The sequence below is a fragment of the Papio anubis genome, chromosome 6 (assembly GCF_008728515.1).
Source record: "Papio anubis isolate 15944 chromosome 6, Panubis1.0, whole genome shotgun sequence".
NCBI classification, from domain to species: domain Eukaryota; kingdom Metazoa; phylum Chordata; class Mammalia; order Primates; family Cercopithecidae; genus Papio; species Papio anubis.
In genome coordinates, this window is record NC_044981.1 from 24,405,397 (window position 1) to 24,693,754 (window position 288,358).

Sequence of the window (288,358 nt, forward strand, 5' to 3'; positions counted from 1 at the left end):
ACAAGCATCTGGACCTTATTGAGTTATTGAGAAATCAGTCTAATGTGATTTTTCCCTATGCACGTTAAGCACATTTTGTATGCCTTTTTCTCCTACTAATCTGTTCATTCCAGCAACCTTCAGAGGGCAAAAGTGGGAGCTTTCCCTCTTGCTCCCTACACCACGTTAAATTTAAATGTAAATTAAATGATTTGGGAATGGGTAACGTACTCATTTCCAAACTGCAATTTTCATAGGTATGAAAATTCTCCACAAACTGCAAAGCCATGACACTCCAAGGGCCCAAGAACCTAGGTTGGCGAGCTCAGTTAGCGCAAGTAAACGTGCTCCACCCATCTCCCAGCCCGCCTGCTCCCTCACTTTGGTACAGGTACAGGTACAGGTACAAGTACAGGTACAGGTACCGGTAGGAACGCAAACGTCTATTGGCCACGGACTTAAGAGGCACGCCCACAGGTACCTTCCGAGCATGCGTGGGGAAGTAGCACGCAGGCGCGGCACGCCCCGCGCATGCCTGATGCAAAGCGTCCGCAGGTCGGGCGGTAGCGTCGGGCGAGTGCTGCGGCCGGAGCAGCCACCGTCCGGCATGAAGGATTGGGTTCTGGGTGCTGCCTGCTCCTCGCTCCAGCACCATGGAATGCCTGCGCAGTTTGCCCTGCCTCCTGCCCCGCGCGATGAGAGTTCCCCGGCGGACGCTGTGTGCCCTGGCCTTGGACTTGACCTCTGTGGCGCGTCCCGTTGCTGCCTGCGGCCGCGCAGCCAACTTGGTTGGAAGGAGCCGGGCGGCGCAACTTTGCGGGCCGGGCCGGCTCCGCGTGGCAGGTACAGCCCTTACCCGGCCACAGCTTCGGACGGTGGTCTTGCAGTGACCTTAGGCTGCTGCCCCAGCCACCCGGCGCGGCGCGCCTGTTGCTCCGCGCCCTGCGCAGACCTTGGCCTCCCGTGTGTCCTGTGAGCTTGCACAGGCCCGCGGGCCGAGCTGCGCCCGACTCGCTCAGAATGCGACCTTGCTATGTGCGCTGTCCCCTGCCGGGGTCCGAGCGGCCAACCCTCTGCCTTCTCCCCCACCGCCCTTGCTGCAGATTATATAACCATAGGAACAACCTAGGAATCGTTTACAGACCGTGATCACGTTAGTTAACACCCGCTTAAGTGCTCTTGTGAGAGGTTTTGTGTGTTGTTTTTGAGACAGGGTCTTACTATGTTACCCAGGCTGGACTCAAACTCCTTGCCTCAAGGCTAACGCAGTAGCCTCGCAAAGCGCTGGGATTACAGGCATGAGCCACCACACCTGGCCGAGAGGTGTGTTTAAACAAGGCTTTCATCTGTTCCGAAGTCATAAGTATTAATATTAATTTATCTTCCCTTTCTTCCTTATGGACACAGTTATACAGTTGTCCAGTTGCACAGAGATTGGGGACGCACATGGAAGTGAGGCTGAAGACTGAGTTGCTTCTGAGAACGGCTTGACTTTATTTTCAACTACAGTACTGTATAAGTAAACAGGGAGATCGGATTGAGAAAAAAAAAAAAGAATCTTATTTGCTGTTTATTTTTACACCAAATGTTGAAGCATGGTGAAAAGTTAAGATTTTCACAAATGTGAGTGCAAATATTTGAGGAATAAAAGGTATTGAAATGAATGACTTTATCAAGAATATAGCAGTGTCCTCAAATATGTTTTCTCAGTTGTGCTCTCAAAAGCCTCCCAAAGTAACTCCTTGTCATCACCTCATCCACTTATTGGAGAGTCTTTCTGAGTTGGGTTACATGCTCTGCACCCTCCATTGATAATGCTTGGGAATCCCGTTTCAGCAAGTTGGAGGAAACTTTGAGGACAAGCATTGACGTTCAGAATCTCAGTCCCGGTTACACTCTATCTAATTTGTGACATTAAAACATTGAAAGCCGTTTATAATCAGCAAATGACGTTTACCTTTATTCATCTTACCCTTATAGTGATAATTTGTATTTTGTAAAAGGGAAATGAAACTTCAGATATTAACAAATTACAAGAATCATTACATGTATGTAGTGGAAAAAAGATCAGAAGTAGGATTTTTTTCTACAGTCTCTGGAGTCAGTGTAATTACTTTGGAAGCATAAAACAGTGTCCTCTGTCAGTCATTAAATGTACTTGATTATACTTCAGCGTTCACTTCGACTCAGTCTAGTCACATATTTTAAATAGACTAATCTTCAAATAAAGATTTGTCCTCCTTCCAGCTCAGTGGGGGTGTTTCATAAGTATTCACTATAAAGAATATCTGTAGAAAAGAAGTAAAATCAATAGGTTTCATAGTTTATGAGCCAGTCAAATAATTCTGATACTGGAATGCTTGAAAGATCAGGTGGCACTTAGGACCTATGTTTTCTAAAATGTATCTACTACCAAATGCACATGAAGAGCCTTTTATGCAAAAAGGAAGACCAGACATTTTCTTAAATCTCAGAACACGATGTTGCACATTCGTTCATCCAACTTTGAGATATCAGTAATAATTAGAAAGGTAAAAGGGTGACTGGAATCCATCAGTTATTTTAATGCCTCACCTAAGCCATTACTTTTGAAAATCATTCCCTGCCAAACCTAAGATAATCACCAACAAATATTAAAATTAACAAGAGTATTTCTTCTTAAAATATTTGAAAATAATAAAATAGTCTGAAGGCCTCCACATACTATGAGAGTTGTATTTGAGCTCTATGTGAATCATATAACCACAGGAATTCTCTTATTCTTCAGGTGAAGTGCACCGGTTAAGAACTTCTGATGTCTCTCAAGCCACTTTAGCCAGTGTAGCCCCGGTATTTACTGTGGTGAGTATGTACAATACATTGGAAATCGTACAGAAAGTGCTTCCCATACTTATTAACTCATTGAACTGTTGGCCAAGATACTACTTATTTTGAGTTTTATAATCGCTATAGTTACATGTCGTGGCTGTTGTGCCTGGCCAGTGACCTGAGTGCCTGCTAGATTTGCTTAACAATTATCTTGAACTTTGCTAATGACTGCACCTCCTATTTTAATACTAGAACAAGTCAATCACAATTCAGAGCCATAAAGAGGCTTAAACCTGTGTTCTGCAAGATAATACACAGGCAGAAGGATCTTGAAGGCAGCAGAGTGTAGTATTTAAAAGTGCATGCTTTGAAAGGTCATGATCTCTGTAACTTTTCTCTGAAATGGTTGGGGAGTAGGGGTGAGGGGGGAAATGAATGAATAAGATAATGTATCACACACACATATTTTTAGAGAAAGAGAAAGAAGGCCGTTGGGGCAAAATTTTAACAAAGGTGACTAGGTGAAAGCTCTATGGGAATTGGTTGTAATATTCTTGCAACTTTTCTTGATAAAAACTTGTGCCGGTTGGGCACAGTGGCTTACGCCTGTAATCCCAGCACTTTGGGCGGCCGAGGCGGGCGGATCACGAGGTCAGGAGACCATCCTGGCTAACACGGGGGTTTCACCCCGTCTCTACTAAAAATACAAACCGGTCGTGGTGGCAGGCGCCTGTAGTTCCAGCTACTGGGGAGGCTGAGGTAGGAGAATGGCGTGAACCCGGGAGGTGGAGCTTGCAGTGAGCCTAGATCACGCCACTGCACTCTAGCCTGGGCAACACAGTGAGACTCTGTCTCAAAAAAAAAAAAAAAAAAAAAAAAAAGGCGTGCCTATCTGAGCCAGACTTCCTAAATTCCAGTCTCACTCTGCCTCTTATTGACTAGGTGGCCTTGGACAAGTTAGGATAACATCTTTGTGCCTTAGTTTTCTCATCTGAAAACTGAGCATAACCTACCATAAAGAATTGTTATGAGGATTAAATTAACTCATATATCGAAAGCTCTTAAACTAGTGCCTCACATATAGTAAGCTCCAAATATATTTCATTAGGATTATTTAGGCTTGTTAACGTAAGAGCTTTTCTTTATAAACTATACAGAACGAAATAACCCCTAGAATTGCGTTTAAAAGTTACCACTGTTATTCATTGTTCTGGAAGAGTTGGCCAATTTAGTTAAGAATACAAAATCAGGACCAGGTGAGGTGGCTCAGAGAATACAAAAAGAATACAAAATCAGGGCCAGGCGAGGTGGATTACAGGTGGCCTGTAATCCCAGCACTTTGGGAGGCTGAGGCAGCCATTTGAGGTCAGGAGTTTGAGACCAGCCTGACCAACATGCTGAAACCCCATCTCTACTATAAAACAAAAAAATTAGCCAGGTGTGGTGGTGCATACCTGTAGTCCCAGTTACTCAGGAGGCTGAGGCAGGAGAATCACTTGAACCTGGGAGGTGGAGGTTGCAGTGAGCCAACACTGCACCACTGCACTCCAGCCTGGGCAACAGAGCAAGACTCTGTCTCAAAAAAAAAAAGAAAAAGAATGCAAAGTCAAATGTCAAATATTGAAAGTTAGTTCTTTGCAGGTGAAATAATTTCAAAGAACACAAATTCATAAAGCTATGGAATCTGAGAAAGAAAAAGAAATTTAATTTGTGCTGTTTGAAATAGTTTAGAAAGTGAGCTAGTTACAAAGTAAATATTTTTTTCATTATAATTTGTATGATTTAAAAAAATTTTTTAAGTTCTATTAAAGAAAAAAAGCATACATATAAATATTGAGATGCAAAAATATTCCACATATGTTGCTACTTTGGAAGGAGGGAGACTGCAAAGCAGTATGTATAACATTAGTATGTTTTATTAGGAAAATGTTTGGAAGGATATTCAGTGAAATAATTATCACAGCTTTCTCTAAAACTTGTCATTTCAGGTGATTAATATAGTTTTATTTTACATATATTTATTTTCAAATTTTCTGCAGTGGGTTTATGTATTTGTGAAATATAAGGATGAAAGCTAGACTATTACACAAATATAAAGCTTTCTTTGATATAAATTTTCCTTTAACTAGTGTTCTGTGGAACTTATATATTCATATTAATTTTATCTTTGCTGATGAGAAGCAAGATAAAATATATATATTGTGAATTTTTATTTTGTGATTAACACAGCATGTATATTTCCATGGTAATAACCCAAGACCTATATTGTACTTATTACGTTAGAGTGTCTTTCTGAAATGTGTCTGTCATAGTAAGTAGTACAGCTCAGCACATAGTGATTCATTAAATGTTTCACATCTTCAAACTTGACTGTGGATAAACATCACTGAAAAATACTCCCCTACTTTACAGGAAATAGGTGCATTTTCTGTATCAAATCCTCTCTTCAAACTATCAGAAGAGGTTCTGTAAATCTTTATTGATTCTGCAACACCCACCAAAGGGACTTTAGCTTCATGTAAACATTTAGATTCACAAGGCAGGCCATACTTGGTCCCAGTCTACTCAGAAGGATAAGGGATAAGAGAAACAACAAGGTAGTGTTAGGCGTTTCTTCTTCAAAAGAAGTCTTTGCAGCCATCCAGGGCTTTCTCTGGTCCTCTGAGTGATCGCTCAGTGACAAGGAGATAAGATTCTCAGAGGTGGATGTGAGATTCACCTTGGCTCGAATCCCTATGCCCCATAGTGACAGTATCCCTTGTCACAGAGGCACAGTGTCCAGGATTCTGGTGGGGAACATGGCCACAAGAGCCACCACAGTCAGGAAAGGGCAAAGAGAGCTATTGCTTTTCACCTGCTAACTGTAATTTGTTCATCTTCCCAGTCCAGTGCAGTCTACCAGTTAATGGCCATTTTTATCATAAGGATTGTTACCTAGTAACAACACAACTGATACTCCTTTATCAAACTTTCTAGAGGAACCAAGATAGAAAGTTAAACCCAGGTCTGATTTTTCCTAGCAAAGGAAAAAAGGAATTTTTTAAAACCCTTAACTCATAACTGGATTTAATCTAAAGAAGGTCAGTAATGGTTTATATTTGCATTTCAACATTTTGGGGATATTACTCACAATACCATAAATTCTTAACTAAATTAACAATACCGTAAGTAGCATTCTAATTTGAAAGAAAATAATAATATTTTTTATTCTCTATTTTCAGACAAAATTTGACAAACAGGGAAATGTTACTTCTTTTGGTGAGTATGTGATTAGCATTCTAAATCATTTTTTTAAACAATGAGTGAATCTGATAGAAATCAAATTGTAGTATTTTGAGTAGAATATTCTCTGTATATACAGGTGTGTTGAAAGAGATCTTTCTTCAGCATTTGTCTGTCAGTCTTAATTGGAGCTGGCAGTACTCAGACTGTGTGTATTCTTCCAGAATTGTTTTCTTCTAGCAGGAGCCACTTTTTGCTCTAACAGGCTGTTGAAGGAATATTTGGGAGAGAGAGGCTAGTGTAGAGCTGGAGCCCAGAGACACACTCTTTCTCTTTTGTCTCTCTTTAAGTTAGTGTCCCTTTCACTGCCCTCATTCATTCCCCTGAAGCATGTTTAAGGCAGAGTCACATAATACCACTGACATGCAGTGGGTGACAAAAGGTGGACAGGGACGTGTCACTGCATGGCAGTCACATGGAATTCTGCTGATGGCTGCCTGTGGACAGCTACTTTAAAAAGTGAGACTAGGCATTATTTTACTATGTGACTTCAGATGTGAGTTTCAGATCTCCCCTGAGAATGAATCAGTCTCAGGTAATAAATTCAGTTCTTCTCATTTTTGTCTTAGTCCAAGAACAAAGAAAATCAAGCTTATCTGTTCACATATATAAAATACTGAAGATGATGTTGTAGTAAAAATAGAAAATGTAGTTGTGTACAGTTTATATTTAAGAAAGATAACCTGTCTTTAGAGCTGGAAATTTATAGGTTCTAATGATGCATAGTTGTGGTTTCTATGTTAGTCTCAAGGGACTTCTAAGTAGTGAGAAATTTATGAGGTATAGATAAGAAAATCATTAGTTTGACTGTATTTAGCCCAAGTATGTTTTCTAGGTAAAACTGGATATTAAAAAGACTTAATTTTAGTTTTTGTTTCTGGTAGTAACCAAAAATTATCTTGATGGTGGTGGGAGGACTGCTCTGATGGAAAAATCTAAGCCATTTAATGTATTTGGTTTAGTCCTCTCTGTTTATTTCTTTTATAGAAAAGAAGAAAACTGAATTATACCAAGAGTTAGGTCTTCAAGCCAGAGATTTGAGATTTCAGCATGTAATGAGTATCACAGTCAGAAACAATAGGATTATCATGAGAATGGAGGTAAAATATTTTATTTTCATCTGTGTTTCTCCAATAGAATCTTATAAAAGTTACCTTCTAACTATCTTTTTTTTTTTTTTTTTTTGAGACAGAGTCTTACTCTGTCACCTACGCTGGAGTGCAGTGGTGCGATCTCCGCTCACTGCAAGCTCCACCTCCTGGGTTTACGCCATTCTCCTGCCTCAGCCTCCCTAGTAGCTGGGACTGCAGGCGCCCGCCACTGCGCCCGACTAATTTTTTGTATTTTTAGTAGAGACGGGGCTTCACCTTGTTAGCCAGGATGGTCTCGATCTCCTGACCTCGTGATCCGCCTGCCTTGGCCTCCCAGAGTGCTGGGATTACAGGTGTGAGCCACCGCGCCAGGCCTACCTTCTGACTATCTTGATCAGTATCTAGGTTAAAAGTAATTTTGGAATAAAAGTAGCTACATGAAACATAGGATATTTTATAGCTTTATGCTAGTATGAGTAGCACTCATTTTACATGGATTATATGCACATGTTCAATAGGAATAACACTTGAAGGGGTGGCCTGCCCCTCCACACCTGTGGGTGTTTCTCGTAAGGTGGAACGAGAGACTTGAGAAAAGAAATAAGACACAGAGACAAAGTATAAAGAAAAGCGGGGCCCAGGGGACCGGCGCTCAGCTTACAGAGGACCCACGCAGGCCCCGGTCTCTGAGTTCCCTTAGTATTTATTGATAATTATCTTTACCATCTTAAAGACAGGGGAGTGGCAGGACAATAGGATCATTTTTAGGGAGGAAATTAGCAGTAAGACATAAGAACAAAAACCTCTGTGATATGAATAAGTTCAAAGGAAAATCCTGTGCCTTGAGATAAACCTTTTAGCAACATTGTTTCATCCCATCACATGGGGATAAACCTTGGACAATACCTAGCTTTCCTAGGCAGAGGTCCCTGCGACCTTTGGCCGTGTACGTGTCTCTGGGTAGTTGAGATTAAGAGAATGGTGATAACTTTTAACCAGCAAGCTACCTTCAGGCATTTGTTTAACAAAGACACATCCTGCACAGCCCAAAATCCATTAAACCTTGAGTCACCCAACACATGTCTCTTGCAAGGACAAGGTTGGGGGTAGGGTCACAGATTAACAGCATCTCAGATACAGAACACAATGGAGTCTCTTATGTCTACTTCTTTCTATATAGACACAGTAACAGGCTGATCTCTTTCTTTTCCCCACAACACTGCTGTATTTTAAGTTGAAAAACCTCTGACTGTAGTGTTCATTCTCACTGTTGGGATTTACTCTCTAGTTCTGGAAACTGTAAGACAATCCTGATTTGTAACAGATATATTTCCAATTGTGTACAGTTACATGTAATTATAGCATATCCTGAGCTACCAAAAACGTATTCTGGCTTTCTAAGTAGCACAGGAATACACGTTAAATTTTATAGCCTTAATTAATTAATTAATTAATTTATTTATTTTTTATTTTGAGATGGAGTTTTGCTCTTGTTGCCCAGGCTGGAGTGCAATGGCGCGATCTCGGCTCACTGCAACCTCCACCTCCCACGTTCAAGCAATTCACCTGCTTCGGCCTTCTGAATAGCTGGGATTTCAGACATGAGCCACCACACCTGGCTAATTTTGTATTTTTAGTAGACACGGGGTTTCTCCACGTTGGTCAGGCTGTCTCAAACTCCCGACCTCAGGTGATCCACCCGCCTCTGCCTCCCAAAGTGCTGGGATTACAGGCATAAACCACTGGGCCTGGCCAATTTAAATTTTTTTAATGGAAAACTTTCCGAAATATATTGTATTTTTCCCTACCTATCCAGAGCATGCCAAATATAATTTGACTTTCTTTAGTGCTTCAGAGTTAATGTGGATATCATTTATTTTGGTGGGCTAATGTTTAGGGCCAAAAATAGATGAAGAGACACAGGACTCAATGGTATTGGCCTTGTAGTGGATATGAGACTTTCTTTCTTGAAAGAGTCTTTGATGGCAGAGTTTTGTTCATTTTTCTAGAATTAATCAAAATAATAAAAAATGGGCCAGGAGTGGTGGCATGTGCCTTTAGTCCCAGCTACTCAGGAGGCTGAAGTGGGAGGGTCACCTGAGACCAGGAGTTTGTGACCAGCCTGAGCAATTAGCAAGATCCCATCTCTAAAAATAAATAAGTAAATAAGAAATACTTTATCAAAAATGGAAGCAGTCTTCTCCCAAGTGATTTTCTCCAGAAATATTCTTTACTCTTGGGATCAGTAGCCAGCATTCTTCAAAACAGTGTCTGTTTCATGGAGAGACAGACAGGTATGTGAAAAAGCAAATATAGCAGAGTGATAATTATATAATCTAACTGGTGGGTATATGGTGTTAACTGCAATCTTTGAACTTTTCTGTATAAAAATTTTCATGAGGCTGGGTGTGGTGACTCACACTTGTAATCCCAGCACTTTGGGAGTCTGAGGAGGGTGGATCACCTGAGGTCGGGAGTTCGAGACCAGCCTGACCAACATGGTGAAACCCCGTCTCTACTAAAAAATACAAAAATTAGCCGGGCATGGTGGCAGGTGCCTGTAATTCCAGCTACTCAGGAGGCTGAGGCAGGAGAATAGCTTGAACCCTGAAGATGGAGGCTGCAGTGAGCCGAGATTGCACCATTGCACTCCAGCCTGGGTGACAGAGCAAGACTCTCATCTCAAAAAAAAAAAAAAAAAAAAAAAAAAAATTCATGATAAAATGTTGGAAAAATGTAAAAGTAGAAAATTATCTCTAATTTCTATATCACTGATAAAGTGGCTACCTTTATCTACTTTTAACATAAAAGATACCAGTATTTTAGAAAAAATTCTAATTTCTTACTGTTCTAAATTAGAGTAGTAAGGCTATGTTTTATCTTAATTTCAAATTTGGTTTATATGCTTTAGTGCTGTTTTAAAAAGGAAATTTCTATCTGTGCCAAACTAATTATGATTAAACGAAGTCTTTTCTAAAAGTCTACTCAATACCTGACTTTTAGGAAGACCTTATCTTGTGCCCTTTCTTTTCTTTTTTTTTTTTTTTCAAAAAAGAAAGACGGAGTCTCGCTGTGTTGCCAGGCTGGAGTGCAGTGGCGCGATCTCAGCTCACTGCAACCTCCGCCTCCCAGGTTCAAGCGATTCTCCTGCCTCAGCCTCTAAAGTAGCTGGCACTACAGGTGCAGGCCACCACGCACAGCTAATTTTTGTATTTTTGGTAGAAACAGGATTTCACCATGTTGGCCAGGATGGTCTCGATCTCTTGACCTCATGATCCACCTTCCTCAGCCTCCAAAAGTGATGGGATTACAGGTGTGAGCCACCATGCCCTGCTTTCTCCGTTTTTGTTTTTTTCCATGATTACCCCAGAAGTCTTAGTAAATATATAATTTATGTGAATAATTCCAATTTTATTGAGAGTGAGTTAGCAGTATCAAGACATTTATTTTTTAAGTTTCCTTTCTCTTGAAAAAAAAAAAAAAACCTTGATTGTTTTGAAAAACAAAAAACACTGATTTGGTTTAGTCTTAATCCAAAATTAGTAAAGTATTAAACCATATTTTATGAATGTTCTTTTTTCCTATAGCTCTACAATTAGCACATATATGTTTGTATACATATATATGTATATACATGCATGTGTATATATACACTTACATATTTATATGTTTTGGGTTTTTTTGCTTTTTTTTTTTTTTTTTTTTTTTTTTAACAGTATTTGAAAGCTGTGATAACTCCGGAGTGTCTTCTGATATTAGATTATCGTAATTTAAACTTAGAGCAATGGCTGTTCCGGGAACTCCCTTCACAGTTGTCTGGAGAGGGTCAACTCGTTACATACCCTTTACCTTTTGAGTTTAGAGCTATAGAAGCACTCCTGCAATATTGGGTAAGTCTGTTTTTATTTAGCTTTTTGGGTTTATTCTGATTTTGAAATGTCATTGAGTGGGAAGACAAGTTGGGGTATTGTTTCAATGGCATGTCCCCTGACCACATCCTGCCCCAGAAGAAGACGTCTCTAAGGATCTTACGTGGAGATATCACTTAATTCTTATACTTTATGACCCAATCAAATAGAACTAAAGACTCTAGGGGTTTAAGTGCATTCTTTTTTGTTCTCTAAGACTGTGTATATTATGAAAATGCTTTACATGTGATACATATTTTATTAAATCATTTCATCAAGTCATTTTTCGATTTGTTTGTACGGTCCTTTGAGCCAGGTAAATGATGCATCTTTTTGAGACCTCGATAGACATAGGAATCACGCCCAGTTCTTCCAGTGACTCCTCCTTTGAGAGTCCTTACATGTCTGAGACTCCTGTCAGGCTCTGAACAAGGGTGGTTCTCTGCTTTCCTGACCCCACAAATCTTTCGTTATCTTTTCTTCCCCCTGTTAGTCAGGATGGTACTGTTCAGGAACTGGCTACATGCAAGAGTTGGTGCTGGGAGCATACTAACCAGAGTGGGAGGAGGAGAAGAGGGTAGAGAGGACCTGAGGTGCATTGGGTTGGGTGAACCTGGCACACTTCTCTTTTGTCTGCCTTGCTCTGAAAGAATAGATGGCTGTACTTCCTGCTCGGGGTAATGAGCACCAGCTAGCACCAGCCACGGAGATGATAAGTAGCGGGAGCCCAGTTACCAAGCAGGGGGAAAGCAGAAGAAAGAAGATGTAAACAGTAGTAAGTGATGGGCTGCACAGGCTGGGTAAGCTTTCAGGAGCTCATGCTGTTAGGAGAAAGGCAGGGATCTCAAAGGGAGCAGGAGGGGAAGGAGAGGGGCTGGGCTGGCATGGGTCTCCTGTCTAGAGATTGGCTGTGGGGAGAATAGAGAGGGAGTTCAAGATGTCTGCTGGGATACACATTCTTCTTCCTTTAAATGGGGTCCCAGGAAGATTCCCTTATGAAACAACACTACATAGAAGCAAGACCAGCCACCACTCAAAAGGGATAAGTTTTCAAACAAGGGAAAGCTCCCCAGACCCACCTGAGGGACCAAGACATACCTTGATAGATATGCCTCACAAATACCCTATCTGTGACCCTCAGCAGCCTCCCCAACCACTACCTGAGCCCACACCTTGCTGAGCAGAGGGTTCGATACCTCTTAGATTAAAAAATGTGGTCTATTTGGCTGTCCAGCCTTCCCTCCCACCCAAGGACTTCTTAACCCAGAAGCAGTTCCTCTGGAGATGCACGAAATAAACAACATGTCAGGAGAGGCACCGTGACTCTGGACTCGTTTCCAAATTTAAAAAAATCTTAGTTTCACAGTAATTGTGCTTCTGAGATAAAGACTATATGCTGTAATTTACATCATCAGTTTTACCATCTGATTTAGTTAGTATATGCTATTTGCCAACTGGTATGGAAGTGTTTCAGTATTTTAATAACTATATAGCAGGATTAGTGCATACCTGCTGAATATCAAACCATACTTGTGTCAACCTAAATAGTGTATTTTTGACTTTACTCTCATATGTTTATGTTTTAAAGCTCAAGTTTTTATTTTCAAAGAGCTTTGCAGGAATTTTGAACCATATTATGTATAGAGAACACAGGTATTACTGAAAGCTTGTGTTTTAATAATAGAATAGCAGATTTTATTTTACTTAATCCCTCATTACTTCATAATGAGTATCTATAGGAGAAAGACTCTTATGAGAGTTAGCTCCTTGTCAGCCAAATCTGTGCCTAATGATAACATCACACATGGTTCTTTGAACCCAGAAGATCTAGTTTTTGAATCATATGGCATAGGCATTCTAGAACTGACTATGTTCTGAAATGTTACCAGCATTTCAAACTACTACAGATTTCTGTATTTAATCAGAGGATTCACTGATCCTGAATATTCTAAAAAGATTGTTTTAATTCTTATGAAAGGTCATGTTGTTATCTAGATCAACACCCTTCAGGGGAAACTTAGCATTTTGCAGCCACTGATCCTTGAGACCTTAGACGCTTTGGTGGACCCCAAACATTCTTCTGTAGACAGAAGCAAACTGCACATTTTACTACAGAATGGCAAAAGGTAAATATGGATGATGTATCACATTGGGAGTTGGAGACAAATATCTTAAAATCAATTATTAACATTGTGTTTCATAACTTTTTTTAAAGTATGAAAGTAACCTGGGTGGGAAGTCGAGCTAAAAGGAGCACACAATCTAATGTTTGTTGAAAAGATACTTTGCATGAAATGTTATGTAAGGCTCTTTTCCGTATGTGATCTCATCTCATCACCTATTTAGTAGTTGATGTTGTCCTCATTTTGAAGAGAGAAAACTAAGGTTTGAGTAACTTACCTAAATTTATGTGGCTAGTAAATGGCAAATCTAAATCCAAATTCAAAGTCCATGTTGTTCTTCTTCTTTAAAATCATAATGCCTTCCAGAATTTAATAACAATATTTTATATGTATCATAAATAGACTAAACATGCTCTCAGGAGTTGTACTTCCGAAATCCCTTCAATAATTAACATTTAAAATTCTTGAATCAGTAGTTTCTTGTCCAAAAATGTTGGAGTGTTTTTATCAGTTAAGAGTAACTAGTCTGTTCTATATTAGCACTGCCACGTTGATTAAGAATAAAACTAATTCCCAAACCAAAAATCTTAAATTCACAAGCAGTTTATGTTTCTGAGATAAATAATGTATGATGAAATTTATATCACTGATAATTTGACCAATTAATTTAGATTTGGTTTGGGTTTTTTGTGGGTTTTTTTGAGACAGGGTTTCACTCCGTTGCCCAGGCTGGAATGCAGTGGTGCAGTCTCAGCTTATTGCAGCCTTAACCTGCTGGGCTTCAGCGATCCTCCCACCTCCACCACCCAAGTAGCTGGGACTACAGGCACACGCCACCATGCCCAGCTAATTTTCTGAATTTTTTTGTAAGACAAGATCTCACTGTGTTGTCCAGGAGGGTCTCAAACTCCTGAGCTCAAGCAATCCTCCTGCCTTGGCCTCCTAAAGTGCTAGGAGGATTTGTGACACCACTCCTGGCCAAACTGATTCTTAATTTGCCTGGTAAATACTCACCCTTTTTTTTTTTTTAATAAGTCATTGTTTAGCATGAATGTATAAGATAATATATTTGATAAGATACTCTAAAAACTATTATGAAATGTTTTTATAAGTTTATTCTATTGATCATTTTTGTGTATCTATTCTTATAGTCTATCAGAGTTAGAAACAGATATTAAAATTTTCAAAGAGTCAATTTTGGAGATCTTGGATGAGGAAGAGTTGCTAGAAGAGCTCTGTCTATCAAAATGGAGCGACCCGCAAGTCTTGTAAGTATATAATTATACTTTGTTATTTATTTCGTTAGAGTAAATATTTTGCCTTTTCCACTTCAAAGTGATTTTTCATTACAGAATGTAACATTTTTCTTGACTAGAGAATATAGAGATTTTCATCCCCAGTTTCCAGATAAGAGTATTTCCCCAGATAGAGTATCGTATCTAATTCAGTGTAATTATATGAGTATGCATACTACATACCCAACACTGCTGACGTGCAGTGAATCTAAACACACAGTTACCTTTATATTCAAGGGACTGACCACCAGATTGGCACATACATCTACCAAAATAACTTACCTAGGAAGCAGAGTGAGAGAGACATTTACATGGGGGAGGGGAAAAGTGGGGTAAATACATGAGTGCAGCATTAACATGAATTATATAAGTTCAGTCTAATGAAAATGTTATAAACCTTTTGTCTTTTATGAATTTAGAAATTGTTTATGCTTCTTGTGCACACTCCAGCTAAATGTTTACTTTTAAATACCCAAATATTTTGTTTTTGTCTTTCTAGAGCAATATCAGAAATTAATACACCTTTGTAATGAGTTTAGTTTCCACAGTCTGTACAGATTTTCTTAAAGCACTTTGAAAAATTGGTTATTTATATCCTGATAAGGAAACAATAAGATAAAGGGGGCTATATAACATTTGGTAGATAGCAGATAGGTATGGTAGCAGAAACTCTTGTTTGCTTTGCTTAGGCCAGTCTTTCAGTCTGTCTCTAATATGCTTTATGAAACAAGTACCTCTTCAGAGTACTTCATTCCTCCTTATCCTTCTTGGTAGGGTAGGGGAGCAAAGTTATTATTGATATCATTCAAAAACATTTTCTTTATATGAAATCACATTATGGACACACCTCAAAAGGAACACACACCTCAAAAAGAAATGGTCTTGACATTTTTTGTTGTGGATTTTGTTTTACCTGACAGTGGTATTGGATTTACACTAATTCATCTGCATTCACATATCTGGATTTTCCTGTTATACTGGGAGCATGTATCCGCATAAAAATCTCTTGGATTGGGGCCATGTAATACAGTGACACCAACTAGTCTACATAAGGATGGAACCTCTGTCCTCAACTTAATCTGTAAAGTGTTTAGGATCAGTCGACATAGCTACTTACAGATTGGCCACAACAATAGAAAAGAAAAAGGCAGCCGGACGCTGTGGCTCATGCCTGTAATCCCAGCACTTTGGGAGGCTGAGGCGGGCAGATCACAAGGTCAGGAGTTCAAGACCAGCCTGTCCAATATGGTGAAACCCCGTCTCTATTAAAAATACAAAAATTAGCCAGGCATGATGGCACGCGCCTGTAGTCCCAGCTACTGGGGAGGCTGAGGCAGAAGAATTGCTTGAACCCGAGAGGCAGAGGTTGCAGTGAGCCGAGATCGCGCCACTGCATTCCAGCCTGGGAACAGAGCGAAACTCCATCTCAAAAAAAAAAAAAGACAAGACAAAAGGCTAGCTTTTCCACTGGTAGCTGAATGCTATATACTAATTTAGGAAGTTTTTGTTACTAAGTATATGATACACGTTGGGGTATGTTAATTATTTTGTCTTTTAATTGAAGTGAAAAGAGCAGTGCTGGGATTGACCATGCAGAAGAGATGGAGTTGCTGTTGGAAAACTACTACCGATTGGCTGACGATCTCTCCAATGCAGCTCGGGAGCTTAGGGTGCTGATTGATGATTCACAAAGTATTATTTTCATCAATCTGGACAGGTAAGAAAGCATTATATAAAACAGTAAGTTTTTTAAATAATTATAAGATAAAGTGTTTAAGGAAATATCATTTTGTGAGGAATTATGCCATCATTAACATCTATACTACATTAAAGTCTTTTTTTTTTTTTTTTTTTTTTTGATGTGTAGGTTTCATCCATGTGGTCTGTAATAGATTTGATGAATGTGTTCTGTATAGTTAGTGGGCCCTTCTAATCTGAATAGGTGTTCTCCTCTCCAGCCACCGTAACGTGATGATGAGGTTGAATCTACAGCTGACCATGGGAACCTTCTCTCTTTCGCTCTTTGGACTAATGGGAGTTGCTTTTGGAATGAATTTGGAATCTTCCCTTGAAGAGGTGAGAATGTATTATTATTTCTAAAACTTGGGGGGTTTTGGCCAGGCGCAGTGACTCACGCCTGTAATCCCAGCACTTTGGGAGGCCAAGGCAGGCAGATCACTTTAGGTCAGGAGTTCGAGACCAGCCTGACCAACATGGTAAAACCCCATCTCTACTAAAAATACAAAAATTAGCTGGGCATGGTGCCGCACACCTATAATCCCAGCCACTCGGGAGGCCAAGGCACAAGAATCGCTTGAATCAGGGAGACGGAGGTTGCAGTGAGCCAAGATTGCACCACTACACTGCATCCTTGGTGAAGAGCAAGACTCCATCTCAGCAACAACAAAAAAAGGAGGCAGATTTCTGCTCAATAAGTGACATGCGTCTCCATCAGTAATAGCTGATGAGTTGTGTAACAGGCTATCTTTGAAGAAGTGAGCTCTCAATCACTGGAGCCAATGATAACCAACTAACAGCATCGCTGTGAATGGGATTCCTTCCTTGTGAGAGATTACATTTAAATTCTGTGATTCTGTACATCAACTAAAAACAGTGTGCTGCAAAAGTATTACCATTCTGAAAATGGTGAGGAAGAATGTTTTTCTAAGAGAGGTTCCCAAACTTTCTTGGATCACGATGCCCTTAGTGTCTTAGTAATTTTTTCACAGTATCCGTGGACAAAACATTTCTTTTGTTATGTTACAGATTCTTTTGTGTTATTTCCCTTGAAAGTTTAAAATATTCTGAGGTGCTGTGGTGCCTATCAGCTCACAGTTTGAGAACTGAGGATATAAGCAAAAACCTTAAATTGCGTGTCCTCTAGCATCATGACTATTAAGATTTGTATGCACGTAACAAAGGCTGGAAAGAAACACAAAGTAAAAGCAGTACATTTGGCATATAGATGATTTTAAAATATTTAAAACCTTTTAAATCATGCTGTTCTCCTGATTTATTCTGTGGGTATCAAGGCACTTGTTTCTTAGTTCCTTTCTATGGGAAAGAGCTGTACAAATAACATAAGGCTTTCAAACTCTGGGACAACAGTTCAGGGAATCTTCTCTCTAAGGAACCTTACATTTTGCGATTGAAATGAACTGTGTGTTCTCTTTTAGGACCACAGGATTTTTTGGCTGATTACAGGAATTATGTTCATGGGAAGTGGCCTTATCTGGAGGCGCCTGCTTTCATTTCTTGGACGACAGCTAGAAGCTCCATTGCCTCCTATGGTATGAGGGATATGGTTCACGGCAGTACTGCGGAAGGGTTATGGCCGTGGGCCCTAAAGTCAGAGCACCTGGGCTTCAGTTGTCACAGGCACTATGACCCTTGCAAGTTGCTTTCTCAAACCTCCCTCAGTTTCCCTATCTGTCTGTTAAGTCAGTATTACCTGCTTCATAGGGTTGTGGGAAGAAATAATTGAGATAATATGTGTAAAGCACTTACTAGCACACTGCCTAACACAATAAATACATTAGAAATATAATTTCTGTAGAACTCTCTGACAAATATACATTTAAACAGATGTTAGTAATTCTGGTATAAGGTTCTGTCATAACCAAATGGAAATATAGGAAACATTTATAATGTTCTCATAAGAAAAGATAGAAAACTCACCTCCATTTTCTTTGTACTTGAAGACACCACTGGAATAAATACTTAAGACACTGATACTGCTTATAGTCCTTTCTTCATTGAGTAGTTACATAATATATCATTTTACTAGTGACTTTTCTTTTAAAAAGATACTAAAATTAATATTTCTGCTTTATTTAGATGGCTCCTTTACCTAAAAAGACTCTTCTGGCAGATAGAAGCATGGAATTGAAAAACAGCCTCAGACTGGATGGACTTGGATCAGGAAGGGGCATCCTAACAAACCGTTAGGAACAGCCCAGTGGATACTGAAGTTTTTTTAATGGTAGTCACAGGAAACTTCTGATACTGTTTTTATTATTTTCTTGTATAGAGTCACACACTTGAAAAAAATTAATGTTTGAAAACAAAAATATTTTGGCAGTCACAATACCAGAACTGGATTGCATTTTCAGAATTCTGAGTTAAAGAAACAAAGTATTTGCTTTGTAAAAGGCCAAAATTCTATTTCCTACAAACTTTAAATGCTGTTTTTATAGATGTGGTAAGAGGCAACACAAGCACAGATAGTTGTATAGACTTTATTTAATTTATACATATCAAGAAAAGTGCAATTTCATGCTGAATGAAGCGTAGGAACTTGACAAGCCCATAGGTAGCTATCGTTCTTAGTATAGGGAATTACGTTCATATGAATTTCCTGATTCTCAGGTGACTAAAAGGCTAGCATTCTATGTATTAACCTTACAACAAACTCTGGAAGTTTGAGCTTTAAAAAGCAAACTTTGACATAACCTTATTTTCTTGTATTTGCCCCCTTTTTAAAATAAAAGGTGAATAAAAAGAAATAATTTAATGTCACCATTGTATGGATGCCTAATCAAGATTTCACGTTCTCAACCCCTAAGACTAGTTTTCTTTGCTCTCTGTAATTACAGCCTTTGGAAGTAAAGTTGAAAGGAAGTATTTCCATTCTGTTACTGTTTTGTAGCACTTTGTCCATTTATTGATTTTTAAAGTAGATTTTTAGATACCACCCTTGCCCTGCCCCAAAAAGAAAAATGTGTATTGCCCTGCTAATCTATACGCCTACACCTCAGAAGCTGACAAATGAGCTTCCTAAAACACGAGGGTGACTAAATGTTAGAACTGTGATATCTTCTCATTTCCACAGAGACGGGCGTTTAAAACAAATGGCTAATATTTGTAAGCCTGAAAGCTGCCATCCTCTTTAACATCCTACCTACCTTTTAAAATGTTTTCTGGAGGTTAAATACAGTTATGTACTAGAACATTAGTTAAGCCTCCCAAAGTAGTGTGCGCGGAAGATTCTAGAGTGTCCAGCTCTTGCACTACAAATGTGATAACAACAGAATAAATATGGTTATCCTGATATTGAGGGTACATGATTACCCTAATGTGATGTCATATGAGGAAGTTTAAGAGTCCATTTTTCGGGTGGTTTGGTGATAGGAATAAAAATGTTACTCCCGTAGCTGATTCGGAAGAAAAGAGATGAAGTACAAGTAAGGTTTCCCCATTCCTGTGTGTGGTCATGGGAAGCCATTAGAGGGAAGCTGGAGAACAGAATGGCACAGAACAGGCTGGGCTAGACTCGAGCATGCAGTGGTCCCTGTGCACCAACCACACTGTGGGTCAGGAACATGCGTCATGGTGTGCTTGTTGGAGGAGTGTGAACATACAGCACCCTCTAGCGTTATGAATCTCTTAGGATTTTTAAGATTATATTTGATAATACTTAGATTTCACAGGGCACCGTTTTTGGGACACCTCAGAGCACACTGCTGCTATTTTAGGTCTTATCACTGTAAAATACTTAATAAGTACTACTTAACTGTGACATGAAGAATTGGAATCCCAGAGGGCAACATTTGATTTGACTAAGATCAGGCAAAAGATAGAATTTTGGTCATTTTTCCTTGCAGTTTTATTGACTTAGTTTATGAGCTTGGGTAAAATAATTTTTTGATGAATCGTGTCAATAAAAGGAAAAATAATGTAACTACCTCATAAATCTGATAAACGGAAGTTGCTAGTGGTTTGTAGAATTCCTGAAGGTGGTTATATCAAGTATGATTTCAAAATGTCAACTAGTTCCACTTTTGTGATTGCAGGAGGCTTCTTATATTAAAGTTCTCGTAAATAATAAATCAGCTTATGCCAAAAATATATGAAGTTCCTTGGTTTTAAATTTTGAACTAAAATGGACTGAGCACATTAATTACTGTTTGAAAGTGGGTACCAAACACTGGGTTACATGAGTGAGCAAGCAGTCAGATCACCTGTCGAGCATGTCGAGTACAGGGTGTGGTACTCTCTTGGTCTTTGGAAGGCCCCTAAACAAATGTGGGCACAACAGGTGTCATTTGAGGATGCTCTGAGGATGCTCTTAACACTTTATTCTTCATGAACATAGACTGATAAGCAGCACTAACCAATTTTATATTAAAAAGCTGTTTATTTTGCTGAGTTATTCCAAGAGTTGTATACAGCTTTACTGTTTGGAACTGCAATGTTAAAGTTGCACTTTGGATTTAAGACTTACTCTCATTACTTTAGTAATACCTACAGAGGTGAGCTAATGGATGGTACATGGAGTAGGGACTGCAGAGACCCCAGTTTTGTCCCCACTCCATCTTCAAATAATTTTGGTCTCTTAGGTCTGTGATACAAAGGCATAAAACAATTCCTATCTTGAAGCCTTGAGAAAAGCTGTTACATATACACAGATAGTAGAAAGACAGAAAATGCAAATATGTAAATGTCTTCTGATATCTTGAAATAAAGATAAATTTGAATTAAACTTGTATAAGTTCAGATTTCTGTTAATGAGAAATTACAACCCTACAAGGTAAGGTCTTTACATTTTAGTTATTAAGCAGAATCAGTGCTTAAAACTATAGTTAATACTTAGTGGAACAAAAATTTAATCCACATATCAGGATAATATGTGTCCTGCATATTAATAGACTGTCATGCATTAATTTTTTCCTGTATGCCAGGTTTTTAACATAGCTGCCATATCAGTTGACCTTTTACAGTAGGAGTATAATTTACATTGTTTTTGACAGTAGGGTTAGCATGGTTAAATGTCCTATAAACTTGAAGCTTCCATTTTTGTGGGTCTTAACCTCCACCTGGTGCTTGCTATTAGGTGTATTCAGGCATTGAGAAAAATGTAAACCGTGAGGTAAATAATGGTCATGTTTAAGCACAGGCCTCATTTAGTGAAGCATAAAAACACTGACACTTTATATAAATGCATCTGTCTAATGAAAAGATCCAGTACTGAGAAAAACATCCCTTTACTGAAGTGTCATGTCAGAGTCTGCTCTACCAAACTGCTCAACTCATAAGTGAATACAATTAAGTAATTTCTGGTCTCCTAAAAATAATCATCCTTTTAATTAAAAGTAACTCTTCAGATAGGTTGGGCTACCAATAATTGTACCTAAACGAAACCAAATGGCACTTCCCTGTGCTTTTGCTGTGCCGTAGGTTACTATGCAGCCAGCACATGTACCTCTTAGGTCATCCTGCGAGTGACCCAGAGATGCTCTCTAGGGATGTGCCTGTTGATGTTCTTGTTAACTTCCCACTCTTCAGCTGGGTTCTTCTTCCTGTCCCCTTTTCACCAATCTCTGCTCTGCCTTGAGAGAAGCCGAGAGGAGAAGGCCTCTTCTCATTTGTTATTTTCTCCTGCTTTTAGTATCATCTCACCAGTAGCAGAAGAAAGAGGTTTTTCCCAATTTAACACAAAATAAACCAGTTACTGTTTATAGATAATGCCCGCTAATGTTTACTGACACGGAAACCCTATGATACATTCCTTTCCCTTAAATGTGCCACATTGCAGGACTGGCAAATGAAATCCATCCTACGAAAAACAGCCGAGGAACAAGTGAGGCCAAGGCCTGCTTTCTTCTCCAGCCCTTACAGTAGCCTATGGCTCAGGCCGCATCTTTTTCCTCTAGTTCTTTTGGCACAAGTTGTAATCTAATGTGACAAAGGTCTCTCATGAGATGGCTTAAAACTAGCAGTGTCACTAGGCTCTTTAGGTGTTAGAACAACCAACTCTACAAAAGCATTGGAGGCCACAGAAGGGTGATACTCTTGGTTTTTGTATTTCTCCTTCACTATATAAACGTTGAAAAGGCATTAATCCTCATTAAGAAAGGATTATCGGCCGGGTCCTGTGGCTCATGCATGTAATCCCAGCACTTTGGGAGGTCAAGGTGGGCACATCACCTGAGGTCAGGAGTTTGAGACCAGCTTGGCCAACATGGTGAAACTCCGTCTCTAATAAAAATACAAAAATTAGCCAGGCGTAGTGTTTGCACCTGTAGTCCCAGCTGCTTGGGAGGCTGAGGCAGGAGAATCACTTGAACCTGGGAGGCGGAGGTTGCAGTGAGCTGAGATTGTTTCACTGTACTCCAGCCTGGGCAACACAGCAAGACTCCGTCTCAAAAAAAAAAAAAAGGACTATCATCCTTAGCAAACTAACACACGACACAGGAACAGAAATCCAAATACAGCATGTTCTCATAAGTGGGAGCTAAGTTATAAAAACTTATGAGCACAAAGAAAACAACAGACATTGGAGTCTACTTGAGGGGGGAAGGGGATAGGAGTAGGAGGAGCAGAAAAGATAAACCTTCACATGTACCCCGAACCTAAAATAAAAGTTAAAAAGGACTAAGTCACAAGTGATTTGGAATGTGAGGTTATCTCTCACCCCCATACTTTTCTCTGTACTATTTTTCCTCATTCAGTTTCTTTCTTTCTTTTTTTTTCTGTATACTATGCTTTCGATTATACGTGGATTGGCATGGGCCACCAATCTGTTATTTTTAAGTTCAATTTAGTTTGTAACTTTTAAGTTCTGGGGTACATGCGCAGGAAGTGCAGGTTTGTTAGATACATAAAGGTGTATCATGGGGGTTTGTTACACAGATTATTTCATCGCCCTAAGTATCCATTAGTTATTTTTCCTTATCTCTCCCTCCTCCCACCTTACGTCCTCTCATAGGCCCCAGTGTGTGCTGTTTCCCTCTATGTGTCCACGTGTTCTCATTTAGCTCCCACTTACAAGTGAGAACATGCAGTATTTGGTTTTCTGTTCCTGCATTAGTTTATGAAGGTTAATGGCCTTAAGCTCCATCCATGTCCCTGCAAAGGGCATGATCTTGCTCTTTTTTTATGGCTGCACAATTCTTTTTTAAGAAAAGGATGTTTTTAGGAGGAATGGTGTACAGAGATTGTTCTAACAGATAACCACAGAGGGACCTTTCCAGCCACTGGAAAGACATTCAAGAGGAAGAGGAAATAGGTGGTACAGCAGGTCTGACTACAGGCAAAAAGTTAGGAAAGAAGAAAGGTTTAGATGCAAAGGAAGCGAGGAAATAAACTGTGGAAGGAGACATGAATGAGCAGAGTGTGTCTGATATTTCACATACTCCTGGTGCAGTCATATATTTACTATATCAGATTTCCAGAAAGGGTGGCTGTTGGTGTGTGTCTCTACTCCCAGGAGCCCCACATCTATCAGGATCTGCCACAGCTCCACTGGATGTGCCACTTTGTCCATCAAAATGCTCACCATGGATGTGATTCAGCATGAGAGAGGTGGGCAGAGTGGGGAAACGCAGTGAAATCTTCAATCTGAGCCAAAGCTATAGACGTGAAGTGCCCCGGAGAGTCGGGCTCCCAAAGAGCTCCTTCCAGCAGCAATGACGACTTGATTCTGTAGGGGACAAATGACAGACATAATTAATGACTCATTCATAACATCTGTTGAGTTCCTACTGTAGTCCAGGCATCGTGCTATGCTCTAGAAATATAAAGATGAATAAGACACTGGCCAGATCCCCTGCCCCTGGCTTAAACTCAAATGCCACTTTCCCTTCGTTTGCAGACCACTTTCTCACATCTGTAGGTTCTGAAGACCACAGCTAAGGACGCTCACGCCAATCCCTATTTTGGCACATAAATCATAAAGGAGAAGTATGGCAGTACATGCTTAGTTCTGGTACAATGTGGAAAACATATCTTGAATAATAAGGAGTTCTCCCAGAAACTGGCTTTGTCAATGTATTTAGCGCACCTCCCACCTACCCTGCTGCTTAAAACATTTTAGGACCCATCTTTTAGAATTGCCTTCAAAACCTGCTACAAGTTTTTAAAACATTTTCTTCTTTTTTGAGACAGAGTTGTGCCCTGTCACCCAGGCTGGAGTGCAGTGACGCGATCTCGGCTCACTGCAACCTCTGCTTCCTAGGTTCAAGCGATTCTCATGTCTCAGCCTCCGGAGTAGTGGGGATTACAGGCATGTGCCACCACGTCTGGATAATTTTTGTATTTTTAGTAGAGACGAGGTCTTGCCATGTTGGCCAGGCTGGTCTCGAACTCCCAACCTCAAGTGATCCACCTGCCTTGGCTTCCCAAAGTGCTGAAGTTACAGGTGTGAGCCACCATACGTGGTCTTTAAACATTTTCGGTGGTGGCAAATCTTCATACTCCGAGGTTGGATTTGATTTGTGGAAACTGACAAAAGTTATTCTGAACCAAAGCTGGCACATGAGGTATGGGTGATCAAACTGGCTGACAGTATTTTGGTCAGAGCAGGGTATGACAGTTTCTTATTTAATTTTGAAAACTACTGATGAAATCCAGAAATAATAATCATAGCTAAAATTTGTTGAGGTGTTACCATGGGTCAAACACTATGCTTAGCCCTGTGCTTATCTTATCCCTTAATACCCCAGTGTCAATTAACAGGGAAAATCTACACTTAAGAAAATGGAATCAAATGGTAATTTATTCTCCCTCTCTTTCCCAATTTATGGAATTACTCATTTACTAAATTTGCCTGGCCTTTGACTTCTCTCTGTTTTGTCAGAGTCTAGTCATCTTTCCAGATGCAGCTCCGGGCCCATAATCTCTGCAGGACCTTCCCTGACTCCACCAGCAGAGACCTCCGCTGCAGTTGCTGTCTGACCTCCTTTGGCTCGTGGTCATCATATACTAACCTGGATGGTCTTGTGGGCCTGTTGTATTTTCCTACCTAGACTACAAGCACCTGGGGCTGGGACCATGTCTCAGGTTTATTTGTCTATCTCACGGGTGCTTGATACAACACTACTCACTACACACTCAGTTACCGCTTTGCTGAGGCTTCTGAGCTGATGGAACGCAGCCCTGTGAGAAGTTTCAGAACTGAATCCTAATTCTAGTTTGTTACGACTAATTTCATTACTGAATGCTCTTATGCCACAGAAAGGAAGGAGTCTTCAGAACATAACTTGTACCCAAATCTCAGGAAAAGGCCACTCTGCTCATCCTGATTGTCAATGCCCATTTTTGAAACACAACATCTAATTTATCTTTATGCCCAGAGTGCTCAAAAATGCCCCCAAGCTCAGGTATGTGCTGGAAAAGTGAAGTAATTTTAACACTAACCCAGGTGAACAATAATTAGGAAGGTGCATTTGCATTGTTTTACAAAAAGGAATAAAATATAAATTACTTTTAGATCATCTGTATATACTACTACTCTCAATTGATGTAAGTTATAGTTGATATATGTAGAGTTTTATGTTATAATACATAGATTCTTGATAAAGTCTAATTTTTGAAATGAATAAAACTTTAAATATAAGCCAAGCTTGTGGTATAAAGGATTCCTGTGATCAGACCTTCCGAGAATCTTCCCAAAAAGTTAATAACCATCTTTTTGTTGTGTGGTTAATCCTACATTTTTAGACCTGCCTGTAAATGGGTCACTTAAATTATTGGCCACTAGACGGCAGTTTCACCAAAATTTTTCCTAATCCTCTTCCTCCTCCCACCTTCCACCCTGGTCCACAGGAGCCTGGTCCACAGCACTTACCAAGTCTTACAGACATGGTTATATTTATATATCTATGCCTTCCGCAGCCCTTCAACCCACTGTTAAAAGACTTATTCTTCATACTACTCATAAGCATTTAATCCTATACTAATTTGCATTTATTTTGACTTTCCAGGTATATAAATCTTATTTTCAATAACAGGGACTTTACCTTCTCCTTGTTTTTATCTCTCATAGCCTAGCACAGTTCTATACAGTGTCATAACCTAAATTAAATGGATGAATGCAATCGGTGGTTTAGAGGTATATTTTAAGGTTAAACTTCTTCTTTTTTCTTTTTTTTTTTTTTTGAGACGGAGTCTCGCTCTGTCGCCCAGGCTGGAGTGCAGTGGTGTGATCTCGGCTCACTGCAAGCTCCGCCTCCCGGGTTCACGCCATTTTCCTGCCTCAGCCTCCCGAGTAGCTGGGACTACAGGCGCCCTCCACCACGGCCGGCTAATTTTTTGTATTTTTAGTAGAGACGGGGTTTCACCCTGTTAGCCAGGATGGTCTCGATCTCCTGACCTCATGATCCGCCCGACTCGGCCTCCTAAAGTGCTGGGATTACAGGCGTGAGCCACTGCGCTCGGCCCCCACATTTTTTTTTTTTTTTTTTTTTTTGAGACAGTCTTGCTCTGTCACCCAGGCTGGCACCATCCCAGCTCACTGCAATCTCCGCCTCCCAGGTTCAAGCGATTCTCCTGCCTCACTCTCCCAAATAGCTGAGACTGTAGGCATGTGCCATCATGCCCGGCTATTTTTTTTATTTTTAGTAGAGAGGAGGTTTCACCATGTTAGCCAGGCTGGTATTGAACTCCTGACCAGTTGATCCACCTGCCTCAGCCTCCCAAAGTGCTGGGATTACAGGTGTGAGCCACCACGCCCAGCCAAGGTTAAACTTCTTAATCTACCATATCAAAATTTAAAATGTGTACACTTTTAGATCTAGCAATCCTACTTTTAAGATTCTCACCTTATAAAAAGCTACAGACAGGTACAAGAATGTTCACTATGGCACTGTTTGTAATAGCCAAAAAACTAGGGGGCCAAGGCGGGTGGACCACTTGAGTCCAGGAGTTCAAGACCAGCCTGGGCAACATGGTAAAACTCTGTCTCCTAAAAATACAAAAAGTAGTGTGGAATGGTGTTATACACCTGTGGTCTCAGCTACTCAGGGAGCTGAGGTGGGAGGATCACTTGAGTCCAGGAGACAGAGGTTGCAGTGAGCCGAGACCACGCCACTGCACTCCAGCCTGGGTGACAAGAGCCAGACCCTGCTTAAAAAAAAAAAAAAGTGTGTGTATATCTCTAAAGTCATAGAAAAACTCTGGGCCGGGCGCAGAGGCGTATGCTTATCATTCCAGCACTTTGGAAGGTTGGAAGGCAGAGGCAGGCAGACCACTTGAGGCCAGGAGTTTCAGACCAGCCTGGACAACATGGCAACACCCCATCTCTACAAAATAATTTTTAAAAAATAGCTGGGCCTGGCAGTGGGCACCTGTAATCCCAGCGACTTGGGAGGCTGAGGCAGGAAAATCACTTGAACCTGGGAGGTGGAAGTTGCAGTGAGCTGAATTGGCACCACTGCACTCCAACCTGGGCAACAGAGCAAGCTTCTGTATAAAAAATAATAAATAAATAAATAAATAAATAAATAAATAACTCTGAAAGTCTGGAAGAAAACAGCAAAATATTAACAATGGTTATCTTCTAGGGCAAGGGCCAGCAAACAATTTTGGGGAACAGGCCAGATAATAAATACTTTAGGCTTTGTGAGGCATCAGTCTCCAAAGCAACCCCTCAGTTCTGCCACTGCAGTGCGACAGCAGCCATGGCCAGTCCACAGCAGATGAGCCCGGCTGTGTTCCACCACAGCTGTGTGGGCACTGCAACTTCCATGTCATTTAAACTTCAAATGTTACAAGATATTCTGTTTTGATTTCTTTTCAGCCATCTCAACATGAGCTGACATTTTTAGTTCGTGGCTCTACACAATTAGATGGCAGACGAGTTGGCCCCAACCCCCGCTGTAGAGGATAAAACAGGAAGAGTAAAAAGGGAAACTTTCCTCCAAGGAAGTGATGGGATTATACGTGAATGTTACTTTCTTTTTGTGCGTTCTTCTCCTTTTCAAATAAAAATAAAATCTGAAATAAACCTAGAAGTGAGACCACCAAATCCCACCCTTAGTACTAACATAAACGTCAATGAAATGAAGTCCTGGGGCTCACCTTTGCCTGGGACCTCACGGTGATCAGGGAGCTCCCAAACCTTGAGCTGGCCTGCAAAACATGCTGTCTGTTAATGGACTTTGGAGAACACAGCGCAATACTTTATCCGTTTAAAATAAGCCAAGGGGCATTGTTTTGGTAATTTTTCTTTCTTCGGTCTTTCAAGGGATACTTACTTCAGGAGAAATCAATACATATTGGGCCTGAAGAAAAAAATTGAGAAGAGAGACAATGTTATTACTGTTTGTGTGGTTTTCTAAAATCAATTTTAATTATACCCTTATACCCTCATTTCTACATTTCTTTTTTTTTTTTTTTTTTTTTTTGAGACAGAGTCTCACGTTGTCACCCAGGCTGGAGTACAGTGGCGCGATTTCAGCTCACTGCAACCTCTGCCTCCCAGGTTCAAGCAAGTCTCCTGCCTCAGCCTCCTGAGTAGATGGAATTACAGGCGTGTACCACCACGCCTGGCTAATTTTTTTTGTATTTTTAGTAGAGGGGGGTTTCGCCATGCTGGCCAGGCTGGTCTCGAACTCCTGACCTCAGGTGATCTGCCCACCTCGACCTCCCAAAGTGCTGGGATTACAGGCATGAGCCACCACGCCCGGCCTCATTTCTACATTTCTTGATTAGCCTTACAAATGTGCATGCCCTTTGACCCCAGAAATTCTACTTATAGAAATACAGGTCAGAAAATTAACCAGATGTATAAACATGTTTATGTGACTCTTTACCATAAATATTATTTAAAAACAGTGAAAACTGGAAATGGCACAAATGACTAATAATAGTTACTTAAATAATGGGTAAATAAACTATGGTTTATCTGTAGATAAAATACTCATCAGCCGGTAAATATCATATTATATAAGAATATCAGATAACATAAGAAAATGTTCTTGGCATATTGGTAGGTAAAAAAGAAAAAAAAAAAAATCAGGTTAAGGCCAGGCGCAGTGGCTCACGCCTATAATCCCAGCACTTTGGGAGGCCGAGGCAGGCGGATCACTGGAGGTCAGGAGTTCAAGACCAGCCTGGCCAATGTGGTGAAACCCCCATCTCTACTAAAAATACAAAAATTAGCTGGGCATGGTGGTGTGCGCCTATAGTCCCAGCTACTCAGGAAGCTGAGGCAGGAGAATTGCTTGAACCTGGGAGGCGGAGGTTGTACTGAGCCGAGATCATGCCACTGCACTGCAGCCTGGATGACAGAGTGAGACTCCATTTAAAAAAAAAAAAAAAAAAAAAGTTAAAAAATTATGCACAAATTATGCACAATAAGATCACAATTGTTAACCAAAATATGCACACACATAGTGTAATATTTACGGGTAGGCTTTAGAATCAGATCTTGGTACAAATTCCTGTTGTGCCACGTCCTTCCTAGCAGTGTAACCTTGAATAAACTTCCTCTCTGATCTTTAATTTTTTTGTTTTAAGACAGGGTCTCCCTATGTTGCCCAAGCTGGTCCTGAACTCCTGGGCTCAGGGGATCCTCCTGCCTCAGCCTCCCAAAGTGCTGGGATTACAGGTGTGAGCCACCACACTCAGCTAAGATCTTTAATTTTTTTAATCTGTAAATGGATATAATATTAATTTCATAACTTTTATGTGGATTAAATGATACACAGTTCTTAGCATATGCATACTAAATGCACAATAAACGGTAGTAATTAAAGTCATAGGAAAAATACTAGCAGGATCCGCTCTAAAGGTGAACAGGTATTAGCTCTGCAGAGTGGAATTTTAAGTAGATAATTCTTAATTCTCTTCTTTGTACATTTTGTATTTTCTAAAATTTTCATAGTAAACTTTCACTAATTTTGCAATTTAAAAAATAATTTAAAAAATTTTAAAATAAGTGGGGTGTGGTGGCTCATGCCTGTAATCCCAGCACTTTGGGCTGTAATCGCCGCCTGGCCAACATGGTGAAACCCTGTCTCTACCAAAAACACAAAAAATTAGCCGGGCGTGGTGGCGCATGCCTGTAGTCCCAGCTATTTGGGAGGCTGAAGCAGGAGAATGGCTTGAACCTGGAAGGAGGAGGTTGAAGTGAGCCGAGACCCTGCCACTGCACTTCAGCCTAAGTGACAGAGCCAGACTCTATCTCAAAAAAAAAAAAAAAAAAAAGTTAAATAATGGCCAAATGTTTTAGGCTCAGGAAATGTAACCTAAGGAAACTCACCCAAAACAGGAATAAACAAAGAAATGAAACAAAAAGCAAAAGACAGGCCGTTTTAATGAAACTCCAGTGGCTGGCCGGGCATAGTGGCTCATGCCTGTAATCCCAGCACTTTGAGAGGCCAGGTGGAAGGACTGCTTGAGACCAAGAGTTCAGTACCAGCCTGGGCAACATAGTGAGGCTCCATCTCTACAAAAGATTAAAAGATTAGCCGGGTGTGGTGGCACATGCCTGTAGTCCTAGCTACTCAGGAGGCTGAGACAAGAAAATCACCCGAGTCCAGGAGTTTGAGGCTGCAGTGAGCCATGATCACACCACGGCACTCCAGCCTGGGCAATGGAACAGAAACCCGTCTCTATTTTAAAAAGAGAAACTCCAATGGCCATGGCCTGTTTTCTTTCTTCTGTGCTGTGGGTGCCTGACCAAGCAGTGGGAGGCTGTGTGACCAGGAACCTATATAACACCAAGTCCGGTGGGACTTTAGCTCTGGGCACAAATGTTGCAGAACTGTAAGAACTGCAGGCAGCTGGGGCCCACAAAACATGGGCAGATGATGGTGTCCTGACCCCAGAATGTATGAATTCAGGTAAGCATTTTATAGTGGACATGAGTTAACAAGGAATCAGCGATTAGTGATCCTTTCCCAGTAAGGTATAGGATTTTATAGAACACTTTACCTTTTCTTCTGGACATGGAGTCATCCACGATTTGCATTTGCCAGTCATGTCACCAAGGGTGGTCTCTTTGCCATTATATACATAAACTCGGCCATCTTCTCCCCCAATCAGCCCAGAGGTTACATCTGCTATCCTCAGGGGGGCTGCCACGATGATTTCATCTGTAAACAATAAAAACCGAAAGAAGGAAGTATTTGACTCCTCACTGTCATCTCTTCCTTGTTCTGCTACTGGATCCTAACCCAACCTCCTGCAAATAATCTTCGTGTCTCCTTTAGCCTGCCGTGATTTCATCCTGGCAAAGGCAAAGGCTTTTGTTTCCTACTTCATTCAGCAATACCAATTACCACACGTGATTCTCGTATTACCATCTTCCAGAAGTGCAACTCCCTCTCCGGTCTCGCCTGATTCAAGATCTAGCTAAACGTCCTTGGGCCACGGGGCTGTCAATTATAAGGGCAGAGCCCAGATGATGCAATTAGGAGATCCACCCACTGGGCAAAGGGACTCAATTCTTGTCAAAGGGTCCTGTTCCTTTCTTACCTACGCCATCATCATCCAGGTCACTCAAGTGCAGAACGCCACCAAATCGAGAGAAGCGGCGGTCTCCGCTGAAGGTGCTGAGCAGCGGAGGCTGCAGATCGGATGTGAGCGCGTACATCCGAGTGGCTCCGCCTTGGTGCAGGGTCATGGTCAGGAATGCCATCTTAGACACGTCATCTGAAATGAACCACAGTTCCTGCTGGCCTCACAAAAATGAAGGCATTACAGAACACGGAATAGCATCCCATTCTCAAGTGACACTGATCACTCGGGATCCTACAGGACAGCTGGTTTCAGTGCTGGTCAACTCCGGCAGACAGGGAGGTACAACCAGCTGGGGCACCAAGGCACAAACACCAGAGAGCTTCAGTGATTTCCCTCCAGGCAGGTATTCTGTTTTCCGGTCGTATCCCCCCAATACAGTCTCCACACAACCACCTTTTTATTTTCTCATATCACAAACTGCCTAGGTCACCCCCATGACGGACACATCCAAACACAAGTGGACTCTGGATGGAGTCCAAACTCTTCACAAGGCCTTACAGAATTTGACTCCCACTTGGGGATCTAGCGCCATTAACCCTTTCACCCACACTTCATCATTATGAACTTAAACCACAGCCCAATCTACGTGTTCAATTTCGGCCTTTGGACATGATGCGCTCTCTGCCTGGAATAGAGGCATACGCTCCCGTGTTCCCCATCCACATCCCTCTGCTGGCTACTCCTGCTCACTCTGCGGAATTTGGCTCAGGTGTCCTCTCCTCTGGGAAGCCTTTCCTAACCTCCCTGGTCTAGAGCAGAGGCCGCTTCCATGTGCTCCCATACGTAATAACACCGAGTCCAGTGGGACTTTAGCTCTGGGCACAAACGCAGCAGAACTACAAGAACTGCAGACAGCTGGGACCCACAAAACATGGTCAAGTGATTGTGTCCTGACCCCAAGACCTCTGAGTTCAGGTAAGCATTTTACAGTGGACATGAGCTGGCCCAGTGCCTTCTGAATACCCATGGCAGGGCAGCACCGCTCTGCATTCACTCCTGTGTCTCCTGCATCAGGCGTCCATTCCACAAGCAATGGGGTCATGGCTCTGTCTCTCTAGCCACTGTCACTAGCATGGTGCTTGGTTCTGTACAAGTATTTAATAAAGTGTTTTTTGAATTAATGAATTTTGAAAGAACTCAAAGCTAGTTGTTGGAATTTCGCTGTAAACTTTGTTATTTGGAACAGAGCTTTGATTTCAGAAATATAAATGGCACCTGTGGGTTGGCGGGGCTGGTGGCCCTCTGAGAAGTTTGCTGTATGCTGGCAAAGCGTCAGTGCGTGGATACGATCTCACGTCAGCGTCCACTGAGTTTTGTGTGTAAAACTGAGCTAATCTGACCTGTTTTTTTGGACAAACTTGTACCTTGTTTACGGGAAACTGTCCACTAGAAGCCACTGAGGGCCCAAAGCAGAGTCAGCAACAACAGTCAGAAATAACAGCTAGAAAACAGTAGGAAATAAGAAACAGTATTTTAAAAGCTCAGCAATCCGGAGCTTCCCCATATAGGGTAAACAACCTGACCTAACACAATGTCTCCTAAGAAAACAATGTGCCAACAAAGTACAATAGTTAATATTCAGAGTGAAAGCCCAAAATATCAAGAAAAGTTGAAATGAGAGAAAATCTTCCTTCCTTTTTTTTTTTTTTTTTGAGACGGAGTCTCGCTCTGTTGCCCAGGCTGGAGTGCAGTGGCGTGATCTCAGCTCACTGCAAGCTCTGCCTCCTGCGTTCAAGTGATTCTCCTGCCTCAGCCTCCCAAGTAGCTGGGATGACAGGTGCCCGCCACCACATCTGGCTAATTTTTTGTATTTTTAGTAGAGATGGGGTTTCACCGTGTTAGGCAGGATGGTCTCGATCGCCTGACCTCGTGATCTGCCTGCCTCGGCCTCCCAAAGTGCTGGGATTACAGGCATGAGTCACCGCGCCTGGCCACATTCCTTTTCATGCTTCCTAAAGGGACCATGAGCTCCCTGGAGCGCCCAGGAATACAGTAATACTTTCAGCTTTCTGGCCACTCCCTGCCTCAGTCCTTCCACAGGCAGGAGGGTACCTGAGGCTTCTCCCTCTGGCTCTGCCACTGACAGGATGAACACTGGTCCCACTGCATGTGGGAGAATCTCAGAGAAGTCACCCCAAGGTCCAGCTTTTGGAGCAAGAATTAACCTGAATAGGGCTGCCCATTGAGACTGTGTTCTCTAATCCAACTATGTCAGCTCTTCAAAAGTACATATTTTGATATCCCTCTGAATGATTCATGAATCTATTTCACAAATGATTTGAAATGCACAAGGATGAGGAAGAATTGTAATTAATCAATACTCCCAAATCTCTAACATGCATCACAGTCTGTTAAAGAAGAGAAGTATATAATTTAAAATAATTTCATCAAAGTGCTTTTTTAATTCTTCAGAATTAAAATAGAAGAATCTAGACACTTGGAAATTTCAGTCATTCAAAACACCTCACCCTCTCAATCATGCAAATCAAACAATGGATTATCATACACATTTAGACAATTAAGGAGAAAAAACTCAAGGTAATGTTGTAGGCATTTCGTTATTATTTTAGTAATGAAAACAATCCTGAAGAACTTTGGCTTTTAAAAGGGCTACATGTAGCAGAGGCCTTTATGAATTCTCAAATTCCAGAATGCTACTATAACATAGAATTCCTTCTGTAATGCTTATACCTTCTAGTTAACATAGAAGTCCATCTGTAATGCTTATATCTTTGAATTAAGGACCATTATCTTTTTGACCTCCACATTGTCTTCATTTCTGCCATAATTACTAGCCCCTAGGGTTGTGTTTGGGTTGCGGGGGTGGCAGGTATTTTTTAAATAAACACACACAAGTATTTTACTTCTCAAGTGGAACTTTTCTTCCAGTGGAGGGAGCAGAAAACAACAGAGCTATTGTAATACATAGGTGCATCTCACCAACTCTACTCTTGAAAACCACAGGAAAGAGGATATCATCTTGCAACGTGGTTCATACTCGCGTCTCAGAAAAACTATAAACCTGCTGGACATGGTGGCTCATGCCTATAATCCCAGCACTTTGGGAGGCTGAGGCAGGAGGATCACTTGAGCTCATGGACCTTCCTGGGTAATGCAGTGAGACCCTATCACTACAAAAAAATAGGGCATCAGTGGCATGTGCCTGTAATCTGAGCTACTGAAGAGGCTGAGGCGGGAGGATCACTTGACCTCAGGAGTTCCGGGCTACAGTGAGCTGTGGTCACACCACTGCACTCCAGACTGGGCAACAGAGCAAGACCCTATTGCTTAAAAAGAAAAAGAAAAATTATCAACTATAAGTTACTTAATGTCACCAGCTTTCAGGATTACTGCAAAATAGTCAAAACTATGAAGATGTCAAGAAGATCTTCTATATTTCATCATTATCAAAAGTATGAAAAATACTAAAAAAAAAAAAAAAAAAAAAGCATAGTCCAGGTGTGGTGGCACATGCCTGTAGTCCCAGCTACTTGTGAGCCTAAGACAGGAGGATCACTTGAGCCCAGAAGTTCATGGCCAGCCTGGACAACATAGCAAGACTCCATCTATTTAAAAAAAAGCATAAAGAAGAAAATTTATATAATATCTATTTCTTTGTGGAGAGTGAGATAGGTAGGTAGGTAGAGAGATATCTATAAACACACATTTTAAACAAAATGGAGATTTTGTGGATTATAAAATTTTAAATCTGATTCTTTTCACATTTAGGCTATTTCTAGCTTTTCACTACTATAAATAATACAGCCATCCCTCAGTATCCACAAGGGATTGGTTCCAGGGCCTCTCACAGATACCAAAATCCACAGATGCTCAAGTATCTGATATAAAATGGTGTAGTGGCTGGGCGCAGTGGCTCACGCCTGTAATCCCAGCACTTTGGGAGGTCGAGGTGGGCAGATAACCTGAGGTAAGGAGTTCGAGACCAGCCTGGCCAGCATGGCAAAACCCCCCTCTACTAAAAATACCAAAAAAAAAAAAAATTAGCTGGGCATGGTGGTGCACGTTTGTACTCCCAGCTACTCAGGTGACTGAGGCAGGAGAATTGCTTGAACCCGGGAGGCAGAGGCTGCAGTGAGCTGAGATCACGCCACTACACTCCAGTCTGGGCAAGAGAGTGAGACTCTGTCTCAAAAAGAAAAAAAAAAAGTAGATCAAAATTCTCCAATTTAGATTAATCTGTGCCTTACAGCTGTGATTCCCAAACTGCACACTGAAGCGCTTCAGTGAACTCGCAGAGATGCTGTCGATATTTTGAAATTTCAAAGGTAATAGTGACATCTGACACCACATGAACTACTAGGTGGAGGCCAGTCACAGTTACGACATGAGAGCCCTGCATTCCTTTCAGTGATGCCACATCTTTGCAAAGCTGCATATTCGGGGATGGTTGTGATAAAACGCAGGTACTATGCAAAAACTGCTGTAGATTAGGAAATGAGGGAAGTTGTGTCTAACCTGATTCCCAGATTTGAAAAGCTGTACAGTATGCAAGGCGTGTGCCCCGTATGGTCACACAGGCACTGCATGTCTAAAGGTCCTATGCCTGTCTTCACATTGGCCGGTCTCTGACTTGAAATTCTCAACAATTGTTTAACAAGGGGCCCTGCATTTTTATTTAACTGGGCCCCACAAATTGCGTGGGTGAAATACAAGTAAAATACAAGTAAAAATGGGAAAATCTGAACAATGTGGGCGAAATATATCAATAACAATAACCTGATTGTGACATTAATTTATATATATTTATATCTAATATATACATTTATATATAATTCATATATTATAGATACACATATGTATACATTATAGATACACATAATATGTATATATTATAGATAGGCATATATATTATAAATACACATATCCACATATAATCTGTACACATATGTACATATATACACATATATGTATGTTATATATATTACATACATATATGTATACCTATTTTATACATTTATATTATATATAGTATACTTATATACATATATGTTATAAATTAACATTATATACATATACAAAAGTTATAATTAAACTTATTTTCTATTTTTATTTTTTTTTTATAAATGGGGTCTCACTGTGGTGCAATCATAGCTCACTGCAGCCTTGAACTCCTGGGCTCAAAAGATCTTCCCACCTCAGCCTCCTGAGTAGATGGAACTACGTGTGCACATCACCATGCCTATGTCTAGCTTTTTTTTTTCTGTAGAGATGGGGTCTCCCTATATTGCCCAGGCTGGCCTCAAATTCTTGGGCTCATTACAGCAATTACTACTGTTACTGCTTGAGACCGTCATTACAAGACTGAACGAAGGAGGACAAACGTAGAAATGAAAACTTAAAGCAAAAGAAACTGTTTTTTTTGGTTGTTGTTTTGTTTTTTGTTTTGTTTCGTTTTTGTTTTTGAGACAGAGTCTCGCTCTGTCGCCCAGGCTGGAGTGCAGTGGCTCAATCTCGGCTCACTGCAAGCTCTGCTTCCCGGGTTCAAGCAATTCTTGTGGCTCAGCCTCTGGAGTAGCTGGGATTACAGGTGTCCGCCACCACACCTGGCTAATTTTTGTATTTTTAGTAGAAACAGGGTTTCACCATGTTGGCCAGGTTGGTCTCTAACTCCTGACCTCAAGTGATCCACACACCTCTGCCTCCCAAAAGTGCTAGGATTACAGGAGTGAGCCACCATACCCCGCCTGCCTGATCCACTTCTGCCTATTATTCAAATCTTTCCCATATTGCATGAAACAAAAATCCTTCTGAAAAATAGTTTGATGATATATAACAAGAGCATTTAGAAAGATTAGATCCTCTATTCCAGGAATTCCATCTCCAGGATCTATCCAAAAACGAATCAGAAAGGCAGTCAAAGATGAGGTACATGAGTGTTCAATAATTCCTTATTCACAATAGTGTAACACTGGAAACAAACCTACAATTCCATCAACAGGGTGATGTTAGTAAATGTTGGCATGAAAAAAAATGCAACGTAGATAACAAAAATCATGTTTTAGCAGAATATTTACTAGCATGAGAATGTGCTTAAGACATAAAATAAGTAAAAAAAATTAGGTATTACAATATCGTATATAGTATAAGCTTCAGTTTTTAAATATCTGGGTAAGGGGTGATTTTTTTCCTTCTATATATTTCCTTGTAATTTCACAAATTTTCACAAAAAGCATAATTCACCTTTATAATCTGGGAGGGAATAGTTTTTGTTGTTCCTTTTTTTTAAAAAAAAGACTCTCTTTCCCATAAATAAAATAACGTCTTATTAAAATATGTCTTCAGGGCTGGGTGCAGTGGATCATGCCTGTAATCCCAGCACTTTGGGAGGCCGAGGCGGGAGGATTACTTGAGCCCAGGAGTTAGAGACTAGCCTGGCCACCATGTTGAGATCCTGTCTCTAGGACAAATAAAAAATTAGCCAGTGTGGTGGCTGATACATGCCTGTAGTCCCAGCTACTCAGGAGGCTGGGGTGCAAGGATCACTTGAGCCCAGAAGGTCAAGGCTGCTGTGAGCCATAAGAGCACTGCTGCACTCCAGCCTGGGTGACACGGCAAGACTGTCTCAAAAGAAAAAAAAAAAAGATAGGTCCTCATAGTGAACCTATTCCTAATGAACTCACTTATACAATTTTTCTCTAGCTCCAAGTTCAATGGGATAGGGGCTTTAAAACACATTAAGTTACTTTCATATGTCATTTTCAACGAATTTTTGAAATAGATTTTTATTTTATTTTATTTCATTGTATTGTTTAGATGAAGTCTTGCTCTGTTGCCCAGGCTGGAGTGCAGTGGCATGATCCTGGCTCACTGCAACTTCTGCCTCCCAGGTTCAAGCAATTCTCCTGCCTCAGCCTCCTGAGTAGCTGGGATGACAGGTGTGCACCACCATGCCTGGCTAATTTTTGTATTTTTAGCAGAGGTGAGGTTTCACCATGTTGGCCAGGTTGGTCTCCAACTCCTGACCTCAAGTGATCCTCTCACCTTGGCCTCCCAAAGTGCTGGGATCACAGGTGTGAGCCACCACACCCGGCCTGAAATATTTATAATTTCAGTTTTGTAGATGGTGATACAAAAGTTCTGAGAGGTGAAGTAACTTCCCTAAAGTTACATAGATGGCTATTAATGAAAAAAGGAAATATTTAAATCTAGATCTGTTCAGCTCCAGATCTCATAACTTTCCTCCAATACAACGCGTACAAGGAGCCACACGACTGAAAGGAAGCAAAGTGTCGCGGTGCGTGACCTACCACGTGTCGGGGCTCCCACCAGCAGCACCTGGGTCAGAGTTCCATTCATCAGCACGTGGCCACTGGACAGGGAAGTACCCAGTTTCCCCATTGCCTGTGAGATACAATCAATCAATACTGTATAGGCGAGAAAGCTTCGTTGGAGTGTCCACTCTCCTGTGGGGGAGGGCTTGCCATACCTTGTCTCCAGCAATGGTAAACCAGCTTTGGCCGTTTGGTGGGAAGTAGCCATACACCCTCCCAAGGCTCTTTTTCTCATCTCGGATGTGTAACAAACGGCCCAGCCTAGAATGAAGCACACTGGGCTTAGCTGCCAGGGCACAAGACTGAGAGCAGGCCAGGTACTCAGGTGCAAGGAAAGGAAATGCACCTCCCCCCATCCAGGCCTCCCGGCAGGCCCTCTGTCTCTGTGATCCTAGGCCTGAAAGCATGGGGACTATCGGAGTTAATTGCAACATCCAGGTTCTCCAGGTGCCACACCCACCATTCTGCCTCCTAACTGACAGGCCTCCCAGCAGACTCTCTGGGATAGAGGTATAGGGGTACCTACTGTTATGGGCTCAATGGTGGTCCTCCCATCCCTACACTTAAGTCCTAACCCCCAGTATCTCTGAATGTGATCATATTTGAAGACACAATCTTTAAAGAGGTGATTAAGTTAAGTGAGGTCATTTGGGTGAACCCTGATGCAATACAACGGGCGTCTTTCAAAGAAGAGGAGAGGCAGGAGGATCACTTGAGCCAGTTTGAGACCAGCCTGGGTAACACTGCAAAAACCCATTCCTACAGAAATGTTTTTAAATTAAAAAAAAAATTAGTTAGGCATGGGTACACACTTGTAGTCCCAGCTATTCAAGAGGCTGAGGCAGGAGGATCCCTTGAGCCTATGAGTTCGAGGCTGCAGTGCATTACCACTGCCCTCTGCCCTTTGCAACAGAGTGAACCCTCACCCCCTCCTCCCAAAAGAAAAAAACAGAAGTGAGGAATGGGTCACAGACACACACAGAGCGAAGACAGCCATCTGCAAGCTAAGGAGAGAGGCATCAGGAGAAACCAGCTCTCTGACCTCAACCTTCATCTTCGACTTCCAGCTTCCAGAACTGTGAGAAAGTAATACAGTTGTCTATTGTATTTTTGTATTTCTAAAGAGGAGAATTTGCAACCTTGCCCAGAGCCTTAGCTTTTCCTTCAAAGGTCAAGCATTTCCTAGCCCTTCTGCCTGATTCCCATGCTCAGTGGGCTCCACAGCAGCTGGTACCTGCCCCTGTGGTCATGGGTCCCAGCCCCAGCATCAGCCTCACCTGCTGGCATTCTTCCAGGTCGGGCTCCCAACCAGCAGCAAGGTTCTGTTGTCCACAGTGACACCGTGAAGGGAGTATCCAAACCAGGCAAAGTCTTCCTCTCCTCTCACCGTCCAGTTGGCCGCCTCCACGTTCAGTTTCTCTAAAGAAGACAACTCATCCTTTTTACTAATACTTTAAGTGAGAGGACTACTGGGGTGAAAAGAGAGGGTCCTTTTCGTAGCCTAATAGAAGTGGGTTCGTTTTGTTGAGCTTTTGCCAGAAGTCTTTTATGTTCCCACGCTGATCCCAGGACCCCAATGTCAAAAATGAATCTCACACTTCATAGGAGAAATACATTTCTAGAGTTCGCTTCTGTGGAGCGGAGGATGCTATTTAAAAAGACTCTGGGCCAGGTGTGGTGGCTCACACCTGTAATCCCAGCACTTTGGGAGGCCAAGGCGGGTGGATCACCTGAGGTCAGGAGTTCAAGACCAGCCTAACCAATATTGTGAAACCCCGTCTCTACTAAAAATACAAAAATTAGCCAAGCGTGGTGGTGTGTGCCTGTAGTCCCAGCTACTCAAGAGGCTGAGACAGAACTGCTTGAAGCTGGGAGGTGGAGTTTGCAGTGAGCCAAGATCATGCTACTGCACTCCAGCCTGGGTGACATAATGAGACTCTGTCTCAAAACAAAACAAAACAAAACAAACAAACAAAAACGGCTATGGACTGTTGAGAGCACCACTAAGATGCTGTTGGTGCAAAGTCTCCTCAGTGTTTCTATTTTACATAGAGACACTATGGGAATAGTCTATTTGCCCTCTTTGGCTCTCTACCTAGAAATGGTGGGTCACCTTTTGTATTTTCAGTGAATCTATGCACATCACTTGCCAGAACATCTTTAAGAGTAACGGACTGTTAGAAAATGTTGGTGAAATTATATGGAATAAGGAAAAAGGCCATAAACCCCTATGCAGGATAAGTTAGCGTAGACACACAGAGTAGCCATGGTCTCCACCCATTCCCCCTCAGGCACTACCTTTGTCGCTCAGGCTGGGGCCAGAATAAAACGCAGCCACAATTCCCTTCTGCTTCCCTCCACCTGGTGCAAAAGGGGAGCCAATGACCAGATCGGGCTCACTGTCTCCATTCACATCTGCAGCCAAGAGAGTCCAGCCCAAGTTACAGTAGATGTCCTTAAGAAGAAACCAGGAAAGCACATTTTACCCAGCCCTGGTGGCAATTAGGATACAGTAAGTTCTAGGTTTCTGTGCCTGGCTAAAGTGGTAAACATACCTGGCAAGAGATGGTGATGTTAGGGGAAGAAGACATTCTTCCTTGTTTGGAACCAAAGTAGACATACACGGCACCCTAGATAAGGACAAACAGCAGACAGACATGAGGCTCTGGTGGTGACTCAAGAACCTTAAATAACAGCAAGACTAAAAGGATTGACTCTGGGTCCAGGTATGGTGGCTGATGCCTATAATCCCAGTGCTTTGGGAAGCCCAAGTGGGAACATGGCTTGAGGCCAGAAGTTCAAGACCAGCCTGGACAACATAGTGAGATTCTGGGTCCACGAAAAATAAATTTTTAATTAAAGCGAGACCTTGTCAAATTATCACCACCCCCAATGGTTGGGAGCTTGACGACAGACAGAAATCCATCCTATGCATGGCTGCTGGGCTGAAAGGAATTTTTTAAAAGTCTGTCACTTCTATCAGACTATGAGAGTCCGCGATGCAGAAATGATGGCACTTATATCTTCGCCTCCGCGATGTCTTACTCAGGATCCTCCACACACAATTGTGCAGTGTGCTTGCAGAATGACTTACTCAACTCCTTGCCCACTTCAAGGCCCAGCACAGTTTCAGGCTCTTCCATGAAGCCCCCAGGCCACACCCTGTTGTACCCATGGCACATCTGAATGCCAACATACCACATCGGTACCACTTGTCTGCCTGAGGATACACGCTGTGCTATTTTATTCTGTGTTACTAATCAGTTCCTCTTATAACTTGCCTGTCTCAATCCCCATTCATTCTACAAGCACTTCTTTCCCATCATAAGCCATGTACTAGGTGCACAATGACAAAGAAGACCAATCTCTATCCTCCTGAAAGGCTGGCATGCAGGTCATTATGACACCCAGGGAAGAAGGGGCTGTAACAGGTACAAGCACAGGATGCTATGTGGGGACAAAGAAGTATCAGCCTCACCCAGCAGTTAGGTAATAGTTTCGGCAAGAAGTGACTGTCACTCCTAAAGAAAGACAGGGGAGAAAAAGCCTTTCAAGCAGAGGAAACTGTACGAGCAAAGGTCGCAAAGTGAGACAGCCTGATGAGTTCAGGATATGACAGACTGCTGGCATGTCTAGAAATGGAGTGTGAGGCGGAAGGGGCAAGAGGTGAGCGTGCAGAGGACAGCCGGCAAGGGAGGGCCCTCGACCTCCACGGTCACACATGGCGCCCAGATTCGTGGGCCCTGCTGTGGTAGGAAGCACCTGTGGGAAGCAAGCCCTGTGGTCCAGGGCCCAGGATCTCTGCCTCAGTAAGAAAGGAGGCAACAGGCAGGGATCCAGCATTTGAGGAATGGTCCGGGGAAGTCACCTCGCTGTTTTGATAACCAGAAATTACAGATTAGCTGGAATTTCTGTCTCCCTTACTGGCATTCAGCATGGTGGGGGACGAAAAAAAGAGCAAAGTACCTGGTGGAACTGGGAAACCATAGGGCCAAAATAAGGCCAGGGAGGCAGCAGCAGGTGTTACAAGGTAACTCAAGGTCACGGCAAGAACTCCATAGGGGCCTGAGATGATCTGCTCACAAATGCTCTGTCTGATACACTGGCTGTCTGCTTTGCTCCAGGGGCTCGCCCCAGCACTGGCCTCCCTCAGAGTCCCCTCCCTGCCACCCCATTCTCCTCCAACCCTACCCCAGCAGCAGCCTTACTTTGTAGGTGAGCTGCTCGGAGCCCACCGAGGGTGCTCCCACGGCCAGGTCAGGCACGCCGTCCATGTTAAAGTCCAACACAGCCAAGGCCGAGCCAAACCGACCTGAGGGCTGAAGACGCACAAGTTTACTTCCCCTGGGCTAAGCCACGGCCTTGGAAAGAACACTCCTGACTCCCAGGGAGTAGAGAGGCCTGGGGACCCCCCCAACCCCGCCACCCAAAAGCTGAAGGTGCAGCAGCAAGCTGTAACGTATCTGCAACACATCAGTCAGGGAGCTCTGCACAAGTACATTTTCAGCATGTCTGGCTGCCTTGAGAGGAAGCAGAGGTGCCAGAAAGTAAAGGGTCGGTTCTTATGAGTTCTAGGTTTGTAGAAAATAGCCTCATGTATGTTCTGACCCACATTAAGCACAAAACTTACCTTCAAAAGTACCTAAAATAGGCTGGGTGTGGTGGCTCACGCCTGTAATCCCAGCACTTTGGGAGACCAAGGCGGGTGGATTGCCTGAGGTCAGGAGTTCGAGACCAGCCTGGCCAACACAGTGAAACCCCACCTGTACTAAAAGTACAAAAATTAGCCAGGCGTGGTGGCACATGCCTGTAATCCCAGCTACTCTGGAGGCCCAGGCAGGAGAATCACTTGAACCCAGGAGGCGGAGGTTGCAGTGAGCCAAGACTGTGCCACTGCACTCCAGCCTAGGCAACAGAGCGAGACTCCCCCTCAAACAAAAAAAGAAAGTATATAAAATAATAATCATATAACAACAGCAACAGTAGCTAACATTTGTTGAATACTCAGGATGTTCTAGAGCCATGCTGACCAAGGTGGTAGCCCCTAGCCAAATAGGGCTGTTACCTTTAAATTTAAAGTAATTAACATTAAATAGAATTAAAAATTCAGTTTCTGCCCTGGCGCAGTGGCTTAAGCCTGTAATCCCAGCACTTTGGGAGGCCGAGGCGAGCGGATCACCTGAGGAGTTTGAGATCAGCCTGGTCAACATGGCGAAACCCATGTCCACTAAGAATATAAAAATTAGCCAGGTGTGGTGGCGGGCACCTGTAATCCCAGCTACTCGGGAGGCTGAGGCAGGAGAATCGCCTGAATCTGGGAGGCGGAGGTTGCAGTGAGCCGAGATCATGCCACTGCACTCCAGCCTGGACGACAAAAGCAAAACTCCATCTCAAAACAAACAAAATAAATAAATAAATAATAAAAATTCCGTTTCTCAGTTGCAATAGCCACATTTCAAATGTTCAAAGCCTGTGTTTTATGTCTCCCGCACTGGACAGCACAGCTACAGAACATTCCTATCAGTGCAGAAAGTCCTGCAGGACGGTGCTGCTGCAGACATTGTTCCAAGCAGTTCAAATGGATTAAGGTAGGAACTGTTAGCATCCTCACTTTAACAGTTTACAGATGGAAAACTCAATCTCTTCAGAGACACTTTTCTTCCAAAGTGGATTTTCTATATCTTTCTTATCCTACTGTCTGGAATCAGCGTAGACCTGAAAGCAATTCACTGGGTTCTCCAATTCTTTCTTTCTCTTTCTCTTTCTCTCTCTCTCTCTCTCTCTGTTTTTGAGATGGAGTTTTGCTCTTGTTGCCAGGCTAGAGTGTAATGGCGTGATCTTGGCTCACCGCAACCTCCGCCTCCTGGGTTCAAGCTATTCTCCTGCCTCAGTCTCCCGAGTAGCTGGGATTACAGGCATGTGCCACCACGCCTGGTTAATTTTGTATTTTTAGTAGAGACGGGGTTTCACCACATTAGTCAGGCTGGTCTCTATCTCTTGACCTCATGATCTGCCCGCGTTGGCCTCCCAAAGTGCTGGGATTATAGGCATGAGCCACAGTGCTGGGCCAGGTTCTCCAGTTCTTTCATAACTTACGTAGCAATGAATGGCCTTTCACACAGTGGTGCTTGCCACGTAACACACATGTTGCAGGACCCATGTCCCTTATTTATTGGGTAATCTCTCCACACCCGTGTGCAGTGGCATCTATAAGCACTGCCCCTTTCTATAAGGCAGAAACTTGATAAACAAGAAAAGGTTGCTTGGGGACACAAAACACGCTAGGGCAGGGTGGGAACCAATAACTCAGGGCTCTGCCCACTGAGGACTGGTTCATTTCATCACCATCAGCTGCACCATTCAGCCCTCCTATGGGCCAGCCAGTCATTCCTAGAGGAGCACAGAAGTTTAAAGCAGGCCACGCCTTGAGATTATCATAAACCTTCATTGTATCAATGAGGACAGGGAGATGCTCACTGCAGTCAGGGCCTGAGGGCAGGATTCCCATCCCTCGTCCATGCCTGTATCTTGCCATCTTTGAAATTATCAAAGGTCACTGGGGGAGGAGGGCATGGAGCCACTTCCTTTCTCACCCAAGTGGTATTTGAGAGAGTTTAGCAGCCACAGGAAGCAGTTTCCTCTCTTATTCCCTGTCTATATGCGCCCAAAGGTTTATACTTTACACGACAGTCTGACGGGGAAAGGCTCTGTAGAGAAGTAAGAAGCAACAGGATTAGATAGACGTCTTTTGGAAATTGTTCATGTGGTGTCAGAAGGCTCTGAAAAATGCTGTCCCTCTGGGACTGTGACCTTACACACTGGCCAGTCACCTTATTTGTACATGTTGGGTTCAGAGCTCCTTTCATCAGAGCCTAAACTAGATCATAAACCATTGTACTTCTTATTTTTGAAAGTGTGTTCATGGCTGGGTACAGTGGCTCACACCTATAATCCCAGAACTTTGGGAGGCTGAGGCGGACGGATCACCTGAGGTCAAGAGTTCAAGGCCAGCCTTACCAATATGGTGAAACCCCGTCTCTACTAAAAATACAAAAATTAGCTGGGCATGGCAGTGCATGCTTGTAGTCCTAGCTACTTGGGATGCTGAGAAGGGAGAATAACTTAAACCCAGAAGGCAGAGGTTGCAGTGAGCCAAGACCATGCCACTGTACTCCAATCTGGACAACAGAGTGAGACTCTGTCTCAAAAAAAAAAAGCATGTTCAGGTGTGCCATCTTATTTTCTCTTCACAAGATTAACTTCACAGCAAAAGGGTAAGTGGCTTGCCCAGAACAAGAACCACGACGATCCGACCGGAAGTCTAGGGTTCCTTCCCCCTCTGGCGCTTGACACTCAGAGAATGCAGTGCCAGGACAGTGTCACCAAAAGCCCCACACTCATCGATGACTAGTAGCAGGGCTCTGTCTACCCCATCCCCCTGCATCCCCCCCCCCACCACCACTTATTGCTGTTACAAAAACTAAAGCCTCTGATGTTAGAAAAACTTTCCGGGACCCTAGCGCTCTCTGGAGGAATTAATGCTTGGACTCCATGAGGAATGTCTGTAGTCACTGTGGGTGTTTTCAGGTGATAAATAACCACTTAGGACAAAAGAATGAAATCTAAAGAAAGTCTGGCGTTTAGTTAATAGTGATGTACCAATGTTGTTTTTATTCTTAATTTTTGACAAGTATACCATGATTATGTAAGATGTTAACATAAGGGAAAATGAGTAAACGGTACATGGGAACTCTCTGTACTGTCTTTATACCTTTTCTGTGAATCTAAAATTCTGGCCAGGCACAGTGGCTCACGCCTATAATCCCAACACTTTGGGAGGCCTACGCGGGTGCATTACCTGAGGTCAGGAGTTCGAGACCAGCCTGGCCAACATGGAGAAACTGCATCTCTACTAAAAATAAAAAAATTAGCCAGGCATGGTGGTGTGCACCTGTAGTTCCAGCTACTCGGGAGGCTGAGGCAGGAAAATTGCTTGAACCTAGGAGGTGGAGGTTGCAGTCAGCAGAAATTGCGCCTCTGCACTCCAGCCTGGGTGACAGAGCGAGAGACTCCATCTCAAATAAACAAACAAACTAATTAATTAAAATATTTAATAAAGTTTTATAAATACATACTATTTCATGTGTGTGTGTGTATATAAAGAGGTTTTATATTATCAATTATATTATCAAGAAATCACATCCCAACTGGCCACTCAAAGCAGTTCTCAATAGCATGTGTGTTTTTGAAAGGTATTAGACTAATGATAGAATAAAATAAATGATGTAAACATGCTTTTAAAAATAAAAAGTGCTTCACAAATGTACACCATCAGCTGTTTGTTACTGTAATTATTCTTGTTATCAGTTACTCATCCTGGAGAATCTGCCACAAAATGTAAGCAGTGGCTATTGACCACTAGAAGAGAAAGAATGAGATGGTGTCTCACCTGGAAACCTTCAAGGATCCTGTGGGCCTCCTTGTCCAGGTCCAGGTCAACGGGCGGCAGGCCCAGGTCATTGCCGTAGATGAGGTACACGCGCCCGATGTGGATGCGGCCAGGGCGGCTGTAGCCTGGTGCACCCACCACGAGGTCGCCGTACCCATCCTGGTTGAGGTCAGCTGAGGTCATTGCCCTTAGGGAAGTGAAGGAACCCACCATGGTATGCACTGAGCACTAAGGGTAAAGCTGTCGCCTGCTTCTTTCCTTTCTAGAGCCCAGTCCGTTAACTTTCTCTCACTGACTTTTCTACCCTGCGTGACTGTTGTGAATATTCACTTCTGACGTTGTATTGTTTGAGAAATTCAGTCTCATTCTTCAAGGGGAAAAATAAAATAAAAATGGACAAATCAAGGCCTCTAAGCATTTTTGGACCACATAACCTGAGAGGAGGAAAAGTATCCTCATGAAGCTTCCTGTCTTATACACAAAACCAGGGCTTGCCTGAGAGTAAAGAGGAAATTCGTGTCCAGCCAAGTCCCTCCAGCCAATGGCTCAGGCCACTTTCTGATCTGCTCAACTCATTTCAATGTGTTACTTGACCAAAGACAAGCTTGTGTGAAACAGACTATGTTTCTACCATAGCCACACAGGCACCTGGTAGTGGGCCAAATCAAGAAATCAAGTGTTCAACCTATTTAGTAGTTTACATGAGATTCCACAAGCCACCAGCTATAGAGCTGGATAAACTGAGTCAAAGGTTCAACTGTCACTACTGGGGCTGGAAAGACCAAAAGTCATTTGTTTATTCTAGTTCTTATTGCCACATAAAGAACAAATGGCAGGCTGGGCACAGTGGCTCATGCCTGTAATCCCAGCACTTTGGGAGGCTGAGGCGGGTGGATCATCTGAGGTCAGGAGTTCGAGACCAGCCTGGCCAAGATGTTGAAACCCTGTCTCTACTAAATACACAAAAATTAGCTGGGTATGGGGGCAGGCGCCTGTAATCGCAGCTACTCTGGAGGCTGAGGCAGAAGAATCGCTTGAACCCGGGAGGCGGAGGTTCCAGTAAGCCGAAATCAGAACAAATGGCAGAACAAAGGAAAAAGGCAAGAGCAGTTGTTTAAGGCTGTGATACCTGGTGGGAGGGGCAGACACTCCAGTGGATCCACTGCTGTTCTCTGCACTTTGGAGGCTCAGTGCTGGCCAGTAATGGCCCTAGGGATGCCCCTGTGGCTGGCTGTGCTTGTGTAGCTGCCAGCCCAGCAGGAGGCCTTTTGGATCTTTCAGGGAGGTGGCCAAGAAGAGCCATTACAAGTGAACGAACAGTAAAGACAGCATTCACCTCCCGGTCTCCTGCACTAGAGCTAAATGCACAGAGGCCCCAAAAGGAAGGACAGTCAGGAAATTGTGCCAAGGAAATGCGATGCCCTTTGGAATTAAGGAGTGTGATTTTTTTTAAAAAAGCCTTCATCCAAACTTCCAGAAAATGGTCACTTTTATATACTTGGGCTTAGTTTTGTATGTTCTTGTTGTTTTGTTTTGTTTTTATTTATTTATTTTGGGGGGCTTAGTTTTGGTTGAATTTTAAAATCACAGGAATTCCTAACTTTCTCTTTATAAAACTGTCATGGTATACCAGCTTTTACCATATGAAGTTACAATATTTAAATCACTATAACAGCTATCGGCTTATAACCTTCTAGTGTTATTAGATTACAAAAGAAATCTGTAAGAATGTATCTCCAAGAACATCAGAGCTTTACAAAAATTCCATGAAATAATCCTTTATTGTTGTGATTATTTAGAAAACCAAAAGTTCCTTGTATTTAAACATATTTGACCAAGTGTAAGGAGATCATTTCATTGTTACAATAACTTAACCATTAAATTAATGCTTTTGTCAGGTGCAGTGGCTCATGCTTGTAATCCCAGCACTTTGGGAGGCTGAGGCAGGTGGATCGCTTGAGCCCAGGAGTTTGAGACCAGCCTAGGCAACACAGCAAGACCCCATCTCTAGTACAGAAAAAAAAAATTGTAAATCAAATAAATTAATGCTTTTGTTGATGATGAATTGATTGACAAACAAGGTGCTAACAAGCGCCATTTAAAACAGTTGCAGAGGGCTGGGCACAGTGGCTCATGCCTGTAATCCCAGGACTTTGGGAGGCTGAGGCGGGAGGATCACTTAAGTCCGGAAGTTCGAGATCAGCCTGGCCAACATGGTGAAACTTTGTCTCCACTAAAAATATAAAAATTAGCCAGGCGTGGTGGCAAGCACCTGTAAATCCCAGCTACTGGGAAACTGAGGCAGAGAATCACTTGAACCTGGGAGGCAGAGGTTGCAGTGAGCCAAGATCAAGCCACTGCACTCCAGTCTGGGTGACAAAGTGAGACTCTGTTTCAAAAATAAAATAAAATAAAATAAAATAAAATAAAATAAAATAAAATACAGTTGCAGAATGACTAAATAAAATGAATACTGCAGAAAACATTCACAAGTTAGATAAACTTATACGTACCAGCCAAGCCTTGCATAAGGAAATGACAAGAAGTAAGATGCTAAGGGGCTGGAGATGTGCTTCTGTGACAACTGAGAGCCACCTATGAACATTGTCCTTATGTTCCTTTCCAAAGCCTTGTAGATAAAGGACATGGAATCCTGAAATAAAAGAATCATTACAGAAAGTAAAGACACAGCATAAACAACAAAGCTACTGTTTCCTGTCCAAAATACTGAACTTGTGTAAAGGAAATGAGTTTTTAGAAGTGCTAAACAATAGAACATTAGTTCCTTTCAGCAAGTAAGATCACTTAGGACAGGCAATTAGGATAGTGAAATCATACCCCCAACTTATGCTGAGGGACAGTAGAGTTATAGCCCAAGAGGCTGGGACCAGCATGGGTAGAAAGAGTTATCGCTCTGTCGCCAGGCTGGAGTGCAGTGGCACGATCTCAACTCACTGCAACCTCTGCCTCCTGGGTTCAAGCAATTCTCCTGCCTCAGCCTCCCTAGAAGCTGGGATTACAGGTGCTCGCCACCACACCCAGCTAATTTTTGTATTTTAGTAGAGATGGGGTCTCACCATGTTGGCCAGGCTGGTCTAGGATTCCTGACCTCAAGTGATCCATCCGCCTTGGCTCCCCCAAAAGTGCTGGGATTACAGATATGAGCCACCATGCCCGGTGGACTAAAATTTTTTAAAAGACAAATCTGTCCAGGTGCAGTGGCTCACACATGTAATTCTAGCACTTTAGGGGGCTGAGACAGGAGGGGCGCTTGAGCCCAGGAGTTTGAAACCAGCCTGGGCAACATGGAGAAACCCCATCTCAACAAAAAATACAAAACATTAGCCGAGGGTGGTGGAGCGTGCCTGTAATCCCCACTACTTGGGAGGCTGGGATGATCACCTGCACCCAGGAGGTTGACGCTGCAGTGAGCTGAGATCTCACCACTGCACTCCAGTCTGAGCAACAGAATGAGACCCTATCTCAACAACAACAACAAAAAGAACAAGTCCTTTCAATCTAGAACTTTAATTGTATTTGTATATATGTATATATTTTTAACAAACAAATAAACTGGAACAACACCAGGATGCCAAAGATATCCTCCAGACCGGCCAGGCATGGTGGCTCACACCTGTAATCCTAGCACTTTGGGAGGTCGAGGTGGGCAGATCACAAGGTCAGGAGTTCAAGACCAGCCTGGCCAATATAGGGAAACCCCGTCTCTACTAAAAATATATAAATTAGCTGGGCGTGGTGGTGGGAGCCTGTAGTCCCAGTTACTCGGGAGGCTGAGGCAGGAAAATCACTTGAACCTGGAAGATGGAGGTTGTAGTGAGCCAAGATCGTGCTGCTGCCTGCTAGCCTGGGTGACAGAGCAAGACTCCGCCTCAAAAACCAAAACAAAAAAAACAAGATATCCTCCAAACCACACCCAGGTTGAGATGCGACTGTATTTGCTGCCAGGCAGGCATGAGAGGTCACATGCAGAGTGCTAAGAGCCATATGCCAGAGAATTTGGGGGACAACAAGCCACTCAGCTTGAGATGTTGAATGGTTCTTAATGCAGTTACTGCAGAGACAAAAGCACAAACTAGAATGGCCCTGAACAAGCTGACCAGATACTAGATCCATCCAAGTTAAGGGGACACAACTCTAAATCTGCCCAAGGGTGACATGAGACCAAACAAGACTTCCTAGGTCTGCTCCAAAGCAGAGCTCAATTGGCTCAGAGCATTAAGGCAGCCCAGATGGCTCAGGCTCTGGGAAAGTACAGGGTCTGAGGATCTTTCAGGCATGACTATACCTTCTGCTTTGCCCATTCCAATCTCACTGGCAGGCCATACATAGATTGCTTCATCCTAAAGCCCAGCTCTGACTTGCTCATTCATCTAGGAAGCAATTAATCAGCTCCTACTGTATGCCAGGCACCATGACAGACACTGGGAACATAAAGTCCCTCCTCAGACAATTCATTTTTTTGAAAGGAGAAAATCCAAATATGGCAAGACAAAATGACACGTGCTTTGAGAGAGGTTCCCCTCCCTGATCCAGGACCAGCTACATAATTTAGGGAGACCAGGGCAAAATTAAAACATGCAGCCTTTTGTTAAAAAATTGCTAAAGCCAGGGGCAGTGGCTCATGCCTATAATCCCAGCACTTTGGGAGGCCCAGGTGGGTGGATTACCTAAGGTCAGGAGTTCAAGACCAGCCTGGCCAACATGGCGAAACCCCGTCGCTACTAAAAATACAAAAAGTAGCCGGGCATGGTGGCAGGTGCCTGTAATCCCAGCTACTCAGGAGGCTGAGGCAGGGAATTGCTTAAACCCAGGAGGCAGAGGTTACAGTGAGCTGAGATGGTGCCACTGAACTCTAGCCCGGGCAACAGAGCAAGACTCTGTGTCAAAAAAAAAAAAAAAAAAAAATTGTTAAGAATTTTAATGCAGTGACAGCAGAGCATCAAACCTAAACCAGACCCTTCCCCAATTCCCAGAGACCCCATTCACAAAGTTGTCTAAATCCTTCTGACATTAAGAGCCCACTACAGTCCAATGCCTACTTAGCTTCCTAAGCCTCTCATAGTGACTCATATTCCTTGTCCTGTGCTCCAGGCAAATACAACTACTCAGATTTCCCAACACCTGAAACTTTCCCAATCCACTAACAGAAATGTACTCTCACTGATGAAATACTATCTACTGTCCAAGACCTAACTTGAATGTCCCCTCCTCCAGGAAGCCTTCTCTGTCTGATAGCCTCCAAGGTGACGCTTTTCTCCCTTTTTTTTTTTTTTTTTTTTCTGAGACAGGGTGTCACTCTAGCACCCAGGCTGGAGTGCAGTGGTGCAACCTCGGCTCACTGCAACCTCTCCCTTCCAGGATCAAGCAATCCTCCCACCTCAGCCTCCGGAATAGCTGGCACTACAAGTACACACCACTATGCCCAGCTAATTTTTTGTTATTTTTTTGTACAGACAGGTTCTCATTATGTTACCCAGGCTGGTCTCAAACTCCTGAGCTCAAGTAATCCACCTGCCTCAGCCACTTAAAGTGCTGGCATTACAAGCATGAGCTACCACACCCTTTCTTCCTGCTACCCAACGATCCCCTTACCTCACCGTAGTATGTGTTGCAGTCTACTCACATAATGGTTATTTTTGTATTTGTCACTCCTTTTAGACTGAACTTTTTTAAGGGTCAGAGTTCATTTGTCTTTCATTTTATATCCCCCAGTAGAGTGTCCTAACAGATAACTTCGTTGATGAATTTCATACACAATGGGGCTATGCAAAGTGAGCCTTCAACATTGTGAACGCCTTTGGGACTAAGTCCAAAGAAGGACTGGCCTGGGTGCCCAGGGTCCTCTTGACTTGACAGAGACCACTGAGGTGCAGACTCAGGGCATCTTCAGAACAAACCACATATGGATGCCAAGAGTACTTGCTGGCCTGGCTCATGCTTAGGCCCAGGCTGGAGTGCACTGGCATGATCATAGCTCACTGTAGCCTCGAACTCCTGGGCTCAAGCATCCTCCTGCCTTAGCCTCCCAAGCAGCTGTGACAACAGGCACAGCCATCACACCGAGCTAATTTATTTATTTTTGTAGAGACAAGGTCTTGCTATGTTGCCCAGACAGGTCTCAAACTCCTGGCCTCAAGGGATCCTCTCACCTCAGCCTTCCAGCCACCACACCCCACCACAGGTAACTTTCAATGGACAAATAAATACCCAGGGACTCAGCAAAACAAGGTATCTCAAGAAGCAGCATTTCTCTTCCCCAACTTAGAGCAGAAAATTCTTACCGGGGTCCAGGAATTTACACTAAAGAACACTCCTCTTTCAGTATAGTTTATATTCCTGTCAATGTTTTCAGTTAGGGATGTAGTCAAATTTCTGTGAAAATCATTTTTCTGCATTTTCGAGCTGTTGAACACAAAGAGGAATAAACTGGTTACAACTGAGAAAACAATTAATCCCCTGAAAAACTGAGCCGAAGAATATAGTCATGTTAATCACAGGTTAAAAGACTACAAAATTTTAACATCAGAGGGCTGAAGGAGCAACACAGAAAACAAAATTTTAGAAAAACCTTCATTTCACAAAATCTTTTAGTAAACACATTTCTAAGGCTTAAAAGCCTATCCTTAGAAAAAATATTTCCTATAATATCAGAGCTCTATGGTAGGAGTAAAAGGCTTCTATTCTTTCCAGATTATGAAAAAAGTAGATATTTCAACATTTCACATAAAAGGGAAAGAAACAGGTGTCAGCTGGTGGGGAAACTGGTATGTAGGCATACCGATTCATTCATTCAGTCATTCATTCATTCATTCATTTATTTGAGACGGAGTCTTGCTCTGTCACCCAGGCTGGAGTGCAGTGGCGCGATCTCGGCTCACTGCAACTTCTGCCTCCTGGGTTCAAGCAATTCTCCTGTCTCAGCCTCCTGAGTAGCCTGGAACTACAGGCATGCACCACCACACCCGGCTAATTTTTTTGTATTTTTAATAGAGATGGGGTTTCACTACGTTGGCCAGGCTGGGCTCGAACTCCTGAGCTCAGGTGATCCACCTGCCTTGGCCTCCCAAAGTGCTGGAATTATAGGCGTGAGCCATCGCACCCGGCCAGCCTACTGATTTATCTTCAAAGACATGCTACAATTAATTATACAATAAAAATAAATTTTCACATTCAGATATGTCAACCAGCCATAAAGCAGATGACTCAGGGAGCCAGAGAGGCTTCGGAAATGACTGAAGTAGGGAGTGGACAACAGCCGTAAGTGACGGGGCCCTGGGCACGACACCAACTAGTGTCAGGGTTCTGACAACCCGAAGAAAGATTGCAAGCCTAATCAAAAGGTGTCCAATGTGATTAAAAAACAACAAAAGTATGTTGAAGGAATGGTTTGCTAGGAGAAAAAAAACAAACAACAAACCTTATCCAATTCAAATAGAACAAACAATGAGGATTTCACTGAGCCCTTTCTGTGTAATTTTCATTCTTCCAAAGTGCTAAGATCATTCCTCTCAGCACCTTTCATCGCAATACTCTATTTTTTAGTATCTCACTCTTGACCATCCTTAAATATCTCAGTTAAGCCATCAGTTCTTCAAGGAGAGCTCTCCTGTGCCCACTCCAGGACGCTCTGTGGGAAATCCCCAGAGCACCTTGCATTTTTTCTTCCTAACACTTAACAATGTCCACAATTACTTGTTTAGTACTTTCCAGGCCATATACCTGAGAGCAGGAACTGTTTCTGTCTTGTTCACAATGATATCTCTAGTGCCTGAACCAGTTCCTGGCACCTACTGATTAAAAAATGATATTTTATTGTTTGTACTATTTTATTGTTATATTTTATTAATAATAAATATACATGTATTTATAATATTAATAACTTATTAAATGAATGCATAAATGACTGGTGATTGGTACCTGACTCCAGCAGAAAATATCATTTCTTAAAATACAAATCAGGCCTCTGGCCCTTACCACAGAGGGCTTCTCCCCACACAGGGCTTCTCCCCACACTGTCTCACTGATAAATACATTTTCATGGTAAAATCTGGGTAAAGTTTATGAGTAAGACAATAATATTGATAGTTATGATAATACTAACTACATTTCTTTTTTATTTTTTTGAGACAGGGTCTCACTCTGTTGCCTAGACTGGAATGCATTGGTGTGATCTCAGCTCACTGCAGCCTCAACCTCCTAGGCTCAAGCAATCCTCCCACCTCAGCCTCCCAAGTACTGGGACGACAGGCACACACCACCATGCCTGGCTAATTTTGTTCATTTTTTTGTAGATATAGGGGTCTCACTATGTTGCCAAGTCTGGTCCTGAACTCCTGGACTTAAGGGATCCTCCTGCCTTAGCCTCCCAGAGTGCTAGGATTACAGGTATGAGCCACTGTGCCCAGCCACTACCTACCATTTAATGAGCAACTCAATATGTGCACATTGCTTTACATCCACCACTGCATGTCATCCACACCATAATTCTGGAAGTGCTGATGTGTTTTTTCCATTTTGCAAAAGGAGGAAGCTATAGCTCCAAAAATCAAGCAGCTTCTTTAAAAATCACACAGCTGCAAGTGACAAATCTGGAAGCTGAATCTACAGCTGTCTCTCAACAAATCCCATGTTCTCAACCTCTATAGGGGATCCCCTTCAGGTGAGATGTCCTTTTTCTATGAACAATGTTGGAATCCACTTACCCCTGGGTGTGGTTTTGCTGGCCACCACATGCAATGAACAGAGGGTTCTCAGGTAGGTTGCAGTCACTGAGGAAACAGTCAAATGAGTTAGGCATTTGTCTACCTCACAAGCATGAATTTTACCGAGAATCCGTAGCGTGCTTCAATCATCTCCCAAAGGCTTAAAGTATTCATTATCTAGCCAAACAGGACCAAGTAAGAGCCCATGTTCTCCCAGAGAGGGTGGATAGGCTGACAGCTGTCACTATCATGGTAATCCAGGCAGCCCCACACTGCCAGTCACCCCAGACTCAGCCTTTCTCTTCCCTCCCCACTCCACCTGCTGAGCTGTTCCACGCTAACACGAAACGTCTCAGAATTTGAGACTGCGATCAAAACTGGTTCCCAATTATGTCACCTTCTGCCTAATTATACACATTTATGCCTAAATGTGTCAGAATTTCTCCATTTCATTTCTTTAAAAAAATCCGTAATTTCAATAATTAAATAGCTAACGAAGGATCCCCTTTTACAAGTGAAAAAGCTTCTGAGAATGTAAGAGATAAACTCTTACATCGGGGGAGGCTTTCCCCCAACACTGAACAGAAGCATTGAGGAAGTAGGTATTAACATAAGAAGAGTATTCTGGAATGAAGACTATCTTAAAAAGATGTGTATGGAGGTCACTGAGGGAGGCTGGCATAATACAGAAGTAATGTGGAGTGTAGGGATGAGGAAAATTAGCTGTTGAAAAAGGAATTCCAAAAGGAGGTGGGAAAAAGCTGAAGGCAAACTCTTCCTACCAAAACATTTCTCTAGCCAGGTTTGAGCTGAGGAAAAGGTTCTCTCTTTGAACCTTTTCTTCTCCACCACAGGATGCAGAAAGCAGCCTTACGGCGTTAGCACTGTACTTTCAAATAGAGTTTGAGGTGAGTAGAGTTCTGGCTGGGAATGTAACTACCACTATTTCATTGCTTTTTGGGAAAATATACCATAAGTTCCAAATAACATAAGTGAGTTTTGGAAGATAACCTGTCATTAGTAAGCTGGAAAATGCCCATTAATATGAGCATATATGTGTTTTCCTTTCTGTTATGAATTTTTTTGTGTTGTCTCTTTTTGGAGACTTCTCTGAATTTCCCACAAATTTTCATAAATTCTGATGAATCTTTCTTTGTATATGTATGCAAAGAAGCAATCAACTCATGGAATTTTATACCTTGGTAAATTAGAACAGGGATCAAGAGACAAGAAATATGTTCTCAATTATCTTTTCCTAATGAAAGAATAAGGTCCAGCTATACAGCTTTCCTTAGCTATTTGGAGAACCAAATCAAAAATGAACACCAAAAAAATGTTTTCCAGTTTGGATTATAAAAAACAAATAAGTGCAGGTCAATCACTCAGACATGCCCATATGTTATGAGTCCTTCCAATATAAGCTTTGCTTCCTTCTAATAATAATAATAGTAACCAACACTTAGTAAGTGCTTACTCTATGCTAAACCCTTTACATGACTGATCTAATTTACTCCTCACAAAAATCCTATGATGAAAATAGTATTGCTGTCCCAATTTTACAGGTGAGGAAATAAGATTTTGGAAGGTTTAGCAACTTGTTCCAGATAACTCAGTAGTGAGTGGCAGATCTCTTAAATTCTGTACAACCACGACAGTATGCACCTAAAAACCCACACCCACAGGATAGCTTGGGGATTTTAGTTGAGGTTTATTTCACTATTAAAAGTGGCATTCATATGAGATTGCTATCCCTGCCAAATTGTTACTCACTGAGTGTTAAAAACAAGTTTATTATGTACCAAGCTAAGGTCAAATTTGTCATCAAAGGGAATTCTGTTTCAAATCAACACAACACGTAATTATGGTTAACATTGTTTGGATACTAGCAAATGTTCATAAGGGTAAAGGATCATCACCCAGTATAATATTCTAGACCTACGTTCTGTAGGCCATTCCAACTTACAAACAGCCAACTCTGCTATGATCCTGACCTGGAACAGTCTCCCAGGCACAGGTCCTGCCCAGAGAACCCTCTTTCCCACTGCTGGTGGTACAGCCTAAGCTTCCCACTCTGCCCTTTCCCTGATTCAGGGGCTGCCCCGTGCTTCCTAGCGACACCCACATCTCAACCTGGTTCAGGTCAGCAGTAGGGAGAGGCTCCAAGTCCAACAGTATGGTCAGAAATGGGTTCTCTGGGCCAGGCGTAGTGGCTCACGCCTGTAATCTCAGCACTTTGGGAGGCAGAGGTAGGTGGATCACTTAAAGTCAGGAGATCGAGACCAGACTGGCCAATGAACATGGCAAAACTCTGTCTCTACTAAAAATACAAAAATTAGCTGGATGTGGTGGTGCGTGCCTATAGTCACAACTACTCAGGAGGCTGAGGCAGGAGAATCACTTGAACCTGGGAGGCAAAGGTTGCAGTCAGCCGAGATCATGCACTGCACTCCAGCCTGAGCGACAGAGAGAGACTCTGTATCAAAAAAAAAAAAAAAAAGAAGAAAAAAGAAAAAAAGAAATGGGTTCTCCAGTCAGGCGTGGTGGCTCATGCCTGTAATCCCAGCACTTTGGGAGTCCGAGGTGGGTGGATCACTTGGATTTCAGGAAGTGGAGACCAGCCTGGGCAACATGGGAAAACCCCGTCTCCACCAAAACTACAATTAGCCCGGTGCGGTGGTGTGAGCCTGTGGTCCCAGGTACTCGAGGTTGAGGCACAAGAATCACTTGAGCCCAGGAAGTGGAGGTTGTAGTGAGCTGAGATTGTGCCACTGCACTCTAGCCTGGGTGACAGAACAAGACCCCATCTCAAAAATAAAAAACAAAAACACATGTGCTCTTACAAAAAAAGAAAAGAAAAAGAAAGAAATGGGTTATCAGAAGAACCTTAGCTCCCTCTGATCTAGGGGTGGTGTAAGACTGCGAGAGTCTAATGATCTACTACAGCTAGAAGTGGGGACAATCACAGTGTACTTGATCTATATTTGGGCTGAGTTTATGATTAACACTTGTCCTGAGCATGCTTAGGAGAAGAAAAGGAACTGGAGGTTCAACAGCTATCCCATCTAGGCTAGATGTCAAATTTCAACAGAATGTTTTACAAATGTATTTATTTCTCATTTTGTGTTGGAGTGTGTGGCGGGGGTATGTAGCTATGGCTCTGTTTGCTTCTGTTTTTTTTTTTTTTTTTTTAGTATTAGGTGAGGTATCCTTTGACACCCTCAAACCCTGAGAGTGTAGTCAGGGTGGAGAGGTGTGTCATCACATCACTGCTGCTGGCTACAGCAAGAACACAGCCACTCTGGGACCTGCAGGTACAGTGGCTCACACCTGTAATCCCAGCACTTTGGGAGGCCAAGGCAGGTGGATCACTTGAGGCCAGGAGTTTGAGACCAGCCTGGCCAATATGGTGAAACCCCATCTGTACTAAAAATACAAAAAACTTAGGCAGGGATGATGGTGCACACCTGCAGTCCCGGCTGATTAGGAGGCTGAGGCACGAGACTCCCTTGAATCTGGGAGGCAGAGGTTGCGGTGAGCCAAGATCGTGCCACTGTGCTCCAACCTGAGCAACAGAGCAAGACTGTCTCAAAATAAAAAGAAAGAAACAAATGGAGCACACCTATGGAGACTGATTCCTGCCTGGCTGAGCCATTTCTCACAGACCCCAAATTTTGCAATAACTGTCTCTCTATTTCTAAAACCCAAGTGGCATCAACCAAGCCAACTGGATGGGAACCAGCCGGGTTCATAAGATTACTGAGTTTCCATTCTTTACCTCTTTGAATAGGTTAAGAAAGCACTTCATGAGATTATTTTGTTTTGTTTGTATGTGATCAGTTGAAAAACCCGAGAGTTATGTTGGGGGATGGGGTAAAAAGGCAGGGACTGATTGGTAACAGAAATGGAATATAATTTCACCTGGTCCCATTCTCCAACATGAAGCTTGTTAGATGGTAAATATTAGTGGACCAAAACGCCATATCATCCAGTCCTCCAAGAAAATACTCTTGGAATTGTTCCACCAAAAACGGGGACTTTGTAGAGTAAGAGGGATATAACTATGGCAGAGAGAGAGAAAAAATAAAATACATATGGTACTATTCCTGCTATCTTTATAATCCTTTAAGATTGGGAAGAATGAAGACTTTACCTTGGAAACAGCTAGCATCTCACCATACCTGCAACATAAACAATAATTTTGGCTGTGAGTTGCAGTTTCTAACAGAGAAATGAAGCAAATAACGAAGAAAAAGTTCCATCCGTCCTTATCCACTGTCCTGCAACTGCCTTTGAATAATAGGTAGAATCCATAAATCCGAAATCCAGTCTCAGGAAACAAAAACATAAAAACTGTGCTAAGGAAGTCACAACAAAATCAGCTGCAAATTGTCCTCCGAGTTACACTTACATTTCTAAGAACTGGATATGTGAACAATCAACAATTACATTTTCAGTGATGACTTCTCGACCATAGAGTTTCTCATAAATTCCCAGTAGATCTTTGACTGGCACATACCTGAAAAATGCAGAATAATGTATGAGTTGTTTTGATTCTGAAGCTGAAAATAGTAACAGCAGCAGCAGCAGCAGCTACCAGTTATTCCATGATTATCTTGTGCCAGGCACCATGTAAAAGTCTTTACATGCACTAGTTATTTAATCCTAGCCATGACATCAGGTGGTTAGTACTATCATATTCCCATTTTACATAAGAAGAAATGATTAAGGCACAGAAAAGCTAGATAATTGGCTCAATGATGCAGAGCGAACAACTGGTAACTGAATCAAACATTTATGTAGGTATACTCAGATTGGAAACTGTAACAAACAAAAGGAGTGGTTAATTTTGTGAATTCAGAGTTCTTTCGAGAAGTAATTTAAAGTATTTTCATTGTTTCAAGTTGAATGGAAAAAAAAAATTATTTTAAAAACACTATTATAAAAATGCCTCCTCACCCTGACATCTTAATTTCAGAGTATACAAAGTATACAAAAAACTATAACAAAGTATAAAAGTATTGTGAAAGGACAATAAATCTCAGAACCCCAAAATCACTAAACTAAAGGGAAAAGTCAAGCTGGGAACCGCATAGGGCAAACCTGCCTCCCAATCTATTCCTGTGTGTGTGGTTTTTTGTTTTTTGTTGGTTTTTTTTTTTTTTTTTTTTTTTTTTTGGAGATGGAGTTTCACTCTTGTTGCCCAGGCTGGAGTGCAATGGTGCAATCTCCATTCACCACAACCTCCGCCTCCTGGGTTCAAGCAATTCTCCTGCCTCAGCCTCCTGAGTAGCTGGGATTACAGGCATGTGCCACCACGCCCGGCTAATTTTATATTTTTAGTAGACATGGGGTTTCTCCATGTTGGTCAGGCTGGTCTTGAACTCCCAACCTCAGGTGATCCACCCACCTCAGCCTCCCAAAGTGCTGGGATTACAGGCGTGAGCCACCACACCGGGCCCTCCCAATCTATTTCTAAGTGAGATTAAAAAGCTACATACCTCCCTCACAATTTGCCTATAAGGAATTAGAAGATTAAAAAACTACATACCTCCCTCACAATTTGCCTACAAGGAAATTCCTGTGGGCAAAGGACAGACAGAACTCAAAAATCATCCCTCTGCTCACCTGAGACAAATGTATATCTGATTGCTTCCTTGGCCTAATTGTTTCACTAAACCAGACTACAGCATAAGTAACACTATTCCTGTAAATTGTATATTCAGTGAAAGGCTAATTGGAAACCAGGAGGAATGTCTTGTATCTACGATGACCTGGAAGCCTCCTCCCCCGCTTTGAGTTGTCCCGTCTTTCTGGACTGAACCAATGGACATTTTAGCTATTTAATTTTTTTTTTTTTTTTTTTTGAGATGGAGTCTCACTCTGTCACCCAGGCTGGAGTGCAGTGGTGCAATCTCAGTTCACTGCAACCACCACCCTTTAAGTTCAAACAATTCTCCCGCCTCAGCCTCCCAAGTAGCTGAAACTACAGGCATGCACCACCATGCCTGGCCAAAACAATTAACCTGTAAGGGGACTGAACCCGCAACCCTGGTGTCATTAGCACCACACTCTAATCAACTGAGCTAACTGGCCAACAGCCATTTCACATATATTGATTGATGTCCCATGTCTCCCTAAAATGTATAGATAACCAAGATGTGCTCCAACCACCTTGGGCACATGTTGTCATCAGGATCTCCTGAGGCTGTGTCATGGGTGTGTCCTTAATCTTGGCAAAACAAACCCCCTAAATTGATTGAGACTTGTCTCAGATACTTCTTGGTTTACAGTATAAAGCAATGAAGAGAATTCTAAATCAGGCTTTTGGTTCACAAATATTAGTTATTTCAGTAGGAAAGAGCAGCATTTAAAAATCAGATTTATACTGAATCATCTTTTAATTTAAAAATTCTCAGAATAAGCAAGATAAAAATCACAACCAACAAAATCTAATTTCAGTAGGTTTTTTTAGTAGGTAAAAGAAAGACACAATTGAGAGACTCGTTTTTTATTTTATAAGAGCGCTGGAATGGCATTCCCAATGAAAATAGCTTAAAAGGTCAGACAAAATAACAAAAAATATTTTTTTAAATGAATCACCAAGCTAGCAGGACAGCAGAAATTTTTCAAAGACCAAAAACAACTAGAAACAAAAAAACCCTGGGAGGTAAGCAAATGGGACAACCAGCTTTTGCCCTGAGAACATGTGCCACACCCTACACTTTAGGTTTGGAACCTGGATGGTTTTGTTTGTTTGTTTGTTTGTCTGAGACGGAGTTGGAGTCTCACCCTGTCATCCAGGCTGGAGCGCAGTGGCATGATCTCGGCAGCTCTTAACTTGAGCCTACTTATTCTAGCATCATGGAATATCACCAAACATGACCAGTATAACTCCAGTCATATCTGATAAAGGAGACTCTAATGCAGCAACTATTATTAGAGATAAAGAGGGTTACTGCCTCACAATAAAAAGCTCAGTTCACAAGATATCCTTTTGAAATTGAATGTACCTAACAATATTATCTTCAAAATCTATATAGCAAAGCAAACTTTGACAGAACTAGAAGAAATTGAAAAATCCACTCTCATGGGGGAGATTTTTAAAACTAATTTCTCTCGTAATAATCAGTAGATCAACCTGATAAAAAGTAAAGAAATAAATAGTGATGCTATCTTACTTATACCTTACAAATCTTTTTATTTAAGTGGTAATTTGTTGTTTTGTTGTTGTTGTTGAGATGGAGTTTTGCTCTTGTCTCACAGGCTAGAGTGCAATGGCATGATCTCAACTCACTGCAACCTCTGCCTCCCAGGTTCAAGTGATTCTCCTGCCTCAGCCTCCTGAGTCACTGGGATTACAGGTGCGTGCAATCACACCAGGCTAATTTTTGTATTTTTAGTAGCGATAGGGTTTCACCATGTTGGCCAGGCTGGTCTCAAACTCCTGACCTCAGGTGATTCACCTGCCTTGCCCTCCCAAAATGCTGGGATTACAGGCATTAGCAGCCGTGCCTGGCCTCAATATTTCAAAATTGTTAATTTTCCAATTCATTTCTAGATTCAATGAACACTTAATCAAAATTCCACCAAAGTTTTTCTTGGAACATGACAACTTCAGCCTAAATCTTATTTGAAAGAACAAAGGCAAAGAATAGGCAGGGTACTTTTGAAGAAAAAGGACTGGTTAAAAGATCTGCCCTACCAGAGGCCAAGACTTATTATAAAGCTATAGCAACTAAAATAATCAGTATTGTTCAGGAACCAAAAGGACACAACAGAAAGCCCAGACACTGACCCGTACATACACATACTATTTTAATTTACAACCCAAAGGGGGTGCAGTGGCTCACACCTGTAATCCCAACACTTGGGAGGCCAAGGTAGTCAGATCGCTTGAGCCCAGGAGTTCAAGAGCAGCCTGGGCAACATGGCAAGACCCCATCTCTTACAAAACATTAAAAAATTAGCCAGGTGGAGGCTGAGGTGGGAGGATCACTTGAGCCTGGAAGTTGGAGGTTGCAGTGACCCAAGATTACACACCACCACACTCCAGCTTGAGCGACAGAGCTAGACTGCTCAAAAAAAAAAAAAAAAAAAAAAAAAAAAAAAACAACCACACATACACAAGACAGAAAGAAAAAGGAAATTAAAACAGAGAAGGTATTGTAGATCAGTAAGGAAGCAGTAGACTATTGATAAATCATTCTGGGACAATCCATTATCTCCAGAGGAAAAAATAAAAGTAGATTTACATTTCAGAACATACAAAAAATTAACTCCAGTTAAATCAAATATATACAGCTAAGAAACACAACTATAAAAGCTTTAGAAGTCTATGTAAAAGAACAACCATTTGCCCTCAAGGTAGAAAGGTTTTCTTTTTATTTATTTATTTATTTATTTATTTATTTATTTATTTATTTATTTTTGAGACAGAATCTCACTCTGTTGCCCAGGCTGGAGTGCAGTGGCACGATCTCGGCTTGCTGCAAGCTCCGCCTCCCAGGTTCACATCATTCTCCTGCCTCAGCCTCCTGAGTAGCTGGGACTACAGGTGCCCGTCACCGCAACTGACTAATTTTTTTGTATTTTTAGTAGAGACAGGGTTTCACCATGTTAGCCAGGACGGTCTCAAGCTCCTGACCTCGTGATCCACCTGCCTTGGCCTCCCAAAGTGTCTTTTTTTTTTTTTTTTTTTTTAAGAGACAGGGTCTCACTCTGTTGCCCAGGCTGGAGTGCAGTGGTGCAGTCATAGCTCACTGAAGCCTCAAACTCCTGTGCTCAAGTGATCCTCCCACTTCAGCCTCCTGAGTAGCTGGGACTACAGGTACTGTGCCACTACACCCAGCTAAGAATGGATTTCTTAAATAAGACATCAGAAGTACAGATTACAAAGGAAAAACTGATATATTCAACTACATGAATATTAACAAATTCTGCTTGTCAAGATACACCATAAAGTAAGTGAAAAGACACACCACAAACTGTGAAAGACATTTGTAACAATTAAGTGACAAACTGACAAGACAGTAGAAGCCAGAATATGTAATACTTACAAATAAATAAAAAGGATAAGCAACCCAACAGAAAAATAGACTGAAAACTGGAAAAAGTTTTCACTTAAAATTAAACACAAATGATCCATAAAATCGAAGAAAAGTTTGACTTCATTAGTAATCTGGGAAATTCAAATGGCAGCCTTAATGAGATACCATTACACACAAACAGGCTGGAAAATTTTAGCAGCTGGACAATACTAAGTATTGGAGAATGCAGAAGCAGCAGAACGATTATACAAAGCTGATGGGAGCATAAGGTGAGATGACGATTTTGAAAAAGTAAAGTTAAACTATGACTCAGCAACTCCATTCAAAATTGGTTGGAATTCAATTTTTCAAAGAATCTGCTTAGACTATGCTAATACACAGTTTTGCTTTTCAAAATTTACCAGTGCAGAAGACTTCTAATTATACTGTAAGTTATATTTTCTAAGCAAAAGAGTCGGTTCTAAATGCCATTTAGATATCACATATTTAAATGTACATTGCTCTTACCAGCGTCGTGCAAGGTAATTAAAATTAAATTCAAACTGGCTCAACACATCTCCTCCTAGGGTATGAAAAAAATATTGACATTTGGTGGATTAGTGACAAACATAGCATGCATCTTTCAACATGAGGTCTGACAAGTCAGATTACTAGTTTTTCACATTATTACATGTTTTTGTTCATTGTTTTAGGTAAAGGCATGCTTTTTTTTAAAGAAAAATTATCTTTTAAAAATCTTAGTGAAACATATACATTAAGAAAGAATTAGCCATATAACCAAAGGTGATTTTTGTTTTACTTTAAGGAAATATCTACCATAAAGGTTTCTTTTAATAAACACCATTCACCACCTAGTTTAAATATTTAAAAGTAATTTACTACTACAGACAAAAGGTGGAATTTAATAAAGCTAAAGTATTAGGAGAGTGGGAGACACTAGCTAATGAATTTTAATCCAATGTATAAGTAAAGTTTTTCTAAAGTTAAGACATGTCAACAACAAAATGTAGAGTTTTTTAACAAAAAAACACATATAGACACAAGTTTTTAGAAATACATCTCTATGTTAAATGAGGTACATCTCTACTATATATGAACTGCAACATTAAATAGAAAATACATGCAACAGGCAAAATATTAAAGACACACATATTTAAAGCACAGTGGTGATGTCATTACAAGTGAACTATACCACAAGGAGAAAATTAAGCAAACGGAAATAAACGGTACCAAAATCACCAGCCGAATGAGCCTCAGAATAGGAGCCGTGAAAATCAATCTGAGAAAGAAAGAGAACCATCTGGTGTGTATTACAAATTGTAGCCCCAACTCTTACTCCCACAATCAGGCAAGTGGTGGGAGATGACAGCTAACTCAATGGACTGCTGAGGATGCATTATAGATAGACTCAATTTTCACACTAACATTTTATTAGTTTAAAAAAAAAAAAAAAAAAAAGGCAAGGTGCGGTGGCTCATGCCTGTAATCCCAGAACTTTGGGAGGTTGAGGCAGGTGGATCACCTGACGTCAGGAGTTCGAGACCAGCCTGGCCAACACGGTGAAACCCCGTCTGTACTAAAAATACAAAAAATTGGCCGGGCATTGTGGCGGGTTCCAGTAATCCCAGTTACTTGGGAGGCTAAGGCAGGAGAATACTTGCACCTGGGAGGCAGAGGTTGCAGTGAGCCAAGATTGTGCCATTGCACTCCAGCCTGGGCAACAGGAGGGAAACTCCATCTCAAAAGAAAAAAACTTTATATGTGTGTGTGTATATATATGTATACATATGTGTTGTATATATATGTATGTATATATGTGCGTATATACATATGCAGCTGAGTTGGATACATATGTCTGGTAATAAAGCTACTACAGACAATTCTGCCTTATAGGATATATATAAAAATCTCTGAGTTGAAGTTGAAACTTCTAACAGAATGTAATTAACATAAATTAAGGACTAGGGGGCCATCCAGAGGCTAAGTCATCAGGTAAGATCACAATTTTCAGTTTGAGGACATGACATTTTCATATAGAAAGCTAAAAAGAAAGAGAAAAAGTCCAATAAAGTAGAAGTATTACTTTTAAATAGAACCAAGTGGCAGGTATTCATATCCTTATTAAGATACATGGCTTAAAGAAAGGATAAGATTTCTCAAATATTTTTGTGACTAAGACAAAACATCACATCTATTACTGTTTTCAGTACACACTAGCCACTCTGCTGTTGTGGATGAATCTATCCAGTTGGCAAGAAGAATAAAAGGAATGAATTGGGCCAGGCACGGTGGCTCACGCCTGTTATCCCAGCACTTTGGGAGACCAAGGCAGGCAGATCACGAAGGTCAGGAGATCGAGACCATCCTGGCCAACATGGTGAGACCCCGTCTCTACTAAAAATACAAAAATTAGCTGAGCACGGTGGCGCGTGCCTGTAATCCCAGCTACTCAGGAGGATGAGGCAGGAGAATCACTTGAACCAAGGAGTCAGAGGTTGCAGTGAGCTGTGATCGCACCTTCGCACCACTGCATTCCAGCCTGGAGACAGAGCGAAACTCCATCTCAAAAAAAAAAAAAAAAAAAAGGAACAAACTGGAAAAGATGAGACTCTAACCAAACACCGCTTTAGGCAGAAGTCTGAATAACCTAACATTTTCCTTTCTTTTAAAATGGTCAGGTTTTGATATTAGGTGTGACAGTATCACTCCCATAAAGTAATTCCCCATAAAGGGTTGTACTCACAGCTCCCATGGTCCTAAGGAATCCTTGTTCAATGCCCAGACTATGCCAGCTGACATCTGCTACCATATGAGAAGTAATTCCAAACAAGAAAGCTACCAGTTTCTCTGTGTCCTGCCAAACAAGCAAATTAGAGTCATGTGTGTTTGGGTGATTTTATACTAACAATCCTATTAAAAGTTTTAATAAATAGAAATTCATTTATGTTATTGACTTAACAAAAAATTTCAGGCAAGTACATTGCAGTTTCTAGTTATTAAAAACCATGTAAGAGACCGGGTGCAGTGGCTCACGCCTGTAATCCCAGCTACTCAGGAGGTTGAGACACAAGAATTGCTTGAACCTAGGAGGCGGAGGTTGCAGTGAGCTGAAATTGCGGCACTGCACTCCAGCCTGGGCGACAGAGCAAGACTCGGTCTCAAAAATAAAAAACCACACACAGGCCGGGCGCAGTGGCTCACGCCTGTAATCTCAACACTTTGGGAGGCCAATGCGGGTGGATCACGAGGTCAGGAGATCGAGACCATCCTGGCTAACATGGTGAAACCCTGTCTCTACTGAAAATACAAAAAAAAATTAGCCAGGCGTGGTGGCGGGCGCCTGTAGTCCCAGCTACTCAGGAGGCTGAGGCAGGAGAATGACATGAACCTGAGAGGTGAAGCTTGCAGTGAGCAGAGATCACGCCACTGCACTCCAGCCTGGGCGACAGTGAGACTTTGTCTGAAAAAACAAAAACAAACAAACACAAAAAACCACACACACACACACACGAAACCATAAGGACTTTTGGAAACGTTTTATGATGTGTTGGAAGTGCTTTAAGATTAATTACTATTGGAGCAAAATGATGAAGTGATATATCCCAAACTGTGTTTATAAGTAATTCAAGTATTATCTAGCCATCTACTATGTCCAAGCAATGTGCATGACACTGAAGGTAGAATGGTGGGCAGCCCTTACAGAGTGGTATGAATGGGGTCAACACAGGTGCAAAAACAGTACATGGCAGGTTTGGTGCTAAATATTTTAAGGATTAGAGGACCATGCCTACCTTCTCCCAGGGAAGGGGATAGTTCTCTCGGATATAATGAACGCTTGCGTTAAGAAACGGAGTCCAGTGAGTGCTCTCAGACACATCATGGAATTTTCCTGACAAAACAAAAGCAGGGCTCTGGATTCTCTCTTAAAAGTTGGAAAGTCCCAATCAAATCTTCCACCACCACCCACTGCGCTGCTGTGTCCCTTCTCCTCTTTCCCTCCATGCCCCTCAGTTTCTTCTGTCGACATTCAAAAGAAGCCTCCAAAACAGAAGAGCCAGCTGAGATTTTGGAATAGGCATGGTACTGTCTGCCTGATGACTAAAAAGAGCCCTACCGTAAGAGGGACAGAAGCCTGAACTGGCTCACAGTATCGCAAGCCTGGCTACCTGGTTAGAATAGAGGCTAAAGTGTTTCCATTTCTGTGCCCTAAAGCTAAGGAAACAAGCTGTAGTTTGGTTTTGTTTATTTGTTGGGGTTTTAAAAATATTTTTCTTGTCTCTCACAGTCACCCTCCTTAAGAGTACAGAAATAAAGGTCGGGCGTGGTGGCTCAAGCCTGTAATCCCAGCACTTTGGGAGGCCGAGATGGGCGGATCACGAGGTCAGGAGATCGAGACCATCCTGGCCGACACGGTGAAACCCCGTCTCTACTAAAAAATACAAAAAACTAGCCGGGCGAGGTGGCGGGCGCCTGTAGTCCCAGCTACTCGGGAGGCTGAGGCAGGAGAATGGCGTAAACCCAGGAGGTGGAGCTTGCAGTGAGCTGAGATCCGGTCACTGCACTACAGCCTGGGCGACAGAGCAAGACTCCATCTCAAAAAAAAAAAAAAAAAAAAAAAAAGAGTACAGAAATAAAAGCAAGTATTTCATATGCTTTCAAGCATTTGATTTTATAATAATTGTTATAAAATGGCACGAGCCCCAGCGAGCATTTTATGCAAGCATCGTTTGAGTGGGCCAGTGGGTATCCCATGTAGCTCTTTATTCCCACAAGAGGGGTAGGGAAGACAGAACTGGCCTCTGTGCTAAACCTCCAAGGGCCACGAATGCCTCATGGAGTGCCAAATGTTACGAGGGTAACTAAAAGCAAAACTGCAGAGTTCAGATCCCTCAGTTCAATTTTTCTATGCTGTTCCTAAAGTAAAAATTGCTGAACCAATTTTAAATCATTGTTTTTTTTTCAAAATGGATTTCAAAGAAGTTAGAACCAAGACATTTTATTTGCGCCCACAGTTTTTCTAGAGATAAAGCTTTAAACAATTCTTGTTCTCCAGAATACAGTAAAACTCCAGAATTAAATATAGCAGTAGCTCTTTTGAACAACTTCAACTTAAACGAATTGCCAGATTAACTGAAGCTTTCTGATCCCTCTGTAAATCCTACAGACTGGAAGCAAAAGAAAGTCCCCCAGGGCGTGCTGGATGCTGACAGCTGGCAAGCCACTGCCCAGAGACTTGAACTTACCTGTCTATACCATAGGTCACAAAGGGTCAATCAGACCCACTCTAATCGTTTAAACCAGATGTCCTTGTTACTGTAATTATAAAAGCTAATTCAATATTAGGTAAACTAATACAAATGAAGAGTTTTGCTGGGTACAGTAGTGCATGCCTGTAATTCCAGCACTTTGGGAGGCTGAAGTGGGACGACCCCTTGAGACCAGGAGTTTGAGACTAGCCTGGGCAACATAGCAAGACCCCATCTCTACAAAAATTAAAAAATAAAATAAAAAATTAGCCAGGTATGGTGGTACACACCTTTAGTCTCAGCTATTCAGAAGGCTGAGGCAGGAGGGTCACTTGAAGCCAGGAGTTTGAGGCTGTAATGAGCTGTGATTGCACCACTGCACCCCAGCCTGGGCAACAGAGCAAGACCCTGTCTCTAAAAACTATTAAAATAACTTTTTTAAAAAAAGGTGTTTTTTCTTTGGCAATTAAATATCTAAGAAAGCTAAGTGCTTCTGAAAGATGCAATAAGAGTGAATCACCAAAGAAGAAAAGCAAAACTACAGTTGAATTAGGTATGTATGAGACAAGGTAAGATATGGAAAAATGCATAAAAACCTAAGTGGAATTTCTGTACAAATTCCCTGTAACTAGTCATATACTAGTCTCAATCTTTTCCTCACAGAAGAGTATTTATTGCTGTAGAAAACAATGGAAAATGCTAAATAGTTTACATTCCTTTTCCACTCTCCTCAGAACCTTGGCTAGTGTGGGTTTTGTCTGTCTCTAAAAATGGTGTACAATAAGCAATATTTCTCAAATTGAATGGACAAAAATATCCTTTCTTCTTTTTCTTTTTTGCAGAAGTTATCAAGGGACAGTAGAGCTCCCATGAATACAGTTTGGGACGTACTGAATTAGAAATAATAGGTTAGAAAGGAGAACTATAAAATGCAGGCAAAATAATAGGATTGAGAAATGATAGTTAACACACTAAGAGGGAAACAGAACAAAACTTACAAATATGAGAAACACAAAAGCTTAGCTGTCTGGGATTCTAACTACAGGAGTGAGGAGCCCCAAATAGTTCATTTCAGTCCCAAAGACATCACTGAATTAAAGGAATGGGATAATAGTAGATGACCCCCAAGACCTCAGAAGCAGTTTATACAAGGACCCAGTGTGCTGGAGGCCTCCACTTGTCCTTCCAGACCCACTCCCCATCCTTCTGTACCCTGTAGGGTGACTCTGAGGTCACCTGCTCCAACTGGCTTCGTGGTCCTCTGGCTTTGGTTGGGTTGGGTTTGGCCAATAAAGAGAACTGACAGATCAGAGAAAAAGAAAACATAGAAGTTGGGGTATGTATTCTCCCAGCTCCCCTTCTGTGGGGTCACAGTGGGCTGGCTGTGCCCCATAGCTGAAGGTCCAGCTCTCATCAAGTGGTCCTCTTCATGCAGCTCTCTCTCTCTCCACGGTTCCAGTAATCTCTCCCTCCCCTGAACCATCTTTTGTAATTCCTCACCTCCTGTCCACATCTTTGAAAATGGTATCCTTACTAAAGTCCTCTCCAATTACTCAGTTTGAATGTGACTTCTGGGTCCTGCTGGGTGTCTGACTGATACAACCCATGAGACTAGTTTACTGATAATGACAGAGCAGGAGCATTGCCATCTTGGACAACAACTGCCATTTTAAGTCCACCTTGACCAAAAATTGCCTAAATCCAAAGGGCATCAGCCTAATGGGTGGAGTCAGCATAACCATAAACCACAAATAACATCTCCAATCAGAAACATTCCAAACCCCTCCCCAACCAGAGACGTGCCAACCCCAAGATAACCTCCCCTTCAGACAGAGAGATGTCAGCCCCAAGATAACCTCCCCTCCCACTAGAGACATTCCAACCCCGCAATAAACTTCTCCCCCACAGAGAAACATTCCAAGCTCTCTCACCAATAAATAACTCTTAGTCTGTAAGAGAGAGTGCTCCTGACTGAAATCCGCCAGAAGCCCCTCTCAGGTTTATTTCTCCAAAATAAATCTATATTTGACTGTTAAGCTGCTTTTCATGTTTCTTTCCTCTTTCTTTAACTCTTACAGATAACAGTCTCTGAGATTTGCATAGCACTTGACAAAATATTGTGCATTAATGCCAAGGACAATCAAGTAAAGAGATAGGGCAGGCATTATCCTCACCAAGACATGAAAATTGAGATTCTGTGCATAAGTGACTTTTTTAAGGTCACATGCTAATATGCAAGAAACACAAACTCAGACCTTTTGATGTCTTGCAAAATGTCTTCTGCCGTGCCACTTAGGTTTTCACCAAAAAATAAAGTTTTCAGAATTTCTATGCTTAACCAGGTCAGTTTTAACTAAATGGAAAATGCAACTATGTAAACTAAGTCATTAACCAACAATATTATTGGGAAACAAATTGTTCTCAAGAATAATGGAAAATACACTGTACAATTAAAAATATATAATACACATACATATATATTTTTAAAGTTATAGCTATTCCTATTAACCAAGTAAAAGTGACTTCACTCAGTCTGCAAACTTTCATCTTACCTCCTTTGCAGATGCTAGGGTAAAAACAATCAGGAAACACGGTTCCAGCCTGATATGCATCCTGGTGTTCTAGTAACAGCTGGAGAGCAGGAAAATACAGAGATTAGGGGGCAGCAGTCAACAGCCTGAGGAGTGCAGGCCCCACCAATTTCCCGTGATGAGATGCTAGAACTATGGGGGTATAGATGGAATGAAACGGAAAAAGGAAGGAAGGAAAGCAGGCATAAAGTAAATAAATGATTAAAATTCACACATAATCCAAGACAACACACAACAATATATAACTTCAGATTCTTCCCTACCAAACACAGAGAGGCTAATTAAGAAATAGCAGAAATCACTTATTTAAACTTCATTTTCTTTCATTTTCTCTGCCAACACAGTAAAGCAGGGTTTCCCTGAGGCCTTAAGATTGTTTTACTGACCCAGAGCTGTTGTTTTTGTTGCGTTTTTTTTTTTTTTTTTTTTTTTTTTGAGATGGAGTTTTGCTCTTGTCACCCAGACTAGAGTGCAGTGGCGCAATCTCGGCTCACTGCAACCTGCCAGGTTCAAGCGATTCTCCTGCCTCAGCCTCCTGAGTAGCTGGGATCATAGGCATGCACCACTATGCCTGGCTAATTTTTGTATTTTTAGCAGAGATGGGGTTTCGCCATGTTGGTCAGGCTGGTCTCAAACTCCTGACCTCAGGGGATCCACCCATCTCAGCCTCCCAAAGTGCTGGGATTGCAGACATGAGCCACCATGCCTGGCCCAGAACTGGTTTTTATAAAATTTTCAATGATTCACAGTGAAAAGAGAAAAATACACACACATGCGCACATATGTAGATATCAGTTTATAGCTGCTACCTGTGCTTTAGTGTAAGATGACGTCCTTTGTGTTTTGGGAAGACTAAAAAAAAAAAAAAAGACTAATAAAAATGATCTCCTGACCTCATGATCTGCCCGCCTCGGCCTCCCAAAGTTCTGGGATTACAGGCGTGAGCCACTGCACCTGGCCAAGCATACATATAACTTAACATCTAATAGATGAATAATGGATGGAGTAGTCAACAAATGGTGATGTCACAACCCCGTAACAATGAGTATACCATCATTGCATGGGCAAATCCATGTTTACCCTACATCAGGGGTCCCCAACCCCCAGGCCATGAACTGGTAACAGTCTGTGACCTGTTAGGAATGGGGCCACACAGCGGGAGGTGAGCAGTGGGCAAGCAAGCATTGCCTCCTCAGCTCCACCACCTGTCACAGCAGCAGTGGCATTAGATTCTCAGAGAAGTGTGAATCATACTGGGAACTGCACATGCTAGGGATACTAGGTTGCACGCTCCTTAGGATAATCTAATGCCTGATGATCTGAGGTGAAATAGTTTCATTCTGAAACCATCTACCCCCCACCCCCTACCCCATCCATAGAAAGATTGTCTTCCATGAAACCAGTTCCTCGTGTCAAAAAACTTGGGGACCACTGCCCTAGGCGACACTGACTTGAAATTAATATTACCAATGACAAGTCACTAGATCCCTGTCAAGTTTTATACCCAAACAAATACAAGATGAATTATAAGGTTAAATGTCAAAAATGAAGCCATAAAATTAACAGGATAAAATTTAAGTGAATAATTATATAACCATGAAGTGGGAATAATTTTTCTAAGCATAATTTACAAGTAGAAACCATAACAGAAAAATGGATGCATAAAAAATACAAAAATTAGCCTGGTGTGGTGGTGTGTGTCTGTAGTCCCAGTTACTTGGGAGGCTGAGTTGAAAGGATTGCTCGAACCTGGGAGGTGGAAGTTACAGTGAGTCGAGATCATGCCACTGCATTCTAGCCTGGGTGACAGAGCCAGACCCTGTCTCAAAAAAAAGGAAAGAAAAAAATTAAAATGCCAATTAAACCTAAAACAAAAGCCATTTTCCACCTACCAAATTGACAAAAATGAAAATGAATAAAGGCCGGGCACGGTGTCTCTGGCTCACATCTGTAATCCCAGAACACTGGGAGGCTGTGGCTGGCGGATCACTTGAGCTCAGGAGTTCGAAACAGCCTGGGAAACAAGCTGAAACCTCATCTCTAACAAAAATACAAAAAATTAGCTGGGTGTGGTGGCGTGCACCTGTGGTCCTAGCTACTCAGGAGGCTGAGGTGGGAGGATCGCTTGAACCCGGGAGGTGGAAGTTGCAGTCAGCTGAGTTCATGCCACTGCACTCCAGCCTGGGTAACAGGGCAAGACCACTCTCTGGGCAGGGCATCTCTGAAAAAAGGCAGCAGTCCCAACCAGGGACTTATAGGTAAAACCTCCATATCCCTGGGGACAGAGCACCTGGGGGAAGGGGTGGCTATGGGCACAGCTTCAGCAGACTTAAACGTTCCTGCCTGACTGCTCTGAAGAGAGCAGCAGACCTCCCAGCACAGCGTTCAAGCTCTGCTAAGGGTCAGACTGTCTCCTCTAGTGGGATCCTGACCCCCGTGTATCCTGACTGGTAGACACCTCCCAGTAGCGGCCAACAGAAACCTCATACAGAAGAACTCTGGCTGACATCTGGCAGGTGCCCCTCTGGGACGAAGCTTCCCGAGGAAAGAACAGGCAGCAATCTTTGCTGTTCTGTAGCCTCCACTGGTGATACCAACGCAAACAGGGTCTGGAGTGGACCTCCAGCAGACCTGCAGCAGAGGGGCCTGACTGTTAAGAGAGACACCATCCGAGATCACCGACGTCAAAGACCAAAGGTAGATAAATCCACAAAGATGGGGAGAAACCAGCGCAAAAAGCCCGAAAATTCCAAAAACCAGAACGCCTCTTCTCCAAAGGAACACAACTCCTTGCCAGCAAGGGAACAAAACTGGATGGAGAATGAGTTTGATGAACAGACAGAAGTAGGTTTCAGAAGGTGGGTAATAATAAACTCCTCCGAGCTAAAGGAGCATGTTCTAACCCAATGCAAGGAAGCTAAGAACCTTGAAAAAAAGGTTAGAGGAATTGTTAACTAGAATAAGCAATTTAGAGAAGAACATAAATGACCTGATGGAGATGAAAAACAGCATGAGAACTTCGTGAAGCATACACAAATATCGATAGCTGAATCCATCAAGCATAAGAAAGGATATCAGAGATTGAAGATCAACTTAATGAAATAAATCAAGAAGACAAGATTAGAGTAAAAAGAATGAAAAGGAACAAGCAAAGCCTCCAAGAAATATGGGACTATGTTAAAAGACCAAATCTACGTTTCACTGGTGTACCTGAAAGTGATGGGGAGAATGGATCCAAGTTGGAAAACACTCTGCAGGATATCATCCAGAACTTCCCCAACCTAGCAAGACAGGCCAACATTCAAATTCAGGAAATACAGAGAACACCACAAAGATACTCCTCGAGAAGAGCAACCCCAAGACACATAATCGTCAGATTCACCAAGGTTGAAATGAAGGAAAAAATGTTAAGGGCAGCCAGAGAGAAAGGTCAGGTTACCCACAAAGGGAAGTCGATCAAACTAACAGCAGATCTCTCTGCAGAGACCCTACAAGCCAGAAGAGAGTGGGGGCCAATATTCAACATTCTTAAAGAATTTTCAACCCAGAATTTCATATCCAGACAGACTAAGTTTCATAAGCGAAGGAGAAATAAAATCCTTTATACACAAGCAAATGCTGAGAGATTCTGTCACCACCAGGCCTGCCTTACAAGAGCTCCTGAAGGAAGCACTAAACATGGAAAGGAAGAACCGGTACCAGCCACTGCAAAAACATACCAAATTGTAAAGACCATTGACACCATAAAGAAACTGCATCAACGAACTGGCAAAATAACCAGCTAGCATCATAATGACAGGATCAAATTCACACATAACAATATTAACCTTAAATGTAAATGGGCTAAATGCCCCAATTAAAAGACAGACTGGCAAACTGGATAAAGAATCAAGACCCATCAGTGTGCTGTATTCAGGAGACCCATCTCACGTGCAAAGACGCACACAGGCTGAAAATAAAGGGATGGAGGAATATTTACCAAGCAAGTAAAAAGCAAAAAAAAAAAAAAAAAAAGGTGGGAGTTGCAATCCTGGTAAAGGGATCAATGCAACAAGGAGAGCTAACTATCCTAAATATACATGCACCCAGTACAGAAGCACCCAATTCATAAAGCAAGTTCTTAGAGACCTACAAAGAGACTTAGACTCCCACACAATAATAGTGGGAGACTTTAACACCCCACTGTCAATATCAGACAGATCAACCAGACAGGAAATTAACAAGGATATCCAGGACTTGAACTCAGCTCTGGACCAAGCGGGTCTAATAGACATCTATAGAACTCTCCATCCCAAATCAACAGAGTATACATTCTTCTCAGCACCACATCACACTTATTCTAAAACTGACCACATAATTGGAAGTAAAACACTCCCCAGGAAATGCAAAAGAACGGAAATCATAACAGTCACTCGGACCACAGTGCAATTAAATTAGAACTCAGGATTAAGAAACTCACTCAAAACCACACTACCTGGAAACTGAAAAACCTGCTCCTGAATGACTACTGGGTAAATAGTGAAATATAGGCAGAAATAAAAATGTTCTTTAAAACCAATGAGAACAAAGGCACAACGTACCAGAATCTCTGGGACCCATTTAAAGCAGTGTGTGGAGGGAAATTTATAGCACTAAGGGCCCACAAGAGAAAGCAGGAAACATCTAAAATCGACACCCTAACATCACAATGAAAAGAACTAGAGAAGCAAGAGCAAACAAATTCAAAAGCTAGCAGAAGACAAGAAATAACTAAGATCAGAGCAGAACTGAAGGAGATAGAGACACATACACACAAAAAAAACCCTTCAAAAAAATCAATGCATTCAGGGGCTGTTTTTGTTTTGTTTTGTTTTGTTTTTGTTTTTGTTTTGTTTTGTTTTGAGATGGAGGCTTGCTCTGTCGCCTAGGCTGGAGTGCAGTGGTGTTATTTTAGCTCACTTCAGCCTCCACCTTCCAGGTTCAAATCATTCCCTGCCTCAGCCTCCCAAGTAGCTGGGACTAGACTATAGGTGTCTGCCACCATGGCCAGCTAATTTTTATATTTTTAGGGAAGATGGGGTTTCATCACGTTGGCCAGGTTGGTCTCAAACTCTTGACCTCAAGTGATCGACCCGCCTTGGCCTCCCAAAGTGCTGGGATCACAGGTGTAAACCATCATGCCTGGCCTATTTCTGAGGATGATGTTAGTATTTGGATTAGAATGCATCCTGAAAGGGAGCGTCTGTGTTCATTTAACATGTTTTAAATTAATAATACCTCTACTAGAATACCTGGTAGAAAACCTCTACTAGAAATCACTCTGCACACACTCTGGATTGACTGTTCATGTGATGAATTAGGCGGATTCTCATTTCCACTCCTCTTTCCTGCCTACTCGCCATCAAGGTCAGTGAAGATGACTATCAGATATAAATGCTGTTTTTCCTCATTCGGCCTGTTAAGTTGGCAAGGGAGGAAGCTGAATCTTATGACTAAAAATATTTTGAGGATACAACAAATTTCAGTTATCTTACCATCCTGCTTCCCAAATGGACTATCAAGACTTAATGTTATCAAATGACCCAATTCTGATGTCAGAAGGGAATGCTAACCACTTATCGAATGTAGGTATGAAAGAATTACATCTTTGTCCCAAAGTATTACTTAGCCATAGAACAAACAGTGTATACGATCAGAATGTGTTCATTTGAAGATGGGTAAAGGTGAGTCATCAGCTAGTCCTACCAGGATATAGAATATAGTAGGAGTTGGATGGAGAATCTCAGGGCATATTTCTTAATAAACACTTCCTTCTCCTGGTGATGCAATTTGTGCGTAACACACAGTAACAAGAAGTGGAAAATCAATGATCTCCCTCAAGTATGACTTTTTAAAATAAAAACAAAAAAGATGGGCCAGGCATAGTGGCTCATGCCTATAATCCCAGTGCTTTGGGAGGCCAAGGTGGGAGGATTGCGTGAGCCCAGGATTTCAAGACCAGCTTGGGCAACATAGTGAGACCCCCATCTCTATAATAAAAACAAAAAAGATGTGCTCTTATCAGCAGCACATATACTAATATTGGAATGATACAGACAAAATTAGCAACTTTTTAAAATGTACTATTTAAAAAATTTCTCAAGTATTTTTTCAAATTATGATTATTAAAATCTTTAAATTTTAAGTGTGATATATATAAGATACATATAAAATGTTCAAGTAGCACTTAGAAGAGACATATACCTTTTAACCATAATATTAATGTCTTATAACATTAATAACATAATATACAACATTATAACATAAAGAAATAAAAAATGAGTCTTTTTTTTTTGTTTTGAGACGGAGTTTTACTCTTGTTGCCCAGGCTGGAGTGCAGTGGACTGTACCACAACCTCCACCTCCCGGGTTCAAGTGATTCTCCTGCCTCAGCCTCCTGAATAGCTGGGATTGCAGGCATGCACCACCACGCCTGGCTAATTTTGTATTTTTAGTAGAGATGGGGTTTCTCCATGTTGGTCAGGGTGGTCTCGAACTCCTGACCTCAGGTGATCTGCCTGCCTCGGCGCCCAAAGTGCTGGGATTACAGGCGTGAGCCACCACGGCCAGCCAAAATAAGTCTTAAAATTACTGTTTAAATATCTGTTAGGATCTTTGTTTGGCACCTATAGAAGAAAACTAATGCACAAAGAAGGAAAGAAAAAATAAAGATTTCTACCTCTTTGTAGTTAACATGCCCATTGTGAAGATGAAGAAACTCCAGAGCTCTGTGTCCTGAGAGAAATAAATACATAAATCAATTAAGTTCAACTATTACTGAAAACATAACTTAGGCGAGATGATTTTAAAAGAAAAATATACAATTTTGTGGTTGTAACTGTCAAGGATGCAGGAAATGAAATGAGTTTGCACTCGCTGGCAATTTTCATTAGGTATAGATTTGTGCAATATTTCTATTGTTATAGTACAAAGCAAGTTTAGATGGTGATTTAAAGTTTCTGCTTAACTATTAAATGGTTCTATGAGCTTTAGTGCTATTCAACCTCTCTAGACCTCAGTTCCCTCCTACGGAAAATTGAGTTTAAAAAATACTCACCGAACAGGTTGGTTGAAATAATAAATGCTAAGTGACAAGCACAGTGGCTGACACTTGGTAAGGAGCTCAAGAAAAAGAAACTGTCAGGCCAGGCATGGTGGCTGACACCTGTAATCCCAGCACTTTGGGAGGCCGAGGTGGGCAGATCACCTGAGGTCAGGAGTTTGAGACCAGCCTGATCAACACGGAGAAACCCGTTTCTACTAAAAATACAAAAAATTAGCCAGACCTGGTGGTGCGTGCCTGTAATCCCAGCTACTTGGGAGGCTGAGGCAGGGGAATCACTTGAACCCAGGGGGCAGACGTTGCAGTGAGTCAAGACCACGCCACTGCACTCCAGCCTGGGCAGCAGAGCGAGACTCTGTCTCCAAAAAAAAAAAAGAAGAAACCGTCATCATCATACTTTGCTTCAGTACTGAAGCAAACAAACCTAAGTACAAAATACAATATAATACCTAACCCATGGACTGAGCCAATGATCCTCAAAGGTTTCTCATCATTGGACCAGAAAGACAAAATAATCTCAGGAAACTACCAGCTCCACCCCACACCCACCCACAGCCTGAACCTCTCAAGAACCAATAAGAGGACTCACATTCCCTGTGAAGTGACATTCAAAGGCGATACCGTATTTCTGTTGTGAATCGCCTCCAATTTCAAAAATTCATACTACAAAAAACTATAGCCACTACTATATTATAAGCATTAATATCATAAAAGTCACAACCCACAAATCCAAATAACCTGTGTATAGGATTCCAGTGATTTACGCTGAATGAAGCCATTTCTAATTAACTCACTCACACAATGCTGACCTTCCACTCAGGCCCTTCATAAGAAATGAAAAAGTGAACCAAAACATTTATAACATCATCTAATTTATTAGTAAATAAATGATGGAGTTTTGGTCTTCTTCTGTGTAAAAAAATTCTCAGAATCCGTGCAGATTCTATTTCAGGAGATGCCTTCAATTATGTTCACATAAATATTATTCTTTAAATATCAATTAGGACCTTTGGTACTCATTGAAGAAAGGCAAGCAATTATCTGGTTTTATTAAAATTTCAGATGCAATCTGTCTTGTACAGTTTTAAACTCTAAGGATTAAAAAATTGAATATTTCCATTTATATTTGTTCCTCATCAGCTCATTCTGTAGTTTTAGCAATTTCAACTTCACAGAACATAGAACTGGAAGACATTTTAGAATTCTTCAAGAAGTTCAACCCCCTTATTTTATAGAATTGAGAGGTAGGTAAAGTGAATTGCTCAGAGTCACACATCTACTTCACTGGATGGCTGGAATTAGAACCTAAGTCTGGTTCTCTTTCCCATTGTTACCCGGCTCCCTTCTAGCAATACATTTTTAATGGAAAGAACGCCAGACCAGCTGTCAGGACATGTAATTCTAGGCCAGGCCACTAAAAAGTTAGCTGTAAAACTGTCTAGTATCAGTTTCTTCATCTGTAAAAGAAAAGAACTGGACTCAGTGACTTCTAGTGTCCTTTCAGATAGTCAAATTCTGTGACAACAGGTTCTTGCCCATCATAGCTCAGTATATATGTCTGTTTTGCACTGACAAATTTTCATTTTTTTTCCTATAATCTTATTTTTCTTTGAAACATCTGGAGGTGGTATAACTATAAAATTCTGTTATAATTTTTATCTAAATTAAAGAAAACTCAGGCCAGGCGTGATGGCTCACGCCTGTAATCCCAGCACTTTGGTAGGCCAAGGCAGGCGGATCACAAGGTCAGGAGATTGAGACCATCCTGGCTAACATCCTGAAATCCCATCTCTACTAAAACAATACAAAAAAATTAGCCAGGCGTGGTGGTGGGCGCCTATAGTTCCAGCTACTTGGGAGACTGAGGCAGAAGAATGGCATGAACTCAGGAGGAGGAGCTTGCAGTGAGCCGAGATCACGCCACTGCAGTCCAGCCTGGGGGACAGAGCGAGACTCTGTCTCAAAAAAAAAAAAAAAAAAAGAGAAAACTCAGAACATCAGGTATATCTGAAATTAATCTGAAAATTGCTGTAGAATGTTATGATAGCTAATTCTATTACAAATTGACTCACATTTTCCATGTGTTAAAACATGTTACAAATACACTTCACACAAGAACCAAATCCTTTTGCTAAGAAAGATCTTAAGTGTTCTCAGTCCATATGCAAAAAACATGGTAGCTATATGGGGGGGCGCATGTGTTAATTAGCTTGATTGTGCTAATCATTTCACAAGGCATACATACATCAACACATCATGTTGTGTATCTTAAATTTATACAATTTTTGTCAATTATGCATCAATAAAGCTAGAAAAATAAAAATTTTAAATAACTCTTTGTGGTACCATCTCCCTATATCCAGGATGACTCTGCCCTTGCCCCTAAGGTCGGTGGCACTGGCTTGCTGTCCCCTTCTCCTCCCCAACTCCTGCCATCTTACTGGCACCATGAATGTGGATGACCAAACTCCCTCACTTTCTTGACCTTCCTGAAGCCAAACACTTTTACAGCAATTTGACTCCTGAAGCCAAACACTTTTACAGCCACTCCTATGGCCACACATGGCTCTTTACATACAGTAGGAAATGCCTGTCCTTGCACATGTAAAACAACAAAAGTACATTTCTCACTCCTGCCATATTCCACCCATCTTGTTCCTCTCCCATTCTGTCAGTTCTGCTGCCACATTGCAACCTCTCATTTACTGAGCCTCTATTTCCCCACCCAGAGAAACACGCAGGGGCCCCATGACCAACGGGGCATCAGCTGTCTTTCTTATTTTCCCCTTAACTGAACCCGTGCTGCCAATCCCTATCCCTGGATGATTGCAATCACGAGCTTCTCCTCCCAGCTCTCAGGCCACTCAGCTCAGTGCCCAGGGGAAACTGTATCAATCCACGAGCTGGATTTTCAATCTCCTCCTTAATGTCTTTGACAGATGTACTGTCCTCTCAATAACATAACGACACGCCAGTACTTACCGATTTCTACGTGCGTTGAAAGGCCACATGATGAACCTCTATGGCAGAGAGAAGCCAGCACGATCATCAGCAGGCCGGGCCACAACCTGAAAGCAGACATGCTCTCATTCCCCACCGGCTCCTCTAATGACGTGGGAATGCTCAGAGCTGCGGCAGCACCGTGACTCCGAAATCCAGGCGCAGACCCACCGCTTCTCTCTAAGCAGGTCACTGACCCGGGAAACCAAGCCTCATTTCAAAATAATATCGTTTTCCAATGAAGTCAACTGTTGAACTACTGTTTAGTTTCACCAGAACAGCAAACAAACTCTGTACTCCTGAGGGGTGGGGGTGGGAGGATAAACTGAAATCTGAAAAGCCTTAGGCCAGAAGCACTACATCTTCTGACCGAGGTTTTTTCTGGATTTCATTTTAACATGAAATTTGTGTAGAAATGCAAGCAAAGTTGTCTCCAGATATTTTTTGCTTTCTATAAAAAGGCTCACCTGTGCAGACAGTCAACATATTGGACCACCTCACCTTACAAGGGTGGATCTCTCATGCATCCTTTCTATACATTTATCAGGCTGTCCTGCTTCCTCCATCTCCCAAGCCACAAGTGCTGGGAAAGCTTTTATGGTGATCAGCTGGAACTGGCTTCTCTTTCAGTATTTGGCAACAGATACTGACACTTGTATGGGATTACACAAGAGCAGCCACTCCTGGTCTCTCTACCTCTGGCTGTTCTAATGGGGCTTATCCAGAGTCTGTTGCAAGGTCAGATTCCCGCAGGGGAAGCAAAGATGTCAATTCCACTTGGGAGGTGGAAGGAAGGGGGCAGATTTAGGGCCAAGAAACAGGGTTTAGAAAATGTTAAGCTTAGGGTATATCATTAGGTAGCCAGTTACACTTCATCCGTGGGAAAAATTAAGCTCTTCATGAAACTGATGGTAATCTTAAAGCACAAATTATGCATATTTTACATTAAAAGCAAGAGATGGGCTCCTAAAAGAGTGAGAGGAAATGGTATTCACTCTCAGGTTAGCCAAATGAAAGGATGAAAAGAAAATGGGATGATTTGGCTGGGCGTGGTGGCTCACACCTGTAATCCCAGCACTTTGGGAGGCTGAGGCTGGTGGATCACCTGAGGTCAGGAGTTTGAGACTAGCGTGATCAACATGGTGAGACCCCTTCTCTACTAAAAATACAAAAATTAGCCAGGTGTGGTGGCACACACCAGTAGTCCCAGCTACTGGGGAGGCTGAGGTGGGAGGATCTCTCGAACCCAGGAGGCGGAGGTTGAGGTGAGCCGAGATTGCACCACTGCACACTAGCCTGGGTGACAGAGCAAGACTCTGTCTCAAAAAAGAAAAAAAAAAGAAAAAAAGAATATGGAATGATTTGACACAGTTGTCTGCCCCAACAGTTTCCCCTGTAAGCTTAACACAGTCACTTGCACAGCCCCAAGGAAAGGAATCCCACAGCTCCCCACAAACCTGAGGGCAGTAGGCCCAGCTACTCCTGATTAGTCCAGAGGCCATATGTCTACATGTTTTGTTTGGCTAACAGGATGTTTTATAAACTTAAATCAAATTTATAAACTTTTTCTAAATGAGAAAATTAACATAAAAACCTAGATTTCTGGCTCTCTTAAAAACAGAAGAACTAGCATCATGAAATGACACTCCCATGTGACACAACAACCAGCTGCAGCCAAGAGCCGATAGAGCATGTCCTGCTCCTCCAGTCCCCACCATCCAAGCAACGTGTGCAGGTTTCCACACCCCTTCTGGCCACCAGAGGCCTTTGAGTTTGCTTCCCTCTCACTCTGGGCCTTCTACAGCCTGTACGTGAGGTAGTCGCAATTATTAATTGGGACTTTGGATATTCTCTCTCAGAACATCCAAGAGTAGTCAGTCAATGGTTACAGTGAGAGGGTTGCAAAGGGTCACCAGGGGAAAAAAAATAATACTGCCTAGAAACAATATCTAACCAGATATAATAAAACCCATCCAAAAAGCACCAAAGAAATGGGTTCAGACCAGGTGTGGTGGCTCATGCCTGTAATCCCAGCACTTTGGGAGGCCAAGGTGGGCAGATGGCTTGAGGCCAGGAGTTCAAAACCAGCCTGGCCAACATAGTGAAACCCCATCTCTACCAAAAACACAAAAATTAGCTGGGCATGGTGGCACGCACCTGTACTCCCAGCTACTCCAGAGGCTGAGGAAGGAGAATCACTTGAACCCAGGAGGCAGACACTGTAGTGAGCTGAGATCGTGCCATTCAGCCTGGGCGACAGAGTAAGACCCTGTCTCAAAAAAAAGAAAAAAAGAAAAGAAAAAGAAAATGGGGGAGAGGATGAATAAGGGTGGGAACTGGGGAGTGGAGGTTCCCAGGACAAGGGCAGGCAAAGGAGAAAGGAAGGAAGAGTTCCCTCTCACCTGATGGTCTTGTCCTTGTAGGCTCTGGTAAGGACACCCAGCCAGGTGCTAGGAGTCATCAGAACAAGCTGGAAGTAAGACAGGAGCCAGGAGGGAATTGTTTACACTATGAATGGGGGCTTGCAGAGGGGCACAAAACCAAGGGAAAAGGGAAGAGCCACATTATGAACTTTCTAAGCTCCAGGCACTTTTGCCTTTGTGAAGTACTGCCTGTCATAAAAATAAGTAAACAATAAATAGAAATCACATTTTACATCTGCATTGGTGTAAGATTAACATATTAATATGCCACCTAAAAGTTCATTTTCTTCTTCAGGTTTTAGAAGAAATTAAACATTTTTGAGTGCTCCTAAAAGTTTTATGGGCCCTCAGCATGTACCTACTGTGTCTAATGGATAAGTCATCTGGGAAAGGGAGTGGGTACCCTTTGAAATAGAACCCTAAAAAGATAAGAGAACTAGGGTAACTTTTGAGTAAGAGAGGAAGCCACAATTAACTTGGCTTTTCCCGGCCTGAGTTGATTGAGGCCTTAATTGAATGATTTCTCCAGGCCAGTAGAAATGGGCTAACCTGTAATCCCAGCACTTTGGGAGGCCAAGGAGAGCGGATCACTTGAGGTCAGGAGTTCAAGACTAGCCTGGCCAACATGGTGAAAACCTGTCTCTACTAAAAATACAAAAATTAGCTGGGCTTGGTGACACACCTGCAGCCCCATCTACTCGGGAGGCTGAGGCAGGAGAATCGCTTGAACCCGAGAGACAGAAGTTGCAGGGAGCTGAAATCGCACCACTGCACTCCACCTGGGCGACAGAATGAGTCATCGGTCTCACAAGAACAAAACAAACAAAAAACAACAACCACTACCAAAAACAAACAAACAAAAAAAACACTCCCTCTGCAGGCAGGAGATGTAAACACGGCAGCTCCCAGCCCCAACTGTGATACCTACTGGCCGACATCCCTATTAGGACTCCCTGGTTCTCCCCAGTTCCTGCAATAAAATACAGAACAAAATAGTGTGAAATTGATTAAACTCTGCTGTTACCACTTCTGCCATATGTGACTGGCTCAAAACTCAATGGATCTGACTCAGCAAAAGACGAAGTCAAAATTTAAAGTTACTGCCTCAGCATTTTGCAAATGTCCTAGAAAAAGTCAACGTCCTAGAAAAAGGTGAAAGCTAGCAAGATACTCTTAACGCTGTAGGAGCTGAGAAAGGGAGATATGTTGAGACTAGTAACCTAAAATCAAAGCATAGGGCTGGGCTTCATTTGCACCCACAAATTCCCAGCATACACCTACTATTTTTACTTGTATCCTCCTTAGGTTTTAAGCTTCCCTGCTGCTTAAGAGTCTTAAGCCCAAGTCTAATTTTTGAGCGGATGAAGAATGTTGTTTAAAGCTGCTCAAATACCTTGGTTGGATAGTATGCTCAATACTTACACCTTGGTTGATTCGATTTGGACAAATGCTTCCATTTACTAGTTGGTGGCCCAACTTTAATCTTACTAGTGGCTTGACTAGGGTAGCTAGTATGACTTTGAACACTATTGAATTTAATGTAGCAACTGTAATGAGCATTTTACGTTATCTCACAACAAACCTATGGGGTAGATACGGTTCTATTTCATAAGTGACTGGACTAAGGTTAACCTGTCGGTCACGCAGCTTGTCGGCAACAGGCTGAGTTTGGATCCTAGTCTGTTTATTTCCAAAGCGCTGTTATTTATCGGGTGCGCCCGTAGGAGAATGCCTAGACACACACCCAGAAAAGCAGGCAGGCAGCAGAACGCGGGGTCACACTTCGACCCCTCAGAGAACCATCGCTCCCAATCAATCCTACGTGCTCAGGAGCTACAACGATGAAGAAGCGTGATCATGGCCCTGGCATTTAGGGCAGGCACCAGCGCCTCTATGGACCGCGCACAAATTCCAGGGATGCCGAATTTGTGGGATGCTAAGGGGAGAGAGTGGGTCTCTAGCAGCGGTTGGGGGCTCAGGAGCAGTTAGTGACAAATGAGCACCCGAAAAGTGAAAAGGTGACAGCAGTCCTCAGGTGCATCTACCAGCGAGCCTTCTCCATCCTCCAACTCAACCCACCCCCGGGAGAAGGTCGCGCCAGGAGCGAAGCCGCGCGGCGCTCAGGGCAAGGTGCAGAGGACGGCGCGGCGGTGCAGCGAGAAAGGCGCGGAGAGAGGGCGCTGCTCTGTGGCTCTGCAACCTTCCGCCAGCTCCCCGGCTTTCCCCGCGCGTCTCCGGCGCCTCCTCGCTGCTCTTGCTTCCCCGCGACCCCTGCGTTCCCGTGCGCGCGCGTCCGCTTGCCTGTGTCGTGTCGCCGTCGCTGCCCGGGCCATGGCGACCTGCTTTTGGCTGCGGAGCTGCGGGGCCCGGCGCCTCGGGTCGACGTTTCCAGGCTGCCGCCTCCACCCCCGCGCCGGCGGCCTGGTGCCTGCCCCCGGGCCTGCGCCCGGCCCGGCCCAGCTCCGCGGCTACGCTGGGGGCCTGCCGGGCCTCTCTGCGGCGCTGCTGCGCACCGACAGCTTCGTGGGCGGCCGTTGGCTCCCGGCCGCCGCCACCTTCCCGGTGCAAGACCCGGCCAGCGGCGCTGCCCTGGGCATGGTAGCCGATTGCGGGGTGTCAGAGGCCCGTGCCGCCGTGCGCGCTGCCTACGAGGCTTTCTGCAGCTGGAGAGAGGTCTCGGCCAAGGTGAGAGCGCCTGGGTGCAGGGGGCCGGAGATGGCCGGGGACACGGCAGGGAGCAGAGGGGGCTTTGCCCCAACGCGAAACCAGCCGCGTCGCCTCCCTCCTATGCTCAGTTCCCCGGCGTATACAAAGCGGAAAGTCAGAGCAACAAGAAGGGAGACGACCAACAAATAAGTTTGGAGCTTCCATTTTGTGCCGGGCGCTAGGGACACGGCCCCTGCCCTCAAGCCTCTTGAAGTGTATGCACTGCCCAGTAGGGGAGGCATAACGCAAGCGCCCAATACAAGCGAGCTGCTGCGTGTTATGATCATCAAGCCTAACCGTGGAGGGGCGGGGAGAAAGGGGAGGGGTGTTAGGGAAATGAGAGAGCACGTGTGGCCCTTCAGAGTATCTGAAATACCCCCGCAGCTGCAGGAAGCCCACGCGGGAGGCTGCTACAGCGGCCCATAAGAAGGCTGGTAGTGAGGGCCCTGGGCCAGAATCGTGGAATCGGGAACGGAGAGAGCTGTATAAAGATACGGGCTTTGTGCAGGGGGAGGGAGAAGTCCAGGACTGTTCTCCAGGTTTTCAGCCTAAATGGATAAATGCTGCTATTGGCCATTGCATAGAGAACACTGGAGAATTGGGAGTAAGGGGTGGAGGGCCATTAAATGGGGCAGAATAGAGTAAGAAGAAAACTAAGAAAGTTTCTTCTTCCTTCAAGTATTATATTATTAAACCTGGAGTCAACGCAGTGAAATTTTTTACCGTGTCCTTCAAAGCTCTCCCTCTGAAGGAATGCATCCAGTGATCCCTACGCATACAAGAGATAGTGTTAGCACTTATTCATCCATCAGCTGTTTACTGAGCACCTGCTGTATGCCCTGCACTGTTGGAGGTGTTTGGGATACATCAGTAAACGAAAGAAAGATTGTGCCCTTATGGAGCTTACATGGGGTGGAAGGGGAGCAGAAGACAGATCAGAACTCTAAACAACAAACATAATATCTAAGGAAATAAGTATGTGAGAGGTGCTGAGTGCAATATGGGAAAAAAGGTAGAAGCAGAAGAGGATCCGGGCCAGAGGGAAGGGGCAAGATGCAGCACCAATAGTGTGGCCAGGTGTATTCCTTTGCTAGGGCTGCCATAGCAAAGTACCAGAGACTGGGTGGCCTGAACAACAGACATTTCTCATTTTACAGCCTTGGAGGGTAGAAATCCCAGATCAAGGTGTTGTCAGGGTTGGTTTCTTCTAAGGCCTCTCTTCTTGGCTTGCAGAGAGCTCAGTTTTGTCTTTGTATCTTGTCAGAGCTCAGTTTTAGACTCATTGAGTCTGAGTTGTCTGTTCACACCCAAGTGAGGATGTAAAGTAAGCAGTTGGATATATGAATGAATCTTCCCTGTATGTCTCCACATGGTCTTTCCTCTGTGTGTGTCTGTGTCCTAATTTTTTCTTTTAAAAACAAGAGTCAGATTGGATTGGGGCCTACCAGAATGACCTCATCATAACTTAATTCCCTTTTTAAAGGCCCTATCTCCAAATACACTCACATTCTGAGATACTGGGGGGTTAGGACTTCAACATGTCAATTTTACGGGGAGCACCGTTCAGCCCATGACATCAGGGTAGATCTCATTGAGAACATGAGATACAAAGGCCAAAGGAAGTAAGTGTGTCCAGAGTTGGTTCCTGCCGGTGCGTTTGTGACCTCACTGACTTCAAGAATGGAGCCACGGACCTTTGCGGTGAGTGTTATAGCTCTTAAAGATGGCATGGACCCAAAGAGTGAGCGGTAGCAAGATTTGTGAAGAGTGAAAGAAGAAAGCTTCCACAGTGGGGATGGGGACCCAGGTTGTTGCTGCTGTGGGTGGGGGGTGGCCAACTTTTATTGCCTTATTTATCCCCTCCCATGTTCCGTTTCTGTCCTATCAGAATGCCCTTTTTTCAGTCCTCTCTGCAATTGGCTACTTTTAGGATCCTGCTGATTGGTGCGTTTTATAGAGTACTGATTGGTGCATTTTACAGAGCGCTGATTGATGTATTTTACAATCCTCTTGCTAGCTACAGAGCACTGATTGGTGTGTTTTTACAGAGTGCTGATTGGTGCATTTTATAATCCCCTTGCTAGCCCCAGAGCGCTGATTGGTGCATTTTACAATCCACTTGCTAGCTCCAGAGCGCTGATTGGTGCATTTTATAATCTTCTTGCTAGCTACAGGGTGCTGATTGGTGCGTTTTACAGAGCGCTGACTGGTGCATTTTACAATCCTCTTGTCAGACAGAAAAGTTTTCCAAGTCCCCACTGGACCTAGGAAGTCCAGATGGCTTCACCTCTCATAAGGACATTCAGCTACAGCCAAAGTCAGAAGCATGGCTGACACATTTGCAGAACAGCGAGGAGGCCCGTGTGGACTGAGCAAAGAGAAAGAGTTGTATCAGAGGAGGTCATATGGAGAAGGGGAGGAGTGGGTGGAGCATGTAGGACCTGTGAGTTATTCTAAGGACTTGGTTTTTACTTTGAGTAAAGGGGGAACCGTGTCAGGGTTTTAAGCAGAGATATGGTCTGATTTACATTTTGAAAGGCCACTTTAACCAGAGTGCTGAGAATTGATAAAGAGGGCGGGGTGGGCTCGGTGGCTCACGCCTGTAATCCCAGCACTTTGGGAGGTCGAGACGGGCGGATCACGAGCTCAGGAGATCGAGACCAACCTGGCTAACGCTGAAACTCCGCCTCTACTAAAAAATACAAAAACTAGGCCGGGCGAGGTGGCGGGCTCGTAGTCCCAGCTACTTGGGAGGCTGAGGCAGGAGAATGACGAGACCCGGAGGCGGAGCTTGCAGTGAGCTGGAGATCTGGCCACTGCACTCCAGCCTTGGCGACAGAGCTGCAGACCCTGGCCTCAAAAAAAAAAAAAAAAAAAAAAAAAAAAAAGAGTGGCGGAAGCAGAGAGACAGGTTAGGAGGTTGTTGCACGGATTTAGGTGGGAGGCCACGGTGACTTGAACCGGGGTGGTAGCAGTGGACAAAGTGAACAGTTATTCCATAAAGGATGTATTTGGAAGGTAGACCCCACTGGATTTTCTGATGGATCATTATATGGGAAGTAGGTGAACGAGAGAGGTTAGTGATGACTCCAGGGCTTTTGGCCTGAGCAATTGGAAGGATGAGGATAGCTGAATGGAACAGCATTAGGGTGAGACATCAGAGTTCAGTTTTAGACGTATTGAGTCTGAGATGTCGGTTCACACCCAAGTGAGGATATAAAATAGGCAGTTGGATATATGAGTCTGAGGTTTCAGAGCGAGCCCTGGGCTAGAAATGTAAATGTGAAATTCATACCTGTGTGTACTGCATATATACTTAAAGCGATGGGATTGGTGAGATCACAGGAAAGGAGTGGACCAGGGCCTGAGCTCTGGTTCCCCTAGCGTCATTCTGGAGTCCCACAAGGCCGCACGAAGATCAAGGCTGCCATACAATGGTGTTACACTGCAGGGGTCTGGAAAGCCTTCTACTCAGTCAGTGATTGTTTGGCAGCTGCAGGGCTGGTGTTGGGACCTCTTGCTGATACTAGCAGCATCATCCTGTGTTCAGATCACACCACCCATCCTAATGTCTGTGCCCCTTGAACATTACAGTGAGGTCAGCTTCCATCTTACAAGGGCTTGGATCTTCTCAGGGAAACTTCCTTTTTGAAAGGAGGGGTTCAGGCTGGGCACGGTGGTTCACGCCTGTAATCCCAGCACTTTGGGAGGCCAAGGCTGGTGGCTCACCTGAGGTCAGGAGGGTTCAAGACCAGCCTGTCCAACGTGGTGAAACACTGTATCTACTAAAAATACAAAAATTGGCCAGGCATGGTGGCTCACACTTGTAATCCCAGCACTTTGGGAGGCCAAGGCGGGTGGATCACTTGAGGTCAGGAGTTCAAGTCCAGCCTGGCCAAAATGGCAAACCCCATCTCTACTAAAAAATACAAAAATTAGCTGGGTGTGGTGGCGGGCACCTGTGATCCCAGCTACTCAGGAGGCTGAGCCGGGGAAAATTGCTTGAACCCGGGAGGCAGAGTTTGCAGTGAGCCGAAATCATGCCAACTGCACTCCAGCCTGGGGGACAGAGCCAGACTCTGTCTCAAAAAAAAAAAAAAAAAAAAAAAGAAGGAAGGAAATAAATTAGTCAGGCATTGTGGCATGCACCTGTATGTAATCCCAGCTACTCAAGAGGCTGAGGCATGAAAATTGCTTGAGCCCGGGAGGTGGAGGTTGGTTGCAGTGAGCCGAGTTGGCAAGACCGCACTCCAGCCTGGGTGACAGAGTGAGACTCTGTCTGAAAAAACAAAATGCAAAGGTTCTTCTTGGCTTTGGATACACCTGTGCAGATGTGGGAAGCTAGAGCCTGGGCAGCTCTGTCTTTAGAGTGCCTTCATGGCCACCCAGGTCGCTTAGATTCTCTAGGCCTTCCTCGTTTTCTTTTTTAAAGTGGTTTTATGTGAATGAATTAATTTTTTTTTTTTTTAGAAATGATTTCTTCCTTTTATCTTTTTTCTTTTTTCTTTTTTTTTTGACAGGGTCTTGCTCTGTTGCCCAGGCTGGAATGCAGTGATGCTATCATGGCTCACTGCAGCCTTGAACTCACAGGCCCAAGCGATTCTCCCACCTCCGCCTTCTGAGTAGCTGGGACCACAGGCATGCACCACCACACCCAGATAATTTGTGTGTATGTATAGAGACAGATCTCACCGCATTGCCCAAACTAGTGTCAAACTCCTGGCCACAAGCAACCCTCCCTCCTTGGCCTTCCAAAGTGTTATGATTATGGGCATGAGCCGCCACACCTGGTCCCATAATATTGTTAATAATCCAGTGTATCCTTTTCTCTGTTTTTTGTTCATTGGAATTTTTTAAATTATGGCAAAATATGCATAACAGAACATTTACCATTGTAACCTTTTTTTTTTTTTTTTTTCGAGACGGAGTCTCACTCTGTTGCCCAGGCTGGAATGTAGTGGTGCCAACTCGGCTCAATGCAAGCTCCGTGTCCCGGGTTCACGCCATTCTCCTACCTCAGCCTCCTGAGTAGTTGACATTACAGGCACCCACCACCATGCCCGGCTAATTTTTTTTTTGTATTTTTTAGTAGATATGGGGTTTCACCATGTTAGCCAGGATGGTCTCGATCTCCTGACCTCATAATCTGCCCACCTCGGCCTCCCAAAGTGCTGGGATTACAGGCATGAGCCACCGTGCCTGGCCCATTTTAACCATTTTTAAGTGTACATTTCAGTGGTATTAAGTGCATTCATGTTGTTGTGCCTGGGTCCTCTTCTTAAGTGTGTAAAACCCTTTCTTATGCCTCATGCATGCCCCAGTCTATATGTCAGTCTCTGGGACAAATCCAGGTTGCCAGCGAGCCACTATAATAGGGAACAATACTTGAAGACATTATGCTGAGTAAAATGAGCCAGTCACAAAAGGGCAAATGCTGTATGATTCTACTTATATGAGGTACCTAGAGTTGTCAAATTCATAGAGACAGAAAGTAGAATGGGCCAGGCATGGTGGCTCACAATTATAATCTCTGCACTTTGGGAGGCCAAGGCAGGAGGATCACTTAAAGCCAGGAGTCTGAGGTTGCAGTGAGCTATGATTGCGCCACCACACTCCAGCCTGGACGTCAGATCAAGACCCTATCTAAAATAATAATAATAAAGTAAGGAACTCTACCTTTGTATGGTAAAATTGAAGTTGTTCTTATATACCATAAGCAATAATAGCTGTTTCTACAATACTTATTTTCTCTTTTATAATTTATGACCCAGTATACCTCTTTAGATGCAACTTGAAATTGGATCTCTATTACTCACCAAAGAAGGGTCAGTTAGCATGAGCAATATAGTGAGACCTTGTCTATACAAAAGAAAATTCTTTTTAATTAGCTGAGCATGATCATCCTGTAGATCCTGTTAGCATGAAAAGTCTGTATGGCACGACAACAACTACTTTAAGGGGAAGATAAGATTTCTTTCTACTTCTAAGTGATGCTGTGATACCTTAGGCACTAAAGCAGAGCTAGTAATGCTTTTTTAGTTTCACATTGGCTTATTTTAACAGATCAAGGTAATCGTTATAAGATGTATATAACATGATGTTAACTTTGTGGTCTAAGTGTTTAGCTATCAAGCTGGATTCCTTAGTAGACCAAATCTTGCTATCGAAGTGTTCTTGAGCTATACCTTGATGTTTAGAAAAGTATTTGTTACATCTTGTAGGATCTACTGTTTGAACTTTTCGTCCCCTGTAGTTGCCAATTCTGCATGTACTAGTCCTCTAGAAATAGGTTAAACTGAAGCAACTTGATGGAAGGAACTCTCCACAGGGCTTATTTTCCAAGAAAAGTATTGTTTGAGAAGCAAAGCTACAAGCCTACCTAAGCATATCATAAAGCTATCCAAAAATAACTCAGAGCCAGTATTGTGGATGGAAATGTAGTGCCCGAATCACATTCTGCTTAAAGTTGTAACAGATATAGATGAGTTAAAAGAAAAAAATAGCTGGGCATGGTGGTGTGTGCCTGTGGTCCCAGCTACTCAGTAGGCTGAGCTGGGAGGATCACTTGAACCAAGGAAGCAGAGGTTGCAGTGAGGTATGATGACACCACTGCACTTCAGCCTGAGTTACAGAACAAAACCCTATCTCTTTTTAAAAATTTTTTAAAATTTTAATTTTTTTTTTAGTTTGTGTGCTTCTCATTGTCCAAGCCCAGACCCTGTCTCCAAAACAAAGAAACAAAAAAACAGAAGGTCAATGTATGTTTCCCCAAGCATCTTACTCAGCGTTGTCCAGAAAAATAGAACCAGTGTTCTGTGAGAACCAATGTTATATATATGTATATGGAATCATAGATATATAGGAAGAGACTTCTCATAAAGGACTGGCTCAGGTGATTGTGGATGCTAAGAAGTCCCACCCTCTGCTGTCTGCAAGCTGGAGACTTAAGAAAGCTGATATGTCCAATCTGAGTTCTAGTCTGGGTCCAAAAGTCTGAGTACCAGGAATGCCAATGTCTGGTGTCTGGCAACAGGAGGAAATAGATGTCCTAGCTCATGCAGAGAGTGAATTTGCTCTTCCTCTGCCACTTTGTTCTTTTCAGGTCCTCAGCAGATTGGATGATACCCACGTGAATTTATGAAGTCAGATCTTCTTTATTCAGTCTCCTGATTCAACTGCTAATCTCTTCCAAAAACGTTCACAGACATACCCAGAAATAATGTTTTACCAGCTCTCTGGGGCTCCTTGAACCCAGTCAAATTTACACATAAAATTAACCATCACAGTCAAGGAGAATGAGACCATACAGCTAATATTTTAGGATATTGAATTTTATTTAGCATTCTGTGTTACGCTTGGCATTTTATTACTTTTCTGCCTTGTTATTTCTTTTGCAGGAGAGGAGTTCATTACTTCGAAAGTGGTACAATTTAATGATACAAAATAAGGATGACCTTGCCAGAATAATCACAGCTGAAAGTGTAAGTTCAGGGTTCTGACTTGGTGCACTGAGAAATTCTCCAGGAATTCACTTGGGGAAGCCCCTGACTTCCCATCACTGCTGGCTGTAGCTAAAGAATATGTGGTTCCTTCTCTACTGATCAAATGCCAAATCATTGTTATGCCAGGGTACTTAGATTTGCTAAAATAAAATTTGTATGTTCCAGTTTATTCTTTAATAGTATCCAAAAATAGATTTTGTGTGCAACTATATGCATAACTGCTGTTTCACCATTCTGATGTTTTTTTCATGGTACTGTTTTGGTTGTTTTTTTAATATTGTTTTTGTACATTTTAAAATATACCAATACTTCTTTCATAGATGTAATAAATTATTTCATATCATGGTTACAATACTTAGAAGATATTGAAGGGAGGAAAATTTTCCTAATTTGTAAACATATTGAGAATGCAAATGACACTTGTGGTTTAGGGTGATACAGTCGTCATTGTAATTCTGCTTTTTAAAACTCACGCCAAAGTCAGAAATTTTCCCCACTGTTGGCTATCATTGTAGGAGACTTTTCTACTCTTCTTGCACCTTGAAGAATTTAGGAACACAGAGCCATGCTTTTATTATCAGAAGGTAATATGTGGGTTCTTTTCTGGTTTAATTTAGGGAAAGCCACTGAAGGAGGCACATGGAGAAATTCTCTATTCCGCCTTTTTCCTAGAGTGGTTCTCTGAGGAAGCCCGCCGTGTTTACGGAGACATTATCTACACCCCAGCAAAGGACAAGCGGGCCCTGGTCCTCAAGCAGCCCGTAGGTGTGGCTGCAGTCATCACCCCGGTAGGTGACAGTGAGATCAGCAAGATCCTAGGGTGGGAGATTGGATAGGGAGTTGGGAAAGAATTCATTCTTCCGCCTGAGCAGGTGTGCTTATCCTGTTAGTTTTGTCACCTGTTCCTGGTTTCCTGATACTTTTGCTGGATGTGGAAGTGTGTTTCCTGGTCTTCTGATGATGTTAGGTGTGGTGGCAATGAGTGAAAGGATGCATTTCTAATGCCTGCAAAAGTGGGATGCGCCGCAGGAGGACCCAGGGGCTCTTCTGACTTGGCCTGGAGGCTTCTTCCTGGCATTGCCTAGCACCTCTGAAAAGATCTTCCGGTATTTATTATGTTTAAAAAGACTTAAGATATGACACATTTTTAAACTTGCCATAGTTTGGAAAAAAGTGTTATGCTTAATTGATGGTTATCATCAATAGCAAAGCATGTGTGGACCCACCAGCAGGCATTGGGCCAGGTTCTAGAGATAGAAAGGCTAAGAAATAAGGTATCACATCTGCCTGGATGGGGCTGCAGTATATTTGTGGAACACCCAGCTTTCCCTCTGGGTCCTGCCTTCTACTAAGTCCCATGTTAACTTCTCTCCTGTATCTGTCAGCTGGTCTCGAGATGTCTGTGCTTTTCCTGCTCAGCATAGTTACTGACAGAATCCCCCTGATTGCCTAGATGGACTAGGTTTGACTTGAAGGTTACTATTTACTAACTGTGCAACCGTGGCCAGATTTTCTCGAACTTGCAAATGAGGTTAATATCAACCTCATTGGGTTGTGATAAGGATTTAATTAATTTTAATTTTGAAGTACTTAGAAAAATACCTGATACAGAGTAAGTACTATATAATAGCGTTTTTCAAAATAAAATACTGTTATTATAGGTATGTCTATAGGCATCTATAAATATGTATGGGGAAGGAAGTAATAAATCATCTGCCATTTTCAAAACCATTGCTAATATTTACTCCCATGGGCCTCAGGCCAAATCCAGCCCACTACCTATGTTTGTAAATAAAGTTTTATTGGGACACAGTCACACTCATTCATACACCTACTATCTGTGGTGGTTTTCACAATACAGCTGCAGAGTTGAGTAATTGCCATAGAAACTATACATTCTACAAAGCCTAAAAAATTTATGATTCGGCCCTTCACAGAAAAAGTTGGCAGACCCCTGGTCTAACTCATTTTTTACTGTGTTCAATTCCAAAAATATTTCCTATCTTCATGAGCCTTTATCTCAGAGTCCCTCAAGTTGGCAGGGGGTCAGGTGTTCTGAGAGCTGACCTGTGCAGCCAAACGGGTTTGTCAATCAGTTGTGCAATGGAATTTGTTCACTGACTTCCCAACCTGCCTTCCTTTGCACTAATGAGGCGGTCCTTCCTCTCATATACTTCCTCTGCTCTTCTAACCCCAGTGGAATTTCCCCAGTGCCATGATCACCCGGAAGGTGGGGGCCGCCCTGGCAGCCGGCTGTACCGTGGTGGTGAAGCCTGCCGAAGACACGCCCTTCTCCGCCCTGGCCCTGGCTGAGGTGAGCCGCTCTCCCTGTGTTTGTACAGAGCAGACAAAGTCCAAAAATTAATGTTTATCTGGGACAGAAAGAAGCAATTTTGGAGCCTATTTCTTTGCTTATGTCTCCTGATGCATAGTGTGGTGTTTTAATCTACTGGCATTTATTTTAAGTCAGCTCTAGCTCTTTTGGGGGAAAAAAAATGGATGAGGGATTTTCTGACATCTGCAGGCCATGTATTTTCAGCCTACTGTAAAATTGGTATCTATCCATCATCTTCATGAAATAGGCACTTAAACATGGATGTTTCTCACATTTAGGAAACTTCTTATTTACCATTCCCATTCCCAGTTCAACCTGCATTCCATTAGATCTTATTCTTTTGTTTGAAAACCTCAAGTGTCCTCTTGTGTCACTCAGAGTAAAGTCCAGATTCCTTAGTGGCTTTCAAGGTCCTATAAGATGTCACTTCCCACCCCCCAGTATGCCTCTGACCTTGTCCATCACGCTGGAGCCCCTCACTCTTCATTCATCTGCTTGGACCACTCTGGCCCCTGCTGCTTTCCAGACCCCACCAGCCTTGCCCTCCACTCAAACTTTATACTTTCCCTCTGTCTGGAGCGCTCTCCCCCAGATACCCCTATGACTTGCTTCTTCACATCTTCACTCAAATGCCACCCTGTCTAAAAATCACAACTTGGCTGGGTGTGGTGGCTCACACCTATAATCCCAGAACTTTGGGAGGCTGAGGTGGGCAGATACTTGAGGTCAGGAGTTCGAGACCAGCCTGGTCAACATGCTGAAACCCTGTCTCTACTAAAAATACAAAATTAGCTGGGCGCGGTGGCACGTGCCTGTAGTCCCAGCTACTCAGGAGGCTGAGGCGGGAGAATCGCTTGAACCCTGGGGGCGGAGATTGCAGTGAGCTGAGATCGTGTCACTGCACTACAGCCTGGGTGACAGTGAGACTGTCTCAAAAATCAATCACAACCTCACACTCTGATGCTCCTGATCCCCTTCTCTGCTTTGCTTTTTCCCCCATTACACCTAAAACCACCTACCCTATCACTATTTGTAGGCCTTTTCAGTGGGCAGGGCTAGGAGATATACATATATGTGTACACACATGTATATACACAATAAAATGCTACAGAAATTCCTACAGAAACTTCCAATTCAAATTCAGTCCTGTAGACTTTTTACTTAACTTCTTTTATATTATATCTGCATCTCTTTCTTTCCTGGTTTCTTTTTTCTTTTTTTTTTTTTTTTGAGACAGTCTTGCTCTGTCACCCAGGCTGAAGTGCAGTGCGCTATCTCGGCTCACTGCAACCTCTGCCTCCCAGGTTCAAGCAGTTCTCTGCCTCAGCCTCCCAAGTAGCTGGGATTACAGATGCCCACCACCACACCCAGCTAATTTTTGTATTTTTAGTAGAGACAGGGTTTCACCATTTGGCCAGACTGGTCTTGAACTCCTGACCTCATGATCCACCCACCTTAGCCTCCCAAAGTGCTGGGATTACAGGCATGAGCCATCGCACCTGGCCTCTTTCCTGGTTTCTAAAGACTCAGGAAATTACTAAATTAATATTCCATATGTACTCATTACACAGAACAACAGCTTCTGAATATTAATTTTATTTTTTAAAAATATTAATTTTAATATCACCAATGTGCCTATTGAAAATGGTGTACTTTTTTGGTATTTTCTCTTTCCATTCTCATTTTTAGTAATAAACTTTTATTTTAGAATAGTTTTACATTTACAGAAAAAATCGCAGAGATGGGGTATTTTCCCACATATCCTACACTCAATTTCTCCTATTACTAGCAGCTTACATTAGTATAGTATATTTGTTACAATTAATGAATGAATAGCGATACACTGTTATTAACTGAAGTCCATACTTTAAAATCCATTCTCAGATTTTATTAGTCTGTACCTAGTCTCCTTTTTTCGTTTCAGGATCTGGTCCAGGATATCACATTACATTTAGTTGTCTTGTCTCCTTAATCCATCTTGGCTATAAACATTTCTCTGTATTTTAAAATAGTTACACTGCACCTGCATTGCCAAGGCTACAACCATTACATGCTCTATTCTCTCCAGTTTAACCCTCCTTTAGACTTAGTTCAACAAGCAGCTGTATGTTTATGCTCACCACCAGTGCTTATGCCAGTGTCTCTCTAGACATTTGGTGATCACAACCTCAGTCTGTAGTAGATTCCTTAGGAAGGGCTTGTGGGAATAATATTTTCCCTTCTTAAATGTTGTCAGTAGTCTGGGCCTATTGTGCTTATAAATCAGTTTTGCTAGGTATAAAATCCTTGGCTCACATTTTTTTTTTACTTGATTATCTTAACTATATTCTCCATTTTCTTCTGATATAAAGTGTTGCTCTTGAAAATTCAGACAGTAACCTAAGTTTCTTGCCTTTATAAGTTAACTTGTTTTTGTTTTTTTGGGTTTTTTTTGCCTAGATCCACAAAAGGGTTCGATTTGTTTTTTTCCCCCTTTAAAGACCAGTAATGTCACTAGAATATGTCTTTGTGATGATTGCTTTGAGTCCATACTCTAGGTATGCAGTGTGCTCTTTCAGTACGTAGTTTCCAGCCTTTTTGTTTTATATCTCTATAAAGTTTTCAGGATTTGTTCCTCACCATTGGTTTGGTTTTACTCCTTTAGGGACTCCTATTATCCATGAGTTGAATCTTTTTTGTCACTTTCTCTTTTATCTTTTTCATCTTTTCCCTAATTTTTAAAAGTAGCTTTCTTTTTTTTATGGGTACAAAATGTCTGATTTTATTTTATTTTTTAATTTTTATTTCCATTGGTTATTAGGGAACAGGTGGTATTTGATTAACATGATTAAGTTCTTTAGTGGTGATTTGTGAGATTTTGGTGTACCCATCACCTGAGCAGTATACACTGCACACAATTTGTAGTCTTTTATCCCTTGCCCCCTTCCCACCCTTTCTCCCTGAGTTCCCAAAGTCCATTGTGTCATTCTTATGCCTTTGCTTCCTCACAGCTTAGCTCCCACTTATGAGTGAGAACATATTATGTTTAGTTTTCCATTCCTGAGTTACTTAACTCAGAATGATAGTCTCCAGGCCAGGTGCAGTGGCTAACGCCTGTAATCCCAGCACTTTGGGAGGCTGAGGTGGGTGGATCACAAGGTCAAGAGATCGAGACCATCCTGGCCAACACGGTGAAACCTCGTCTCTACAAAAATTAGCTGGGCATGGTGGATTCTCTTTTTGATGTATTGTTGGATTTGGATGTGTTAGCTAGTATTTTGTTAAGGATTTTTGCATCTATGTCCAACAGAGGTATTGGTCTGTAGTTTTCCTTTTGGGTTATGTCCTTTCCTTGGTTTTGTCCTTCCTATGAAGCCAGGGCGATACTGGCTTCATAGAATGATTTAGGGAGCATTCCCTCTTTCTCTATCTTGTGGAATAGTGTCAATAGGATTGGTACCAATTCTACTTTGAATGCCTAGTAGATTCTGCTATGAATCTGTCTGGTCCTGAACTTTTTTTGGTTGGTAATTGTTTTATTACCATTTCAGTCTTGCTGCTTGTTATTGGTCTGCTTGGGGTATCTTGTTCTTCCTGATTTAAGCTAGGAGGCTTGTTTATTTCCAGGAATTTATCCATCTCCTCTAGGTTTTCTAGTTTATGCGAGTAAAGGTATTCATAGTAGCCTTGAATGATTTATTTCTCTTTTCTTTTTTTTTTCAGTTTAGTAAATTGTTGCCACATGTTTGCTGTTTCTGTTTATAGCTTGCAAGCCAGGCTGGAATTCCTCCAGGTGTATACAATGTTATTCCCTGTTCTCGAAAGAATGCCAAGGAAGTAGGGGAGGCAATTTGTACTGATCCCCTGGTGTCCAAAATTTCCTTTACTGGTTCAACAACTACAGGAAAGGTATGTGACTCAAGTTTCAAAGAAAACAAATATCTTTCTAATATTTTATCTTGATAGGTTATAAAAATACTATTTCATCCTGATCACCAATTTTGGAAAGATTTCCAGCACAGTGTTAAAAGCTCTGTCACAGGCCAAGCACGGTGGCTCACGCCTGTAATTCCAGCACTTTGGGAGGCTGAGGTGGGCAGATCACTTGAGGCCAGGAGTTCAAGACGAGCCTGGCCAACATGGTGAAACCCCGTCTCTACAGAAAGTACAACAGTTAACCAGGTGTGGTGGTGCACACCTGTAATCCCAGGTACTCAGGTGACTGAGGCATGAGAATCACTTGAACCTGGGAGGTGGAGGTTGCAGTGAGCAGAGATTGTGCCACTGCACTCCAGACTGGGTGACAGAGCAAGACTCTGTTTCAAAAAAAAAGGTCTGTTGGTTGAATAAAGTAATATCTGACCATCCTCTGGAGATATTTTGGACAGTTCTTTATGGCATGACATAGGTTCCTGCTTGACAAAACCAAAGAAATTGGGGTAGTGAGGGCCCCATTATTTTTGCATTACTTGTTGTATGTGAAGTGGGTGAAAGTTTTCCCTTGTATTTTTTTCAATTCTGGAATGCAGGTTTCTTTCAATAATGTAAAATTAGAGATTCCAGAAACACACAATTAATGTTGAAATGGATGTTTTTGAATTGAACAGAAATTGTGTTTAGTCTAAAAGTACTTAGATAATTGACAAGGTCTTTTTCTTTGAGTTTTTTTCCCCTTAAATGATGACATGTTCTTTGCTGAACACTTAATGCGTTTGCCTGTAAGTAGATGTTTATTTATCCTTTTAAATATCCAAAAGAGGGCCAGGTGTGGTGGCTCATGCCTGTAATCCCAACACTTTGGGAGGCTGAGGTGGGCGGATCACAAGGTCAGGAGATCAAGACCATCCTGGCTAACACGGTGAAACCCTGTCTGTACTAAAAATACAAAACATTCGCTGGCGTGGTGGTGGGTGCCTGTAGTCCCAGCTACTTGGGAGGCTAAGATGGGAGAATGGCGTGAACCCGGGAGGCGGAGCTTGCAGTGAGGTGAGCTGAGATCGCGCCACTGCACTTCAGCCTAGGTGACAGAGCGAGACTCCGTCTCAAAAAAAAAAAGTTAAGAAATTAAAAAATAATAAATAATTTTTAAAATGTCCAAAAGAGAAAAAATCAAGGTAGAACAAAAGTTTTTGTTTATGGTGTTTCTCTTCAGATGGCGTGCTTTTTTTCTACTAGTTTACATATACATATACACATATATGTATCTGTACTCATAGTATTCATGTCCATAAACACATAACAGATAAAAAATAATATAAATCTGCCCAGGTGTGCTAGCTGACACCTGTAATCCTCACACTTTGAGAGGCCAAGGCAGGAGGATTGCTTGAGCCCAAGGAGTTCAAGACCAACCTAGACAACATGGTGAAACCCTGTCTCTACAAAAAAAAAAATTAGCTGGGCTTAGTGGCACACACCTGTAGTCCCAGCTACTTGGGAGGCTGAGGTGAGAGGATCACCTGAGCCTAGGAGGTCGAGGCTGCAGTGAGCAGCCTGGGCAATAAGAGTGAGACCCTGCCTCAAAAAATAATAAAAATTAAAAAGTCTAATTTCAAAGATTTTGTGCATCTGTGGTCATTTTAGAAACCATGAGAAGCATGAGGGAATAATTTAATTTTTTTTTTTTTTTTTTTTTTTTTGAGACAGTTGCCCTGTTGCCCAGGCTGGAGTGCAGTGGCATGATCTCGGCTCACTGTAACCTCCACTTCCTGGGTTCAAGTGATTCTCATGCCTCAGACTCTTGAGTAGCTAGGATTACAGGCATGTGCCACTACGCCTGGCTAATTTTTGTATTTTCTGTAGAGATGGGGTTTTGCCATGTTGGTCAGGCCCATCTGGAACTCCTGGCCTCAAGTGATCCTCCCTCCTTAGGGGCCTCCCAAAGTGCTGGGATTATAGGTGTGAGCCAGTGTGCCCGGCTGGAATAATGTAATTTTAATGCCTCCCAGTCATAATCACTTTTGTCATGCTATAAACTCATACTCCGGGAGTAGTGCTTTGGAATCCTACCATTCATTCATAATAGGAATGGGAATTTTTAGATCCATACACTGCTATGCCCTGATCAGTGGGTCTTACAATGCAAACTTACCTGCAGAGGGATTCAAATGTTACTACGAAGTAGTTAGAGAAAAGAGGGAAGCCTGGGAGAAAGGGTTGTACATCCTTCGTCGTTCAAGCCAGAGAAATTCCCAGGATACTGGGCGAAGGGCAGCAACTCAGTTTTCTCAGCAAACTATCCTCATCTAACAGGGCTCCAGGAAAATATCAGCCATGACCCTGCCAAGTCCAGCTTTGCTCCTCTTTACCTAGGACAGTGATGGACCTCAAGTGACTGAATGGGAAATGTGACAAATATAGCTAAAAGGATAATTAATGCATATAGCAGCAAGCACCTCTGCTGAGCTGGTCTTCAGAGATTAGTGGCTCAGCTGCTGGTCCTGGGGTGGAGAACCTTTTCTTGTAACTGAGGCATACACAGCGAGCCTGTTCTAGGGATGCCTGCCCTGCCCTTGCTTCTTTCTAGGGGGGCTACCCCTCCCAGGACCCCACGGAGAGGACAGCAGCCAGGTTTTAAAGCGCATGATACCTCGTCTCTTCCTCTGTTCAGAGAACTGAACCATGAGTGGTCATTAACTTGAGCGAAACGTAAATTGTGGGCTGGCCAGTGATCTAGGACAAGTAGCCTGGCATAGAAGGGTGGGCTGGGTCAGGGCCTTTTCCTCTCGGAAGTCCCCCTCCTTCACTAGAGAAGACAGAGAGCTGTTTGCCTTTCTGTTTCTTTCTCTCTCTTATGCCTATTAAACTTCCGCTCCTAAACTCAAAAAAAAAAGATAAAGAAAGAAAGGTAGGCCGGGCCAATCACATGCTGTCTTTGGAAGCTGAGGCCCTGAGGTCAGCCCATGGGAACTGGAGCTGAAAAGATTCATTAAGACATCACAGGAGTTTATGCCATACCCAGTGGCCAGGGCAAGCCGCCTTCCTGGAAAAGCAGAGACTGAGTGGGGAGAGGACACTGTCAGAGGACACAGAGCCAGCGCAGGTGGAGGGACAGACACCAGAGACAGGACCTATGCTCAAGGCCAGGTGGAGGCAAAATGGAGTGATGCAACAGTGAGAATCATTTTGCACTGAAGCAAATCCAGGAACAGTCAATGACATTTCTTAAAAATTTTACGATAAAAACATAAAAAATTTTTTTAAATGGTTATGTTGCATCCAATAAAAAATATGTGTAGTCTTAAAACTTGAACTACTTTGTTGAACAGTAATGTTTCAGAGAAGATTGTTACTACCATTTGATAGCTGGAATATTAACATACGGACACATACATAGGACCCACACAGGCCCAGCTTTCCAGCCATTCTGTGTTTTTATCAAGAACCCTGTCACAAAACTCATGACCTCAGAATGTACAACACTTGGGGGGCAACGCTAGAGCCACCTTGGGCTTGTGAACACGGTCTGTTTCACTCGAACCGTCTCAAGTGTGGTCCCATCTTCCCTGCAGCCATGTCTAGACAAAGACCTACTATCCTTAATTAATCATTTAAACATCCCTGAGCAACTTCTTAGGCTATGAAATCTCTTACTGGATATTTAAACTAGAATAGCTATATGTACCAAAAGCCTTACGATTATACACTGAGCTAGCAATTCTACATGTTCATCCTGACAGAATAATCACAGCGTTTTGTTTTGTTTTGTTTTGTTTGTTTTTTGAGACAGAGTCTTGCTCTGTCACCCAGGCTGGAGTGCAGTGGCGCAATCCACAGCATTTTTTTAACAGCAAGGATGGAAACAACCTAAATGTCCAACAGATGGGGTCTGAATAAATAAATTACAGAATAGCCATGCAGTAGAATATGATGTACGCATCTAAAGGAATGTTCTAGGCCAGGCACAGTGGCTCACGCCTATAATCCCAGCACTTTGGGAGGCTGAGGCAGACAGATCACTTGAGGTCAGGAGTTTAAGACCAGCCTGGCCAACATGGCAAAACCCCATCTCTACTAAAAATACAAAAATTAGCCAAGTGTGGTGGCACATGTCTGTAATCCCAGCACTCAAGAGGCTGAGGCAGAAGAATCGCTTGAACCCAGAAGATGGAGGTTGCAGTAACTGGAGATTGCACAACTGCACTACAGCCTAGGCAACAGAGCGAGACTGCATCTTGATGATAATAATAATAAATAGACAAAGTTCCAGAAACATATGTGCTGACATAAGAGGATCTTCACATTATAGTGTTACATTAAAGGAGCAAGGTATAAAATGTTATGAAAATTTTAAGACAGACGTCCCAAATATGTGATTCATTAGGACGATAAAGCAGGTTACAAAACTGTATAATTATATAATTATACCATCCTGTTTTTTTTTTTTTTTAGATGTACATGTACATGAACCTGCATGGCTAAATTCTAAATGGATGTACTTTAAAATGTTATCAGTGTAAGCTATGGATTGTGGGATTCTAGGTGATTTTATTACCTTATCTCTATGATTTTTAAGCCCATCATATAATTGTTTTGGATAGATAATACGCTTACTTATATGGTTCGAAAATTAAGACAGTCTTAATGTTTACCATGACAAGTCTCACCCTCACCCCAACGCTGACTCCCTCCCTCTTTCTATAAGTAATGACTTTTTGTGTCTTGTCATCTCAGCGTTTATTTTACTAACTTATTTATTTATTTAATTTTTGAAATGGAGTCTCACTATGTTGCCCAGGCTGGTCTGGAACCCCTGACCTCAAGTAATCCTCCCACTTCAGCCTCTTAAAGTGCTGAGATTACAGGTGCACACTACCACACCCAGCCTCTTCCCAGTGTTTCTTTATCAAATACAAGCAAATGTAAATACATATTCTCATTTCTCCCTTTTCTTATGCAAAGAGTTATCCCATGTACACCACTGTGCACCTTGCTTTTTTCACCGTTTGGTAATTTTTTTAAACAAAGGCTTATAACAATCCTGGTAGTGGATTTCTGTGCTCACAGCATTCTCTCCTCTGCTCACAGATCCTGTTGCACCATGCAGCAAACTCTGTGAAAAGGGTCTCCATGGAGCTGGGAGGCCTTGCTCCATTTATAGTATTTGACAGTGCCAACGTGGACCAGGCTGTAGCAGGGGCCCTGGCATCTAAATTTAGGAACACTGGACAGGTGAGTCCTGAAGAGTATTTCAGGTTGTGTGTGTGTGCCTGTGTGTGTGTGTGTGTGTGTGTGTGTGTGTGTGTTACAAAGATCCCACCACCTCTACTGCCTTAAATCCCAGAAGGAAACTACTTTTGGGTTCCTTCCACTATTCATTCTTTATTCATTGACTCTGTCAGCAAATATTTAGTATATGCCTGACTTTTTTTTTTTTTTTTTTTTTTTTTTTTTTTTTTTTACCAGGGACTATACTAGACTCAGAGGGGCCCCCCCAAAATAAGTTGCAGTCCCTGGCTTCAAAGAATTTTCTGAACAGCAGTTGTCCTTTAGTCAAATTGTTCTCTGTTTTCTTCTTTCCCCTACCCTTTTAATCTGGTTATTTTTATAGTTTTCTTTCATTGATCTCTTTTCTACTGAACGGATATAATCATCTCAGACACAGAACAGCCTTGAACAATTGGGGTCTCTGAGGCCAAGGGAAAGAAAGTAAGAAAATGTTGAGGAGGGTGGTGGCTGGAAAAACTCAAACCCCTGCTGCCTGCTATGACCCAGTGGGGCCTCGCTGTCCCGAGATGGAGGGAGCATCAGAGGTGCCCTGTACAGGGCACAGGCCCACGCCAGCAGTGTTTTGGAGGAGTAACGGGGCTGTCCTGGGAGACCAGAGGCCTGAGCTCATGTCTTCCTAGGAAATCCTGGAATATTTGATCTGTCAGGGACTTTCACAGTTATCAGCTCTACAAACGTTGCATTTTACAGATGAGGAAATGAAACTCTAGAAGGAAAAAGTGACTTGAGATCAGACATATTCGGGCCACAGTGTCAGATCTGCTGAGGAGCTGGGACTCTGAGCCAAGGATCCTGTCTTCCAGTTCTATCCAAGCTGCTGCCAGGATCCTGCCTTCTTAAATATTCTTAAGCATTTCATCTTAAAAGTACCATCAATATGTAATTTTAAGTGCATTCTAGAAACAGAGTAAATATCCCCGAAAGGCTATATTGTAAAAAACTATGAAATGTTGTGTGATATTCTCTATCAAATAATTTTCATCCTTGCTTTGGCCTTTGGTAATTAAGTTTTTCCCTTCCACATAACCTGAATAAGCTTGGTTTGGTCAGAAATAGGTATATTTTCCTTCATAAACACAAAATGTTACCATCAGTAACACTATAAGGCTACAACTTGGGGACAGGTATGGTGGCTTATAACTGTAATCCCAGCATTTTGGGAGGCCAAGGCAGGAGGATCACTTGAGCCCAGGAGTTGGAGATCAGCCTGGGCAACAGAGTGAGACTGTCTCTACATTTTTATTTTTCATTTTATTTATTTATTTATTTATTTATTTATTTATTTATTTATTTTGCAACAGAGTCTCACTCTATTGCCCAGGCTGGAGTGCAGTGGCGTGATGTCAGCTCACTGCAACCTCCACCTCCCAGGTTCAAGAGATTTTCTTGCCTCAGCTTCCTGAGTAGCTGGGACTACAGCTAATTTTTGTATTTTTAGTAGAGACGGGTTTCACTATGTTGACCAGGCTAGTCTCGAACTCCTGACCTTACGTGATCCACCCACCTCGGCCTCCCAAAGTGCTGGGGTTACAGGCATGAGCCACTGCGCCCAGCCAAAAAAAATTTAAAAATTAGCTGGGGCCGGGCACGGTGGCTCAAGCCTATAATCCCAGCACTTTGGGAGGCGGATCACGAGGTCAGGAGATCAAGACCATCCTGGCTAACACGGTGAAATCCTGTCTCTACTAAAAAAATACAAAAAAACTAGCCAGGCGAAGTGGCGGGCGCCTGTAGTCCCAGCTACTCGGGAGGCTGAGGCAGGAGAATGGCATAAACCCAGGAGGCGGAGCTTGCAGTGAGCCAAGATTCGGCCACTGCACTCTAGCGTGGGCAACAGAGACTCCATCTCAAAAAAAAAAAAAAAAAAAAATTAGCTGGGCATGGTGGCGAGTGCTTATAGTCCCACCTACTTGGGAGGCTGAGGTAGAAGAATCACTTGAGCCCTGGAGGTCAAGGCTGCAGTGAACTCACCACTACTGCACTCCAGCCTGGGCGACAGAGCGAGACCCTGTCTCGGAAAAAGAAAAGACTATAAGTTGGTGTTGGTCCACATTCCTCTTAGCCTCTGCTGAGGTTGCAGCATCACAGTCTCCCAGGAGAACTGCAGATTCTTTTCCCACCCCCCAGGGAAACAAACAAAGGCATTTGAAAAAAACATGGATTGGGTGGCTTTTTTTTTTTCTTTTTTTGGTCTACAGGTACTTATTGCCAACTAATCACTGATGCATAGCAGCTGTGTAGCATAGCCACTGTGGAGGGAATTGGAGGGGAACATGCGCTGACTCAGTGCTTTTATCTTTGGGGCCAAGCCCACGTGAGGAGGAAAATGGCAGGTTGAACACATGGCAGCCACCGAGGGAAGTGTTTTCACAGAGAGGCGGTAGCAGCCACACATTCACTGGTCAGGTCTGCAGCTTCTGACAGACTGTGCGGGTTTGTTTTTGTCTCCTGTCCAGACTTGTGTTTGCTCAAACCGATTCTTGGTGCAAAGGGGCATCCACGATGCCTTTGTGAAGGCATTTGCTGAGGCCATGAAGAAGAACCTGCACGTAGGTAATGGATTTGAGGAAGGAACTACTCAGGGCCCATTGATTAATGAAAAAGCAGTAGAAAAGGTAAGTATACTATATTACTTGTGAAAGTAAATTTCATGGTTTCCATATCAAAAGCTTAATCAGCAAAAACACTTTGGCTGGGAGGTGGAGATAGAAAGGGATTGGTTGACAGAATATTAGAGCTAGACAGAAGGAATGAGCTCTGGTGTTCTATAGCACTGTAGGGTGACTGTAATTAGCAACAATGTCTTGTATATTTTCAAATAGCTATTATTCGAAGAGTGGATCTTGAACGTTCCAAGTACAGAGAAATGATTGATGTTTGAGGTGACAGATGTGCTAACTACCCTGATTAGAGTATAGAGTATGAGAGATCTACATCTATACATGGAATAGAATGGAATTTTCAACTATGTTTTCACACAAAAGCCGCAAAGGTTAAAATCAAAAAATTAATAATAGCTAAAAAAAATTATGTTAAAAGGCAAAAAAAAAATGAAAACAAAAAAGTCATTTTGGTAAAGTGCCCGGCAAGCCTATTTTGTAAACAATGAGAAACCTGAGAAAAGTGAATTCTGCCTACCAGTTACATGAATCGGGGGGGCGTCATCTGCTCATGAGCTGCTCTAGCCCTGCCATTGCACCAAGTCCCCATGCGTTCTGTCGCTGTAGGTCTTTACTGCCCTCCCTAAATTTTGTTATAGTGATGACAATTCTGCCCCTCACTGCCTCAGCAATTAGGATCTCGAGACAAAGTTCGTTCCTCTGTTGGAACACCTATGGAATGGAAGACTGGCTTTGTTTGCAGATGGTTTGCATTTCAGCTGTAATCCTGACGTTGTCCTGTTCTTTCTTCTCTTGATGACAAAATCCCTGTCGAGAACAGTCCTTGATGAAACTATCCTAGCCAGGGGTGCAGAATCACAGATGCCATGTTCAGGATTTAGAGACAGTGAAGGGAAACTGCTTTTAGGAAAGATTTGTTTGTTTAAAAAAATGTTATAATCCATACTACTAGCTCTATGAAACTTCTCTCCTTATTCTGCTGTTTAAAAAAATTCATTTTGGAGTCACAAGGAAGTTTCTTGTAGTATCAAACATCCAGTATTTTTTTTTTTTTTTTGAGATGGAGTCTCACTCTGTTGCCCAGGCTAGAGTACGGTGGTGCAGTCTTGACTCAGTGCACCTCTGCCCCACTGGGTTCGATCAATTCTCCTGCCCCAGCCTCCCGAGTAACTGGGATTACAGGCACCCGCCACCACGTCTGGCTAATTTTTATATTTTTAGTAGAGCCGGGGTTTCACCACGTTGGCCAGGCTGCTCTCAAACTCCTGACCTCAGGTGATCCACCTGCCTCGGCCCCCCAAAGTGCTGGGATTACAGGCGTGAGCCACCGCACCTGCCCAGAAATGGTTTTAATGGAATATTTCAAATCAGGAAGACAATAGAAGCTGAAGACTGTGTGTGGGAAAGAAGGGAGGAGAGATGGCCAGAGGGAGACACACAGTGGAGGCACAGCCAGCCCCTGGGTGCAACTGAAGAACCAGAAGCAAGTGAGAGCCAAGTCAGTACTCATCATGGGAAGCACAGCCCGACCAATGTTCCTCAACCTCCTCAGAGCCTGAGAGCCAAGCCCTGACTCCATGGCTGCCCCCACCCCGTGGGCAGTCAACTCAGCTGAACCCACCTCCATTGCCTTGGGAAACCCAGGGAAGCATCGAGGTTTGACCGAGCTCTGATAAATTTCTAGTTACTGTCTTGGGATTACTCTAGATAAAGAAAATACATTAAAATTTACATTGGAACCACCTGCATTTTAGAGGTGACTTTGGACCTTGGGGAAAAACCAGGGGTATTCACTTGTCAAGTGAAGGCAGTTTGGGTCTAGGCCAGCTATGGTTCAAGTCCTAGAGTGGTGGTCCTTAACTCACACCATGCCTTTATCAACTACAGTTGCCTGGGACCCATCCAAGAAGACTGAGTGTTAATTTATGTGTAGTAGGCCTAGACATTGGCATTTTCTAAGTGCCCCAGGATGATGCTAGTTTGCAGCCAGGTTGGGAAACCACTCTGTCTTAGAGATTTTTTCCCCAAAGGGAAGACACACATTGTCCTCCAGATGGTGCTGTATGCCAGGACTTCAGACAAACCAACCCCAAAATTTCTTTTTCGCTGGAGAGAAATTTGGTGGAAACCACCTTGTTTAAAAACAATTCAGTGTTGGCTTTAGTGTACATACTGTCATAGAGTGGGTTCCAGGAAAAAAACACTGCACCTCACATTAATATGACAAGAAAAGGGCAGAGCAGATTATACTTGGGGATCAAGGGGGTAGACCCCTGTTAAGTAGAATTATTTTTAAAATATAAAATTCATAGAAAGTAAGTCATCCTAGCCAATGGGGATTAGTTGCAGGTGATGCACTATGAGAGCACTGCAGCGGGGGCATGGATTTTCGAAGACAGAATGCATTCACACCTGTATTTACCTTCCTGAAACTCTATAGAAAATTCAGCTGAGGGCCAGGTGTGGTGGCTCATGCCTATAATCCCAGCATTTGGGAAGCTGAAGTGGTGGGTCACTTAAGGTCAGGAGTTTGAGACCAGCCTGACCATCTCTAAAAAAAAAAAAAAAAAAAAAAAAAATTAGCCAGGCATGGTGGCAAGCACCTGTTGTCCCAGCTACTCAGGAGGCTGAGGCAAGATAATCTCTTGAACCCAGGAGGTGGAGGTTACAGTGAGCTGAGATCGCACCAGTGCACCCAGCCTGAGCAACAAAGTGAGACTGTCTCAGAAACAAAAGCAAAACAGAAAATTCAGGTGAAAAATGGAAGGGAAAACAATGCCAGTGAACCAAAGATTGTAATGAACTTCTGGAACTCAAAAGGGATTGTGTTAACAGAAGTCATAATAGATGGATCTACCCAGGGGAACCCTGCAGAGGAAATTGGTGCCATTTTAAATGACAGAGCCTTTCTAGAATTGGTGGCTGTAGAAAGTAGGAATAGGAAGAGGGGAGGAGATGAAGCTGGTTGATTCTACTTTTGCACAATTTTCTGGGTCATTCCCACCATCTCTCCCCACCACGACCACCACCAAGACACACAAGACAGCAGAGACATTTGTTCTGGGCAGGACAGTTTTTCTGAAGAAATATAGTAGGTATCTAGGCGGACTACAGCTTCAAGAACGAGGCTAGGTACATCAGGATAGGGCTTTCCCGACTTTGCCTTTTGGGGAAGGGAGCTGCCCTTATGTGAAGCCTGCACGTTAGAATAAACCCAAGCTTAAAACAGCAAACACCACTCATGCCACACATCCCCAAATTGATCAACCCAGTCCTTGTGTGTGTGTGTCCCCCAAACACACTGCTGGAGCTGAGAAGCAGCCGACCAGGTTAGTTTCGACAACTCAGTCCTTCATTCAGAAAGATGAACAACCAAGGATCATGATGGGGAAACCATCAGCACATAAGAGGAAAGGTCAGGAAAAACAAACGGAACAGTCCCTGAAGGCAGCAGATAAATTAGGGAACTAGAAGGAAATTTTCTAAGAATCTCATAGTGTCCTGCAAGAGTTTTGAGAAGATAGTGCATCTGTAAACTGCTAATAAGAAATACGTTCTAGGAAATGAAGCAATGAAAACAAGAGTCTGTAGAAATTACATACTTGCCTGTCACAAGCTTCAGTAGCTGAAGGTAGACGATAAAATTTAGGATATCTTATGGAGTTTAAAGCAAACAATAGAGAGGCCAAAAATATAATAGAAATGCCAAAAAAAAAAAAAAAAATCAGAACTAATCTGAACTCCTACTAATACCTGTCCAGTAGTAGGAGTTCTAGAATGAAATAATTGGGAAGTTGGAGGAAGTGACATTACCAAGTCAATAATAGATGGAGACTTCGCAGAGTTAGGGGAAAATAATTATTCTGCAGATTGAAAGATTTCACTGATTACCAAGTAGGATGAATGAAAAATACATATATATATATTGCTAAAATTTTAGAATATCAGAGCATAGGAAATCCTAGGAGATTTCGGAGAGGAAAAGGCTATCAAGAGGAAAAAGGGTGAGAACCATTTTTGGCTCAAACTTCCTCAACAACACTAGAAGTGGAGAAGTGCACTCAAAGTTCTGAAGGAAAGTTATTTTGTATCAGAATTCTGTACTCAAGCAAATTATCAATCAGGTGGAGTACAAAACACCAGAAATGTGGTGTATGAAAATTCAGAAACTAGACTACATCCAGGGCATCTGTTTTAAAACAACTACTTGGCCAGGCCTGGTGGCTCACTCCTGTAATCCCAGCAGTTTGGGAGGCCAAGGTGGGTGGATCACGAGGTCAGGAGTTTGAGATCAGCCTGGCCAAGATGGTGAAACCCTGTCTCTTCTAAAAATACAAAAATTAGCCGGGCAAAAATTTCCTTCCAGGTCCCTAATTTATCTGCGGTGGCAGGTGCCTATAATCCTAGCTACTCGGGAGGCTGAGGCAGGAGAATCACTTGAACCTGGGAGGCGGAGGTTGCAGTGAGCTGAGATCACGAAACTGCACTCCAGCCTGGGTGACAGAGCAAGACTCCATATCAATCAATAAATAAACAAACAAACAAACAAACTACTTGAGGAGAATGTGTATATCAGAAAGCAACAAAAACTCAGTTCAGGAAAGAGGACAACATGGGATCCAAGAAGCTGGAAATAACCTCAGAACGCAATGAAAGCAAACGCCAGCAAACAGCTGAGCCACAGGCCTAGACAGAAGTGAAGATATATTAGACCATTCAACAAATAGGAAGATCAAACAGCTAGAAGATATCAAAGAGCAAGGATGAAGGTGGCACTCTTGCTTCTGAATCTGTGCAAATGTGGTTCCTTCTACAAAAGGAAACCAGCATACTTTATTGTTAACCTATATTTTTAAAAAAGATAACAGATAGAAGTAGTTAAAGTTTTCTGCAGTTTAAACATTCTGAAAGATTGTATCATGTAGAAAGCTTTTTTTCTTCCTCATCACGCAGGTGGAGAAACAGGTGAATGATGCCGTTTCTAAAGGTGCCACCATTGTGACAGGCGGAAAACGACACCATCTTGGAAAAAATTTCTTTGAGCCCACCCTGCTGAGCAATGTCACCCAGGACATGCTGTGCACTCATGAAGAGACTTTTGGTCCTCTGGCACCAGTTATCAAGTAAGGTTCTCCAGCCAGCGGGGAGATGGGAGGAAGAATAGAAGAGAATGGGAAACCCTGAAAGAGATTCCCGGGCTGCTTTGAGGGCTGGCCAGGAGGCAGACAGTTGTATTGAGTCCATTGAAGAGCAGAGTGCAATTTATGTTTTTTTTAAAAACTCATAACTTATTTGGACCACAAAATTTATTAAATTCTCTTTTTTTTTTTTTTTTTTTTTTTGAGATAGAGTTTCGCTCTGTTGCCCAGGCTGCAGTGCAATGGTGTGATCTTGGCTCACTGCAACCTCTGCCTCCTTGGTTCAAGCAATTCTCCTGCCTCAGCCTCTAGAGTAGCTAGGACTATAGGCACCCGCCACCATACCAGGCTAATTTTTTGTATTTTTAGTAGAGACAGGATTTCACCATGTTGGCCAGGCTGGTCTCGAAAATCCTGACCTCAGGTAATCCTCCCGCCTCTGCCTCCCAAAGTGCTGGGATTACAGGTGTGAGCCACTGCACGTGGCCTCAAATTCTGGCCTCAAATTCTTTAATTTTCTTTTTCTTTCTGCTGAAGTAATTTTTCTTCTTTTCTTTTTTTTGAGACGGAGTCTTGCTCTGTCACCCAGGCTGGAGTGCAGTGGCATGATCTCAGCAATTCTCATGCTTCAGCCTCCCAAGTAGCTGGGACTCCAGGCACACACCACCATGCCTGGCTAATTTTTTGTAATGTAGTGGAGATGGCGTTTCACCATGTTGGCCAGGCTGGTGTTGAATCCTGACCTCAAATGATCCACCCGCCTCGGCCTCTGAAAGTGTGGGATTACAGGCATGAACCACTGTGCCCAGACCTGAACTCGTTTTTCTCCTTAATATATTACACCTCAAAAGATTCTTTTATTGGCGTCCATAGGAAATGAACTTTCTGTGCCCTTTCGTGGTCTTTTATCTCCCATTCACAAGTAGATAGTCATTTACCCGGATAAAATTCTAGGTTCAACCCTTTGGAGATATTAATCTTTTATGTACTTTTTTTTTTTTTTGAGATGGAGTCTAACTCTGTCATCTAGGCTGAGTGCAGTGGCGCAATCTTGGCTTACTGCAACCTCCACCTCCTGGGTTCAAGCAATTCTCTTGCCTCAGCCTCCTGAGTAGCTGGGACTACAGGCATACGCCACCACACCCGGCTAATTTTTATATTTTTAGTAGAGAAAGGGTTTCACCATGTTGGCCAGGCTGGCCTCGAACTCCTGGCCTCAAATGATCCAACTGCCTCAGCCTCCCAAAGTGCCGGGATTACAGGTGTGAGTCACCATGCCTGGCCTCTGTCTACTTTTATCCAGGGTTGTTGCCAAGAAATCTGATTCTTGCTTCTTTGAAAGGCATCTAGTTTTTCTCTTTAGAAACGTTTAGAATTTCTCTAGATCTTTGATGTTCTTAAATTTTACTATCTGGTGTGGCACACAGTGAGGTTTTTCAGTTGAGGTCCGAATATCTTTATTATGGTTTTTTGTTTTGGCTTGGTTTTTTTGTTTGTTTGTTTGTTTTTAGATGGAGTCTCGCTCTCTCACCCAAGCTGGTGTGCAATGGTGCAATCCCAGCTCAGTGTAACCTCTGCTTCCTGGGTTCAAGTGATTCTCCTGTCTCAGCCTCCTGAGTGGCTGGGATTACAGGCGCCCACCACCAGGCCCTGCTAATTTTCATGTTTTTAGTAGAGACGGGGTTTCACCATGTTGGCTAGGATGGTCTCAAACTCCTGACCTCACGTGATCCACCCGCCTCAGCATCCCAAAGGGCTGGGAATACAGGCATGAACCACCGTGCCTGGCTCATTAATATCTAACAGGTTTGTTTAGGCCTGGGAAATTTTGGGTCATTATTTCTCCAGATATTCTTCTCCCTTTCATGTATCCTTTTCTAGCTTTCCAAGAAGTCTATTATTGTGATACTTCTACTTCTGTGCCCTATTTATCTTATCTCTTCATTCCTGGTGCCTTCTGCAAGTCCCTCCCCTCATGTGCCAGCATATTAATGCATTCTTCAGATACACTCATTCTGGCTTCCACCCCACCCACCAAGATCTTTATCTCAACAATTGTTTTTGCCATCCCTGATATCTCCAGTGGGTTCCTCCCCATAACTGATTCTTCCTGCTTCATTAATCTCCCTTACTTTGCTGTGGCTATTTATCCTTTTTTAAAAAAATTTTTATTCTCTTCCACCACAGGTTGTGCTGTTTTATCTTCTTAGTCTTGGAGCTCCTCAGATGTCTTGTAATTTTCCCTGTGATCTTTAACTCCTTGCACCATTGGCAGCATTGGCTTATAATATCTCCCGTGGGTTGTGGTAAAAAGCTTAGGCCTTGGTTTGTGCTCCTTCTCATACATTTGGAGGGCAAAGGGTTGAGCCTCGCGGAGGGCGCCTCTAGTGTTGAAATCCAGTCTCGGTGCCACTTCCCCACCCCAAGCATCCTTTCCCCTGGGGTATTTTGCAGTTCCCTCTGTTGGAATAGGTTGGGGAGAAGAGGGTGCTGGTGTTGCCGCTGCCTGCACTTGTTTCCCATGGCCGGTGTACCTGCTGGGCACGAGCCCTGGCTCACTGCCCCAAGCCAGCCCTGCCGCTTTTCTACCTGTAGCAATGTCCCATTGATCCAGGGACCCAGGTTTGTAGGCAGGATCACCTGGAACTCACAGGTGTGGAGGGAGATGCACAGCCCTGCCCTTGCCCCGCCCACCCCTGCATGGGTGGTCTCGAGCTCACTCTCACTTGAGGCCATCATTCTCCCCCAGGATCCAACCAATTTATTGGTCTCTAGAAATGTCTTGCATTTTTTGGTGCTAGTTGCCAATTGAGATTTTGTTGTTATTGTTGTTGGTTTTGACTATGATTCACTTTCTCTCTCCTCTGGTATGTCCAGCTTTGGGTTCACAGAGACAGCTGGCAGTTGGTGCTGTCTGTACCATCTTATCCAGGACCAGAAATCTTTCTTCTTATGTACTTCACTGGCCTTGTTACATCTTGCTTATGAAGTTTATTTTTATTCCACTATTGGGGAAATGGACCACTTGAAGAACATCCATCTTCTTTGTTTTAATAAAAACTTTTTACATGAAATGTGAACTGGACATTTTCACAGGAAATCAAAGGGAGGCATTGGTTGGGAATGCAGTTTGGAGTTGACTATGGTGTAGCTCTAGACTTTGCTACTTCATCCCTGTGTACCTTTGGACAAGTTGACTTTTCTGAGCTGGCTCTGCCTAGTCCCCCTTTACAAGCCCTGCAGAAAGACAGCTGGTTCCAACCGCTGGTAGATCTCTGAATTTAGAAATTGGGGTGCTTAGAACTTTTTGCCCCAGTTACAATTCTGGAACAACACAAAAATACCACTGACATCTTATTCCTGAAATACAATTTTAAAGAGATGGCCTGGGCTTTGGTGCATTCCTTCATTTCAGAGAGGAGGAGACTCCAAGCATCATGCCATTGTTAAGCAGTGGTGGAGAACACATTAGAACCTGGCCCCAACCCCTTCTGAATGTTTTCTTTCTGCTACATCAGGCTGGCTTCTAAAGTAGTTATTAGTGTTATATATTCTCAGTGGGTACCAAGAACAGTAATCCTTTTTTTTAAGGAATTTTGTTTGATGTTCTGGATATGCCACAGTTCCCTACATGTTGGTCTGCTTTTTTCTTGTTCTCTTAGGAAAGATGAAGCCAGTATTGATTTGAGCATGCTAGCCTTGATCGCTGAGTTATCTCGGGTAATGGTGCTGCTTTCTTCTGCAATCTGTTCTTGGATCTCTTTGCAAAACTCTGATTTACTCCTTGTGATTATTTGGGAAACAAATCAGAAGAAAAGAAAACTGGTTTCCTTTCCTCTCCCCCTTACATATTTTATGACCTATCTTACCTCTGGCAGGTTCGATACAGAGGAGGAGGCTATAGCAATCGCTAACGCCACTGACGTTGGGTTAGCAGGTAGGTGTTTGTCCTTGTTCAATACCAGTCATAATCATTTTTCTCCAGCTCATGCCAGGTTTACCTTTTAAACATCACCCTGGGTTATGAGACAGAAACTTCAATGAGGTATGTGTTTTGTTTCTTTCCAAGTGGCGGAATGGATTTGGATTTGTGCAAGGACATGTTCTTTCGCCTTGTCCCCATGATACACATTTGGGAACTCTCTAATTACAGCTGTGGGGCAGGGAGAGCTGCAGGCAGAAGAGAAGGTGCACATTATTCTGCTTTTCTAGGTGGAGAACTGCACACATCTCAAAGTCCCACGTTCTCAGAGGCTTAACCCCCAGAAATTCCAAGTGATTTTTTCTTCACTTTTGCCTGGCTCCTGTAAGCCTGAACAGAAGAGGAAGGGCATCAGCAAGGAGCGTCAGGGACAATGAAAGGAGTGAAGATGGTGCGTGCAGAGGTGCCTCACTGATGGCTACCATTCCTTTAGTTTGGAGATGGTCCAGGTGACCACCGTATGTACTCTATAACCCTGAGAAAATGATGTAATAGCATCCACAGCAAATGAAGTACTGCAGAAGATACAAAGACATATAAGATACCACTATAACTGTATAGAAGCTTCCCCTCTAGCTGTAAGAGAACTATTTATATGAAGAGGAATGATAAGCATGCTATGGGGTCCCTTAGAGTTATCATAAAGCTGGAGTAAGATGTGTGCATGAGGACTTTTATAACACTGAGTTCACCATTTGTCTCTTCCTTCTCGATGGGGTGATGGTGGAGGAAGACATACCCTGAACTAGGTCATAAATGATGGACAGAATTCTGGTTGTGCAGAAATTGGAGGGGAGAGATGCTGGGCAGAGGGTACCAAGGGAGTTCAGAAACAAAGTAAGAAAGGGTGAGGAGAATTTGACTGACAGGTTTGGAGAGGATGGTTGGTGACTGGAGTAATGGAAGGTGAAGCCAGAAATGTTGATTGAAACTACCTGGGGGGAAGAGGGTGTTGAATACCCACTAAGGATTTTAACCTTATTTTACAATCAGGAGTAATCAAAAGGCTTGGGCAAAAGTGTCATGTGGAAATCTAACAGGTGTGCAGGGTGGGTTGAATAGTAGAAAACAGGAAGAGGGTCTCGATAGGAGACAGTGAGAGTAGACTTGAAGCAAGAGGTGATTTTCAGAGGTTTTGAGATGAAAAAGTGGACAAGACCAACCAGGGACTTTATGTGGGAGCAGGGAAGACTCCAGGCCCAAGTGACTGGACAAAAAGTCATCAGTGGTGTCCTCATCTTTAGACATGATGTCTTTAATGTCTTGTCTAAATGCCTTTTATCCCTATGACAGGTTATTTTTACTCTCAAGACCCAGCCCAGATCTGGAGAGTGGCAGAGCAGCTGGAAGTGGGCATGGTTGGCGTCAACGAAGGATTGATTTCCTCCGTGGAGTGCCCTTTTGGTGGAGTGAAGCAGTCTGGCCTTGGGCGAGAGGGGTCCAAGTATGGCATTGATGAGTATCTGGAACTCAAGTATGTGTGTTATGGGGGCTTGTAGGATTCTTTGGTTCTTTAAAAAAAGTTAAAAGGAGACTTACCTACATATATAGGTACATGCCATCCATTATTTTAAATAAACTAATAGGTTTTCAGAATTGTGAATTTTTCAAAACTCATCCAGTCCTTGTAACCTTAAACAGATGCAAATCCTACCCCTGCCCTTAACCTAACTAGGGACCAATATATGCCACATGCCTGTGACTGCAGACTCCCGGAGAACCAGCACTGGGTTTACAGAATGAGGCCCTGGCTCCCCACCACAGCCCCGACTGCCTCAGAGCAGGCACAGCACGAGGCAGGCCCAGCCCCTTGGGCTGTCACAAAGACTTGATCACTGCCCAGGCAGTGACACAACCATCCCCAACGTCGCTACAGAACATGGGCCCAGAGCACCTTGAAGGAGACCCTTGACTGTGACTGGCAGGCAGGTGAGGGGCACAGCACCCCTCCCCGGCATCTGCCAGCTCGGCACTGAAGGCACCGAATGTGCTTCTAGAGGTGTTGTGGCAGAGGTTTGAGTGAACCCTCTTTCAAAGACAATAAATAGCACAGAATTGTCTGTGCTTCTGTGAGGCATGAAGAAGCACCTCTTCCTATTCCTGAACCATTTTTTAATTGACATCTTTATTGTCCTAAATTTACTGCTTAAAGAATTCTATTTTCATTTCTGTCCTGTTCACCACTTTGTTTCGTTTCCTTGAGGAAATGAGCTGAAGTGTAAAGCAAAGAATAGCAGAAGCAGCTTGGTAGGATGGAAGGCACGCAGTGGCGTGGCCTGGCTCCTTCCCCAAGTGGCCTTGTTGCCTTGTTGCCCTGGGTGTGTGTTGAGCACCTCCCATCCCATGCATACAGTGGAGATACCATACAGGCCTTACTTAGCTCCCTGCGATATTGTGAGCCAGAGAGAAAGTAAAAGCACTTCACAAAAAAATGAAAATTCTAAGGACATACAAGAGCCACTGTTACGAGCAGCACTGCCCAGCCCTTCCTTGCCTTCTGTCAGTGGCTTTGCCAAGATGGGAGGAGGCCAATGCCAACTTGCCCACCCCACCTGAGCCTGAGTAAGTGGCTGTCACCTGCAGCCTGTTCTTTCTGTCCTAGTGTGGTGCTGCTTCCTTACCTCCAAAAGAGCAAAAGCACTTTCACCACAGTCAGCCCAAAAGGGAAAGAATTTCTGTAATTGCCAATCCACTTTGTAGAAGAGGCATGAGCCCTTGAATTTCAGGCACCTTTTATCTAATAAGAGTTTTTATAGCTCATCATTCAAATAACACACACAAAAAAAGCCCCTATGACAGGCATTGCCTCTCACTTTGAAAGAAAGACTCTGTAATCTTAAACAGATGCAAATCCAATTAGGCGGCCAAGTAGGTGGAGATGAAGCGCCTTCCTTTCCCCATCTCTCTCTGTGTAGACTCCACTTACTTCTTGTGCTTATTCTGGGTTGTGGAAGGAAAATGTGAATGAAAGTAATGCTAGATGCAATTCCTCCTGAACCCCACCTAGGATTTAACATCCCTCATTGAGCCACTGGGAAGCTATGGTTGAGTAACTAAAGGTCTGGCAAGTCCCTGTGCACACAGGAAACTGCCTAGCATCTGGCCTGGGGTGTACTAGCCACATCCCCAAGGTCTCAAGGAGAAGGAAGAGCTGAAATTCTTCCTAGTGACACTGCCCTGGCCCTGTCAAGAATCACATACTCAGCATTTTGGCAGTTAATGTCTGCTCTTTATTTGTATAGTTTTTAGGTGGTTTTATATAACATTTTAATTACTTATGATTTAGATATATCCATTCTTTTTCTATTAAGAATATAAATGCTCCAACATTATTTTTTATAACTGGATTACCAATGCTGAGAAGTGTGCAGGAATACTTCTAAATAAATTTTTAACATTGTAAGCCAGTAGATTCTTTGGCTGGGTGGCACGTTTTGAGTCTTCTTGCATATTTGGCTCATGGGTTCATAAATTGAGGCCAGAGACTCATTGTATATCCTTGATTGATTTTCTAATTAAAGGAAATAGCTTATTGTTTAGTAAAATGGTCATTGGTTGTGGGAAGAAAGAGAAGTGTTTTTAACTGAACATTTTTGTTTTTAAATAAAGTAGCCATATGTAATGGGATTTTAAAAATATATACATTTTACAACACAGAGTAGAAAAGGACCATTAGATCAGGGGTTGGCAAACTATGGCCCACGAACCAAACCTGGCCTGGCACCTGTTTTTATATAACCCGTGAACTAGGAATGGTTTATATGTTTTCAAACGATTGGGCAGAAAATCAAAAGAAGAACAATATTTCATGGCACCTGAAAATTCTATGAAATTCAGATTTCAGTGTCCATAAATAAAATGTTATTAGAGCATAGCCACACCCATTCATTTATGATATGGTCTGGGACTGCTTTCTTGGCAGAGTTGAAGAGTCGGGACAGGGACAGTATAGCCTGCAAAATTTTAGGCTATTTTATAGCCTAAAGTATTTACTACTTGTCTCCTTAAAGAAAAAGTTTGCCAGCTCCTGATCTAGACCAAGAGGGAGATATTGACATTACTTGCATTTATCAGGCATTATTGCATTTTACTGAACACCTCCTGTGAAGAAAGTACTTTTCCAGCATTGCTACCATGAGTTCTCAGCAGGAACTTCCCAGCGATGATAATGTAGATGAAATTAGGCATATGACAAGATTCTATTGGCCTTGAAAAAACGGTTCTCCTTGAACTTCCTCCAGCTATGCAGGGATTCTCATTAAAGAGCTGATCTGCATCTGTTCATGCATTTTAGTAGCTTTTAAATATGATTTTATGTGAAGTGCCATTTCTTTATTCTACTAAAGAAACACAGCAGAAATAAAGATCAGAAGCAAATGTAAGCAAATCTGTTTTATTGTTAACTTCAATTAGGAACTTGAAATTGTGCCACATGACTTTTTCCTCTAAAAACTGGATCCTAGTGTTTTAATTACCTATGTGCAGCTATTTTAAATAGCATTTTACTTGAATGATATTTATGTTGTCATTGTTTCATGGTATACTTTGTGGGATAAAACTTGGGTATGAGTGTGCTAAGGAATTTATAAAGTTTTGCTTTTTTAAAACGTGGACATAACTCGTTTTTCTAGTTTTTGACAATTGTGTGTTTCAGTGTCTAGTCTGCAGACAGAGCTGTGTGTGCGATTAATAAATGCTGAATGAACAAAATTTCCTCTCCCTGTGTTAAGGTGTCTGGTTGTGCTTTTTCCCCCCTGCTTGGTGATCTTTTGAGTTTTTATTGGATGATATTAGACCAGTTCGCATTTGTGTAAATAGCACTCCCTCCCCAGAGAGCCGTAATCAGTGAGTGTCTTGGGGCAGGAGCCAGCATGTGAAATGATGTACCCTAGAACCCAGAGAAGGGCTTGTCCATGGTACGTGCTCATAGAATGTTTGCTAAGCTGAACTGAGAATTTACCTGGTTTGCAGGAGTGGCGGTCACAGAAAGAGGTATGGGCTAGCCGTCACACATTGGCCTCCCTCTCTCTCCTACACGCCCACTGATATGATTTCCTGGGCTCAAACAAGCTGCTCACCTCTGCCTCCCGAGTAGCTGGGACCACAGGCACGTGCCACCACACCCAGTTAATTTTTCTTTCATTTTTTGAAAGTTAGGGTCTCACTGTATTGCCCAGACTGGTCTCAAACTCCTGGGTTCAAGCCACCCTCCCGCCTCAGCCTCCCAAAATGCTAGGATTATGGGAGTGCAACCAGTAGCCAGCCCTCACCATAATTTAGAACACAGACAACACCCCTGCCCAGTGGTTTAGTGGACATGAGTGTTTTTGCAAATGTCGTCTCACATTATACAATCACGTATTGCTCAACAACAGAGATATGTTCTGAGAAATGCATCATTAGGCAATTTCGTCCTTGTACGAACATCATAGAGTACTTACACAAACCTGGATGATACCGCCTCCTACACAGCTGGGCTATATGGTCTAGCCTGTTGCTCCTAGGGTTACAGACTTGCACAGCACGTTACTGTATTGAATACTGTAGGCAGTTGTAAGACAATGGCAAGTATTTATGTATATAAACATTAAAAAGGTACAGTAAAAATCGAGTATAAAAGATTTAAAAACTACACTTGTATAAGGCACTTACCATGAATGCAGCTTGCAGAACTGGAAGCTGAGTCAGTGAGTGAGTGGTGAGTGAATGTGAAGGCCTAGGACATACCCTGCACACTACTATAGACTTTACAAACACTCTACACTTAGGCTACACTAAATTTATTAAATAATATTTTTCTTTCTTCAATAAATTACCCTTAGCTTACTATAACTTTTTACTATATAAATTTAAAAAAATTTTTAACTTTTTGACTCTTTTGTGATTACACTTAGCTTAAAGCACAAACTAATTGCACAACTGTATAAAAATATATTCTTTCTTTATATCCTTGTTCCACAAACTTCTTTGTATTTTAAATTTTTTTAAAACTTTTTTGTTAAAAACTAAGACACAATTACACACATTAGCCTAGGCCTACAAAGGGTCGGATTCATGGATATTTCTGTCTCCCACCTCCTCATCTTGCCCTGCTGGAAGGTCTTCAGGGGCAATAACATGCAGGGACAGCTGGGCCCAGTGGCTCACGGCTATAATCCCAGCACTTCAGGAGTCTGGGGCAGGCAGATCGCTTGAGCCCAGGAATTTAAGACCAGCCTGGGCAACATGGTGAAACCCTGTCTCTACAAAAAATACAAAAATTAGCCAGGTATGGTGGCACATACCTGTCGTCTCACCTACTCAGGAGGCTGAGGCGGGAGGATCACTTGAGCCCGGGAAGTCAAGGCTGCAGTGAGCCGTGACTGCACCACTGCACTCCAGCCTGGGTGACAAGGTGAGACCCTGACTCAAAAAAAAAAAAAAAAAAAAAAATGCATGGAGCTAGGATAACAAGGCGCTAGGAGTCTTCTTCTGGAACACTTCCTGAAGGACCTACCTGAGGTTCTTACGAGTTGTCATGCATCAGAAATATGTCCATGGTAGTTGGCTTGCTTTCCTTTTTCGTCATAGATTTGCTTGTAAGCAGGTAATGCACAAAGAACATTCGTCTCTGTTAATGAAACCCTTTTGGTGTTGAGGGGCCCATGTTTTCAAAATTTTTAAGGCACTTACTGAGGTCTGCAAAAACTTCTCAACTCTTCACTGTGCATTTTCATGGCGATTCTTTTTCTTCTCCTGCAGTTTTTTCTTCCTTGCCTCTTCTTCAGGTATGTGTTCCTGTTCCAGTTCCAACAACTCCTCATTAGTCAGTTCCTCAGGAACCATCCGTAGGAGCTCCTCAATGTCGTCCTCTTCCACCCCCAGGTTAAAATTGTTTGCCGTCTCAACCACAGCCTTGTTGTTTTTTGCAACCTCCTTGTCCTTGGCAAATCCTTTGAAGTCACGGATGAGCCTCTTGAGTGTCTTCTTCCAGATGTCATTTATACATTCCTTGGTAACATCACCCCAAGCCCAAGCAAGGGTCCTGATGGAGTCATAGATGTAATCCTTTCAGAATTGTATCAGCGTCTTCTCTGTGTCTTCCTCTGTTGCGGTAATAACCTGAGCAAAGCTTCTCTTCCTCAGGCAGTGGGCCTCAAAAGCTGCTATAACTCCTTGATCCATTGGTTGGTAGTCCTTAATCTCTTGTTTCAAGATCAGTCACTTGATGTGGCTGGCCTCTTACCGGCAACAATAGCCATGGATTTTTGTATGCTCAGGGACCGTGATGAACAAAGCAGCACGAGATTAACTGAAGCACAAGAGAAAATAATGCAATCAAGAGGCACAGTAAACAAGACACGTTTATACTGCTGGGATAACCCAGTATTTTGTTTGTTTGGTTTTGTTTTTGAGACAGGGTCTCACTCTGTCATCTAGGCTAGAGTGCACCGGCACCATCAGGGCTCACTGCGGCCTTGACCTCCTGGGCTCAGGAGATCCTCCTACCCCAGCCTCTCGAGTAGCTGAGACTACAGGCATTTGTCACCACACCCAGCTAACTTTTAAACATGTTTTTTTATAGAGATGGGGTCTCACCATGTTGTCCAGGCTGGTCTCAAACTCCTGGTCTCAGGCAGTCCTCCAGCCTCAGCCTCCCAAAGTGCTGGGGTTATAGGAGTGGGCTGCTGCACCCCGCCACATATTGTTTTACAATAACTTGTTCTTAATAAGTAGAAGGAGTACACTGTAAAATAACAATGAAAAGTACAGTATAATAAATACATAAGCCAGTAGCATAGTCACTTATTAAGTATTATATACTGTATGTAATTGTATGTGCTATACTGTTATACAACTGAGAATGCAGGTTTGTTTACACCAGCATCACCACAAACGTGAGTAATGCATTGAGCTGCATTGGACTTTTTGATGGCTACGACATCACTAGGTGACAGGAACTTTTCAGCTCCATTATCTCATGGGTCCATAAATCATATATGCAGTCCATCATTGACAGAAATGTCGCTATGCTAGGCATGACCATATAAGCCTATGTGCTCTCTTCCTGCTGCAATAAAATCTGTCCTGTAACTCTGGGTTCATCACCTTTAGGAGAACAGAGGTGATAATACTCTCCATGTAGGCTTCAAATAAAGGAAGCTTTGCTGCTCGCTAATCTCAACTCAAAAAGAGAGGCTCTAGGGACCAATTAGTTGGAAAAATAGTGACTTTGTTTCTTTTTTTTTTTTCCTTTCTTAACTTTGTTCCTGATTTTAATGGAAATGCTTATTTCACTGTTGATCATGTGGATCTGGCCTTCCTTCTGAACATCTTTTAACTTTTAATTTGGAAATAATTATAAATTCATAAGAAGTGGCAAAGATAATGCAGAGTCCCATGTACCCTTCACCCAGTGGTTCACTTATTACCTATGTAATATAATATCAAAACCAGGAAACTGATACCAGTGCAAAACTTAATCCAGGCCTTATTCCAATTTCACTCGTTTTTATGTGCACTCGTTTGTATGTGAGTGTTTGTATTGCTCTACCTAATTTGATCACATCAATAGTTAGATTTGTGTAGGCACCACCTGAATCAAGATACAGAACTGTTTCATCTCTACCTAGGAAATCCCTGGCAGTATCTCTTCATAACTGACTTTGAAGGTAACTTGGCAAGATTGGTAGCTTTTTTAAACTATCATTTCACTATAATATACATGCAAAAAAAAAAAAAAAAAAAAGGATACATAATTGAATAAGTGAATCGCTCAGTGAATTCTTAGAAACAACACACTACGTAACCAGCACCCAGAGCAATGAAATATTACCAGCCCCTGCTTGTGGCCCCTTCTGGAATGACTGTTTTTCAGTGAAGTCACTGAGGCTGTAGGTCTCCCTTGAGGATTGACTGTTGGGAAACATCTCATTTTTCCTTTAAGATCAACAGGATAATACTTCACTTTGGGAACCTTTAAAATAAGAGTTTTATGCTAAATCTTAGGCTGATTAAGTTACCTCTGTATACTAGTTTGCTAGTGTTGCTGTAACAGAATACCAGACTGGGTGGCTTAAGCAACAGAAATGTATTTTTCTCAGCGTTCTGGATGCTAGAATTCCGAAATCAAGGTGTCAGCAGGTTTGTTTTCTCCTGATGCCTCTCATCTTGGCTTGTAGATGGCCGCCTTCTTGCCATGTCCTCCCATGATCTTTCCTCTGTGCCTGTGTGCCCCAGATGTCTCTCTGCAGGTCCTAATCTCTTCTAATAAGAAAACCAGTCAATTGGATTAAGACCCACCTTAATGACCTCATTTTACTCATTTTAACTTAATCGCGCCTTTAAAGGCTCTATCCCCAAATACATCTGAGGTACTGGGGGTTAGAGCTTCAACCTATGAATTTTGAAGTAATACAATTAATTTAGTTGGCCAGGTGCAGTGGCTCACGCCTGTAATCCCAGCACTTTGGGAGGCCGAGGCCGGTGAATCATTTGAGGTCAGGAGTTCAAGACAAGCCTGGCCAACATGGTGAAACTCTGTCTCTACTAAAAATACAAAAATTAGCCTGGCGTGGTGGTGGACGTCTGTAATCCCAGCTACCTGGGAAGCTGAGGCAGGAGAATCGCTTGAACTGGGGAGCAGAGGTTGTAGTGAGCTGAGATCACACCACTAAACTCCAGCCTGGGCAACAGAGTGAGGCTCCATCTCAAAACAAAACAAAACAAAACAAAACAAGAAATAAAATAATTTAGCTCACAACACTGAAAAAATATTTTTTAAAAATCCTTTATTTTCTAGCCAGTCATTGGTGGCTTATGCCTGTAGTCCCAACATTTTGGGAGGCTGAGGCGGGTGGGTCCTTTGAAGCCAGGAGTTCGAGACTAGCCTTGCCAACATGGCGAAACCCTGTCGCCACTAAAAATATAAAAAGTAGCCGAATGCGGTGACACACACATCTGTAATCCCAGCTACTCAGGAGGCTAAGGCACAAGAATCACTTGAACCCAGGAGGCGGAGGTTGCAGTAAATAAGATTGCACCACTGCACTCCAGCCTGGGTAACAGAGCAAGACTGTCTCTAAATAAATAAATAAATATTCCTTTAGTTTCAGTAATGGAAAGTCATCATTGTTGAAATTATAAAGATTTTGTTCCTTAGCCTCGTATTTGCTCTTTCAGTAAACTAATACAGAACTCTTACAGGATTGAAGATGATCCAAGAGCCACTTAATTAGTTTAACTACAATACCACTATTCCCATTCTCATACCTCAACAAGCATTTATCTCAGTAAAATTATGTGAACAAACATGAACTTGAAAGAGCCAATCCTTTAAGATGAATCCCCAGTGGTTAACTGGGCCTAAATTTAAAATAGACCTAAGTGGGACCTGGCACTGTAGCTCACACCAGTAATCCCAGCACTTTGGGAGGCAGAGGCAGGTGGATCACTTGAGCCCAGGAGTTTGAGACCAGCCTGGACAGCATAGTGAGACCCCCCCCCCCCCCCCCACATCTCTACAAAAAATTAGCCCACACCTGAAGTCCCAACTAGTCACGAAGCTGAGAGGCAGGAGGATCACTTGAGCCTGGGAGGTCCATGCTGCAGTGAGCCATGATGGTGCCACCGCACTCCAGCCTGGGCAGAGCAAGACCCTGTCTCAAACAAACAAAAAACACCTAAGTGAGCATTTGCTAATTAGATGTCACATACATGTTCTGAGTTCCCCGAAAAACCCACACCTTTGTTCAATCTGGGGACTCCAGAGCTCACCTGAACCAATCAATCAGAGCTCACCTGCCTTAACCAATCAGGGCCTAGATGTATCAACCAACCAGGCATCCTCTGTATCAACCAACCAGAACTCAGCTACACTGACCAATCAGAACTAAGCAAGTTTCAATCCTTCCTTTACATGTGAACCTGATTGGAAACCTGGCTGGAATGTTGCTATAAATCCAGAACCCTTGCTTTGTTTTTTTGAAACACATCTTTGTTTTACACAGAAGGCCGTATCTCTGTGATTTGGAAGCTGTTCACGGCAATAAAGTCTCTTTCCTTCAAATTCCTTTTCAGAGAACTTCTGTTCACAGTTGCTAATGGAGTGAGTTAAAACAGCCTGGAAAGGAAGGAACTACTTTTTGTTTGAGGGGAAAGCCCCATACAGTACTACTGTATATGAAACTCCAGAAAATTCAAGCTTATCTCTAGTGATTACCAGGGGAGAGGGGGATTACAAAGAGCCACGAGGAAACTTTTATGGGTAATTATGTTTATTCAACAGCTTGACTGGGGTCATGGTTTCACAGATGCGCACACACATCAAAGCATCAAATTGTACTATGTGCAGTTTGCTGTAAGTGAATTATACCTCAATCGGCCTTTTTTTTTTTTTTTTTTTTCTGAGACAGCCTTGTTCTGTGACCTAGGCTGGAGTGCAGTGGCCCAATCTCTGCTCACTGCAACCTCCATACCCAGGGCTCAAGCAATCCTCCCACCTCAGTCTCCTGAGTAGCTGGAACTACAGGCATGCGTCACAGTGACCGGCTAAATTTTTTTGTGTTTTTTTGAGACAGGATTTGGCCATGTTGTCTAGACTGGTCTCGAACTCCTGGACTCAAGTGATCTACCCGCCTTGGCCTTCCAAAGTGCTGGGATTACAGGCATGAGCTACCACGCCCGGCCCTCATTTTAAAAATGGCTTTATTACTGATAAGAGCTAGATTAGAGGATGTAGCGTTAAGTATACTCTCTCCAGAATCTAATCACCCCACCACACTGCGGGCCTTCTGGCACTAGGGACAGACTGCCTGTTAATAGCAGAGAACCACCCACGCAGAGGAAGGCGAGCTGACGGAGCATGCTCAGTTCTTCCCGAACACTTGTCTTCCCACAGGGAAAGAGCAGGGGATGTTAGTCCAGCCTTCTGCAAATTTTTTTCTTTCTGTAAAGGGCCAGATAGTAAATAGTGTAGGCTTTGCAGGTAACGTAAGAACAGCCATAGATAATACATAAATGAGTGAATGTGGATATGTTCCAATAAAACTTTATTTATGAACACAAATCTGAATTTCATATAGTTCACATGTTTCAATTTTTTTTTATTTTTAACCATTTGAAAACATGAGACCCGCTTTTCAGCTCATGGGGCATGCACACACAGGCTGCAGGCCACAGTTTGCTGACCCATACTCAAGGGAAATCCCTCTACACCCAAACATAAAGAAAACAAATTTCCCCCTAAAAATAAGCATTACAGAAAATACAGACACCTTTATTTAGATTAGTGCATATATTTAATAGTGTGATATTAGAAATACCTTGTCAACACATAGGGAAAAATAATACATTTTAAGCAATAAAACCAAGATTCAAACAGTCCATGATAGCTTTGTCACACAAAAACAATGGTAGTCACTCTCCTCCCGGTGCACAAAGCGTGGCATCACTGGCTTGTTGAGTGGTACATTTTATTACCTCGCTGCATGTTTTTCAGATAGTTCTTTAGTCATACACATGCTTAGCCCTGTAATGCCATGGGTATGAATCCTCCTTCATGGAATGTAAACCAGCGACTCAAATGTCTGTTATCCTGTGAGCCCTACAAACACCCACTCCCATATTCTAGGGCCTGTTTTTCTCTGTCCAAAGCTCTTAGGGGGCTTTATCTCCCAAAGACCCTCAATGATAAGCAGTCCACCATGAAGAACGCTGGCTGGTCATTCCATCTCGTGCTTTGTTCTGATGAGAAATGGGGTAACAAGATAGGACCCACTTTCCGATCACTACTGTGCTGTTTGATTTCTCAGAGATTCAAGATCCTTCTGTGATGGAAGGATCAGAGAGGCCAGGCTGAGATGGCCAAGGACAGAAGAGGAGGAGGGGCAGGAGAAGTCCACTGCAAACTTAGAGGGCGGGTGTGATCCACAGGAGACTGTACAGGCCATCTCTCCCTCTGTCCTTGGCTCTCTGGACCCATTAAAAGGAATTCCTCTTAGGCCTGGGAACAGAACTTTCAGGTGGCCCAAAAGTTCCACCAGAATTTGCCCTCCATCCATCAAGGCAGGAGTTCTTTGTGTAGTGGAAAGCAGAACACCACAGTTTTAAAAATTTGCTTTCAGTGCTTAGATCCACTACATCTTGGCCGTGACCTCTGGCAAGCTACTTAACCTCTCTGGGCCTTCAGAGGGCTATCTGCAATATAAGAATAATAATATCTCCTCTTCAAGGTTGATTATAAGGATCAACTGAGTATGTAAAATGCATATGTTATGTACATAAAGCGGTAAATGTTCACTCCCTTCTTCCTCGTTATGCCCAACGACTTCACATTTGGGCTGCTGTCCCCTATGCCAGACATTCACATTTGCATGCAAAAAACCATAACCCTGGTCACTTGATAAGGCAGATTCTAGGCTTATGAAGCTCAATACTGGTTAAAAAAAGAAAATCACATTTTCCTTCTAACACTATAGACAGTATTGAATTGGCTAGTTATACAGAAAGTGTAGGCATAAGCAATTATTTTAAAAATAAAATGACACACTTTTTAGTTCTGCCTTTCCCCAGTAAATTACAATAAGTAAAAATAAGATGGTCCCATGAGGATGAATACTCTGGGAGATGACAAAAGCACCTAAAAGCTGAATTTTTTTTAGGAGCCCATGGGGAAGATTTTCTCTGGCACTCCTGCCCTGGTGGTTGAAATACCTTGCTTCTTAATCAGCAATGCAATCCTAGTTTTCCCATGTGTTACAAAAGCGTTGTGCAACAGGATATTGTTTAGGTGTGGTTACACTTGATACCACAACACTGGTTCTATCTCTCATTTTAATCTTCCCACAAAGAATGCCAAGGGCGCCACCAAGGCCCAGCTTCAGGACCAAGGGCGGATGGGGAACTACCCTGAACCAGTGAACGTAGCAGGCTGCAATTAACTCCAGTTAATTGCTGTGGAGTACTGCTTTGTGGGTGGGAATGTTTTAATTGTCTTTCATGTTTGAAATAGGATTTATTCGGTAGAAAAACTTAAATGTATTTTTAAACATAGGAAGTGAAGACATCTATGTCAAGTTATTTTGGAAAGTACCTGTCGGGGACCAGAGTATCATAACCACCCCATCCAAGTTAAGACTGACTGTATTTCAGAGTTTTGGAATATATACACAATTGTCCTATCTATAGCAGTCCAAATGCACAGCCTACAGAACATAATAAACGTTTAATGAATTAATCACTTCTATTGCATTTAATGTAAACTGGGGCTCAGTTGACATTAGAGAACAAGACTGCTAAACAACACCCAGAGGAGTCACTGTAGTTTTTCTTAAAGAAAAGATAATGTTACAAAGCTACCTTCAACCTACACGGCATTAAGCTCCTCCTCCCCTTTCTATTGCCTCAGTCCTTAGAATATGATTCTTCCTTAGCTCTTGAATGGCCAACAGCTGCTCTCTTGAGAGAACTGAAAACTGCCGTTGACATAGCACAGAATTGAAAACCAGGAGGGCTTTGCACTGTGTGTTGCCGTCAGCACAGAAAACTTGCTACACGCAAGACTCTCCGTCCCTCCACAGAAGACGACCTGTGCCTCTTAGATAAGCTATTTTAACATACACAGCCATTTGACTGCAGGTGCTACAAGATAAACCATGTTTAGAATGCTGTTCCTTACAGGCAATCACAGTGGCTAAGGGAGAAACCATCCCTCTTTAAATCCTTATTTAATTCACCTTCTCTAAGGTTCTACAGATAGAAACAGTTTTTCATCTTTAACATGAGATTCTGCCAGCTACAAAAACACAAAACTCTTTTAAGTATGTACCTTAGAGTTTCACCCAGCCTTTATCTCTATTAACAAGCATCTCAGTTAAAAGAGCAACGTTTTTGTTTTGTTTTGTGCCTTCAAAAACCGGTCTTTTAGTACGTGGGGATACACATCTAGCCCACTGGGGAAGGAGGTCAATGAACTATTCTAAAAGAGTGGGTTTTGTGCTGTAACTCCCACTGACTGGTCCTGGATTCAAGGATTCCTATGGGGTTCTTCCACTTTACAAACGACTGCGCCATTATCTGTCCTTTGAGCAATAACTGAAGGAAGCTCCATTTCTGATGGAACCATTCATGGAAACCTTTGGATTCCCTCTCTCCATCTTTTCTCGGCTGAAGATTGTGTCCTGGTCGCTGTCAAACTCAGATTCGGATACCATCAGGCTGGAGTTGTGCTCTGTGCTTCGGTGCTTGATACCTAGAGAGAAGCACAGAAGCATCTGAGGAGAAATGCCATGATTCGCTTCCAGCTGTCAGTCGTTCTGGTTGCAGGTCCTGTGAGGAGCACGGAGTGGTGCTCTCCGTACCTTGAAAGCAATCACTCAAAACAGCAGGCGGTTTGGGTTTCCTAGCAAGTAATTGCAGGGGTTTTGATGCCTCACCTAAGCTTTTGCCCCAGCTTTGACACTCGCCAGCTGCTTGACCCTGGGGAAGATACCTAACCTCTCTGAGCTTTCAGTCTCCTCCTCTATTCAATTGGAAGATAACAAAGCATCTACCCCATGAGTTTATGGTGAGGATTAAGTGAAATAGTGCATGTAACACTCTCTTGGCCCAGCCATTAGTACATTGTAAGCATCCAACAAATGAAAGCTTCTGTGATTTTACCATTTGGTTAATATAATTTTGGTAGAATATTTGATTTCAGGGGGTCAACCTAAGAGACAGAACAGGTATAAGATTCAATTCCTACTCTCAAAGGATTTATGGTGTCTAGCTAGGGGTTTAAGACATAGACTTGGCTGGGCCTGGTGGCTCATGCCTATAATCCCAGCCCTTTGGGAGGCTGAGGTGGGAGGATCACTTGAGGCCAGGAGTTCGAGGGTATGGTGAACTATGATCGTGTTGCTATGTTCTAGCCTGGGTGACAGAGCAAGACCCTGTCTCAGGAAAAAAAAAGAAAAAAGAAAAGGCACAGACTCATGAAAAGATGGCGCATAACAGGTAAGATATTTTTTAAATTGTATATGAATTAGGAAATAAGCACATGCACTTATGGCTGGCGTTGCTTCAGTGATGTTTCCCATAGGGTGATGTTGTAGAACTTTCTCCTTAGTTCGGATAAAACCAGGCTCTTGTCACACTAGCAGGAAAGATTAGGCTCGCGGACACATAGAAGGGTGAAAAACATTGAATTTATTGGGTAAAAAGGAAACAAAAACTCTCAGCAAATAGAGAGGGGGTCATGCCAACAACCTCCTGCCTCACAGACTGAATCCCAGGTTACCACACAGGAACTGCAGAGGCCAGGCTCCTCCCCACTGCAAATGACGTGAACCTCCTGTGGCTCCACCCCCTTTCCCCAGTGTGCAGGTGGACATTATTTAGAGAGAATCAGCTGGGAAAGGGCAGGGCCTTCATCAGGGACCAGCAGTCCGGTTTTTCAGCCTTCAGGCTGTTTTAGGCTTGGAGGTGCGGTTTCACCAGGGACCCTTGGCTGTCTCCTGTCTCTATCAGTGAGATCTGAAGAAGAGAATTTAGACAGGAGGACAGCGGAAGGGCATGGAGTACGCAGAAGCATCCAGGGATATTTAGAAAAAAACTAGTTTGTTTGGAGCAAATGATTCATGTAGGAAATAATGAAGGAGAGGCTGGAGAGAGAGGCAGGAACCTCACAGAAAAGCACATGAATACAAAGTAAACTATGAAGTTTGGATTTTATCCTGTAAGCAGAGAAATGACACTATTAAAATGTTGTTCTGAGATATTAATAAAACCACAGCATGCAGGATGGAAGACAGACAGTAGACATAGAGGCTGCTGTGGTCTGAATGTTTGCACCCCCACAAATTCATGTGTTGAAATCTAACGCCTAAATGGTGGTACCAAGAGGTGAGGCCTTTGGGTGGTGATCGAATGGGATTAGTGCTCACACAAAAGAGGCACCAGAGGCCAGGCACGGTGGCCCACACTTGTAATCTCAGCACTTTGAGAAGCCGAGGCGGGTGGATCACTTGAGGTCAGGAGTTTGAGACCAGCCTGGCCGACATGAAGAAACCCTGCCTCTACTAAAAATACAAAAAAGATTAGCTGGGCATGGTGGCAGGTGCCTGTAATCCCAGCTACTTGGGAGGCTGAGGCATGAGAATTGCTTGAACCTGTGAGGCATAGGTTGCAGTGAGCTGAGATTGTGCCACTGCATTCCAGTCTGGGGGATAGAGCGAGACTGTGTCTCCAAAAAAAAAAAAAAGAAGCATCAGAGGCTGCCTTGCCCTTTACACCATGTGAGGATGCAGTGAGGAGGCACCAACTATGAGGAAGTAGCCCTGCCCAGATGCTGAATTCACCTTCCCAGCCTCCAGAACTGTGGGTAATAAGTATCTGTTGTTCATAAACCTCCTTGTCTGCAGCATTTTGTTAGAGCAGCCCAAACGGACCAAGGCAGAGGCAGTGCAATGTAGAGGAAGAGCCCGGCCTCCACCCCACCTTCAGCACTCACCAGCTATGTTACTTGGGCAAGTTGCTAAACTTTCCTTTGCCTCAGTTTCCTCTTGTGTAAAATGGGGATAATCATTGCACATACCTCATACAGCTACGGGTAGGATTAGAATTCAATGGGTAAAGTACTTCAGATGTGTTTAGTATATATTTGACATTAAATACCTGTTAATTATTATTATTATTACTATTAGTTCACAGGTGAAACTGTAAGGACCTGAACTGGGGTGGTGATAATAATGATGAGGAAAGAGGGCAAGAGTCTAGCAAGGTGCGGGTGTCTGGAATGGGGGGCAGTGTGTGTGAAGCACCAGCGACTGAGGTTTCAAACTGGGGCAATGAGAATGGGGGTTCTATGAATAGAAACAGGAATGTCAGAAGGATGAGTGTATTTTAAGACAAAGGTGGGTGAGATAATGCAACCCAAAGCACACTGAGCTCTTAGGTAAAAGTCACTATAATACTTCTGATATGCAATGCAGATGGTGAGCACTCAATGTATGCTACTATTTGTTCTTCCTGTGAGGCTCTTCCTGCCAAAGCCCTGTTAGCTACACTCTCTGTACACAATCAGTCGTTCTGACCTGAGTGTTCCTACCCGGCTTCATCCATGCATTGGTAGAACTCCTTGCGCTCCAGTATAATTATCCTCCCGCAGGCTGCAAGCTCCTGTAAAGGCAGGCTCTGTGCTTCCTCCTCTCCCAGTCTCCAGGGCCTAACCCGGTGCCTGTGCACAGGGTAGGCATTCAACACTCACTGTGAACAATGTTTTGCACCTCACAACTCTGAAAAAGATTATATCTTCCATAAAAAGTAACTTAGTCATAAGCCCAGAATTATGGAAAACCTATAGAATCGGTGTTTAGCAGCCTCAGAGGGCCAGAGAAGTTTCACTAAGTATGCAACAGTTAATAAACGAGAATGAAAAAGTTAACCGAGGTGGGCAAGTGGTGCTCCTAAGCATAGGGATCAATACACTTTGTGAAGAAAGTCAATTTTCTGTAAAGCCTTTGTGTCCATCTGTATCAATGGCTAATTAGATAATACAGCTGCTGAAAAATGTTAGGCTTTAAAGTCCAAATGTCCTCTTGCTGCATTTCTGTCCTAGCAGACCTGAAGGGAACAGCATTCAGAGCTGAGCTGAGGGAGTATCTTCAACTGCCCCCCACCCTCCAACCAGGAGTAGGAAAAAAAGCAGATGCTGGGGATACCTCTGGTTAAAAAGCAGTCTTTGCCCTGTGGTCATTGGTAGGTGCCCAGCTGATAACATTTCATATCCCTCATCCATTAATGCCTCAAAGTATTATGCCAAAATTTCATTAAATTTATAATGAACCTATTGCCTCCTGCCCCCACCCCCGCATCAGCACATCATCAGGGTTGATGAAGGTTATTTTTCTTTTTCTTTCTTGAGACAGAGTCTCAGTCTGTAGCCCAAGCTGGAGTGCAGAGGTGCAATCTCAGCTCACCGTAACCTCCACCTCCCAGCCTCAAGCTTTTCTTCTGCCTCAGCCTCCCGAATAGCTGGGACTACAGGCGCACACCACCACGCCCGGCTTTTTTTTTTTTTTTTTTTTTTTTTTCGGTATTTTTTCAGTAGAGATGGTTTCACCATGTTGCCCAGGGTGGTCTCGAACTACTGAGCTCGGGCGATCCATCTGCCTCGGCCTCTCAAAGTGCTGGGATTACAGGCGTGAGCCACCGTGCCCGGCCTGAAGGTTGTTTGTCATCACAGAATCCCAGCCTCACTCTTCCTTCCCAATTAAAGTGCTGACTCCAGCGGATCATTCTCCCTTGATCCAAGTTAGCCCTCAGGCATACCTAGGGTAAATCAAGGAAAGGTGCCAGGCAGTCATTCTGGAGACTGTCTTACCATATTTGGGCCTCAGTTCCATTCTTTCCTGTTCATCCATGTTATCCAGGATGGTGTACTTTGTTTTTTTCCTGATTTTAGTCCTTTTTTGTCTGAAAGGAACAATGAAAACTCAACTCAGATCTTTAGAAAGGTAACTGAGATCTAGGATTTAACGCAGAGTAAAGACACTAGAGGAAACATTTTGCCTTTATGATGTGATAGTTGGCATCTTTTATTAAAGAAACATACGCAAGGCCACGTCAGAGCTCAGAGGGGCATTATGCATCTTGGAGAAACCCATTTCGGGGTATAAACAGCCACATCACTCTTGCCCACCTATCGACAGGTCTCAGCTAAGCCTCAGGCTGCAGTGCCGGGGACCTTCACTGCAATTCTCAACACCTGTGTGTTGGCCCAGGGAGCTGTTCTTCATGAGTAACTCCTTATTCAGAAGAGCCTGGGTGAGCAAATGTTCCCCTAAACCTATACCACCCTGCAGTGTCCAATGCTGCAGTAATGAAAAGGTGTCATGAACTAGCAATCAGAAAAAAAATAGCAAAAATTATCATATATTCCCACAATTAATTAGCAACAGCTGCTCCCCATCTTTTTCTTTTTTTTTCCCCTCAACACATGAAAATTAGGCTGGTCCCATGTGTCTCATCCTGTGTACAGAGATTATTTGGAAATACACATCCAAACCACGTGAAGGCATGTGGAGAACAAAATAGTAATTTCACAGCATAAAAGCAATTTTCTGAGAGCATGATGATCAGAAGCATGGCTCTCAATTTAGCACTTACTAGCTGGTGATTTAGCGAAAATTATTTGAGACTTTTGTGCCTCCATGTCCTCACCTGTAAAATGGGAGTAAGAATAGTCCCTATCTCACATGGTTGATGAGAGGACTGAGTAAGATAATACATACAAAGCACTTAGCCAATAATCACAATGGCAAATACTTCATACATGTTCACAGTTATCACTACTAGCATCATCATCTTCTACTTGATAGACATGTCACAAAGCTGAAGATGTTTAATGCCATGCACAGTAGGGTCACATATGGCTCTGGGAAAACTTAACGGGATTTAGGCCTCTAAGTGCCTGCACCTGGCTCCCTTTCACCAGTCTTAATTTTGGGAACGTAATCACAAAACTAAAATAATCTATCAGTGATTTCTGAAAAATAACTATTAAAATATAGTTTTTTTTTTTTAGACGGAGTTTTGCTTTTGTCACCCAGGCTGGAGTGCAATGGTGCGATCTCAGCTCACTGCAACCTCTGCCTTCCAGGTTCAATCGATTCTCCTGTCTCAGGTAGCTGGGATTACAGGCATGCGCCACCACGCTTGGCTAATTTTGTATTCTTAGTAGAGATAAGGTTTCTCCATGTTGGCCAGGTTGGTCTCAAACTCCTGACCTCAAGTCATCCACCCACCTTGGCCTCCCAAAGTGCTGAGGTTACAGACATGAGCCACCTCGCCCAGATTAAAATATACGTTTTTTAAAAATCACACCTTTTGAGAGCAGTTACAGTGTTTCACATGAAAGAGTGGGCCTGATGCTCTCTTCCAGGACAGAGGGTTGAGCATGGGGTTCTGGAAGGTTTGGCCAATGAGGTTGCTTGAGGCTTCTCAGAGGTCAGCTCCATGGAAAAAGGAAACACCTAAAGCAAAAGTTCTCTTTGGCGGTGTTATTGCCTCACTTACAGTTTCAAAGTTATTTAAAACAATTCAGGTGGATTAGATTATTGCTTTACATAATGAAAATAATCAAAATCTACCATTTGGAACAGTATACTTCCAGAACTCCTTCCTCTACTGAGACCTGTAAGGCCACTTAGCTACTTGTGAGACATATATATACACACACACACATCTGTATGCATGTTTTCATCACGGTTCCTGGCTAATAACTCCCACGGCCCTTGTTACAATGCTGGGGCACTTTAGGCCTCAGAAAACAGAATGTCCCTCTCTCTGACCTTCTCCTGCCTTCCTTTCACCTGCTCTTTATTCTCCCCAAAGCAAGAACCTTCCCCTGCCTTTCTGTCTTGGAGCCGGCTGTAAAGACATTCTCTGACCTACTTTGTCTGATTACAGGTCATAAAACGCTCATTTCAGAAAGAGTTCTGCCTCCTACCCAGGAAGATGGAGTGCTTTACAGAGAGGCCGAGAAGAATCTGGACAGCCCTTGCTGGGCTTCCCCACAGCCTGTTAGCGTCACATCATACCCTTTTTGTCCAACTACTTTTCTATAAATATCCAATGAAGTTTTCATAAAAGGCCCAAGACGACAGGGTTCAGAGAGCCTCTGGACAGCCAAACACGTGGAGGTTCCCAGACAGTGGCATGCCCAGAGAGCGCATGGAAGCTCTAGGCCCCTTCCCCATACCTCACCCTATGCATCTCTTCATCTGTATCCCTTGTAATATCCTTTGTAATAAATAACCAATGTGTTTCCTTGAGTTCTTTGAGCCACCCTAGCAAAATAACTGAACCCAAAGAGGGAACTGAGGGACCCAATTTATAGTCAGTCAGAAGCCCAGGTAATACCACCTGGGGTATGCAACTGGCATCTGAATGGGGTGGGGGGCAGTCTTGGGGACTGAGTCCTTAATTAACCGTGGGATGTGACGCTATCTCCAGGTAGACAGCATCAAAACTGAATTGGACGACACCCAGCTGGTGTCCACTGCAAAACTGTTGCTTGAATGGTGTGTGCAGAGAAACTCCCAAACACTGGTCACAGAAGTCTTCTGTGTTGATTGTGGTTGAGTGAGAAAACAGTACCGCTCTAGTGAATATAATGTAAGACCGATAGAGAATAACATTAGATATGATATAGAATCATTGACCCTCCTAGAAAACACAAGAGCTTCAATGAGAAAATGCTGCCTCTAATATTCCATTTATTTAGGCACTTATGCTTTGTGGCAGAAAGTGCATTATTATAATAAACAGCTTAGCAGTTTACCAAGCCCAAGTAAACAATTCCTAAGCTGTCAAAACACACCTAGTGTAGGGTCTCTATTTCACATGAATAAGCACTCTAGGTACCTTTTGCAGCAGCAGATGCAAAGCCAAGTGAAACCTCCTGTTAGCACAGTAAGAGTAAAACCCAGCACTGTCACATAGAATATACTCCACTCTGAAACACAAGAAAACCAAAGTGGACACAGTTATAGACTATTTGTACAACAACTTTATTTTGATGATTCATAACAAATATTTCTAAATCCCTACAAGTAAAGGCCACCTGTGGAGTTGATAACATCTCATCAGGCTAGTAGCAGAGCAGAGCAAGGTAAAATACAGATAAATCGAGAACAACCTAAAACTGCCCTGTTTTTATCTACTGGGTTTCAGGGCTTCACGGAGTACATATTTCATGCTAACTTGGGAACAGAATAATCAGAAATAACTAAAATTAGTCAATTACGTAGTAGTAATGTCTCTTATATAAACACACATGTATACCACATCAAAATATTCATTCCAGAATGCCAAAAATCACAACCCCCACCCCTGAAAGTTCCGGCTTGGTTTTAATAAAACATCTGTATGTCTGTTTATGGCATGAAGACATTTTTCACAGCCAGAGAGCAATTCGGAAACTACTTGGCCCTTGTTCCGTCCACATCCTTACAGAAATCTAATGTGAAAAGCGTTCAACGGTAATTCAGAGACAGAGAAGCCCAGTTTAAGTCTACTAGGGAGCAAAGTTTAACTCTATTAGGCTGGGTGCAATGGCTCACGCCTGTAATCCCAACACTTTGGGAGGCCGAGACGGGCAGATGACTTGAGGTCAGGAGTTTGAGGCCAGCCTGACCAACATGGCAAAACCCCGTGTCTACTAAAAATATAAAAATTAGCTGGACATGATGGCACACACCTGTAATACCAGCTACTTGGGAGGCTGAGGCAGGAGAATTGCTTGAACTCAGGAGGTAGAGGTTGCAGTGAGCTGAGATTGTGCTACTGTACTCCAGCCTGGGTGACAGAGTAAGACTCCATCTCAAAAAAAAAAAAAAAAGTTTAACCTTATTAAATGTTATATAATTTCATTGGAATAATGATCCAAGGGCTGGCTATTTTCTGATTTTTTAATAGTATTAAATGGGAATATACTTTGGCAGTCAGCTCTTACTATCTTCGGTGCCAATTATGTCCATCTGGTTCCCCAAACAACAAATTTACTTAGTAGACTGCCATTAAAATACAGTTTTCTCCTCAGAAGGGACCTCAGGGGCGCCAGCTTGCTCTGCTGTGGCTCCAGTTTTTGGTGCCTGCCTGTGTGAACAGCTGGAAGAGTGGGCCAAATTCTCTTCTTTACCTGATTCTAGAAGATCCACACCAGGGGCCACTTCACCAGAAAATCACACTGAGCCTAAGCCAAGGCAGGTGTAACCTGGAACTGCAGCCCATGGCCCAAGCAATTCTTTCTTAGAAATGTCAGCAATAGTGAGCCAATTCTGCTCTGCCAAAGGGGATTTTCTCATCAGGAAGTTTTATGTAAAAGCCTAAACATACCCCAAAAAGTAGATTGTAAGAAGGGTATTAACTCACTACCAAGTGAGCTGGTTCACTTGGCTTCAGGTGACAAAAGAACCGAATGTTTATAACTGCAAAGCTGGACAGATAGTTCTTTTTTTCTCTCTTTTCTTTTCTTTCCCTCTTTCCCTCACTTCCCTCCCCTCCCTTACCTTCCCCTCCTCTCCCCTCCCTTCCCCTCCTCTCCCCTCCCTTCCCCTCCTCTCCCCTCCCTTCCTGTCCTCTCCCCTCCCTTCTTCCTTTCTTCCATTTTTTTTTTTTGAGACAGGGTCTCACTCTGTCCACTCACTGCAGGCTCGACTTCCTGGGCTCAAGCAATTTTCCCACCTCATCCTCCTGAGTTGCTGGGACTGCAGGCACACGCAACCACACCCAGTTAATTTTTTAAGACAGGGTCATACTATATTGCCCAAGCTGGTTTGGATCTCCTCTCAAGCAATCCTCCCACTTCAGCCTCCTGAGTAGCAGAGACTACAGGCGTGTATCACCATGCCTGGCTTATTTTGTTATTTTTTGTAAAGGTGAAGTCTCACCATGTTGCCCAGGTTGGTCTCGAATATTGGGCAGATATTTCTGATAACTGAGAATGAGCTGCCTTAAAGCTCCTCACCCAAAGCCTCCTCTATGCCAGAACTCACCACAGTTGCTCTCTCCATCCCAGATATAACGCTGTATGAGGTTCTCCATCCATAGCTGAGAGCAAATGCAGCGTTTTGTGAGGGGGTCACAGTGGCCGTGGCCAGAACATTTCAGGAGGCAACCTGCAAAGAGGTGTGTAGGGCTGAGGTCAGCATGCAGAAAAGGGAATCCCTGGATCCAGCTTCTTTTGTATCTTCAGTAGCATAGGTCCCAAATAAATGCATCTTGTTGAATTAAGAGACTCTTACAGTATGGACAGGGGTTCTGGAGATAGTCTCTCATCACTGACAATCTCGTCAGAGAGCAAATGGCAGAAAAAGCCAGTCCACACCATGCAGCAAAAGCCTTAAAAATATTGGGAGGCCAAGGTGGGCAGGTCACAAGGTCAGGAGATCGAGACCATCCTGACTAACACGGTGAAACCCCGTCTCTACTAAAAAATACAAAAAATGAGCCGGGTGTGGTGGCGGGCACCTGTAGTTTCAGCTACTCGGGAGGCTGAGGCAGGAGAATGGCATGAACCAGGGAGGCGGAGCTTGCAGTGAGCTGAGCTTGCACCACTGCACTCCAGCCTGGGTGACAGAGAGAGACTCTGTCTCAAAAAAAAGAAAAAGAAAAAGATTACTGGCTGGGTGTGGTGGCTCACGCCTGCAATCCCAGCACTTTGGGAAGCCAAGGCGAGTGGATCACTTGAGGCCAGGAGTTTGAGACCAGCCTGGCCAACATAGTGAAACCCCATCTCTACTGAAAATACAACAGATTATCTAAATTAGCTGGGCGTGATGGTGTGCACCCATAATGCCAGCTACTTGGGAGGCTGAGGCACAAGAATCACTTGAACCCAGGAGGCAGAGGTTGCAGTGAACCAAGATCACACCACTGCACTACAGCCTGGGCAACAGAGCAAGACTCAAAAAAGTAGCAAAAACATAACACTGTCTGGCCTAAGAAAATAATTCTAAGGATTTATCTGCAGTCCAGTGGCAATCATTGAGGACATGCCCAAAGATTTATCTACATTGTAGCATTATTTTTAAAACCAACCCTAAAATCCATGAATAAGAAACTGGTTACATAATTATGGTGCATATCCAGGGTAGAATACTATGTGGCCATAAAAATTTTATTGAGGAGAAATTTTAAAGGATTGGGGAACATAATCATAATATCATTTTTTTTTTAAGAGACAAGGTCTTGTTGCTGTGTTGCTGAGGCTGGTCTCAAACTCTTAGCCTCAAGACATCCTCCCTCCTCAGCATCTGGAGTAGCTGGGATTACAGGAATGTGCTACTGTTCCTGGCTCATAATACGATTTGAAGTGGAAAATCAGATTAAAAGTATATATCATGTCATCCTGATTGTAGAGATAGGGGAACTGGAAAAACATACATCAGAGTATTAACAAAAATTATCTTTGGATAGTGAGAATTTTGGACCTAGAAATTAGAGAATTATTTTATTCATTGTGCCTCTCTAGATATTCTAAATTTTGTACAATAAATAAATATTATTTTTGTAACTAGAAAAAAAAGGAGTTATTGGCTGGGCATGGTGGCTCATGCCTGTAATTCCAGCACTTTGGGAAGCTGAGGTGGGAGGATCACTTGAGGCCAGGAGTTTCAGACCAGCCTGGCCAACATGGCGAGACCCCATCTCTACTAAAAATACCAAAAAAAGAAAAAAGAAAAAAGGAGTTATTAAAAATTAAGTTACTCCATATTATAATTGAGAAAGTCAATTGTAGGCAGATATATATATATATATGAAACAAATTAAATTTGACTGCCCAAACATTATCATGTCCCTTGTAACTCTCATTTCCCTGGAGTCTACTGAAATAACTACTTCAACATAACAAGAGATTCATGTTACTCATGAAATGAAGACAGAAGCAATGGGACTATGAATCATTTAGGTGCCCTGGAAGGGGAGGCGAGCAAGGAGTTAAGAAAAGAGGTACACCTGGAGAAGGCATTTGTCAGCTGTCTTATATTTTCAAGGAGCTACATGACATTATCATCACAACCTAAGGCATGATGTCTTTCCATGATGTCCAAGTGAAATAAACTATATAAACATAGCTTTTGCAGCCAGTAACACTTATTTGTCTTTAACATTGTTCTTTCTGCCAATGGCCATTATCTTGTGAGCATAACCTTGACCCATAATTATTATTGCTCTCCATTTTTCTTCCAAGACCAAGAGTAGTTGGCAAATGTATGTTGCAGGAAACCCTATTGGAGAAATAAATGCAAAACAAGTACCTGGATGCTAAAGTGAAAATGTTCACATGTCACTCCTCTTCTGTGTTTGTCACACTTATCCATGATTGGCAAGTCTGATTGTTTTAGAATATTCCATAGGGGACCTACCTGCTGTATCAACCCTCAAGACCTTGAAAAGCAAGAAGTCAGCCTTCTCCTTTGAGAGTCGCGTGTGCAGATTTCGGGCCACTTCAGCAGCTTTGAGAACCTTGAAAGGCGGCCCGCTCTGTACATAAAACACAATCACGGTGCTGCAGAGAAGACAATGAGAGAGGACAGCCACGTGGTCAGACGGTGACTGACATGACACGCCCACCACAGCATCTGACCTGTGCAACTGGGGAGGTAGACAGCCACAGTTCTGTGGCTTGCCAAGGACGGGGCATATCTGTGAGCCAAAGAATTGATCTGTTTCTATTCACAAAGCCTCTTCAGTCTCAACGTACAGCTGATCAAAGACAGACAGATCTTTAGATAAAAGGAGCAACGTGTAAATTATGTATCAGCTTTTGAAAATCCTAACCAAGTGGGTCTGGAGAGCTATCAGGTTAGTGAACAAGAATGCATCTATGTGCTGGGATGTATGAAGTGTTACATCCCAAACTCCATGGGGATGGAAGCTCCTGTATGCAGGACCCTTCTAGATTTTGCCCTATGTACCTTTTCATCTGGCTGTTCATTTGTATCCTTTAATATATTCTTTGCAATAAATCCATAAGAGTAAGTTTAAAAAAAGGGAGCTATATATATATATATATATATGTGCAAAAAGACAAATATACACAAAATAACTTGCAGACATGTCTTTCTTTCTGCCTTTTTTGATTGAGATATAATTTACATATCATAAAATTCATCCTTCTAAAGTGTAAATTGAATGGCTGTTAGTATATTCACAAAGTTGCACAACCATCACCACTATCTAATTTCAAAACATCTTCATCACCCCAGAAGGACAATCCACACTCATTAGCACCTCCTCCCCACAGTCCCTGGCAACCACTAATCTGCTTTTGGTCTCTATGGATTTGCCTCTTCTGAACACTTCAGGTAGATGGAATCATACAATATGTGACCTTCTGTGTCTGGTTTCTTTCACTTAGCATCATGTTTTCAAAGTCCATCCACACTGTAGCACACATCAATACTTCATTCCTTTTTATTGCCAAATAATATTCTGTTGTATGAATATATCATGTTTTGTATCCACCCATCAGTTGGTGGACATTTGAGTTGCTTCCACATTTTGGTTATTATGAATTCATGCTATGAACATTCATATACAAGTTTCTATGTAGACACAAGTTTTTCATTTTTATTGAGTATATACCTAGGAGTGGAATTAGTGGGTTATATGGTAGCTGTATGCTTAGCATATTGATGAACTGCCAAACTGTATCCCACCGTGGCTGTACCATTTTACATCCCCATCAGCAATGTATAAGCGTTCCAGTTTCTCCACAGGCTCATCAACACTTGCTATGGTCTGTCTTGGATTCTAGCCATCCTAGCGGGTGTGAAGTGATATCTCAATGTGGTTTTGGTTGGCATTTCCCTGGTGGCTAATGGTGAGCACCTTATCATGTGCTTATTGTCCATCTGTATATCTTCTTTGGAGAAATAGCTACTCCAATCTGTATTCATCTCCTAGGGTTGCTGTAAAACACATCCCATGAAACGGCTTAAAACAACAGAAACCTCTTCTCACAGTTCTGGAGGCTAGAAGTCCAAAATCAAAGTGTTCTGTTAGCTCTGGTGCTGCCGGAAATCCTTGGTATTCCTTGGCTTGTGGAGGAATCACTCCAGTGCCTGCCTCAGTCGTTACATGGTGTTCTTCCTGTGTGCCTCTCTCTGTGTCTCTTGTTCTTTTCTTAGAAGAACACCGGTCATACTGGTTTAAGAGCCCACCCTACTCCAGTATAACTTCTTAACTAATTATATCTGTAATGACCCTATTTCTAAGTAAGGTCACATTCATAGGTACCAGAGCTTAGGGCTTGACTATATTTTGGTGGGGAGTGGGGGGTGGATATAATTCAACCCACAGCAAATATTTTATCATGAAAGGGTGTTGGATTTTGCCAAATGCTTTTTCTGTGCCTATTGAGATGATTCTGCAGTTTTGTCCTTTATCCTATTAATGTGGTTTATTATACATTTACTGATTTTTATATGTTGAACCACACTTGCATTCCTGGGATAAATCCCACTTGGTTATGGTCTATAAACCTTGTAATAAGTTGCTGGATTCAGTTTGATAGTATTTTGTTGTAGAGTTTTGCTTCTATATTCACAAGAGATATTGGTCTGTAGTTCTCATTTCTTGTGATGTCTTTGTCTGATTTTAGTGTCAAGGTAAAACTGGTCTCACTGAATGAGTTGGGAAATGTTCACTCCTCTTCTATTTTTTGGAAGTTTGTGAAGGACTGCTAATTTTTTAAATATTTTGCAGAATTAACCAGTGAAGCCATCTGGTCTTGAGTTTTGTGGAAAGTTTTAACATTACTAATTCAATCTCTTTGTCATAGGTCTATTTAGATTTTTAAGTTTTTCTCAATTGAGTTTTTATAATTTATGTCTGTCTAGGAATTTGTCCATTTCATCTACATTATCTAATTTGTTGACATACAATGATCCATAGTATTCTCTTATAATCCTTCCTCACCCACCTTTTTTGGAGACGGTCTCATGCTGTTGCCCACATTGGAATGCAATGGTGTGAACATGGCTCACAGCAGCCTCAACCTCCCAGGTGATCCTCTCACCTCAGTCTTCTGGGTAGCTGGGGATCACAGGCATGTGCCACCACACCTGGCTTTTTTTTTTTTTTTTTTTGAGATGGAGTCTTGCTCTGTCACCCAGGCTGGAGTGCAATGGAGCGATCTCAGCTCACTGCAACCTATGCCTCCCAGGTTCAAGCAATTCTCCTGCCTCAGCCTCCTCAGTAGCTGGAATTACAGGCACCTGCCACCATGCCTGGCTAATTTTTGTATTTTCAGTAGAGACAGCATTTCGCCATATTGGCCAGGCTGGTCTTGAACTCCTGACCTCAAGTAATCTGCCCACCTCGGCCTCCCAAAGTGCTGCAGTGCTAGGATTACAGGCGTGAGCCACCGCGCCTGGCCACCTAGCTAGTTTTTTGTGGAGATAGGGTTTCACCATTGCCCAGATTGGTCTCGAACTCCTGGGTTCAAGTGATCTGCCTGCCTTGGCTTCCCAAAGTGTTGGGATTACAGGCGTGAGCCACTGCACCCAGCCATTTTTATTTCTATAAAGTCCATAGTAATGTGCCTTATTTCATTCCTAATTTTAGTAATATGAGTCTTCTCTATTTTTTCTTAGTCAATCTAGCTAAAGATTTATCAATTTCGCTGATCTGTCCAAGAAACAACTTTTGGTTTTGTTGATTTTCAGACATGTCTTTGATTCAGTATTTGATATTTTCCAAGGGAAATATATGATCCATTTTAGAAAGAGTTCCTTAGAAAATAATTAGAACATGTTTTAATTTGGTATTTTTCTATTCTTCAGTTCTCTGGAAACTAACCAAAGTGGAGGAGCTGACAATAGCTAGGCAAATGGAGAATAGCGGGTTTTCATTCCCACATTCTTTCTGTCCCTCCTCCTACCACACCCTAGGTTAGATAAGACTTAAAAATAAAACTCAGGCTTACATCTGTAATCCCAGCACTTAGGGAGGCCTAGACGGGCAAATCACTTGAGGCCAGGAGTTTGAGACCTGGCCAACATGCTGAAACCCTGCCTCTACTAAAAATACAGAAATTAGCCAGGTGTCGTGCTGGTCACCTGTAGTCCCAGCTACTCAGGTGGCTGAGGCAGGAGAATCACTTGAATCTGAAAGGCGGAGGTTACAGTAAGCTGAGATTGCACCACTGCTCTCCAGCCTGGGCAACAGAATGAGACCCTATCTCAAAAAATAAAAATTAAATTAAATAATAAATTAAATAAATAAAATTCAATTAAATACAAAAATTTCATAAAAAATAAAAGCCAGAGTTTCAGCCTCATATAGTCCCAGGAGATGGCAAATGGTAATCAGTGATTCTTTCACATTGAGAGAAGCCTCAGTCCCCATGAGCGTGGGGCAGGGATGCAGCCCAGCTGTGAGACATCCTCTTCACATGCCCCAGACCCCTTGCCCAGCTCTGAAGACACCAGAGCTAACAACCATCTCCCCTGCTATTCCCCAGCTCCTCCTTCACTCAGAACATTCCCAGTTAACAAACATTTACTGAGAATTTTAGGAAGGACCTAGCACGATGCTGGCCATACTACTGCCCTTTGAGAAAAAAAGTATATGAATGGGATAAAAGTGTGTGCAAAACTACAGAAGAAGCAGAGGAATGAACAGTTTTCTACTGGACTGGGATGAGGTAAGAACTGGAATTTGTAGGGCCAAGGCCCCGCCTTGGGTGTGCAGCTCCTACCTGAGATCCGAATGGGCCCGAATCTTCTGGACCTTAATGTCCGAGTCCAGCACGTTCAGCAACACAGCCAGCTGCCTCACAAGGGTGTCCTTCCGCTGCTCTGTCAGCTGCCCAACACCAACCTGCAGGGTCAGCTCCACCAGGCCACTCCTCCTAGGGTCTGGGGAAAGAGAAGATACAGGATTTGCACTTGGAGATTTGCACAGGCTTTAGAGTGTAAGGAGCGAGGTTTCTACAAGAGCTCAAAATTACTCCTATGCCATTTCTACATTTGAGTTGTAGGACTCAGGTAAATTCTTCCAAACACCGCGGAGGCCACTATCTGGGAGTGCTTTCCCTTGTTTTATCCCAGTTTGCTATTTATAATTTTTTTTTTCCAGATGATAATTGAGTGTACCTAATTAGCCTCTGGGCTAACTGAAAATTTCAGCCCCTTCCACACTTCCCCAGGACTAGAAAGAGAATTTTGCTTCCAAGTGCCACAGGCACTGCCCAGTTCAGTTTATGCTGGGCTCATTACAGCCGCTTCACTGGAGCTGCCTCCCTCTGTGCCCTGGTATTGAGGCCCTTGTGTCTGCTTCACATTAGGTCTTTGTCTTCTGGCAGGAAAACAAAACTGAAAAGAAAATCTAGTTGCCAGATAACATTCTCTTTTAAAGAGTGACGAGGCTGGATCTATCTGGGGATGCACAACAAGGTGTAAGAGACATCCTCAAAGTGGGTCCAGCCAAGAGCTGGAGCCAGCCACAGGAGGCCTCCCACACTAGTCACATCTGTCAGCGTAAAGACCCCAAAGGCTGACCAGCCAGAGCATGCATGGCCAGCTCCAGAGCCCAGGAACTCACCTGGCTGCACTTCCACAGTGGCAGTGTCCGTGTCCGAGGCCCCCTGACTGTCGGTGACTTGCAAGTGGAAAGTGTACACTCCCTCCACCAGATTCGTAAGCTGCAGGGCCGCACTGTGGTCAGAGCCATCGATGACATCCTACGAAAGAACACGGATCACAGGGCAGCTGTCAATCCTCAGGTCCCAATTTCTGGGCTTGTGTTGATCCTAAACCTCAGTGTCCCATCTTTTTAACACAGGCGTGACTTTAAGAGGGAAGCTGCAGGGGAATGAAGCTGGTGGGATAGCTAAAGACAGGAGAAATCCTCAGCATCTCTTCCCCAAAAAGCGCCAGGGGGCACATCCTCAGACAATATTTCCTGGGCTGAATTTACCAAGCGCCTTCCAGGAATTACCAAATAATTAATTGTATCCAACAAAGGGAAAGACCATTTGAATTAGGGCAAGGACCCTGAGAACAAAGCACAGATTTTCTGGGTCTTATTTTCAAACATAGCTTTACAAAACTCTCATCTTGAATTCCCTCATAATGTATCATGTTCACCTCAAATAACCCAAGACCCTGTGTAGCATCCTCTGTTCTGTGTGCTTCTAAGCTCCAAAGAATTAGAGAAGAACCTCCCAGACTCCTGCTAATAGAAGGGGTGATAACGAATACGTGCTCTGAACAGAGACTCACTGTTATTACATGTAGAGGCTAATCCCCCATCTAGTTGAATAGTGTTAATTCTAGAAGTGCTTAGAAAGTATAAAGCATTTTCAGTTCCTTCCCTGTGACCACTCCTTAGTACATCTCCAAGAGTAAATCTGCATCTCTCCAGTCCTTAGAAATGGCAGGAATGAAGATGTACATACATTTATGTCCTAAGAGGCAGAGTGATCTAATGGGGGTAAAATGCCTGCCAGGAGCTAAAAACCTAGGTGTATCTAGTTTGATTAGAAATGGATTAGTTAAGGCTGGGCGCGGTGGCTCACACCTGTAATTCCAGTACTTTGGGAAGCCGAGGCGGGCGGATCATGAGGTCAAGAGATCAAGACCATCCTGGCCAACATGGTGAAACCCCATGTCTACTAAAAATACAAAAATTAGCTGGATGTAGTAGCATGTGCCTGTAGTCCCAGCTACTCGGGAGGCTGAGGCAGGAGAATCGCCTGAGCTTGGGTAGTAGAGGTTGCAGTGAGCTGAGATCGTGTGACATCTGGCCGATAGAGTGAGACTCAGTCTCAAAAAAAAAAAAAAAAAGAAAAAAGAAACAAAAGAAAGAAAGAAAAAGAAGTGGATTAGTTAACCTTGGCCAAGTCACTTCTCATCTCTGCATTTCGCCTTCTGCATCTATAAAACACAAACAGCAATACTTGACTTATTGACTCATCTGGCAGAATATGAGGAACAGAAAAGAATCCACTTGGAGCAAAACAGGAAGGATGGAAAAGCATCCTGGAAGCAGGATGATTCTTGCTGGAAGACTTGACCTCAAAGTCCTTCCAAGCTATGGTTTCCTGCCCATCCAAAGTCTGTTCAGGAAAAAGTCGGAAAGGATTTCAGCTTTTGGTTAAATCTCAAAGCAGCCTACTGCCTCCAGCCTTCAGAACGTTCAAATGTAGAAGCATAAGCACCTTACAGGGAACACGGAAAGAGAGATGAGGTCATTATAGAGACACTGCCGTGGACTGAACTGTTTCCTTCCCAAATTCCTGTGTTGAAGCCCTAACCCCATACGACTATATCTAGAAATAGGACCTATAAGGAAGTAGTTAAGGTTAATTGAGGTCATAAGGGTAGGCCCCTGATCCAATAGGATTAGTGTCCTTATAAGAAGAGACACAGAGTGCTCTCTCTTCCCCTGCTACGGGAGGACATGGTTAAGAGGGCAGCTGTCTGCAAACCAGGAAGAAAGACCTCACTGGGAACTGAATTAGCCAGCAACTTGAGCCTGTCTTCCCACCCTCCTTAACAGAGACAAAATGAAGTTCTGTTGTTTAAGCCTCCTTATACTTATATCCTTAGAATATACTGTGGTATACTGTTTGCAGCCCAAGCTGACTAATGCAGATGTAATGATGAGTGGTCTAGGAGCAATTCTCTCTCAGTACTCACTCCAGCTGCTGGACTCTGGCCATCCCGGATCCACAGATAGGACACAATTCCTTGGTCATCAGTAGACCTTGAACCATCCAAAGTAACGGAATTATTGGGAAGCACAAGAACATGTCTGCCACCAGCCCGGGCTCTGGGAGGACTATTATTTTCTAAGTCAAATATAGCAAAAATGAAAGCAAAGAGATTGATTTAAAACACTGGTGATAGAAAAAGTATGTCATAAAACATCCACAACTCTTCCACCTTGCAGATACAGTATGTAGAATTAAAATATTCAAAAAGGCATTTTGTTTTCCCCAAATGCATATAAGATACAGACTTCCTTAAAACTCCATTTGTACTTAGCTAGCTATAATTTGGGATGAAAAAGATAAAGTAGGTGGCAAGCTATACATTGGGAATTTTTCTAATATTGTTATAATTTTTCTGTCCTTGAAAAAAGGAACAATGATTTTACCAACATTTAGGGTGCTGAAAGTGGCAACATTTTGGTTTAAAATATATTCTGGGTCATTTTTTACTGGTCCACACTATCTGGCCAGAAATATTTCCACTTCAAGTACTACTGCCAAATCTTGACTCCCTAAGATTTAAAAAAAAAAAAAAAAAAAAGACTTGAGTAAAAAGTAGGCTGGGTGCAGTGGCTCACACCTGTAATCCCAGCACTGTAGGAGGCCAGAGCAGGAGAATCACTTGAGACCAGGAGTTTGAGACCAGCCTGGGCAACATAACAAGTCTCCATCTCTAGGAAAAATTAAAATAATAACAATGATAATTAGGCCCTCACTTCTCTGACTAGGTGTTAAATATAAATGAGGCAATGGCCAGGCATGGTGGCTCATAACTGTAATCCCAACACTTAGAGAGGCTAAGGCAGGATGCGTGCTTGAAGCCAGAAGTTCAAGACCAGCCTGGGTAGCAAGACCTGTCTCCACACACAAAAACATTAAAAATCAGCTGGGCATGGTGACACACACCTGTAGTTCCAGCTACTCAGGAAGCTGAGGTGAGAGAATCACTTGAGGTCAGGAGTTTGAGGCTGCAATGAGCTTTGATCGCAGCACTGCACTCCAGTCTGAGCAACAGAGTGGGACCCTGTGTCTATTTTAAAAATAAAAAACATGAGGCAATGTAAAAGCCATTTCTGATGTAACAGCTTCAGAAAAGAGGGGATAGGGAGTCTTAACAAGACTACAGTACAGTGGGGAGATTATAATAAGACACAGCCTCAATTTGGAGATGAGGCTGCTGTGAGGCAAATCCTGCTTGTCCAGATGGGGCTCTGGGACCCAGCCTGATCCCTCCCAATTTCCCCTTAGAAACAAGTCAAGATGCCTGTTCAGATTATTCTCTCTACTTTAATGCATGGTTGAAAATCTCAACAATAAAATCTTTTTAAAAATGCAATCTATACGACTTTGCTGTTAAAGTTGCTTCAGCCTCTCCCAGCTGCCCAGAGAATAAAGTCCAAACCCCTAGGCATAGCCCAGGTACATATAACCCTCCACGGCAGAGCCTGTGCCTCAGGCTGCAGCCACTGTCCCAGCGTCCCACACTCTTGCCATTCTACAATGCATGAACCTTTCCATCCAGCCAGGCTCTTATACTCCTCTGCACTTCAACACGTAGTAATCATCCCTTCACTAATTCATTCAATATCTCTAATTTGCCATGAGTCTAGCACTCTGCTATACTGAGGATACAGAGATGTCTGAAGCAAAGGCACTCAGGCAGTTCACAGTCAAATGGGAAGACAGACAAGGAGACAAGTACCTCAAATGGTATTGCACTAGTCTAGACCACAGATTTCACATTAAGAAACGATACGGAGTTTGAATCTCTTTTCTTGAATTTCCAAGCAATAAAGAAAAAAAAATGGTGTCATTTGGACATGGGTCTTTCATTAGTAGCAGTCACAGAAGAGTGAAGTCATTAGAAGATACGCTCCACAAACAAAAGAAAATGTTTCCTTGCAGAGGGCGACTGGGAAACAGCTAACATGAATAGAAGAAAGTTGGCTTTTTTTCTGCCAGGCAGGGTTTGGCATCTGCTGTGAACAAATCAGCAAACACCAACATCTCTGAGCAGTCACGGCCTGGCTGAGGGTCCTGCAGACTCGAAAGCAGAGCAGGCCCAGCCCTGTCCACCTCAGACCCACTCACCCTTCTTCACAGCCACAGTGAGGGTGGACGTGCTGCTCAGTCCCTGCTGGTCTTTCACGGTCAAACGGAAGCGGTAGGTCCCCACCTGAAGACCAGTCACAGTGGCTATTGCTTTGTCAATATTTTCCATCTCCACTGCACTGGGGCCTCTATAAAACATGCAAGCGGTTAACATAAGGGCGGGGGCATGGGATTCTGAATATGACAGGCATGCGATTTGTGCTCTTATAAATGTTTTGTTCCAGCTATAATATATACCATTTAGAGAATTCTAAGAAAACTCCATTCACCTGTACTCTCTAGTTCAGTGTAAGAGTCATAAGCGAAAACCTATTTCAGGCAGAGTCTGCTGGATTACTGGGAAGAGAATATTTGTTCTCGATTTCTTTAAGTCAAGCTGCCAGTGAAATGATCTCTCCTTGGAAAATGAGCCTTAGAAACGACTCCCATTTCTTCTTTGAATAAAATTAGGTGAAATCCTCATCTATCTTTAGGGAGACCATGGAGGAGGAGGGAGTAAGCCAGATAAGCCCTCTCCTAAGAGATAAATCACACTATAGTCATTAAGATCAGGGGCTTGTCAAAAATACTTCAGTATGGGTCCAAGCTCTTTCTCTTACTATCTGGGCAACCTTAGTCTGTATGGTCTCATTAGTGTCTACAAGCCTCAGTTTCTCCAACTTTAAATAGGAATCATATTCTTATTTATCTCTTACAAACTGATACAGGGTTCTATGAGACAGAGCATGTAAAGCTCAGAAAATGTTAGATGATATGGATTGCCTCTTACACTCTGCACTTCTGGTGTCTACAGTCACTGCAGGATGGGTTGAGTGTAGACAGGATCACACACAGGTTTCCCTGAACCTCTTCTGTCATGAGCTCGCCTCACACCAAGACAGCCCTGTTCACCTGCCCTGAGTTCTACCTCCCTCTACTGTCAATGATGTCCATCCACACTTGACGTACTCTTCAATCAATAACACCCAGCCACTTCTAGAAACGTGCTTAAATCCCAACTCCTCAAAATGCTCAAGCTGACTGTTTACTATAGATCCTCCAGAGAAGGGATAATATTAGCATTCAGCATGGGCATGAACCTAGCTCAGTGGCGAGACAGACTACCTGACATGCTCCCAGTGGTAGAAGACAATGCCGTGGTCATCACTGCTGCTGCTCCCATCCAGGGTAGCACTTTCCACTGGGAAGATCAGCTCTTGATCAGGGCCGGCCACAGCCACTGGAGGTCTGTTAATTTCTGGAATTACAGAAACAGTGTGAAAAAGTATTATCTCCTTGCATTAAGTCTGCAATCCTGTGATTTCTTGATTTAAGTACATTACTCATCTTCAGACCAGGCAGCCACTAGAGTATGCAGCATCCTTTGGAATCCTGGAGTGAAGCACTGCAGCCTCCTAGTTGATCCAGGAGTTGAACAGTCCAAGTTCAAGACTGCCATTACAGGCAGCCAAGAAACACTGTCTCTAATAGACACATCTTTGGTTTCTTTGGTTTAAAAGAATTTCAGTCGGCCGGGGTTGCTCGGCACCGTAATCCCAGTACTTGGGGAGATGTGGCATGATCACAAGGTCAGAGATCGAGATTCAGCCTGGCTAACACGGGTGAAACCCCATCTCTACTAAAATACACAAAAAATTAGTCGCGCAGGCATTGTGCCTGTAGTCCCAGCTTACTCGGGAGGTTGAGACAGGAGAATGGTGTAAACCCGGAGGTGGAGCTTGCAGCTGAAGATCGCTACCACTGCAATTCAGCTTTACGACATGAGAGACCTCAGATCAAAAAAAAAAAAATATATATATATATATATATATATATATATATATCTTCTGTCATAGGTGAAAGAGAAGGAAAGAAGGGTAGAAGGAGAGAGGGAAGAAGGGTGGGGGGAGGAAGGAAAGAGAGAGGAAGGAAAGAAGGAAGGGACGGAAGGGAAGGAGGAAGAGAGACAGAGAGGGAGGGAGGGGACATCCATGTGAAGAGACCTGCTTTATCAGGTAGGGCTTACTTCCTTTTGTCTCTGTAGCCTCATTGCTAACACAGTGCCTGGTAAACAGTAAATGTTCAAAATATTTTAAATTAAATGTTGAAAGAAAGTAAAACATATAAAGTATTGCTGATATTGGCCAGGCGTGGTAGCTCATGCCTGTAATCCCAGCACTTTGGGAGGCCAACGCAGGTGGATCACTTGAGGCCAGGAGTTCAAGACCAGCCTGGCCAACATGGCGAAACTCTGTTTCTACTAAAAATCCAAAAATCAGTCAGGCATGGTGGCACACATCTGTAATCCCAGCTATTCAGGAGGCTGAGGCACTAGAATCATTTGAACCTGGGAGGCAGAGATTGCAGTGAGTCGAGATCATGCCACTGCACTCCAGCCTGGATGACAGCGTGAGACTCTGTCTCACATTAAAAAAAAAAAAAAAAAAAGTATTGCTAATATTGATATAAATAGATAAAATATCTGTTAACAAAAAAAGGGCCAGGTGTAGTGGCTCACACCTGTAATCCCAGCACTTTGGGAGGCCGAGGATGAGAGGATTGCTTGAGCCCAGGAGTTTGAGACCAGCCTGGGCAACAGAGTGAGACCCAGTCTCACACACAAAAAAAAGTCATATAGTCAAAAGCTGTAGCAGCCATTGCCCAGTGTTTGCACCACGCCACAGACCCCATGATCCTACTCACTACATAACAGGAGTTTCCCTTTGCCATAGGATAGAGTACTTGGGTGACCATACATTTACAAAGCCCTTTAGGATGGAGTCCTGGGCTCTCTTGGGGTCATCTACTGTCATTCCAATCCCTGCCCACCCTCCCCACCACCTCCCATTCCCACATCCCTACCTCTTGTTCTCTCTCTCCAATCACAGTAATTCCTTTTAAATCTTTGAATGTACCAGACTCTCTTCCTTGGCCCTCATGCATACTGTTCCCTCTACCTAAGAACTCTTCCTCTTCCCCTGTGCTGCCCACCCCTCCCCTTCTTCACCGACTAACTGTGACTTGTGCTTCAATCCTGAGCTCACATACGAGCTCTTTGCAGATGCGTCACACCCAGGCGAGTGCTCTTTCTTTTGGGTCCTGTAGCACCCTGTAGTTATTTTAGTAAAGCATCAATCACAGAGTTTTATGTGAACTTCTCCATAAGCCCTACAAGGGCAGAGATCAAGTCTATCTTGTTTAATTCCACATCCCAGAGTCTAACTAATAGCACTTTTTATGTATTAGTGGCATAAATAAATAAGTTGTCTATAGGTTGAGTATAATCTCATTGCCAGGAACTGGATAGAGGTTCTGGGACTAACAAGCCTCTTCTAGAAAAGTTCTAAGGCAAAGGCCATTATCAAACAAAGGTATGATAACCTTTAAGGTTATTTAACTCAGGAGGTAGGCAGAGCCCTGGGTTTTCATGAAACTATTAATGAACAGTGACACTGAACTGGAACATGTTCCCCAATCTCTGGCTACATCTGAGTGTCAAGCCACACATAAGAACCAGCCCCTTCGAGGTCGTCTGGAGTTCTCTACGGCAGAGTGGGGCACGTGTGGAAGCATCCACATGGCGAATTGGAACCCACAAGCAGTGCTGTGGATGGCTCTCATTTCATCCTTCATGCCATAGTTTACAGACAGTCAAGGCAAGATTTAGAACCGCAAAATGAAATTAGTTTTATATGGAGCTTCGGCACCCACAAGCCGGTACCACCAATGTGGCATCTCCAAACCCCAGAAGCCCAGCTACCATTTCTGCTTTACTCTCTGAGGCCAGATCTCTTTCTCCTCCACCTACCAGGCTGGACGATCACAGTCACCACAGCAGTGGACTGCTGCCGTGAAGAATCTGTCACCTTCAGCTGAAATGTATAATCTCCTTCCTGCATTGCAGATAAATGAAGGTACGGTGTCTGCACGCCCTAAGTAATAGCAAAGACAAAAATAAAAACAAAACAAAAAGTAAAGAAGCACAAGTAAATAGTATGACAGAATGAAAAACTAACAATTTTACTTAATACAGAGACCTTGCTCAAAAAGAAATGTGTTTGGTCAGGCACGGTGGTTCACATCTGTAATCCCAGCACTTTAGAAGGCCAAGGCAGGCGGATCACTTGAGGTCAGAAGTTCGAGGCCAGCCTGGTCAACATGGTGGAACCCTGTCTCTACTAAAAATATGTTTTAAAAATCAGCAGGGCATGATGGCGGGCACCTGTAATCCCAGCTACTTAAGAGGCTGAGGCACAAGGATCGCTTGGAACCGGGGATGGGGAGGTTGCAGTGGGCTGAGATTGCACCACTGCACTGCAGCCTGGGTGACAGAAAAAAGAAAAAAATATGTTGGTCCCCAAGAACGTGTGACTTAAACTTTACTGTGCATCCTCATACACTATTGAAGGAGTGTAAACTAGTATAGCCTTTTTGGAAGTCAATCTGAAAACAGCTATTAAAATATTAAATAAGCACATACTACAACCCAGTAATTTGACTTCTTAGTATCTACACCGGAGAAATGCACAAGGAGACTCGTCCATGGATGTTAACTGAAGCACAGTCTATCACAGCAAAACATGCAAACAATCTACACATCCATCAACAGGAGGATGGTCAAACACACTACGATATACTATGGAACACTAGTTTAAAAGAAAGAAGTTTAAAATCATGAGGCAGGTTTATAAATACTAAAACGGCAAATGTCAAAGACATATTAAGAAAAAAAAAAGAAAGTTGGGTCGCATTCAAAAGCAAACAGTAAAATATTGTTTATAGAAATCCCACACAAAAAAGAAACTTGTGGAACCATGCATACAATGTGAAAGGTATTGCTGCGTGTACATACACACACTTACACACACACATGGAAAAGATTCTGGAAGTATACACATTAAACTGATAAAAGTAATTATTTCCAGTAAGGACACTTGGTTGGCAGTGGTGATCAATTTATTTGAACTTATTTTAGCAGAATTTATTTGAGCTTTTTTTTTTTTTTTTTTTTTTTAAACCACAAGAGGCAATTCATGTATTACTTTTGTAATCAAAAATAATTTTTTGGCCGGGTGCAGCGGGTCATGCCTGTAATCCCAGCACTTTGGGAGGCTGCGGCAGGTGGATCATGAAGTCAGGAGTTCAAGACCAGTCTGGCCCAAATGGTGAAACGCTATCTCTACTAAAAATACAAAAATTAGCTGGGCATGGTGGCAGGCACCCGTAATCCCAGCAACTTGGGAGGCTGAGGCAGAAGAATCGCTTGAACTTGGGGGGTGGAGGTTAAAGTGAGCCAAGATCACGCCACTGCACTCCAGCCTGGACCGCAGAGTGAGACTCCATCTCAAAAAAGAAAAAATAAATAATAATAATAATTTTTTGCCGAGTGTGATGGCTCACACCTGTGATCCTAGCACTTAGGGAGGCCAAGGCGAAAGGATCGCTTAAGCCCAGGAGTTCAAGATCAGCCTGGGCAACATGGTAAAACCCCATTTTCACAAAAAAAATACAAAAATTAGCCAGGTGTGGTGGTATGTGCCTGTGGTCCTAGCTACTCGGGAGGCCGAGATAGGAGGATCTTTGGAGCCCAGGAGATCAAGGCTACAGTGGGCTATAGTCACATCACTGCACTCCAGCCTGGGTGACAGAGTGAGATCCTGTTTCAAAATAAATAAATAATATAATTTTGTAAAACTCTAAGTCAACCCAAGTTTTTACAAAGTCATTTTTTCAACTGAGTATGCAATAACTACACTTGGTGACCCCAGGTTAATACCCTTTCTTTTTTGTTGTTGGTAATAGTTTCAATTATTGCTTATGTTTGAAGTGCATGGCATTATGAAAAGGATTTTTAAGTCTTATTACAATTTATTTACTTTTATAGATCCCAAGATTGTCTAAAGATAAATGTATCTGTGTGCATTTTTTAAGGTTTTAATGGAAAATTTGAAAAGACAGTTGATACAAGATCAATTGGATTACCAGGCAAACTTCTGAAATTTGAAATGCATACTTTTAAGAACTTTTGGAAAAAAAAAAAATACTTTTCCCTACTTTGACTAAATAAGGCAAAGCACCTTTCTCTGAAAAGTTCAACAGGGAAAGTATGATTTCCCAGGAGTTGCCTCTAAATTCATCAGGTACGTAAATGCTTCTGCACACAACGTAAGGGAATGTTGTGGTAAATGGGAACTGAGCAGACTACTGTGTCTCACCGATGCTCCCAAGGCAGCCGCATGTTTCAGGCAATTGCAAAGGTTTCACTTCCTTCCCCAGTAAGAACACAGCCTCAGCGGGCTGCCTGGTACAATTTTCAGACAAATATAAAACGGTCTGATTCACAGACCTCATCTTTGTGATTGCCCCAGTTAATACCCCTTTGGACATCTTAATCAATCAAGCATAAGGCAATAAGGTTGCCACTATGAATATTATTTGGGGAAAGAAGAGAGAGGGTGTCTGGCAACTGGGCTGGTGTGTAGAGGCAAGGCTCACAGTGTGGCCCAGCCCTCAGAAACTTTGGATACATGTCCAGTATGCACGGATGAATTTTGGAGTATTAGCTTTGGATGCATAATTCCTAATAAGTAAAAGAAAATTAGGAAGATTCTTTTAATGGTGAAAATACAAAATATCCCATCCTCCTGTTTTGTATGCAACCCACCTCTGAATCAGAATTCTTAACATAACAGAACATAGCACTTGCTACAACCCCTAGGTAGAGATGGACACCACCAAGAGGGTTCTCCAAGGATATCCAGACAACTCATGGCTCTTTCAAGTTCCATAAATCTACCCAGTTACTTTTAACTCCTCATAATTGCAAGGCATGTCCCAGGAACACCAGAAAGTAAAGCAGGTAAGTTTCCATGGAATATCTGATTTTATCTTAAATACTAATGAGAAATGTATCTTGGACTGGTGAGGTGAAATTTGAAGGAGAAAAGGAAGATGGAAATGTAAGGTCCTATCTTTCTTTTTTTTTCATGAAACTCTCAAAAAAATAACATAACTTCAAAAACATTAAGCTGGTTAGCAACAAAAACAAATAGCTTTGCCAATCACAAAAAGAAGAATAAGCAAACACGTCTCTACTAAAAATATTTTTAAAAAATCAGCCAGGCATGATGGCGAGCACCTGCAAGTTTCCACGGAAACTTCACACACAACAGAAGTTTCAAGATTATTATGTTGTTAGACAAACATACTTAAAAGATTTGAACAAATCAAAAGGTAGATACAAACAAGACCCTAAAAAGCGACCAGTGGATGTAGACAAGATAACATGGAGTTTCTATAAACAGGAGAAACAGAATAACAAAACAAATTCTGATAATGAGGTTTAGATTAGATTATTTCTAAGGTTTCTCCCAATACGAAAATACTTCTCTAACAGATGTGAGACTTTTCCCAAACTGATCTCAAGATCTAATTTTCAACACAGAGCCAATTGGTTGCTGTCCTGTGCTATCTAAGTGGGAGAGGGGAAAGGATGTAAACTTGGAAGATTTGTGAGCTTTGGTCCTTTTCCAATAGTTGTAATATATCAGGTAACTTTACAAAATAAAGTATCTAAATTGAACTGCCTACCCCAACCAATAGCAGATAGGTAGGTAGGTAGGTAGGTAGATAGACAGACAGACAGACAGACAAAAGTCTGAAGGCAGGACGGAGAACTTGCCTGCATGGCCACATGTTTGCCCTCACTCCCAGGACCCAGGGACCACTCATAGAGGACAATCTGGTGATCGTCACTGCTCTGGTTTCCATTCAAAGTGATGGAGTTTTGAGGCAAAGTTATAGTGTGATTTGGTCCAGCGTTAGCGACCGGTGGGTAGTCCACAGCATTGTTGACTATTAGGGCTGCAGTTGTAGAGTTAGTGGCTCCGTCCGAGTCTGTAACAGTCAACCTACAAAAAGGAGAAGAAACCATAGTTGGAAGAATATGCCAGGCTGGGCGCAGTGGCTCACGCCTGTAATCCCAACACTGTAGGAAGCTGAGGTGGGAGGATTGCTTAAGCCCAGGAGTTCTGAGACCAGCTGGGCCATAGAGTGAGACTCTGTCTCTATTTAACAACAACAACAAAAAAATTAGCCAGTGTGGGCATGCATACCTATAGTTCTAGCTACTTGGGAGGCTGAGGTGGGAGGATCACTTGAGCCCGGGGAGGTCAAGGCTGCAGTGAGCCAATATTGCTCCACTGCGCTGCAGCTCAGGCAGCAGAGCAACAGACCGTCTCAAAAAACAACCAAAAAAAAAAAAAAAAAAGAAACAGACAAAAAAATAATACGCCAAATCTCAAGGTAAACTTAGGTCAATTTAGTCTGCTCATGAAACAGTTCTCAGAAGAACTCGGAACAGTTAAAAACATAAATTTAAGAATGAAGCAAAGATAAACACAGACTTGATATTTTTGTTTGATTTTGTTGCTGTTGAGTATTTTAGTGTTAGTTCATAACATATCGATGTCAGAGTTTCACCTTCATGGATTTCTGATTAGCTTTTGAGATGCTGGGTGAAGAAACCATCCTCACCCAACATAGATGCCACTCTCTAATAACGGAGACTAAAAATGGATCAGGTTTAAATTCTGCCTTCAGGTTGAGCATGCAGAGACAGCAAATCACTCCTGAATTTTCAGCTACAAAGCTTTTTAATTTTTAATCCTTTTCTAGAGGACTTATAATTATGTTTTCCGGATACTCCTTGCAAAGCGGTGTTAGGATTAAGCACTTTCAAATGCGAACCAGTGCTCAACCTCTGTAAACAAAAAAGAGAAGTGCATTAACCTTCCTGCACTAAACTGATTCCTAATGTGGTCCTGAGGACAGTGAATTCACAAATGGGTCACTTCATCCTTCTACGTTAAAGATGGTGGTGGGAGCAGTGATGAGTGCTAAATAATATCAATAGGCATATGACAATGAAGCTGTGGCACGAACACAGGCCTTCCTTGCAGGGAAAGCACATGTAGGGGGCACCTGTGCATCTGAGCTGCTTTCCACACTATCCCTCATACTCCACACAACCAAGCTCCAACTTCCACTTCTGGCTCTGACAGCAAACCAAACACCTAAAGTCCTTCCTTCTCAACCAGGCTGAGTCAGGACACTTTCTGGGCCCGTTAGGAAATTTCTTCCTGGGTTAGGAGCAGTAACCTGTTCCAATCAGATGGTAAAGCATAATTAAATACAAATGAATTAAATGAATCTCATAAAGTACTTTTCACTATATATAAATTTTACTCCAATGAATAAATAAAGTTCATATTAATTGATGAGGATATCAGAGTCTCCAGCGGCATTGAACCAAAACCCCCATGAAAGTGAAATCTCTTTTGATCAAAATAAGAAGTGCAGTGTTTCATGTGCATTAATTTAAAGAAACAGTAAAAATGTAAGTAGCAGGCAGCACAATAAAGGCAGGGACCCACTTGCCTGAAACTATAGTTACCAGGATCAAGGTTAGACAAGCGTAAGACAGGAGAGTCAACTGAAGTCTTCTCTTCTATGAAGGGCCCATTAATTTCTTCCCAGTGATAATTCACTATTTCAGTATCATCTGTACTTTCTAAAAGATTAAGAAATAGAGACAAGAATGAAATACAAGAAGAGGAAGACATAAGTTTTATACTTTACTGCATATTTAAATTCATTTTTATATGAAATTATGTACTTGCCTACATCTCAATGGATATATATTGTATTAGAAGGAGGTTCTTTCCTACTCCTGAAATTATATCACTATTTTTCTGCTGGATTTCCACCAGATTTGACTGAGGCCGTTCCCACTCAGTTGAATATTTAAGAAGCACAGTGACAGAGGCTTTTGCTTTTAAAAAAAACAGGAGTCAACAAAACGCAGCACATGGAAATGCTACTGCTGCTCACCTCAGCTACAGCACGCAAGCTCCTACTGATCATTTTAAATAGGCACCTGAGCTGACAGGTTCAAAGAGACTTGAGTTGCTTTTCTATAACTTATAAAACATCTTTTACTACCTTAATTATTAAGGGGTAAATCCAGAGAAAGGTCACATCCTTACATGAAAATTTTCCATTTCTACTTTAAAAGAGAACAAACAAAATGTGCCATGCAGAGTTACAGAAATTTAGACCTGGAAAGGGGCTAGTTTCATCTAATTCATTTAAGGAAAGAACAAGTTCATGTGACAGATTAATAATCATGAACAGTTGCCTGTAAATAAGCCACACTGAATTAGAGGAATCAAAATGTGACCTATTTGTTCATGTAAATATTTCCATTTAAAATATGCTTTATTTTCATGTTGCTAAGATGGAAATGTGGACTATTTTTGAATAGATGCAAATGGTCATGTCAATGTGATCTCTGTAAATTTGCAGGCTTGCAAGATAGAGCAGCTTTAATGGCTAACAAGTATTCTTCTCCCAACAACCAAGGCAACCGTTCTTCACTCTCTAAAGGATTTGGTATTAGCTTTGCGATTAAATGTACATAAAATGCAATTACCTGGTACACTGATAAGGTTGAACCTAGTCAAACACAGGATGTTTTCAACCAACTCTTATTTACATGGACACCTGTAGTTACACAGGGGTTCCTTCCACATATACTCCAATAGAAGAAATGATCTCTGAACAAATTTTAAAAACTACCATGCTCCCTCACTGAAGATATCCCTTCTAAGAGTTCTTAAAAGCGATTTTCCCATCTGGTGGGGGGCACCTCCCCTCCCAAGTCAGGTCACGGGAGCACCTCTCTGGCATCTAATGAATTCTTTTAAAATACTCTTCTAAAATAAGTTATATATATAAAGATATATACATATATGAAGTGATTTTCCAACTACTCTCCATACATACCACACCAGAAGGAGATTCTTCAATAATTGCTAAAATTTCCTATCAAACGGCCAGGCTCTAAAGAACTTTCTAATAAAACAGACAAAAGGTGAAGGGAAAATAAGCACAGGATAGAGGAGCTAAAGGAACTAAAGAAGACATAAAACTAAAGAAGGAGGTGATTGTTTATCAAAGTAACAGCCCATAAGTCCTCCCAGCTTTGACGCAGAGCACCCATTACATTTCATAGCATGTAGAGAAAAAAGAAATCCCTAAACTGTCACAGGATACACACGGCTGCCATCAATGAGGGCTGACGTCAAAGGCAAAGTGAGCTCTTGCAGTTGGGGAGAAACAACGGCTACAGGTGGCAGATTGGCTCTTCTGGCTGTAACAGAGAAAAAAGGACAGTGACTGAGCCCGTGTTGGGTATGCGTATGTCATTACCTACATAAAATCATCTACTTTAAAAACTTGACTATTAAATGTCCTGTCAAGAAGGTGTTTATCCGACAGGCCTCAGCTATAGAAATCAATTTTTAAAGTCTGGAGTCTCTCTGAATTTCAGGAGCTTGTCTGTACATTTACATTTTTGCATGTAAGCCCAGGGTCAGTGAAGATGTACAATAATAACCAAGGGGCTCATCACAGAGTGTGAGCAGTAATTACAGAGCAGGAGCAAGGGATTACAGTTCCAGCTCCTGGGATTGACTGGATCTTATATCTCTGACTGAAGGCAACTCACCCCCAACCATGCTTCAGCTGTAATAATAACCAGGCAGATTATGCAAAAGATAGAGCCATCAGGCCCTCAGGATGGGCTGAAGTTGGTGCAGGGGAGGTTCACCTTGATTGGGTAGGTTGTGCCCTCAGCACAGGTGAGGGGGTGGTGGGGACTGAAAGCCAGCCTATATTCTACGCAACAAGCCAGGGCTGTGCCCACCCAGCCCAAGAACCACCTGTTTCTAATTGACACGAATATACTGATCAATGGGCACACATTTTCCCCTGACCTCTTGGTTGCTCAGTTGAGTGTATTTAACATGCCCCTGCTCCAAAGGTGCTGAATCATGGAGAGTGGAGGTAGAAGTTAGAGAGGATGGCGTAAATGTCAGATAGAGAGGGCTAAGTTGGATTCGCCACCTTTCAAGAGCAGCCAGCAATAACCTTGTCAAGCAAGTACTGAGTGATATATGAAAGGTAGAAAAAAAAATAATAATCTTTGCGTGTTTTCTCTACAATGGAGCCTAATTCAAAATAGGTTTTCTCTCTCTAGATAGATAGGTAGATAAATATAGACATAGTCATCCAGGCACCAAAAATTGAGAAAAATGTGTACAACAGGAGGCCATTCTCTTACACAGGCTTACCAGGCTTAACAGTGACATTGACAAATCCTTCTCCAAAGGCGTTTTCACTAGAAACAGCAACTTTGAAGACATAAAGTCCAACGGACAACTGTAACATAAAGAAAAGTTATACAGTTCAACATGCAAGACATGATGGGTCCACTACCTAGAAAAAGCTAAAATGTCCCAGAAGCCACACTCCTAAAGTCAGCATAGAGAAGGGGCTCAGGAGAGAGTCTCATTTGGATGTGCCAAGAGGCTGCCACATGTTTGAAGCCTGAATTCTGGAACACTAAGGATCACCTATACAGGCCTTTAGCTTCGCTACAGAGGGCTTCACAGAGGCCTGGGTGAGATGGACCAGCAGAGGGCAGCAGTTCTCAAACATGCGTATGGAATCTTGCATTTTTACCACCTAGCTCTAGTACGTTGGTTGCCAGTGGTCTGGATGCCACACTTTGAGAAACAGAGCTCCATGACATGAGGGTGATGCAAGTCTGTGTTGTACCATTAGCTGTGTGATCCCAGGAGATGAAGTCAACATAATCATCTGGTAGGAAACTAGACCTCTAGTCGCTAAGTCGGTTTATATATCCTCCTAGGCCAGAAAGAGGGCATGTTTCTTGTGAGTGCTTGTATCATAGAGCAACATGTGATAGGGTAATTTGTGACCTGGAATGGAATTATTTGCAACTCTAGAGATGTGCTGGATTGAGACCCAGAGATAAGTAAAATGTCCTTAACACTGCAAGGAGAGCAAGAGTTAGATCTAGTTTTTAACCTCAATGCAATGCTTGTGGGATAACCAGGCTCTTTTCCCCAAACTGAGATATACCAAGTAGCCCAAATAAAGAATAGCCATCCAAAGCCTCTTAACCATCTGCCTGCCTACTTGCATGGCTGAAACTTCACTCGTTCATATCCTTCTTTTGATCTTACCATAAGAAAGATGTTTGCAGCTAGGCATGGTGGCTCACGCCTGTAATCCCAGCACTTTGGGAGGCCAAGGAGGGCAGATCACTTGAGGTCAGGAATTCAAAACCAGCCTGGCCAACATGGTGAAACCCCACCTCTACTAAAAATACAAAAAAAATTAGCTGGGCGTGGTGACACGCACCTGTAATCCCAGCTACTCAGGAGGCTGAGGTAGGAGAATCACTTGAACCCAGGAGGCAGAGGTTGCAGTGAGCTATAATTGTGCTACTGCACTCCAGCCTGGGCAACAGAGCAAGACTCTCTCCAAAAAAAAAGAAAGACGTTTGGGTTCAGTAGCTAAGAAGGTATTAACTGAGTTCTATGCCGTTATGCTGTGCTGTCAGACACAACCAGTCTCCAGTTACTTACTTGAGAGAGATTAAGAGTTTGCATGTGTCCTTGTTTTATTTCACCTTGGTAGTCTATGGGGTGGCTTATTAAACTCCATTCATAGCTGTAGGTTGTTTCTGAGAGCAAAAAATAAATATGAGTAGTTATAAATTCTGAGAGGTCACTAGATAACCTGGGCAGAGGGAAGATGACAGTCTTTAAACCACCAGTGCAGATTACCTTAGATACACTCAACTCAGCTTTCTTTTTTTTTTAAACTTATATATATATTTTTTGAATCTATTTGTTTTTATCCCCTCGCTCTTGCTATCATCTTATGAACTTGACTTTCAACTATCAGCCAAGTAAAGAATAACACGTATCTTCTTAATGTAACATTTCTTTTTTTGTTATAAAAACATACAACTTACAGGAAATTTTTAAAATGTATAAAGTTAAAAAAACAAAACCTCTCTAATTTAACTGTTAGTATTTGATGAGTTTTTTTCTAGGAGGCTACATCTGACTATCCACATCAGTTTTAACATAGTATAATCCACTGTGCTTTTCTCTTTTTAACAAAAGGCAAGGACATTTCAATTCATTTGATCTGTTGTAGGCCTTTATTTAAGGACACAAAAACAGAGTATAAACATATCTATGTTAAGATGAAACTGTCTCCCAGCTTCAGATATTAGTAGTTAAAATATAAAATACCTCATCTCAAAGGATTAAAATGCAAATGCCAAATATTATCATCTCTGTGTATAAAATTTTGACTAATATGTGATGGAGAAAAAAATGAATTAAGGAACTAAGCCGAATGAGAAATAGTCAAACACCTTAAGAACAATGCATTTGACAGGCCACAGGTCCCAGGTCAAATGCTTACTGAATGGTAGAGCACTGGACAAGTAGAAGAAAGAGCATTTTGAATAAAATTTTTTGAGCAGCTAGTGTGAGGCATCCTGAGAACCTCAGAGCCGTGATTGTCAACGCCACAGTATCTGCAAACAAACCTATGGGTGCACGCCACTTCCCTCTCATCCCGGTGGAATCTTCCCAGGTTCTATAGGTTATCATAGGTCAAGAACTGTACGTGGCAACCTCTCCTGATCTGCTTCCTATCATCAGAAATGTATGACTTTCCATCCTGATCAATTAAATGATACATACTGTACTTAATTTCCTAGATTCTTACTCTATTTTAAACTATTTCAACAAAATTTGATGCTTAAGGATAATCAAAGCCTTGTCTTCCACCTTTGTTTGTGATGTTGTGCAATGTTGTGAAAAAGAATCGGCATTGTAAATAGTCTGTAAGGACCTGCTAGGGAAGAACACTCCAGTTCCTAGTGGTCAGGAAGGAAGGTTAAACCCTCACCTGCAGGTGGCGCTGGCACAACAAAGGCCTTCAGTTCAACTTCATTGTCGGGTAAAGTTATAATTAGGTTATCTCCAGCCGATACCATAAGTTCTTTCACTAAAAGTTAATTAGAAATAATACATGTAATTATATAATATAATTTGTTACATTACTGCTCTACACTAGATCTGTTTTTAGTATCCATAAATTAAAATAGCATATGTTTTTGTAATAGTTCTTCGTAAGATTTTAGCTAAGGCACGTTTTTCCTCTGGCCAGAAATTGAACTGCACACTGTATTATAGTTCAGGGTTTTAAACCACAAATATGAGTTGGCACTGTGACAAAAATAATGATTCAAATTGACTGAGCAATGTATTGGGTGACAAGAGTTGCGTGAAACAGGTTTCACGCAATTGTGGATTAGGTCCATTTTCTCCCTTGCTACCAGCTTTTCTTGACTCCCTGGTGTGAGCTATTTTTAGTTATAAAATGATTAAATGTAATCCTAAGTGTTTCTGTCTCATTAGTCACACTCCACTCAGTTCTGATAGTAGCCTCATGAATTACTGCTAATGACCTTGTATTTGGAAACTTTCCAAGACAAAATCCAGTCCCTCAATATAAAAAGCCTATTTTAACTTAAGCAGTAGGAACATTAAGTCTTATCAAAAGTGCTTAGCCACCAAGTAAACATTCAGAACAACACTTGTTTACTTTCTCTATAACCAGATTACATTGATATATTCATAAATTCTATCGGTTTGACGCCATTGGACATTAGTTTCACTTGTAAAATATATTGTGATATGTCCAGATACTACACAGAGAAAAGCAGATTTAAAAAAAAAAGCTGGGTGCTCTCCAGAGGGATCAGCTGTGAGGAGATGTCAGACAGGTTGTTCATTTAATCCACTCCCCTCCTCTCAGTCCTCAGTCCCTCGAGTGCCTCCTAGATCAGCTGCAGGGGCTCTCAGTGGCTTTGCTGGCTCCTCTCTTGTCATTTTCACTAACTCTTTATCCTGAAAGTCAGCAACTGTAGACCTAGAAAGGACACTGACCCAAACCTATCATGTTGTAGATGGGGAAATTAAATCCTAGAAAAGCAAAGTTGTCCAAAGCTGTATGGTAATTAGCAATAGGTCCACCAATATTTAATTAATTTAAATGTATGTATTTCAACAAACACTTATATATCAGATTAAAGGGTGCTAGGCATTGCCCCAAGGGCTTTAAAATGATCAGTTCATTTAATCCTCATTACAACTGTATGCAGTAGGTTCTATTAAAATGCAAAGATCCTGGGCCAAACTCCCAGGCCAGTTTCTTTTTCCATATACTACACAGCTTCTCTTCCACTATTATCTTTCTCTCTGTGGAAGCTCAGGATCAAAGTAAATACAAAGTTAGAGAGAGTAATCTCCAAAATACATTGCCCACAGAAAAGCTCAGGAAACATGACCCTTAGGTCTTGCATATTCTAATAGCTTCCTTATTGGAAAATCTAATGGAAGCTTTGCAATCCTCACCATGACCTCTGCAACACATGGAGTTTGATACGTCTTCCTTTTTGGAACTACAGGCCACAACATGCCACCCCAAAATATGATTTGTGAAAGGGAAATAAATCTCGGGACCCCCAAATCACTAAGCCAAAGGGAAAAGTCAAGCTGGGAACTGTGTCAGGCAAACCTGCACCTCATTGTATTCCTAAACAAATACCTACAAAGATTAAAAAAAAAAAAAAAAAAAAAGCTACATGCCTCCCTTATAATTTGCCCACAAAGAAATTCCTTGTGGGCCTCAAGATCTTTGCCCTAAAACAGTTTTGTTGAATTTCACCCTGGCAGTGTAAATCAATAGCTTATCTTTACAGGTGCAGGGGGTGGGGAAAAGGACAGAGCTCAGTCATCCCTCTGCTCACCTGAGACAAATGCATATCTAATTGCTTTCTCTGCCCTATTGTTTACGAAAAAATACAGATTCACTGAGCCAGACAAGGCATAAGTGACTATTCCTCTACCCCCTCTCACAAGTAAATTGTGTATTCAGTGAAAGACTGATCAAAGACTCAATGTGCAATATTTGTCTCTTATCTACCTGTGACCTGAAAGACCCCCTTCCAGTTGTCATGCCTTTCTGGACCGAACCAATGTACATCTCACACACACTGATTGATGTCTTATGTCTCCCTAAAATGTATAAAACCAAGGTGGCCAGGCACAGTGGCTCACATCTGTAATCCCAGTACTTTGGGAGACTGACGCAGGTGGATCACTTGAAGTCACAAGTTCGAGACCAGGCTGGCCAACACAGAGAAACCCCATCTCTACTAAAAATATAAAAATTAGCCGGGCATGGTAGTGGGTGCCTGTAATCCCAGCTACTTAGGAAGCTGAGGCAGGCAAATCGCTTGAACCTCTGAGGCAGAGGTTGCAGTGAGCCAAGGTCACGCCACTGCACTCCAGCCTGGCCACAAAGCAAGACGCCATCTCAAAACAAAAAAAAACCAAGCTGTACCCTGACCACCTTGGGTACATGTCATCAGGACCTCCTGAGGCTGTGTCACTGGTTGAGTCCTTAACCTTGGCAAAATAAACTTTCTAAATTGATTGAGACCTGTCTCATATACTTCTGGTTCACAGACTATAAGAAACTAGAATATGCCATTGCAACTATATTATATAAGGATTATTTTGAGCTCTGTGTTTTTTTGTTTTTTTGTTTTTGTTTTTTTGTTTTTTTAAAGAAACACCAGACCAAGAGGAGCTCTGAAAACAGAGTACAAGTTACTCCTTTGTAAGAGAAATTTATATCTACAAAGGAAATCTCCATTTGTAAGGGTATCTCTCCTTCTATACTGGGAAGAGAAGGGTGACTAAATTTCGAGAGATCCACATCAATAGAGAAGGTCCTGACAAATCTGCATGATAAACCTCACTCTTGCTTACTTTGCTTATTCTGGGCACCTTTGGCCAATTGCCTTCCCCACTATCTTCTTTCCTTGTTTTAATTCAAGATGCTATATAAGCCAGAGTTCCAGGCTTATATAAGCTTATATAAGCTTATATAATGTAATAAACCTCTTTGAGATTTCCTTATTTCCCTGGGTATCTCCCACATGTAGGTAAGATGTAGCTATAAACTTGTTTTTTGTTTTTTGTTTTCTCTTGTGAATCTATCTTTTGTTACAGGGGCACTAGCCTGGAACTTAGAAGGGTAGATGGAAAATTATTCCCTCCTCCTCGATAGAACTCTCTCCCTCTAGCTTTCCTCTTTATCTCCCACCTCTCTGGCACAACTGCCCAATCAGTTTTGCAGGCTCCTTCTGCACTTCCAGCTCCTTATATAATGATGTCCCCAAAGTTCCAGTCCTCAGGCCTCTCCTCAGCTCACCCCCCTCTCTCCCTGGATGATCTCCCATGTTCCCCATGTCTCCAACTATCACCTCCACACTGATGACTTGCAATCCTTTATCTTCAGCCCAACCGCTCATCTAATTTTAATTCTGTATTTTCATATGTCTTAGCGTCCTCTTCCTTTACATCCTTACATTCATTCAATCACTCATCAAATCCTTGTGAATCTGCTCCCTTCCAGTCTCCTAAATCTGGTTCCTTCCCTCCATCTCTGTAATCACTCACCATAGCCTTTTCATGGATCTTGTTGCCTCTAGTCAACTCCACACTATTTTCTTTTTTTCCCTTTTGTTTTTTTTTCTTGAGATGGAGTCTTGCTCTGTCGCCCAGGCTGGAGTGCAGTGGCGTGATCTCGGCTCACTGCAAGCTCCACCTCCCGGGTTCCCGCCATTCTCCTGCCTCAGCCTCCCGAGTAACTGGGACTACCGGCGCCCACCACCATGTCTGGCTAATTTTTTGTATTTTTAGTAGAGATGGGGTTTTACCGTGTTAGCCAGGATGGTCTCGATCTCCTGACCTCAGGATCCTCCCACCTCAGCCTCCCAAAGTGCTGGGATTACAGGCATGAGCCACTGTGCCCAGCCTCTTTTTATTTGTTTTTTAGTTTTTTCAAGACAGTCTTGCTCTGTTGCCCAGGCTGGAGTGCAGTGGAGTGATCTCGGCTAACTGCAACCTCTGCCTCCCAGGTTCAAGCAATTCTCCTGCCTCAACCTCCCAAGTAGCTGGGATTACAGGTGTGTGCCACCATGCCCAGCTAATTGTTTTGTATTTTCAGTAGAGATGGGGTTTCACCATGTTGGCCAGGCTGGTCTCGAACTCCTGACCTCATGATCTACTTGCCTGGGCTTCCCAAAGGGCTGGGATTACAGGTGTGAGCCACCGAGCTCATCCCACACTATTTCTTAATACCAATCTGATCGTTTTGCTTTCCTGCTTAAAACCATTCAGGGATTCTCTATACCCATCCAGTAAAGTGCAGAATCTTTAGCACAAAATACACGATTTTTCCAGTTATTGTCCTGCTTACCAATCCAGTTCCAGCCATACTGAATTCCTTACAGTTCTTCCGAAATGTCCCAGGAGCTCTTGTACTTCTGTCTTCTTGCACAGGCAATGAATGAGAGATGATGGTTGGGAAGCACTGAGCATATTGCCTGGCACTCTGTAAGTGCTCAGTAGATACAATGATCACTATTGTTATTACACATGTTGCTCCCTCCACCTGAACAACAGACCAATGCCATCTTTGCTGGCTCACTCTATCCTAGCATCGTCTCCTCTGGAAAGGCATCCCTGGACCCTCCTAGTGGATCAGGGTGCCCCTCTGCTCCCACAACAACCTCTCACAGCACTTACCATATTGTATCAGAACCACCTCTTTACCTGTCAGTCTCCTCTCTTGGACTATGGAGTCCCTGAGGGAAAAGACAATGTCTTATTCATCTTTTTATTCCCAGTATGCAGAACCGTTTCTGGCACATGATAGATGCTCAAAAATGTGCCTGGAGGGAATGAGTAAACTTTAAAAGTTGTCACTACCAAATTCTACAGCCTATCTTCAGTACATTTCTTGAAATTGTATTTTTTAAAAGTTACCTGTCCTGGGAGCAGTGGTAGGAGATATGGGTAGCTCAGATGGGGTGGACCCAGAGGGGGCTGTGCTAGTGGGAGGTGTTGGGATGCTGTGCTCTGTACTCCCCAGGGTGACTGTGAGCACTGGGCTTTTCTCCACGGTGGCTGAGCTGAGCTCCAGGCTTGCTGGAGGAAGACTATGGGAAGGCATTAGAACCTATGGGATCAATTACAAGGATAAATTGTTATTAAAAAAAAAAAAAAAAAAAACAGTTCAACTCTTCAAGCAACTCAGTGTTACCAACCTTTTTCATAAATTAGCTTCAGTAATGTTTGAAAAACCATGAATAATATTGCAAAACTCTGGAACTCTAGACCATCTCTCTCAAGCACTCTCTTTGCTGTCTATTAGAAATATAAGGCAACTGTGGGTTGGACAATTAGTATAGGTGAACATACACAAACACTCAAAGAATGAGAAAGTAATTATAGTAGCCCCTAAACTGATGAGTTCAATGGACTGAATGTTTCTGCCCCACACCTCCTTCCACCCCCCAAAATTCATTTGTTGAAATCCTAACCCTCAGTGTGATAGTATTTGGAGGTAGGGCCTTTGGGAAGTAATTAGATTTGAGGGTAAAGCCTTCATAAATAGGATTGGTGCCCTTACACGTAGAGGAGAGAGAGCTAGCTAGTTCTCTTTCCTCCTTGTAAGGACACAGCAAAAAGATGACTACCTATAAATCACGAAACCCTCACCAAGAACCCAACCCTGCTGGCATCCTGATCTCAGACCTCCAAACTGTAGTACTGTGAGATATAAATGTCTATTGTTTAAGCCACCCAGTTCATGGTTGGTATGGCTAGGCTTTGTGCCCCCACCCAAATCTCATCTTGAATTATAATCCCCACGTGTCAAGGGAGAGACCAGATGGAGGTAACCGGATCATGGGAACGGTTTCCCCCATGCTGTTCTTGTGATAGTGCGTTCTCACGAGATCTGGTGGTTTTATAAGCATCTGGCATTTCGCCTGCTTGCTCTCTTACCTGCTGCCATGACTGTAAGTTCCCTGGGGCCTCCCCAGCCATGCGGAACTGTGAGTTAATTAAACCTCTTTCCTTTATTAATTAACCAGTCTTGGGTATGTCTTTATAGCAGTGTAAGAATGGACTACTACAATGGTATTTTGTTACAGCACCACAAACTAAGACAATCACTAAAGCAACAATTGAAGACAATCAAATAATTCAATAGTAAACAGGCTTCTAGAGTAAGTAATCTTTATTCATTTTATTCATTATGTATAACCAATAACTTAAAGTTACAGAATTAGCCAAGTTAAAGTTTTTGAACTAAACAGTTTGTGCCAAAGTCTCATATTATGATAATAAAATATCTTCTGAGACTTTTAATCAATAACTGTGTGGGGCCAGGAAAGTAAAACTCTTAGACTAAGAATATAGAAGACCCACAGGGGCCATGCGCAGTGAGAAACCCACAGAAAGAAAAGCTATAATTCAAATGTAAATCAGAGAGGGGGCCATTGGTGCTAATTGAAGAAACAACTACTCTTTTCTACAGTTGAGAAAAGTCAGTAAGGATATGGCATGCATTTTGTGCTTGGAAGTGTGATCATTTATATCACTACTAATAGTAACTGAGCCCCCACTGGGTTCCAGATATTTGCTAGGCAACTGGTGAAACCTTCTGCAACTAAATTTCCAGAACCAGGGCAAAAAAAAAAAAAAAAAGACGAAATGATGAAATTAAGCTGTATTGATCAAACTAAGGGAAACCAATTGACCAACATTTTAAAAATCAGGTAGTGGGTCTACTATATGATTTAAAGATGTTTAATTGAATTGAATTTTCAGGTATCCGGATTTGTGAAGTGAGTGCTACGGATTAAGCTGTTCATTGAATCTGTGCTCTCTAAGAATAGCATGAAATTCAGAATTACTGCAAACCAGGGCTGCAGTAATGTTATGTGTCCATAACATTTTATACTGGGGTCTTTGCAAATCCCATAGGATGAATTGAATTGAATTTTTTTTTTTTTTTTTAGTTTTATCAAGTCCTTAAAAATTATTGCCAAGTTGAAATAAAGAATGAAGGTAGACAGTGGTCAAAGAAATTAAGACACTTTGGGCCAAAGTCACTAAGCCAGAAATGGCTGAAGGGGAAGAAAACCCTCATCCTGCTCTTCTCTAAAACATTCACTTTTCCACCATACTGCCTCTCCAGGCTGGAATCACATGCCGATTCTTCCCTTCACTATTCAGAAATCCACCCCCAACCTCCAGCACAGAACTCCTCACTAAGTCATCAGGACACAAGGTCCTCTCTGACAAACCCCTCCAAAGAAAAATGAATCCTCTATGGGAAGCCATGAGCACGGCATCACCCATTTCAGCCTTCAAGTTAACCTGGGCCTCATCAGTAAAAGTTTCAAATGGCTCTTGTTTCTATGTTCTCTACTCATTTATTTTAAAACGACTTGTTTTAGGTGATTTCTCTAGTCTTGTCCACTGGAAAACACAGTTGCAAAAAAATGTCCTTTATCCTCTACAAATCTGATCTTGATTTATTTTTCCTAGATGTCCTATTTGACAGCACTATTTTAAGCATAGTACTGTTATAAATATTCATGTACAAGTTTCTATACGGACATGTTTTCTTTCTCTTGTGTAAATACCCAAAAGTGGAATTCCTGGGTCATATGGTAACTCTGCATTTAACATTTTGCGGAAATGCAAGACTGTCTTCCAAAACAGCTACACTGGGGCCAGCCATAATTGTTCACACCTATAATCCCAGCATTTTAGGAGGCCAAAGCGGGAGGATTCTTTAAGCCCAGGAGTTTGAGACCAGGCTGGGCAACAGGGTGAGACTCTATCTCTACAAAAATAAAAATAAAAAAAATTAGCTGGGCATTGTGGTCCCAGCTACTCCGGAGGCTGAGGTGACAGAATCACTGGAGCCCAGGAGTTTAAGTCTGCAGCAAGCCATGCTGCACCGCGGCATTTTGACTTGGGTGCGGAACAAGACCCTGTCTCTCAAAAAACAAAAAACAAAAACAAACCAAAGTGGCTACAACATCTCACATTCCCACCAGCAGTGTATGAGAGTTCCAATTTCTCTGCATCCTTACTAACACTTATTATCTGTTTTAAGTTTTTATTCTAGCCATCTAGTAGATGTGAAGTGGTATCTCATTGTGGTTTTGACTTGCATTTCCCTAAAGATTAATGGTGCTAAGCATCTTTTCATGTGCTTCTTGGCCATTCTTCTACGATCTTTGGAGAAGTTCTATTCAGATCCTTTGCCCATGTTTGAGTTGGGTTGTCTTTTTATTAGTAAGTTGTAAGAGTTATTTATATATTCAGTATACAATATTTATGGTATATTTATCCTATTTTATGGTATATTTATTTATTCCCTCAAGAAAGCTTTACTTTTTTGATGTCGTCATCTGAAATACAAAAGTTTCTACTTTTGATTAATTCAAATTTACCATTTTTCTATTTTATTGCTATGCTTTTGATGTACTAAGAAATAATTGCCTAGCCCAAGTTTACAAAGATTTATGCAGAGTTTTCTTCCATGTCTTTTATAGTTTTAACTCAGATATTGAGATCGTTGGTCCATTTTGAGTTAATTTTCTAAAAATAAGGTATGAGATAGGGGTCTAAATTCATTCTTTTGCATGTAAATATCCAGTTGTCCTAACACCATTTGTTGAAAATACTATTCTTTCCCCACTGAATTTTCTAGATACCTTTACCTAATTGAACTATTTTACATATTTTTTTGGTGAGAGTAGAGATCTTAGTTTCTGTCATCAATTCCAAACTTTGCACTGCATCAGAATGAAATAATGTTTCTTTTCTTTTTGTTTTAAGAGATGGGTTCTCACTGTGTTGCCCAGGCTGGTCTCTAACATGTAGGCTCAAGCAATTCTCCTACCTCCACCTCCCAAGTAATTGGGATAACAGTTGTGCACAGTGTATTGGGCTTGAGTAAATGATTTCTTATTATGCTATGCATCTAATTTTTATGAACAGTTATTCAGAAATTGTCTACAAATCTAATGTACTTTAGAGGAAACTTTGTATTTCAGTGGAAAGCAGCATGTTATCGGTGGGGCAAGGTGGCTCACATGTGTAATCCTAGCATTTTGGGAGGCCAAGGCAGGCAGATCGCTTGAGCTCAGGAGTTTGAGACCAACCTGGGCAACATGGCAAAATCCCATCTCTACCAAAAATATAAAAACCAGCCGGGTATGGCGGCACGTGCCTGTAGTCCCAGCTACCTTGTGGGGCTGAGTTGGGAGGACTGCTTGAGCCCAGGAGGTCGAGGCTGCAGTGAGCTGAGATGATGCCGCTCCACTTCAGCCTGGGTGACAAAGTAAGACCCTGTCTCAAAAAATTAAAAGAAGATAAAAATAAATAAAAAACATTATCTACTGGATACCCCTCCAGGTTATCTGACTCTAGTCGTTCTTGTATTTGAGCTATTTTTACAACTCTAGAAGTTATAGGTTACAAAAATGATAAAAATGTAAAATAATTATTGTCTATAGACATGTAAATTCTCCTGTCTGCTAGAGTTTCAACTGAACTCCCTCCTTTCCTCACTGGAAACCCAGTTTTGCCTCTATTTGCACACTCATTTCAATATATTTTTTAACCTATGAATGTGCCTCTTCTTCAAGTTTTCTTGTAGGATAATTATAATCTAGTTCCTTCAGTGATTAATGAGTAGAATAAAATCTCTAACACATGTTCATTTTATATCTAAACAATTCACAATTTCACCTATTTGAATAGTTATCTTTTAACAAAACCAACCTCAAAGAACTAATGAGCCAAAAGATTTTTAATAGAGCTTAATTTCAGAGAGTTCCATCTGTATAAACCAGGAAGTAAATGACTTGGCAATATAAAAGAGGGTATTATATTAACATTTACTGATATGAATAAAGAACATGGTTAATCTCTAATACTTTCAGATTACTTTTAATTATTTTAATTAAAATTGAAATTGAAAGTTTTTTCAGGACAGGCACAGTAGCTCACGCCTATAATCCCAGCACTTTGGGAGGCAGAGGCAGGTGGATCATGAGGTCAGGAATTCAAAACCAGCCTGACCAATATGGTGAAACCCCATCTCTACTAAAAATACAAAAATTAGCCGGGCATGGCGGCAGGTGCCTGTAATCTCAGCTACTCAGGAGGCTGAGGCAGGAGAATCACTTGAACCTGGGCAGCAGAGGGTACAGTAAGCCAAGACCAGCCACTGCACTCCAGCCTGGGTGACAGAGTGAGACTCTGTCTCAAAAAAAAAAAAAAAGGAAGTTTTTTCATTTTAATCCAATTATAAGTATAGAAAAATATAGACACTTCAAAATTCAGAAAAATATAAGCAGAAAAAAACCTTCTGATTAAATCTTGGCTGGGCATGGTGGCTCACGCCTGTAATCCCAACACTTTGGGAGGCCAAGGCGGGTGTATCATTTGAGGTCAGGAGTTCGAGGCCATCTTGGCCAACATAGTGAAAATCCTTCTCTACTAAAAAATACAAAAATTAGCCAGGGATGGTGTTGCACACCTGTAGTCCCAGCTACCTGGAAGGCTGAGGCAGAAGAATCGCTTGAACCTGGGAGGCGGAGGTTGCAGTGAGCCGAGATTGTGCCACTGCACTCCAGCCTGGGTGACAGAGCAAGATTCTGTCTCAAAAAAAAAAACAAACAAAACACCACTTAAAAATGACTTCTAGACCTTTTTAAAACATTTTTCATGGTTGAGATTATAATGCATAGTCAATTCAATCCAGCATTCCTAACTTATTCTAACATAAGCACTGGAATTTAAAAAAGGAAACCTTCTCCTTTAAAAAATTCTTAAAGTACTCCCAGCTTTTTTTTTTTTTTTTACTTTATTTGACCTATACTCAGCTTCCTCTGATCAACATGCTCATCACATTCTCAAGTCCTGACCAGTTTCCAAACAAGCAGCCTCCAAGCTCTCCAACTACCCTCTACTCACCACACAGTTCTCATTGTCTGTCTCCTGGACCTCCTGCCATTAACACTCAGCTTTCCACCTGCTTTTGAAATCGCTCCACTGCAGTGACCCTCATTCTTTTTTCACCTGAGCTTTTTCATGGAACATTTTATGATGCTTAAGTTCTCTCCTTCATATCTCTCTCATCCTATCCAACTGTTCATGATGCCACGTGGAGTTTCTAGCAGCCAAAGCACCTGTTCAGTCTTGAAGAAACCTACCAGGGTGGATTTTCAAAGCCCCTGGGTATACGCGCTGGCTCCAGGGACTTCTATACCATCTCCCTTTGCTTTAAATATTGCTAGAGTCTCTGGGCGCGGTATCTCACACCTGTAATCCCAGCACTTTGGGAGGCCAAGGCAGGTGGATCATGAGGTCAGGAGTTCTAGACCATCCTGGCTAACATGGTAAAACCTCGTCTCTACTAAAAACACAAAAATATTAGCTGGGCATGGTGGTGGGCGCCTGTAGTCCCAGCTACTCCGGCAGCTGAGGCAGAAGAATGGTGTGAACCCGGAAGGTGGAGCTTGCAGTGAGCTGAGATCACACCACTGCACTCCAGCCTGGGCTACAGAGTGAGACTCTGTCTCAAAAAAACAAAAAAAAAAATCGCTAGAGGCATTTCTAGGGGGAAGGGCTTAAGTCTTCACGAGCTGGCTGACTCGTGAAGGCAGAACTATTTGTTCTTTTTAACAGCGTGGCCATGGAGGCATAGCAAAGGAACGAGATGTTCTGCTTCCTAGAAATCTCTGAGAGACAGTCATCTTTCCCGCCACCACCTGAGACAGGTGCCCTTAGGAGGAACCTCCTTAAGCTCACACAGCCTGAATGAGTGCCTGGCTCCTGAAATTCAGCCCCTCCTGCGTTCTGCCCCACTCAGCCTGTCCCACCCGCAAGCACATCCTGAACACACCCACCTCTTTTCCAGAGCTGTTGCTGGATTGTTCCTGGAGCTGAGAAGCCTTTTCTTTCTCCAACAGCTCTCCTGAAGATAGGGTAGTCGGCAAGGGAAGCAACACACTTCTCTCAGGGAGTTTTGGGGCAGGGGTTGAAGCTGACTCATTCAGGTAACGGAGCTCAGGGTCCTGCTGTGTCTCCACTGGCACCTCAGGGCTGTCTCCAACAGAGGAGTTGAAGCCCCCCTCGCTGCCTGGCAGTAGGCCCCAGTCCATGTACTCGGCACTCCCTCTGGGCTCCTGCTTGCCATTGGGTTGTAAGAGGTCCTTCTCCAGCTCCCGGTAGTCATCTGAGTACTCAGACATCTCCCCTAGTCCCCAATCTTTGCCTAGAAAGGGTAAGTCCTTTCTGATATCCTCAGGTGAGTCCCCCCAGATCCCCGAGGGGGAGCCCCTGTTCAGCATCATGTCCCCATAGTCCAGCAGCTGTGCAGGCCTCTGAACAGGCCTGAGCACAAAAGTGAGATAAGACCTGATGGGGCCCATCTTCTTGGGCTCACAGTTCTCTTTGTGGGGGCAGCTCACCAGGTAGCAGTGGCCCTCGAACCACCAGGCCAGGTCACAGCTGGACAGGTCACAGCAAGCGGCTGTGCAGTCTACGACAGGGAAGGTGTGAGACACCCGCATGATTCTGGTGGTTTCCAAGTTAGGTGAAATGACTGCATTGGAATACGTCCTCCCCTCGCTGCACTGCTTACAGGCACAACCTGTAAACAAAGTAGTTTCTAATGAAGGAGAAAGGCATATACAGGGAAGCACCTCCAGCTTAAGAAACCAGGAAAACGGAGTCTTCTCAATCCCTGGCCAGTCTGGCAAGCAAATAAACAATCGGCATTTTCCACAGAAAGATCACAGCAATCCATCAAACCATCCATCCATACATTCATTCTCCTACCTTCCCACCCACTCATTCATCTTCCATCCACTCATCCTTCCATTCATCCACCCATCCATCTTTCCTCCTATCTTTCCACCTTTCTACCCATCTGTCTATCCATCCTTTCACCCATATACCCATCCATCTACCCTTCTACTTTTCCATCCATCTATCCATGCATCCATCCTCCCATCCATCCATCCATCTTTCCATTCTTCTACCTTTCCACTCACCCATCCATCACTCCATCCCTCCACCCATCCACCCACTCATCCATCCAGATTCTTATACCTACCCATGCACCCTTCCATCCATTTGTCCTTTTTTCATATAGTTTCACTCCACTTACTTAACAGAAATAGTCTTCTACATTATATTTATATTATTTATAATACTTTGCTCCTGATATAAAATTCAGTTATACATGTTTACTTTACAAAATAGCATCATGTCTTTGTTTTATTGTTAATTGATTTTAAGTCTTGCAGGCTATCTTGATACTGGATAAATGGACAGGGAAGCAAACTGTCACAAGGAGGCAAGGAGACCTTCGTAAGGCAGGAGCCTTCAACTCAAAGCTTAGGGCAGCTTTCAGTGTGGCTGGAGGTGGTGGATTCCTTGGCACACCTCTGGGGTGCGCCGTTCCTTTGTTCTGCAAAAGATCACCTGAATGGGGGCTGTTTCGATATACATACATTAAAAGCAAAGATCTTAATGCCAAATAAAGTTTGAGAAGGCAAGGCTCCCAACAACTAAATCATTCTTCATTTGGTCCAAGTTGCCAGAATTACTTCAGAATCTATTAGACACACTCTAGAAAGCTCTTCAAGAACGATCAGACTGGAGACCAGGGAACCTGTCGCCCATGTTTGTGTGCTCTATAAATCCTAGCCCAATCTGTGGGTATACTAGTTACTTGATGATTGTTAACAAATTAATAAAATCACTGTTGAGCCTTTACAAAGGTAAAAAAGATAGAGAAGGCTGAGTGTGAAGGCTGAGTGTGATGGTTCACACCTGTAATCCCAGCACTTTGGGAGGCCAATGTGGGAGGATTGCTTAAGCCCAGGAGGTTGAGGTTGTAGTGAGCCATGATGGCACCACTGCACTCCAGCCCGGGTGACAGAGCAAGACCCTATCTAAAAAAAAAAAAAAAAAAAAAAAAAAGCACATAGAAGCATCTGCACCTTCTTGAATCTCCACCTGGTTCAGTCCTCTTGCCTCCACCATGTCCATCAAGGTGGCCCATAAGTCCTACAAGGTGTCTACCTCTGGCCCCTGGGCCTTCAGCAGCCACTCCTATACAAGCTGGTCTGGTGCCAGCATCAGCTCCTTGAGCTTCTCTTGAGTAGGCAGCAGCAGCAGCTTCCAAGGTGGCTTGGGCACCAGTATGGGTCCGGGTGGAGGCTATGGTGGGACGAGTGGTATGGAGGGCATCACAGCCGTCACAGTCAACTAGAGCCTGCTGAGCCCCCTTAAGCTGGAGGTGGACGCCAACATCCAGGCCATGTGCACCCAGGAGAAGGAGCAGATCAAGACCATCAACAAGTTTGCCTCCTTTACAACAAGGTATGGTTCCTGGAGCAACAGAACAAGGTGCTGGAGACCAACTGGAGCCTCCTGTAGCAGCAGAAGACAGTTCGGATGAATGTGGACCACATGTTTGACTGCTACATCAATCTCAGCAGCAGCTGGACATGCTGGGCCAGGAAAAGCTGAAGCTGGAGGCCGAGTTTGGCAACACCCCAGGGCTAGTGGAGGATTTCAAGAACACGTACAAGGACAAGATCAATAATTTTACAGAAGGCTGGGCACAGTGGCTCACATCTGTAATCCGAACAATTTGGGAGGCTGAGGTGGGTGGATCACCTGAGGACAGGAGTTTGAGACCAGCCTGACCAACATGGTGAAACCCTGTCTCTACTAAAAATACAAAAATTAGCTGGATATAGTGGCAGATGCCTGTAATTCCAGCTACTCGGGAAGCTGAGGCAGGAGAATTGCTTGAACCCAGGAGGCAGAGGTTGCAGTGAGATCTTGCCATAGCACTCCAGCCTGGGTGAGAGTGAGACTCCATCTCAAAAAAAAAAAAAAAAAAAAAAAATCAACAAATAAATTTTAGCGACAGAGAATGAATTTGTCCTCATCAAGAAGCATGTGGATAAAGCTTACATGAACAAGGTAGAGTTGGAGGAGTCTCGCCTGGAAGGGCAGAACAACGAGATCAACCTCCTCAGGCAGCTGTATGAAGAAGAGATCCGGGAGCTGCAGTCCCAGATCTCGGACACATCTGTGGTGCTGTCCATGCACAACAGCTGGTCCCTGGACATGGACAGCATTACTGCTGAGGTCAAGGCCCAGTATAAGGAGATCACCAACCGCAGCCAGGCCGGGGCTGAGAGCCTACACCAGGTCAAGTATGAGGAGCTGCAGGCTCTGGCTGGGAAGCACAGGGATGACCTGCATCATACAAAGATGGAGATCTCTGAGATGAATCAGAACATTGGCTGGCTCCAGACTGAGACTGAGGGCCTCAAAGGCCAGAGGGCTTCTCTAGAGGCCATAATTGTGGATGCCGAGCAGCATGGGGAGCTGGCCATTAAGGATGCCAATGCCAAGCTGTCCGAGTTGGAGGCCACCCTGCAGTGGGCCACGCAGGACATGGCGCAGCAGCTGCATGAATATGAGGAGCTGATGATCATCAAGCCAGCCCTGGACATCAAGATTGTCACCTACAGGAAGGTGCTGGAGGGCGAGGAGAGCCGGCTGGAGTCTGGGATGCAGAACGTGAGTATCCATATGAAGACCACCAGTGGCTACTCAGGTGAGCTGAGCTCGGCCTATGGGGGCCTCACAAACCCTGGTCTCAGCTACAGCCTGGGCTCCAGCTTTGGCTCTGGTGGGTGCTCCAGCTCCTTCAGTGGCACCAACTCCTTCGGGGCCATGGTTGTGAAGAAGATCGAGATTCATGATAGGAAGCTGGTGTCTGAATCCTCTGATGTTCTGTCCAAGTGAATGGCCACAGCAGCCCCTCCCAGCCTACCCCTTCCTGTGACTGCCCCAGAGCCTGTTGGGGAGGCCGCTGTGCAGGGGAGCATAGGGAACAGGAGACCCACCTGAGGCTCAGCCCTCACCCTCAGCCCACCCGCGGGGGAGTTCACTGCCTGAGGTATCCCCTATCCCCCTTGCCCATGCCTCCAGCTACAAAACAATTCAATGGTTTTTTTCCAAAATAAACCCTCAGCTAGTTCTGCCAACTGCCAAAAGAAGAAAAAAAAAAAAAAAAAAAAGGAAGATGAGGAAATTGCAAATAACATTTATTGGGATGCAATAACTCAGGAATTCATATTTTGAATTAGGGGAGAACACCTCATAAGAAAAGGGCAAAAAGGAACGAAACAGTAGAGATTTGCAAGGAAAAAATATGGGTCTCTAAACATTAATGACATCATCTAAAACATTAATGAAGATATTTTCTAGAATATATTAAAGATGAAATAAGGGGACATTTTGTCTTACACACTCAGCAGCAATGAGTTTGATAAGATGGATGGATGGAGGGGAGTAAGTGATCTACAAGTCATGACAGGGCTTTTAAAATGGCCATCCTTTCTGGAGTGGCCCTCACATCATATCAAATGGTGCTGCCCAAAATTTGGGTGCTTCTGAATCATCTCCAGGTGCTGCTGAAAACCCAGATCCCAGAGCCACACCCCTAGGAGTTCTGATTCAGTAGGCCTGGAGAGTGGCATGAGAAATTGCATTTTAACAAGGGTCTTGCCAAGGTTATCTTCATTACGGCTTTGTTACATTTTGATAAACTGTACAAAACACTTTTTCTAGCCATATCACCACCCTCAATCCTTGGTATACTCAAATGGGCTTAGCCAGCCCAGCCTAGTCATGGGTCTTCTTAAATGATGCTCACCAATGATTTTTTGCCATGGGTGTATCCACCAAAAGCAAACTGAGTATAATGAAAATAAAGATTTCTGATCAAAGAAAGTCTGGCCTTTCCAGCCAGATCTATTATGCAATTCTTTTCAGTATACAAACATAAAGTTTTCCTAGTATATGTGAAATGTGATTTTATTTTCCCATGGAATAGTCATGATAATAATAAACTTAAATTCCTGTTTACAGAAAACCATTCATGCATGAGGTCTGCCTTTCATGCTTTTACCTGTAAAACAATTCTATTGAAAAGCAAACCAACAGCACCTTCACCTCAGGTTGATCTGAGTTGCTTACACTAGACAAGAAACTCAAGCCCAACACGGGTATCTCCAAGGTAGTAGTTCCCTACCTGCAACTGTCACCAGCAGCAGCAATGAAGAGAGCACACCTGTGGGGGGCGCCATTCTGCACCACACAGTGGGTGATGGCAGGCTTCTGAGGCGGCCCTGCAGAGCGTTTGGTGCAAGCTTCCTTTGATGTTTTTTAGGAGCCAGATTTGGCCTCAAGAACTTCAAAGGAAAAACATAAAAGAGGAAGGAAGAAAAGAATAGGTAAATGTAGAAACATCCCAAATTATTTCTATCATTTATTCATGTCAGTGGGAAGCCTGTCCTGGTCACATCACAGAGCCACATCCCAGGCAAACATCCACCTAGAGCATTTGTTCAAATAGCCAGTATAGTTCCTGAGAAGAGCCAAAGAATTTCAGGCTTACTCTCCTTACAAGCTGTGGAAATAAACGAGGACCAACAAAATGAGAAAAGCAAAGGCTATTTATTCAGAGCTTGCTATAGAAAGGCAGTCAGCCACCATCACTTGTCTTTGGCAGAGACTCAGAGATAGGCAGAGTGGGAAAACTTTATAGTGGAAAAAGGGAAAGTCTCAGGTGTGCACTAATTGGAGGCTGTTGGAAGGGGACGCTGCAGGCGGCTCACTAGAAGTGGGGCATCCTACGTGATTGGTTAGGAGGCATGTTTGGCGTTCTCTGACTGGTCCAAAGTTGGAAGAAGGGATAAAAATTAAGGAAGCCATTAGTTATTAATCAAGTCCTGGTCATTCGGGGCTGACTGTTACAGAAGTTACTGTTTAGCTTCCAGGATTGTTTTTAGAGATAGCAACCTGGCTTCCTACAAGTCTGACTTATAGCAGGCTGGCTTCCTAGGCTGCTTATTGTAGATAAGGGACTGGTTTCCCGGGCTGTGGATTGTCAGTCAAAGTTCTATTTTATATTTGTTCTGGCCATTGTCTGCTTTTATATGCAGGCTCTCAAAGCTAAAACTATGAAATAATGATGGAATAAATCATGCTACTGTATTTCATATATATATATGTGTGTGTATATATATATTTGAGACAGAGTCTTGCACTGTCATCCAGGCTAGATGCAGTGGCACAATCTTGGCTCACTGCAATCTCTGCCTCCTGGGTTCAAGTGATTCTTGTGCCTCAGCCTCCAAGTAGGTGGGACTACAGGCACACACTACCACACCCGGATAATTTTTATATTTTTAGTAGAGATGGGGTTTTGCCATGTTGGCCAGGCTGGTCTTGAACTCCTGGCCTCAAGTGATTTGCCCATCTCAGCCTCTCAACGATTATAGGCGTGAGCCATCGTGCCCAGCCTATATTTCATGAATTCTAACACATAAATATTTTCACATTTTACCATTTCTGATATCAGGATGTCCTACAATTGCAGATGGCCACATGCCAGGCAGGAAGTGGATGGTATTGTTTATGCATGCACATCAGCTGTGCAGAACTGGAGTCAGAGGTTTGGAAGAACATCCCAAAGACAACATGAGGCACTCTCTTAAAAAATGCTGCATCCCAGCCGGGCGCAGTGGCTCACACCTGTAATCCCAGCACTTTGGGAGGCCGAGGCAGGTGGGTCACGAGGTCAGGAGATCAAGACCATCCTGGCTAACACGGTGAAACCCTGTCTCTACTAAAAATACAAAAAATTAGCCAAGCATGGTGGCGGGCGCCTGTAGTCCCAGCTACTCTGGAGGCGGAGGCAGGAGAATGGCGTGAATCCAGGAGGCGGAGCTTGCAGTGAGCCAAGATTGTACCACTGAACTCCAGCCTGGGCGACAGAGTGAGACACTGTCTCAAAAAAAAAAAAAAAAAAAAGAAATGCTGCATCCCCCAAAGCTCATGACGGCACACAGGCAATATGTGGAAAAGCCACAGGTATCAATAACTGCACTGACAAGTTATTGAGCAGGAAGAAAATTTAAGAATACCTTAATGTGTCGGTTATATGTTCCTTTTAACATATGCACAAGAATGATTTATGATAAAAATCTGTCTAAATAAGCACCCCCCTCAATTTCTTTCAATTTGTGTAAACATTCTAAGTGAGAAGAAAGTGATAAATCTTGGCTTAATTGACAGCATTCTTTTCCTTAGTGGTATTTAAAATAATCATGTATCTTATTAAATACAATCATTAGCATCTTACATTTAATGGAATTTGGTTAACATAAGCACTTCATTTTTGCCTGGTACTTTCTCAGTGTGATCTTCACAACAACCCAGACATATTGTTATCTCTGCATTAGATGATACAATTGAGGTTCAAAAAAGTGAACTGGTTTGCCCAAGGTAGAAGAACCAGTACAAGGCAGTCTGGACTTGGAGCTGCACTCCAAGTGCTTATTATTTCAAATACACAACACAGACTCCCAGGAGGAAACACACAAGCTAATGTTCAAAAAACCTACATAAGGTTTCCTAATGTGGTGTCAGAATCCTGCTGTGAGTTGCAAGATGGTATGCTGTGATAAACTAGATTTTAGTTCCAATTCACACCAGTCTTCCCACCCACCCCCCCTTCATTCCTCCTCCCTCCACACAGAGGATGTGTGGATAAAACCTTATAGAAGGATAAGACTCTTCCTCACCCATTTCCAGAAGCACTGCAGTACTTTTAGAAATTTATAAGTGTCATAGGGATAAAAAAGAGAGGGAAACACCCCTACAGATGTCTCCAGTCAGTTATTTAAGAACTCTGTGGCAGCCTAGTGGGGGCAGGAAATAACCGGAAAGGGCAAGGAGCCTGCAAACAAAATCAAACACATAACATTCTCTTAAGATGGTGTCTGGAAGTTCTAGGCCTTGTTTTTGAGTTTAACCGAGGAACAATTCAAATCACAAGAGTGCCGCCCGTTGAACTGCACATAGGGGCCTGCCATCGACCACACAGAGCACAGATGCTGTCTAGCCTAACACCATCACTGGCCATGCCCTGGGTAGGTGAAAAGGGCCTTTAAGGTCCAGAGTTGGGCTGAGTTAGACCAAGCGACAGGAAGGAACCAGAGCAAAGGTGAGCTAAGGTAAGGTCAGGAGGTGAGTGTAACACCTCCGTGTCAGTACAATGGACCCGAGGCCATCAGAACACCTGCTTTGATAAGGCAAAATGGAGAAAGAAAACAGTAAGCATTTCATAACATTCATGCCTAAAACCCTAGAGGAAGAATACCTGGTTCTGCAAAGTTTGCCACCAATAACTCCCTTTGCTTCCAGTGAGGAAAGTATGTTAGAGATGGGAGGTGGAAGGGAAGACTGGCCATCTTCCATCTGCAGCCATTGACTACTCCCTAACTAAAGGGCAAGAGAAGAGCAACTGGCCTCCCAGAAATGACATTTATTCAGCTGCCCAAGGTGCTGGGACCCAGAATAGCAACACCGCTATCAGCCAGAGATCATTAGTCAAGAATCCCATGGATAAAGATTGGGCCTCCACCGTACCATATGGTTCCTTCAGGCAAATTAAGAAAAGGTAGCTCTAAGAGAAGATACTGCTCTGAAGGAACACAGTTTGGCAAATGGACTGTAAACCAAATTCCCAATCCCATGCCCCTTTGATGAATGCCTTTGGTTGTGCAAGGTACAACTTTCACAACCATATCGTACCTGGAAAGCAATTCATTGTCATTATCTCAGTGCAAACTTTACAGGTGCTCAGCATAAAAAGCGTTTCCTCTTCTCAATACCATATTTAAGGTTCTTTTTGGGGCATACATTAATGTAAGAAGACAATACGTCTCCATTTTCTCAACATTAAAAGACATATGGACTAGGTGTTATCAAAATTCCTTCAGTTCTAATAGCTTATAAGTGTTGCTTTTTTGTTTTTGTTTTTTATTTTGGGACAGAGTTTTGCTCTTGTCACCCAGGTTGGAGTGCAATGGTATGATCTTGGCTCACAGCAACCTCTTCCTCCCGGGTTCAAGTGATTCTCCTGCTTCAGTCTCCTGAGTAGCTAGGATTACAGGTGCCAACCACCATGGCCAGCTAATTTTTGTATTTTTAGTAGAGATGGGGTTTCACCACGTTGGCCAGGCTGCTGTCAAACTCCTGACCTCAGGTGATTCACCCACCTTGGCCTCCCAAAGTGCTGGGATTACAGGCATGAGCCACTGCACCTGGCCAAGTGTTGCTTTTTAAATACATAGTTAGTTAGTACTTTATGGGTTAAATAATGCTTCACATATATTATCTTATTTGATCTACTTGTAGGAACTGTTAGGAGTTAGGAGCTCTCATTCCCATTTTACAGGAAAGGACGCTGAGTTTCAGAGTCAGTCTTTAGACTCAAGACCTCAAGCTTTCACTGTGGCACCCCCACCCTCTTTGATGGTTCTGTGAAGTTCGTCCATTCCACTCTGGATTACTTAAGACTTTCCTTACTTATTATTCAGTCTCCGAATGACCCAGTTCTCTTGACGGACTCATGCTCTCTCCTGCTGCTTGCCTTCTGCCCACCTCACTGTAGTTTTCTGTCTTCATTAAAAGGGAAGAAAACATTTAAAGAATTTACATAGAAAGCCTGTCAAGCTCTTTAACAATTTTGATCAAAGGTAAAGTTGAGTCGAGTGACAAAATAGAACTTTTTAAATAAGGCTTCACAGGTTCAAAATGTTATAAATAGTACAAGCCCATATATCCTTCCATAAACTCTGCATGGGTCAATTGTATACATGTAAAGATCTGAAAGGAAACATCCTCCCATGGTGAAAACCGGTGACAATAATAAATGCTTTTTTTCTTTTCCTTTTTTTGCTTCTTTTCTGATCCGTATTTTCTATTTTTTCTAAACTGAACACATCTTACCTTTGTATTAATAAAATACACTTGTAGTTTTCATTTTTATAGAAGACAGATATTTTAATATGGTCATTCTGACACAGGTTTTTAAACAAAATTACCGAGAGATGTTGGAATGGATGTTTCTTTTTTTTTATTTTATTTATTTATTTTTTTTGAGACAGAGTCTCACTCTGTCGCCTAGGCTGGAGTGCAGTGGTGCGATCTCAGCTCACGCAACATCCACCTTCCAGGTTCAAACGATTCTCCTACCTCAGCCTCCCAAGTAGCTGGGACTGCAGGTGCGTACCACCATACCCGGCTCATTTTTGTATTTTTAGTAGAGACCAGGTTTCGCCATGTTGGCCAGGCTGGCCTCGAACTCTTGACCTCAAGTGATCTGCCCACCTCGGTCTCCCAAAGTGTTGGGATTATAGGTGTGAGCCACTGCACCTGGCCGGAATGGATATTTCTGACTCCTGATATTTCTGGCTGTATCCTGTTCCTCAATCTCATTCCTTCTCTAGGCTTCCGGCCACGCATGACCCCTAGGCCATCTGAGAAGCCTCACCCCAGCTGAATTCTTTCCCTTCTTTGGGTGATAGTGATGACATCACTGATTCAGAGATGGGGTAAGGCTCAGGACTGGTGTCAGAGAATGAATGAGATGTGGGAATGGGGTGAGCCCAGAGATGGGGCCAGAAATGAGCAAAGCACAGAAAGGTATTCAACAAGTACCGATGGAGCACTTCCTGTGCCAGGACATGGACAACGGAGGGATGAAGGTCAAAGATGCAAAGAATGAGGCTCAAGGATAAGATGAAGGTGACTGTGGCAAAGACTGCCTGTTCAGTGAACATTCTCCATTTATTCCTTAGTAATAAAACTCACATAATTATCTGGGGCCCCAGAATACCCAACTAACAGACCCTTCACCCTTTGCAGCTTAGTGTGGTCATGTGATTATACACTGGTCAAAGAGACAGAAAAGGAACTATTGAATAAAACTTCTGAGGAAAGCTCTTTTTGTCCTCCTCATCTTTTCTTCTTCCTGCTGCCTAGAACAGAATACAAGGTCTGCTGCCACAGCAGCCATCTAGGACTACACGGAGGACTTGAGAAAGCAAGCCAGCGCTGGGAAGATGGAAGAAGCTGGGTCCTTGAAGACGTGGGACTGCCTACCAGCCCTGGACAGCCAACCTTTGATTTCTTGAGGAAAAAATAAACTTTTCTCTCATTTAAACCACTGCTTATCTTGAATATCTGTTTCTAAGAAGCCAGGCCAGGTGCAGTGGCTCATGCCTGTAATCCCAACACTTTGGGAGGCTGAGGCGGGTGGATCACCTGAGGTCAGGAGTTCGAGACCAGCCTGACCAACATGGTGAAACCCTGTCTCTACTAAAAATACAAAAATTAGCCGGGCGTGGAGGCACACACCTGTAATCCCAGCTACTTGAGAGGCTGAGGTGGGAGAATCACTTGAACCCAGGAGGTGGAGGTTGCAGTGAGCCGAGATTGTGCCATTGCACTCCAGCCTGGGCAACAAAAGCTAGACTCCATCTCAAAAAAAGAAAAGAAAGAAAGCCAGACCTAATTTTATCTGGTAAGTGACACTACTTGACTTTTTTTTTTTTTTTTTTTCCTGTTTATGGGTTATAAAATACTTCGGTTCAGGTAAGATCAAAGCAGACACCTACAGTGAGTAATGGCTGCTTAACGGAGAACACAAATACTATAATGCCAAATGACAATCTAATAATTTTTAAAGTGGCAGATATACCCCTGTATTCTGAAATCACTTATATGGTAGCTAACATTTGTTTCCTTACAGAAGCAATTAATTTTTTAGGTGTATGTATATTTTCTCTTCAACTAAATTGTAAACTTCCTGAGGAAAGGGACGAATTTAAAACATAAGCTGACACATTTATACTTCTAGGTTTTACTTATTTCTCATCTACTAATATTAACAATTTTAGTTAAAAAAAGAATGCTTAAGTATGCATTTTAAATACAAATGTTCCTTTCGTTAAAAACATTTTTTAAAATGACATGATTTCAAAATTGCTGCTCTCCATGCCAAATAACTTTGCAATCCCCAACTGTGAACGAAGTAATTGGCAGCATAGTAGAAAGAAGATGCTTAAATGCCCATTTTTAATTCTCAAGGAGAAAACAATTTAAAAAATAAACAGAAGATTAAATTATATCCATATCTCTTCAAATTCTAACAATTAACAACAACTAGGTAGAAGATGTAACAGAAAACTATAGCAACAAAAATTACAGAAACCATAATAGAGGACTACAGCAGCAGCAACAGATGAAAAATAGAAGACCTAAGGCTGACTTTAACAAGGTATTTGCATATCTATTTTAAGACAACCTTAAAATGCTACTCAGGAAAAAATAAATAAATAAAATGCTACTGAGGAACACAAAAAAACCTTAAATAGATGGAGAAAAACCTTAAATAAATGGGGGAAAACATGAATAAATATTCTTGGACAAATAGACACAGTATCATAAATATATCAGTGTTTCCTAAATTAACCCATAAAGTTCTTCATGTCCAATAAAATGATGCTGGCAGAATTTTTATTTGGGTGAATGAAAAACTAGAAAAAATGAATTTTAAGGTGCACATGGGAAAATTAACAAGAAAAAAGGCCAAAATTTTTTGAAAAGTAAGATAATTGAGGGAAAACTGGTCTTACCATATAATGAAATATATTATTTTAAAAATCATTAAAAGAGGATGGTACAGGTGCAAAAATGGATCACTGAATGGTACAGATATTCAACAAATGGATCCAAATACTTCCAAGACCAAAGGACATGATTAAAAATGGCATGTCAAATCAGTGGAGGCCAAGTACAGTGGCTCAGGCCTGTGAGTCAACTGCTCACACTTTGGGAGGCTGAGGCGGGTGGACTGCTTGAGCTCAGGAGTTAGAAACCAACTTGGGCAATATGGTGAAACCTCGTCTCTACTAAAACGACAAAAAATTAGCTGGGTGTGGTAACAGCCACCAGTAATCCCAGCTACTTAGGAGGCTGAGGCATGAGAATCGCTTAAACTTGGGAGGTAGAGGGTGCAGTGAGCTGAGATTATGCCACTGCACTCCAGCCTGGGTGACAGAGCCAGGCCCTGTCTCAAAAAAAAAAAGGCCAGGCACAGTGGCTCACACTTGTAATCCCAGCACTTTGGGAGCCTGAGGCGGGCAGATCATGAGGTCAGGAGATCGAGACCATCCTGACCAACATGATGAAACCCCATCTGTACTAAAAATACAAAAATTAGCCAGGCATGGTGGCACATGCCTGTAATACCAGCTACTCGGGAGGCTGAGGCAGAAGAATTGCTTGAACCCGGGAGGCAGAGGTTGCAGTGAGCCAAGATCGCACCACTGCACTCCAGCCTGGGCAACAAGATCGAGATTCTGTCTCCAAAAAAAAAAAAAATCAGTGGAGAAAAGGTAGGTCGTTAAATAAATTGTATTAGAGAAACAGGTAGCAACTGAAAAAAAATGCTAAGCTGTATCCCTGCACCAAGATAAATTTCTTTTTCTTTCTTTTAGTTTTTACTTTTACAGGTGTTGAAATAAATTTCTAATGAAAAGCACAAGCCCATAAAAGCACTACAAGAAACTATGAGACTGACTTTTGACAAGGGCTCCAGGACAATTCAATGGGGAAAGAATAGTCTTTTCAACAAATGATGCCGCAACAAACAGATATCAACATGCAAAAGAATAAAATTCGACCCCTACCACACACCACATACAAAAATTGACTCAAAATGGATCAAAGACCCAAATATCAGAACTAAAACTACAAAACTATTAGAAGAAAACATGGGTGTCAATCTTCATGAACTTTGAATACGCAATGGTTTCTTAAATATGACACCAAAAGGACAAACAATAAAAGAAAAAATAAAATAGACATCACCAAAATGAAAAACTTTTGTGCTTCTAAGGACACCATCAAGCAAGTGAAAAGACAGCCCATGGAATGGGATGAAATTTTTGCAAATCAAAAATCTAATAAGGGACTTGTATCTAAAGTATACAAATAAGCATTATAAGTCAATAATGAAAAGACAAATCATTTTAAATATGAACAAGAACCTGAATAGACAGTTCTCCAAAAAAGATACATAAATGGCTAATAAGCTCATGAAAATATGCTCAATATCATTAGCAATCAGGGAAATGCAAGTCAGAGAGACAATGAGATACCACCTCATACCCACGAGCATGGCTATAATAAAAAAGATAATTAAAAACATTGTCAAGCATGTGAGAAATTGGACTCCTCATACACTGTTGATGAGAATGTAAAATAGTGCATGCAGCCACTTAGAAAATAATTTGGTAGCTCTTCAAACAGTTAAACAGAGTTACTATATAACCCAGCAATTCTACTCCTATGTATATACCCAAGAAAAATGAAAACATATAGCCACAAAACAATGTGTACATGATACAGGAGTTAGGCCTGGCAGGGTGGCTCGCTCCTGTAATCCCAGCACTTTGGGCGGCTGAGCGGGGAGGATCGCTTGAGCCCAGGAGTTTGTGATGAGCCTGGGCAACATAGGCTGAGTCTATGGTTTTTTCGAGCCAATTCTGTCTCAAAAAAAAAAAAAAAAAAAAAATTGTATGTGAATGTTGATAATAGCCAAAAAGTAAAAACAACCCAAACATTCATCAACTGAAAAATGGATAAAAATAATGTGGTATATCCATGTAAAGGCATAATAGGCAATATAAAGGAATGAAGTACGAATACATGCTAGAGCATGATAAACCTTGAAAATATGCTTAAAAAAAAAAAACCCAAAAACATTATGCTAAGAGAAAAGAAGCCAGTCAGGAAGAACCACATATTATATGATTCAATTTATATGAAATATGCAGGATGGTCAACTCCACATAGACAAAAAGTAGATTAGTAGTTGTTCAAAGTTGGCAGATTGGAAGAAAATGGGGAGTAAACTATAAGATGTACAGAATTTTTGCTTTTTGTTTGTTTGTTTGTTTTAAATTAATGAAAACATTCTAGGCCAGGGGCAGTAGCTCATGCTTGTAATCCCAGCACTTTAGGAGGCTGAGGCGGGCAGATCACCTGAGGTCAGGAGTTAGAGACCAGCATGGCCAACATGCTAAAATACAAAAATTAGCCAGGCATGGTGGCGGGTGCCTGTAGTCCCAGCTACTCAGGAGGCTGAGGCATGAGAATCGCCTGAATCTGGGAGGTGGAGGTTGCGGTAAGCTGAGATCATGCCACTGCACTCTAGTCCGGGTGACAAAGAAAGACTCTGTCACAAAGAAAAAAAAAAAGAAAAGAAAAATATGGATAAATTTTATCCACTAATAAAATATATGTATTTTTTAAATGTTCATGGAAAATCACCATAAGTGCAGTAAAAGTGTCAACAACAAACTGGGAAAATATTTGCAACTCATATTGCAGACAAAAGATAATTTCCCTAACACATAAGAGCACTTTCAAATTAATAAAAATTCAACAGAAAAAGTCTATCAACAGACAGAACATAGAAAAGAAAATATAAGCACATTTGAAATACATTAAAAGATGTTCAGGCCCGGGGGCACAGTTGCTCACCCCTGTAATCCCAGCACTTTGGGAGGCTGAGGCAGGTGGATCACTTGAGCCTAGGAGTTCAAGACCAGCCTGGACAACACAGGGAGACCCTATCCCTTTAAAAAATATAATTAATGTGGCATAGTGATATGCACCTATAGTCCCAGCTACTCAGAAGGCTGAGGCAAGAGGATCACTTGAGCCCAGGAAGCAGAGGTTGCAGAAAGCTGAGATCACATTGCACTCCAGCCTGGGTGATAGAGTGAGACTCTGTCTCAAAAAAAAAAAAAAAGAAAAAGAAAAAAAGGATGCTCAAATTAAAATGCAAATTAAAACAATGAGATGCCATTTTTTACCTAAGAGATTGTCACATATGGAAAAAGTCTGGGCCAGGCATGGTGGCTCACACCTGTCATCACAATACTTTCGGAGGCCCAGGCGGGAGAATCACTTGAGTCCAGGAGTTCGAGGCAGGCCTGGTCAACACAGCGAGACCTCATCTCCACAAAACAAAAGAATTAGCCAAGCATAGTGGCACCACCTGTAATTCCAGCTACTCGGGAGGCTGAGGTAAGAGAATTACTTGAACCTGGGAGGTCAAGGCTGCAGTGTGTCCAGATTGTGCCACTGCACTCCAGCCTGGGTGACAGAGTGAGACCCTGTCTACAAAATAAAGAAAAAGAAAAGATGGAAAAAAGAAAGAAAAACTGGAAACAACCCAATGTTTGTCAGCAGAAAACCAATTAAATAAACTACGGTCTGGTCATAAAATGAAATACCTTGCATTAGTAAAGAAGCTCTTCATGTACTGTTATATACTAAGACCTTTTGTTAAGTGAAAAAAGAAAGTGTAGAATAGTATATACAGTACTCACCTCTTGTGGGAAAGGGAATGGGGTGGGAGAAATAAAAACATAAATTTGCTTGAAAATGTATAAAATATCTCTGGAAGAATACACAAAATATTGTTAAGATCTGTGCTGATGGGGGGAAGAGGGCTCAGGGAGAATTTTTTTAAAAACAAATAGCCTTTTGTACTTTGTGAATTATGTGAATGTCTTTAATATTTTAAAAACAAATAAATTTAATATTCCTGCCTTTACTTTTGGTCGCTGAGAGCTTACATCTACTTACTCGGCATTAAGAGCTTCGAGTGAGTAACACCAGAGAGCAGTAAGAAAAGACCTGGGTTAAATGCAGGAAGGGAATCTGCGCCTAACACAGAGAGGGGTGGTAGATGAGCAGGGTGGGCAGACTTAGCAAATGAAAATACAGTGCTAGGATTCCCAGGTAAATGTGAATTTCAGGTGAATAATATTTTTTTAATTCGGCAGTATTTGGGACATTATTACAGTGTTTTGTCTGACAACTCTAACTATGAGAAAATGCCCATGTGCCCTGGGCAGCCCATTTAGAACTACAGCTCATGTATTTCTCTCCCCAGAAGATCTACAAACACAACACTATGAAGAGAAAGAGCCGACATTTACACTTCACTCCTAGAAGCAACAGCTCAACCCAGATTTTCAGTCCATATCCTCAATCCCCACTGATTTCTAAAATCACTTAACGTAAGCACAAACAACTGGTTAACAAGAGAAAGAACACGAGGAGGAACAGAGAGATCATTTGAGGGAAAGAAAGAAACAAAATGAGGGAAAGACCTAGAAAACAAACCACTGAACAAAAGGAATGGATTTTCATTTTAATTTTCAATTTTTTTTGCATTGAGTAACCTTTATTTCAAAGAGATGGAATTACCATGCTGCTCTGAGACAAATTATTTTTCAGAGCTGGCTAACAGCTTTCATCTCAGCTGGGGCTGAGTGTATGAAAAAAAAATCCTGTATATGACAGCCAGGATTCAACATAGCCAGAATCTGATATTTACTTCTTAACTGCCTTGGTTTTTGGTAAGGCTTGCCCAGAACTATCCTGTGGATAATAGGAGGAAATATATTATTCATAGATTTCTCTTTCCATTTCACTGCAGTTGAGTTTGCTTTTGATTTTAGAAAAGTAGCTGCGACCAATACACACAGGTCAACTAAGAACAACCCCAAGACACCTCATGGCAGGTTTCCTAAGACTGTGATGAATTGCGAGCATGTTTCACAGATTGATTAAAATGTTGGAAGGAGCCAGCCTTAGCAATTCCTGACATATGCCAGGACAGATGCCTTGGGAGAGGAAGCAAATGCTCCCAACTGTGTCTCCATGCCCTTCTCTTCTCCTCCTGGTCTTCTTTCTATCACCTCCCAATCGCCCAGTGCTCTCTCCCATAGCCTGGAAATATCCAGCTCAGAAGCCTGTTATCTATGCAGCCCTCCTCAGCTTCCCAAACACAGCCTCCAAGCTGAGGTCACTGCATCCTCCTCTAGACAAGTCCCAAGGCTAGATTATCACCACAAGTGCAACTATGTATAAAAATTGTAATTCACATTTGTAAAAACTACCATTCATTCCATAATGTTCCTGGCATTTTACATCCATTAGTTTTAATCCTCTGGGGAACAAAACAAAACAAAACAATTACATATTATTGTCCCCATTTTATAGATGATGAAACCGAAGCTCAGAAAGGCTAAGGTATCCAAGAATTAGACCCAATCTGGGTGTGTGTGACACCATAGAATATGTTCTTTCTCTATGCTGTGCTGCATATGTGTCTCTCTCCTTCACTTAAAAAAAAAAAAAAATCAATTGGGTTTTCTTCTAATTTATAAAAGCAATAAATATTTATTATAGAGAATCCAAGCAATCAGGTGTAGCACAGTGAATGACATTGTTTTACCAGCCAGTCCCTCGCTGTCATTCTCCTCTCTGCCAAGTGACCTCACTATGTCATCATCACTCAGCACCTCGTCACCTGGTTCCCATACATCCCACTGTAAGCCACAGGGCAGGGGCTCTGTCTGATTGCAACTATATTCCCAGGTACTATAGGAGGGGTTGGTACATAGTAAGAGCTCAAATTTCTTCAATAAATGTATGAATGAATAAATGAATGATAAATCTCCTGAATAATTAAAAGTGAACTGTAATATATAGTATTTAGAGTTAATTGTAATGGATTTGTAAACAATTCCATTAATTTACATTATACAGCTTTTTTACTTTGGTCTTATTTTTATTGGCATCCATGTGAAATGACAAATGTACATTATACCATTATGAATAATAATAAAAGATTGGAAACAACCTAAATGTCAATTGACAGAAGACTGGTTTAACAAATTATGATATAGCCAGGTAATGAAATTCTACGCAGCTCTATATACACATTGGTATTATTGAAATCTCTAGATATTAAGTAAAAAACGCAAGCAAAGTCAGTGATTATAGTAAGCTACCTTTATGAAGAAGAAAGGAGGATATTTATTTCTATATATCCTATTTGCTTGTATTTGCAAAAAAATACAGAAGAATATAAAACAAACTAAGAGAAGTGATTATGTGTGGAGGGAAAGAAAAGGGAAATTAGGTGAGACACAAGGGTGGGAAAGAGACCTCCCACAGAGTAAGTTTTTATATGTTTTTACTCTAGATAATGTGATATAGCCTATAAATACTTTAATCACTTTTTTTTTTTTTTTTTTTTTTTTTTTGAGATGGAGTCTCGCTCTGTCACCCAGGCTGGAGGGCAGTGGCACGATCTCGGCTCACTGCAAGCTCTGCCTCCCGGGTTCACGTCATTCTCCTGCCTCAGCCTCCCAACTAGCGGGGACTACAGGCGCCCGCCGCCACGCCCGGCTAATTTTTTGCATTTTTAGTAGAAACGGGGTTTCACTGTGTTAGCCAGGACGGTCTCGATCTCCTGACCTCGTGATCCGCCCGCCTCAACCTCCCAAAGTGCTGGGATTACAGGCGTGAGCCACCGCGCCCGGCAAGTTAATCACTTTTAAAGACAAAAAGTGTTACAAAACAGCAGTTCCATGCCTATTCTCCCCAGTCCCAAGACCTACTCTGAAGATATAACCACCTTTAACACTTTGAGTTCTTCTTTCTGTTACTTTGCCTCCATCTTTTAAAAGATAATGTATATCACTATTTCTTGAGCTTTCCATTTCAAACATTCTCTTTTGCATCTTACTATGAAAGATGAAGACTTAGTCACCTCCTACTATGCTGCACACAGACACACACATCATCCCTTCTCTACTTCTCTCTCATGGTTCTGTTATCGTTTAATTCTATCTATAGTCAGTATATCAAAGAGGGAGTCCCTCTTAAGAAAAAATATTATCAGAAATATGAGTTTCTCTGGTAAGTAAGATGAACATCCATCTTTTAAGCAAGGCAGTGCTTTCTAGAACTGAAAAACCAAGAAGACAATTGTCAAAGTGAATTTTTCCAGACTCTTCTACAGAAGACATTATTTGTGGGTATTAAAGACTCTCTGTTGTATGTTGCTTTAATACTCCTTGGAAATATTGCTTAAATACAAGGCTTTACAAAAATTACTGGTGTGAAAATTGAGGATATTTTTAAAACCCAATTAATAATGTAAAACATTCGGTATGATTCTCTTGAGGTATCCTTAAAAATTCATATATTCATATACCATTCAAGTCTAATTTAACTTGATGTTCTTAAGATGAGTAATTAAGTTTCTTACTGCAGTATGATTTTTAATAAGGTTATTATATATTTTATTGAGACGAAGTCTCGCTCTGTCACCAGGTTGGAGTGCAGTGGCGCAATCTCGGCTCACTGAAACCTCCGCCTCCCGGGTTCAAGCGATTCTCCTGCCTCAGCCTCCCAAGTAGCTGGGACTATGCACGCCACCATGCCCAGCTAATTTTTGTATTTTTAGTAGTGACGGGATTTCACCATGTTGGCCAGGATGGTCTCCATCTCTTGACCTCGTGATCTGCCCGCTTTGGCCTCCCAAAATGCTGGGGTTACAGGCATGGGCCACCGTGCTCGGCCTGGTAATTTTTGACAGCATATTTTCTAAAAACCCATACGAATGCAGTATAGACTTTAAAAAATAACTTTTATTTTCTATAGGGTTTACGTTATTATAACTATGTGAATATTCTCACTAATGAACCACATATATATCTTTCTCTTAAAAACTTTCGTTGGCTGGGCGCAGTGGCTCACGCCTGTAATCCCAACACTTTGGGAGGCTGAGGCCAGCGTATCACGAGATCAGGAGATTCAGACCATCCTGGCTAACACAGTGAAACCCCGTCTCTACTAAAGAGACAAAAAATTAGCCGGGTGAGGTGGCGGGCACCTGTAGTCCCAGCTACTCGGGAGGTTGAGGCAAGAGAATGGAGTGAACCCAGGAGGCGTAGCTTGCAGTGAGCCGAGATCGCGCCACTGCACTCCAGCCTGGGCTACCTCGGGAGTTACTAAATTTCTCATTTGGTTGCTTTCTCAGTTTTCTATATATCTATCACTATTCTTTTCCAAATATAACAATAAAACTATAAAATGTTTTTCAGTAAGTCAAACTCATCACTCATATAAAGAAACAATGATGTTTAATTAAGTTAATAATAAAATGCTGAATTCAAAGAGGACTTTAAAAATTGGGGGATGTTAAAGGGATGTCAAGTAAAGATATTTAAGCAAATTTAAAAACCTTATTGTCAATATTTCATTTAAAAGTTGATATTTAATATCATAAAAGTAGGAAGGATATAATCCCATAATAAGGAACAACCATTTACATTTAATAAATGTAGTCGTGATAACTAAAAAAAGTCCCAGTAATAATACAATGGAACCTCAAATGTGAAATATTAGGATATGATTAAATATTATTGAATATCCCTACAATGAATTACAATGAAGGCATTTAAATAATCTAGTAGCAGAGCACTTAATGGTATGATACAATGTCTATGATACAGTATTATATGAAAAATAGAGCTTATAAACAGAAAACACAGTATTATCCAGGAATGGAAAAAGTCTGGATTTCTATATCTAGTAAAACAGCAATGTGGCAAAATCTTGATATTGCTGGGGAAAATATAATAAATATGCTTTTAAATACCTAGCCGTACTCACAAGAGAATGAAGGATATCCCTAAAGGCCCAAAACAAAGAGGGAGCTAGAAAACAGAGTGGAAAGCTTATGGTGAAGCTGCAGCTGCCAGACACAGTGCTGATTTGTACAACAGAGAGATGTGAGTTTCATGGATGCACAGAGGACAGAAGTCAGAGCCTTGGGCTCACTCAAGGTGGGGAGTAGGAGCAAAAGTGCCTCATAAAGCCAGGAACCCTAAAGAAGTAGAACCTTGGTGGGGTGTGGTGGCTCATGCCTTTAATCCCAGCACTTTGGGAGGCTGAGGCATGTGGATCACCTGAGGTCAGGAGTTCAAGACCACCCTGGCCAACATGCTGAAACCCCGTCTCTACTAAAAATACAAAAATTAGCCAGATGTTGTGGCGCGTGCCTATAATCCCGGCTACTTGGGTGGCTGAGGCAGGAGAATCACATGAACCCGGGAGGCGGAGGTTGCAGTGAGCCAAGATCGCACCATTGCACTCCAGCCTTGGTGACAGAGTAAGACTCTGTCTCAAAGGAAAATAAAAATAAAAATAATACAAATAAATAAAAGAAGTAGAACCTCGTTCATGAAGGGTAGACGAGAAAAAAAAAATTGGGTCACTGGGCTCCGTATGAAGATAAACTTCTCCTTCAAGAATTGGCAACTATAGGTTTGCTTCACGTAAATTTGGGCTTGGCTTTTCATTACTAGTTTGGTTTAATAAACCCCAGGGGAAGAAATTAACTTAAAGTTGTCCTGAGTTGTCAGTGCGACAGGTACTTAGCAGAGACGATTATAAATTCCTTCTGGAAGAACTTTTCTCAACCCGAGAGAACCTAGACAAACCAGAACTTACAATTCAAAATTACAGGCCAAGTGGAATGGCTCATAGATACAATCCCCACACTTTGGGAGGCCAAGGGAAGAGAACTGCTTGAGCCCAGGAGTTCGAGGCCAGCCTAGGCAACATAGTGAGATGTCATCTCTACTAAAACTTAAAAAAAAAAAAAAAAAATTAGCCAGGCATCGTGGTGTGCACCTATAGTCCCTGCTACTCAGGAGGCTGAGGTGGGAGAGTTGCCTGAGTTGAGGCTGCAGTGAGCCATGATCACACCACTGCACTCCAGCCTGGGCAACAGAGCAAGACCCTGTCTCGAAAGAACAAAACACCCCCAAACAACAACAACAACAAAAACACACAGAAAGTACAAAACACAGAGAAGAAAGGCAAGAGCATTAGGTCCCAAAGATTTCAGATAATGGAATTCTGGCATATAAATATAAAACAAGATGTTTAAAATGTTTTTAAAAAAAGAAAAAGAAGTAGTAGCAAGGTATAAGACTTAAAAAAAAAAAAAAAAAAACCTGGCAGATTTTGAAAAATAACCAAGCACAACTTCTAAAAACAAAAAGATTTTTGCTATTAAAAGCTCAATGGATGGGCTAAATAGCAGATTAGACACTGCCGAAGAGAGAATTTGTGAACTTAGAAGGTCACATTTGAGCAAAGACTTAGAAGAGATGAGGGAGTGAATCATATGGACAGCTGAGAGGAAAGAGTTCCCAGGCAGAGGGAAAAAGAAACGCAAAGGCTTGAGGCGGGGAGTGTGCCCGTGTACTGCAGGAACAGCAAGAAGGTCAGCAACGCTAGAAAAGGGAAAGTACTAGAAGGTCAGCGATGGGGACAGTGGAAGGCCGTATTATAGGTTAGTATGAAGGATCTTTGGCTTTCACCATGAGACTGGTAATGTTTCAGGATTAGCTCCCTCGAGCTTCTGCGCTGAAAAGAGAGTGTAGCAGTCAAAGGCAGAAATGGAGAGACAACTTAGCAGCTTCTGCAATAATCCAGGTGAGAGGACAGTGTCTTGCACCAAGATGGTAGCACTGAAGTCCCTGAGGAGTCAGAGCCTTGATTTATTTTAAGGTAGAACATATAGGATTTGCTGATGGATAAGATGTAAGGTGTGACACAAAAACAAGAGTCCTAGATGACTCCTAGCAACTGGAAGAATGGGGTTGCCATTCTCCAAGTGCAAGAGACATCTAAGTGGAGCTGCTGAATAGGCCACACGATAAACAGGTCCAGGGTTCATGGGAGAGAGGGCTGGAGACATAAACTGGGAGGCATCACTGTGTAGCTGGTACTCAAAGCCACAAGACTGGTTAACACCACCAAGAGAGGGAGTGACAATGGAAAAAGAATGTTCATACTTGAAGGACGAACTTGAGTAGAAAGAGTGAAAATGCACGAGGGGGGAAATGGCCTATTTTCAAAATATTCCGTGAATATGTCTCACCTAGTCACATGCATCTGCAGAGAGGCCTTAATGTGCAAGGGGGAGAAACTTAAAATAAAATAGTGCCTTCTGATCTTGAGAGTGCCATATTTTGCTACAGCAGGGGTGCAAATCACACTATAGCAATTCCCTGGCTGCTTCAGCCAGAGCAAACCAAATATAGCTCCAGCCTGACTAAAAATTGCCGACCATCTGAAATGACAATCACATGGATCCCATTCGCTGTTCATTCTAACACTGCTGGATTAATTGGCCTAAAATCCTGTTTTGTGTTTCCTTGGTCATAATATACCACTGAAAATAAGTTAGCAATTTATTTTCAATATATTTTGCCAATATTGGTCGGGAGTAGTGGAGTCAAGCTTCCTGAATTTGATATTCAGACATGAAAAAAGTATGCAAAACTGCTTCACAAATTAAAAAAAAAAAAGAAAATCATTTTTGTCACCTGGACTGTAGCACTCCAGAACTTGGTTTTAATCTTAGCTAAGAAGATCCCAAACATGAGGCCCCTTCAATTTTATTAAAAAAAAAAAAAAAGGAAACGCTAACAATTCATAGTTGTGTTTTTGTTTTTTGAGACAGAGTCTCACTCTGTCGCCCAGGCTGAAGTGCAGTGGCGCGATCTCAGCTCACTGCAACCTCCACCTCCTGGATTCATGCGATTCTCCTGCCTCAGTCAACCAAGTAGCTGGGATTACAGGCATACACCACCATGCCTGGCTAATTTTTGTATTTTTAGTAGAAACAGAGTTTTACCATGTTGGCCAGGCTGGTCTCGAACTCCTGACCTCAGGTGATTTGCCTGCCTCGGCCTCCCAAAATGCTGGGATGACAGGCATGAGCCACTGCTCCTGGCCCCATACTTGTGTTTTTGCTTTTTTTCTATCTTCAATCTTTCCCTAAAGACAACTGTATTAGTCTGCTCAAGCTTCTATAAAAAAAAAAAAAAAAGTACTATAGAGTGGGTGGCTTAAATAACCGAATTTATTTCCTCAAAGCTCTGGAGGCTGGAAGTCCCAGATCAAGGTCTGACAAGGTCAGTTTCTGGTGAGGGGAGCCACAGAGGGGGAGACTCTGGCATTTCTTCTAAGAAGTACGCTAACTCTACCGGATCAAGGGCCCACCCTTATGACCTCATTTAAATTTAATTAGCCCCAATAAAGGCTTTACCTCCAAATATAGTCACAGGGGTTAGAGCTTCAACATATGAATTTTGGGGGACACAAACATTCATTCTATAATAGCACCTATCCATATGCCTAGGAATGCAGTTGACTTCCTACTGCCAATTCAAAATGAGAAACAGAAACTATGTGGTATCAGCCAGGATGGGCACAGAAAAAAACTGAGAAGCACACAGTTATACCTACTTCCCTTTTAGGGAGTCCCTGTCACATCCTCCTCATCCTCCCATCATCTCCCTTCCATTATGTTTCCACAAACCCAAGCTTCCAAATGAAGGTGTTGGCTGATATTACTTATTTAAGCCTTAAGGTCTTATTATTTCTTAGGACATTAGCATTGTCATATGGAGATTCCTGAAGGCAAAAAGTTATTTCAGGTACCTTTGACAGATGATGGTATGTGAGATATTTGGGAGATGAGTGACTATCTTATGGTTCTCTACTCATAGTTCCTTAACACACTCACTTTATTATTGAAGCTTGAGAGAAGCGGGGTGTTGTAGCAACAGACCAAGACCCCAAGTGTTCATTAAAGAGAGAATTGAGCTCTCTAAAGAGGCAGATCATGGAGACAAGAATCACCATTATTCCAGGGTACTACCATTATTCCAGAGACACAGCCCACACAAAAAATATATTTGTATTAATCTATCTGGGAGGAAACTGGCATCATTAAGAAAATCTTAGAAAGCTCAGAATAAAAAAGAAAACCTTCTAGTTCAATATGGCAGACAGATGTACATCCAGCTCTCCTCTTCCCTGTGTATGGTCTCACTGGGGGAGAAAATGGTGAAGGGAGGCAAACAGGACATAAGATGACAAAAGAAAATAAACCATAACAACACTAGCAAATAAGAATGGACATCGTTAATAGACCAATCACTTCAAAGAATTCCTGGAAGATACAAAGCAGATGGCATGGCACTGACTGGAAAGGAAGAGAGGAAACTCATTTCCTAGAAAAAGGAAGAACGGCACTTTTGGTGACAGCACTGGAGAAACTCCAAGCCCTGAGCCAATGGATGCAAAGAGACAGAACTGGCCAAGGCACAATCATGGGGGTGATCACCAAACGAAAAACAGATCTGAAGCTAAAGCCAGAGAACTGCTCTCTCAAGAGACAGAGATCTACCTCCATGGGGCCCTGGTGGCAGCACTGGGCCTCGGAGAAAAGGAGAATTCAAGAGTCTGCAGACGCACAGCTCTGCCCTAGAATGAAATCTACTTTATTCTGTCAGTCAACAGAGTCTGCGAATGCACAACTCTGTCCTGGAATGAAATCTACTTTATTCCGAAGCACCACACCTCTAGGGCAAAGCTCTCCTTCCAGTGGCTGCCTGGGGAGTGCTCACCCATACACACCAGAGGGAAACCTGACCAGACACCACCCACCCATGCACTCAGATGCCACAGCAAGCCTCACATGAATCAATGAGTAGACAGCCACGTGAGAAAGCAGCCAAGTATCCTGATCAGTAGAGCCCCTCACAGATCAAAAGGAAAAGGCAACCAAGGACTGCCAGACATTTGAGATATTAAAAATAAAAACAAACAAACAAACAAACAGAACATGAAAGAGAAAAGCTATGATAAACAAATAGAAGATTAAAGGAACAAAGAAAAACTTTAAACCACAATTAATATCAATAATTAAAATAGTAATTAGTATCTTTGGAAAAATTTGAAAGGATATTGCCTCCATGAAACAAAAATAGGCTGCTACAAAAGAGGGGAAAAAATCAGAGAATAAGAAAAAGTATTGAAAATTCAAAATAGGATTGTTAAAATTAAAACCTCAGTGAACAAGTGGAATAACTGTTGATAATGCTAGCAGCTAATAGATATTAAGTACCTCCTACGTGTTAGGCCCAGGCTCTGTTCTTCACATTTTAAACATACTAACATACCTAATCATCAAACTAACCCAGTGAGGCAGGTACTATTATTTTCCCCATCTCACAGGTGAGGAAACAGAGTTACAGAGATTAATGGCTGGGCATGGTGGTTCACGCCTGTAATTTTAGCACTTCGGGAGGCCGAGGTGAGAGGATCACTTGAGGTCAGGAGTTCGAGACCAGCTTGGCCAACGAAACCCTGTCTCTACTAAAAATACAAAAATAAGCAGGCATGGTGGCAGGTGCCTGTAATCCCAGCTACTTGGGAGGCTGAGGCAGAAATATTGCTTGAACCCAGGAGGTGGAGGTTGCAGTGAACCAAGATTGTGCCACTGCACTCTAGCCTGGGCAACAGAGTAAGGATCTGTCTCAAAAAAAAAAAGAAAAAGAAAAAATGAGAGATTAAGTCACTTGCTCAGACAGCTAAAAATTAGCTGAGTCAGAATTCAAAGTCAAGCTATCTGGCTCCAGAACACCTGTTCTACGTGGCTGAAGGCAAGTTACAGATCTGAAAGGCAGAGGTGAGGACATTCCCCTAGTGTGCACATGAACACAAACACACACATACACGCACACACACAAAGACAAAGGAAAAGAAAGTAATGGGGCAATGTTGGAAGGCATAGGGGAGAGTCCAGAATTTTCACCATCTAGCTAAGAGGCATTCTAGGAAGAAAAAACAGAGACAATAGAGGGGAAGAAGTGAAGAAATAAAAGAACAAAATTTCCTTGAAACGAAGAAAACCAGTCTTCAAATTAAAAGGGCCTACATAGTACAAGCAGGATATATGGCCTAGACATCTTGATAAAAGTTAAGAACTCCAAAAGTTCTTAAGGACACACCCTAAAATCTTCCAAAGAGGAAAAAAAAAAAATAGGTTACCTTCAAAAGAACCAGAACCACAAAGCAATATCATATTTCTCATAGGCAATAGTGGAACCATGAGGGCAATGGAAATTCTAAGGGGGATGAAGAGGGTTGGTGAATGGGTACAAAATACAGTTAGAAGGGATAAGTTCCAGTGTTTGATAACAAAATAGGGTGACTATAGTTAACAATAATTTATTGTGTATTTCAAAATAGCTAAAAGATCTGGAATGTTCCCAACATAAATAAATATTTGAGGTGATGGATATCCCAGTTATCCAAACTGATGATTACACATTGTATGCTTATATGAAAACATCACATGTACCCCATAAATATGTACAATGATTATGTATCCACGAAATATCCATAAACATTAAAAATTAAAAACTTTAATATATAAAATATAATACATCTTTAAATTCTAAAGAAAAATAATTTTTATTTATTTTTTTCTTTTTTTTTTAAACAAGGTCCACCTCAGCCTCCTGAGTAACCGGGACAACAGTTGTATGCCATCACACCTAGCTAATTTTTGTGGGTTTTTTTGGTAGAGACAGGGTTTCATCATGTTGCCCAGGCTGGTCTAGAACTTCTGGACCCAAATGACCTTCTACCTCGGCCTCCCAAAGTTTGGGATTACAGTTGTGAGCCGCCATGCCAGGCCTTGAATTTCTTTATTGCACAAACTATCTATCAAACATGAAAACAAAATCAACATATTTTTGAACATTTAAAACTCAGAATATTCTTACCTGCATAGAAATAAAAAAATGTTTGGAGGAGGTATTCCAGCAAAATGAAAAGTGAATCCAAGAAAGAAATATAAAATACATGATATATAAGAAACAATAGCAGCTAAGTGTAATGCAGAAGAAGGAAAACATTGAGGAAAAAATAGAAAATTATCTATTAGAAGATAATTGAAAGAACCTTGTGCTAGGACCTTGGCACTCAGAATTCATCTGCACAACTTCATATAGCCCCTACCCTCATCCCCTCTAGGGCAGGGGATGGAAAGGTAAAAATTACATTTCCCAATGTCCCTGTAACTAAGGATCTAAATGTTATTTAGGTTCTGCCAATGAAATGCATTCAAGTGAGATCTGGAAGTTGGACATGAAGCCCTGACTCCCATATTTCCTTCTACATGCAATGTAAAGTGGGCTGAACAATGGAACCTGGAGCGGGGTGCCACATGATCCTGTCCTATTCAGAATTTCTGCCCAGCCTTAAGAGTTGCACCATGTGGTTAGGCTCTTCAGCCTGTAATCCCACCTACTCAGGAGGCTGAGGAAGGAGGATTGCTTGAGTCCAGGAGTTCAAGGCTGCAGTGAGCTTTAATTGCACCACTGCATGCCAGCCTGGGCAACAGAATGAGTTCCCCTCTCTAAAAAACATAAATAATAAATAAAAGAATTGTACAATACAGTATCCCATAATAACTTGTTTTATTTTTCATTTCTATAAAATTGTCTACCAAATAGAATAAGCATAAAAATGGTGTTAGGAAAATTGCTTTTCAGATAAATGACAAAATTAGAATCCCAACTTCATACCATATATAGTATAAATTTACATGAATTAAAGGCCTAAATGTGAAATGCAAAGCTTTAAAACTATTAAAAGTAAATGCAGTAGAAATATCTTTTTAACCACTGATTAGGGATAGATTTATTAACAACACCCAAAAAGCAAACATTATAAAGAATATATTTAAATATATATATATATGTATTCATTCTCAAATATTTATTGATACAACTATGATAAACAGGGTCTATGGAAATCCATAGCTAACATCATATATAATGGTGAAAGCCTGAAAGCTTTGCCCCTAAGATCAGGAGGAAGACAAGGATTTTGCTCTCACCACTTCTATCCAACATTGTACTGGAGGTTCTAGCCAGGACAATTAGGAGAGAAAGCAAATAAAAGCATCCAGATTGGAAAGGAATGTGTAAAACTATGTCTATGCACAGATAACATGATCTTGTATATAGAAAAACCTGAGGAGTCCACAAAAATATGACTAGAGTTCAGCAAAGATAATATAAAAACAACATACTAAAGTCAATTGTATTTCTACATACTAGGAATGAATGAGCTAAAAATAAAATTAAGAATTCTGTATACTAACATACTAACAGCATCACAAAGAATAAATACTTAGGAATAAATTTAACAAAAGAAGTATAAGTCTTGTACAGTGGAGACTGTAAAACATTATTGAAAGAAGGAAAGACAATCTAAATTAATGGAAATAACCCAAATGTCCATCAGCTTAAAATGGACAAATATAACATGGTATTATGTATCTATCTGGTGGAATATTATTTGGCAATAAAAAAGGAATGGTATATCTACTACATCGTGGATAAACCTTGACACCATTATGCTAAGTTAAAGAAACCAGAAACAAGGACCACATTTTGTGCCATTCCATTTACATGAAATGTCCAGAATACACAAATCCATAGAGACAGAATGTAAATCAGTGGCTGCCAGTGGTGGGAAGGAATGGCATGTGACAGACTGTTTAAGTGTCTGAGGATTTTTTAGAAGTAGTGAAAATGGGGCCGGGCTTGGTGGCTCGTGCCTGTCATCCCAGCACTTTGGGAGGCCGAGATGAGAGAATCACTTGAGGGTAGGAGTTCAAGACCAGCCTGGTCAACACAGCAAAACCCTGTCTCCACTAAAAATACAAAAATCAGCTGGGCGTGGTGGCACACATCTGTAATCCCAGCTACTCAGGAGGCTGAGGCACGAGAATCACTTGAACCTGGGAGGTGGAGTTTGCAGTGAGCAGAGATCGTGCTACTGCACTCTGGCCTGGGCAACAGAGCAAGACTCACTCTCAAAAAAAAGTCCGGACATGGTGGCTCACACCTGTAATCCCAGCACTTTGGGAGGCCGAGGCGGGCAGATCATGAGGTCAGGAGATCGAGACCGTTGTGGCTAACATGGTGAAACCCTGTTTCTACTAAAAATACAAAAAATTAGCTGGGCATGGTGGCGGGCGCCTGTAGTCATAGCTACTCAGGAGGCTAAGGCAGGAGAATGGCGTGAACCTGGCAGGCGGAGCTTGCACTGAGCTGAGATCGTACCACTGCACTCCAGCCTGGGCGACAGAGTGAGACTCCGTCTCAAAAAAAAAAAAAAGTGGTGAAACTGTTTTGAAATCGATGGTTGGATTACTGTGAATATACTAAAAGCTACTGAATTTTATAGTTTAAATGGGCAAATTTTCTGATATGGGAAATATATCTCAACGAAGCTAATATTTTAAAAAAGAAATGTATTGAACACCTACATTTGCAGGGCACTATTCTAGTTTCCGAGGATAAGCAGTGAATAAAGAGGCTCCCTATGAGAGTTTCCATTACAGTGGAAGATCCACATAAATTGTCCCAAGATACCCAAGGAATTTTGAGGTTTTACTGTGCAATTAGTTTTGGTAAACTGTGCAGAATAATGATGGAAAAGAGAATTTCCAGAAGCTAGGAGGCTTCTGGAACAAAAGTTCTAATTTGCAGAAAGGAGCACTTCACAAAGGCAGCAGCGACCAATTCATAAGTGTGGTCTTACAAAAAGCAGGGCAGGCCAGCAGAACTCAGGTGTTTTTCTTTCCACTTTTCTATATTTTCCAAATTTTCCATAATGATAACATGTAATATATCTTAGTAACAAAAGAGGACTTCACATACTTTTTAGATGGCTATTGTTCCCATATTGTTAGATCAACAGAATGCTGTAAGAATGACAGGCTGGCAGGCTCTCCCAAGACATCCTTACGTGTACAGTGGAGAAATGTGCTGGGGATGTTACAATTAGAGATCACTGTCGACAGGTGGTAATGTCCTACCTGGTGACCTCCTGGTCAAAATTTCTGCTGAGGACTTAGTGCTCAGTCGTAGCCACGGAAAGAATGAATTGGGAGGGAAGGTGGTTAGGTCTTAGTGAGCATTTTCCCTCCCTTCCTTCTTTCCATCTTTTTTTCCTCCCTTGCTCCCTCCTTTCCCCCTTCCCTCTCTCCCTTCCTTCCTTCTTTTCTTCTGAAAGACATGATCATGGTCTGATAAACAGAGGTCAGAATTAGGGAACAAATGATACAGTGAGGAATTCACAGCAAGGGCCTACCTAGGTCAGGAGCTGTGAACCTAGCAGAATGAAGAAATGAACAGGATGTGTAGCCTGAAAACTGGAATTTACCTCAAGCACCAAAGTAACCTTCCCTATTCCATCAATGGTAAAGGCCAGGACTTCCAGCAATCTACCTGCTGGTTTCAGTTCAGGGACTAACATTGTGGTCTTAAAAGTACAGATAATTATCGAATGAACTGTTAATACACAGAAGACAATCTAGAAGAGGAATATTTGCATGCATCATTTATATTCACTATTCAAAAATTATTAAATTACACAAATAACAGCATGTATGTTCACCAGTAGAATACGGAAAATATGTCCTGAATGCAGGAGCCTCCTTCCAAATACTGCTTATTCTAGAGCAAAATGAACTGCGTAATTGTGCTAATGAAAAGTTACACATTATTCATCATTGCTTCCAGGTTTTATATTATTTCAAGCATGTCCTAATGATTAGAGAACATAGGTAATAAAAACATCCTATAATGGCATTTAGCTTCCTAAATCACCATATTTTAAAACATTGAAACTTCCTAAATAAGTAACTTTGTGGACTGTTGCTTTTATAGACCTTGTTTTAGAATAAGTACTGGTTAGAAATGTCAGGTATTATAATTTTTCCATCTTTTAAAAAATGTTTTTGCTTTCAGTTCAATAACTTTTCTAAGTAACCTTATGTTTTCCTCTTTTCTAGCCCATAAGTTCTCTTTAAAGTGTTTTTATTTTAATATGTCACATTTGATTCTATAAGAATTCATGAGACACACTTGTAAGTTTTAAAGTGCAACTGCCCTGTGGGTTTTTAAAAGATCTAACCAGGTCTAGAACACCTGTCCATTTCCATTCCCCCATCAGGTTCTCACTGCGTGCTTTTTTCTTTCTTTTTTTTTTTATACAACCCTTGCATTTACCATCTGAACTAGTTTCCTAGGGCTACTGTAACAAAGTACAACAAACTAAGCACCCAAAAACAACAGAAATGTATTGTAGTCTCCCACGGTTCTGGAAGCTGGAAGTTGATCAACACATCAGCTGAGCCATGTCCCTCTGAGAGTCTGATCGGAATCCTTCTTTGTCCCTTCCTAGCTTCTGATGGTGGCCGTCAATCCTCGGCGTTCCTTTGCTTGCAGCTGCATCACTCCAATTTGTCCCTCTGTTGTCACATGGAGCTCTCCTTGTCTGCCTCTGGGTCAAAATTTTCCTCTTATAAGGGCACCAGTCGCAGTGGATAAAGGGCCCTCTCCTAACCTCTTCTTGATACCATCTGCAAAAACCTTATTTTTACGTAAGGTCACATTCACAGGTATTGGGTTAGGATGGAATGTATCTTTTTGGGGGACACCACACAACCCATAACACCATTGTTTGTACTTTTCAAAAGAAAAGCCTCCTGAAATTTGCCTGTCCTGTCCCATTAGTGACTGCATGAAGTACCTAGAGCAGAGAGCATTTTCTAAGTTTAAGGTGAAAAACGCCATCTACCTTATACTGAGACAAAATAACAACTCAAGCCTTTAGACATTGGGGGTTTTCTTTCATCTCTGCCTAAAGGAAGTCAGCCAATGATGGAATCAATGACAGTCGGGTGCAGTGGCTCACGCCTGTAATCTCAACACTTTGGAAGGCCAAGGCAGGCGGATCACGAGGTCAGGAGATCGAGACCGTACTGGCTAACACGGTGAAACCCCATCTCTACTAAAAATACAAAAAATTAGTTGGGTGTGATGGCGGGCGCCTGTAGTCCCAGGTATTCAGGAGGCTGAGGCAGGAGAATGGCGTGAACCCGGGAGGCGGAGCTTGCAGTGAGCCAAGCTCGCGCCACTGCACTCCAGCCTGGGCAACAGAGTGGGACTCCATCCCAGCATAAGGTACTGTGCAGCCAAAAGTGATGGGTGTGGAATGGTGAGGCTTTCTCATGGCTGCTAACTTTTTTTAAATAAAAAGACAAAATGAGCTATGAAACAAACCTTGTGACTGAAACGTTACTGTCCCTATGGTGGCTGCTTTATATCTGATATAAAATTTTTAATCAAGGAGATTAATGTGATTTTCAAAATTATATGTTACAGAACCTTGGAGAGGTACACCCCAGGGCAAATGTTCTTTTATTGGCTGCGTCTGCCTGCCTGGGCTCTAACACACTGCCTGAATGGAGGCTGAGTGAATGAAATAAATCCTTCTTTAAATAGCATGACAAGGCTGGGCGCGGTGGCTCACACCTATAATCCCAGTACTTTAGGAGGCTGAGGCGGGAGGATCAACTAAAGTCAAGACCAGCCTGGCCAACATGCCAAAACCCCATCTCTACAAAAAATACAAAAATTAGCTGGGCATGGTGGCACATGCCTGTGATCCCAGCTACTCACGAGGCTGAGGCAGGAGAATTGCTTGAACCTGGGAGGTGGAGGTTGCCGTGAGAAGAGATTGCATTACTGCACTCTACCCTGGGTGACAGAGTGAGACTCTGTCTAAAAAAATAAAAATAAAAATAAAAATAGCATGACAAAAACTTACATTAAAAAAATTGCTGGGCGCGGTAGCTCACACCTGTAATCCCAACACTTTGGGAGGCTGAGGCGGACAGATCACTTAAGGTCAGCAAGAGTTCGAGGCCAGTCTGGCCAACGTGGTGGAACTCTTTCTCTATTAAAAATACAAAAATTAGCCGGGCATGGTGGCATGCGCCTGTAATCCCAGCTACTTGGGAGGCTGAGGCAGGAGAATTGCTTGAACTCGGGAGGTGGAGGTTGCAGTGAGCTGAGATCACACCACTGCATTCCAGCCTAGGTGACAGAGCAAGACTCTGTTTAAAAAAAAAAAAAAAAAAGAAAGAAAGAAAAAAGAAAAAAATTACATTAAAAAATTAGTCATTATACATTATACATTCCTAGAAAAAAATTATAAACAAAACATCCCAACAAATGGCTGCTTTTCTTCTTTTAGGTTCTCATTCCATTTATTCAATTGTGTGTGTGTGTGTGTGTGTGTATACTTTAGCACAGCTATCATCTTAGAGTTGTATAATTCTTACTTTCATTCAATATTTTATCACAAAAAGTATCCTTCATTGTTATATTTTTAATAATTTATTTGCAACATTCCATTCAGTTGATTATTACAATTTACTTCATCATTTGTTTCCAACTTGGGATGTTTATAAATAATGCTGGATTGAAATGCTTCTGCAGGCTCAGAAAAGGGCAAGTTGCAGCTTTGGTATCTGAAGGGAATGGAAACAGCTCAAAGAGGGCCTCTTTCAGAGCTCCAAATGGATTGTCTGCATAGCATTGTCCTACAGGCTGTTAAGAACGAGCTGTATTCATAGGTTGTCCCATTTGTGGTTTACTGAGTGAGGAAACTAAGTTGGCAAAGCCCTGCTTTTTAGAGCCAGTGAACTCACAGAAGACACAGCTCTAATATATTCCTAGGTCAATTTAGCCGGTGGGGCAGCTAGGGAAGTTCTCTTCTTTTATGATTCCTCTTTCCCTGTCATATCAGCCACTACTTTGACAAAACCTGTCTTTGCTAAGGCCGCCTTCAGCTTCAGCGGTGAATGCAGGCCATGGGTCTACCTCCTGAGCACCTCCCCAAGAGTCACCGAAACAGGAAAGGAACGAGGGGATTTCCCACTCAATGGGAGGGTCGACTTAATAAAACAGATAAGAGAACAATTCAAAGGACCAATAGATGGCATGTAGTGAAGGAGTATACGTTGAGAGAAAGAAATGGTAAGAAACAAATATGCACCAATTGCTATGGTAAATTTTACCATCTTTTGCACAGTCTTAGATTAATGCACTGTCTTATAGCCCTTGTATTATAACATAACACCACAGTTTTCTACTCCTGGAAACACCGTCACTACATTAAGAGAAACAATTTTAGGAGGTGAAACCTTGAGTGTACACCATGGGGCTTTAAATAGTCCCCCTAATTATGGAAACAACTTAGCTTTTAAATGGGCCAGCACTTTTTTTCCTCCCTAAATTCAATTCTTATCTAATGGGGTCAGCACTGCTATCTAAGTAGGTGCTTTGCCTTGTGCTATAGTAAGTAAATTATCACCTTTAGAAAACATGCCCCAAGGAAAGCTAGAGAAAGTGCAGACACCCCTGCTAATGACTGTGCAGACCGCCCAGCCAGTGCCCTCTCCAGGCCCAGAGGCTGGATGCTTTGTGTGTCAGTGAAGGTAAATCTGCTTTGTGCCAAATTCTGAAAACAGCTGGTGATTACTAACCTTCAGTATGAGGCAACTATTCATAAACCTGAGACTGTCCAATCTTTCAATTCGTATCAGCAGACCTATGATCAGCTAGTAAAAAAGTTTTCCTTTAGAATTTAACTTTCAGGCATTAAGTAAATAATTGTTTGCTTTTTCCCGATGAAGGAAGAGGAGCAAAATGGAAAGAAGGTAGAATATTGTCAATTAACAATCTATCCTATTAATAACCAGGAAATAAGTGGTTTGTAATATTTATCATCGCCATTATCAAAATAATAGTCATTTATAATAGTTCTTTGTATCACAAGGCAATTTTACACATATCATATTAGTTGAACATCCCAATACCACCAGAGATAAGACAAATATGGTTATCGCCAACAGGTATATAGAATATTCTAGTTGAATCGGTTGAAGCTCTGTGGCTCACCATTCAGAAATTAAGTTTCCAGTTTCTCCAAAACAATCTTCTAAGTATCAATGAGTAACAAATATAAAAGATGAAAATGAGTCTGGTCTTTCTTAATTTCAGCACTTTCTCTCACCAAAGCAGTTGATAAATCATTCTCTTGCCAAAGCAGTTGATCAGTTATTCACTTCTCCACTCCTTACTGCCTGGGCCTGGGGAGTGGTACAGAAAATAAAGCAGTTCTAAAAGTAACCCGCAGAGGTGACTTGCCTTGCTGCTCCTGCACCTACAAAGTGCTCTCAAGCTGCAAAATCCTCATCAATAAAAGGAGGAGGTACAGTGAAGGAAATAAGACAGCAAATGCAGCTAGATGCCAAGTCAACAAAGTAAAACTCTGGCACTTTTTCAGTACTATTAGTCTATGCACTGACTTTCTCCACTGAAAGTGGATAAACCTGTGCCAGTCAACACAGAGGATTACTGATAAATTTACTGGCAACAGAGATAATGCTTTACAACTGCAGGATAAAATGACTCCCTATTAGGAGATCAAGTAGAATTAAGGGAAACATAATCTAGCATTGGTTTTTAGACACAGGAAGGGCATTCTTGAGGTATGGGGAGGAAGCAGATTCTGTGGGGCTCTAAAGGGAGGGCCAGGGACCAGCTGGGAGAACATACAGGCAAGGAAGATATTCCAAACCCTCCTTTTTCAACTTCCTAGGAATCAGATTCTTAGGGAGCTGCTGGAAAGACAATACAAGATTTTTTTCATGCTCAAACCCATCAAACTAATAAAAAAATATCAGCATTGCAGTAACACTGTGAGGCTGGTGAAGGGTTAGCAAAGTTCTCAGAAGCAACAGCATCTCTGTATATGCAGACAAATACACAGGTAGAAAGTGCACTAATCAGGGAGATTCCACTTCCAGGCAGGCCCAAAAGCATTCCCAATATGCAGGAGGACTTATGGCATGACAGAGAAGCTCTTTTTAAACATAATCATAAAACTGTACTGGGAAAGATAATTAAAGATACGAATAAAGGGAACATGAAACCTCATTCCACTTGGGAGGACAATACATATTAAAGATAACAACATGTTAGGTTAACAGAGAAACAAAGAATGAATTAAGGGCCAGGCTCAGTGGCTTATGCCTGTAATCCCAGCACTTTGAGAGGCTAACGCAGGAGGATCACTTGAGGCCAGGAGTTTGGGACCAGCCTGGCCAACATAGTGAGATCCTACCTCTATATTTAAAAAAAAAAAAAATTAGAAGAATGAATTAAAACTCAACAGAATGGTATAAAATACTTAATGAAATTTATTTGAAAACATAAGCAGGCAAAAATATGAAAGGATATTTGGGAAATGAGAAGAAAAGGTAATGATAGATTTAATACTTATTAGAACAAAAAATTATTAGATCAAAAAAATCTAAAATGTAAAACCCCAAATGCATTTTTATTCAGACTTATTCTACAACAAACTAGGAATAATAAAACTACGGGATGAGAATTACTACTTGAGAATTACTGTCATGACAACTGTATACTACCACTAGAAAGAAAATTTACTTGTTCAAAAGACAAACAAAATACTTAATGTGAATAGTAAAGAAAAAAGAGGGAGAAGAAGGGAATACAATATTAGTTTCAAACACAGGAACAAAATTATTTTGGATCAATTAAGGAATTAGATATTATCAAAGGCAAGATAAACACACAAAAAATAGTCAAGTTCCACAGAGTAAAAAGTAGCATTCTCCAAAAAGCATTTATTTAACACCCGTCATGAAGGAATTAAAGCGCTAAATGTTAGGAATACAGAGATGAATAAAGCAGGTTTGACAGAACTTCTACCAGCCTGGCAGACTAACACATGGAGCCTCCTTTCAACAAACACATGGCCAGGCAGAATAAAATACAAGCACACCTTGAAACACATACTACCATGATTCAAGTGAGTTCTACAACATGTTTTATTTAATTCACTGTAGTCTCTTTTTCTATCATGTATTCTATGTACTAGACAAAAGTTTGACCCATAACAGGTGTACAAGTACCATAATACAAAAGATGTACAAGTACCATAATATTTCCTGACCTATCAAAACCAGAGAAAGAGCATCACAATGATATCAAAATGTAAGTATTAATGTGGCTCAAAGTGCGTATTTTCATGGGAAATAGTCAAAAAGTAAACAGTAAATATCAGCTGACGTAATAGGCAGAATTCCAAAATGGCCCCACGATGCTGACACCATATTAGTCCCATGATTACATTATAGTAGACAGCAAAAGGGATTTTGCAGATATAATTACGGTTGGCTTAAAGATACAGAGATTGTCCAAATAGTTCTAACCAGTCATATGAGCTGTAAACCAAAAGGGATCTAATACAGGTCTCAATCAATTTAAAAGTTTCTTTTGCCAAGGTTAAGGACATGCCTGGAAGAAAAAAACACGAAATCATAGAAATAGTCTGTGGTCTGTGCCTTTCTCCGAAGATGATTTTGAGAGCTTCAATATTTAAACGTGAAAAGCTGGCTAGCAGAGAAAAGAGGGAGGATATAGTAATCCACATGTTCTGGGGAAAAGAAACACGTAGGGGAACAGTCAATTATGTATTTCTCTCAAGCTCTGCAAATCAGCACTTTACATAAGATAAGGTGAGCTTAAAGCAGCTACCTGTGGAGATAAATTTAACTTTTTATCTGTAGCTATCTGTTTAGGAACAAAAGGAAAGGCAGTTTCTTTTCTTTCTTTCTTTCTTTTTTTCTTTGAAATGGAGTTTTGCTATTGTTGCCCAGGCTACAGTGCAATGGTGTGATCTCGGCTCACTGCAACCTCCACCTCCTGGGTTCAAGCAATTCTCCAGCCTCAGTCTCCTGAGTAGCTGGGATTACAGGTGTGCGCCACCATACCCGACTAATTTTTGTATTTTTAGTAGAGATGGGGTTTCACCCATCTCTACTAAATGTTGGCCAGGCTGGTCTCCAGCTCCTGACCTCAGGTGATCCGCCCGCCTTGGCCTCCCAAAGTGCTGGGATTACAGACATGAGCCACCACGCCCGGCCAGGAAAGGCAGTTTCTTGCAGGACTCAGCTTTTGGCTTAACTCTTTTTTCTTTCAGCACAGTGAATTTCTGTCCTGAGTTTTTGTTTTCCTTTCACAGAACACTTTAAAAGCACAGTGTTTTCTGCATCTGATAACAGAAGGAGAAGTCAAAGAGAAAATATCCAATATGAGAGAAATCTTCCATTCCTGGCTTTGAAGATGGAGGGGGCCATGTGGAAAGAACCCAAAAGCAGCTTACAGGAGCTGACAGTAACCCCCAGCGGATATTCAGTAAGAAATGGGGACATCAGTCCTACAACCCCAAGGAACTGGATTCTGCCAACAACCAAAATGAGTTTGGACACAGATTCCTCCCCAGAGCCTCCAGAGGAGACTGCATTCAACTGACAATTTGACTTGACTCTAGTGAGACCCAAATAAATGCTAATAAATGGGTTTTTTAAGCAACTAAGTTTATGGAAAGTTGTTCCACAGCAATAGCAAACTAATGCAATAGGCAAGTGGGTAGGCATCTTCTGACATTATGAAATATTATGAAAGACTCACAAACACCACTGCAGCCTAGAACGACTAATGAATCATGTAAATAAGGGCTAAAAGAAACCAGAGGCAGGCCAACATCATCCTGATACCAAAGCCTGGCAGAGACACAACAAAAAAAAGAGAATTTTAGACCAATATCCCTGATGAACATCGATGCAAAAATCCTCAATAAAATACTGGCAAACCGAATCCAGCAGCACATCAAAAAGCTTATCCACCATGATCAAGTGGGCTTCATCCCTGGGATGCAAGGCTGGTTCAACATACACAAATCAATAAACGTAATCCAGCACCTAAACAGAACCAAAGACAAAAACCACATGATTATCTCAATAGATGCAGAAAAGGCCTCTGACAAAATTCAACAGCCCTTCATGCTAAAAAATCAATAAATTCGGTATTGATGGAACGTATCTCAAAATAATAAGAGCTATTTATGACAAACCCACAGCCAATATCATACTGAATGGGCAAAAACTAGAAGCATTCCCTTTGAAAACTGGCACAAGACAGGGATGCCCTCTCTCACCACTCCTATTCAACACAGTGTTGGAAGTTCTGGCTAGGGCAATCAGGCAAGAGAAAGAAATCAAGGGTATTCAGTTAGGAAAAGAAGAAGTCAAATTGTCCCTGTTTGCAGATGACATGATTGTATATTTAGAAAACCCCATCATCTCAGCCCAAAATCTCCTTAAGCTGATAAGCAACTTCAGCAAAGTCTCAGGATACAAAATTAATGTGCAAAAATCACAAGCATTCTTATACACCAGTAACAGACAAACAGAGAGCCAAATCATGAATGAACTTCCATTCACAATTGCTTCAAAGAGAATAAAATACCTAGGAATCCAACTTACAAGGGATGTAAAGGACCTCTTCAAGGAGAACTACAAACCACTGCTCAGTGAAATAAAAGAGGACACAAACAAATGGAAGAACATACCATGCTCATGGATAGGAAGAATCAATATCGTGAAAATGGCCATACTGCCCAAGGTAATTTATAGATTCAATGCCATCCCCATCAAGCTACCAATGAGTTTCTTCACAGAATTGGAAAAAACTGCTTTAAAGTTCATATGGAACCAAAAAAGAGCCCGCATCTCCAAGACAATCCTAAGTCAAAAGAACAAAGCTGGAGGCATCACGCTACCTGACTTCAAACTATACTACAAGGCTACAGTAACCAAAACAGCATGGTACTGGTACCAAAACAGAGATATAGACCAATGGAACAGAACAGAGTGCTCAGAAATAATACCACACATCTACAGCCATCTGATCTTTGACAAACCTGAGAGAAACAAGAAATGGGGAAAGGATTCCCTATTTAATAAATGGTGCTGGGAAAATTGGCTAGCCATAAGTAGAAAGCTGAAACTGGATCCTTTCCTTACTCCTTATACGAAAATTAATTCAAGATGGATTAGAGACTTAAATGTTAGACCTAATACCATAAAAATCCTAGAGGAAAACCTAGGTAGTACCATTCAGGACATAGGCATGGGCAAAGACTTCATGTCTAAAACACCAAAAGCAACGGCAGCAAAAGCTAAAATTGACAAATGGGATCTAATTAAACTAAAGAGCTTCTGCACAGCAAAAGAAACTACCATCAGAGTGAACAGGCAACCTACAGAATGGGAGAAAATTTTTGCAATCTACTCATCAGACAAAGGGCTAATATCCAGAACCTACAAAGAACTCAAACAAATTTACAAGAAAAAAACAACTCCATCAAAAAGTGGGCAAAGGATATGAACAGACATTTCTCAAAAGAAGACATGCATACAGCTAACAGGCACATGAAAAAATGCTCGTCATCACTGGCCATCAGAGAAATGCAAATCAAAACCACAATGAGATACCATCTCACACCAGTTAGAATGGCAATCATTAAAAAGTCAGGAAACAACAGGTGCTGGAGAGGATGTGGAGAAATAGGAACACTTTTACACTGTTGATGGGATTGTAAACTAGTTCAACCATTATGGAAAACAGTATGGCGATTCCTCAAGGATCTAGAACTAGAAGTACCATATGACCCAGCCATCCCACTACTGGGTATATACCCAAAGGATTATAAATCATGCTGCTATAAAGACACATGCACACGTATGTTCACTGCAGCACTATTCACAATAGCAAAGACTTGGAATCAACCCAAATGTCCATCAGTGACAGACTGGATTAAGAAAATGTGGCACATATACACCATGGAATACTATGCAGCCATACAAAAGGATGAGTTTGTGTCCTTTGTAGGGACATGGATGCAGCTGGAAACCATCATTCTCAGCAAACTATCGCAAGAACAGAAAACCAAACACCGCATGTTCTCACTCATAGGTGGGAACAGAACAATGAGATCACTTGGACTCGGGAAGGGGAACATCACACACCCGGGCCTATTATGGGGAGGGGGGAGGGGGGAGGGATTGCATTGGGAGTTATACCTGATGTAAATGACGAGTTGATGGGTGCTGAGGGGTTGATGGGTGCAGCACACCAACATGGCACAAGTATACATATGTAACAAACCTGCACGTTATGCACATGTACCCTAGAACTTAAAGTATAATAATAAAAAAAAGAAAAGAAAAGAAACCAGAGGCATGTCAATGAGAGACTGAAAACAAATGGAAGAAAGATTGCCAAGCTATGCCTCTTTATGGGGACTTTGCTTTAACAACCTGTAGAGTATTAATTTACAGCTTCCATTTCCAGGATAAATGGAACATATGTACATGAAACCACAAAACATTTTGAATACATACCAAAGCCCCAAAGAAAGGGAATCTCTAGGTGTCAGAGATCCAAGAAAAGCCAAAACAGATATCAAAAGATGACATTGTGGGTTTCCCACAGGATTTCAGGATCTGAACATAGGCCCTAGTAGCAAGCACTGGGCTTTCAATGGCCATTTTGGAACAGGATATACAAGGGGTCTTCAAAAAGTTCATGGAAAATGCAAATTATGAAAACACTATGAACAGATTTCAACTTTTTTGCACCAAAATAAACTTGTACTGGCTTGTTATAACTTGTTTGAACAGGATCTAGTTTGAGGCACTAAGAAGAACAAGGCCCTATTAGAGCAACATGAATTCTGTGAAAATTGAAGAAAGAACAAACATCAAATTTATGATGAAGCTTGAGTAGAAGAATAGTAAAATCACTGATACTTTACAAAAAACTTTATGAGGACAATGACCCAAAGAAATCAGCAGTTTACAAATGAATAACTCGTTTTAAAAATGGATGAGATGATGTTGAAGAAGAAGCCCACAGCAACAGATCATCCACATCAATCTGCAAGGGAAAAGTTCATCTTGTTTATGCTCCTATTTATTGTCCTTTTTAAAAACTTTTTTCCTTTTTTTTTCCTCAGAGATTATCGTTCTGATCATGCCTTAGTTGAAGAGAACAGATAATAAACAGCAGAAACAATAGCTGACACCATAGACATTTCGACTGGTTCTAATGGAGGAGACCACCCTTCATACCATCTTATGCCCAATTTCTGCCTCCAAAGAAAGAAGTAAAAACTGAAAGGCAGAAATGAAATCCACAGGCAGACAGCCCAGTACCGCTCCCTGGGCCTGGTAGTTAAAGACTGACCCCTGACCTAATTGGTTCTGTTATCTATAGATTACAGACATTGTATAGAAATGCACTGTGAAAATCCCTATCTTGTTTTGTTCCAATCTAATTACCGGTGCATGCAGCCCCCAGTCACGTACCCCCTGCTTGCTCAATCAATCATGACCCTCTCACACACACCCCCTTAGAGTTGTGAGCCCTTAAAAGGGACAGGAATTGCCCACTCAGGGAGCTCGGCTCTTGAGACAGAAGTCTTGCCAATGCCCCCGGACGAATAAACCCTTTCCTTCTTTAACTCGGTGTATGAGGAGTTTTGCCTGAGGCTTGTCCTGCTACAGTTCAGCTTACACAATTCTGACAGAAAAATTAAAGTTGAGCAAACTATCTACTTCATGAGTACCAAAACCAGTATCTACTTCATGAGTATCTACTTCATGAGTACCAAATCATGAGTAGGTGTCCAGATAAGCTGCCCACATAAGGTCAGGGGATCGAGACCATCCCGGCTAACATGGTGAAAACCTATCTCTACCAAAAATACAAAAAATTAGCTGGGCGTGGTGGCGCACGCCTATAGTTCCAGCTACTCAGGAGGCTGAGGCAGGAGAATGGCATGAACCCAGGAAGTGGAGCTTGCAGTGAGCCAAGATGGCGCCACTGCACTCCAGCTTGGGCAACAGAGCGAGACTCCGTCTCAAAAAAAACCCCAAAGAATTAGAAAGAGGCAAGACGTGAAGGGATGGGTTGTAAGATGAATACATACTAGGGATCTAACGTACAGCATGGTAATTATAGTTAACAATCCTGTATTGTAGACCTGAAATTTGTTGAGAGTAGATCTTAAATATTCTTATCAAACACAAACAAAGAAACAGACAATAAATAAAAAATAAATAAGTGAAGTGATGGATAGGTTCATTACCTGGCTTGTGGTAGTCATTTCACAATGTACACAAATACCAAAACATCACTTTCTTCCTGGTAAATACAGTCAATTTTTATTTATCAATTATACCTCCATAAAGCTAGAGGGAAAAAAAGATGTAAAGAGATAATGGCAAACAATTTTCTAGAATTGATGAAAGAAAAAAAAAATCCTTATATCCAGAGATTACAAGAAGTTCTGAGTCAGATTATATTCACTGAAATCAAACTGTAGAACACCAAAGACAAAGAGTAGATCCTATAAGGAGCCAGAGACAAAAGACAGATGATCTTAAAAGGAACAATAATCAGACTGACAGCAATATTTTCATTGGTAAGAATAGATGCTAGGAAATAATGGAAACAAAATCTAGAAAGTATAGAGGAACAAAAACTGCCAACCTAGAACTTTATACTCACTGTTAGCACTCAAAAGTAATAATAAAATAAAGGTTCTTTTAAGATAAAGACTGAGTCTACTATCCACATATTCTCACTAAAAGGGTTACTATATGACATTTGGGGCTGGATGAAACTTTGTTAAAAAGAGTTATTATAAGAAAAGCTGACTGGACGTGGTGGCTCATGCCTGTAATCCTAGCATTTTGGGAGGCCAAGCCAGGCAGATCATGAAGTCAGGAGCTTGAAACCAGCCTGGCCAACATAGTGAAACCCCATTTCTACTAAAAATACAAAAATTAGCCAGGTGTAGTGGCACGTGCCTGTAGTCCCAGCTACTCGGGAGGCTGAGGCAGGAGAATCGCTTGAACCCGGGAGGTAGAGTTGCAGTGAGCCGAGACCATGCCATTGCACTCCAGACTGGGTGACAGACTGAGACTCCATCTTAAAAAAAGAAAAAAAAAAGCTGAACAGCAAGGATGAAAGAAGCATTGGTAAACGAGAAACTGGCTAGCATGTTGGTAAATAATAATAAAATATTATTCAAACTAAAATGTCAAATAATAATAAAGGGATAGATGACAGAGAGGGAAACTGAAGTTAAAGTATAGTAAGGTCTTACATACTTTTAGAGAACAGAAACATTTATTAACTTTAGATTTTGGTGGGGAGAAAGGCTGCAACTTTTTTATTGATACATAATAGTTGTATATATTTTGAGGATATTTTGGTGCATGCATACAATGTGTAATATTACTAACTTTCGATTTTTAAAAGTAAACGTGTATGTTACAAATAAAACATAGTCCCTTCTCTATAGAAGCTTCTACTATCCAGGAACAGGATAAGTGATGTTATAAGGCATGCCCAGTGAGCAAGAATGCCATCAGGGAAAGAGGGATGAGATGAGGGCATTAGGGAAGCCTTCAAAAACATGATGTTTAAGTTCTATCCTGAGAAATCAGCCATTCGTTGAAAAAAGAATGCAATCTAGTCTGTGGGGACTGACTGCACATAAACGGCATGGACTCTTGGAAGAGTTGGCATATTTTGAGTGGTTCCATATGGATGTAAGGTAGAATAGGTTTGGGTTATAAGAAGATGAAAAGGTAGACCAAGAAGAAATATTGAAGTACTATATAGGTGACATTAAGAGATCTGCACATTATTTAGTAGGTGGTGGGGGCATATCAAAGATATATTTTTTAAATTTTTTCATTGTGGTAAAATATATATTACACAAAATTTACCATTTTAACCATTTCTTTCTTTTTTTTTTTTTTTTGAAACAGGGTCTTGTTCTGTTGCCCAGGCTGGTGTGCAGTGGTGCAATCATGGTTCACTGCAGCCTCAACCTCCTGGGCTCAAATGATCCTCCCACCTCAGCCTCCCGAATAGCTGGGATGACAGGCATATACCACCAAGCCCGGCTAATTTTTGTATTTTTTGTAGAGATGAGGTTTCACCATGTTGCCCAGGCTGGTCTCAACCTCCTGGGCTCAAGTCATCTGCCCGCCTCAGCCTCCCAAACTGCTGGAATTACAGGCATGAGCCACTGCGCCCGGCCCATTTTAACCATTTTTAAATATACAATTCAGCAGCAACCATCATCAATATCTATCTCCACAACTTTTTCATCATCTCAAACTGAAACTCTGTATCCATTAAACAATAACACCCCATTCCCACCTACTTCTAGTTCCTGGTAACCCCTATTCTCCTTCTTGTTTCTACGAATTTGACTATACTAAATATTTCATGTAAGTAGGATCGCACAATGTTGTTTGTGTCCAGCTTATTTCACTTAGCATAATGCCTTCAAGGTTCATCCATGTTGCAGCATGTATCAAAATTTCCTTCCTTTTGAAGGCTGAGTGACATTCTATTGTGTGTATTTAACATATTTTGTTTATTCACATATCCATCAATGGATATAACAATTAAAATTTATAACCAGGGGAGTAATGTGTTCGTGTAACTGCTTTAGAAAGGTAACCCTAGAAGGAGATTAAAGGATACCACTTGCGAACCAAAAGATGAACCTGTTTCCAGAAAGTGAAAATGGTCAGACAGGTGGAAGAAGTCTAGTAAAATGAAGTCAGAAATGTCTCTAGGTTTGGGAAAAGCAGTTGTAGTATAGCAGGGGATAGGAAACATTGAAGACTAGTTAACCTAGTTGGCATGCTCAGAAACACGTATCTGCATGGGAAGACCTTTCCCACACTACAATAAATTTTGAACATTTGGCACCTATGTTTAAGACAAAGAGCTTGAAGACACCAAATTAACAAAATATTTTAGCCTCTTAAGAAATACAAATACACTGAGAGAGATGGTAAAAACCGTTTTCTTGAAAATGAGACATCTTAGGATTTGTATGGTGGCTCATGATTGTAATCCCAGCACTTTGGGAGGCGGAGGTGAGCAGATCACTTGCGCCCAGGAGTTCAAAACCAGTTGGGGCAACATGGCAAGATCTTGTCTCTACAAAAAATATAAAAATTAGTTGGGCTTGGTGGTATGTGCCTGTAGTCTCAGTTACTCAGGAGGCTGAGGTGGGAGTAAGCAGAGGCTGCAGTGAGCTAAGATCGTGGCACTGTACTTCAGCCTGGGCAACAGAGCAAGACTGTGTGAGAAAGAGAAGGGAAGGGGAGCAGAGGAGAGTGGAGGGAAGGGCAGGGGAGGGGAGGGGAGGCGCCGGGAGGGGAGGGGAGGCGAGGCGAGGGGAGGGGAGGAAGGAGAAAGAGGAAGAAAGAGAGAGAGAGAGAGAAAGAGAAAGAAAGACAAAGAAAGAAAGAAAGGGAAAGAAAAGAAAGAAAGAAAGAGAAAAGGAAAAAAGAGAAAGGGAAGGAAGAAAGGAGAGAGAGAGAGAAAAGAAAAGAAAAAGACATTTTAAAGGGTTATTTTGAAAAAATTTTGACGGTAACTCTGTTACATTGATTACCAGACAGTGCAGCTACACATCATGTACTTCACTTTAATGATGAAAACAAAAGGTGGTAAGGTATGCTGATATAATTACAATCCTAGAATAACAAGGCTGTGATCCTGGGAAGGGACAGCCCATACTTCCCCACCATCGTATGAATAAACATCCTATCAACTGTAAAGCTTAAAATGTATGGGTGTTATGGGTGGCAACGCTGGAGTTAATTTACCCTCCATGCTTATATTCTGATGCTTAATAGCATGGAATGACTTCAACTTTGAAAATTCATTTTTAGGCCTGAATTATCCTCTTATTCAAGCTACATTGCTTAAATTAAAAAGATGTTACTATAATCCTTTGCTTTTTTTTTTTTTTTTTTTTGAAACAGAGTCTGCTCTGTGGCCCAGGCTGGAGTGCAGTGGGGCAATCTGGGCTCACCACAACCTCCACTTCCCGGAGTTCAAGCAATTCTCCTGCCTCAGCTGGGATTACAGGCACCCGCCACCATGCCTGGCTAATTTTTGTATTTTTAGTAGAGATGGGGGTTTCACCATGTTGGCCAGGCTGGTCTCGAACTCCTGACCTCAGGTGATCCACCCATCTCGGCCTCCCAGAGTGCTGGGATTACAGGCGTGAGTCACCGTGCGCCCATCTTCCTTCGCTTTTTTGAACTTAAGGAAAAGAATGACCAGCAAGTTGACAGGCAGTGTAATTCTACACTATTATTTAGAAGGAAAAATAACTAAAACTTGAACACCATTGTCTTTACCTACCTGTGTCATTTAAGAAGCTCTACTTTAAAACTTAAACACCTACTGTTAAAAGACTCTGCAAAATGATGATGCCAGATGTTATTTTGGCTCAATCATTTTCACTGGTTAATACAAATAAATGAGAAAATATTTTCTCATTATTGAAATTCACGTGAATAGTGTCTAAAGGTACAGATTTTTAAAGACAAATAGAAAAATAACCTATACTATTCAGGTAATGGTAACTAAAAGCCCAGCCTTTGACACTACACAATATATCCACATAACAAAACTGCACTTGTACCCTCTAAATATATAAACAATTTAAAAAACAATAGAAAAATAACCTACCAATTATTCTAGGCCTACTAAAGCAAAGAGCCTTCCTTGTGGGTATTAAATTACCAGAATATTAAATTGACATGATTTTATGATTTTCATTAAGATATGTATTATTGTTGCTGTTATAAAAGTGCTGCAAGGAAAAATTTATGCATTTTATAATGATTTGATAACATCAATCAGAACAAGCTTTGGACATGTTAAAATAAATCTATTTTTAGTACCAAATTATTCTGAAGGTATGAAAAATATTTCCTGAAAAAGAACACATCGCAAAAATAACAACTTTTATTGAAGCGTTACTATTAAAACATGCCAGGCAATGAGCAAAGATCTCTCAAATATATTATTGTACTTAATTCTTACAGGAATTTCATTAAATAGGTCCCGTTATTATCTCTGTTTTACAGGTGAGGAAACTGAGGTTTAGAGGGTTTAGAGAATTTGCCAAATGTGACACAGACATTAAGTGGCAGAGCCACGCCCAAACCCACACCCTCTGACCTGGCAATCTGCAGCACTCTGCTCCAGAAACAGGCATACCTGGCTCTACACATAGCAGTGCCTCAATAACATAGTTTCATTCAACGTTGGTGACAAAAAAAATTCCTGGCCAGGACCACTGTCTATGTGGAGTCTGCTCATTCTCCCCACGTCTGCGTGGGTTTTCTCTGGGCTTCACTTTCCTCCACATCCCAAAGCTGTGCACATGTCTACAGGGTCCCCGTCTGAGTGAGTGGGTGTGTCTGTGAAAGTGCACCCTGTGGTGGGATAGCTTCCTGGACAGGGGAGAGGGGTTCCCACTCTGAACTGCCCAGAGAGACTCCAGCTACCTGTGACCTTGAACTGTAATAATTGGGTAAATAATTATCTTGTTTTTACTAACCCTTCTTAACTGTATGTATAGCTTCCGTTTATTTCTATGTTTAATATTAGAAGTGCTGTGGTCCTTATTTAGAAGTTTGGTGATTTTTTAATGACCAGAAATATGCTGTAGGAACTTAACTCTTGTTTGTATCAATTAGCCCATGGTAAAACTGGTTTCCTTACACCTCGTTGTGTTTAAAGGTTCAGTTTCCAAGAACTTATCAAGAATGTTAAGTGAGGACTTACTGTATTTATTTAAAGAGAATGCTCCCTATCTGTTGGCTAGGGGGGAAAAAAAGTCAAGAAAATTTAACAGCAAATCTATTCTTTTATATTAATACATTACCAAAGCTCTCTTTTGGCTATTTTTAATTCATAAAGATTTTGGCTGAATTATTTTCATTATTTTGAAACTAAGTTCTTGCCTCGGCATTTTGCATTACAGATGCAAATGCAAATGCATTACAAATGGTTAATACAAATAAATGAGAGTCCTTAGGTAATATGTTTTCATTTCCCTTTTTCAAATTACAGAGGAATTCACCTTTCTCTGTGACTCCTACGTCTATATCTGAACTGATATCTCCAGTTTTCCTCATCTGAATTAAAAATAATACTAAAAAAAAAAAGCACAAAATAAAAGTTTACATTTGGCATAACTTTAGTAGTCTCCACGATTGTGGTCTTCTTATAATAAACAAATTGAAGCATTTGGAAAGTGAGCATGTATTTCAGGAATAAAGAAATAAATACCAACATTTACTTCCAAAATTACTGTGTGGGGGGAGGGGGGACATTATCTACAATTTATTTTTTCTGTTACTATCAAAAACATCATTCAACTTTTCAATTCAAGCACTGGAAAAAATACTAACATTTAACCGACAAACAAAAATGTTCTGATGAACAAACCAGCCATAAAAGTGTACATGAGTATGTATATCATATTTTTCCTCCTTGTATTTAATTAACAAATGACCTTAAGATGATAACTCTCAAAATTTCAAGTTTATCCTCCTCATTAATTTGTGACATTCCTTGGAGGAAAATCAAAGGGAAGAAGAGAAAGGTTTTAAGCTTCAGGTTATGGTAAGGAACAGAGACGAAATGCATTTAGCAAATAATAGGAAAGATCACATAAATAGTTCTGAACGAAGTTTAAAGAAAACGATTCCTTACTTCTAAAAAAATGCAATTCCTGAGGTTGGGAAAAGACGCTCAAATTTCCCCGACTCCACCCTACTAGTAAACAATCAGCGCAGCAATCAAAAAATGCCCTTTCCTGAATGCCCAGAAGAATCTTAAGAAACTCACCTTCTGAACTCAGGGCGTCTCGATTCTACTTTTATTGGGTATTGGCCTGCCTGCTGGCTGCCCTCTTTCCTATTTCCCGGCCAGGCGGGCTGGGAAGCAGATACTCTACCTGGGGTCACTGCTGGCGACACTGAGGCTCGCCCCATTCGGTGCTGCTGGCCCTGAGCATCACTCGCCGTCCCACTTGTTCCTCCTCGTCGTCATCACAGGTCGTACACACACACCCACACGTTCACACCCTCGCGCGCGCATCTGCTGTTAGAGGTACAGCCCCACCCCAGCAAAATCCTCGCTTCCTCTTCCCCGGGACGTAGCCCCAGAGGAGCGAATCTGGACCAAGCCCAAGACAGGCTGAAGCTACTGCTGCGCTCTCACCTCCGACAGTGACAGCGATCCGGGCCGCGGCTCTGCGCGAGGCCAGTCAGGCCCGCCGAGGGCGGCACAGGTGGAGCAAGCTTGCACCCCCGGGGGATCCCCGCCCACCGCCCGCGGCAGCTTCTGCAGGCTCGGGGAAATCGCGCGCCAGTGATTCAGCGCCTTTCCGCCGCCGCGGTTACCACGGCGACGCGCGCGCACGCGCACACACGCCCTCAGGGATGTGGGGCGCGGCAGCCGCCCCTGCCCAGCTCCCCGGTTGCGCTCTGAGGACCCGCACCAGGGCGAGACACTCCCACGCAGGGACCAAGCAAAAGGCTTTCGGGAACCTGAGCGGCCTTCATACCCTACCTCCTTTCCGTCACCAAGCCCTTCCCTATCACTGTGGCCCTAAACAGTCTGGAGGATGAACACTACTTCCAAATAAACACCCGGGCCAGGGTGGCTCAACGGAACCGTGGGCGCACTGCCTGGGTCAAAGACCCTTCGCGAATGTGTCCCCCAGCTTGTCCCCAGCTTGTGTCACCCCAGCTACACAAGGTCGACTCTTCCAGTGGGAGTCTCTTTGGCCCATACTCTGTAATTATCTTTCTATTTTGAGCAGGTGCTTTCTGATTGATACTGGAAACCTGTGCTGGGAGGGGCTCACATCACCTCCAGGCCTTGCAGGTTAACTGGGTGCCCAGTATAGTTTGACATTTACATATTGAGGAACGTGATAATCTAAACCACAGAAAACTTGTGTGGAAGATTCTTGCATTTTTACTGTTCTAATAAAGATGCAAAAGCATCTAGGGATAATGACAGGAGCAGAAAAGGCAGGGCATTCCTTGCACATCTCATTACTAGGAAGTATAGTGCAGTGCTTAGAGCTGAGTCACACACACTTGATGAATAAGCTTCTTGGTTACTCGGTATTTACCGAAGAGCCTTAAGTTACATAATCTTGATAAACCTGTTTCCTCAATTATAAAATGAAGATAATAGCATTCATATAGGATGTTTCTGGGAATCAAATAAGATAATGCACATTTAAAGAGTAAAAACCAGCTGGGTGCGGTGGCTCACGCCTGTAATCCTAGCACTTTGGCAGGCCAAGGCGGGCGGATCACGAGGTCAGGAGATGGAGACCATCCTGGCTAACACGGTGAAACCCCGTCTCTACTAAAAATACAAAAAATTAGCGGGGTGTGGTGACCCGCGCCTGTAGTTTCAGCTACTTGGGAGGCTGAGTAGGAGAATGGCTTCAACCCAGGAGGCGGGGGTTGCAGTGAGTCGAGATCGTGCCACTGCGCTCCAGCCTGGGTGACAGAGCAAGACTCCGTCTCTAAATAAATAAATAAAAACTAAAGAGTAAAAACCTGTCCAGGACTCAAAGAGTGAAAATCAGCTTGGATTTGGAAAAGTTAGTACTGTCAATGATCCATGATCAGGCTGAGAGGACAAAGTCAGAAGCAAAATTAACAGGCAATATTGTTTCTTCTGGTCACACAGCAGCTACAAAACAACACAACTCCCTATTTGAATGACTACTGCTTTCTGTCTTTGCTTTACTATTCCCATCCGTAACTGGGGATACCCAATTGCTAAACTCCCTTCACCTCCTGACAGTACCCAATCCCTCATTAATCCCCCTTTCTCTCAATCTGCCTGGGAAATAGCAACCAACTGGATTCCAGCCCTGATTCCAAGACTCTCCCTGGAATCCTTTAATAGGAATCCAAACCTTAAAAAAGACACTTCCTCCTTTCTCTGCTCACATGGCATTCCACAGGTACTCTTTCAGTGCATCAAGTCAATGAATTTGATTTTGTTCCCAATGATCCTTGGCTGATTAGCCTTTAAAGAAACATTTTTAGCACATACACACACACACAGGCTTAGCCCAGAATGGTTAACTATACCATCTTTTAAACTCAGAGACACTATAATGAATATCTCTTTCCATTTTTAATGAATATATCTATTTTGCTATTGTATGAAAGTGTTAGTCTCCTTCTCTAGGACACAGATGTGAGGCCACCACCTTTCACTTCTTTTCAGCATTCAATGGACATTCACTGAGCTCCTACTATATGCCAGACACTGCAATAGGTAGTTAAGGGTAAAATGATGTATCCTTAGTATAATTTACTTTGTCTGCTCTTGCTTATGCTTTTGGTTGGAACATTTGTACAAGATAAACTTATTTTGAGGGTGGGAAAAACTGAGGTTTAGGAAGGTTAAAGTACCTTCCACATCAGTGGTAAAAATGGTGCTTAGCGTAATGACAGTGTTGCCTCATTGAAATACAAGATTTTAGGCCAGGTACAGTGGCTCATGCCTATAATCCCAGCACTTTGTGGGCCAAGACAGGAGGATTGTGTGAGCCCAGGAGTTCAAGGCCAGCCTGGGCAACATAGCAAGATCCTCTCTGTACAAAAAACAAAAATAAATAAAAAGTAGCTGGGTGTGGGTGCACACCTGTAATCCCAGCTACCCAAGAGTCTGAAGCAAGAGCATCACTTGTGCCCAGGAGGTTGAGACTGAAAAACAAAAAAACCACCACCACCCAGAAGATTCTACGTTGGAATTTCACTAAGCAGGAAGGTAAGGTAAGCAAAGCTACTACACTGGAAAAACTGTGAAAACTATTGCTCATGAAAGCAGACTAAAAGTGGTTTTTGTTTTTTTTTTTTTTTTTTGAGACAGAGTCTTGCTCTGTTGCCCAGGCTGGAGTGCAGTGGCATGATCTCGGCTCACTGCAACCTCTGCCTCCCGGGGTCAAGCGATTCTCCTGCCTCAGCCTCGTGAGTAGCTTGGATTACAGATGCGTGCCACCACGCCCGGCTAATTTTTTTGTATTTTTAGTAGAGACAGGGTTTCACCATGTTGGTCAGGCTGGTCTCGAACTCCTGACCTCGTGATCTGCCTGCCTCAGCCTCCCAAAGTGCTGGGATTACAGGCATGAGCCACCACGCCGGGCCTAAAAGTGGTTTGTTTCCATACACTTCATTTATAATTTTTTAGATTTTGTCATAAGCAGTACACAAGAAGGTATTTCATGTAGATGCTGTGAGTTATATAAAGGAAATGATACGTCCATGGTTTTAAAACAATTTGACAATTATTTATTTATTTATTTTTGAGACAGAGTTTCACTCTTCTCACCCAGGCTGGAGTGTAATAGCACAATCACGGCTCACTGCAATATCCGCCTCCCAGGTTCAAGCGATTCTCCTGCTTCAGCCTCCTGAGTAGCTGGGATTATAGGCGCCTGCCACCACGCCAGGCTAATTTTTGTATTTTTAGTAGAGACGGAGTTTCAGCATGTTGGTTAGACTAGTCTTGAACTCCTGACCTCAGGTGATCCACCTGCCTCAGCCTCCCAAAGTGCTGGGATTCCAGGCATGAGCCACCGCACCCAGACGATAATCCTTTATTTAATCTAATATATTACACTATCTGTTTTAAGAATGTAGACTTTCACCCATCTATGTTTTGCAACATGATCTGAAGTTCTAACTTAGCTCTTCTAAATAAAAGCAATTTATGCCAGAATAACCCTTTTCCCACAGAAATGTACTATTGTCTTACCTCTATGATGTATGCTACTCAACTATTAACATCTATTCTCATTTTTTATTTTTAATGATTAAAATTATGATGAACATTTAAACTCTTTCATTGTCACTACAAAGGGAGTATTATATATAAATGTCTTTTTTTAGGTGTTTAAGTTTTGGCACTCCTGATATAAATAAGGTTCTGTTACTTCTAATCATTCTCATTGGCTTTCTTTTTTCACACAAAGGAAGCAGATATATTCCTGGTAATTCTTGGTGGAGTGAGAAGCAAATGGAAATGTTTTCTTCTACAAAAAGAGGAAGCAGCAGCAGTAGAGCCAGAAGCAGGAAGCAGATAAAAAATTTAATCTCATCATGGACACAAAAGCATACTAAAACAAACTATAAACAAATAAAATTCTTTATTTAAATTTCTCTTGTGGGGAAAATATTTTTCTTTAAAGCACACTTACAAGTAATTTACATTTACTTCCTGTAAAACATTTCCATTTTACAATTAGCAAAACTAAAAGGCTATGTCTCTTTATGCATTTATTTTTGTTAGAAAAACGTCCCATGGTGCTATCAAACTGATTTTAACCATCATCGAGCCTAACTTCGCCTCTGTTGACAACATGACTACAAACATGAATCAAAACGGAGTTAAGGAATTTTAAGCCATAAGGTTTCAATTATAGCTTACCAATTATGTAGTTAGCTGACAAAAATCAAGTCTGATGTAGAATAGCTGTCATCTATTTAACTGCAGATAATCATGGCATTTTCATTTAAGATGATCTGAACTTATGAAATAAAGGATCCAGTCCCAATAACTCAATAATCTCTTACTTTTTCTTTTGAAGACTTATTTTAAATATTAACTATTTCGGTGCCTGAATGGAGAAACATAAACATCAGCTCAGAGACAATGTGATTCCTGTTTGGAATCCAGCTGGCAGCTATAAGCACCGTTAAAAACTCTAACAGGCTTTGTGCCCTTTTTATTAAACAGCCTCACATCCTGAACACAGGAATGTGTTCATTTAAATAAACATTAATATTTAATGTTGAATTCTGAAAACACAACCACAAATCATAGTTGGTTTTTCTGTGACAATGATCTAGTACATTATTTTCTCCACATCAAACCTACCTTTCCAGAAGGTGGAAACTATATTTGCAAAAATCAGGACAAAACTCACATTTGAAAAGCATTTTACAATATTATATCTAAATTGCACAGAAGACCCCAGTGATCACTAGGAAATCTACCACAGTCGAGTTTTTCCAATCCAAGAAGGTCCAAACTTCGGGGAATAATGTGTCCCTCTTCTGCTGCTGCTCTGAAAAATATTCGATCAAAACGAAGCTTACAAGCAGCAGTTATTCCAAGATTAGAGTTCATTTGTGTATCCCATGTATACTGGCAATGTTTAGGTTTGCCCAAAAACTCCCAGACATCCACAATGTTGTTGGGTAAACCACCACATTTGGTAACCTGAAAAGAAAAAGAATACTCTCTAAGATACACATAGCCTTTTCCCAACTAGAAAAAAAAAAAAAAAAAAAAAAGGCGTTTTTGCTATTACCGTGCAAGAAATTATTAATGCACAAATGCAAAATATCAAGATACATTATAAAAAGTATTATGCTGCATAGTAGTATGTAATATAAAAATATCAAGACAGCCAGAGGGGTTGGAATTTGCCCCTTCTCTTCTGCCATAAATAGGTTAACTTTGGGTTTCAGATAAAATTTAGAAGGCTGAACATACATGGCCTGTTACTGCTGTTATCTGTTTCTAAAAACTGAACTCAAGTGAAAAGAAGGCAGAACTGCCACTCTACTTCAGTCTACAACTTTAGAAGTATAGCATTTATATGATCCAAACATTTCAATTGCCTTCAGTTTTATTTGAGGTTTATTAATAATATTAATTGTTTGCTCATTCACACGCCAGGATTAAAAAAAAATTGTTTGTGGTAAAATATACACAATATAAGATTTATCATTTTAACAAAATTTTTTTTTTTTTTTTTTGAGATAGAGTCTCACTCTGTCACCCAGGAAGGAGTGCAGTGGTGCAATCTCGGTTCACTGCAACTTCCACCTCCCAGGTTCAAGCAATTCTAGTGCCTCAGCCTCCTGCACAGCTGGGATCACAGGCATGTGCCACAATGCCCGGCTAATTTCTGTATTTTTAGTAGAGATGGGGTTTCACCGTGTTGGTCAGGAGGGTCTCGAACTCCTGGCCTCAAGTATCAGCCCACCTCGGCCTCCCGAAGTGCTGGGATTATAGGCGTGAGCCACTGTGCCCAGCCATTTTAACAATTTTTAAGTGTACAGTGATGTAGCATTAAGTACATTCACACAGTTGTGCAAACCATGACCATCAACCATCTCCAGAACCTTTTAATCTTCCCCAACTGAAACTCTGTACCCATTAAACACCAATTCACCATTCCCTAATACCCCCAGTCCCTGGCAAACACCATTCTACTTTCGATCTCTATGAATTTGACCAGTTTAGGAAATTCATAAGAGGAATCATATAGTATCTTTTCCTTTTTGGACTGGCTTCAGTCACTCAGCATAATGTCTTTAAGATTCGCCCATATTGTAGCATGTGTCAAAGTTTCTTCATCTTAAGGGTAATAATATTCTACTGCATGCATACAGTACATTTTGTTTATTCATCTGTCAGTGATACTTGGGCTGCTTCTACCTTTTAGCGACTGTGAATAACACGGCTGTGAACATCCATGGGTAGACAAAACATATTCAAATCCCTGCTTTCACTTCTTTTGGGTATTTATACCTAGAAGTGTAATTGATGCATCACATAGTAATTCTATGTTTAAATTTTTAAGGTCCTGAAAAATCCCACTGTGTCTCAGCTAAGCTATAGGCAAGAAGAAACAGACTTTGTTTCAGACCTGGAGATCTGGGCATGGTGGTAGCAGGAAAAGTGGGTAAAAAAGGCTAATAAAAGACAAAAAAGAAAAAAGAAAAGGAAACCTAGGAAAAAAGAGAGTTAGGAACAATTATCATGGTCAAATCTTTCCATTGTTCTCATACTGCAACTAGGAATACTGCAAAGAAACAACCTTTTCGAAATCATTTTCTCTACCTTTCTTTCTAATCCCATATATATAGTTTAGTGTTGTCTATTTCTCATGCACATTTTTATTTCCTCCAAAAGAAGAAGCCCCTTCTTCTCCTAGGCATACAGCATAAGCTAAACAAATACTTGCTGAATTGCAAGGTCACTTAAGACATTTTGAGTGACTACAGGTCCTAGTTTTAACAGCTTTGGTCAAAGGAACCTAAATTAGTCTCCATAGCAATAATCTGTCCTCAAACATCACACTGACTTTGTCACTCACCTCTTGATCCCTTAGATTTGTATCTCCTGCAAATATAACTGTAGCTGACTCTGGAGCCTCTTGAATTTTCTTTAAAACCATTTTTAACTGATTCATTCGTTCCACAGCATGCCCTCTGGTGCTCTCCAAATGGGATGTCATAAGGCAAAGCTCATTTCCTGACACATTCACCTGCAACAGGACAAAAAGTCATTAAAATTGTCCACTGACTATTAATACTGAACTTTAATAACAAAATCAGCAGATTGTTCTGTCAAATGGTATATATCTACTAAACTGAAACTGTATAATCAGCACTGCGTCTATCCCTCCAGATCAAAAGAAGTATTAAAGCACTAACCCTGTCCCCAAAGAAGACTGTTTAGCAAGCACGACCTACCCCTAGATGTCACCTCCACTGTGAACCTTTCCCCAGTGTCCCCAGGCCATCAGTGGCTCCCTCCTCAATACACCTAAAGCATGCTGAACAGACTGTTTTAAAGCCCCCTAGGCTAAATTAAAAGGACAATTATTTCCCTCCTACAAAGCCGTAAGTCATTTGCAAAGCACAGATGATTCTTATTTATTGCTGTATTTTTAAGGGCCTGGCATACAGGTATTCCAAAAAAGTCAGTTAACTGAATGAATGAGAATCATTTACCACTTGCAATTAAGACACCAGCAATGTACAATCTATCATTATATGAAGTGCTTGCAGAATCAAGTCTAATTCTTTCATATTGGTCATTCATGCTCTTCTATAATCAGGAGTCTACATACTTCTCAACCTGTCACATTTCCCTCTCCATGGCCCCTACAATCAACTGAATAGAATGCTCATTCATACTCACACATGTACACCTCTTGCAACTTGAAAAGTTTGCTCATGGTGGTTTCTCTACTTGGACTCTTTTTAATGTCTATGTCTTACATATTTTTCCGGGTTCATTTCAAATACCATCTCCTCTATAAAACTCTCACTAAACAATCTGGTTAAAAATCATCTCCTTTCTCTAAACTTCCACACATTTACACCTCTCCTGTGGCACTTATGCCTTTCTTATGTTTTAGTTACTATATATATATACACTCTCCCTTACTAATCTATATACTGTATCAGAGCAAGATCTATTCATTTTTGTAAGTCTCATAGAGTACAATATAGTAGCATGTATAGAGTAAAAACATTACTTTAGGAAGCAAATGTGGAATGTTAGCAAACTCTCAAATATTTTTAAGAAAACAATAGACTGAGAATTCTATCTGCATTTAAAATTTATGTAAAAACTTAATTTTAGAAAGTGTTAAAGACTAAAAGAATCTACATGTGTGAAGCAAATTTTTCTCAAAAGGCAATGGTATTAAAAAGAATAAAAACACAAAACTATGAAAAAAATGTATTCTTTTTTTATAAGACACTCAATTTTAAAAAATTACTCACATGCACACATAAAAGGTTTCTCATCATTTTGGTACTTGGAAAAGGAATAATCTCTTGGCTTTTTAATTTCACTCTTGATTTCTTCAACATTATAGCTGTGAAATATCCTTCTTCATGACCTACAAATATTTGTGGAAAAGAATTTAGGCTGAGGAGGTCAAAGTTATTTTCAGTTTACCACAAGTTTGCCTATTGAAGAATTTTATAGCAAACAGGTAACAGATACTTACATGGATCTAAATCTTTAAAGTAAACTATTATTTCAAAATAGTTCATCATGGCCAAACAAGTCTACCTCCCTCCCTCCCAAATTTTAACTAGGAGCTTAGAAGAAATAAAATAAATAAATAAAAAAAGACCAGGCACAGTGGTTCATGTCTGTAATCCCAGCACTTTAGGAGGCCGAGGTGGGTGGATCACCTGAGGTCAGGAGTTCGAGACCAGCCTGACCAACATGGAGAAACCCCATCTCTACTAAAAATACAAAATTAACTGGGTGTGGTGGCACATGCCTGTAATCCTAGCTACTCAGGAGGCTGAGGCAGGAGAATCACTTGAACCCGGGAGGTGGAGGTTGCGGTGAGCTGAGATCGTGCCATTGCACTCCAGCCTAGGCAACAAGAGTGAAATTCCGTCTCAAAATAAATAAATAAATAAATAAAAATGAAAAAAAAAAATGTAAACAAGTGCCAAAATATAATGTTGCCAATATCAGATGAGAAAATTTGAGAAATTTCTGAAAGACACAGAGTAGATAAGATGAACTGTGGCCAACTGATATCCATTTACTACTTCTCATGCTAGAAGTTCCAGAAAAATTATAGTAAATGAATAAAAATCTAGAAAGATATAAACCTGCAAGAACAGAAAATAGGAGTAGAGGCCATGAATGAAAGCTTCCAGTAGTTTTTCAGAAAACAGATGGAGAAGTGGGAACCGGTTTATCAAAACAGAAGGAAACCACTTGAGTGACTGTAGCAGAGAACCATAGACAGGAAGCAAGCAGATTTGTTCCACCAAAATCTGGAAACACTTAGTGCTTGAACATAAAGGTACCACAAAAGGTAAGGTGCTGAGGTAAGAAGAGGGGGGCCAGTTCAAGGTCTGAATATGGGGTTAAACAACTCCCAGGTTTCCTCAACTCCTTAGAGCTAAGTGACTGTCCCTCTATTAACAGGAGACTAGGGTTTTACAGAGAACTAAATTTTAGAGGCTCCAGAGTCACCAACCACAGGGAGGGGCATGCGTGTTAGCCCAGGGCTGATAGAGGAATGGGTTGAACACTGATTAGGTGTGCCGACTCAGCTCCCTTCCCCGACCTGCTTCCAGAAGTTAGGCAAAACAAGCACACCACCCCAGCCCCAACACCCAGAAGGCAGAAAGCTAAATCATTCTTTTTGGAGAAACAAAATGGCCTCAGATTAAAGGCCTGTATATACCAACACACTGACAATTGTGGGTCTCCCTCAAATGAATAAGTAGTTTGCTCCACAATCAATCCCTCACCCCTCTCCAGTGAGGTAAACTACTTAGCCTTGTAATCAACATTTTAGTGTTTGGTGTTTAAATGTGAACCAAAAGCCAAGGATCCCTACATATTTAAGGAAGAGGTCTAACATGACATGATGGATACTGACATGACATAACATAATCGAAACAAACAAAAAGAAGCAAATAAAAACAATGCATGGAAAGAGATTAAAACCTAAAACAAACAAAAAACTAACAAAAAAGATACTGTATCCATAAACCAAGAAAAGTATGCCATAAAAAAGATATTCAGTGAATAGGAGGCCTAGGAAATTAAAATAATGCTATCTAAAAGTCAAGACAGTTGCCAAGAAAGTAGAACAGTCAATAGAGATAGGAGAATAAGAGAGTTAAGAAAATTCAAGGATCAACCCAGGAGGTCCACCATTTAACAGAGGGAGTTCAGAAAAAGGGGAGGAGTAAAAAAACTATAAGGGAGGAAAGAAGAGACAAGGAGAAAAGGAAAGAGAAATAATGAAAAGAATGAAAGGAGAGGCAAGGGGAATGGTGGGAGGGAGGGAGAGAGAAAAGGATTTTCAACAATTAAGGTTTTCCACATATTAAAATTCCACAGATTAAAAGTTCCCACCAAGCATTCAGTACAATAAATGTTAAAAAGACCCAAAGAACATGAGGGTTAAAAAGAAGACCCTCAAAGCTTCCAGAGAGTAGGGAAAAAGAAAAGAATAAGAATTAGAATGACATCAGCCTTATCACCCATTATCAATAATGGAAACTAGAAGACATTGAAGAATGCCTTCAGAATTCTGAAGGAAAACATCTGTTTACCCAGATACCTATCTTCAGCCAAACTATCAAGAACCGCAAAGCTACAACACAGACATTTTCAAATACGCCGGGATTCAAAAACTTCACTGTCCATGCACTGTTTCTTAGAAATTAGAGAGGGTGTTCCAATAAAATGAGGAAGTAAACTAAGAAGGAAGCATGGAAATCAAAAATCCTAAAAGAATTCCCAAGAGAACACAAAAAAGTTCCACTGAGAGACACACACAGAGAGAGAACCCTCTCCTTAGAAATTCTCGATTAAGGAGTCAACTGAAATTAAAAATCACATACTATATAAAAATGAAAGTCAAAGAAAACACTATACAGTTGACACTTGAACAACACAGGTTTGAACTTCAAGGGTCGACTTATGCACGTATTTTTTCAATAAATACGGTTGGTCCTCTGTATCTGTGGGTTCTGCATCCACAACCAAATGTGGGTTGAAAACACCGTCTTCTCAGAACGTGAAACCTGCAGATACGGAGCGCTCACATATAGATGGGTTCTGCAGAGCAGACTGAGGAACCTGAGTATGTGTGAATTTTGGTATCCACCAAGGAACCCTAGAACCAATCCCCTGAGAATACCAAGGAAAGACTTTATATGAAAATCACAAGATGTGGCCAAAGCAGTATTTTAAATATATTTAGCAAAAACAAAATAGATGGAAAATTTAAAAACCGAATTACTCAGGGCAAAAAAAGTATAAAAAGAACAACAGAATAAATAAGGAATTATAAAATAAAGACTTTTTGAAAAAGCATAACCACAATGTGATTATTTCACTTAAAACTTTTAACAACTAAATTTCAACAAAAAGGTATTCAGTTTCTCAAATTTTAGCAATTTATATTTTCCTGAAAAATCATCCATTTCCTTTTCACTTATTAACCTTTTTACACGTATTAAGTTGTATAAAATATTCTCCTATAATTCGTGTAGTATCCTGGGTCTTGCTTATTTTTCTCAAACTTATTTATTTGTGCTTTTTCTTCTCCATGTCCCAATAGACCAACTTTGATTTATCCCTCTCACTGATCTGTTTTTCAAAGAAAAGACAAGTTGAATAACAAAAATTGTTACCTGTAATAATCTCATAATCACTTGCTCTCTTCTTTAGGTAGCTATAATATGGGGGAATAACTTCCTGTAGAAATACCACATCTGGGCTGTACCTAATGAAAAACATCAGTTTATGACAAATACCAAGTATACCATTTCATTTTCAGCTACCTAAATGAAGGAAATTCCACAACATACCAAAAACAAAAAACCCTCTTGCGCACCTAATACTGAGTGTTTATGCTGATCTTTGATAACTATAAAATGAGAAAGATGTGTGCTATTTAAGTAGTACTATAACAAACATATCAAAAAGAACTAGAAAAACTGACAATAGAAACCACCATACTGAGAGACTTCAATGGTCCTACACACTAAGAGATGCTTTCAACGTTTCTTTCAATCCTCTTGAAGCAGTTATTATCCACAATGAAGAAAACTCATCTCCAGAGAACTTCAGTGATTTGCCCAAGGTCACAGAGCCAGTATGGCACACAAATAGATCTTTTTGGTAGTTTTAATTTCACGTAGTTATTATAAACAAAGTTTAAGAAGAAAACAGTACTAAAAGGCTTCTAACAAAAATTAGTGTTCCCACTTTGCTGCAGCCTGCAATCCTGCTCTCAGAGGCAATCATCTCAATTCTTTCAGACGTTTCTTCTCAGAGCTGGACATTGAACTTAGGTTTAATTCGAAAGCCCACAACCTTGAACTCTTCCTTTGAATATACATAAGACACATTACTATGAAACAGAAGTGATAATACTTACAACGCTAAGTAGGAACACACCCCTCGAGCCCTCTCTGACAGATTGTTTAGATCTAATCCATCAATATTCCAGGTAATGAAGCAGAACATGCTGTCATTTTCTTGCTGAGTATCTTCAGATGGGCTGATTTTAGAAGTGGTGGAATCAGTTGTTTCTTCACTGGTTAGGTCAACACTGGCAAGATCAGAATAAAACACAGTTTTGCAAATAATCTATACACTGATTAAGAATTATTTTGTATTTGTAGCCCTCATTTTAAGACAAATTTTAAAAGAGCACTAAAAGTTTGACACTGTCCTTACAGGGTTAACAAAAATTGTATGCCAGGTTCTAGACAGAAATATAATTAAGCATTAATCACGCTGCACTTTGGCCCACTTCTTTGTAACAGAAAGTCATCCCATAGCCCTATATACTGGCCACTTGCATCCCCATTGCTCCTGTGGGTGGGATCTCTGACATCAGAATCAGAAGGCTTTTGTTTAAGAATTGCTTAAGAAGTTTTCGAGACGCGGAATTCCAGCAGAAAGCTGACACTAACCAGTTTGAAGACACCCTCAAGGAACTAAATCTGCATGAGAATGCAGTTTCTTCATCTCCAGATCCCATGACTTCATCATTGTACTCTGACCAATCAACAATCCTCACACCTTGGTCCACTCAACACCCTTTCAAGTCTCAAGCTCCAGACTTCTCAAGGAGAATCTGAAGTTTCCTCCAGTCTCCTGGTTTGGCAGCCTTACAATTAATTTTTTTTTTCTGCTGCAACCCTTGGTGCCTCAGGGTATTGACTTGCAAGCTGTACCCCAACTACCTAGGGCACATGTCCACAAGGTTGTCAGGACCTCTTGAGGGTGTGTCACTGGCACGTCCTTAACCTTGGCAAAATAAACCTTCTAAATTGATTTAGACCGGTCTCAGATACTTTTGCGTTCATAGATAGATTCTTATTGCATCGTCCAAATGTTTGCTCATTTGGGCAGTTACAGACAACTTAATATCCTTCAATGACATGTGTCACTAAAATAATTATATAAACTATGATCCCAAATTAGACTCAGAAATGTAGGATTTTTAAATCTTTTTGGAATCTTTTTAAATCATATATTAAATAAGATCTCATTGTGGCAGATAAATAGGAACTGCAAATTCTTTGCTACTCCCCTCTTTGAGTAATGAAGCCTAATGCCCCTCCCCTTTGAATCCAGACCTTAGTGGTTTGCTTACTACAGGGAAAGAGTATTCTGGGACTTTTGAGGTTTGGCCTTAAGATAATCTGCCACTTCCATTCAAGGCTTTTGGAATACTTCCTCCAGGAATCCTGGAACTGCCATGTAAAAAGTTCAACCACCCTGAGACTGCCATGCTGGAAAGGACATATTTATGTGCTCCAGTCCATAGTCCTGACTCCACCATCTGCTCTCCTATACACGATTCACCCAGATTCCTCAAATGTTAAACATTATTAAAAGGTGACTTCTAAGCATGTATAAACTATTCATGAATTTTAAAAATAGGTGTTTGAATTTGTAATTTTAATGCCAACATTTTAACTTTTCTCCTATACACGATTCACCCAGATTCCCCAAATGTTAACATTTTACTTACCTAACATTTACTTGGTTTGTTCTTTTTACTCTGAACCATTTGTTTAAATATTTTTGTATTATTTCCTAAACACAAAGACATGCTTATATATACAGTTATGCATCACATTTGGAGAAGTGTGTCATTAGGTGATTTCACCATGATGCAAACATCATAGAGAGAATTTACACAAACCTAGATGGTACAGCCTCCTACACACCTGGGCTATATGGTCTAGCCTATTGCTCCTAGCCTACAAACCTGCACAGCATGCTACTATACTGGATACTGTAGGCAACTGTAACACAATGGCAAAGGTATAGCAAAAATACAGTCATATAATTTTATGGGATCATCTTCATTTATGCAGTTTGTTGTCAACTGAGATGTGGTTATGTGGTGCATAATGGTATACTCTAGTATGATCATCAAGTCAGAAGATTATCATTGATACAAATTTTTCTTTTTCTTATTGCCTCCTGTGGCTAGATTTAATATTATCTAAAGACCTAGTTCGATCTTGCCAATTGTGCTACTAGTGTCCTAATCCAGGATCACATGTTACATTTAGATGGCATGTCTCTTTTAATTTTCTTTAATCCAGAACAGTTTTTCAGTCTTTGTCTCTCATGACTGACATTTTTGAAGAGCACAGGCCATTTATCTTACAGAATGTCCTTCAGTTTAGGTTTATGTTTTCCTATTATTTGGTTCAGATTATGCATTTTTTAGCAGGAATGTCACAGAAGTGATAGTATGTCCTCCTCAATGCATCATATCAAGTATCTGATATGGAGCTGTCCCATTCCTGGTGATGTTAGCTTTGATCACTTGGTTAAAGTGTTGTTAACCAGATTTCTCTGCTACGAAGTTATGATTTTCCCCATCATAGTGTTTTGTGGGAAAGTACTTTGTGATTATGTAAATATGCTGTTGTTCACTGAACTTTCCTACTAGTTTTAGTATCTGTTGATGATACCTGCCTGAAATAATTATCAATATGGCAGTTTCCAAATGAAGATTTTTTTTCTAATTCCTCATGCCTTCTATATTTAATAGTTGGAGTTCTACTGTAAGGAAAAATGTTCCCTTCTCTCTTGGGCAACTGTATTTATATCAGTATGGGTTCTTTTTGTATGGATTGTAATCTATTCCTACCAAGCATCCTGTTGCTTGGATTACATCAGATTTGATGGGGAATGAGGGTAGGGAGCTTTTAAGCTAGGTCTTGTGCCCTTCTGGCACATCCCCAACATTTTCTGGGCACCTCCTACTTTCTAACACCACAGATATCATAGGCTCATCTTGTACTTTTTTTGCCCCTGCTCAGTCATTTCTTTTTAGCTTCTTTTTTTATTTTCACATTAAGCCTCTTCCATTCTATGAAATCAGTCATTTCTAAAAAGCTCTGGTTCCTTTCAGTGAAGAATGGTATTTAGAGGCCATGATCTGGGTGCTAGATGAACTTAATGCCAATTTTGAAGCATAAAATATTTTGAATTGTCTTCCTTTTACATAAAAATAACCTTCAAGAGCATAAAAAAAAAAAAAAAAAAACACTTAAGTGCAAAAGTTTCTTTTGTGAATTTCATCCCACCCAAAAGTTCTCTTATTCAACAATGAGCTAATATTAGACCTTTTTTCAACGTCTTACTGTGGGGGAAAGAGAGATCAGACTGTTACTGTGTCTATGTAGAAAGAGGAAGATATAAGAAACTCCGTTTTGATCTGTACTAAGAGAAATTCTTCTGCCTTGAGATGCTGTTTATCTGTAACCCTATCCCCAACTCTGTGCTCGCAGAAACATGTGCTGTGTTGACTCAAGGTTTAATGGATTTAGGGCTGTGTAGGATGTGCTTTGTTAAAATTGTGTTTGCAGGCAGTATGCTTGGTAAAAGTCATCGCCATTCTCCAGACTTGAGTACCCAGGGACACAATGTGCTACAGAAGGCCACAGGGACCTCTGCCCAAGAAAGCCTGGGTATTGTCCAAGGTTTCTCCCCACTGAGACAGCCTGAGTTATGGCCTCGTGGGAAGGGAAAGACCTGACAGTCTCCCAGCCCGACACCCGTAAAGGGTCTGTGCTGAGGAGGATTAGTGCAAGAGGAAGGCCTCTCTGCAGTTGAGAAAAGAAGAAGGCATCTGTCTCCTGCTCGTCCCTGGGAATGGAACGTCTTCGTGTAAAACCCAGTCATACATTCTATTTACTTAGATAGGAGAAAACCGCCTTATGGCTGGAGGTGAGACATGCTGGCGGCAATACTGCTATTTATTGCACTGAGATGTTTGTGTAAAGTCAAATATAAATCTGGCCTACGTGCACATCCAGGCACAGCACCTTTCCTGAAACTTATTTTATGACACAGAGTCCTTTGCTCACATGTTTGCCTGCTGACCCTCTCCCTACCATTACCCTACAGTCCTGCCACATGCCCCTCGCCGAGGTGGTACAGATAGTGATCAATAAATACTAAGGGAACTCAGAGACCAGTGCCAGTGCGGGTCCTCCGTATGCTGACCGCCTGTCCCCTAGGCCCACTTTTCTTCCTCTATGTCTCTGTGTCTTACTTCTTTTCTCAGTCTCTCGTCCCACCTGATGAGAAATACCCACAGGTGTGGAGGGGCAGGCCTCCTTCATCTTACCACCATAGAGAAAAAGCCAAGTGATTCCATGCCTGATCAAAGATGTTGTTTCCTTTTTATGGAAAGCATTAAAACCAGAAAGGAAAAATTATTAGCTCTTTATTTCTGTCAAATCTTCTGTTTCATAATTGAATTTAAAAATACATATACTGTCAAAGACAAAGGTGTTTGTTAATCACATTAGGCCCCCTACCTATCTGGCACACACACCTTTTTTTCCAAGTTTAAAGATGTCCAACTATAACTCAATCTACTTCAGTAAACACAACCCTTACTTTCCTCAATGGGTGGACTGTCATGGGTGACGTATGGGGAGAGCATGATGGTGTCATTAACCATAGTTTATACTTATTGAGTTCTATATGCCAGGCACAATTCCAAGTGTTTTACACCTATCAGCTCACTTAATCCTTACCACAACCCCATGAGGAAGAGGTCACACAGATAAAGAAACTGAGGCAGAGAGAGGTTACAGAGTTACTAAACAGCACAGGTAGACTTAGAACCTTATTACTATCCCCACTACACAAAGAAATTGAGGCAGAGAGAGGTTAAACAGTTACTAAACAGCACAGGTGGACTTAGAACCTTTGCATTTTGGCTCCAGAGTCCATGCTCTTATTTACTATGCCATCCTTTCCTCCTCTAGTTTCATTGCAATCCAATTCCATATTGATATAATCTGAATGTTTGTCCCCTCCAAATCTCATATTGAGATATAATCCATAATGTTGGAAGTGGGGTCCAGTGGGAGGTGTTTGGGTCATGGGGGCAGATCCCTCATAAATGTCTTGGTGCTATCCTCACGTTAGTGAGTTCTTGCAAGATCTGGTTGTTTAAAAGTATGTGGCACCACCCCACCCCCTTGCTCCTGCGCTCACCATGTGATACCTGGGCTCCCCCTTCCCTTCTGCCATGACTGAAATCTTCCTGAGGCCCAGTAAAGGCTGGGGCCTTGCTTCCAGTAGAGCCTGCAGAACTGTTAGCCAATTAAATCTCTTTTCTTTATAAATTACCCAGTCTCAGGTATTTCTTTATAGCAACGCAAGAACCTAACACAAATATCTCTGCAATTTATGCAACACCCACAATATTTAATATTTAATGCAGCAAGAAAAACCAGGCAACTGTATTTAAAATTTCCATTTGGGAAAATGAAAAGGGAAATAAACTCTAAAACATTGCTGTACAGAAATACTAAGGGAACAGAAAGGGACTGGCGAACGTTAAGGGCATGATTTTTTGACTTAATTCCTAAGCAGATGAGGAAGCGCTTTTGTCAGTATATCTGGTGTCTCAGGTTTTATGTGTTAGGCCAGTGCTCTTCAACTTTAAATCACCAGGAGATCTTGTCAAAATACAAATTCTGATTCAGTAGGTCTGGGTGAGACCTAAGATTCTGCATGTCTAACAAACTCGCAAGTAGTAGTAGCATGCTGCTGGTCCAGAGTCCACACTCTGAGTAACAAGGCTCTGGGACATGGGCTGTCAATGCTGGCTCTGCATTAGAATTACCTGCACAGCTAAAAAAAAAAAAAAAAAAAAAAAAAAAAAAAAAATACAATGAGGAATACACAGGCCCTACTCAAGACTAATTAGAATCTGTTGTTGTTTTTTTTTATTTCCCCAGATAATTCCAATATGCAGCTAAGATTCAGCATAGCTGTTTTAAGAGGATTCCCCTGGTATCTCACCAGAGACACTAAAGATAGATTCTAATGTAGGGGGCTAAATCACTTTAGTGTTCAATTTCAATTTTTGTTGATATCCCAGGAATTCACTCCAGAATTGAGATTCCTGCCCCAATTATTTAAGACAGCCAATGCCCTTGCTCAGCAGGGTTGAGTTTCTCTGGTCATAAAATCTTCCAATCAATTTTTTTTCTTTTCCTTTCATTTTTGCTAAAGCCAGTATCAAAAATCTAATCACCGCACGCTCTGTGAATGCACAGGCCTTAGAAACACCCTGAAGTTTGCCCCTTCCCCATTTTTCTCTCTTCAGCAAACTAAACTTTAAAATCTCACTCTCATTCATACTTGACCTGAGTTCTGAGAGACAAGAGACCACAGCCTAATCAACACCTTTGCTTGTTTTTGCCAATTTACCATTCCGGGGTAAGAGAATCCTAATAGCCATGACACCATTGCTCAGCTTGATCCGCATCTTTTCTGAGGGCCTATTCCAGGAAATCCACTTATTTTGTTACTATTTATTGGTTACGATACAGTCTATTGCAACCAACAGACATTAACTCAGGTAGGTTTGACCAAAACAGGTGAATTTATAAGGAATCAACATGTCACAGAGCCTGGTACAGAAATACAGCCATGTTTAAGGAAGGGCAGTTAAGGGCTTTCTCTCAATCCTACACTTCAACTTCCCTCTGCTTCATTCTCTCGCTGCAGACCTCTCTTCTCAGCTTCTCTGTACCCAAAAAAAGATACGTATGAATCCTCACAGGTGCTAAGTTAACACGTTACAGTTCCAGCTCCATAGAAGACTCAGACTTGACTCTCTTGGTCCTAATTCTGAAACCAAGGAGAGGATCTGACTGGCCAGTCTGAGCTAGGTGAACACCTCCTAGACCAACTTGCTCTGGTTAGTAAAACGGAAGCCAGAGACAAATCACTGTGTGAGAGCAGACAATTTCCCAACAAGAGGCAAGACAGAGAAAGGAACCTAATGAAAATATCTTATCACATCTGTAAGACAATGCAGCTGAAAAGACCAAAGGGAAAATACAGTCTCCACTATGAACAGTCAATTTTACAAGTTGTACATATAACTGGGAGAATTTTATACACTCAGTAAATATTTATTGGGAGCTTATGATGTGTCAGATGTTGTCAGACTTTGGGAAATTAACAATGTATAAAACAGATACTCCTTACTAGATGTGTAGTCCAGTAAGAGACATAAAACAATGAACAGCACTTACAACATGGACTAAGTTATTATAACAGGGGTCATGCAGGATGCTATAAGAGTACCTAAAAGGGGAACCTTACCTAGACTTAGGACATCAGGAAAAGTTTCCTGGAGATAAATCGTGTCTCAGCTTGGGCCTTTAAGATAAATACTAGCAAGGAAGGAAAAAGAAAACAAATCCAAGTAGAGGTAATAAAGATCTTTACGAAGGTTCAAAGACAGGAGAAAATGACCCATTGGAAAAAAGTAAAAGTTTGATATGCCTGGAACCTGGAAAGACAGGTTCCAAGTTATGGAGCCAAATAGTAGAGGGCCTTGTAAGGCATCTACACTTTTCAAGAGCAGTAGTGCAGGAACTGGAGAGGGGCACTGAAATAACAGGAGTGGGTGTGCATTAAAAAAAATAACAACAACAAAAAACCGATTATTCTGGCTGGCCAGCCTAGGGCCTAGAATAAATAAACAATTCAGGAAGCAAGGAGACTTCCAAGCTGCCATTCTTCGACGGAAGATTTTTGCCTTCATTCGTTTCAAACCTCTCGCTTACTTACTTCCTATCATTTGAGTCAAACATTACGTTTCCATTTCCCTGGACTCCAAATCACGTTCGAAGTGACAGTATGGGGGAGTGTTAGATCCGCTGCTGGGGCGCATCTCCGCGCAGCAGCAGCAACGCAAGCCCTGCTCCTCTGGCTGCGCAGTTTGGAGATCTGCCTCAGCATCTTCCGCCCAGCTCCACGGCAGGTCCCAGGACGCGCAGCGCAACCTGGTTTCAAACTGCCTCCGTCCGGACTGGCTCCCAGCTCCCCTCATCACTTACTAGGTCTTGGGCTCAGAGATGGTTTCAGGGCGGCGTTCCAAGGCGCTCTCCTCCACCGGAGGCTCGAAGTAGGAGTTCAGAGCCCTCTGAAAAACAAAGGCACCAGGGATGAGGTCTGTGCGCTCCACCGACCTAGCTAACGGAGCGGGACGCGAAGACAGCAAAAGCGTACTTCCATCTCCCAGTCGTTCTCGGCCAGGAAGCACTGAGCCACAGCAGAATCGCAGCTGGCGACCGAGGCAAACTCCACACACAGAAGTCGCCGCTTCTTCACCTCTGGCTCGCCCTCTTCCTCCGCCGCCCCCAGGCAACTCCCTAGCTCCATCTTCTTGCCGCTTCCGCACCGCCCCTTTAAGCGGAACAGGAGGCCAACGGTCGGCTCTGCGCAGGCGCCTGCGCCACGGCGCTCCCTCATCAACCGCCCGGCAGGGAAACTCGCTCCGCTTTCGGAGAGGAATCCGTGCAGCTGCGCCGCAGGCGAGCCGCCGAGGTGGTGGGGGCGAAGTGCGCGTGCGCGCGTGGTCACAAGCGTGCGGGAAACGTCTGTGAGCAAATCGCGGACCACCGTGGCCGCCAGCTGGCCTGACGCCCGGCCTCTTGCACTCCTAGGGGCGGAGAAGGGTGCAGGCTCTTCGCCCTCTGTGTCCTTCTTTCACGAACTTCTGAATTTTCCAGCTCTTCCAAAGTTCCTTCTTGCGCAGGGCCCAAAGGCCGGAAAACTGTCCACGATGAACAGCGTGACTCTGAATCTGCGGGAGGTGGTAAAGGCCATGACCAAGAGTCGCGGTTTTGACAGAATTTTGGGAAAGGTATGGGAGGCGAAGCCTTGGCTTCTAATGAAGGGAAAGAAAGCACCGTGCTTGGTGCGGTTGTGAGCTTTGAATAATTATCTCTTGTTAGGTTCTGTTCTAGTACGCCTGTAAATTTACCTTAGTGATAATGATTACTACTTTAATGGAGCTCCTAAATATGCTGGATCGAACCCGTAAGTTCTCTATTTAAACATAGATAGGTATGGTTATGAGTCGTGGAGACAGAATTCCTCAGTTGTAAGGCTGGGAGGGACTTTGGAGTTCGATCCTTCAACCAACAAGCGTCTGCATGGACCCGGAGAAGAGTAAGAGAAACGTCTGCATTTAAGGCATATTACAGTCTAATTCTCTAGACTCTGGAGGATTAGAAGATAAATAATTGCAATAAGGTACGAAAGCCTAGTGCTTGGTACAGTGGTGGACGAAGGGAGTTGTTCCTCTGTAGTGGTTTGGGAAATTTCTCAAAGGCATGCAACTCTTGAAGAAATAAGTTAGCTCTTGGAGTAAAACGGAGTGCTTTTCTGAGACCAGCACTCACAAAGCCCGAAGGTGTTTGTTTTCATTTTTGTTTTTTTAAGAAGAGGTTTCGCTCTTGTTGCCTAGGCTGGAGTGCAATGGCGCGATCTCGGCTCACTGCAACCTCCATCTCCCCGGTTCAAGCGATTTTGCTACCTAACTCAGCCTCTTGTGTGGCTGGGATTACAGGCATGTGCCACCATGCCCAGCTAATACTGTATTTTTAGTAGAGACAGGGTTTCTCCATGTTGATCTGGCTGGTCTCGAACTCCTGACCTCAGGTTATCCACCCGCCTCTGCCTCCCAAAGTGTTGGGATTACTGGTGTGAGCCACCACACCTGGCCTTGAAGGTGTTTGGTTTTTGTTGTTGTTGTTTTGAGACGGAGTCTTGCTCTGTCGCCCAGGCGGGAGTGCAGTGGCACGATCTCTGCTCACTGCAACCTCCACCTCCCAGATTCAAGTTATTCTCATGCCTCAGCCTCCCAAGTAACTGGGATTACAGACATGCGCCACCACGCCTGGCTAATTCTGTATTTTTATTAGAGACAGGGTTTCATCATGTTGGTCAGGCTGGTCTCAAACTGCTGACCTCAGGTGAGCCACCTGCCTTGGCCTCCCAGAGTGCTGCTGGGGTTACAGGCGTGAGCCACCATGCCCCGCCAAAAGCAGGGATTTATTGAAAATGAAAGGACACGCCTCAAGGCTCAAGGGCCCTGATACCCCATGGAAGTCTCCTGTTAGCCACTTGGTACTCATCTCATGTAAATGAAGTGGTGTCCCACAATTGGCTGTGAAAAGCAACCAGTCAGAGGCTAAAGTGAAGTTACAAAGTTCCACTTATATGCAAACAAAGACTTGCTATGCTATCAGAGGCTGAAGTGAAGTTACATAGTTACACTCCTATGGGAAGATCTGATTGGTTGCAGAAAGCATAATTTTTTTTTTATAAGGGCTAACTTCTTAGCATAATTTTGCTTTTTGCAACCAATCAAGGTACTTTCAGTTTCCCATCTGCCACACAGAAAAGGTGGGGGTTTGGAAAGGGAGAAGCCGCTGGTTCTTTTGTTACTTGGTGTGGAAAGTAACAAAAAAAAGTCTGAGATTCCTTCTGTGGAACAAAGTTCCTTCAAAGCCAATTTTAAAAAGCCTATGTAAAAAATAATTATTCTTGCTACACTTAATACAAATAATCTGGTCAAGTATAATAAAGCAAATCAGTCCTACCATGATTTGTCTTTAGTAAAAATGGAAAACTGGAGAGAGAGAAAAACTCCTTTCAAAGGGTTTTCCTTTCAATTCACTTATAGGAAGTCGGCTTGAAACAGCCCTAGGTTGCCTGCCTCCAGACCCTATTCTCCTGCCTCACTTATAAGAAAATGATGTTCCATAAGAAGCATTTATAACTAAACCTTGTGAACCCCCAAAATTTGAGACAGGTCTCAGTTAATTTAGAAAGTTTATTTTGCCAAGGTTGAGGACGCACACGCGGTGACACAGCCTCCAGAGGTCCTGACAAATATATGTAAAAAGAACACTGGTTCGGTCCTGAAAGGCAGGACAACTTGAAGCGGGAAGGGGGCCTCCAAGTCACGGGTAGGTGGGAGACAAACGGTTGCATTCTTTTGAGTTTCCGATTCACCTTTCCAAAGGAGGCAGTCACATTTATCTTAGTGAGCAAAGGGATGACTTTGAATAGAATGGGAGGCAGGTTTGCTCTAAGCAATTCTCCTTTAAACTTAGTGATTTGGGGGCCCAAGATATTTTCCTTTACATTTGCCCTCTTTTCTTTTTTAAAAAAAATATTTTGGAGAAAGCATTTTAGAAGCAAAATGAGTCTTTGGTCCCAGATTTCATCTGATCTCTCATGCTAGGATGGTTTATTCCTAGGCAGGTAGGTCCCGAGTTATTAGGAAAGCTAATTTCTAGAAGGTTGTGCAGTCTCATGTCCTGTGAAGAGAAAATAGGGGGAGGAAGGGAAAAAAACAACAAACAAAAGAACAATTCTGGAAAATATACATGGGCTACATTGTTCTGAAGTTCATATATCAGTAGGCAGGTATGAAAGTGGCTTATGTATGTAAATAGGTTACTGTTATTTTCTTCAGAAGTTTAAGTTGTCTAGCTTCGGTTTGCAGGGCTTTACAAAAGCACAGTTTAGTTTTCAGTGTCTCCAAATTAGGAAAAAAAGGAAAAGAAAGAAGAAAAAAATTAAAAATATTATTTTGGAGACTTATAGCCAGGAAAAAGTAGAATTCAGCCTAAACTGTAGAAAATAATAAAAATTGATAAAAATTAGGCAAGACTAGTGCCTAACAACAAGTTAGTGGACTATAGTCCACTAACAACAAGTGGACTATAGATTTTGAAACATAATTTTTCTCTCACCAGTTTTCCATTTTTACTAAAGACAAATCATGGTAGGACTGATTCGCTTTATTATACTTGACCAGATTATTTGTATAAAGTGTAGCAAGAATAATTATTTTTCACATAGGCTTTTTAAAATTGGCTTTGAAGGAACTTTGTTCCACAGAAGGAATCTCAGACTTTTTAAAATCCAAGCTCAGCCATGGATTTGTACCATCAAATACCTATGAGTTGGGTGAATTTCTTTTTTTTTTTTTTTTTTTGGCAGAGTCTGCACTCTGTTGCCCAGGCTGGAGTGCAGTGGTGCGATCTCGGCTCACTGCAAGCTCCGCCTCCCGGGTTTGCGCCATTCTCCTGCCTCAGCCTCCCGAGTAGCTGGGACTACAGGCACCCGCCACCGCGCCTGGCTAATTTTTTGTATTTTAGTAGAGACAGGGTTTCACCGTGTTAGCCAGGATGGTCTCGATCTCCTGACCTCGTGATCCGCCCGCCTCGGCCTCCCAAAGTGCAGGGATTACAGGCGTGAGCCACCGTGCCCAGCCAAGTTGGGTGAATTTCCTTTCTTTTTGATGTTCCATACTAAACCAGGGGCTCCTGGACCTGTCAGAAAATGACACTCTTTACTTAGCACAGGTCAGAAAACCTGTACAGGGACTGTGTAAAGTATGAGGCCAGTTTTCCCAAGGGCTTTTATTGTCTCCATAATTCAGGCTTGATTTCTTAAAGGAAAGTACACCATTCCACTCAAAGCCTTCCTAAAATAATCAGTTTCTCCAGTTGTGTCTTGTTACAAATGAAAACAGATTCTTATTGCACTTTTGCAAATAACTGTATTGGCACAAGTTAAGAATACTCACAAATAGTTTCCAAATTCTGGAGAAATCAGGTAGAGAGAAACAAATATGCTCCAAATTTTGTTCATAGGAGTATACTAAATTGTTAAAAGCTGTCAATAGCTCAGAAGTTTCAAGACTCTGAAAAACAAAGCAAAAGATCAGCAATGTTTTAAGCAAAAAGTCAAAAAGATTAGTTCAGTCCCCATAGTTAATTACTATTCTGCTTAATATTCATGAGCATTTTAGCTCTCCATGAGTTCTGAAAGTTTTTCCTCTATTCTCATAACAATCTCCAAAATTATTGGAGACCTGCATTCAAGAGGAAACAACAGGTGCAGGAGAGGATGTGGAGGAATAGGAACGTTTTTACACTGTTGTTGGGAGTGTAAACTAGTTCAGCCTTTGTGGAAGACAGTGTGGCGATTCCTCAAGGATCTAGAACTAGAAATACCATTTGACCCAGTGATCACATTACTAGGTATATACCCAAAGGATTATAAATCATGCTACAATAAAGACACATGCACGTGTATGTTTATTGCAGCACTATTCACAATAGCAAAGACTTGGAACCAACCAAATGTCCAACAGTGATAGACTGGATTAAGAAAATTTGGCACATATACACCATGGAATACTATGCAGCCATAAAAAACGATGAGTTCATGTCCTTTGTAGTGACATGGATGAAGCTGGAAACCATCATTCTGAGCAAACTATTGCAAGGACAGAAAACGACACACCACATGTTCTCACTCATAGGTGGGAATTGAACATTGAGAACACTTGGACACAGGACAGGGAACATCACACACCAGGGCCTGTCGTGGGGTGGAGGGATGGGGAAAGGATAGCATTAGAAGGAATATCTAATGTAAATGACGAATTAATGGGTGCAGCAAACCAACATGGCACATGTATACATATGTAACAAACCTGCACATTGTGCACGTGTACCCTAGAACTTAAAGATTTATTAAAAAGAACAAATTTAACAAAGAAAACATTATCAAGAATAAAACACTTAGTGAATCTTAAAAAACCACAACAACAACCAAAAAAACCACTTTATAAAGAGGACCAAAACAACACAACAATTATCCATGGATGACTAAAAGTTTTAGGGCAGCCATAGTCAAACACACAATTGACAAGGAAATTTGTTACCTCTCCTCTGTAGCACACAATAATCTTAACATAACAATTATGATTATTACTGATAATGTACACTAGGTCATATCACAATTACAGGAATTTCCCATAATTTTGGAACACACACCAATAACATATTTATACATATACATCTCAGAGAAAGCCAAATACTGTCTCTTATTTGACAATGCTTCCTGTGTAATTTTTGTACCAAATAAGCCAAATTATGCCATGTTTGGGCTTTAGGGAACCTAATATCTTAAAGGAGTAACTAGGTCAGAAAAAGATAATTTATAATTTGATTTTGGAAAGTTTGTCAAATATCAAATGTTTAAAACACCTGATATCACAAAAATAGGATCACAGGTCATTATAAAATAAATCATTCATTTAACCAAAGTGATAACTCAAGGATTTCGTAAAAAGGTGAAAACCTTCATTCTTTGAGAGAGGAGATTTAACTTTCCAAACAATAAGCCCTAATAAAAACAGCATGAAGCTAATTAAATTTGTTTTTCAAAATTTTATAAACAATCTATAAAATTTTAAACTTGACCATAAGATATAATTTCCAACTGGGTGTGGTGGCTCACACCTGTAATCCCAGGACTTTGGGAGGCCAAGGTGGGTGGATCAGGTGGTCAGGAGATGAAGACCATCCTGGCCAACATGGTTAAACCCCACCTCTACTGAAAATACAAAAATGAGCTGGGGGTGGTGGTGTGCACCTGTAATCCCAGCTACTTGGGAGGCTGAGGCAGGAGAATCGCTTAAACCCAGGAGGCGGAGGTTGCAGTGAGCCAAGATTGAGCCACTGCAGTTCCAGCCTGGGTGACAGAGCGAGACTCCGTCTCAAAAAAAAAGAAAAAGATGTAACTTCCATAAGCCTTTATAACCTTTATAACCTTTATTAAGGAGTCAGTTAATGCATCAAGAAAATCTTGTTAATCTGATACAGGGGCCCATATGCTGATCTTGCATCATTGTGCCTTTGACATTAATGATTAATTTATAGAGAAACTGACCTTATTTTATCTTTCAAATTTGGACCTTACAGTCTCACGTGCCCACCTCTTCTTCGATAGTCCCTGGGCCTTGAGGAGTTAAATGCCTTTAATTTCTGGCCCTGTATCTCAGGAATGAAGTTTCTTTTGATTGGCATCTTCTACGGGGCCTGAAGATGAGGCTTCAATTGCTGTCAGTGTTTAAGATTTAGCAGGACTTGGAGTCCTTTTTAGACCCAGGAGTCAAAGCCCAATATCACAAGGACTTTAGTCTGATGTGCTTCCCTTTGTGGGTAACCTGACCTTTCTCTCTGACTGCCCTTAACATTTTTCCCATCATTTCAACGTTGGTAAATCTGACAATTATGTGTCTTGGAGTTGCTCTTCTCAAGGAGTATCTTTGTGGCGTTCTCTGTATTTCCTGAATTTGAATGTTGGCCTGCCTTGCTAGGTTGGGGAAGTTCTGGATAATATCCTAAAGAGTGTTTTCCAACTTGGTTCCATTCTCCCCGTCACTTTCAGGTTCACCAGTCAGATGTAGATTTGGTCTCTTCACATAGTCCCATATTTCTTGGAGGCTTTGTTCATTTCTTTTTACTCTTTTTTCTCTAAACTTCTTGCTTCATTTCATTCATTTGATCTTCAATCACTGATACCCTTTCTTCCATTTGATCAAATCTGCTACTGAAGCTTGTACATGTGTCACGTAGTTCTCATGCCATGGTTTTCAACTCCATCAGGTCATTTAAGGACTTCTCTACACTGTTTATTCTAGTTAGCCATTCGTCTACTCTTTTTTCTTTTTCTTTTTCCTTTTTTTTTTTTTTTGGAGATGGAGTCTCGCTCTGTCGCCCAGGCTGGAGTGCAGTGGCCAGATCTCAGCTCACTGCAAGCTCCCCTACCCGGGTTTACGCCATTCTCCTGCCTCAGTCTCCCGAGTAGCTGGGACTACAGGCGCCCGCCACCTCACCCGGCTAGTTTTTGTATTTTTTAGTAGAGACGGGGTTTCACTGTGTTAGCCAGGATAGTCTCGATCTCCTGACCTTGTGATCTGCCCATCTCAGCCTCCCAAAGTGCTGGGATTACAGGCTTGAGCCACCGCACCCGGCCTCGTCTACTCTTTTTTCAAGGTTTTTAGCTTCTTTGCAATGGGTTCGAACATCCTCCTTTAGCTCGGAGAAGTTTGTTATTACTGATCGTCTGAAGCCTTCTTCTCTCGACTTGTCAAAGTCATTCTCTGTCCAGCTTTGTTCCATTGCTAGCGAGGAGCTGCATTCGTTTGGAGGAGAAGAAGCGCTCTGATTTTTAGAATTCTCAGCTTTTCTGCCCTGGTTTCTCCCCATCTTTGTGGTTTTACCTACCTTTGGTCTTTGGTGATGGTGACGTACAGATGGGGTTTTGGTGTGGATGTCCTTTCTGTTTGTTAGTTTTCCTTCTAACAGTCAGGACCCTCAGCTACAGGTCTGTTGGAGTTTGCTGGAGGTCCACTCCAGACTCTGTTTGCCTGGGTATCACCAGCGGAGGCTGCAGAACAGCAAATGTTGCTGCCTAATCCTTCCTCTGGACTCTTCATCTCACAGGGTCACCCAGCCTTATGAGGTGTCAGTCGCCCCCCTACTGGGGCGTGCCTCCCAATTAGGCTACTCGGGGGTCAGGGACCCACTTGAGGAGGCAGTCTATCTGTTCTCAGATCTCACACTCTGTGCTGGGAGAACCACTACTCTCTTCAAAGCTGTCAGACAGGGACCTTTAAGTCTGCGGAAGTTTCTGCTGCCTTTTGTTTAGCTATGCCCTGCCCCTAGAGTTGGAGTCTACAGAGGCAGGCAGGCCTCCCTGAGCTGTGGAGGGCTCCACCCAGTTCGAGCTTTGTTTACCTACTCAAGCCTCAGCAATGGCGGATGCCCCTCCCTCAGCCTTGCTGCTGCCTTGCAGTTCCATCTCAGACTGCTGTGCTAGCAGTGAGCGAGGCTCCGTGGACGTGGGACCCTCCCAGCCAGGTGCGGGATATAATCTGTTGGTGTGCCATTTGCTAAGGCTCTTGAAGAAGCACAGTATTAGGCTGGGAGTGTCCTGATTTTCCAGGTACTGTCTGTCATGGCTTCCCTTGGCTAGGAAAGGGAATTCCCCGACCCCTTGTGCTTCCAGGATGAGGCGATGCCCCACCCTGCTCCGTGGGCTGCACCCACTGTCCGAGAAGTCCCAGTGAGATGAACCCAGTACTTCAGTTGGAAATGCAGAAATCACCGGTCTTCTGTGTCACTCATGATGGGAACTGTAGACTGGAGCTGTTCCTATTCAGCCACCTTGGAACATCCCCATGTTCAACTTTTTTTAAAAGAACACACTTTTTTTTTAAGCAAGAATGTTTTCCTACTATGTATATTTATTGGAAAATACCCAAATAATGAAATATCTAGTATTTAATATAACTTTATAATCTAAATTATGATGTTTGTCTATGAATATTTATCCCATTATATTTACCCAATTATTTTAATTGTTTACCTAGATTATGAAAACTGTGATAGTTATCATTTAAAGTTATGGAATTACCGTTGCAAAATTATAACTGAGACAGTGAAAGAGATTTGACCTAACTGACTCAATCTTGCTTTTAGCTTCCAAGCTGTCCTTGTTCATTCCTGGGCATAGGCTAACTAACCTTGGCAGAAACTTAGAGTTTAACTTTGAAACAAAGATAGTAACAGTTCTTTCCCAAAAGAAGCCTTCTTACTGCCTGTGGACTAGACTGCCTAAAGCCACAGGATTAGAAGTTATGGTAATCTTACTAAATTCAAGATGCAGCTATTTTCATTAAACCAATATCAATGTCTTATCTATTAAAAATTACACAAGCAGGCCAGGCACTGCTAGGATTACTGCTCATGCCTGTAATCCTAGTACTTTGGGAGGCCAAATCCTAGCACTTTGGGAGGCGGGTGGATCACTAGAGGTTGGAAGTTCTGGCAAGCGGAAGTGCATAAAACCTACAGAGTGCTCAAAAGTGAGTCATTCTCCTTGCTTTCTCCTCATTCTTAGATTAGTTGTTTCCTGCTTTTTTTTTTTTTTTTTTTTTTTTTTTTTTGAGACAGAGTCTCTCTCTGTTGCCCAGGCTGGAATGCAGGTGGTGTGATCTCGGCTCACTGCAGCTCCGCCTCCTCAGTTCACACCATTCTCCTGCCTCGGCCTCCCGAGTAGCTGGGACTACAGGCGCCCGCCACCACACCCGGCCAATTTTTTTTTTTTGTATTTTTAGTAGAGATGGAGTTTCACTGTGTTAACCAGGATGGTCTCGATCTCCTGACCTCATGATCCACCCGCCTTGGCCTCCCAAAGTGCTAGGATTACAGGCGTGAGCCACCTCGCCTAGCCTTTTTTTTTTTTTTTTTAAAAAGGAGGAACTGAACTGTGGCCTAGGATTTTTGTGTGATGGATCAGTATGTACTGCTAGTGGGCAGCACTCCATAGTATGTCACCACTGTGTCATTTCCACCCTCTTTTGTGTCTCTTTCGCTCTCTGGAGGCCTGTGACCTCTGAGAGGACTCTAAACGCCAGGTAACTGCCCTTATATGTGTTTCCTGGATGAGACTTTTTTTTTTTTTTTTTTTTTTGAGACAGAGTCTCCCTCTGTCGCCCAGACTGGAATGCAGTGGTGTCATCTTGGCTCACTGTACCCTCCGCCTCCCAGGTTGAAGTGATTCTCCTGTTTCAGCCTCTCGAGTAGCTGGATTACAGGTGCCCACCACCACACCCGGCTAATTTTAGTATTTGTAGTAGAGATCGGGTTTCACCATGTTGGTCAGGCTAGTCTCAAACTCCTGACTTCAAGTGATCCTCCCGTCTCGCCTCCCAAAGTGCCGAGATTACAGGCATGAGCCACTGCGCCTGGCCACCATTTTTAGTGTATGTGCTACCGAAGCGAGTACCTAGCCACTATTTTTTAAATGAATTTTTGTTGGGGATTTCTCTGCAAGGCCACTGCATGTCATGGGGGCTCAACCCCCAGACACTCCCACGAGGGCCCCAGTCACCCAGGGGCACCTTTTGGTTGGGAGGAGCAAATGCCTTTTCCTCTTCAGAGCGAAAAAAACTCAGTCTCTCATTAACCTATGAAAACAACAGTTCAGCTCCTCACACAAATGTGGGCAGACAAACCAAATTAAGATTAATTTTGGGAGAAAAAGCACTAGAGAAGACCCTTTAGAATGCATCTTTGAACTAGAATTAGGATCCTTAAACAACAACTTCCTAGGAGAGAAAAGAAAAAAAAAAAAAAAGGTCAAGACCACTTCCTGTAAACTGCTCAGCCACCCCTAACTTTGTAGCTCTCGTCCACTATTATACAGGCCAAGGTCAAATCCTCTCATGGTGCAAAGTCATCTCAGGTACCTCAAAGCCAAAAAGATTAGGTCATGCAATACAGAAAAACAGAGCCTAAGACATAAAAAGAATCTGCCTATGACTCTTGAAACTCCACAAAGAAAATAGAACACCCCAAAAGGGGGTGAGTGGCACCTTTCTTCTGAATTCTTTAAAGGGGTTCAAGTAATTAGAAGCCTTCTCTAGATTTTTTTTTGGTGCTGCAGATGGCAAAGTGGGAAGGAGGTATAGGGTGGACGAAAAGAAAATGAAAGAACAGTTATTTTTTTAAGGTAGGAAGCAAACGCATAAACCAAACGTGTTTTTTTTGTTCTCTCCTTTTTCTTTTGCAGCTGTGAGGTGTATTAGCCAAAATAGTGTTTGAAATGCTTGTTCCCGAGTACCATAAAGAAATAGCACTTGAATATTAATTTATTTAGTAAGGCCATTTTTACTTCCTGCAGAAAGGGTACACTCACCAGCAGTTTTGCCACAAGAGTACACGGAACAAAGGAGACAGCGTAATTTATAACCTGACACGTCCACCCTACTGCCATGTCCAGTTTCCCTTGGACCTCACATTCTGTATTTGTCCCAATTGGCTAGCAACTTAGAACTTTTTAAAAGGCAAAGGTAGAGCAGAACAAAGGAAGGAGGAAGTAACTTGTGGAATGCTGAGAAAGGTAAAAACACTTTTAAATAAGGAAGAGGAACAGGCTATGACCTAATGCTTGCTTGGACCAGTATAAGCATGCCAGGGCACATATTTAGAAACACAGGTCTTTGAATAAATTTTTCTTCTAAGAGAAGTTACTATTTATTCCTAATTGGATGGGGAGGAAGGTCTTTGATGAGGAACCTCTACTTTACTTTTTACAATATTGCCCCTCTTTTTTATTTCATAATTCCTCTTCAAACTTGTTTAATATGTTTTGACTTAATTGCTTTGTTTGTCCTTCTAAAAGAAGTAACTTTTTTTAATACGGTGGAGGAGAGTTAGCAGTTTACTCTGTAAGAGTGACAGAGACAAGTTTTTGTATAAAACTTTGAAGGCAGGGAATAATATAACAGTCTACAGCAATAATAAGAGTGAATGAGGTGAGAATTGAAGTTAATTTTTTTTTTTTAATTTATAGTTACCTACCAGAACAATGTGCATTTAAATTTTGCAGCTATTTGATTTTGTGCTTTAAACTTACTTGGCACTTCTCGTAGGACCTTAATAACATTTGTGTAAACCTGAGGATTAAAGGACTCAAGGAGTTTCCTTTGGCCTGCAGTGTTTTGTTTTTACCTTTTTAGGTTGATGAAATGCCAGTGTTAAGGGGATAGCCAACTGGTTTAGAGCACAAGTACTGCTCCAATCATTTGGCAGTGTCCAGTAAAGGTCCTCCACACTACCACTATATATTTGCTTGGGGATGGCTAGGCATGGACTGATGGACGAGCTCTTGGAAAGGCTTGGGCTTCTTGTATCCTTTTATGTTTTCAAGGAGCACCAAATTTTCCTCCTGCCATGAGAGGCCTAAAGTAAACTTGGCATTTAGAAATGGAAGCAGTATTGCCCTCAGGGGCCGACCCACAGGGTGTTGAATTTTAGGAAATAGCAGAGAGAGCTTAGTATGATGGATTATCCCAAGCAGTGTGATTTTGAAAAAGAGCCACCTTACAGTCCTGCAGGGGGCCTGCCCCTCCACACCTGTGGGTGTTTCTCGAAAGGTGGAGACAAGAGACTGAGAAAAGAATTAAGACACAGAGACAAAGTATAGAGGAAGGAAAGTGGGCCCAGGGGACTGGCGCTTAGCATACGGAGGACCTGCACCAGCACTGATCTCTGAGTTCCCTCAGTATTTATTGATCACTATCGTTACCATCTCCGTGAGGGGGATGTGGCAGGACCATAGGGTAATGGGGGAGAGAGTCAGCAGGAAAACGTGAGCAAAGGACTCTGTGTCATAAATAAGTTTAAGGAAAGGTGCTGTGCCTGGATGTGCACGTAGGCCAGATTTATGTTTGACTTTATATAAGCATCTCAGTGCAATAAAGAGCAGTATTGCCGCCAGCATGTCTCACCTCCAGCCATAAGGCAGTTTTCTTCTATCTCAGTAAACAGAATGTACGATCAGGTTTTACGCCAAGACATTCCATTCCCAGGGACAAGCAGGAGACAGATGCCTTCCTCTTATCTCAACTGCAGAGAGACCGCCTTCTTTCACTAATCCTCCTCAGCACAGACCCTTTACGGGTGTCGGGCTGGGGGACTGTCAGGTCTTTCCCTTCCCACGAGGCCATATCTCAGGCTGTCTCAGTGGGGAGAAACCTTGGACAATACCCAGGCTTTCTTGGGCAGAGGTCCCTGTGGCCTTCCGCAGTGCATTGTGTCCCTGGGTACTCGAGACTGAAGAATGGTGATGATTTTTACCAAGCATACTGCCTGCAAACACAATTTTAACAAAGCACATCCTACACAACCCTAAATCCATTAAACCTTGAGTCAACACAGCACATGTTTCTGCGAGCACAGGGTTGGGCTAGGGTTACAGATTAACAGCATCTCAAGGCAGAAGAATTTTTCTTAGTACAGATCCAAATGGAGTTTCTTATGTCTTCCTTTTTCTACATAGACACAATAACAGTCTGATCTCTTTTTCTTTCCCCTACACAGTCCATATCTGGTCAACGAGGAGACCATCTGAGTGGAAAGGAAGTAATCTGGGCCTCTGGCCTACCGTGCGTACAAGCATAATAATCGCTTTTATTTAAAGTGCAAATGGATTATTTAATCCATTTCAGCCAGGCATTTGCATCTTGATATTTTGTCTTGATGGCTAAGGTCTGTCTTAGATCTCTTATTTTTAAAATAGACAACCTAGTTTTATTAGATGTAGGAGCAACTGTTGTGGGATCCAGAACTGAGGCTACTGAAGAAGGGGAAGATGGGGAAAAATGCGTCTTTTAAAAATACCTAGGGGGTCTTTTCCATTTATGTCAATCCCCATACCATAGAAGCGACTAAGGGCAGGTCTAGAGTGAGTTAGGGTGGACGTGGTGATGAAGAGAAGGACAGGGTTATATTGCTAATGCTGACAGTTAGAAGGGGTAGTCCTTTTAGTGAAATAGATGAGGGGTTTTAGATCTGCACAAACCTTTTTCATGAAAGTCAGCTTTGCTCCTGAGTAGTTTAAGGGACGTAGTCCCATTTACTACAAGGTTGCCAGGCTGTAGGAGCAGAAAATTGATGTCTTTTCTGCAGGTCATTACAACAATGAGTGCTAGGGGTAACTGTGTCAATTAGAGGGCTGGGACATGAATGTTTGTGTGAAAAGGCTAGCTGTTGCTGATCTTTCACATTTCCACAAGGTATGACAGAGCAAGCAGTAAAGGCAATGGTCTGAGGTGAGTCAGACTTAGTTACAAAGGAGCTAGTAACAGAACAAGGAAAGGAAAGGAAGCAATATAGAAGGTATATGAAAATTAAGCTTTCTTTAACTGAGTAGGATTTGATTCTAGTATGATTCTGAGAGGAAGATGTTTTCTTGACTCGAGTATGATGGTCCATTTTTTTCTCGGCTATGCAGATGGCAGTCTCAGTGGTTAATAGCATAAAATAGGGTTCTTCCTAGGCTGGCTTGAGTGTCTTTTTCTTTCTGTCTTTTGATTAGGGTGTGGTTTTCAGGCTGGTGCTGGTGTACTGGAAATTCTAAAAGACTTTTAGTTCCAAGGGAAGGGAAAGTAGAAAATACATTAAGTATATAATTTGTGCTGCATATCCTGGGGCTTGGGCTTGAGGCCTCATGGTGATGCCCCTTGCTCTATTCCCACTCAGCGCCGCCTAGGGGACGCTGCAGCCCTGCCCCCTTTTAATGTTTGGCCTTCTTGTGGCCTTCACCGCCCCTGTGCGCCGTGGCCTTGCGGATAAGGGGCCTTGTGACTTACCTGGCTGCCTTTAGGCCTTAAGAAAGCCAAACACCATTTGATATTTGACAATGTTTTTGTATGAGTTTATGCCAGATAAGTTAAAATTTACCTTTATATTAATGTGCTATTAATGTTAAATGTAATTTTAATAAAATCTTGTAGACATTATTTACCGAATTTTAATGTCTGACTATAAGGTAAGAGTTTTATAGACTCTTTTTAACTTTTTATAATTTTTGTTGAAGAGCAGGTTAGTGCTTTAAGAAAAATCTATTGTGCTTTTATTTTAATGTCCAGTTCACAGAAAAACTGGATGACACCCCTTTAACTTTAGCCAATATGTTTACACACAGAATTTTCTTTATAATTAATATTTTAAAACTTGCTTAAACCTTTAAAACAAAAAAAAATTTTTTTCGCCTTTAACATAGGTAAAAATCCATATTATGCCTCCTTATAATCCTGTTATTAAAAGTATATTTTATTTTTTTAACATATCTTGTACATGAACTGTTTTTTAAAATAATTTTACATTCAGGAGGCCTAATTACTTTTAAATTATACAATATTTCTTGCATAAATTCCCTTTTATAGCTTTTCTTACGATTTTCACAGACAATCTTCAACATGTCTTCACTTTCTGCCTGCCTTTTACACTATTTCTTTTTCTAGTTTCACCCTCTGTGTCTTCCTTTGATTTCTGTCTCTTCCAGTTTGTCTCTTACTTACTCTTTCCCTCTATTTCTCTGTCTCTCTCTCTCATTTGCACTCTATTTTCCTCTCTGTCTGTCTTCCTGTTTCCCTTTCTTTTCCCAAGTTCTCCCACTCCTGCTGCCAGGAAGGGGGCCATCAGAGGTACTGTTTACAAAAAGAGTTTCATGAATAAGTAAGTTCAGTAAACACTGATGTATCCTTTTTTAAAAAATTTGGTAAAATATACATAACATAAAATGTAATACCTGTGTTAGTCCATTTGCGTTGCTATAAAGGAATACCTGGGACTGGGTAATTTATAAAGAAAAGAGTATTATTTTGACTCACAATTCTGCAGGCTGTACAAGAAGTAGGGTGCTTGCTTCTGGATGAGGGCCTCGGGAAGCTTACAATCATGTCTGAAAGCAGAGTGCGAGCAGGTGTGTCAGATGGCAAGAGAGAGGGAGTGCCACACTCTTTTTTCTTTTCTTTTCTTTTCTTTTCTTTTCTATTTTATTCTATTCTTTTTCTTTTCTTTTTTTTCTTTTTTTCTTTCTTCCTCTCTCTCCTTTCTTTCTCTTACTCTTTCTGTCTTTTCTTCTCTCTTTCTCTTTTCTCTCTTCTTTTCTTTTTTCTTACAGGATCTCACCCTGTCACCCAGGCTAGAGTACTGTGGCACATTCACAGCTCACTGCAACCTCAGCCTCCTGGGCTCAAGCAATCCTCCTTGCCTCAGCCTCCCATGCAGCTGGGACCACAGGAGCGTGCCACCACATCCAGCTAATTTTAAAAATTTTTTGTAAAAACAGGCCTCACTTTGTTGCTTAGGCTGCTACACTCTTTTAAACAATCAGATCTTGCATGAGCAAGAAGGGCACCAAGCCATTTGTGAGAGCTCTATCCCCATTACCCAAACACCTCTCACTAGGTCCTACCTCAGCATTAGGGATCACATTTCAACATGAGATTTGGAGGAAACACACACCATCTTAACCATTTCTAAGTGTACAGTTTTCTAATATTAATTACATCCTCATTGTTTTGCACCACTATCCATCTCCAGAAACTCTTCCCATCTTGCAAAACTGGAACTACGACCCATTAAAAAATAACTCCCCATTTCTCCTTGCCCCCAGCTCTGGCTACCACCATTCTACTTTCTGTCTCTATGAACTGACTACTCTAGATACTTCATGTAAATGGAGATATTGTATCCCTTTTACATATTAAAACTTTTGAGTTGTTCTGCAGTAAATAAATATGCTTAACATTATCGTGTTTAAGTTATTCGCCATTGAAACTTTCCTCCCACAGTAACACATGTGGAGGAACATTCATTGGGAATATCAACTGATAGGCACTGTGCTAGGATCCAGAAATACCATGTAGAGTCCAACACACATAGAAATAAGGAGTGGAATTCCAAAGGAAGGCAAAGTGTTAAGTCATCTTTATGGAAATGAGTGATGAAGGTGAATACCTGAATGAGATGTCAAGAGGAGGAACACACTGGAGAGAAGCAGTGAAGATTTAGGACTGAACCTTAAAGACATACAGGCTTGAGAGAAAGAAAGCATGTAAAGAAGACAGAAATGGTTAGAAAAGTAAGAATAGATCTTTTTTTCTTTCTTTTTTTTTTTTGAGACGGAGTCTCACTTTGTTGCCTAGGCTGGAGTGCAATGGCACAATCTCAGCTCACTGCAACCTCTGCCTCCCAGGTTCAAGCATTTCTCCTGCTTCAGCCTCCATAGCAGCTGGGATTACAGGCATGTACCACCATGCCTGGCTAATTTTTGTATTTTAGTAGAGACGGGGTTTCACCATGTTGGCCAGGCTGGTCTCAAACTCCTGACCTCAAGTGATCCTCCTGCCTCAGCCTCCCAAAGTGCTAGGATTATAGGCGTGAGCCACCACGCCCAGCCAGAAGAATAGATATTATACTTACTATTAATAGAAGAACTTACAGATTTTGGACTGACTACAAAAGGGCAGTGATATTCAAAATTTATCAACATGATATGCCAATAGATATTTTCAAGTTCATTGGTCATTAAAACTGTCTTATGTATAAGCAGTACCCAAGACAAAATAAGGCATATTTTTTTTCAAAGATCTATGTACAAAAAAATTTGTTGCAGCATTATTTGTGATATCAAAAGTGGGAAATAGCTGGGCATGGTGGCTCATACCTGTAATTCCAACACTTTGGGAGGCGAATGCAGTAGGATAGCTTGAGCCCAGGAGTTTGAGACCAGCCTAGGCAACAAAATGAGACCTCGACTCTACAAAAAAATTTTAAAATTAACCAGGTGTGGTGGTGTGTGCCTGTGGCCCCAGCTGCACAGGAGGCTAAGGTGAGAGGAACCCTTGAACCCAGGAGGTCGAGGCTGCATTGAGCTATGATCATGCCACTGCACTCCAGCCTGGGGAACAAAGTGAGACCCTGTCTCAAAAAAAAAAAATTGTCTGAAGGGAAATAACCTAAATGTCCAACCATGGGAGAATTAGTAAAAGAAATCAGAGTAACTGCATGTGACTGAGTCCTGTGTTACTATGAGTCACATCTTAACAGTGATTTTCTAACAGGAGCTGTCATTAAATGTGCACAACCTTAAAAAGAACTTTCAATCGTTTATTTTTAAAAACATCTACATAGCACTATGTGTCAGGCAGTATGCACTTTGTTCATCTGAACTCAACTTTTTATGGCAAGAGATAGAATAAAAGTCAAAATACAACAATCTGGAATTTCACCATATGAATTGGTGTTAAAATTTGATAGGTAAAAAGAACTGTCGAGACAAACTGTAATAGGTAAGGAGGCACAAAAGACATGAAGAGGCTGTTCACAGAAAAAAGGCAATAAACGTTAAAGGATGCTTAAAAGCACTGTGAGTCTGGCTAATGCTAATTAAAACCATGAGATACTATGTTTTGCTTGTCAGAGTGTAAAAATTAAGGTAATATGCATTATTGTTAACCAATGAGGAAACAACATATTCATTACTGTTGGAAAATCTGGCAGATCTGTTAAATTTAAAATATGGCTGGACCCGGTGGCTCACACCTGTAATGGGATTTGGGAGGCCGAGGAGGGCGGATCACTAGAAGTCAGGAGTTCGAGACCAGCCTGGCCAACCTCGTCTCTACTAAAAATGCAAAAATTAGCCGGGCATGGTGGTGGTGCCTGTAGTCCCAACTACTCGGGAGACTGAGGCAGAAGAATTGTTTGAACCTGGGAGGTGGAGGCTATAGTGAGCTGAGATCGCACCACTGCACTCCAGCCTGGGCAACAAGAAAGAGACTGTCTCAAAAAAACAAAAAATAAAAAAAAACAAAAAAAAAACTTTTAAAATATATACTCTTATACCCAGCTATCTAATTTTGTCAATCTATCCTATACAAATAAAGCATCTTTGTGATGATAAAAAAATATAGAAATAACACGTATTTTAAGAAATAGCTTGACAAATTCTAGTATATTCACAGTAGGGAATACCACACAGCTATTGAAAGAGATCTCTGTACATTAGGCTGGAGGCTGCACATGGTGTTGTGCCTTCTCTTTTTGGGTCACTTAAGCCCAGGAGTTTGAGTCCAGCCTGGGCAAAATAGAGAGACCCCATCTCTAAAAAAAATTAAAAACAAATAAATTGAGCTAGAGAAATGACTGTGATACACTGGGAAGAGAAAAATGAAAGCTGCCAAGTAATGTATGTAATATCCCATTTTTGTAATCAAATAAAAGGTAAGAAAAATACCCTTTAAAAAATTGTATACCCTGTGTATATACGAGTAAGCCTAGGGAATGGTATAGAATGATATTCAGCACTGAAAGGGTAGTAGGTAGGAAATTGTACTTCTATACTGCTTTATATATGTAAAATGAATGTTTTTATTTTTATAATTAAAAATTTAATAAAAACAGTAAGTTAGATGACTCAGAGATAGGATTTAAGGAATCAACATACAATTTGTGAAATAATGAACTCAAGAGTTATTCATATTGTAGGGGAAAGGAACGTGGCATAAACTCACAGCAAATATAACTATTTTGTAAAATTATAATTTTAGCAGTAGTGAATGAATGACCAATTTCAAGAGAAATGATGAATATATTTTCTCTGCCATGGAAGATAATCAAGATTTAATTCTTTCTTTGTAGATCCTCTGAGCTACTGCTGAATTAAAAACAGAATACTGAAGAAAAACTGCAGTTATTACTTGACCATCCTAGGAGTTCCAGGACTTTGTAGCATACAAAGGGAACAGGGATAATTTAAACTTCTTTGTGCCTGTTTTGTTTTGTATGACAAATGGGCGATTCCCCTGGCCTTGGTTTGCCATATTTGCATTCAGAGCATCATCCCCTCCTGGGAACTACTGTACTAGATTCCAAACTGAAGCTCAGCTGCAAAAATTCTACACAATTTGTGCTTTCCCTCTTTAAAGGAGAACTGGAAGTGTGAACAAACATTTCCCAAATCCTCAATCTATGGAAGACTGGATAAGAAAGGCTCCTTCCCTATCAGCCCACGTTTTCCAGGTTCAAGGCAGTAGAGAACCTGTGTATGAGAGAAGTCTTGCCAGTGAGATCCATGTGATAGAGGCCTTCAGAGCACCCACCTTTATAGGCATTCCAGAATGATTCAATAAAATCTGCCACTTATCAGCCTTTGGGGAAGAAAAATATAGTGATTTTTTTAATCACTAAATTTTGTTTTAGTGGGATAGTAATTGTTTTTATTCTTTGGTAGCATATCTGTCACCACCACCACTATTTCAATGAACAAAAGCAGTGTTACTTAAGCTTAGCTAACTAACCTGCAGGGAATGTTTAATTTAATTCCTGTTTGCTCTTCCCTAGGGCTTTGTGTTGCTTTCCATGGCATTAGTTTAGCAGCTCTTGTTATTTTTGGCATTCTCTCATAACCCTTGCTGTTTTGTACACTCCCTGAGGACTAAGGCTCACCTTTGGATCCTCTACCCTTGCCCCATTTGCCTGCCATTTTCACTCATCCTTCAAGTCCTTTGCAGGTGATACTGGCTACCTCTGAGAAGCCTTCCCTGGCAACCCTGAATATCTTCCTCTGATCTACTTCTACACCTTGACTAACTTTTGTTATAGAACTTTCTGTATATTATTGAAAATATCTGCTGATTTGTTTGTCTTCCCTCTATACTTTTTCCTTGGGAGCAAGTCCATATGCTTAATAACCATTTGTCAGAGGGAACTTCAGTGCCTAGTGGAAGGTGCCCAGTCGAATGCCTTTTACATAAAATATTCTCCCTATAGTTTGTTCAGTTAGTTGCTGAAGCCACTGAATATTTGGCGTATTGTTATAGAATGCTCCTCGTTGACCTTCAAGTTTCAGTGTATTCATTCACTCAACAAATATTTGGGTGCCTACTATGTGCCTACACCCTTACTGAGCCAGAGACATACATTCCTTTAGGAAAGAATGTATGTTAGCTACTAAAACATTGCTAGTCTAGGTACTGGAGATACATCAGTGAACACAACTGACAAAAACCCCGGCACGCAATGGAAGTTCTATTTTAGTGGAGCAAATCGAACACTAAACAAAATAGGTAAAGGAAATACATAGTATGTTAGATGGTGATAATTGCTATAAAGGAAAATAAAGGTGGAAGATAGAGTATTGGTACAGGAGAACTTAAATCCACCCCCCACCCTGCCCCAAGATGTATATTCCTGTAAGTTCTTTTTTTTAAGAAGTTCAATTTTAAATCTTAACTGGAAAGATATCACTGAAACAGTGAGATTTCAATAAAGACCTGAGAAAGTCATGAATATTGAAGGAGAAGAGTGTTCCAGGAAGGGCAATAGAAAGTGTTAAGGCCCTCAGACTTTCCATTGCTGTGCTTTTCATTGTTTGAGGGCTCCATTAGAGAGGGTTTTAAGCAGACAAGTAACATAATTTGACTTCTACAGCTGCTCTTTGACTTATGATGGGGTTGCATTGGGATAAGCCCATCATAGATTGAGATACTTTCAACTTAACAATAGTTTTATCTGAACATAAAGTCAAGGATCATGCTGAATGCATATCACTTTTGCACTGTTGTTTTCTGTCAAGCACTGTTTATATTTTCAAAGGAGCACTCTTGTTGCTAATATTGAGACCAAACATGGGGGTGGTGGCAAGGGCAGAAATAGGGAGATAAATTGGAAGTCAACTGCAACAACTCAGGAGAGAAATATATCCTATATCCTTCTGAGTAAATCCAATATCAAGTCTGGTCTTTGAATGACTAGTTAAATCTAAGACTTAAGAGCCAGCAAAGGAGACTGGGGAGTGGCTGGTAGAGTAGGAGGAAAGCCAGGAGGAGGTGGTGTCATGAGAGTTAAGGGAAGCCCAGGAAAAGTTCACAATGTCACCAAATGCTGAGAGGTCACTGAAGGAAGAGAGAGGCTGCCAAGGGTCCTTTGAGTTTTGTAGTTAGGTCATAGCTGACCTCAGCAATAGAAATAATTTTAAGAAAATACATGCCAAACTATATAAACGAAAATTTCTGTTTGATACTAGTTTTGATAATAAGGATGCAAATTAAAGTGTTCTTGTTATTTTGGGGACAGGGTCTCACTCTTGTCACCCAAGCTGTAGTGCAGTGGCACGATCCCAGCTTACTGTAACCTTGACCTCTCGGGCTCAAGCGATGCTCCCCACCCCAGCTTCCCTGGGAGCTGGGACTACAGGCACATGCCACCATGCCTGGCTCATTGTTTAAAATTTTTATAGAGTTGGGTTCTTGCTGTGTTGCCCAGGCTGGTCTCAAACTCCTGGACTCAAGCAATCCTCCTGCCTCAGTCTCCCAAAATTAAAGTGTTTTGATCACCTGTGATGTACCAGGCCTTGTCCGAATTTGAATTTTAATCTTAATTTTTACAAAACTCTATTAAGGGCAGTACAGTACATTATCTCTATAGATGGAGAATCCTCAGTTCAGGGTCTCGCCTAAGTCTGCTTCCAGAACCACTACTCTTAGCCATTAAGCCGAAGTCACCTGTGTAATGAAGCTACTAGAACATACATTATAAAGCAGAAATGCTGGACTGATAACAGCAATATGGTTGAACCATGGTACTTTTATAGCATATACCTTTCTAGGGCCCCTTGAACATAAATGTCATCTGTGTTTGTTGCTGTTGCTACCCCATCACACTGCCACGTCCTGTCTTTTTACCTCCTTTCCTGCTTATATGAAGGTGCATTCATACACTGTCCTTAGAACTCCTGTCATCTGCAGTGTCACACAGAAAGTTAGCAACGTCCATCATCAGGGAAAATTGCTTGAAAACAGCCTTATTCACAAATATGCACATAGCAAATTCTCATCCATTAAGACTGACTGTTTTTCTCTATGCTTCTGTATACAGTCTTCTTTTTGGGGTGGCTCACATGTTTATGTACACAGATTTTCTCATACCATATGTCACACTCCTGTGCTTTAGGCCCATTACAGACACCCTTACTGAGCCAGAGACATACATTCCTGTATCTGTTTAGCAGAGGCAGAGGTGGTGAGTTGCACAGCAGCTAGCAGCAGTTACAGTGATGGCAGTGGCTTCTTTATTTATCCCACTGCTCAGCAGAATGCAACTCTTTTAAAGACCAGAATGATCTGAAATGCCAAGGCTTAAAGAGAATTCTTGGTACTCAGCTTCATAAAGGACCATCTCAGTGATGAATAACAGCATCTTCACTGCTGTTATTAGGCAGCCTTCTCCCTATCTTTCTGTGTCACGTGGAGTGTCTCTTTGTGATGAATTTTAGCTCAGATGGGAGAGGGTGAGGGGCTATGGCAACCTGAGTCTTTTTTGAGACGGAGTCTCACTCTGTCGCCTAGGCTGGAGTGTAGTGGTGCGAACTCAGCTAACCACAACATCCGCCTCCCAGGCTCGAGGGATTCTCCTGCCTCAGCCTCCCAAGTAGTTGGGATTACAGGCGTGCCCCACCATGCTTGGCTGATTTTGTATTTTTAGTAGAGAGAGTTTCACCATGTTGGCCAGGCTGGTCTTGAACTATTGACCTCAAGTGATCTGCCTGCCTCGGCCTCCCAAAGTGCTGGGATTACACAGACGAAGTCATATAAACTCATATGAATGCATGAAGTACAAGAAAGAGACAGCATGATATAAGGCCATATATAAAAGGGACAGATTACTGTATATGCATGTGTACATGGAAGCATTTTTATGATATACTGAGGAGCCCATTGTGGCAAATAGTGCTGATCCATAAGTTCTTGCCAACCTATTGCAGTTGTCCAACCTGCAGGATCCTGGGACTGAACATATCTGGACAGTTCTCTGTATGGTTAGGCCATGGCAGGTAAATTTTTGACCCCTTGACATCATAAAAGCCTCCATACCATCTTTACCAAGACACCTAAGGAATCCGGACCCAGTTGTCTGTAGTAGTCCAGGTGATATGTGAGGGCAGGCTGTTTTGCATAATGGTTAAACCTGAGACATCCTAGTTAAACTTAGACTAGCAGTTTCTCATCTTTAAAATGAAGACAATAGTATTCACTTCAGACATTGGCAGCACTGAGACAGCACATGGCAAATTGCTCAGCATGGTCTCTAACATGGAGTTAGCTATGTTGATATAACTGAATAAACAAGTGTGTGCCCTACAGCCCATCTTTACCAAGGCTGACATGTTTTTTTTCACAGGGCTCTCTCCCTGTTCCCCTTCTTCATCAGAAAGAAGTTAGCTTTGCATTGGCCTCTTCCCCAACAAGACTACTTATTAGCTCTGGGAGGGTGGGCAGGACATTCCTTCATCATCTTTCGTAGGTTTAATTCTCTTATTTGACTTGAGGAGACAAGAATTGAATATATAAAGGCATTTATATTGCCATATCAGGCTTCCCAGTACAAAATTTTCTCTATTCCAATGTAAATTTTATAACAATTTTATTAGTATGTCCTTTGGCCTTTCAAGTTGGGGGGGGAAATCAAAACCAGTATTCTGTACTAGAAAAATCTAACTGATATTTGTCTTACATTTTGCCATCCCAGCCAAAGTTAGGTAATCAAATGGAACTTTAAGAACTAAGCTTTACTGAACAAACTGTGCCTTAAAATACATTAAAACTGAGGTGCAGTGGCTCATGCCTGTCATCCCAGCATTTTGGAAGGCCGAGGCGGGTGGATCACCTGAGGTCAAGAGTTCAAGACCAGCCTGGCTAACGTGGCAAAACCTCATCTCTACTAAAAATACAAAAATTAGCCAGGTGTGGTGGCACGCACCTGTAGTCCAGCTATTCTGGAGGCTGAGGCAGGAGAATCACTTGAACCTGGGAGGCGAAGGTTACAGTGAGCCACGATTACGCCAGTGCACTCCAGCCTGAGTGACAGAGCAAGACTATCTCAAAAAACAAAAACAAAAACAACACATTAAAACTACCTTTGCTGTCTACAAGCCGCTCATATTTAGTTCTATTTCTTTTTTTTTTTTTTTGAGACGGAGTCTCGCTCTGTCGCCCAGGCTGGAGTGCAGTGGCCGGATCTCAGCTCACTGCAAGCTCCGCCTCCCGGGTTCACGCCATTCTCCTGCCTCAGCCTCCCGAGTAGCTGGGACTACAGGCGCCCGCCACCTCGCCCGGCTAGTTTTTGGTATTTTTAGTAGAGATGGGGTTTCACCGTGTTAGCCAGGATGGTCTCGATCTCCTGACCTCGTGATCCGCCCATCTCGGCCTCCCAAAGTGCTGGGATTACAGACTTGAGCCACCGCGCCCGGCCTTAGTTCTATTTCTTAAACTGCCTGGATTTTCCCCTTATCTTCACCTGGCTAACTCCTGCCTGTTGTTCAAGACTCAGATGTCATTCTCCAGGAAGCCTTTCCTAATGTCTTTTCCTTGGAAACATACACTTTCAAAAGTTAGATATCTTTACTCCAAGAAACCTGTATTTATTCTGTCTACAACAGTTTCTTCCACTGCAGTTTATGTGCTTATCTCTTTCTTTAGACACTGAACCCGCTAAGAGCAGGGATTAAACTTCATTCATTTTTTACATTGCCAATGCCTGCTATAAAGAATCACATAAATGTGTGAATGAAGTGAGTTTACACCTTATTCTTGCTTGGTTGTGTATTATTAGTTTATGAGGACATCTTGTGGCTAGATCATTTATTGCTATAAACAGATGATCATAGGCCAGGCGCGGTGGCTCACGCCTCTAATCCCAGCATTTTGGGACCTAGGCAGGTGGATCACCTGAGGTCAGGAGTTCGAGACCAGCCTGGCCAACATGGTGAAAGCTCATCTCTCCTAAAAATACAAAAATTAGCTAAGTGTGGTGGCATGTGCCTATAATCCCAGCTACTTGGGAGGCTGAGGCAGGAGGATCACTTGAACCTGGAGGGCAGAGGTTGCAGTGAGCCAAGATCAAGCCACTGCACTCCAGCCTCAGCAACAGAAAAGGACTTCGTCTCAAAACAAAAAAACAAAACAAAAAAACCAACAAAAAAGATCCTGTTCTAAAATTTATTTTTGACATTGATTTACCTGTTGTGCAAAACATGACATAATATTGTTTAGGTTGTTTTATATCACATGGCTCTGTTTTCCTTCAGAGCCTTCAACAATAAAACCACTAAATAGGTGGTTTGTGAAACTCTCAAATGTCTTCCTGGTGGGAGTCATAAAGGCCACTACATACCTAGAGATGTTACTTATATATAGTTAGTGATTAGGGAGATAAGAAGGTGGAAAGACTTACATCTAAATCTCAGTTTTTATCACATCTTGGGTGACCTTGAAAATAAATCACTCTGAATTTAAGTTCTCTGCAAATGGATGTTGTCTCTTCCTTACTATATATAGTACATGTAAGTGGTTGGCGCAGTGCCTAGTATATCACAGTGCCTAATAAATGGTACTTATCTAGAATATAACCAACCATTTAATACTTGAGACATCCCCCTACTCCCAAATACAACAGACACACCAAATATTCATCCATATTCTTCCTGAACACCTCTAGTGAGAGCGAAAATTAATGTTGCTGGATGCGGCACATTCCATTCACGGCTCAGCTCTAAGTTCTAAATATTATACCATGGTGGTTTTTCCTAGTAATTTAAATATAAATACATAAGAAAACTTACCTTTCTATAAGTTGTCTTTTTAAAGATGTTTGATATAAAAATCATAATTTTTTTTTTTTTTTGAGACAGTCTCCCTCTGTCGTCCAGGCTGGAGTGCAATGGCATGATCTCGGCTCACTGCAATCTCCACCTCCCAGGTTCAAGCGATTCTCCTGCCTCAGCCTCCCGAGTAGCTGAGATTACAGGGGCGCGCCACCACACCCGGCTAATTTTTGTATTTTTAATAGAGACGGGGTTTCACCATGTTGGTAAGGCTGGTCTCAAACTCTGACCTCGTGATCCACCCGCCTGAGCCTCCCAAAGTGCTGGGATTATAGACGTGAGCCACCGTGCCCAGCCAAAAATCATAAAATTTTAAATACATTGTTGCATATGTTTATCTTTCATGTAATACTTCTTCCTTATACTTACTGTAAATGGGGCTACACCTTAAAAGCAGTAACTTACTTTGCTGGATTTGTTACACTTATACTTTATACTAACATGGGTTTATAGTATAAAAGTTTTTCTTAAATGCTAGTAACTCAGTGACTGAATTTGTCTTTTAAGTTGAACTGTTCATTAAGTGACTTAAAATGTTAATATCATTCTGCTTGTACAAAACTAGGAAACAACAAATTGAAACTATTATGAGTTAACAGATCTCAGCTGGGTGTCTTTGTTGGCGTCAAAGGTCCAATGAGACATTGAAAAATGCCAGGCGTCATACATGTGACTGAAAAGCTCAGACTGAATGTTTGATTTCTGCAGAAGAGTGGAGATTAGCCAAAACTGCTATTTTTTCACTAAACACTCCTTTTTCTTTAAAAATAACTTGCATGAGGGTCAGTTTCTATCAGAGAGATTGGTGATTTACTTGAATTCCTGAGTCAACTTTTTTCAGAAGATTCAGTTCAATCCATTGTTCTTCATGGGCTGTTTGGGCTTTTCTAATTCTACAGAATGAATGTTCAGGATTCTTTTTTTTTATACTTAGGTTACTCTTGTCTCTGCTGCTCCTGGGAAAGTGATTTGTGAAATGAAAGTAGAAGAAGAGCATACCAATACAATAGGCACTCTCCATGGTGGTTTGACAGCCACATTAGTAGATAACATATCAACAATGGCTCTGCTATGCACGGAAAGGGGAGCACCCGGAGTCAGTGTCGATATGAACATAACGTATGTATCCAAACTGTATTCCAAATACCTTCTGTGTGATACCTGTCTAAACAACTGAGACTAAACACATTTATATTATTAGTAACGCATGAGATTCAATTAGCCGCTTATCTCCTTAACTGCAGCTATAGATTTTGTCCTAAAATATTCCACGGCCTTAAAATCTAGAACTAGAGCAGTTAATTTTCAAGTGTATCAATAGTAAAAGAGGAATGATCCCAAACATTCAAAAAAGCAACATGCAGCTTTTAATGTGTATACTGATATAGGGGGGAAAAATCACAGACTGATGGCTCATACTGTTTCATACAGTCCTTAAAAGTGCCATTCAGGGCCAGACGCAGCGGCTCGCGCCTATAATCCCAGCGCTTTGGGAGGCCAAGGCAAGAGGACTGCTTGAAGCCAGGAGTTCGAGACCCCCATCTCTACAAAAAATTACATTTTATTTAATTTTTAAAATACCACTTGTAACAATACGAGGATTATATTGAGTACACACAATTCAAAATAGAGTTCATATACACATTGTAATCTTACTCTAACAAACTGAACACTAGTGTTGGGTTTTTTGGACATGGAGTCTCCCTCTGTCACCCAGGCTGGAGTGCAGTGGCGCAATCTGGCTCACTTCAACCTCCGCCTCTGGGGGTCAAGTAATACTCCTGCCTCAGCCTCCTTAGTAGCTGGGATTACAGGTGTGCACCACCATGCCGGGCTAATTTTTGCATTTTTAGTAGACACGGGGTTTCACCATGTTGGCCAGAGTGGTCTTGAACTCCTGACCTCAAGTGTCCACCCACCTCAGCCTCCCAAAGTGTTAAGAATGGGCAGCAATCCTGGATCTCTCCCTGTGACTACACAGACATGTTCTGAGTTAAACTACATGATCAAGGAGCAGTGCCCCTCAGGGCCAAACTTCCAAAATGTAAAAAACTCAATTCCAACATAAACTGGTACTACTGCAGCCCCATTCATTAAAGAGCTGGGCGCAGGGATTTAGTTTCAAGACAACTGCTTTTTCCACCTAAGCAACAGAAAAATCTAACTGAGAGGTTAGGTTGAGAGAGTCATTGTGATAAGGTATTAGGGTAATGGAAATAATGTAGGCTTTTTTTTGTTTGTTTGTCTGTTTTTTTGTTTGTTTGTCTGTTTTTTTTGTTTGTTTTGTTTGTTTTTTTGTTTGTTTGTCTCGCTCTGTCGCCCAGGCTGGAGTGCAGTGGCGCAATCTCGGCTCACAGCAAGCTCCGCCTCCCGGGTTCACACCATTCTCCTGCCTCAGCCTCCTAAGTAGCTGGGACTACAGGTGCCAACCACCACGCCCTGCTAATTTTTTTGTATTTTTAGTAGAGATGGGGCTTCACCGTGTTAGCCATGCTGGTCTCCATCTCCTGACCTTGTGATCTGCCCGCCTCGGCCTCCCAAAGGGCTGGGATTACAGGCGTGAGCCACCTTGCCCAGCCAATGTAGGCTTTTAAGGAATCTAAATCTTTTATCAAGTTTACTTAAGAAACATTTAGTCCTTCTTTATGGAAATAAATTGAAGGTACAATAAGCAAATCACAAGATGCAGCCAAATGCTTTTTGAAATTAAGATGTACAGAAAAGAGCCGGGCGCGGTGGCTCAAGCCTGTAATCCCAGCACTTTGGGAGGCCGAGGCGGGTGGATCACGAGGTCAGGAGATCGAGACCATCCTGGCTAACATGGTGAAACCCCGTCTCTACTAAAAAATACAAAAAACTAGCCGGGCGAGGTGGCGGGCGCCTGTAGTCCCAGCTACTCGGAGGCTGAGGCGGGAGAATGGCGTGAACCCGGGAGGCGGAGCTTGCAGTGAGCCGAATTGCGCCACCGCACTCCAGCCTGGGCGACACAGCGAGACTCCGTCTCAAAAAAAAAAAAAAAAAGATGTACAGAAAAGAAAGGCTCTGCTTATGTTACTGGTGTGCATATTCAGCAGTCCTTATTTCATGTGATAAGAGGTAGGACTAGTTGATGACTTGATTTTCCCTAAAAGTCTCTATTAAGAGCAGCGAGATCTTCAAACCTAGCACTGCATTTCATGATCTACTAAGGTACTTTTGCCTTTACAACCCTAAGGAATTTTCGGTAAGTCAAACGTAGTCTTGGCCTTTCAAATATGTGTTGCCAAAAACATTGGCCACCAAGAGCTGCCTAAGCTTCAAAAACTGATTCCCTTGAACAAAAACTAGCACATGGTCTTTCAAAAGTTAGAGCTATTTCAAAAGTAAATGAATAATGTTTCAGTCAATTAACACTTGATTCACTCTTTGATTTACTTGACATGGTACCAAATTTACTCCACCCCTGCACATCAAGTTCTATATTATACAGACTGAGGATGCCTGTTAGACTGTGACTTAGGTTAAAAACAAGCGAGGTTCCAAAATAACGAAAGGGGAAATTTTAGAATATTACTAACAAAATGCCAACTTCCAAATTCCCCGGACTTAATGTTTACTCATCTGTAGCACAAAAGGTTCCTTATCTTCCATGAGTTTAATGTCTGTTAGCCAAATTTCTTGACTTCTAAAACAAAACTTAGGGAAATAAACTGGGCATACTACTACTAAACATGCCATTTTTCATTTCTTTACATTAAGGTATGTGAATTCAAGAAAAGCCTGTTCTTTCCAGCAAGAAGATCCACCTTTCTTTTTTTTTTTGAGATGGAATCTTGCTCTGTTGCCCAGGCTGGAGTCCAGTGGCATGATCTCGGCTCACTGCAACCTCTGCCTCCTGGGTTCCTGCAATTCTCCTGCCTCAGCCTCAAAAGTAGCTGAGATTACAGGTGCCCACCACCATGCCCGGCTAACTTTTGTATTTTGTAACTTTTGCATTTTAGTTGTATCTCAACTAAAAATGGGGTTTCACCATGTTGGCCAGGCTGGTCTCGAACTCCTGACCTCAGGTGATCCGCCCACCTTGGCCTCCCAAAGTGCTGGGATTACAGTCATGAGCCATCGTGCCTGGCCAGATCCACCTTTCTTATACCTCCCAGCCATAAATACTGAAGCCTTATTTTGAATATGGCAAAAACACATACCCTTTTTAAAGGCTTCTTTCTAAAAAGCAGAAACATAAACTGTAAGGAAATGTTTCCCTTTAAAACATTAACATTTGTTTTAAACAATCCTCATCTCCCCAATTTTTTTTTTAAATTAGCTGGAGCCAGCTGAGTTAAAGATAACTTAACGATTACAAGTGAGTAGGATGTACATCTCTTAAAAATATAGACAATCCATCACCAAGATTGTAAGAACATCGTATCAATTCCTTATAGTTGTTATATTGTCATTTTAGAGTCAAATAAATTGTAAATACGGCTAGGACAATGTATAGACACCAAGTGATATTTCACCTAAGAAGTTAAGGAGAGTTAAATGAAAGCTGGAGGAGATCTTTCACCAGCCCCAAATAAATATGAAGTGGGAAACGTAAAGGGAAAAAAGGGGAGGCAAGAAAACCTCTTATATATTTGGGAAAAGAAACTTGTGTGGGTAAGGAATGGGTAAGATAGAACCTGCTTAGGACCAGCCATTCACATTTGATAGTACAAAAAGCTTACCAATACTACTGTTAAACTATTTTTATGAGTAAAATAAGTTACATAGGAACACTGTTGTGAGATGCACACAACCTTCCCTTTGAAAAATTATTTGCTGTTAACTGTATTCATTTCCTTTCAAGGTACATGTCACCTGCAAAATTAGGAGAAGATATTGTGATTACAGCACATGTTCTGAAGCAAGGAAAAACACTTGCATTTGCCTCTGTGGATCTGACCAACAAGGTCACAGGAAAATTAATAGCACAAGGAAGACACACAAAACACCTGGGAAACTGAGAGAACAGCAGAATGACCTAAAGAAACCCAACAATGGGTATCAAGTATAGATTTGGCTCAAACAGTTGTCATTTTTGAAATAAACTAGCAAAACCAGAAGCAGTTAGAAATATTTTTTGAGGAAAAGGACCTGGAAACCAAGTAGGGTAAAGGTAGGGGTGTCTGGGTTTTTTTTTTTTCATTTTAAGCATCTTGTTTTTTAATCATGTGTGATAATTGGGTGAAAAATTCTTAGCTCAAAGTGTTTTGAAAACAGGTAAAGCAAAGAAATTAGCAGGGCCACCCATTCTCAGTTAAGATTAAAACTAAAATCCCGTGTTAAGCTAAAGGAGAAACAGAAATTATTCTAATCCTGTTGGGGCTGCTATAGCAAAAGTATCATAGACTGGGCAGCTTATAGGAACAACAGAAATTTTTCATGGTTCTAGAGGTTGGAAAGTCCTGGGTCAAGGCCCCAGCAGATCCTGTTAGGTGAGGGCCCGCTTCCGGGCTCATAGATGGTGCCTTCTCACTGTGTGGTGGAAGGGGCAAGTGAGCCCTCTGGGTTCTCTGTTTTTTTTTTTTTTTTTTTTTTTTGAAACAAAGTCTCGCTTTGTTGCCCAGGCTGGAGTACAGCAGCACGATCTTGGCACACTGCAACCTCTGCCCCCTGGGTTCAAGTGATTCTCCTGCCTCAGCCTCCCAAGTAGCTGGGACTATAGGCGTGTGCTATCACACTGTTTAATTTTTGTAGAAACGGGGTTCGCCATGTTGGCCAGGCTGGTCTCGAACTCGCGACCTCAGGTGATCCACCCGCCTTTGCCCCCGCCAAGTGCTGGGATTACAAGTGTGAGCCAGTGTGCCCAGCCTGGGTTCTCTTCCTTAAGGGCACTTATTCCAATCTTGACGGTTCTGCCCTCATGATCTAATAACTTCCCAAAGACGCCCACCTGCTAATATCATCACCTTGGGGATTGGGATTTTAACATACAAATTTAGGGGAAACACATTCAGACCATAGCAATGGCCAATCCTTAGTGAATCTTAGGTTCTTCCCAGATCTAAAATGCCAAACCACACTTGCATTTCCTTAAGATTATGAAACTTCAAAATATATGAACTACAGCCCATATTGAAAAATAAAATAGATTGAGCCATATGCCTAAAAAAGACCTCAAGAAAGTTTAAGGCAAAGCACATTAGTGATACAGGAAATGGTCCAATAGAGGGGGAAGAAAAAAAAAATGCTACTAGCTCCTTTTCTTGTACTTAGAATAAAACCATGCAGATCTCAAACCTCCAAGTTTATGGTATTGAAAAGACCAAGTTCATTTTTCAGAAGTCTCCAAGAAGTCTCTCAAGACTGTGGCACTCTTGAGAGAGTCTCACTGTCTCTCAAGCTGGAGTACAGTGATACGCTCCCAGCTTACTGTAGCCTCAAACTCCCAGGGTCAAGACATTCTTCCACCTGTCTCCTGAGTAGCTGGAACTACAGGTGTGTGCCACCACGCCTAATTTTATTTTTGTAGAGACAAGGTCTCATGTTGCCCAGCCTGGTCTCAAACTTGTAGGCTCAAGCAATCCTCCTGCCTTGGCGCCCCTCCTCCCCCCCCCCCCCACCGCAAAGTACTGAACTTACAGGTGTGAACCACTGCACCCAGCTGACTCTTCCTTGATTTCTGTGTCAGGGAGTCTTAATGAACATTTCATGATTAAAGACTAAAAAGGATGCAGCTTGAAGTAAATTTAAGTCAAGTTAACAGTTAAAGGCACATCCTTTCCCTACATCATAGGCTGATTTGTCCACCGAAAGGGCAGAAGACTCCACAGTAGCAACAGTAGCAGTGAGCATACAGGGTTCCCAAATGTTTACTTGCAGTATTTCCCACTAAAAGGAACCTGGGCTCCTTGGAGAAACAGCTGACTCCAGGGCTTAAGGCGGGGACAGAAAAGTTACAGTATCTTCTGCATAAAAGCACATGCTCAAAATAATAAAGGCATGCAAATTATGATTTGGAGGGAAAAAATATGAGGCCATAGTGTTTAGGTAGATAATAAATGGCAGAAATAGAACACTTTCTTACAACAAATTCTGTA

At 41.9% G+C, this 288,358-nt stretch overlaps 6 protein-coding genes and 1 pseudogene across 24 annotated transcripts; 4 read left to right on the forward strand and 3 right to left on the reverse strand.

Annotated features, from left to right (window-relative positions):
* The first annotated feature begins 498 nt into the window (after positions 1–498).
* MRS2 (magnesium transporter MRS2) lies at positions 499–20,331 on the forward strand. 3 transcript variants are annotated; one of them, XM_017957626.3, is made up of 12 exons: positions 499–822; positions 2,747–2,820; positions 6,009–6,045; positions 7,057–7,169; positions 9,382–9,454; positions 10,941–11,050; positions 13,064–13,194; positions 14,343–14,459; positions 16,051–16,203; positions 16,445–16,562; positions 17,663–17,776; positions 18,324–20,331. In XM_017957626.3, the coding sequence occupies exons 1-12, from the start codon at positions 633–635 to the stop codon at positions 18,432–18,434; spliced, it is 1,341 nt and encodes a 446-aa protein (XP_017813115.2). In that variant the 5' UTR covers positions 499–632; the 3' UTR covers positions 18,435–20,331. The 3 variants fall into 3 exon arrangements, with proteins under 3 accessions (XP_017813115.2, XP_003897168.2, XP_021792726.2); XM_003897119.4 differs by lacking the exon at positions 9,382–9,454 and having other exon boundaries at positions 10,877–11,050; XM_021937034.2 differs by lacking the exons at positions 9,382–9,454; positions 10,941–11,050.
* Positions 18,711–88,083, reverse strand: GPLD1 (glycosylphosphatidylinositol specific phospholipase D1). Of its 5 annotated transcripts, XM_009204508.2 has the most exons (26): positions 87,884–88,083; positions 83,142–83,227; positions 79,776–79,831; positions 73,040–73,118; positions 69,033–69,130; positions 67,985–68,095; positions 66,472–66,520; positions 65,749–65,803; positions 60,603–60,710; positions 60,345–60,372; positions 60,113–60,252; positions 56,195–56,260; positions 53,774–53,894; positions 49,985–50,124; positions 47,472–47,658; positions 43,231–43,341; positions 41,578–41,652; positions 41,321–41,477; positions 40,300–40,441; positions 39,178–39,283; positions 38,999–39,092; positions 31,686–31,862; positions 31,143–31,303; positions 28,460–28,486; positions 28,284–28,334; positions 23,611–23,907 (listed from the first exon to the last, which is right to left on the reverse strand). In XM_009204508.2, exons 1-26 carry the CDS (start codon positions 87,913–87,915, stop codon positions 23,821–23,823), a joined length of 2,544 nt encoding a protein of 847 aa, XP_009202772.1. In that variant the 5' UTR covers positions 87,916–88,083; the 3' UTR covers positions 23,611–23,820. The 5 variants fall into 5 exon arrangements, with proteins under 5 accessions (XP_021792727.1, XP_009202772.1, XP_021792728.1 ...); XM_021937035.2 differs by lacking the exon at positions 87,884–88,083 and having other exon boundaries at positions 18,711–23,907; positions 83,142–84,249; XM_021937036.2 differs by lacking the exons at positions 60,113–60,252; positions 60,345–60,372.
* ALDH5A1 (aldehyde dehydrogenase 5 family member A1) lies at positions 87,775–123,783 on the forward strand. The gene is made up of 10 exons (XM_003897123.4): positions 87,775–88,267; positions 95,686–95,769; positions 96,408–96,578; positions 97,988–98,104; positions 101,870–102,013; positions 107,132–107,275; positions 109,789–109,947; positions 114,907–115,076; positions 118,970–119,028; positions 120,367–123,783. The coding sequence occupies exons 1-10, from the start codon at positions 87,914–87,916 to the stop codon at positions 120,570–120,572; spliced, it is 1,608 nt and encodes a 535-aa protein (XP_003897172.2). The 5' UTR covers positions 87,775–87,913; the 3' UTR covers positions 120,573–123,783.
* Positions 123,784–131,085: 7,302 nt separating this feature from the next.
* Positions 131,086–235,027, reverse strand: KIAA0319 (KIAA0319 ortholog). 13 transcript variants are annotated; one of them, XM_009204513.4, is made up of 21 exons: positions 233,973–234,151; positions 187,454–187,613; positions 182,232–182,977; positions 175,273–175,465; positions 170,276–170,374; positions 168,931–169,028; positions 167,608–167,695; positions 166,533–166,625; positions 164,852–164,984; positions 163,095–163,323; positions 159,222–159,345; positions 156,539–156,671; positions 155,414–155,562; positions 153,249–153,400; positions 151,150–151,288; positions 150,305–150,464; positions 145,965–146,107; positions 143,592–143,714; positions 141,460–141,550; positions 138,416–138,507; positions 131,086–134,302 (listed from the first exon to the last, which is right to left on the reverse strand). In XM_009204513.4, the coding sequence occupies exons 2-21, from the start codon at positions 187,506–187,508 to the stop codon at positions 134,124–134,126; spliced, it is 3,219 nt and encodes a 1,072-aa protein (XP_009202777.2). In that variant the 5' UTR covers positions 187,509–187,613; positions 233,973–234,151; the 3' UTR covers positions 131,086–134,123. The 13 variants fall into 13 exon arrangements, with proteins under 13 accessions (XP_009202777.2, XP_003897173.2, XP_003897174.2 ...); XM_003897124.5 differs by having other exon boundaries at positions 233,707–234,151; XM_003897125.5 differs by lacking the exon at positions 233,973–234,151 and adding an exon at positions 233,598–233,960.
* On the forward strand, positions 184,373–186,162 carry LOC103883531 (annotated as a pseudogene).
* A 2,895-nt stretch (positions 235,028–237,922) lies between the features above and the next one.
* TDP2 (tyrosyl-DNA phosphodiesterase 2) lies at positions 237,923–255,105 on the reverse strand. The gene is made up of 7 exons (XM_003897127.3): positions 254,628–255,105; positions 254,456–254,541; positions 246,478–246,651; positions 245,729–245,820; positions 242,324–242,442; positions 240,904–241,074; positions 237,923–239,015 (listed from the first exon to the last, which is right to left on the reverse strand). The coding sequence occupies exons 1-7, from the start codon at positions 254,868–254,870 to the stop codon at positions 238,734–238,736; spliced, it is 1,167 nt and encodes a 388-aa protein (XP_003897176.2). The 5' UTR covers positions 254,871–255,105; the 3' UTR covers positions 237,923–238,733.
* ACOT13 (acyl-CoA thioesterase 13) lies at positions 254,959–286,381 on the forward strand. Its single transcript, XM_003897128.4, has 3 exons — positions 254,959–255,264; positions 282,235–282,419; positions 286,126–286,381. Exons 1-3 carry the CDS (start codon positions 255,184–255,186, stop codon positions 286,280–286,282), a joined length of 423 nt encoding a protein of 140 aa, XP_003897177.1. The 5' UTR covers positions 254,959–255,183; the 3' UTR covers positions 286,283–286,381.
* The last annotated feature ends 1,977 nt before the right edge of the window (positions 286,382–288,358 follow it).

Bases quoted from the DNA above. Each gene is read 5' to 3' on its own strand.
- KIAA0319 (XM_009204513.4), bottom strand. From the start codon at position 187,508: ATGGCGCCCCCCACAGGTGTGCTCTCTTCATTGCTGCTGCTGGTGACA. The intron at 167,696-168,930 runs GTAAGTAACTGG...TTTATGTTACAG, and splicing joins AAACTCTTAATCTCTCTCAA to TTGTCCGTTGGACTTTATGT. The intron at 141,551-143,591 runs GTGAGTTCTGGC...CTTGTGTTTCAG, and splicing joins GGATGGAGAGAGCAACTGTG to AGTGGAGTATATTCTATGTG.
- ALDH5A1 (XM_003897123.4), top strand. From the start codon at position 87,914: ATGGCGACCTGCTTTTGGCTGCGGAGCTGCGGGGCCCGGCGCCTCGGG. The intron at 102,014-107,131 runs GTATGTGACTCA...CTCTGCTCACAG, and splicing joins GTTCAACAACTACAGGAAAG to ATCCTGTTGCACCATGCAGC. The intron at 119,029-120,366 runs GTAGGTGTTTGT...TCCCTATGACAG, and splicing joins CACTGACGTTGGGTTAGCAG to GTTATTTTTACTCTCAAGAC.
- GPLD1 (XM_009204508.2), bottom strand. From the start codon at position 87,915: ATGGCCCGGGCAGCGACGGCGACACGACACAG. The intron at 50,125-53,773 runs GTAAGAATTTTC...CTTTTATTTCAG, and splicing joins GTGTAAATTCCTGGACCCCG to GATTCCATGTCCTTTATCTA. The intron at 41,478-41,577 runs GTATGTTTACCA...TTTCTTCTTAAG, and splicing joins ACATCACCATCTCTTGCCAG to GACATCTACTGTAACTTGGG.
- TDP2 (XM_003897127.3), bottom strand. From the start codon at position 254,870: ATGAGGGAGCGCCGTGGCGCAGGCGCCTGCGCAGAGCCGACCGTTGGC. The intron at 254,542-254,627 runs GTACGCTTTTGC...TTTGTTTTTCAG, and splicing joins AGAACGACTGGGAGATGGAA to AGGGCTCTGAACTCCTACTT. The intron at 241,075-242,323 runs GTGAGTAATTTT...GTCCTGTTGCAG, and splicing joins GAAACCTTTTATGTGTGCAT to GTGAATGTGTCAGGAAATGA.
- ACOT13 (XM_003897128.4), top strand. From the start codon at position 255,184: ATGAACAGCGTGACTCTGAATCTGCGGGAGGTGGTAAAGGCCATGACC. The intron at 255,265-282,234 runs GTATGGGAGGCG...TTTTATACTTAG, and splicing joins TTGACAGAATTTTGGGAAAG to GTTACTCTTGTCTCTGCTGC. The intron at 282,420-286,125 runs GTATGTATCCAA...TTTCCTTTCAAG, and splicing joins AGTGTCGATATGAACATAAC to GTACATGTCACCTGCAAAAT.
- MRS2 (XM_017957626.3), top strand. From the start codon at position 633: ATGGAATGCCTGCGCAGTTTGCCCTGCCTCCTGCCCCGCGCGATGAGA. The intron at 823-2,746 runs GTACAGCCCTTA...CTTATTCTTCAG, and splicing joins GGGCCGGCTCCGCGTGGCAG to GTGAAGTGCACCGGTTAAGA. The intron at 9,455-10,940 runs GTATGTGAAAAA...ATTTAAACTTAG, and splicing joins TTTCATGGAGAGACAGACAG to AGCAATGGCTGTTCCGGGAA.